Here is a 288,358-nt window from a genome sequence, read left to right as displayed (position 1 = left end):
TTTACCTAACTTTACCACGTTGAGATGCACAATCCCATTTCAGTGTTTGGGATTTTTGTAGCATTCAGTTAACAGCTGCACTCAGCAGCAGAGTAAGTTGTAACTTGCTCTTACAGCCTTTAACACTAAGGCTAGGCAAGTTCAGTTTAATACAAATGTCAAGCACAAAGTGAAAGGAAACCTGAGGGGAAAGACTATACAGTGACGGTGATGGAGGAAGGTGAGGCACACCTGGAATTACCACACCTTTTACAACTTGCACCCACTGAACTCAATAAGAAACATTCTGCAGCCAAAACACAAATGCTGTATCAATTAAAATCTAAACAAATATTGTGCAGCAACCAATGTAGACTAATGAACTGATTTATAGATGGAGTGCCTTTGGACCTTTAACTCTTAGAACCAAAAGTTAAAATGTAAAAAAAAAAATGTTCTACTAATAAAAAAAGAGATTAGTAGTTTGAGGGAAATGGGCAAATATTTTTCATAGTAATATTTCAAAACCACTAGAATTCCCACAAAACCACGTAAAACTTGCATTATACTAGGTGTGACTGTGTGCACTGAACCGCCACCCAAATTATTCTATTTAGTCTAATTTAATTTAATAATTTGGCAGGTTTAAGTCTTGGATCCTGGTTTTGTGTGCATGGAAAGCCTGAGCAATATTTTTTTTTATCGATGTTCACAAAAAGTCGTGTCCAGTTCGCCCAAATCTACAACAGGATGCACTATTCTCCTGTTATCTGTTCGGACACGGCAGCAGCTGATATGACAGAATGGTTTCAGAGCTCTGTTATGGGCACTGAACCCCTGCTGACAGTGAGATAAGCCTCGTTAAAGCAGAAGTGAGTGTTAGAAACGTCTGGAAGAGAGGAGGAAGTTCACATGGGAACTAGTGTTCCCTGTGTAGTGAACCATGTTGGTGAATCCTGCATTATGGAGGCTCCCGAACACATCCTGCATCCTGAAGGTGTTGGGAAATGTTCAATACTACAAAAAGTAGTATACAAAATAGTAAATAAAATAACATTGCTGTTCCCGTAAATGAGCTGCTGGAGCTCCTTCACAGCGTCAACCAGCAGCTCAGTTTCCTCTGCTGAGAAGAGTTTGTTGAACACGTCCAGGTAGCTGCACCGTTAAAATAGCAATCCACCAAAGTCAGAGCTCACCTGGTCTAATCTTAAAGGATTCAAGGATTTAAAGATTCAAGAAAACTTTATTGTCATTCGCATCACATGTGGTACATGAGGTGGAACGAAATTGTGATCTTACGATCCAGTTTACACCCAAGAGCTGTTATTAAAATAGATTATATAGATCAAATAAGAAAAAAAAAAAACACAATAAAAATAGAATATAACAAAATATATACAGATAAATACACAAAAAAATAGGGAAAGTAGATAGGAAGCAGCAACATAAGGTCCAGAGTGCAAGTTTTGCTATAGCAGCATGATAATGTGATTAATGATAGAAATGGTGTACTTTTCCGATCGTTACGATAGCAAAGCTTCATGGTGCATGGCTGACAGCTTGCATATAGATAGCTAACTGTTCCCTATCTATCTATCTATCTATCTATCTATCTATCTATCTATCTATCTATCTATCTATCTATCTATCTATCTATCTATCTATCTATCTATCTATCTATATTTCTTGCCTCTCTCTCTATCTTTTCCTGCTACATACTCTTTCTGTTTGCTCATTCCTATCCACCACTTTCCCTCACTCCATTGCTTCTCTCTCTCTCTCTTTCTGTCTCTCTCTCTCTCTTTCTCTCTCTCTCTGTGACTCAAACCAGTGCATGCAATCAGCTTTGAAGTGCATGTCTCAGTTCCCCACTGAATAGAATAACTACTGATTGTGCTTCTTCATGCTTCTATCTAATGTGACTCGACAGGAATCAAATACGGCCTTTTTTATCCAGACATGCTCTCAGTCTCCAGACTCACGTTTTGTTCTGACCTGATTCTGCGTTCCGCCACTAACGTTAAATCAACGTTTTTTTATCAGTGTTATCTTATAACAGCAGCTTTAGAATCACGTTGATGGTAAAACTGACTGTAACAGGGAGGATGGTGTCCCTGTTATTCCCACTCTAGGCTACTACTGCACTATTTATCTTTGGTGGAACCTCATGATGCTGTGTAACTCCCAATGCTGGGTATAAACTTTCTTTACACTCAGCTTCACTACGGTGATATGAGTTTATTTTTAACACTTTGTTAATCACAGGATTTTTGTGCTATGGTTTATTAAAGGTTGAATATATGACATTGAAACAGCGTTGCTATATCAACATTGATTCAACCATAACATCTACACTAATCAACGTTTATTCAACGTTGAAATGCCAGCTGGGTTTGTTATTTTTTCAAATTACTCATTTTACTCAAATACTCACAGTAACCAGTTTTATTCTAGCAGTGTATTGAAAATAAAGATGAATTTTAGCAGCAAAGTCTTCAAAAATTCAGATTCTAAAGTTCAGCTGTTTGTCCATGTGTAAAATGTTCTTAACCTGAATGTTAAAAGCAGGACAGGACAAGAATATGTCTGGGAGCCACAATTTAGATAACGGAAATGTCCTTCCCTCATGCTGAAGATTTATTTCTTGACCCATAAAAGTCTGCAGCATGTATTACACTTTATGAGCACTTGGACAGACGTTTGGAAACATGCAATGATAGGGGAACGAATGCTATATTTACAAACAGAGCAAGGGTTCCAATTTCAGGGAACACGTTCTGGTGAAACAAGGCTAACTATAGCTTTACTTCACTTTAGACCTCCATAGACGTTGTACTTTGGAAAGTTGTATGAATACATGCTGGTAACATGTGAGGTTGAAGTGATGTGTGTAAATTAGCAATTAGCCTAAAGCTGTAAAAAATATACTGCAGAAGAAATCAAAGTATATGAATTAGCACTCAGTGCTGTGCTTGGTAAACTCCTCAGTGGTTTATGCTCCTCAGTCCTCCAAATAGACGTGGTGGTTTCTGGTTGAGAGTACGCAGTGTGTGATTGGCTGTTGCTTCTAGTGCCTTTAGTGTCAGAAAGGCGCTATATAAGCGTAGTTCTAAGGAGGTAAGTAAGTAAAGACATGCCTTTTAAGCATTTCAAGCCACGCAAGATGTACTTTTCCTGTCATTACGATAGCAAAGACACACTGACATGCCCTAAATCAAGCTTTTAGTTGCATAGTTGATGGCTCGCCTATAGATCACTAAGAAATGGGTGCCACCCATTAGATGATGCAGAGAAGAAAGCTTTTAGAGCCTCAGAAATTAGAAAATGTTATAATTACAAAATGATTTAGTCATATGCACATGCATCTGGCAATAAAATTAGCATTTGAATCTAATACTTCAGGTATGTTAACAGTGGTTTTTATTTTAGCTCTAATAGTCATAAACACACAGAATTACATATTTTGTTCACACTATTTACTAAGTTTTTAAGTTTTTTATGGTTGTTCTTAATGAATGATCATATATTTTTAGGAACATTTAATTTCTAAATTTCTCAATCCTTTGACTTGGATGAAGATTAGATCATATATTATTGCACAATTTATGCAGAAAAGAAATTCTGCATCTATTTTAAATTATTATTAATTATATCTCTTATAAATGATTCTGCATTTGGATCGTATATGTAAAATATAATAATAATAATAATAATAATAATAATAATAATAATAATAATAATAATAATAATAATAATAATAATAATAATATCTTGTACAATAATTATTTGTTAATTTGGTTCATTTCTGGTACTTCCTGTGTGCAGGTCTATGCAGATCTTTTTTTAAACCTTTGAAGCCAGCAGTTTGATTGGATAAATTAGATTTTTAACAAGTGGGACACGCCCATTTTTGTTAGTAACCAATCACAGTTGTTTTGTATATCTCTACAAAGACCTATATACAAATATACTGTATTCAGATAATAGTAAAAAGGCTTCAAAAGGGAAAATGCTGGAAAACCTTCACAGTCTCACCTTCCTGCCGTGTCTCCTGCATTATTTAGCTTTAATAAATCATGTTGTCAGTGAGAAAAGGACTTAATGAGGTGGGAATGATATAGCGAGATGTCGTCTGATTGCCATGTTTCTAAGTAAAGCCCAGATGAGATCTTCACCTTCAGTCTGATGTCATTAATTTATTATTAAACATAGAAAAAATGCTTTTCCCTCTACAGTAATATGATATTTGCCCAATTTAAGACTTATTTAAATTGATTTAGGAGATGAACATCTGAAATAATGCAAAATTAAAGTTATTCAGAGCTTTACGAATAGAATTTAGGTGATTATTGTAAACTGGCTGCTTGTTGCTCCTAATGTTGGAGAGTTGTCTCAGGTTTAATAAGAGGTGGCAGAAGAGAGGAAGCTGAAGAAGATATTTTAGGAGCAGCTAACCTGATAAATCTCTCAGCCTGCAGCTTATTTCAAAATCTTACCTGCTGCAGATTTATCTGGGTCTCTAGAAAAAGGTGGTAAAAGGTGTTTTAAAATATGTGTACTGAACTCTACTTAAGGACCACAGACAATATTGTATATACTATTGTATATTATATCATTGATTAATTTTATAATACAATAAATAGAGAGGAAATTGGCTTGTCTCTTCAACTTAAAACAATGACTTTTTATGGTAACAAGCAATTTAGATCAGGGGATTAAAGTGGAGGAATAACACCTTTTTACTGTTTACTATGTAATTCCATAATGTGTCTCTTAGTTGTTTTCATGTCTTTAAAATTAATCTACAATGTAGAAAACATTAGCACATTAAATAAAGAAATGAGATTGTGTTTTCATGCTATATATCAGATTTTGCACAGATATGTACAGATAGGTGTGAAAGGAAGCTTCAGCTTCACATTGTATTTAGGTCTATTTTGGCCGTTATGATATACTGTATATATATATATACTGTAGGTCATGTCGTTTCTGACATTTTTCAAGCCAATTTTCAGTAAAAACTATAAACATACTTTACTAAATTAGTGTATAAGCTTAATTTACTGTACTCAAAATGCTGGTGTATGAATCACTATTTGCGTGGAGTGCAGTAGTGGACTAAAAGTGAAATAAATTCCTCACCTAAAGAGGGAGCGCATGGGCATGCCATAGTAAAATAAAGTAAAATACTGAATAAGAAGGCGTTTCTAAATTTTTGTCTGGTACTGTTACAGTACAGTATATTGTTATACAGTATGTTACCCCAGTGGAAATATACCGGGTGCTAGACGTGCATTATTAACACGTGTTAAAATCAGCTGGTAAGAATCTGCCACTGTTGTCCCTGGTGTAACGCGGCTCGACGTGCGACTGATAAGGAAAATACTTTGTAATGTTGGCCTGCAAAGTACTTTTCCAAAACACCGGGGGGAGGAGGAATGCCCAGCTGTCACCTCGCGTCATTCTTTATAGAGGAGAGAGCTCTAAATCCATCACTGCACCTCCAGCCTGGACTCTTCCACATTCATCTCACAGCTTCTGGAACAGCGTTTCTCAGAGCTGCTCTGGGAGAATCCCTGGTTTACACTGTTAACACTGTAAAAATAAAAAAATTAAAAAACCTAAAGAACACCTGATTCAAATCAACCTCAATACCAAGCCTTTACTGTACTGTACCGTTACTTTGTAAAGCTAAAAACTTTGTTAACTAGTATTTAGGATCGATAGTTAATGTGTTATAAATAGTGTTTCCCAAAACCTTACGTTACTCGCAAATAAACGAGTACCCTGACCCAGTCATTATTCTGAAAAAAATACTTCTTTAAGTGGATTCTAATTGCAGTTCAGCATCCTAAAGGAGAAATCATGATAAAGAGTATTAGCCTTTGTTGAATAGCTCTCCTCCGCTCTCCTGCAGCTTTCCGAGATCCAGCAATTTTGTGCAGTTTCCCCCCCAAAACAGGCTTTAGAATGGGTTTTAATGGGGCATATTTTCCTTTAGCAGATAAATTACTTTTTACACCGTTATTCAGGCTCAAAGTAGCTCCACACTTTATTGGTAGAATCAGGAGAGTCCTGACATTTAAAACGAGGCATTAATAACTTTAAAAGTGCACAAGAAGCTTATTAAAAAACTGTTTACATCCCGTAGGGTAACGTAATCTCTGGGTGCCACCATCATACAGTCATTAGGTTAGCTACAGGTTGTAAACATGTTTGGAGAAACTACACAAAATTACAGTTTAAATACACCCAAAGTCAATTTTACACCAGAGTTCTCCTTTAAATACCAAAGACCTGCAATCTTGAGGATAAAAACGACATGATCAACCTTACATTACTTTTACTTTTATACTTATAAGTAGTTATAAGTAGTTTAGAATCCAGTACTTTTTTTTTTAACAATTTTACTTAAAAATTAAAAAGCTTGAGTTGTTACTTCAACTTATACAGAAGTATATTTTACTAAACACTAGTATCTATATCTATTCTGCCTACAGAGTGATAAATGGAGATACTGTTCTTACCCCTTTGCTTTTCTGGGTGAATCTCAGAGTCTGTAGGAGGGAAAGGGTTAGTGGAAGTTCTGGGCTGAATGTTGCGGTGGTGATGCTGTGACCCTGATGAATTTGGTTCTGGTCCATGCAGGCCATTACATAATTACTGAACTGACCTGAGTAACAGTTTAATATCAGATACTGCCCCCTACTGGTTCACCTCACTTATTGTACACCTCCCTTCTTATACACCAGTACAAGCTGAGCATCTTTTATAGAGTCATATAGTACATAGTTATATACTATACATATATATATAACTATATACCTGACTCTGTACTTCTTTATATGCAGATGAACTGGTCAGACTGGGCTCAGGCTGGTTCTGTAGGGTACTGGTGGGAGACGGAGAGGCGTTTGGGGGGAGAACGTTGGAGCTGAAGTTGTTTGATTTGTTGCTGGAAATAGTTCAGACGCACCAACCTAGATTTCCCTCCCAGTTCCTCCAGAGGAACAAGAGCATGCGCTGAGGGGGAGAGCAAAAAAAGACTGCATTTGGGTCAGAGAGAGAAAGAGAGAGAGAGAGAGAGAGAGAGAGAGAGAGAGAGAGAGAGAGAGAGAGAGAGAGAGAGAGAGGCTGAAAGAGAGCAGAGAAATTTCCCTATAGACTCTGGAATTCAGCTCATTCTTCTCTCTGACCTGCAAAAAGCAGAATGACACAGAGATCCTGCTCTAAAATCTTCAGAGTAAAACTTTTATTAACTTTATACTTTAACCCTCTCGCAGACGTTCATCCATAAATTAATCACAACACTGAGCATTTTAGTTACTTAATCAATTAATCAATCAATCAATCAATCAATCAATCAATCAACCAATCACCTATTATTTAAACTCTTAGTTGTCTCATGCAGATGTAGTGGGGTGAGAGAGTGTGGATGTAAATGCAGGTATAAAGACTGATTTTAACAAATGAAAGCAAACAAACAAGATTCACGATTTTATTGACATGTCCCAGAGGACAGGTGTACATGTGAGTGAAAAACCTGTGCAGAGAACAACATTTACAAGAAGAAGAATAAAATAAAATAAAATATAATATAAAATAAGATATACAGATACCTTTACAGTATAAACAATTTACACAGTATACTCAATAACAATACACATATGAACTTACACCATGGACAAATATTGCACGGAAATATGTTAAGTAAGACTGAATAAGTAAATATATGACAGCAAAAACTTCAAGGTTATAATGTCAAACTCGAATCTCAGATTCAAACTGATTCGATTTACTTGAATCTCTGCGATTCACTGATTCAAATTCCGTATCAAAACGAAAATACCACGTATCTGTCCCAAAAAAGGTTTTATTACTCCACAGAGTTTAAAAAAGTTTCAAATCTTTTCACTTGTGTTTGTAGAAAGAAAGTAAAAGCAGCTGATCTGAGATCAGAATGATTTGTATGATTTACAATTATTTGTGTACAATATATATATTTTTTTCTTTAAGAGATGCAAAACTTTTTTTTTTTTTTTACAATTATTGTTTATAATAAATAACATTATTATTAAACCTGGCCAACACTCACAAACCTGAAAAACACTCTCAAGCCTGACCTCTGTAACAAAGGGGCTCTATGTAAACTGGTTTGATTGATTTATTTTATTTTATTATATAGGTCTGTCCAGCAGAGGGAGGTAGAGAATCAGTGATGATGGTTTGAAGATCAGTAACGGGTTCCTTAAACCTGGTTCTGCAGTTTTCTGCACATTTCAGAGCTATAAAACCATATAAAACAACTACATTAATTAAATACTCATTCATAAAATTGTTTACGAGAAAACGTTTTTGTGATGAATATGATTATTCAAATATAAATAAAATTCACGAAAATCAAGGATAAAGAGGGTCTAAAATCTTCATCTTAAATGCACACACTCAACTGGGTGTCTTTTCTGGATTTCAGATCAGATCTTTCAGACCTCAAATAATGCAAAGAAAACGAGTTCAGAAATCAATCTTTGGTGGAATAACTCTTTGGTTTTTATTTGGTTTTTAATCACAGTTTTTTTTCATGCATCTTGGCATCATGTTCTCCTCCAACATGTTCTCCTTTGGTGGATTGCTATTGTAACGGTGCAGCTACCTGGACGTGTTCAACAAACTCTTCTCAGCAGAGGAAACTGAGCTGCTGGTTGACGCTGTGAAGGAGCTCCAGCAGCTCATTTACGGGAACAGCAATGTTATTTTATTTACTATTCTGTTTATTGTTGATGTAAAAGTTGGGTTTGTGCTGCTGTGTGTTCATGTGCTGCTGTGTGTTGCCAAGATAGCAATGAACGTCTGACTATTGACTGTTGTCAGGGTTATAATCAATCAGTGGAGCTCCTGATGTTTTTTGTTACCAAGATGAACAAGCAAAACTCTTTTCCAGAACAGGAGGAAATAGTGAAAATAGACTGTTGGTGGGGTGTAAGATGGCAATGAGCATCATGACACAACGTACTATACAGTACATTAACCAACATGACAGATATGATATGATATTTTAATATGGACTTATGATGCATTATAATTATAATTCATTCATAATGTATAATGGACATATTCATTGTTATAAATATGATATACAATACACATGTATAACCCTGTATTTAATCTCTTATTGATGCATTTTACCCTGTTATGAGTATCTTTATACTCCACTAGACACACCATTTGTAAAAAAGTGTTTCCAAAACATTTAATTCCACTTAATTCAGTGTCTGTTTTAGATCTAAATGAGAAACGCAGGCTGTTAAAGGCTCATCAGAATCACACGTTTAAGCTCTATTGCCACTTCTGACTAACTGCCCTCCTGATCTAATCTTAAATCTTTGTTATTACTGAGGAAACTGCAGTAAATCACAGGATTATGTTCAGATCTCACAGATCCGTGCGGATATTGCATCACGCGGACGCTACCAGAGACACGTACGGCGTGATGTGTTCCAGCGCGTGTGCTGATTACTGAGACGACCCTCATATGGAAGCACTTCTGATCCAGAGATTGCATCTGCCTTCAGCCTCAGTCAGAAACAGTCCAGGCTGATTTTAGGGCTTTTATTTTGTACCACATCTTAGATAGTATAACAGAAGTGCATTGACAAAGAAAACCTAATTTTTAAGAGCAGTAGCATTAGCATTAGCATTAGCATTGACGTCACAATCACACAGCTCGTATTATTAAACACCGGTCTGGCACTCGGACAGCTTTATACACACTGACTGGATTTAAAACACTGATACACTGATTTAAAGCAGTTGCATGCATTGTGTGGCTGTGGATTCAGCTGCAGCCTGTCGTCAGCATGATCTGATGGTTCTGGATCCGCCCCACAATGACTCTTGAGCTCAGGAAAAAAAATGAGACCATTTAAAAATGATGAGTTTCTTTGATTTTACCAAATTGAAAACCTCTGGAATATAATCAAGAGGAAGATTGATGATCACAAACCATCAAACCACCAAACTGAACTGCTTGAATTTTTACACCAGGAGTAAAGCAGCATAAAGTTATCCAAAAGCAGTGTGTAAGACTGGTGGAGGAGAACATCTCTTAAATTTTCCATAGCTGTTTTTATAAAGCTGTAGGCATGTTTATAATGCTGTATAAGTATAGCGAGACGTCCATAGAGTCTAATAGACATGACATTTATAGAAAGTGTTAACAATGTTTTACCATTTTTTGTGTGTTGTACCAAAAAAAAGGTAGAAAAAAAGTATTTTACTGTAATATATACTCATATTCATCTTTCCCTAGAGCCATGTGCAAAAACCAGCCATTTAGAAACAAAACAAAATCAATATTTTACGTGATTAATGGTCTTTTTTATGGAGAGTTGAGGAGAGAGGGTGTTCTGCTTTTCTTGGCTCGTTCAGAAGGATTTACTGCTGTATGAGGGAGGCTGGAGCTCTGAGAGCTGAGATGTGAAAGACTTTCATGTCTTTAAACCTTCAAACCAGGAGATTTCAGAAAGCAAGACTCAAAATTAGGAATGATTCTGCACAAATATGAACAAAACAATATAAATTTCACTCTTACAGTTTTTCTCAATTGGTTTGGCTCATTTCTTGAAACTGAGATGACATTCTCAAAATAACATGGACAAATCCCCAAACTAACTTGCAGTTTCTCATAACAGAATGGCATTTCTCATTGCTTTCATCACATTTCAAATGCTTTGTACATGTCTCAAGCACTTAGTACATCTTTGCAAATGGTTTTGTACAAGTAGCCTACACTTAACACAATCATCCTACATTTAGTACATTTTCCAAAAGAATGCATCTTGTTGATCTATCTTAATTGGTTGATTCTCAGTGTAATGGTTGTTCTCTCCAAAACATGTCAGCACAATTTCATCGTATAAGTCATCATCTGCAGAATAGTCTGCTCAATTCTCAAAATGAATTAAGAAATTGTAATACAATGCAGAACACATATTTTTGAACATTTCATAAATTCATTACAATCAGGTGAGTAGGTAACAGGTGAAAGCAGGTTTTGAAGAAAATGAGTGTCCCACATTACTGGTGACCAATCCATCAGTTTGTTGTCTATTATTTTGAATGCTGGCATTGCTCTATATACAGTGGATATAAAAAGTCTACACACCCCTGTTCAAATGCCAGGTTTTTGTGTTGTAAAAGAATTAAAGCAAGACAAATAATTTCATAACTTTTTTCACATTTAATGTGACCTATAACCTGTACAATGCAATTGAAAAACAAACATAAATCTTTACAGCGAAAAAATATAAAGCAAAAAACTTAAAATCACCTGGTTAAATACATATAACTAATACTTTGTTGCAACATCTTTTGCATCTATTACAGCACTCAGTCTTTTTGGGTAGGAACCTATCAGCGTGACACATCTTGATGTGGCAAAATTTGCCCACTCTTCTTTGCATAACTGCTCAAAATCTGACAAAATGTGAGGGCATCTCCTGTGCCCAGCCCTCTTCAGATTACCCCACAGATGTTCAATGGCCTTAATCTTATACCGCTGAAGCCATTCTTTTGTTGATTTAGATGTGTCCTTTGTGTCATTGTTGTGCTGAAAGATGAAGTTCCTTTTCATCTTCAGTTTTCTACCAGAGGCCGAAGGTTTTTGCCAATACTGACTGGTATTTGGAACTGTTCAAAATTCCGTCCACCCTGAATAAAGCCCCAGTTCCAGCTGAAGAAAAACAGCCCCAAAGTATGATGCTGCCACCACCATGCTTCACTGTAGGTATGCTGTTCTTTTGGTGACGAGCAGTGTTGCTTTTGCGCCTAATAGACCTTTTGGAATTATGTCCAAAACGTTTAACCTTGGTTTCATTAAACCATAACACATTCTCCCACATGCGTTTGGTAGATATCAGATGAATTTTTGGAAAATTAAGTAGAGCTTAGATGTTTTCTGGATGTTTGTTTTGCACAGACATATGAAGAAGTCGGCAGATTGTTGTCACATGTACTACACAGCCAGTACTTGCCAGAAATTCTTGCAGCTCCTTCAGTGCTGCTGTCGGCCTCTTGGCAGCCTCCTTGACCAATTTTCCTCTTGTCTTATCATCAATTTTTGTCAAATGTCTTGTTCTTGGTAATGTCTTGTTGTGCCATGTTTTCTCCACTTGATGATGACAGTCTTCAAAGTGTTCCATGGTATATTTAATGACTTTTGTAGCCTTCACTTGACTGATATCTATGAATAATGAGATACCTCTGATGCTCTGGCATCTCTTTGTGGACCATGGCTTGTGCTGAAAGATGTGGCTACAAAAATATCAGGACAAGCCTACTAGAACAGTTAAACTTTATTTGGAGTTGATCAGAGGCACTTTAATTGTTGACAGGTGTGTGCTGACTCCAATTTAAAGTGAGTTTGAAGGTTATTGGTTAAATTTGAACACAGCAACACCCCTAGTTATAAAAGGGTGTGCACACTTATGCAACCTCAATATCTCAGTTGTTTATTTTTACTTCACCTCCCTGAAAGATTTCTGTTTGTTTTTCAATTGCATTGTACAGGTTATAGGTCACATTATAGGTAGAAATGATTTGTCTTATTGTAATTTTTTTTACATCACAAAAACCTACCATTTGAACAGGGGTGTGTAGACTTTTTCTATCCACTGTATACATCTTGGCCTGGTGCTAGTTCTTTGATGCTAGTCCTGTGATTATATAACGATGATATAGTCCTGTGATGATATAATGATTATATAGTCCTGTGGCGATCAGTGTAGAGGATGGCTCAGGCATTCTTCCCACAGTGCATTGCTAAAGAACATATCAGATGCAATGTTGATGAGAATTTATGGCCAAACAGACTGCAGCGGATGGATGGCCAGGAAGGTGATGGAGAGAGGGGAGTGACACAGAGTAGTCAGAATGTTACTGTATTGCATTTGTGATGCTTGACTATTTTTTTACCTACTGTAATGTATTTTGTTTTGTTTTTGCAGGTTTTTGTAATTTGTATACATAGTATATTTGATACATTTTCCTTAGTATTTTCTTTTCTTTCTACCTACAGTAATGTGTAAAAATGTACTTGAATGAGTGCAGTGTGTGTGGTGTGAACATTGTATTCCTTTAGCTAGACCTCTGCCATAAAGACAAAACATCTAAGCATTTTGACTTGCAGTTCTTACACAATGCCAAAGGGACACTGCATTTTGGGGGCACTGATGATTTGTGTGAGAAAGGAAATCAGTTTTGACACGTGGGTAAACTGTTTTTGGAGCGATATGAGCAGTGATGAGGATCCATGTAGTTTTGCTGCACCGTCCAGTTTATTTTGACAGGAGGACGAAATTAATGAAAATGTGCCGAAGCAATTGAGAAGGATCTATGCCATTTTTATGGTACTGACTATTTATATGGGAGAAAGACTTCATTTTGAAGCAAGAATGAACGTTTTGGGAGACATATGACATTTTGCTGGTTATCTGAAGTGTTGTGAAGAACTGTAAGTCTGTTTGGCCAATTTACCTTTTAGTTATAGGAATGTCATCTCAGTTTCAAGAAATGAGCCAAACCAATTGAGAAAAACTGTAACAGAAGTACCTCTAGATGTTCCTCAAGATAGATAGATAGATAGATAGATAGATAGATAGATAGATAGATAGATAGATAGATAGATAGATAGATAGATAGATAGATAGATAGATAGATAGATAGATAGATAGATAGATAGATAGATAGATTCTAGCTGCTTGGGATTAGTAGAACCTAAAACCAAGTATAAAATAGAATAAACTAAATTCAAGAAGTCACTTTTGATAAAAACAGTGATTCTCAAATAGGGACAGTAGTTTATTTTAATGTTTATAATTTATACTTGCCATTTGGTATTAGTAGAACACAATAAGTCAAAAAATAGATTTTAGCTTTTTACAGTAATTAAATAAACTAGTTTTAAACATAAAAGTGGATGAGAACTTTTACCTGGCCCATGTTACTGGCTGAACTGGCTGTAGAAAAGTTTGACTGGGATTCCCACCAACCTGTTTTCAGTCAACTGAGTCTATAGTGTCTCAAATATGTCTCTTTTTAGAGGCCAAAGGGTCATAAACGTAATAATTAGTATTTTTGTGCAGAGAAGCATAAATCTAAAGTTCCCATATGAGGATGCAGTGTTTTACGAGGTTATACTTTTGTTTTTTTGAGGTTTGGGTGCATTTATATATATATATATATATATATAATTCGTTCTCTGACCTGTATAACATCAGTCACTTGTAAGAGCTCTGGATTCGAGCATCAGATAACTGTTGTAACCATAAACCTGCATACAACATTTCTGTATTTTGGCCTCAGATTTACATCAGCACTGTGTTTGAGTTGACTGGAAACAGAGATTTTTGGAAGTGCTCTCCAGAGCTTTTGTTTGCAGTGTTTCTTCAGAAATGCTGACGCTGCTAACTCGCACTCGCGCATGATTGATGGCGATTAACAACTGGGTTTTCTTTTTCATTAAAACACTGTGACACAACGTTCTGACTTTTAGAGGAAAACGTTGTACATTACTGCCTGATTAGTGATGTAAAAACAACCAATGGAAGACATTCTGTATACAGTAAAAGTCAAAGGTTTTAGACACACCTGTTCTTCTCATTGAGGGTTTTCTTTCTTTTTATGAATTCTTTACATTTTAAATTTAATATTAAAGACTATATTACATTTACATCTGTTTTATACTTTAGATTCTTCTAAATAAGTATCAGATGTGTGTTTGAGTTCAGATCTGCAGACTCTTGGTGAGATTTTAATCTCAGTGTCTTCATGAGGGAGAGTCGCCTGGAATAGTTTTCTCAGCGTCTTGAAGAAAGAAGGAGTTCCTGGAGGTGCTGAACAATAGCTGCTGCTTTTCCTTCACGCTGTGAAGCTCCAGCTCATCCCAATTAAATCACCTCAAATCACCATCTCAGCTCATCAGGTTTAGATCAGGAGATTAATGTGGAGGAATAACACTTTTTAACTGTTTACTACATAATTCTATACGTGTCTCTTAATAAATAAATAAAATAAATAAATAAAAACACTGAATTAGAAGGCGTGTCCACTCTATGTACTCATATGTGAATGCAAGCTTTAGCTTCACACTGTATTTAGGTTTATTTTGGCCGTTATGCTGGTCTTTATTGAATTTCACATTAAACTTTGAGGAGTGTTAGTGCCCACCTGCTGGAATGAAGTAAAATGTTTTAAATGTGACTGGAAATGAAGACAAAAAGCATCCACCAGATACTGTACATGAAAACCAGGCATTTTTTAAAGTTACTCAACACTTAAATACATTTTGAGCTGCTACTTTTGTTCTTTCACTTTGTTTTTAATAGAAAATTACCTTTACTTTTACTGTCATTATTTATTTGACAGTATAATAAAAACATCTTTCATTAAGTACAGATTCAGGCTACTCCACACGTCTTCTCACGTCTGATGAATGTTTGAGCAGATAGAGCATAACAGATAGAGACAGATAGACCCATCCAGTTTATATCAACACATACAAACATCATTAGCATCATTCATCAACTGCACATTCAGTAAACTGTCATAAACTGTCAAAAAATATAATATTTAAAGAGATCCATCTGTCCATCATCTGAACGTCTGTCCCATTATCTGACCTCAGATCTGAGATCTGAGCAATAAAACAGTTCTTATATAAAGTAGATTGTCTGTAGATTGTCTGTAAGGAAGATGAGTTCAGTATATTCTGTTCATCATCACAGTCTTTAGGTATGAACACGTGGAATCACCAGCATCTTCTGCAGAGCCTGAAGAGTTCAGGCTTCATCCGTGGAGTTTTTATTGTATCTGACGTTGTCAAAACAAAGAAACGTCCTGACCTCACAGATACCAAACGACTGCAGTGGAAATCCGCCAAAGCAATCAGTCCATCGCAGTTCAGTTCTCCTTTGTGTGAGATCACCATCCATGAAAGACAGAACAAGAGAACGAGAGAGAAAGAAAGAGAGAGAGTGTAATGTTTTTAATGTCAATCTCCAAATTACGCTTTTTTAGCACTTTCAGCTTTGAAGAAGATCAATCGTTCCGACAGCAGGTCCCCGTTTCTTCTCTAACTCCTCACTTTCCAAACACTGAAATAAAGTTCCTCAACCGCAGGTCCAACTTTTCTCCAGATCAGAAATCTGCGGGCCGGATCATCATGGCTGTGGATTTAAGGGAGTAGCTCGGGCCTCGGAAGTGGTGCCACTTGATGCCGTTGAGCTTCCTGATGTTCTGACCCAGAGTGTAGTACATCCCATTCAGATTAGAGAGTCCGCACGCATCAAACCACCAACCTGAATGAAGCACAGAGAGAAAACGAGAACATTTTTTAAAGAAGAAGCAAAGAACTATTACATCCAGCAAACCTACCAGATCAATCTGTTTTTACACTGTAAAAAACTAAACTTAAAATTCTCCTCCTTAATATGATTTTTAAAGCAGCTGAACAAGAAATATTGAATTGCACAATAAACTACAGCAAACTAATTACCTCATCTAACATTATTAAGTTTCTTGGTAAAAGTTGCTGAGGTAATAATCTGTACTGCCAAACTACTCTGCACTGCTGCACTACTGCACATGCTCAGTTTAACTCTTTAGTTAAACAGGGTCTACTGAGCAATTCGGCAATTCTGTTTTCACCTGATGCTGTTTAAGCTATTTGCATATTGGGCGTGTCCTCCTACCTACCTCTCTCTCACCATCAGTGTGTAATTATTCCCCACAGTTTGCTGCTGCTGCTTCTCTTGCGGTTTATGTTCTGTTTGTGTTATATAATAATTACTAACTATAGTCTGGTCTCAGTGTTGTAGGTTATAAGAGCAAGTTACTGTGTTTAGTGTTGATGAGTGTATATAGACTATATGCTACAATTTATAGAACGTAAATGAGGCCAACAAACAACAACACACAAGTGAATTTTTAAGTTGGTGAGTCTTAATAATAATTAATAATAAAAAAATTAGTGCAGTAATTTGCCTAGAAATGTTGAGTTTTCTCAACTCTATAAACTCTATAAACTATATATTCTATAAACACACACATAACATTATAATGCATTCATAAGGCACTATAAACATGGCGATAAATTTTTTGCATAAAACTGCATAACTCATTATAGCCATGTTTATGATGCATTATGCCTTCTAAGTTGTGCTTATAATACGCACCTTAAAATAGCATATATCGTTCATGAATAATCTAGTCCCACAGTCCACCTCTGTTTCTCTTCTCTCCGTTTCTGCACTCGTTCTGCTTTAAACAATCTGAATCCCTGCTGAGCTCAAAGTATCTTCTAACATTTTAAAGCAAACTGTGATTCTTCTTAAAGAAGCAGCTCAGTGTTTCCTCAGAGAGAACTCCCGCAGATCTAGGTGTGATTGAGTTAATATCTCTCTGCTCATCGTGTGTTTAGATTAGACTGAGCAAACACACACAGGACCATTCTGAGTCTCAGACTGGATTTAATGCAATTAGCCATTAATAGAGGGTTTATCTTGGAGATCTTTAGAGGCTGAACTGAATGGTGGGATTGAATAAGCTGTTTCAACAGAGGGAGATATGCTGTTTTAGGGTGTAAAAGCCTGGATTTCGGAAAAATGTCTTTAAAACTGACTCTGGTTGGTTGGTACTCTTGTTGTGGTGCATTTCAATTTCAAATAATTAATTTTCTAATGCAATTTACACACAGACATTTGTTTTTTTATCAGAAACTCACCTCCGGTTAGCATTAGCGCACACTTGCAGAGGCAGTTGTCGTTGTCAGAGTCTCGGGTGCTGAAGCTGGTGCCATGTGATGCCAGGCTGCTGTGCTGCCCGGCTGTGCCACTGTAGCCCCTCAGCAAAAGCCTGAACACAGAAACACCAACAGTGAGATGACAGCAGATGCAGGATTTAGATTTAGCAAGAAAGCAGGATTTAGCAAGATGATCCACAAGGGGGTGCTATTAAGCATTCTTGCACACTGTGGAACATTTTTAACACCCTGAGCATGATGTTTCCTCTGCTGAGAAGCGTTTGTTGGACACGTCCAGGTAGCTGCACCGTTAAAATAGCAATCCACCAAAGTCAGAGCTCACCTGACTTTTAAAGGGACTGTTTTAGTTTATTGTATAAAAATATAAACATACCTATATTGTTGTTTTTCGCCGGCAAGCTGGAATTTTTCATAGAGTGAATACGGCGCATTTCCCTCCCAGTCCCTTAGCTCCACCCTCAGGGAGTACTGGGAGCGGCTGGTGATCAGGTGCACAGCCTCGTTCCCCAGCCAGTGCTCTCCACCAGGATCACCAAAGCCCTGAGAAATAAAAAAACATGGAATTAATATATTTTATCACTCCAGTAAAGTATAGATTAGAACTAACATTTCTACCTGAATCACTGATTGTGAAACTGAATGCAAATCAAATGCTTACAGACGTGATTTATGTTAAACTTTTCCAGAAGATTAGAAAGCAAGACCATTTCAAGGTATTTGGGGAACCCAAGCAAAATGCATATTTTGCCGGCTGCAGGAATGACGAACCTGGTTTTCTGGCTATTGTGAGCAACTAGTGGGAGGAGCTTTCTTGAGGGGGATTCTGATAAAAGTGTGATTGTATTTTCTTGAGCTTACATCACAGATTTTAAAGGGGCCATCACACAGTTTATCGATGCATTCAATGCCTTCAATTCATAACCAGTCGTTATCTGCACTAGATTGGTTTGCTTGCCCTGTTGCAACGGGTCTAGAAAAAGGAGCAGGTGTCTTGTACATCTTATTTTACAGTGTAAGATATGAAAAATAAACACAGTCAATCTGAACCACATTTGAGAAAGTGAAAACGTACATTATGACTTCACGATTCTCTCCAGCTGATGTTTTACTGCACGTCTATTTTGGGAGGATCACAAATCGAAAGCACCAGTCTTTCTGTAAACATGCTGAACGCTGGCAGTGACGCCAGGCTGTCAGATGCTGTTTTATTCCCCATGTTTCATTCGGTGGGTGATTTGTTAGCTTATGTCATCAGAACGAGGCCAAGCTCTTCATCAAGTCTTCCACTGAATACGTAAGAAAACATTTGGTAAATGTTCTCGTTCTGTATAAATATTATCCAGCAATGAAGCAGCGAACAGCAAGGACAGCGCGTCCTCGCCACCCCGACACCGGCCGCGGATCAGCGGGTCCTGAGCCAGATCCAGGGTTGCCTGGGTAACATCTCAAAATGTGTGTGTGTGTGTGTGTGTGTAGAGTGTGTATATTAGTATACTCACCATTTTGTACTCTTTCCAGCCTCTCTGAAAGTCGACGCTGCCGTTGATTCTGCGCTGAAACACAGTCCAGCCTCCTCCACTGGTCTCCATATCACAAAACACCTGAGAAAAAAGAGTGTAAAATCAGGAGTAAAGGAGATTAGATCATATATATTTTACTATTATACTTACATTTATATCAGATTACCAAACAAACCTTAATATTAGATAAATATAACTTGAGTAAATATAAAAATCTTTTATATTATAGTTTTAAAACGATGATTATTTTATTTATTAAAGATCTCATTCCACTAAAATCCACTTTTTCTTGTTCTTTTTGAAATACTATAGGGAAAAGTGCCATCGAGGCCACGGGGGATATCCATGCTGCCGCGGGGATAGTTAAATTTGGGGGGGGGGGGGGTTAATTTTATCTAGCACTCAGTGCTGTAAATTTATAACTTTAAACGTCCAGAAATATTGGTCAATAGTATCAGTCAAGGACATTAATAGACATCTCATGTTGCAAAAATTAATTTCTTGTCACAATATCTCACCTTAACATGACTTTTTAATCTAAAAACTTTTAAGCTAAAATCAATATTACAAACTGTACAGCGGACAAGACCTTCATTGTTTTTTTTTTTTTTATTATTTACTATATGCTCTATAGTAGTCTGATGTGAAATGAGTTAGTTTTGATGGGAGCCATGATGCTCCTGAATGCATCCCATCCAGGAGGAAAAAAAACTGCCCGTCTACACATAAAACTGATTGGCTGAATCACAGACTCTTTGCAGAGAACAGGCCAATCAGACTTGCCTGAATCAGGGAGTTGTTATTGATCTGTGGAAGACTCCCGCAACTTCCGGAAGACTTGGATCATCTGTATGTGGTGCTTAGATGACTTCAACACCATATATGGATAATAAAAAGGTTATTTTGATTAGAGAAGGATGGATTCCTGTTTTTGGTTCGCTGAATTGGGATTATAATGTTTATGCTTCTTTTGTTCCTCTTCTTTGTCTTATTTCTGGATTTTTATAAACACAGTCAGGTTGAATAAAGCTCGACACAAATAAACTGGAGTGGAATTTTAAGTATGCTGCAGTTTTATGTGTACTGGCCTGTCGGAATTAGTCAGAAATCACATTCCCAGCATAAACAGAACCTCAGGGGAGTCTTTAGGGCTGTTGATTGCTCAGCATGTAATGGCTTATGATGGCCAAGGAATTTTAGGCTGATTTCCAGAACCAGGTTCTGTATTCTGAGGTGATAATGATCCCACACACACTGCTGATGTGAGGTACAGCGAGTGCAGGGTCCATCCATCCCTAACATAACTAACACACTTCACTTTATGATGAATGGTCTGATATCGCTCTACACTCAGAGCTCAGAGACGTTCTACAGCATTCCAGTAAGAACCGAAGCTCTTTTGAGGGAAAATTATATTTTGAGGCCTTTTATATATTAAATACTTTATGTTAAAGCGACATAAATTAGATGCTTATACATAAAACAACGTATGTGATGTAATGAGGTGTGATCAGGTACATTTCTGGAGTTTTATCTTGTTTATCTTGGTAACAGAAAACACAGGAGCTCCACTGACTGAATACAACCTAGACAGACGCCAACAGTCAGACGTTCATCGCTATCTCGGTAACACAGGCGCCGTGCCGAGCCGAGCGTACACCCCCACTTATTACACACACATGAACACACAGCAGCACAAACCCAACTTTTACATCAACAATAAACAGAATAGTAAATAAAATAACATTGCTGTTCCCGTAAATGAGCTGCTGGAGCTCCTTCACAGCGTCAACCAGCAGCTCAGTTTCCTCTGCTGAGAAGAGTTTGTTGAACACGTCCAGGTAGCTGCACCGTTACAATAGCAATCCACCAAAGTCAGAGCTCACCTGGTTCTTAAAGTGACAAGCTGATTGGTTTATTATTTCACATTACGCCCAAAATTAACCACACCCATGATTAATAACGAGAATTAGAACATTCCTTTTGTGCATTTTGAGACGTGCAAGGTGTACTTTTCCCATTGTTATGACAGCAAAGACACACCGAAACATCCTAAATTACCTGTAGATTGCTAAAATAGGGCATTTTGAGTGCTGCTCTCCAATGCTGTTCTACATCTATTTTTCCAGAACTATCTTAAGGCTAGAATGATCTTTACTGGTAGGACGAGTGGTTTAATGTTCTGGCTCTCTATGATTGACGTATTCTGATTTTTTTTACTTTCACAATGGCCGAATACAGGCATTAACTCTGCTTTGGTCCTGAAGAAACACCAGCAACTGATTTGAGAGGCAAATTACAATCAACTCCAGGACTATTGTCAGCTCTCCTGTGTGTGAGCTAATGGTTCAAAAACACACCACTGGCCAAGAAACATCTCAGCAGCCAACTTTCAATGACTTGTAGTCCCTTGGAATGGGGGGAACATGTAAATAATCTGTTAATGTATTTTCCTAGATTGACCTTGAGCATAATCTGCAGTTTCAGGCTGAACTACACCAGCTGCTTACATTTTCTCAGTCAGTTTTATGAGGTAGAGTCTCCTGGAATTCAGGCTTTCAGTTAACAGCTGTGCTGAACTCATCAAGAGTTAATTACTCGAATTTCTTGTCTCTTAATGTGTTTGTATTCGTACCTTTGTTGGTTCGGTCGCCTCTCCGATGTAAATGTCATAAACTCCACTGTTATTGTGAGCAGACTTGTAGATTTCAGCACAGTCTCGAAACCTCCTCTCGCCCGGCATGGAGTCAGACACTGTAAATAAAGAAATTTTTGGTTTTAGCACCAAATAAATATACCTCTGACAAAGGCAAATACATACTAATATATGAGGATTTGCTTAGTTGGGTAGTTCTTGCTTCTCATAAAATAGGGCTTTTCACTGTCTACCAATTTCACCTGGAATTCAGGCTTTCAGTTAACAGCTGTGCTGTGCAAAAAAGAAGAATTTGAAGAACTTTCAAAGTAGCCTAAAGCACAATCACTAGAAAGACTATGTAAAACATTATGATAATGATGAAACTGGCTCTCATCAGGCATCAGAAACCACTTATGCTCTCAAACACTTTATTAAGAGACAAGAAACTAAAGTAATTAACTCTTGATGAGTTCAGCACAGCTGTTAACTGAAAGCCTAAATTTCAGGTGACTCTACCTCATAAAGTTGACTAAGAAAATGCTAAGCTAGAGATGTGCAGAACATTTTAAAACAATGGGAAAAACCCTTTTGATTGGTACTGCATATATTCTAATGCTGTTATTGCTGTGATTACTGTAATGTGAATACATTGTTAGAAACTGCAGACTAATCTGAATTTATTTGGTGTCTGTCTCTGCTCAGGCTCGGGTTAAGCTGTATGATGGTTCTGTGTTGTTGGAGTTTTAAAGAGATTATTTTTCACACTGGAAATCAGAAGAAACTGGATTAAGTGCTGAAACTGCGGAGAGGAATGTGTAAACTGATCTGTGCTCCGAACATGAGCACTGTGTGTGGTTTAAATTAGCTGAGCTTATCAGTACAGTGTGTGTGTGTGTGTGTGTGTGTGTGTGTGTGTGTGGTTGTGAAGTTTGATATATTTAATGTATTAAGGATGTAAAAACACAAAGCCAAAACCTTTCTTTACTTAGTTACAGTTTCCATATGCACTTTCAAAAATTGTAATACAGTGATTGTAGTTTCCACATGGCAATAAAAATATCAATTTTACTTTCTTAAAGGTGTGTAAAGGTGTGTAAAGGTGTGTAAAGGTGTGTAAAGGTGTGTAAAGGTGTGTAAAGCTGCAGTGTATAAAGGTGTGTAAAGGTGTGTAAAGGTGTGTAAAGGTGTGTAAAGCTGCAGTGTGTAAAGGTGTGTAAAGGTGTGTAAAGCTGCAGTGTGTAAAGGTGTGTAAAGGTGTGTAAAGCTGCAGTGTGTAAAGGTGTGTAAAGGTGTGTAAAGCTGCAGTGTGTAAAGGTGTGTAAAGCTGCGGTGTGTAAAGGTGTGTAAAGGTGTGTAAAGCTGCAGTGTGTAAAGGTGTGTAAAGGTGTGTAAAGGTGTGTAAAGGTGTGTAAAGCTGCAGTGTGTAAAGGTGTGTAAAGGTGTGTAAAGGTGTGTAAAGCTGCGGTGTGTAAAGGTGTGTAAAGGTGTGTAAAGTGTGTGTAAAGGTGTGTAAAGGTGTGTAAAGTGTGTGTAAAGGTGTGTAAAGGTGTGTAAAGTGTGTGTAAAGGTGTGTAAAGGTGTGTAAAGGTGTGTAAAGCTGTGTAAAGGTGTGTAAAGGTGTGTAAAGCTGCGGTGTGTAAAGCTGCGGTGTGTAAAGGTGTGTAAAGATGTGTAAAGGTGTGTAAAGGTGTGTAAAGGTGTGTAAAGCTGTGTAAAGGTGTGTAAAGGTGTGTAAAGCTGTGTAAAGGTGTGTAAAGCTGCGGTGTGTAAAGCTGCGGTGTGTAAAGGTGTGTAAAGATGTGTAAAGCTGCGGTGTGTAAAGTGTGTGTAAAGGTGTGTAAAGGTGTGTAAAGGTGTGTAAAGGTGTGTAAAGCTGCGGTGTGTAAAGCTGCGGTGTGTAAAGGTGTGTAAAGATGTGTAAAGCTGCGGTGTGTAAAGTGTGTGTAAAGGTGTGTAAAGGTGTGTAAAGGTGTGTAAAGGTGTGTAAAGCTGTGTAAAGGTGTGTAAAGGTGTGTAAAGCTGTGTAAAGGTGTGTAAAGCTGCGGTGTGTAAAGCTGCGGTGTGTAAAGGTGTGTAAAGATGTGTAAAGCTGCGGTGTGTAAAGGTGTGTAAAGGTGTGTAAAGGTGTGTAAAGTGTGTGTAAAGGTGTGTAAAGTGTGTGTAAAGGTGTGTAAAGGTGTGTAAAGCTGCGGTGTGTAAAGGTGTGTAAAGATGTGTAAAGCTGCGGTGTGTAAAGTGTGTGTAAAGGTGTGTAAAGGTGTGTAAAGGTGTGTAAAGGTGTGTAAAGCTGTGTAAAGGTGTGTAAAGCTGCGGTGTGTAAAGCTGCGGTGTGTAAAGGTGTGTAAAGATGTGTAAAGCTGCGGTGTGTAAAGGTGTGTAAAGGTGTGTAAAGGTGTGTAAAGGTGTGTAAAGTGTGTGTAAAGGTGTGTAAAGTGTGTGTAAAGGTGTGTAAAGGTGTGTAAAGCTGTGTAAAGCTGTGTAAAGGTGTGTAAAGGTGTGTAAAGCTGTGTAAAGGTGTGTAAAGGTGTGTAAAGTGTGTGTAAAGGTGTGTAAAGTGTGTGTAAAGGTGTGTAAAGGTGTGTAAAGCTGTGTAAAGGTGTGTAAAGGTGTGTAAAGCTGTGTAAAGGTGTGTAAAGGTGTGTAAAGTGTGTGTAAAGGTGTGTAAAGGTGTGTAAAGTGTGTGTAAAGGTGTGTAAAGGTGTGTAAAGTGTGTGTAAAGGTGTGTAAAGTGTGTGTAAAGGTGTGTAAAGGTGTGTACGGGTGTGTACCTGTTCCAGGTGAGACCAGGTTGATGAGTGTGTGAACAGACTTCATCAGCTGCTGCTGTTGTCTCTGCAGGGCTGAGTTGTTGCTGCTGGCGGCTCGTAGTTGTCTCTCCAGCGCGGTGATGGCGGCGGACTGTTTCCCCACCAGATCCCTCAGACGCTCCTTCTCCTCCCTCATGTCCTCCAGCTCGGTGCGCTGCTGCGTCTCCAGAACCAGAACTTTACTCTCCAGACGACTGCAGAACAAAAACGCTTTATTACAAAAACGTTCAGCTTTTACAATACAAACATACAAACATCAACACACCTGAGTGAGAGGCTGTAGATAATCTAATTTATTCAATATTCAATCATTAAGAGCCCTATTGTACACCCTGTGTAAGGGGCACACATTGTAAATATTTATAAATCATCCCTGCTCAATTAGTCCAAAAACTCATTTTTAACTTAATACAGTACATCCATAAACTAGTTTTAAATGTAAAATTAAAGTATTTGAATTTTTACCTGGCCCATGTTTTTGTCTGGACTGGCTGTAGAAACCTTTGACTGGGATTCCCAGTCAATTTTAATGTTATTGAGTTTATTGCTGTCACGTGACCACTAAATGATACGGGCAGCGTCTCCATATGAGGTCATTAAAAAAATGCGTGTGTCATGGTGTAGAGAAGCAGAACTTTAATGCAACCATATGATGATGCAGGATCTCAAGAGGTTAAAATTGTGATAAAGGGAGTTATATAACAGAGCCTCTTCATGTACAAGTCTGAACATTAAGTGCACCTGTAGGGAAGTGTGGCTTATAAGGTGGGATTTTGTAGGGTTAGGAGTCTTGCCCAAGGACTTTTATCAGTGTAGAACAATATCGTCACCGAGACCGGAAATTAAACTCCAGTCTCCCAGATGAGGTGGGAGCTCACTAGCAGGTAGTGGAGTTATCCACAGCGCCACATCAACCAATAATGGCACTTGTATTAAAAATAATTGCAGGAAAATGTTAAGTTGTCGGATAAATAAATATTTTTTAATTTTTTTTCAAATTATGCGAGACCTAGTAGACCCCCAACTCTTCCCTGCAAGCATTAAAACAGTATAAGAACAGTATTAGAATTGGGTAGAAATTGGTCTTAATTCATTAGGTTCTGTAGAACAGCTGTGTGAATACATTTTGGACATATGTATTTAAAGAAATGTGAATCCAGCACTCAGGCCAAGACAGTAGGTTGATCACATGACCTCGCACTGACGAATTGTAAACATGAACGGTGCAGAAGATTCCCAGTGGTGACCTGGCCGTGCGCCACGGTCCGATATGCACATGGGAACCGTGCCCTCTATTAGTGGGAGTCCCCTGTTCCCCATTTCCTCTTAGAGAGTAAAACGAGCCTTATTAAGAAGATTTTTATATATAGATAAACACAGAAATAGAAATCACACAGAAACTGTATTACAGTTAGTACAGCATGGGCTCATCCACACCCCTCCACAATATACGAAGAGACACACAACACCAGAGTTTAAGTTTCTAACAAAAGATTACTTTAATTCATTTATTACAAAATATAAATCAATTAAACAAATTCTAGGGTTATGAATGCAGTGATAGTCTAGAATGACAGTAAAAACACAGTAAATAGAAACTTCTTAGAAAGTTCTTAATCTGAAAAACAAAACTTGGTTCCATGTTTCTCCTGGACACCCCCAGTCAGCATGTGGTTGTGTTCAATTTTATTATTTATGTGGCTGAAATGTAATTTTCAACATGTGTGTGATTATTTTAACCACATTATAATACTTTTTATATTAATAGAATATGATATTGTGTAATCTTTTGGTCAAAATGAGCAAAACTTGCTCTGCTCACACAATAAACTTAAAACCGCGAGTTATCTGTAGTAAATATCTGCAGCAGTACTGATCCCCTCAGTGCTCTACTTTCTCTCTAAAGCTCTGGAGTCTTTTGGCCTGAAAAACAGGAACATTTGCTAAATATTACCAGGCTGATCGGTTCCAACCATTTGTGACCATTTTAGTAAACTGGCTGAGCTTCAAACTTAAAATATTTTTTCTCTAATTCTGCTTTTGTTCAAAACATACAGAAAAATATGATTTATTTATTAATTTGTAAAGAAACAGAAAAAGGTTAATGCCTAAATTAACTTTAGAAAAACAAATACATTTATTAAATGTTGATAATTAAATATATATATTTTATACACAACATGATTAATGTAGGCAAAAGAAAGAAGAAGAGAGAGGTCAAGAAGAAAGAAAGAAAGAAAGAAAGAAAGAAAGAAAGAAAGAAAGAAGATGCCCAACTGAGAGAGACAAAATCCCACCTCATAAGCCACATCCCCTTACAGGTGCAACTAATGTTCTAATTAGACTAGTACCTGTAGGAATCAGGTGGGTCGTCATACAGATAAATGAGGACATAATGATATACTCAGATCATAATTTAGTTTGAGTCATGATGCTCTGTTTTAGAACATGTCCCTTTATCACTCACTGTTATTAATAACTGCTAATTCTGTCAGCTAATATCTTGCATTAGACCATCCTAAGACCATCCTACCCAAAATATTATGTTCTTTGGGAAACCTGCACATGAATTAGAAGATCTTTTATCTACAGAGAGTTGTGGGATTCACTCACTACAGTATATCAGGGCTGCACCTGACTCCCAGTTGCTGACTGGGTCAGATATCTAGCATGCCAAATATCTGCCAGATCCCCAATTTCCCTCTGAAAAGGGTTTTTGTCAGCGATCAACGTAAAAATGTCTGCGATTGAAAAACTAGGCTAAAATGGTTTAGTGTGAACTTTGCATAGAATCTGTCACAATCTGAACCTCAGAACAGATTGACGTTGTTGTAAAGACCACTCTGAGCCAGCTGCCTCACCATGAGTCAGCAAAAACATCAGAGGCTCTAAAATAATGATGTCAGCAGCGTGATTATTATAAACACATGCGCAACACTGTCGAGTCCCAGCGTGAGATGGAATCAGTCCTTTAACAACATCGATGGACTTTATATTTTTACTTCAGATGAACCCCACGGCTTCTAGACTATAGTACCCCCCCTCAATCCCTCCATCCCAGCTCTCCACCTCCCTCCACAACCCTCCACATCTCTCCACATCTCTCCACATCTCTCCACATCTCTCCGCTGTCCTCCCACCTTATAAATAAACACCCAACAGCCCTGATTTTCAACCTGTGAGCTGCAGATTCAGGAGAGCTTCTCAAATAGAGAGAGAGAGGTTTTCTTTTTATGTTGAATTCATTTAATGCAATGATCTCTCACAGCCTCCAAAAACTTCAAAAACAAAATATTTAATTCTTTCAGTGAAGAGATATTCTCAGAGCTACATTTTACATATAAGTAAACTAAGTTCTCATGCAGATCATGAAAGTTTTGATAGTCAATCAATAAATTAATCAATTAAACTTTATTTTCACTTGGAAATACATTGAGGGTAACCTCAGTGTTGACAAGGCATCCAAGCATTTACACTTCACAAGGGATTGAAAACATAAGATGAATAATTAGTAAAAATAAGGAAAAATACATACACTGCTGGTGTTGAGCAGCTCTACTGTCCTCGTCATATTGGGTAAAAAAAAAATTTAAATGTCCTAAATCACCCAATCAGGCAAAAAAAATCTGGAGCTGAAACAGTTCCAATATCTCAAGAATCTCTCCTGTTTCTAGTCTGGATTCACCTGCTGATTGTTGGTAGAAGGTTTGAGGACTCTGAGTATTAATAAAGCCTGTCTTTAACTAACAATTACTGTGAACAAAACCTTAATAAACCTTGATTTTATACCTTGGTTAAAGGTACATAAGCTCTGTGTCAGGTGCAGCATGGGAGATGCAGAGGTGTACACTAATGGAAATAATTTAATAATAGAAATAAACCAAAATAAACTCAACTACAATAAACTAGAATAAAGACAGAATTCCCTCAGACTGAAAACCTAACAAATGTAAAACGAACAAGAACCGACAAGGGAACACAGACACAAATGTGCTATATGTATACAGAAGAGAAAACAGGAAACAAGAAACACCCGAGGACAAGTAATAAGGGGGAGGGGTTACAAATGAACACAGGTGGGAGCACTGAAGACAGGGAGACAAGGAGAAAGAAAGCATGTGGCTAGGAAAAGATAGACAGACATGGGAAAAGACAGAAACACAAAGATGATACTCTAGTTCTATTTCCTTTTTTGCACATTAATTTTTATCAGTTTCTAATAATCATCATCTTCTTCTAATTATTAAACTTTTCAAATTCAAGAACAGAACGTCTCACCCTTTTTTTTCCCTCCAAACTTTAGTTTTCCCCATTTAATAGTCCCTCTTAACCTTTACGCTTATGAACACAAATGCTGCATTTAATAGTAATTACAAACCCGGAGCAGTTAACATGATTTATAAGCTGTTTATATGTGATTTATTGCACAGAATATTGTCGTGTCTATACTTGGCAACCAGCACAGGGTTTTGTTTATTGTGTTTATGTAGAAATAAAGCTTGTTAAAGGTTCTTGTAATAGGTGTAGCTCACATTATTTCACATCAGTTCTTGTAGTAATTCTGAAAGCGCTGGGTTGGCTCTCAGCTTCTTAAAGCTCCAGTGTTTGAGTGAAATGTTCTTTAGTGTTACCAAACCAAAGCTCTGCTCAAAACTTTAGTTCAGCTGCTCCTTAAAGATGAATTACATCAGATAATTCTGTTTAATCTGGAGAAAAACGAATAAAAAAACCTTGTTTCTGGGAAAACCTCCTGCCACCCCCTCAGAGTGCAGAGGGAACTAGCCTGGGGTCTCTTCCACGAGTTGTGTTTACTCTGCACTTATTCACCATTACAAACAATCAATTAACTGCACCAGGATTTCCCATTGCCTTCAGTCCTGCCGCTCTCACAAACTCTCACATCTCAACTCTCACATCTAAACCACACAAATTACTGTTTTCTTTTACTGTACGATCCAAAAAAAGGGGCAAATGTTCATTACGTTTCTTCTTTCTCTCTTATATCACATTTTGATGCTCATTGCTATCTTGCACCCCACCAACAGTATATTTTCACTCCTATTTTCCTCCTGTCTGGTTTAAACAGCAGCAGATCTTCTGAATATATCTACACTGATGGGTGTGGTGTTCTGGAAATGAGGTGTGTTCAGGTACATTTCTGGAGTTTTATCTTGTTTATCTTGGTAACAGAAAACACAGGAGCTCCACTGACTGAATACAACCTAGACAGACGCCAACAGTCAGACGTTCATCGCTATCTAGGTAACACAGGCGCTGTGCCGAGCCGAGCGTACACCCCCACTTATTACACACACATGAACACACAGCAGCACAAACCCAACTTTTACATCAACAATAAACAGAATAGTAAATAAAATAACATTGCTGTTCCCGTAAATGAGCTGCTGGAGCTCCTTCACAGCGTCAACCAGCAGCTCAGTTTCCTCTGCTGAGAAGAGTTTGTTGAACACGTCCAGGTAGCTGCACCGTTACAATAGCAATTCTCCTTTTCCCCAAATCAAAATGCACTGTGCACTGTTGGTTATCTTAGTTACAGCATGTTGTTGGTTAAACTGTACCTGTTTTTATCTCGTAGTCTTGAGATCTCTGAGGTCTGAACCAGAAGCTCCTTCTCCAGTTTGTTGGTTGATAAGGAATGTTCTAACAGCTGAATCTGCAGTCTGGATGTCTGGTTTATAACCTTCAACATGCAGCAGAGAAAAAAATATATACTTTAATTACTTTCTTTGAGCTAAACAAATATTTCAGGTTTTATGGGAATAAAACCTCTTATTTAAAATTAGTGTAAATGCGAGTTAGAATGCTCTATAAATATGATCATAGATTCAGATTAGAAGCAGATTAAAAATAAAATACTTTTGGAAATGCTGTTTATGCTAATCTTGGCTGTTTATGCTAATCTCTGCGGTTTATGCTAATCTTGCTTACCTTGGCCTCGACGACGTTGAGTTTCCTGGTTTGCTCTGCAGTTTGAGTGAGCAGGTTGGTGCCGATCTCCAGCATGGTGGCTGTCTGGTTGTGGACGGCATTCGCCTGGATATGAACCATCTCAGACTTTATGTTCACCTGGATGTAGTTTTCTAGCTGTAGACAAAAAAAGAGAGAAATAAAGAACTTTTGGACATTGAAGAGACAGTGGAGAGTCCAGATAACCAGGGCTCTATTTTATTGTCCTATTGGCGAGCTGTGCACCATGCAGCTTGATTGAGGGTGTGTCAGTGTATCTTTGCTATCATAACGATGGGAAAAGTACAGCTTGCGTGGCTTGAAACACAAAGCAAAAGGCATGAACTAATTCTCTTAATTAATCATGGTTAACGTGTGGTCAATTTTGTCCGCAACATGAAAGGAAGCAATCAGAGTGTCTCTTGCTCATCATTCTCTTTAAGAGTAGATCAGGTGAGCTCTGTCTTTGGCGGATTGCTATTTTAACGGTGCAGCTACCTGGACGTGTTCAACAAACTCTTCTCAGCAGAGGACACTGAGCTGCTGGTTGACGCTGTGAAGGAGCTCCAGCAGCTCATTTACGGGAACAGCAATGTTATTTTATTTACTATTCTGTTTATTGTTGATGTAAAAGGCAGGAGCTAGATAGAGTGAAAATACACTGTTGGTGGGGTTTAAGATAGCAATGAGCATCAACAGCAGCAAGCTAAACAATTTAACATAGTGAATCGCAGGGAATATGGAAGTGGAACTGTAACTATCGTTCCCAAGGGAAAATTTTATATTAGTGTGCAAAAGTTCAGAAAAAGCACAGAAATGTTTGCATTTACCCTCAGAAAACTATTCAGTGTCACCGTGGATCACCGGTTCCTCCCAGCGCTCCAGCACACGTTCATTAGCAGATGTTACGCGCTAAAAAGTCCCGTTCGGTCTTTGAGGGTCGTAAGCGAACTGTGAATGATCTCTGCTCAGACAACCTGAACTAAACCTTCATTTATCTTGGCGTTGACGCACTAAAAGCTTCCAGCAGCCCTCAGCAGCAATGGGTAGGAACCAGGATGTTTATTATCAAACATGGCCTTGTTCCCCGGCCAAGTGGCTCCGAGACCCAGGGGAGTCGGGTCCAGTGCCAGCCGAAGGTGGACCGTGCTGACCCTCTCAGTCCTAATGTTCCCCAAACTCCAAAACAAATACGGCTTCATCGAGACATTCGAGAGAGGGATTAATGAAAGATAAATTTATCATAATCGAAATAAACAGATCCAATCTCCTGAGAAAGAGCTGTGCCCCTGATCTGAATTCTGAGATGGAAATGTCAGTAGAGATCTCTACTGACTCAGAATAAGTACTTTTACTAGAACTCCAGTCTATCTGCTTCCTCTCCTGTTCTGTTCTTGTTCTGCTTTCTTGTCACCTACAATAATTCATGTAATGGATTCTGCTGGAAATTACATTTATATTCAATTTCTTTATTTACCACAAAAAAATTAAATCTAGCCTCTTATTTACTATTAACTATTCAAAACCAATTAAACCAAGAAATGCATAAGATTTGTATTACATTTGCAACTTAATTAGTACGTATTTTAAGATTCACATTACAATACTTTGGTCAATTGGTGGTTTTCACCAAAATCTTGCTAAAAAAAAATTGCCATGTATTTAAAGAATAATACAGAACTCAGTGTTCTACAGTTCCACTTATACTGCTGTTCTCCATAATGGAGCTTATATCTAAACAATAATTTAATTTAGGTGTATTATGTTAAAATTGGGCTTGGGCAGAAGGTGTTTAGAGTTAGGTTGAGGCATAGTTTATGTTTAGACTTGGGTTAAGCATATGTTTGGCTTAAGTTTAGGTTTGATTAAGATTAGGTTTGCGTTAATTTGTAGGTTTGGGTTAAGGTGTAGGTTTGGGTTAAGAGGTAGGTTAAGGTGTATGTTTAATAAATGGACCAATAGAAATGCTCTAAAGCTACTTGGACCATTTTTGCCTTCTCTTGTAGAGGTATTTATACTCTTATCCTGTTAGAAGTAAAAACACATGCTTCTAACTGTCTATTACTGCCAAGACGTGTCCAGAAGTGTGAAGAACGCTCGATCAGATCCCTCAGATACACCATCAGGGGCTGAAACTCTTGCTGAAACAGATTCTATGATGGTTGATTTGAAGAAATGATTAGAAATAAACAGTAGAAGTAGAGAAAGCAGAAGGTCAGGGTTTCTCATGTAGCTGCCGACTCCCGTAAGACGTTTTACGCTCTGACCAGTTAATTGACCCGAGCTTCCTGCTTTGGATTAAAATCACACAAGACAAGTCCGAAGGCTGAGCTTGGGAACACTGATTTGGGTTCAGTGGGGGCTGCTAACCGGCTATAACTAAATCCAGATGTCTCACCTCTCTCTTCTTACAGACTGAGCTGGATTTACAGAGTTATCAGCACTTTTCTCTGGATTTAGAGGAACACTGAGGTGCAGAGGTTTACCTGTTCTGATATCATATATAAGGATTGTAATATAATTGATCACATAAATAAAGAAAATTTAAGTATAGAACTGGTTAAACTACAGTTCTGATTATTTGTGGTTGTAAAGCAGAGCTGACTGGCTGTGACGCTTAAATACAGAACAGCCGTGTTACGCAATATAAGCACTGCTGCAATGCAACAACAGACACTAAACTCCTGAAACACAGTGAATCTGTTTAAACTGAAATACTGTCTGAGCGAATTAAAGAAACAGTAAAACCCCTGTGCTTTAAAACAAAAATGTATTATAGTGAATATTGTCTTTTAAATATTGCCAGAAACAATGACCTATGGTTGAACGAACTGACCTTAGCCATAGAAACTAATTTACAGCATATTTACAGTGTAATTAAAACTATATTTCTGAACATGTTGAGAGTGACCCATGTTTTTTAGTATTTTGCTGTTTGTTTGACATCACAGGGTCACATTTCTAAAATAGATTAATTAATTACTCCTTTCATCTGGAATTTTTCTGCAGCTGTCTCACCTGAAACAGACTCTGTAGTCCAATAAACACACTTTACACTTACAGCAAATGGACAAATTCCACTTCAGCACTACAATTCCCAGAATGCATCTGTCCATTCCTTGTAAACAGGAAGTGTACTGAAGTGCTTTAATCACCCAAATGTTTTTAGGAGAGAAATCTGTGCAGATTAACATCCAGCAGCACTCGCTTGACTTTTAAAGAAAGTCTTGTTTTACTACAGTTTTGTTTACTTAGCTTAGCTTTGCTTAACTTAGTTAGCTACACCCAACCACCACACCACCACCACCCAACGGTGAGAACTGCTAAACTAGAAGTTCCTTATAGTGTCTCTTTTAAAAATGCGTCTTATAATCCAGTGCAGCTTATGTATGAAAATAGACCAGAAAATAGACTTTTATTGATATATATTGATATTATAATCCGGTGCGCCTAATAGGACGATATAAATTTGAAACCTAAAACTGTGTGTAAAAGAAACCTAAGACCTCCACTTGCAGCACTACTCTCTGCTTCAGTGATGGATCTGGTTCCTCCATGTTCTGAAGCCGAGGATAAAAATCTCACATCAGCTACAAAAACACAGAAACTGAACGTGCAGACAGACAGAGATGGAGATAGACAGATGGAGGACCGTCTCCCTGCTGCTCATCTGGCTCACCACCCAGTAACCCTCCTCTAATCTCAGCTTTATCTCTCCAGCCTGGCATCCAACCGCACACCATCCATCACCGACCCACCCGCCGACTCGCTCGCCCGCCCGCCAAACAATAACTTCCTTCAGCTCCGTCCTGATCCTCGCCTCTCGTCTCTCGCCTCTCGCTCCGTCTCCAGACGTGGATCTGAACCCTCCGGGATCCGGAACCCGATCTGTTTACAGGCCGATCCTCAGACGCTGAATTATTAATTTCCTGGTGTTGATTCTGCGCTGAGATTTCTTAATGCTTGTTTTAATCAGCCTGATAATGGCGTTAAGCAACATGTCTGATTTAACTCTAATGAGCTGTAAAACATTTCTGATTACGCCTTTCTGCCAACGTTCAACGGCCAACAGGAAATGAGCCCTGGCAACAGAGTGTGTCCAAAAGTTTTCAGACACTTTTTTACTTCAGAAATCAGGGACGTAATCCAAAATTTCGTCCAAAATTGACTGTAATAAAAGCCTCTACTCTTCTTAGAAGGCTTTAGATTAGGCTTTTTGATTGCATTTAGCCACACAAGGGAGCATCAGTTAATTTGGGTATGAATTTATGCATAATATTATACTATAATTAAAGAAACGTCACTTTTGTTACCTTAAAAGAAAGGAAAAAGATGTGTTTTATTTTCTTATTATTTTTTATGCTTGTGAATTAATAATTATTGGTATTTTTGGTTTGTATTTGATCAGGTTAACAAAGTGAAATATATATATATACATATGCAATGTATGATCTATTGAAAAAAGAATAATTTTCCTTTTTGTTTAAAAGTACAGTCTTTCTAGTCTTATGGTGAAGATAATTTTTGATTGATATTGAATCACTGAAATCACAAATATAATTTGAGTAAAAAATATATAAATTTAGCTGATCACGAATGCAGTCCAGCTTTCCAGGCATAAGCTACTGTCTGTATACTTGGGTTTCTGTCACCCCCCAGGGTTCAGTTCTCAGCCCACTGCTCTTTATGTACTGTACTATACTGTACATCATCAGGGGACATGAGATGCAGTTTCATTCATTCCCAGATGATGTGCAGATCCTTTATATACTAAACCTTCCCGCAGTCTCCAGTCTGATTCATGGTTTAGTTGATTTGAAGAAAAAGATCAAGGAGAAAGTTCTGAGCCTGTATAATAAGTCTGATGTCATACTAATTGATTTTGTAGCTTCAATTAAGAAGATAAATTGCATTTCTCTTTAAATCCTGCTATACACTGTTCCCTCTTCAACACAGATTACAATTCTGGGAGCACATTGTTTCCAGCTGGTTTATTGGTGAGTAATTTAAAGCAATTTAAGATTAGGATGCAAATGCAAGTCTAGTTTATTTTCCATAACTCAAAAATTAAAAACACTAAGGCTACAGAAACAAAGACTTTAAATAAACAAAGTATTAACAATAAGACAAATAAACAAACTAGCAAAATAAGCAAACAAAGAAACATAAAGTAAAGAAAACAAAACAGAAACTGAACTTACAAAAAACTACAGGTCTAAGAATCAAATAAAGGGAAATCAAACAAAAGACTGGGTACACTAGGACAAGATCAAAATGCAGAGACTAAAAGCAAAGGCACAGACAAGAGACACCTGGGAAAGTAACGAGGGGGCGGGGTTTAAAAAATGAAATAGGTGGGGCTAGGGCAGAGTCAGGATAAAAACAATACAAGGCCATGTGCTTAAAAAGCAAGGTGTGAAACTCAAATAATAATAATAATAATAATAATAATAATAATAATAATAATAATAATAATAATAAAATGCTCTGTGCTCTGTGTTTTTTTTTTCATCCTGTGTGGATGTTTTTCTTCGTTATTTATTGTTTACTAAATATTGGAAGCATCTTGGTTCTTCTATGAATTTGCTATGAGGATATTTTTCTTCCTGTGTTCTGGTTTGTACTGAATATTTTATTTAATCAGTTTTACGTGCCTCTTAAACAGACACAGCTTTGTGTTGTTTGTACAGTATGTGTGCTGTACAGTTTGTTTTAATGACATTTTGTTAAGCATGCCGTTATAATGTTTAACAGATGGTATTAATGCTGTGGTGCAGTCTGCAGCGAGTCTCCAGATATCCTGTAAGGGTATAACTGATTGTGTTCAGACACGAGCGCCGAGACGGAAACACCCAGAGTAATTTAACTTATTGAACATGGCAGTTTGGAAACGGCGTAGAAAAATATAGATTTTGTAACCTGAGTTTTCCCTCCTGTGAACCGACAGATTGTTTTAAATTCCTCAGTTTTATGATCTTTGTTCTCAACACGTTTTTCTAATTGCAGACTCTTTAGGCGGTAATGTTGAACTGTATTCCTTTCAGCAAAACTCGATGGTTTTGGCTGTAAGTCAGAGTTTTGTCAAAGTCCAGAACTTCAGGATTTGACTGTTTAACACATGTAGCATCACTCAGAGAGGGTTTAATAAAGAACATGAACAAATTCTGTATGTTAATGGTTGTTAATGTTGTTATAAATGCCTTATAAATCAGTAGTAAACCATTATAACATATTAATAGCGATATGTTTTTTTTAAATTCACATTTGTCTAACCTGTAAAGCTCAGATTATTACAGCTTTGCACATGTGTTTGTCTTGTTTCCTCTTGTCTTATTTTTTTTTTTTACTTTTTTATCTTACCATATGTTCTTTAGCACATGGCTCTGTTTTGTTTCTGCCTTGTCTCCTCTTTAGCCCCGCCCTGTCATCAGTGTTCTCACTTGTGTCTAGTTTGTTACCTGCCCCCTTGTTATCTTCTCCAGGTGTTCCTTGTTTCCACAGCTCTACTCTGTGTCATTGTTTGTTTGACCCTCTCTGAGCTAGTTTTGTATTGTTTATCTATATTGTTTTAACATAAATTGATTTATAATTTTCTCCTATTTTTCTCCCGAGCAAAAACTTTATAGCAGTGAAAAAAAACATTCTAATTTTTTTATTGAAGTCAATGTAAAAGTGTGGAGCTCATTTTAGGTCATTTTATTACAGCATTACAGAGTAGCATCACAGCGCTAACGCTCGGAGGAAAGCGCAGCGACTCGGTTCTGATACATCAGCTCACAGAAGCAGCCTTGTGCTGATCCACATCACCCTAGGAGTGATGAGGGGAAAGAGAGAGCGCCATCTACTGTACTGTACCCACCCAGAGAGAACAAGACCAACTGTGCTCTCCCAGGGCTCTGGCAGCTGATGGCAAGCTGCATGACCGGTATTCGACTAGCGATCTCCCAATCACAGTGGCAGTGCATTAACCTGCTGGACTACTTGTTTGTTGCTTAAAAATTCCTCTCAGACAGTTCACTCTAAAAAACATCTACAAAACATCTACTGCATAAACATTATTCTTACCCTGCAGAACAAAATATTTTTAAGCCTATTTTTAATGTGTTTTGTAGTCAGAGAGAGACAGTTTTATAAAGCAGTAGGTGGGGGAAATATGTTCCAGTAGGTAAGAATAGAATAGACTCTACTTAAAGAGTCCCCCACCTCCACTGTTCCCAACATTTTACAATCCAAACGTGTGACATCATATCAAATATGGATGCTCTGAAGGATACGTGAAGAGGACATGTTTTTAGCAAAGCTTATTATTGTATGAAATTACATTAAATTGTCTTTCTGAACACCTAGATTAGAGATCTTGAATTATTTTTTGTTCTTTTATGACTTTTTATTTCCCTCTGGTCACTAAAGTATCTATCTATCTATCTATCTATCTATCTATCTATCTATCTATCTATCTATCTGTCTGTCTGTCTGTCTGTCTGTCTGTCTGTCTGTCTGTCTGTCTGTCTGTCTGTCTGTCTGTCTGTCTGTCTGTCTATCTGTCTGTCAAAAAAATGAAGAGATCACTTCAGTTTCTGAATCAGTTTCTCTGATTTTACTATTTATAGGTTTATGTTTGAGTAAAATGAACATTGTTGTTTTATTCTATAAACTACAGACAACATTTCTCCCAAATTACAAATAAAAATATTCTCATTTAGAGCATTTATTTACAGAAAATGAGAAATGGCTGAAATAACGAAAAAGATGCAGAGCTTTCAGACCTCAAATAATGCAAAGAAAACAAGTTCATATTCATAAAGTTTTAAGAGTTCAGAAATCAATATTTGGTGGAAAAACCCTGTTTTTGAATCACATCTTGGCATCATGTTCTCCTCCACCAGTCTTACACACTGCTTTTGGAAAATTTGAGCAGTTCAGTTTGGTGGTTTGATGGTTTGTGATCATCCATCTTCCTCTTGATTAAATTCCAGAGGTTTTCAATTTGGTAAAATCAAAGAAACTCATAATTTTTATCTATCCTTCCATCCATCTATCTATCTTCTGTTGATCTCAGTGTTCATAAATGACACACCTTCATCAGTAATCTCTGAGTTAAAGATAACTGATATCAGATTACATCATGCTTTTGGTTCCATCAGCAAGACCTGTGAACTTTAAGGGTTAAATAAATCTGCACGGTTCTCAGGAGACACTGGGTGAATCCCAGCTGCAGGAACTCTCTGGAGACTGATCCCAGTTCAGTAAATCAGTTCTCTAGTGGTCTGGGATTGGGTTAGTGGTTTAGAATTGAACCCTGCAGGTAGTTTGGGATGTTCTCTGCTTCACTAGATCCTCCTGATTGAGTTATGAGGCTGCAGTCGTCTACGCCGAGCTCTCTCAACACATTCCTCTCCAGTTAAGGAGTTTGTGGGGGGGTGTAAACTCCCACCAGTCCTGGCAGCAAACATCTCACTCATTCCCTCCTCAAATCAAGACCAGATGGGCAAAATCAACAACCATCGCTGTTACCGAAGCCTGCGCTCTCTTTTCAAGTGACCCCCTCCATCCCGCCACTGCCCAGAGTATTTATCTCCTCACTCTGCTCTCAGTTTTACTCACTGTCTCTGATTCACAGAGGAAAATCCATCCATTCTTCCATGCGTTCCTCAAATATCCAGTTTAAACAATCGATTAAACAAAAAGAGAAGAACAGAGACGGAGAGGAACACGGACAAGAACATTACATTTCATTACACTGTTCTTCTGAAAGGGCTTGTTTTTATATGGTGCTTTTGAGGAAATTAATTAGTGTGAATAAGTGCATTTCAAGGCTGTGATATTGAGGATGATGGGTGTGTTGAAAGCATTTAAAAGAAAATGCTTTAAAAAAGGAGAACTTTAAAAACATTCCCAACTAACCAAACCATCAAAATCGTATTTTTACAATTTAGACTCAATGTCACTTGAAAATCTTGAAATATCTTTGCAATATTTTTATTTAGACACCACTAGGAACTAGAAAACCACTGCTGTTCTTTATGTTGTTTTAAAAGTGGAGCAGATAAAAGCTAAATTTGAGTTGAATTGATATTATGGAATTTAGATAGAAGCATAATATCAGTGAGTGAGCACATTTTATTTTACACAGTTTTGCTTAACTAGATTTATGGGTCTTAATTTAGCATTATACAAGCAAACTGTGCACTATGCACCATGCCACTTGATTTAGGGCGTGTCAGTGTGTCTTTGCTATCATAACAGCGGGAAAAGTACACCTTGTTTTGCTCAAAACACACAAAAGTCATGTACTAATTCCCTTAATTTATCATGGGTGTGTTGATTGTGTTGGGCGTAGCATGAAATAATAAACCAATCAGAGTGTCTCTTGCTCATCATTCTCTTTAAGAGCAGAGTCAGGTGCGCTCCGACTTTTGCTATTTTAACGGTGTCCAACAAACTCTTCTCAGCAGAGGAAACTGAGCTACTCTTCACGTTGTTTTACAGGAACAGCAATGTTATTGTGCAGAGTATAAGATAGAGCTCTAAAAGTTTAAGGGTTATTCTATACTGTTTAGGTCAGTGGACTGTAAGGGTCTCTTTAGGATGATTTTGATTTATGTTTTTCATGTCCTGCATCGTTATCCTGTTTTATTGATTTTCAGCTTCAGATTTTAAACAGATGGTTTGATATTCAGTAGAGATATGTAGGACTTTTTGGAGTTTGGCCGAATCCAGTCATTCCACTACTCATGCAATAGTGCCAATGCAGGGTGTTCCCATGAGAAATTCACATGTATGTGACTAAAAAACCCATTTTAAATTTTGTACAGTGTGTGCTCTATAAAGTTTGACTCTCGTGCATATGAACAAATTACTGATGCAACCTCAACCTCAACCTAAACTTAAACTTAAACTTAAATTTAAACCAAAACTTAACTACACTTCAACCTACATCTAAACCTAAACCTGAACTTAAACCTAAAGCTAAACTTACACATAAACATAAATCTAAACTTAATCTACACATCAACCAAAACCTAAACCTAAACCTAAACTTAAACTTAAACTTAAACCTAAACCTACTTCTCCTCAAACAAAACTTAACCCACAACTAATCCTAACCAAACCTTATGTTGTTTGTTCATGCTGCCATTTGGTTTTTGACCCTGCCTGTCCTTGACTATTCTTCTAAGCCCGACCCTTTAATTTTAATAAATTAAATGTATGGTATCCTCAATTGTCTTTCCTGTGTTTGGCACTCATGATAAATATACTGTATATCAAATATGAAATGCAGATGCTCTGATGCTTTTACTCGTTGTTGTGTTGTCTGGCACAGAATGAACTCTGCTGGTCTACAAACGTTTCCAAAAAATGAGTTTCTGTAGACGAGTATACACTCCTTTTCACACACACACACAAATAACCCACTGAAAATAACTTTCCTTTCTTCTGAGAACATCACATTACCGATTCCGTCTCCATGACGACCAGCAGCCTCCCCGCTGCAGAGCGGCGTGCAGGAACGTTAACGCATTAAAAACGAGTAGGAATCCTGCCATCATCATCTTTTCATCAGACGCCACAACTGCGTCTGACAACCGCAGAAATACGATACGTCTTGTTGGCTGTGTGCTAACGGTGCGATACCACTCTCTACTGAGCCCTGAAACGCAGTGTCATCACTCTGAGGCCACACGGAGACGACGTCCTGAACAGTTCTGGACATTCTGGACGGCCTTTCTGTTCGTCCACTCGATTCTGGAGAGGAAAAGATTCGACCCCCCTGAGTTTCCATCCATCGCTGGACACCGTTTCCTCTCTCTGGACCAGAATTCATTAATGAGCCAAGAAGAAGTTCCAGTACAGAGCCAAGACCGTGAATATACGTCCCTCTCGTCCACGGCCGTCCTCGCCAGAGGTTCTGTCATCTGCGAAGCTCCTTAGAGTTTGGGTGGCTTCAGAGAACATGCGGGCGGATTCATGCAGGAACATAAAAACTGAGCTGAAAATCCAGATGTCTGCTGAAAGACACGCTCCGTATATGATTGTCCGTCATGTCCAATGTAAACTCTGAAGGCTGAAGTGATAATATGATCCACCGCAGAGACTCGTGGGCAGGGACGTTATCTGTCAGAACTTTTACCGAGGCTCTCACCTCATATAAATATAATATAAATAACAGTTATATCGTATTTTTAGATCTCTTCATGCTGTAGAACAGCGCTAACGTTTGATAGCGTAGCGTCACTGGAGGTAGAGAGCGTGTGTGGCGTTAGCTGTCAGATCGTATTAGAGCCGCCATTCATCAACTGAGCTCAAAACTGCAGAGAGATGGTGGATGTGAACAAGGGGAAAAGGAAGGAATGAGATAATGTAAAAATGAGGAAAGATCAAACTGTAAACTGTGCTGAACTGTGCTGAACTGTGCTGAGCGCTGTGAATGCCTCTGATGTTTGGAACAATGCTAGGAATACAAATCCGTTGCCAAAAACAGGGGTGAACAATGGATATCATTACTTACTTAAATTCTATAAAAGTAACGTATGAAGACTTTCTAGTTATTGTAGATAACTAACCTTCAAAGCTCATTATTGATCAGATTTCATTCAAATGATCACCATCATTTGTCATGGAGAGATTTTGAAAAGGTAGAAGACGAGCATTTCTGTAAAGACAATCTACACAAATCTATGGCTCTTTCAAAATCTGAATATTTTCACAATATATGTTGTTTATTTGTCATTCTTACAGGAATGATTGTTTTACTCTTCTATTTGATTTCAATTAATAAAAAGATAGATTTGAAACACTGTAAACCCATAAGTTGTTTAAACTCAAACAAATTAAAATCTAATATTTCTAAATTTCTTTTTTGAGTTAGCTGAACTGAATTTGTGGGCACAAATACTGTACTATTCAAACTGAGAAGAAAAATTTAGTAGAACCAACTTATAATAACTGACTTTAGTCTGTTTTGCAATTACCATCTTATTTTTCTATTGGCTTCTGGCACAACCTATTTGCATAATGGGTATATCCTCAATTTTTTGACACTCACCATCAGTGTGTAGTCGTTCCCCCTAGGCTACCTTAGGTAAACTAAGATGTACAATAGATAATATATTATGATTAACTGCTAGGCTGTAAGAACTGTTTTAGGCTGTAAGAACAAGCATCATTTTATTTTATTTATTTGTGCATCCAAATTAAAATAAAAAACGAATAGGTTTTTTGTATAAAAGTTCCAACAGACATTGGATAAAACCATTTTTACCTACAGAAACTGGTTGTATCTCAATGCTGTAGGTAGAGTTGGAGTCTTTGGGTGACTACACACTGACGTGATATACCCAGTATGCCAATACTGTACCAGTATACCCAGAAGCTCCACTGGCAACGGATTACACACATTTACAATAAGTTGGTTCAATGAAAGTTAAATTTGATTGGAAACGTGAGCACAAATATTGAACTAATTCAAATTGAGTAAAGTTTGATAAGATAAATATCCAATTTTACATAAACTGCACAAAAACTTATTTATATGGACTTATTTAAGTTATTTGATATCAAACACATATTTTACTTTTTTAATTGTCTGTTCATCCAAGTCATAAACCTGCACAGAAGATTCTTTATCAGTGTTTTAGTCCTGAATATCTGAGATTTCTCTGTATTTATTTTAAACACACACCATCGCCTGACTCTCACGAAATGTGTGTGAAATGTGAGGCTGAGTGACTCGAGTGTTAATAGTGTGTGATATCTCAGCGCTGACGGTGTGTACGCTACAGAGCGCTGCGTTTCCTCCGCAGGCATTATAACTGTCTCTGAATAATCTCTCTCATACGGGTTTTCAGGGGCCTGGAGGCTGAACCCAGTCTTAATTTCACATCCAGTTATTCGTTACTCCTCACCGTAATCCATCAAATATAACAACCAGCCTCCTTATCAGCGTGATGCTCAGCGTTCCGGGTCCTTCGGGGAGGTCCTCACTCGCTGTACATGCAGCAAAGTTGTGTTCAGTAACCCACAGTTGCATCAACTTCATGTCAGTTTGACTAATCTGGTGGAGCTCTGGTGGAGCTTTCGATTTTACGTTTGGGTTGTGTCAGTTTACAGGCATCCTTTCAGCACTGGAGAGAGCATTGCGAAAAATATGTGGTTAAAAAAATAAGAGAGCTCTTAAAAAGTATGATTTTCTTTGATTTTACCAAATAAAAAAAAACCTCTGGAATATAATCAAGAGGAAGATGGATGATCACAAACCATCAAACCACCAAACTGAACTGCTTGAATTTTTACACCAGGAGTTAAGCAGCATAAAGTTATACAAAAGCAGTGTGTAAGACTGGTGGAGGAGGAGAACATGATGCCAAGATGCATGAAAAGTTTTAAAATGTTTCTGAACTCTTAAAACTTTATGAATATGAACTTGTTGTTTTTTCTTTGCATTATTTGAGGTCTGAAAGCTCTGCATCTTTTTTTGCATCTTATTTCAGCCATTTCTCATTTTCTGCAAATAAATGCTCTAAATTACAATATTTTTATTTTACTGGAATCTGGGAGAAATGTTTATAGTAGTTTAAAGAATAAAACAATGAACAATGTTTATTTGACTCAAATATAAACCTAAAAATAGCAAAATCTAAAGAGAAACTGATTCAGAAACTGAAGTGCTCTCTTCATTTTTTTAATCCAGAGCTGTATATATTATATATTTTTTTATTATTTCCTCAGAGCCTCGTTTTCAGCTCTCTAATTGCGAGAGGTGGGGGGTTAAGACTATATTTGATTGAGCCAGAATCCAGCATTAATTATAATTATCAAACCCGCTGCTCCTCTGGACGTCCACCATGTTTACTTTGCAATTCAGATTTCACTGCAACCAATCAGGGGTCGGCTGCTGACCCTGTACAGCTGTGCTGCACCAGTCCAGATTCCTCTCTTAGGGCTAAAGTAAACAAACAAGCTGGAGGCCAATCCTCATAAACTCCACAGCTGACCGGCAGAGTCCAGAGAGTGCAGAGAGAAGACAGGAAGCTGTGGGAGATGCATCGTCTTCTGAACGTTGGGTGTGTCTTTGGAATATCTAGAGAGGGAGCCATGTTTAGAGTGCTTGGAATTCCATACATTACTTTTTTAGATTAACAGGTTTCAACAAGATGTGTCTTGTTGAAACTGTGACGATATGTAGAGATATTGTCTAATTTTATCTCAATTATGTAGTGATCTGTAGGTGAGCTCTCAATCGTGCACCGTGCAGATTTAGGGCGTTTAGGTCAGTGTGTCTTTGCTATCGTAACCATGGGAAAAGTATGGGAGACGGGAAGACATGAAAGTAAAATGCATGTACTAATACTCTTAATTATAATCATGGGTGTGGTTTTGAAATAATTTTGTGCGTAACGTGAAATAATAAACCAATCAGAGTGTCTCTTTTGCTCATCATTTCCTTTAAGAGCAGAACTGGTGAACTCTGACTTTGGTGGATTGCTATTTTAACGGTGCAGCTACCTGGACGTGTCCAACAAACTCTTCTCAGCAGAGGAAACTGAGCTGAGCTGGGGGGATTGGGGTTGTTTTATGGTGGTTATTTTATTCAATATACCAAGTAATTTATTAGAAGTTAACCAAAATTTTGACATGGTATATGTTCCACAAAATATTTAAAAGATGTTTAAAGTTATTTACAGCCCTTTATCCTTCACTTTAACTCATAAAATCCCTAAATAACATCTACTAACCATCATTAATGCATCATAGGACAGTGACCTGTATCCATATTCATGTATTTATTGTTTAGAATGAGAATAAACATTCATTTATTATTGCCTTTGGTAGATTAAATAGAGATTCAACTCTACAGATGTTGGAGTTAATCTATATTCTGTGTATCTAAAAATAATACTTATATACTACAAATTAAATTAATTCTACTGTACTGAAGTACTGCTTTTCCAAACTCTGATGCAACTTTATTACATTTTAGTATTTTTAGCACTCAGAGAATGCTTAAATAAATAATAGAACATTATGCACAATTGAATAATGGAATATTTTAAAAATTAATCGCTTACACCGATATGATCTCATATCTTAACTACAGATCAATTGTATCAACTTCATCAAACAATTTAATAAGACATTTTGTTATTCTGCTCTCTGATCTCCAAGCAGATAAGAGTTTGCTATTAAAATAATATTAGAAGATAAGCATTTAATGAATTATTCTGAGTGTGAGATAATCAGTGTTTAAGTAGTATAATGTGAATTTATGAGTCCCAGTGAGACGTTCAGTAACAAGCAGCCAGATGCTTATCAAACCCAGTTTCATTAATAACTAAAATAATGGAGCGATATTGCTGATAAAGTGCTTTATTGTGGTGTCTGGCCTGTTTCTCTGAGACGTCAGGTTTATAATAAAATCTGGCCCAGGCAATTCTCACTGACCCCGACAGCACAACAGATCTGAACCTTTACTAACACAAACTGAGGCCTGTTCAGAAATTCAGAATTCATCAAAACCGGGAACTGGACACTGTTCAACTCTGAGCTTCTAAAGTCCAATGGTAAAGACATCTCTGAAATGGTTAAAAAAGACTAATTCAATTCAAGTTCAATTCTACACCCTGCAAAAGATGCATTGTGATGCTCATTGCTATCTTAAACCCCACCAACAGTCTAAAGCTCTGTTAAAAATAAGAGAGCACTTAAAAATGATGAGTTTCTTTGATTTTACCAAATTAAAAACCTCTGGAATATAATCAAGAGGAAGATGGATGATCACAAACCATCAAACCACCAAACTGAACTGCTTGAATTTTTGCACCAGGAGTAAAGCAGCATAAAGTTATCCAAAAGCAGTGTGTAAGACTGGTGGAGGAGAACATGATGCCAAGATGCATGAAAAAACCACCGGGATTATTCCACCAAATATTGATTTCTGAACTCTTAAAACTTTATGAATATGAACTTGTTTTCTTTGCATTATTTGAGGTCTGAAAGCTCTGCATCTTTTTTGTTATTTCAGTTATTTCTCATTTTCTGTAAATAAATGCTCTAAATGAGAATATTTTTATTTGTAATTTGGGAGAAATGTTGTCTGTAGTTTATAGAATAAAACAACAATGTTCATTTTACTCAAACATAAACCTAATCTACACCTCAATCCTAAACCTCAACGCAATCTCAGTGCAAGCCTAACCTTAATGTCCTACACATAAATTGATATTAATTAATCAGACCGTAAATAATGCAAAGAAAACAAGTTCATATTCATAAAGTTTTAAGAGTTCAGAAATAATCAATATTTGGTGGAATAATCCTGTTTGGTTTTTAATCGCAGTTTTCTTCATGCATCATGACATCATGTTCTCCTCCACCAGTCTTACACACTGCTTTTAGATTGTGATAATCCATCGTCCTCTTGATTACATTCCAGAGGTTTTCAATTTGGTAAAATCAAAGAAACTTATTTTTCTTCAGAGCTGTATATTTAGTACACAGTGTTGGAATCCTAAAATGGTATTTTAGTCACATATATACAAATTCCTCTTGAGACCAGCCTGTTCAAATGGGGTTTACATACTGGGAAATCAGAAATTTCCAAATCCCCACTGTCTTCATGAATGCGAAATGACTCTATTTATCTGATACAGTCAGTTTCTCTTCTCCAGAATCTGCTTTTGGAAGGTCAGCAGCTCACCAGTTAAAGATTGAGTCGTCAATCCTCAGATACTGGTTTATGTGTCCTGTCAGGTAATGGTTTCCGCAGGCTCTCCCTCGCAGGACATAATGGTGTGTTTAGCCATAAAACACTTATTATTTCCATTTTCTTTGCAGAAACCGTGCTTGACAAATGAGGCAGCTCGCACTAATGGGAGTTACAGGTCTGTTCAGCTGGACTTCCTAAACATTCGCAATGGAAAAGCCATCACCAGCGGCGGCGGCGGCACTGCTGATAATCAGAGAGCTGTTTCAGAAGCTGAGAAACACATCTTGTTGAGTTTAACAGGGATTTAAAAGTGTCTTACAAAACAACTTTCCCATCCATGTCGCTTGTAACAACATTTATTTTCAATTAATTATTCATAAATGGACTTTTCGCAGTTGTGAAATGTGGTGTTTTAACTTCTGGCAAAGATTCCTAAAGGATTTCAGGCTCATTCTCTGCTGGTAATCAGAAGAGGAATACTCGAGGTCTTTGACTCTCATAAGTTGTGATGAAAAACTGATGAAACATTACTGGAATATTAACACAGTGCAGCAGATGTTCTCCAACTTGAGCAATCTTTTAGAGACTAATGGATTCTTCATTGGAATCAAGCCTCCATGAGAATTCCAGCCTCCATGTGTTTCGAGAGCTTGCTGGATAAATTTTGGAGAATTTCTATTGGTCCATTCATCAAGAAATTGTGACAGAGTTTAAGGGACAGTTTGTTTGTTTAAAAAATGTAGTAAACTTAAAAATCGACAAAAATGGAGATACATGTTTATATACATGTCTTTCTTTGGACAGCAACAATATGCAAAGCATCATGGTCAAAAATTCAGTGAAGGGTGAATTCTGCAGTAAGCATACATACTATACGTACTATACCTTTAGTAATATACAAGGATTGTGCAGTTTAAGCAATATGTTTGGATGTAGTAGTAACACAGTTTTAGTAACACATTTTATGAATGTCATCTCTTTAGGACTCCATAAAAATAACTAAAACATAATTATACCTATTTATAAAATGTATAACCCATTATAGTCATGTTTATTATGCATTATGAATTGTGATCATAATGCATTAATAGTTTATAAACAGTTTATAACATGTTATACATCAATACCAAGAAACTTAGTCCCAGCCTGCAGAATTAAAAAACTTCCAAAAAACTTCCAACTTATGAACAACACCCTGTATAAATATATACTTTAAATATATTTTAACCACTTTTAACATGAACAATTTTTGTCTTAAATATAGTATAAGTTATAATCACTTTTAATGTATTATAACAGGTCTTTGTGTGTTCCACGTAATGTGACAGACTTTCATCATGGCACAGTTAGATTAATAATGGTAGATATATAAACTATTTTAACATGCATTTTATAAGCATAGCTTAAAATTTATGATGATCACAAGTCTTAATGCATCATAAACATGGCTATAATGCGTTATGCACTTTTAGAAATATTTGTAGGCATGTTTATAATGTCTTATGAATGCAATATAATATGTTATAATGTGTTTATAGAGTCTAATAGAGATGATATTTATAGAAAGTGTTGTCAAGATCTTAGTCACTAAACTGCAGTGTGAAACTGAAACTAACCGGATCAAATGTACAAAATTCAATGTAACAAAAAGATAATTCTTCGTACGGACTCCGATCTGAACTGGACTGTTATAGGTATGAAAACACTGTTAATATCCTAAATAAAAATGCAAATCCTCTAAAATGTGTACATTTTCAACAGTACAGAATCTCATATTTTGCTATAAGTTCTAATTGATGGTCTGAATGACTTCAGCAGTTTTCTATTTCAGTTTGAAAGGTTCGGTTAACCCTACTGACCTCAGCTTGGAGATCTTTCAGCTGGAGCAGATCCAGCGCCCTGTTTAAATTTATCAGTATAGAGAGAAAGAGGGATAGAGGGAGAGAGAGAGAGAGAGAGAGAGCGAGAGAGAGAGTTATCAGTCTGGGGGAGTTCTGGCTGAGATCAGACTCTGCTATAATGCTGACTGATGTTCAGGGAAGACAGATAGACCTAGGAAGCGTCCTCGTCCCCCCGGTGCAGAGACCACCAGCCCCTCGCCTCTCAGAGACACTTCCTCAGGAATGATAAACACCAGAGAAATGTTTGTTTAACAAACTGAAGCCGGCTGCTGTGATGAGGGCCGACCCCAGCAAGTGTGTGTTCCTATACACAAATTTAACATACACACACACACACACACACACACACACACACACACACTCAAACACACACACACACCACGTCACTTCACATCACAGTGAAACCAAGACACACAAGATCAGACACACCACCCCCCGCCCAATACACCACAAATAAAAATAAATAATCCAGAATATGTTGGACTTATTCTTTAGAATCTTCTAAGTCTCAATCAAACAGCATGAAGAACATCTTCATTATTTAGATTTGCACGCACACACACACCTCCTCTTTTTATGATTTTTAACATTTTAAATTGAGTATTGTAGACTGTATTAAAGCTCTGCAGGAACACATGCAGAATTATTTTTATTAATAAAGCAGAATATGTTTTCTACTTTAGATTCTTCTGAATACGTATCAGATATGTGCACTCTTGGTATTTTAATCTCAGAGTCTTCTTGAGGTAGAGTCGCCTAAAGGACACTTAAAGGAGTTCCTGGATGGTCATCCTCAGCAACACAGGTTAAGGTAACTTGTTCTTACAGCCTACAACACTGAAGCTCTGCAGATACTCATTAAACAACATACAAATGCACACCCAAGATATGATAACTTTGGGGAACAGACAACACACTGATGGTAAGTGAGGTTGGAAGACATCCCCAGAATGCGGATACAGTATATGGGGCCAGGAGCCAATAGGAATGAGGTATACAAATCAAATCAGCATTGATAAAGGAGTCTCTGCTGGATGAGTCTACTGGTCTAAGTTGAGTCACTAGGATGCAAGATAAGCCTTATTGCTCTATCTTACACCCTGCACATGGCCCCCCTGTGTGTCATGATGCTCATCACTATCTTACTCCCCACCAATACTCTATTTTCACCTCTTTTGTCTGCGTCGTTTAAATAGCAACACTGCTTCTGAATATATCTACACGTGAACAAGCAGGTCAGTTTTCTTTCTTTCTGCTAAGAAGCATTGGACACGTCCAGGGTTCAGGTTACCCGTCAGTCATAAATCAGGTGACCAATGGTAATTCAAGGGGAACATCTTCTTCTAAGTCCCGCCCACTGTAAAAAATGTGCCAAAACTTAGAAGATTGAAGCAGAAGAAAATGAGAGATTCCAGAAGCAAAAGTCTTTAACAGCAAAATTCACAGAAAATCCACAAAAAAAAACAAAAATGAAAGCAAAGACTGGCGAAATCTAAAAACTAATATATATTTGCTATATATTTTTTTCTCTTTTGAATTTGCAAAATACACTTTTTTCTTTTTTATCCTAAAATTTTGATTTTAGATAGATTTTTTTTGTTGAATAAAACTTTTGCCACAAATTCGCTCCATAAGAATTTACCTTCATTCTGGGAAGAGAGAGAAAAGAAAGCCTTGAATCTTTAAAATGTTAGTTCCAGTCATTTCTTCAGCTATGAGTAATCATGATTGAGTAATTTTGTTCAAACAAAATCTAGACTTTTACAAGCTGTATATTAGAATAGAGAGTTCCAAGAACTTTGATTCTCCAAACCATTTTAAAAATTAGCAAAAAGTTATTTTCTCACTGGGTTCAAGTTGAATTCCCAAACATATTTCAGTGTTTCTGTGTTTCTGTGTTTCTGTGTTCCCCCACTGTGATTGTGGTCTTTATTTTCAGCCTGGACTGAATGTTCTTCAGAATAACATGTGGCGGGGCTTTTCTCTTTAAGGACGTTTTGATATGTTTCTCAGATTTGATGGTTTGATGAGGGCGGTGATCAGCGGAGCTTGGCAGAGTCTGAAGGAACCCCACGACCGCGGCCGTTTACAGCACTGTAAAAGACAGCGCAGGGACATCGTAAACCCTGCGTTCTGCACTGCACCGTTTCCAAAGCTCTTCTCCGCAGATCTCCAGCTCTATCAGTCCTGCTTTCTGATCCCACTGGAGGAATGAACGCAGTAATAGACCGGAGACGAAACCTGTTAACGGTTCACTCTGGGGAGCTTTAAATGTGCTGTAGCATTAGGAGAAACACTGCTTAATAAAACAATCATGAACACAGACGTTTCTTCAAGAACTCGTACCTTTATACTCAAACCAACACTTCTGTATACCTAACAAATAATCTCCCTAAAAATCTGTGCACACCTACAAAAATACAGGTAACACTTTAAAATTAGACTACCTTTATAAAGGGTTTATAATTAGTTTGTTAATGGTTTATAATTAGGTAGTAAATGCCTTAAAAATCATTATTAATCAGTTATAACACATACGTAGAAAGGGCAACAATGACCTGTTGTTTGCCAAATAGTGAACCCACAGCCGTCTATATTGTTGCTCTTTCTACGTATGTGTTATAACTGATTATTAATGATTTTTTAATTTTAGGCATTTACAACCTAATTAGTTACGTCTTAAAGTGGATATGAGCTTTTTATACTCAGGTGATTTTTTCCAGGTGAATCTCTCATGCAGTCAGGTGACCTAGAGGGGAAAGTCAGCTGACCTCACATGTGGATTGGCTGCTCAACCTGAGATCATTGGCAAGTTTTATTTTTGTGTATTTAAGTGATTTGTCTCGATCTTTATACATATTTACTGAAATAAAACTATCTGTGTCTGGTCTGTGTGGTCTTTCTTTTATTTTGTTGCTTCCTTAAACTTTCTCCTTAGACTTTTAATTAGTTGGGAGTCTTTCCAGTAAAATGAAAAAAAGGGGTCATAACATGTTTAATCTATTATTATTATTATTATTATTATTATTATTATTATTATTATTATTGTTATTATTATTATTATTATTATTATTATTATTATAAATTGTTAGATGGCACATTAAATAAATGGCATCTGTTCTATTGGGTCAACTGTGCTGTTTCTCCTTGTGGTTTTCTGACCACTGGTACTGTGTGTTTCAATGCTGTATTGTTGGAGTCCCTATGGAGCAGTGTTCTGCGCTTTGATCTAGAACAAGTGCAAACCAGACAGACTTGAAATTCGCCCAAGAAACTTGTTTAAAAGGGGGCAAAAAATGGCAGAAATGGGCCAATCAGATGAACAGCGTTGGTAATGAAGGTTAAAATAGCACAAAACTGAATGAAGTTAATGGAAAAGGACAAGAAACGAATTTGGCGATGTTGTCCAAGTGGAGCCTTAGATGGAAAGGTGAAGTGACATTGTCAAAAAAGTCCTTTTGTTCTCTTTACATCGACTGGAAGTCTCAGTCAAAGGGGCCTGGGGCCTTTGGCATATCTCAAGCTGTTCTAAATGGGACGTAAAAACGCTAATCCACTGCCCTTTGATGATGGAGGAGCTGTTTTCCAGAGAGATCTTTGGTTCATGGCCATTACACAAAAAATAAGCAAAGACTTCAAATGGCTCGCTTTGCCTTCCAATGCCACCCTCTCTTTCTCTTTCTTTCCATCCTTCTCTCACTTTTTTCTCTAGGTTTTTCTCTCTTTATCTCTATGTAAAGAATGTGGATTGTGTCTTTTGTTGCTTCCGAATCTAGGTCCTAATCAGCATCACTTCAAAGAAAAGCTTCTTCTTTTATTTAGATACCTAAACACCCCCTGCCGTCTGATGGTTGGATTCTCTGACCGTTTGCAGATGTTCTGAGATTCTCAAGGAACCAAAGACGTGAGTCAGCACTTTGAGGGTGATTTCACAACGGACTTCTAACAAACAATCTGAAACAAAGAGCCCTTATAGAGGAAAATCTTAGTACAGATTTTAATCCATAAACAAGAGAATAAATAAGACAATTCAGCACAGGAACTCATCAATAATTTTTAACCACTGTATCAACTAGGGCTGCACGATATCGATATCGTTTAAGCATCATCATTGTGATGTGTGCATGCGCAATAGTCACATCGCAGGATGTGTGATGTCACTTAAATCAGTCAAATGCAAATAAATCAATCAAACACATCATGTTGCAATGTTTTGATTCTTGATATAAGAAATATGTACACAGCGCTGTCTCTGTGTCTGTGTGAGTGACAGGCTGCTGCTGCCTGAGAAGCGTGCAGTGCAGATATTTCCAGTTACAGCAGAATTCACGCTTTAAATCCCAGAAAAACAAACGCTCTAATTTACCTCTTAAAAAGCCATTTAAATGCCTAATTAAAGGGCTGATAACTCAATCAGTCCAGACACAAGACAGCATCACGATATATATTGTCGAAAAATAACATTTGCAATGTAATTTCTTTTTTCCAATATCATGCAGCCCTAGTTTTAACCCTTGCCAACATTTCAGCAGAGTTTACTTCCCAAATTACAGGTTTTTCAGCTAATCTAGAGAAGATAGAGAAGAGTATGTTGATTTGGGTGGTTTGTTGGACACAAACACACACATTCCCCATCACTTACACACAAAACAACACACACACATACACACACACACAAGCTTACCAACATCACCTATTCATCCATCCATTACCTGAGTCAAAATCGTTTAGCATTTCAATTCCTTCAACCACAACTGACGCTGCTATTCACCAAATCTGAATGGACTCCTAGGTTACAAATCACTTTTCTCAGCTGAAAAGACCCAATGCTCCTCGATTTGATTTATACGCCATCTAAATTACCGTAGAAAACTCAGATCACAGCCAAAAAGAAAGCACAATCAGAGTGATTCATCAGTTCTCCTCATCTCCCGGTTCCATCCAGCTGCTTTGATGCACACAGCTCCACTATTTCACCAATTCCCAGTGTTTTTTCCAGACGTGCGATTTGAATAAAGTCAGCTTGACTTGAGCAAAATCTAAAAAAGCATAAAAGAGTCTTTAATCCTTTGAATGCTCACAAGCAGCCCTTAAACAAAGAGGTGTTTTTTGGATGTTTTTCACACGACGCTCTGATCATTCATTCGTCGTATTGATTTATCCTGCACTTGTTCCCTCGGCTCACGCTTGCCAACACTGTCACTTTCTCAGACGACTTTTAATGTGATTTAGGGTCACGTGGCAACCACTTTTCAGAAGGACAGAGCTGAGCTCAGAACTTATCCGAAAATATCAGTTTATTACTTGAATTTAACTAATTCATTAAACTTAGTTGTTCTACTATGTTGTTTGTGCCTTGGTATAGAGTTATAGAAAACAATTTCTAGGAAATACCACATTATAGAAGCCTCATATACCTCAGATGTTCAACTAACATTTAAATGCATGTCTATTAAATGCAAATGAACTGTAAGGTAAATGGAAATGATTCTCTATTCAATGTATCCTTACACCCATACTCTAATCTTAACAATATAGGGTTAGATTTAAAGGGTCAGTAAACCCTAAACCATGTCTATCAGAGGCTCAATCAGCTCTCTCTTCTGCCCCTCCACTAAACCCATACATCACCCAATGCCCCTTTTAAACTGTTCCTCTTATATTTTAGCACTTTCCAAACTTGATTTGACTGTAGAGTCAGCTAAAATCAGGGCATTTAGTTACCCTTTATGTTTAGAATTAGGTTAGGGGTTAAGCCTAACGTTTTACGGTTTATTCAGGGTTTAGGTGTAAAGGTTCTATAGAGAATACGTTATATAAATATGTAACTTACGTTCAACAGGTTATGTTGCATTTATTAAATGTTTAGTTGAATATTAATGAGGTGCTTATAATCAACCATCCAAATAAAGTGTAGTCAACATTTTTACCTGTTATTGAAACTTCAGATTATGTTCTTCTGCAACGTTTTTAAAGACATGTATTTATAAATAAATAATTTATAAAACATTATGCATTATCAATTGTGATTATAATGCACCATAAGGTGTGCTTATAATGTGTTACGCATCTGGATTAATTTGTTATATACAGTATCTGTCACTTTTAATACTGTATATTCCCATGATGGACATTCGTCACTTTACTTGGAGTGTACGACAACACATTGTATATTACGATATAAAGTAATATAAGTTTATATGTGTTCCATGAGTATAATTCATACATCTCAGTGGTTAAAAGTAATCATAGCATGCTTTGTTAATTCAGCTTAACAATGATTCTTGATTTATTCATAAACATCTGGTCATAAAGTCATTCTTACCTTCTGAAGCCACTGGGTGTTGTTCTCCATGGCCGTCTCCAGATGTTGGAGCCGGTGCACCGACCACTCTCCGTCCCCTGGAGGTGCGTCTCTCTGGACCACGTTGCTTCCTCCGTAAGAATGAGCAGATCCACCCCTGCATCCGTCCATCTCCGGCAGGATGAAGGTGTAGCTGCACTGGCCGTGCTGCAGGCGGTGGACCTTCCTCCTCCGTTCTCCTGGTCCTCGCTTCTGTCCGTTTCCGTTTCCAGCAGAGACTGGGAGAGCCGAGACCGCCGCCAGCAGGAGCGCCAGCCCCCAGTGGAGACCATTCAGCTTCATATCTGTGAGTCCATAAGCCTGGAGGAGGACACCTGCAGCTGAACCACCTTAAACCACCTTAAACCACCTTAAACCACCTTATATCACCTTAAATCACCTTAAATCACCTCAAATCACCTCTATATATCGGTCACTGGGTCACAGAGAGAGCAGACATCACTGATCAGAGTTTAGAGAAGATGCTCCAAGCCTTTCTTCAGCTTCTCCAGCCTTCGTTCCTTCGTTCCTCTTCTTCTTTCCTCCTTTTCGTTCCTCCTCTTCAGTGTTTGGTGTTGTGCTGGAGGAGCTTATTTTCCTGGGTTTTTTGTTTCCTCTAAACTTTCTTTGGCCCCGGTGCTACATGAGGAGCAGCGCTGAAGCTCCGACCCCCCAGTAGAAACACACAAACACACACACACACACACTTTCTTTCTACTAAAGAAAGAGAGAAAGAAAAAAGAGAGAGAGAAGAGAAGGAGAGAAAGTGATTAGGAGAAAAATAAAGGAAGGAAGGAGAGAGTGAGTGAGCAACTCTTCAGGGCAGGGAAAAAGGAAAAACAAGACGTGAGAAGATGTGAGGAGGACTGTCTTCCTTCCTTCCTCTCCTGAAGCAGCTCTGTCTGAACTGAGCGGAGAGAAAGAGAGAGGGAGTTCTGCCCTCTTTATCTGGGAGCGAGGGAGTGTGTTGGGGGAGAGAGAGAGAGTGGAGGAGAGGAAAGGAGAGGGGGAGAAGCTGAGGGAGGTCTGGAAGCTCACGCTCTGCTGCTGCTGCTCTTCATTGAAGCGTTTCCTCACTTCACTCGGCTGAAGATCCAGAGTTTACTGAAGAATCGACTCTACAGGAGTTTGAGCTTCAGTGCTGAACGTGGACGAGACATGTCCAGGATGAGTTCAGAGACAAGATAGAAGTGAAAAGACGTCAATTAAAATTTTACATTTTAACTTAAAATTGATCATGTTTTAAGGCCTGTGTGTGGGCACAAACTTAAGATCATCAGTTAAATATTAGCATCATATCTGATTCAGAATAATTAGTACTGTATTATTGAACTATTGGAATTAGTAGTTTTGAACACCTATTTCTTAATGAATTAATACTAAAAATCACTACTAATATATCAGGAGATATTACAGAAGACTGTACTGAATACAATGCAGTTCAAGTCTACCAACATCTTTTTTTGTGCAAATGTCAAAGCTTTAAAACCATTCTTAATTTTGAGAGAGCTTTGGGGATGTTGGAAAAAAGCCAGCATGTATAGTATCTTATATTTACTTTGATTTTATTTGCAAAGAACTCAAGATATTCTATGTTTTATATCGTGTTTTGTATTGACCATTGCCAGTACAAGCATTTGAAATGTCCTGGAGAAGAAAGTCGTCACTGGTGTACTGAGTAACTGATGCTGAACAGGTAGACCAAGGAAAACCACAGCAGTTCACAGCTTTGCCTTTACGCTGTGCTCCAGCTCATCCAAATCATTTTTGAATCATTCTTTATTCATTCTTTAATAATTCTTTAGTGAAGGAAATCATTCTAAATATAAATTGTACATCTCAAATAAACATTTAAGTGCTTAAATGATGGGCATCTGCTTACTAGAAAGAAAAATGTGTGTAAAATATAAAAGACATATTCTGTCAAAGAAAGTGTTCCACTGTTATTGAGCTGTTATTTTTTTCTGTACTACACACTGCATTTTTTTCTTTACATTGAGAAATATACAGTATTATAGTTAAAAATAACAGTGTATAGAACATTAATCATTAGTCCATTAAGTTGAACTGCTCAGTTTTTTTTTTGTAGAGGAGGAATTTAAGATTAATGGTTGTGTTTTAACTTGCCTAATTTTATAACATGAACAATTTTATTCAATTGTGCTTTATTACAGATTTTTTACAGATTATTTAACTGCATTTAAGGTGAAATGTTGAACAGTTTGATAACAGAGAGAATGCACGTCTGTATTAGAAGGACTGAGATGATTAAATCCAGGTCTTGTGTGGAGCAGGATATCACTCTTTCCTCTTCATGAGATTTTTAATGCACTATGCCCCTTTGCCCACTTGTTTATTTTTACATAATACTTATTTTGGGTTGAGTTTGTGGCGTGGCTCTGCTCCTCGGGGAAGGAGGTCAAACTCAGTGACTTTTTGCCCCAAATGAAATGATTCTCATGGGAAACGTGGGAGAGGGAGAACCAACGCCGCTATTTTCACCACCGCATTTTCTTTCTTTCTGAGCGAAACTTTAAACGCTGATCTTCACCTTTCCTGTGGGAATTCGACGGCAGGACTGGTCCTGTATACATTTTCACCCAGTTACACTCAGTCCTGCTTTAATCAGGGGTGGCTGGGTTTTATTAATTTATAGCATTTTTGGTTTAAACCTAAATTATCTTTATTACATCTGTGGACATTTTGGACATCTTGGAGCTCTCTATTTCTCTTTTCTTATCTATTTCTCTATTTTTCTTTATTTCCTTAAACTTGTATATGTAATTATCTTAAATATGCAATTAGAACGCTTGGTACCACTTTAAAATAAGACTACCTTTATAAAGGGTTTGTAAATGGTTTACAATTAGTTTATTAATGGTTTATAATTAGGTAGTAAATGCCTTAAAAATCATTAATAATCAGTTATAACACATACATAGAAAGGGCAACAATGACCTGTTGTTTGCCAAATAGTGAACCCACAGCCGTCTATACTGTTGCCCTTTCTATGTATGTGTTATAACTGATTATTAATGATTTTTAAAAATTGTAAACCATTTATAAACCCTTAAAGGTAGTCTTATTTTAAAGTGGTACCGAATGCTCATGCATTTCAAATTACTTCATGTAAAAACTTCAGACAGATGTTTCAGGGCTTTAAACCAAGAACAAACAGACTGAAGAACATTTTCTACCCAACCGCTACCTAACCGCTAAAGCTGGAAATACCATTGTTGATGAGCAATGCCCACTGGTACAGTAAAATACTCACTTTTCTTATTTTATATGTTTACTTATTTATCATTTTTCTATTTAATAATCTGCACTAAAAAGGTATGTACCTTACTTTCTGTTGTAGATGTTAAAATGACAATAAAAATCTGAATCTGAATCTCTAAATGATCACAACTCCACCTTCTATATGTTTATCAAAAAAAAAATCTCAGAAGATATATAATTTATGTATTCATGTATTCATTTTTATTTTCATAAATCATTAGTGCTCCATATAATCCAGTGCTCCTTATGTATGAATTCTACCAGTCAGGTATTAAGGAGCAGTAAAGCCACTCCACTGAAGTACAGAGTTATAAGAATGAGTTTTTAGTAAAGTTTCTCCAGCACTAAGGCTGGAGCATTATTAGCATTAGCCGCTAACTCCCCTTAGTGCCCTGGGTTATGGGAACATCCAGTGTTCCTCAGTGTAGCGCTATCGGGTGGTGTTTACTAGCGCTAAGTACTGCTACTAACCTTGGCTAGGGCTGCTATTAATTACGGCTTTAAAATGAATCTTATAATCTGATGTGCCTTATCTATGAAAATAGTCAAGAAAATAAACATTTATTAATATAGCGCCTTATAATATGGTGTGCCTTATAGTCTGTAAAATACAGTAACACATTAACATACCCACATACACTTATCTATAGAACTCCTCATCCTCGTCATCGTCGTCTTTTTATTGATATTCTGTCTGAAGTGAGTCTGAGTGCTGAGTTTCTCCAGACTCTGATTATTAGTTTCCTTTGGTGACCGGCATGAAGACGTCTCTGGGGCCTTCGGGTCCATTTAGATGCTATAATGGGGTGAATGTCCTGTCCCCCTGTCTGGAGTTTATCTATAAACAGGACAGTGCTGAAAGGTCGGAGAAGCTGCCAAGTAATCTGAGCTCTTAATGTTCCTCTACTTTAACCAATAAGTTCAGCCTCCAAACATACAACTCTATAAAAAAATAAGATTCTACTTAAAAATTAGGTTTTTCTTTGATTTTACCAAATTGAAAACCTCTGGAATATAATCAAGAGGAAGATGGATGATCACAATCCATCAAACCACCAAACTGAACTGCTTGAATTGATTTTTTGCACCAGGAGTAAAGCAGCATAAAGTTATCCAAAAGCAGTGTGTAAGACTGGTGGAGGAGAACATGATGCCAAGATGCATGAAAAAAAACTGTGATTAAAAACCAACCGGGGTTATTCCACCAAATATTGATTGATATGATAAAAACTTTATGAATATGAACTTGTTTTTTTTTTGCATTATTTGAGGTCTGAAAGCTCTGCATCTTTTTTTTTTGTTGTTATTTCAGACATTTCTCATTTCCTGCTAATTTTTGGTCGTTTAATTTTTTTTCATCCTGGTGAATTTGAAGATGATTAAAAGTATTTCTTGATAGCACATCTCAGATCCATCTCTTTATTTTTTTGTTCATCTTGGAATCAGGAAATTAAATCATGCTACCTAATGTAAGAATCTATTAAATTATACTCTGAAGTAATACAATATTGCTTGTCTCCTTATCAAGTCGTCTTATCTCGTCTAAAGGGAGAACTCGCTTCCAAACACAATCAGCGGCTTAATTCATGAAGAAACTGCCAATATTACTGAAGAGCTCTGGGTTATTCTAACAGCTCTGAGAGCGTTTAGAGCAGCGGTGAAGATAAGCAGAACTGTAATGATTGTAAAGGTTAATTTAGCTTTGGGCCGGTTGCCTGAAAGCGTGTTTTTATTTACTTTTTGTTGAAACACAGGCAGTTTTAGTAAAACTGCGTCATTTAACCTCTCCGGCAGTGCTAAACGTGAAAGAATAATCTGTAAAAAACTATGAAAGAGGTTCACAAACTTTTACCATTTATAAATATGTAATATTGGATCATTTTCCTTAATAGACAACTCAGTATGAATATGAATATATTATATATATATAGAGGGCTCTATTTTAGTGATATATGAGCCAGTTGTCAACCTTGCACCATACAGCTCTTTGCTATTGTAACGACGGGAAAAGTACATATTGTGTGTCTCGAAACGAACGAAAAGTCATGTACTAATTCTCTTAATTAATCATGGTTGTGGTTAATTTTGGTGCATAACATAAAATAATCCAATCAGGTGAGCTCTGACTTTGGCAGATTGCTATTTTAATGGCGCAGCTACCTGCACTTGTCCAACAAACCTGATTAAAGTACAGACATACAGCAGTATTTACTGGGAACATGGATACAGTAAAACGAAGCTCTTGTGTGTATGTGATCAGTTCCGTCACCAGTTCATCTGATTTAATTTAATTCTAGACTCCCGTAGGAAGAACTTTGGAGATGTTTAATAATGACCGCATTGATGTAAAACCATTATATTAGTGTGAAGTTTATTAAAGCTATAATACACTCAAGGTTTGTGCTATAATGTGTAATATTGGCACTGCTGTGCTGCGGACATAGATCATAGATCAGTAGAGTATTATCAGTTGTGATCATTGTGATCACTGTTTATTGAGAGACTTTAATTTTGCATTTAACTTAAAATAAATGTTTTTTTGAGAAAATGCTCAGATAATTTTTTACAGGGAACTAAAGCTTTTGTATAGTACTGTTTTTTCCACTTCTAGACGTAACTAGACTTTCTCTGGTCTGGAAAGTTCTCCACAGTTTCAGCATCTTCTTAGCCTACATGTGCTGAATCATTTACCATCACCATGTTTAAAGGTATAAATGAAACTTTTAGTAAATGTTCCACCAGAAAAGTGAGATTTGAGGTTTGATTGAAAGCGTGCTTCCTGAAGGTGCAATACTTTAAACCACTCTCTCTCTCTCTCTCTCTCTCTTTCTCTTTCACTCTTTCTCTTTCACTTTTTCAGAACTCACAGCTCACACTGTCAGTAATACTCTCCACCTGCACAAACACACACACACACACACACACACACACTTTTATACATGCACATGGGGGGGGGGGACTCGTAACCACAAACAGACGCAACTTGAAACCCTGTAAAAATAAGATCATCAGCTCTGCGTGATCTTCACTGTTCGCTCTGTCTGAGTGTGATGATAAGGATGATTAATCTTCAGACTCCTGCAGAGATTCAGTAGCTTCATCTCACATCTATAACTATAGAAAAATCATCTCATATTTATAAATATAGAAAATCATCTCATATCTATAAATAAAGAAAATCATCTCATATTTATAAATATAGAAAATCATCTCATATCTATAAATAAAGAAAATCATCTCATATCTACAAATACACAAAATTCTCTCATATCTATAAATGTAGTAAATTAAAAGAAGCAGATTATGGGCTGAGCTGAAAGAAAGGGGAGCATATCCAGCTGTATTTTTTATGATATAAGGTCATTTTGGAGGTGGGTTGCAGGTTGGTCTATTATTATTATCAGATTCTTTATTATTAACTTTATTTTATTTTTTTTTTTTACATAGGAACCGCAGTATAGACTCCGTCAGAGGTGTTTGTAGTTTATAGTAGCAGCAGTATATTGCATTACTGTGTTATAGAATTTAAAGACATAACATAAAGATCATAAGTTTCTTTTATTTATTGAACACTTTATTAATTGAACACTTTTGTGCATTTGTGCAGGGCTTTTTTGCTTAGGACCCCCAATTGGTCCTGCATTTGTGCCGCAAGAGAGTTGGTGGGAGAGCGAGGCTAGAGAAGCCCTGGTTGCCAGCATGGGAACCCAATAACATGGGTGTTTGGGGGGGGGGGGGTAGTTGACACACAGCAGACAATTATCCACTTAAGGTCCCCTAAAGCGTGGGGACGGTTTAACAAAACGCCTCCTGATCCGCTCACCCAGTAGACGTACCAGTACCCCCAAATTAAACCTGACATCCTGCAGGTCAAGCTTTCGGTCAGTGGAGCCAAATTAACACTAGATTGTGTTTCTGCCCAATTACTTACAGTCTGCACTGAGCACAGTGTCCCCAACACTAACCCCCCCAAACCTCGCCAACACTAACCCCCCCACGTCACCAACACTAACTCCCTCAAACCTCGCCAACACTAACCCCCCCCTACGTCACCAACACTAACCCCCCCACGTCACCAACACTAACCCCCCCAAACCTCGCCAACACTAACCCCCCCCTACGTCACCAACACTAACCCCCCCACGTCACCAACACTAACTCCCTCAAACCTCGCCAACACTAACCCTCCCAACGTCACCAACACTAACCCCCCCAAACCTCGCCAACACTAACCCCCCCCTACGTCACCAACACTAACCCCCCAACGTCGCCAACACTAACCCCCCGATGACGCAACACTAACCCCCCCAAACCTCGCCAACACTAACCCCCCCAGTGTCACCAACACTAACCCCCGCAGTTCCTCACTGAATTACTGTGATGCAGATCTCAGTTCTCAGAAAGCTGGAGCGGCGTTCTCCTCGTCCTCGCGCTCCGGCCTCATTATCATTCAGATACGAGGAAATTACGCCACATTATATGTTTTGGAACGAGAGCAGATGTTGGATGACGCCTTCGCCATCCCTCCGTGATTCCCTGTCATTGTTTATCAGATGTTGAACAGGTTGGACATGAGGAAACCCACGTCCACAAGCCAGAACCTCTGCAGAACCTCTGCTCCAGTGGTCGCTCATGATTCACATTCTTCCACAGTTCCAGAGTGTTTTCCTGATTGAGATGCTGTTGAGTCCGGGTTCAGAGGGCTGGACCTTCGACCTCGAGACTTCTTCTGGAAATCAGTGGAGATCAGTTTAACGCGTCTTCAGAAGACAGAGATTGAGTTAGCCCACCAGTCTCGACCCAGCAGAGGGTCCAGAGAGAGACATTTGATGAGAAATGTAAAAAAGTTGTTGACGGGAATGCTTTTATGAGATTATGTGGAGGATAAGAAGTGGAAGATGGATGAGCTGGATGTTCCTGTCCCTGTGGAGGAAGGTGAACGGCCTCCCTGCTGCAGATCCAAACCTTCAGCGTGGACTGCACTGAGGGTCAGTCCCTCCTGTTCAGATGTAGATAAATGCAAATGAAAACAGTGAAAAAGGAGCAAAAGAGGCTGGAATTCACTGCAATACTTCCTTTTTAATAAGAAAGCAAAAATAGTTTATTTCAGACCAGAAATTTGGAGAATTTCTGTTGGTCCATAAAGGAAATTGTGGACAATATGACACATTGTAAGGGACAGTTTGTGTGTTCAAATTATGTGGGAAACCGAAATTGAGACTTGTTTTTCATTGGATAGAGCTGATATGTTCTTTACATAAAACTAAAGAGCAATTCTGTTCTATTCAGATTGACCACTAGTCAACCTTTAACATACAGTCAAGTCACAATTCATATCATTATTGTTATTATTATTATTATTATTATTATTATTATTATTATTATTATTATTATTATTATTATTATTATTATTATTATTATTATTATTATTATTATATGTTTCTACTACTGTTAACTGCTAAACTGAGCACATAGTAAAGGAGCACTATGTAATTTAAGCTGTGACCAATAATGCAGGACTAGAAGATGACCAACATCTTGAGGCTGTGAAGGAGCTCCAGCAGCTCATTTACGGGAACAGCAATGTTATTTTATTTACTATTCTGTTTATTGTTGATGTAAAAGTTGGGTTTGTGCTGCTGTGTGTTCATGTGTGTGCTTCCATTGCCAAGATAGCGATGAACAGCAGAAATGTACCTTAACACACCTCATTTCCAGAGCACCACGCCCATCAGTGTAGATATATTCAGAAGCTCTGCTGCTGTTTAAATGATTCAGGAGGAATGAGCATTGCAACGCTAATATGTGGGCCTTTATTGTAAGTTGTGTTGTTTTTTAAACACACTTGATTTCTAGAAAGTCAATACTCTCTCTAAACAGCCCAGAGAGATTCTGCTTCTGCTGTTTCTGCTGCGTTTGCTGAAGGTCAGCACTGGTTGCCTGGCATTACCAGACAACTTCTCAATCCCAACATAAACATCCTAAAGCTCATCTCCATGACTCTCTAAACCCTTCAGGACCAAACGGCCGTGACCGGCTCTAACCGATAGCGGCTCAGACGTGATGTTTCAGGTCACTCGCTGTTTACATTTGCCACCGGCTATTTATCCTTCTATTATGAATCGCAATTGTACAGTGAGAAGCGTAATCAGCGTGTTATTGCAATCACGTCTTCTCCAACCGTTCTGAGATGGTTTTTATAAACTGCTCTGGACCGGAGCCACATGCTGTACTGGCAGGAGATTTAGCCCTGCTTTAGTCCTATCTTATCTCTGTTTTTCTTACCAGATTGGAACTGCTTTGTACGATATCAGCTGCTCTCGTAAACACAGCCACTACGGGCCTTGTTTCACTTGGCACACCTCTCTCCTCGACTCTTACGGGCTGTATTCGCGAATCCCGAAGAAAATTAGTGCAGCTAGAGCTGTGCTTGAGGTTTGGGGAGTGACCGGCTAAAGATTTTCAGGGCATTTAGAGAAAAATATGAACTTGTTTTTATAGAAAAGATGATCAATCTTTAATTTTTGACATATTATCTTTAGGAGGCTGCAACACTGATATAGCACGTTATACTGTATAGCATATAATAAAGTCCTTCTTTCAGACCTGTTAATAAATCACCAAACAATGCCCTTAATGCTCTTTTTCTTTCTATTTCTTTATTTAGAAGTTGCTGCCATCATATATTTCTTTTGGATCTGTGAGATTCAGTTCCCTTCTCTATTTCATGTGTTCACTTTGTGCATCGGCACGATGCATGGGGACATAATAGGTTTTTAGCGTTTTAGCGTGATGTGAAATTAGCGTTTGTATATCTCCTGGAGTGATCACACCGCGCTCTCTGATTGGCGTTCTCTGGAGAGATGGCGTTTCCTGGCCTCTGTGATGGAGAACAGCACTTTCAAAAGCACTTTAAAAAACAAGATCAGCAAACGCAGCAGAAATCAGACCCAAGACTTGAAACGTGCTCTCAGACACATGTTCTGTATGAACAGAAACACAGTTTAGAGAGATTTTATTAACTAGTCAATCCATGGGTGTTCCATGGATCTAAGGACCCTATTTTAGTGATCTATAGGTGAGCTGTTAACCGTGCATCGTGCAGCTTGATGTAGAGTGTGTCAGTGTGTCTTTGCTATCATAACGACGGGAAAAGTATACCTTGCGAGTCTTGCGCGATGCAAATGTCATGTACTAATTATCTTAATTAATCATGGGTGTGTTTAATCATATTTTGGGCATAACGTGAAATAAAAAATCAGAGTGTCTCTTGCTCATCATTCTCTTTAAGAGTAGAACCAGGTGAGCTCTGACTTTGGTGGATTGCTATTTTAACAGTGCAGCTACCTGGACGTGTTCAACAAACTCTTCTCAGCAGAGGAAACTGAGCTGCTGGTTGACGCTGTGATGGAGCTCCAGCAGCTCATTTACGGGAACAGCAATGTTATTTTATTTACTATTCTGTTTATTGTTGATGTAAAAGAGGTGAAAATAGGCTGTTGGTGTGGTGTAAGATAGCAATGAGCATCGCTACAAGTAGGGTGTGTGTTCTGTGATTTAAAGTGTCTAGATCTTGGCTTGGGTTTGGTGTATCCTTATCTTGAACTTGGTTTGTCTTTGTCTAGATCTAATCTTAAATCCTATTCAGATGGGATTAGTTTCTCAGGGGCATCTGTGAAAAATATTTCACACCATTTCAAGCAGTGATAAAACTCCTGCATCCGGACTGCACTTGAAAAATCAGAAGGACCAGTGAGTTTTTAGGCTTATTTCTCGGTCACATGACATTACGGAGTTCAGTAGCTCCTCCATTTCCACTCTCTGTTGTGTTTTTAATGTGGATCTCCGTGGAAACGTGAGCCCAAAGCCTACAGTAATTACGGTGCGCGGCAGTGGACAAATATCTATTTTATTAAAGGCGAGGAGATGAAACTCAGAGATGTGCGTCCGGACGGGACTAAAATTACCGATGGAGTTCAGAGAAAAACAGTAGATAATTCAGCCTGTAATTTTTTCAGAGGATGACTGAGAAAAACACCTACATGTCAATCACAGAGGACCCCCATAAAAGAGAAAATTCAACCAAAATCAGTGTGTTTTAATGGAAACTTAATGTGTCATCTTGACACACCTATAAGAGACCTCCATGAAAGACACAAATTACAGCCGCTATAGCTCAAACTCAGGGGAAATTTTGTTAAAAAAGCATTTTTTTAAACAATGTAAGCTCTAGATAATAACATAAAAAGTAAAGTAAAGTTTGATGATGTATTTAGGTTTGGATGTATCAGTTGCCCGGTCTACTAATTCATTATAATGAGGCTCGTATGGAAATAAAGGACCGGTGGGTGTGATCAAAATCACCAGCAGCATATGAATAAAGTCCACTGCACTCGTGGAGTGAAGAGTGATGACAGATGTGGGGAGTTTGGTTTAAAAACAGCAGTCGCTGCAGTTCAGATTCGCTCGGGATGATAAATGATGGTCATCGCTTGGCCTCCAGTTCTTTGGAGCACGTTTGGAAAAAGGCTTCTTCATTGTCCGAATGCTAAGTGTGAAATAACCTCACTGGGACGAACTCAACTGTGCCCTGAACACACATCAATTTGGAAGCTGCCTTTTTCTGAATGTTAAGACACTCATATATGTATGTGTGTGTGTGTGTGTGTGTGTGTGTGTGTGTGAGAGGGGGAAGGTTTGAGGGGCTGCAATTTATGCACAAATAGCCTCGTAGTCCATAAATTACGGTTCCCTCGAGAATAGTGTCGTTAGCTACAGGAAGTTTCCTACTCATAGGAGGATTAATGGGGGAAGCTTGAACACTACCCAGACCCCTAGATCCACAAGAGCTTAGCCTTTTGCGACACACACACACACACTTACACACACACTTACACACACACTCACATGGTCCCATGGTTCCTATGTCTCAATCAGGGTTCACTAGGGTGCTAATGGACCTCACCGTTACTGATGTGGAAGACTACAGTCAGTGCTTTAAATTAATTCCTGATCCAAAGACAAAAGGAAATAATACACAGGGTGGTTTTGGGTTTTGAGAATGTTACTTTAGGGAAAGACGGTCTCAGCTGAGCTCTGCATTCTCACAACACTCAAAAGTGATTTAGTGACACTTTTTTTGTGCTGCTCTGTGAATTAAATCCAGCAAAACGGCAGAATTCAATCATCCAGGTTCCTTAAAGTGACCGTATGTTGGTTTTCCTAAAAAAGAACACCGGGGACACGTGCGTTTTCACCATGGTTAGGATGTTGTGGCCATGTAATGTTGAACTGCAAGAAATGTAAGAAATTCTGCCTACTTATACAGTAATCTGAGGTGATAACATCTACTTTAGCCATCTTAAGTAGATGTAAATATCATAATTTCAAATCAAATCAAATCAAATGAGCTGCTGAAGCATGAACATGAACCAGCAGCTCAGTTTCCTCTGCTGAGAAGAGTTTGTTGAACACGTCCAGGTAGCTGCACCGTTACAATAGCAATCCACCAAAGACAGAGCTCGCCTGATCTACTCTTAAAGAGAATGATGAGCTTCATGCTTTTTGCATGTTTCAAGCTGTGTAACGTGTACTTTTCCCATCGTTACAATAGCAAAGACACACTGACATGCTCTAAATCAAGCTAATGCATTTATTTGCAGAAAATGAGAAATGGCTGAAATAACAAAAAAGACGCAGAGCTTTCAGACCTCAAATAATGCAAAGAAAACAAGTTCATATTCATAAAGATTTAAGAGTTCAGAAATAATCAATATTTGGTGGAATAATCCTGGTTTTTAATCACAGTTTTTTTCATGTTCTCCTCCACCAGTCTTACACACTGCTTTTGGATAACTTTATGCTGCTTTACTCCTGGTGTAAAAATTCAAGCAGTTCAGTTTGGTGGTTTGATGGTTTGTGATCATCCATCTTCCTCTTGATTATATTCCAGAGGTTTTTAGTAGGGTTCAGGGCTGGAGTAAACAGGTGTAAACAGGTGTAAACATGTATTATTCCTTAAAAGATTGAGTTAAAGTCAAAGTAAAATCTAAGTGATTAAAGCTTCTGATCAGACACCTCAGAGCACAGTGTGTTAAAATGAATAATACCTTTACATTAAAACTAAACACCGTCTCTGCTGTAGGTCCACAGGGTTTATGGGTTTGAGCAGCACCAGCCGTCTTCTGTTACTTATTAAAGAAATCTAAGAGCTCTGAGTTCAGAGCAGATGGTCTGATAAGGACGAATGGCACCTAATGTACGCATTAAATTAATATCCATTAATACAGCAGAGATGTTTGATGGGGGAACTGGGGGAGCTCTGCAGGAACCATCAGATTAAAACTAAACCTCAGAGCAGCACCTGTGTAAACGAGCTGTACACACAAACTCACCCTCCTTACGTCTACACTGTTTAATACAGCTCCATTTATCTCAAATAAAGAGGATTTATTAATACAAAGCAGATTTCTAGAATAAAGTCTCAAAATGCAGCAGTTATGATTCAGTCATTCATCAATTTGAATGCTTTCAGTAAAACAGCAGGACGTTAAAATAAATATATAGCAAAAATTCACATGTTGTTTTAGCTCTACAGCTCTGTAAAAAAGAAAAAAAATAAGAGAGCACTTAAAAATGATGAGTATCTTTAAATTTTACCAAATTGAAATCCTCTGGAATATAATCAAGAGGAAGATGGATGATCACAAACCATCAAACCACCAAACTGAACTACTTGAATTTTTACACCAGGAGTAAAGCAGCATAAAGTTATCCAAAAGCAGTGTGTAAGACTGGTGGAGGAGAACATGATGCCAAGATGCATGAAAAAAAAAAACTGTGATTAAAAACCAACCAGGATTATTCCACCAGATATTGATTATTTCTGAACTGTTAAAACTTTATGAATATGAACTTGTTTTCTTTGAATTATTTGAGGTCTGAAAGCTCTGCATCTTTTTTTTTTTTTTGTTATTTCAGCCATTTCTCATTTTCTGCAAAGAAATGCTCTAAATTACAATATTTTTATTTTGTCTGTAGTTTATTGAATAAAACAATATATTTAATAGAGTGTATAATTGGTTCTTCCTTAAAATAACTTATTTACCAAAATAATCACTAGAAAAAACCCTTTAATAACAACAGCTTTTATTAATAAACTCACTGTATTTCCTCAGGCAGGACCGGCGCTGAGCTTTATACCCTGTATACATTCTTAAACAGGAGGCATCTCTCAGACTACCCACAGTGTTATCCACTACACCACACACCTGACGTAATGAAGCTCTGCTCCAGCAGAGATGCAGTGATGACCCACCAGGAGCTCCTGACCTCACATTCTGAACCAGATCCACATTAAAACTGCATTTAGAGAGCTCTACCGCCACCTAGTGGTGGAACGATGAACAACTGATATTCATACAAACAGCAAAGGAAAGGCTTGTGATCAGCTGATGGGGTGTATAGAGCTGTATATAAATATAAATATAAAAAAAGCATAATTCAGCTCTGGAAAAAAAACTGACTACTTCAGTTTCTGAATCAGTTTCTCTGATTTAGCTATTTATAGGTTTATGTTTGAGTAAAATGAACATTGTTGTTTTATTCTATAAACTACAGACAATATTTCTCCCAAATTACAAATAAAAATATTCTCATTTAGAGCATTTATTTACAGAAAATGAGAAATGACTGAAATAACAAAAAAGATGCAGAACTTTCAGACCTCAAATAATGCAAAGAAAACAAGTTCATATTCATAAAGTTTTAAGAGTTCAGAAATAATCAATATTTGGTGGAATAATCCTGGTTGGTTTTTAATCACAGTTTTGGATTTCATGCATCTTGGCATCATGTTCTCCTCCACCAGTCTTACACACTGCTTTTGGATAACTTCAAGCAGTTCAGTTTGGTGGTTTGATGGTTTGTGATCATCCATCTTCCTCTTGATTATATTCCAGAGGTTTTTAATTTGATAAAATCAAAGAAACTCATCATCATTAAGTGGTCTCTGATTTTTTTTTCCAGAGCTGTATTCAGGAATTTTATTTTATCCAATTATTTATCCAATTAATTGTTTAATATTAAAATGTATGTGACATATAATCAGACCTATTTTATACAGTCATTTTAAACATTAACTTCTAACAAATAACAAATAATCATATTTTAACCATTTAAATTCAGTTATATACTTTATAATATTTTACTTTTTGTTTTTATTGAAAGTACCTTTATAAGGGAATAAATGTCTAAATCTAAATAAAACACACTTGATTGTTATAAATAGGGAAAAATGCTCTTTAGAGGTGTTCACCCACTATTATTTGCAAAAAAAAAGTATTTAGCAATCAAGACAGTCGAACATCTTTTTGTGTTGTTCCTCTGTAATGATATTTAGCAGCAGACGAGGAGAACGCTGAAGGATCAGATGTGGTCAGAACATGTAGAGCAGCAGACTGAAGAGCCAGAGGCTGATAAAACAGACAAACCACACAGTGAGAGAATGAAGATGTTCGGCTGTTATTTATCAAATGTGCAGTGTCATGGTGTAGCATGGAGTCAATATATAATCAACAGTATACAATACAGCTTCTTTAAAGAGTGTATTATACAAAAGAATTAAAACATAAAAATTTAAAGGCAGTAGTATTGGGCACAGCTGCCCAAATTGTCATTAAGAATATGATGTGCAACACTGCTGTAAATAAATTACATCATACATAAAAAAGCCCTTCCTACTGTACGCAAATAAAGATAACACTTTTTTTAAGGAACACAAATTTTATTAATAAGTCTGAATTCAATATTTTATTAAATAAAATGTATTCACTATTTATTAAGCTTTTTTTCTGTATGACCTCTTATGTGGTGTTCATAATGTGGACATTAATAATAATTAATAACAACTGTATTAATATAATGCAGAGTACACACTTTATTACCACCCAAATTATTGGATTATTACGTTATTTATTACAATGTTATTATTATGTCATTGAAAACTAATTCAAAATACAAATAAAAAATATATTTTTTAATAAACTTGGTGTCTTTTTTTTACAATATTCTTCGCAGTTATTTGAATTTTTTTGTTCATATGTTGCTAGTCTTTATTTTAATTTTGTTTTGTTTTTTTGTGGATTATCTGTGCTTATATTTATATTATATTTGCTTGGTTATTTTTTATTTACTTCTGCTTTATTTTATGTATGTTTTTGTTTTTTGTTTTTTTATATATAATTTGCAATTTAAATTACATATTTTTTGTGTGAAACTTAAAGAGAAAACATACATAGAAAAATACATAGAGAAAATATTTTATAATTCAAATAGCATGTGATAAAATCCATTATTTTTTCTGTTTTTTATGTTTTTATTTGTTTTAAACATTCCTATTTATCATACATTCATTAGCACCACCTATGACCTGATTATGGCTCTCAGGTAAATAACAAATGACTGACAGGACACGGGCACTTTAGGTGGCCAATCAGATTTCAGATGGGGCCAATGCCTTTTGTAGCCACGCCCCCAGAATCACCTAGGTGGCCTAGGTAATAGTAAAAGCTCAATAATTAGCTTAAAAGGGTGGTTTAATTATATATTAATAAAGGTCACACTTACAAAAGCTTCATAATTAGTGAATAAATAATTAAACAGGTGTTACAATTCAGGATTTATTGAGAACAAATAAGAAAAACCCTTCATTTGTGTTCCTTATAATGAAGTGTTATTATTGTGGATGAATATTTCTGATCAGAAGTTTGTGTTGAATTTTGGATGATTAGAAACAGAACCTCACTGCATTCTCTCACTCCAGACATCAGAACAACTTTATATAAAATATATTAATATAAAAATATACTAAAATCAGCATTAAGGCTTCTGGGTACTGATGCCTCTCTCTCTCTCTCTCTCTCTCTCTCTCTCTCTCTCTCTCTCTCTCTCTCTTTCTCTCTCTCTCTCTCTCTCTCTCTCCCTCTCTCTCTCTCTCCAGGCTGGGGTTTGGTGGTTCAGGTTCCTCCGGGAGGTGCAGTAATTGTTCTGTTCTCCTGAATCCTCCACTGTTTCTGATTTCTCCTCCTCTCCGCTCTCCTCTCCTTCTTCTGTTTATCTGTAGAGTTAAAACAGAACTTCTATTCAGATTTACACGCTGTAGATCATCTTATATCTCATATATGATTTATATAAATAGCAGTAATTATCAGATCCACTCTACATACTCCTACAGTTTTTACTTTTAGCTTCAAAGCAGGAGCTGGAATTCAATACAGCAAACTCTAACGTTTTAAAACTATAAAACTCAAAAACTATAAATCTCCTAAATTTTAAAACTCAAAAACTATAAAGCTCTAAATATCTAAATCTCACAAATGTTAAAACTCTAAAACTATAAAGCTCTAAAACTCTAAAATTCTAAAACTCTAAAAGTCTAAAACTATTAAACTATAAAACGTTTAAAGCTCTAAAACTTTAAAACTCTAAAATTCTAAAGCTCTAAATTCTAAAGCTATAAAGCTCTAAAACTCTAAATCTCCTAAATTTTAAAACTCAAAAACTATAAAGCTCTAAATATCTAAATCTCACAAATGTTAAAACTCTAAAACTATAAAGCTCTAAAACTCTAAAATTCTAAAACTCTAAAAGTCTAAAACTATTAAACTATAAAACGTTTAAAGCTCTAAAACTTTAAAACTCTAAAATTCTAAAGCTCTAAATTATAAAGCTATAAAGCTCTAAAACTCTATATCTCCAAATTTTAAAAACTCTAAATCTCTAAAACTCTAAAACTCTTAATCTCTAAATATCTAAAACTCTAAAACTCTAAAATTCTAAAACTAAAACTTTAAATGTCTCTAAAAACTATTAAACTATAAAAGTCCAAAGCTCTAAAACTCTAAAATTCTAAAACCCAGCTCGCTGGAGTCGCTAAATCATTTAAACTTTTATTTTTGAATCACCTTCAGACAGCCTGTAACTGTTTTAGTTGTTTTTTTATGTTTTTATTTATTTTATTTATTTTGCCCTTGTATTGATTCTATCTTCAGTTTTACCTTTTATTTTATGTCTACCTTGTACGTTTGTGTTATTTTTTGCAACTTCATTGTTTAGTTCTCTATTTCTTTATGTGTGTTTATATTTTATTATTCCAATTAATTACTCTTTATTTTATTGCCTAAAAAAATGCTATTTGTGTTTATTATTACCCCTAAAAGATATAATATTCTATTGATCATTTTCTTGGTGAGAACATTAAATAGTTAATGGTAATGAAAAACAGATCTTCTCTGGCTTTGATCAAATAATGTTTTGTTTAAGTTCTGAATGTGTACAAATATCATTTTCAAGCAGTGTTTTCTGCCAAATATACTCATACCCTGACTCTGTACTGTACGGTGGCCAACATCACTTCCAGATCACTTCCCTCTGATCAGTTTTATTTATTTATTTTAGATTCGTATATTTATGAAAGACAAACTAACTGTTCATTCAGATTTTCTGAAATCACTGTTTACTATTTTTAATGATAAAAAAACCCAAACTGGAGCAGCAGATGCAGAACTGAACTCTGGGGAACACGCCCCGTTAAAATATTTGGAATTTCAGGTCTGGTTTGAATATCTGGACCTGAAGTTTTAGGTCTAAATCAGCAGCAGAGGAGCTTCTGGGTGGTAGAAAAGATCATCTCAGGAGGAGAAAACAGAAGCAGCACTGCTACATTTATTCCTCTCGGTTTCCTCTGGTTTTCCTGGCAAAAACCAAATCTCAATCCCTGTTTGTGCTTTTAAACAGACCGTAATGAGACTGAGATGGAATAAACAGGAATTAAAGCCCAGAGAACAGAATCTGTGGTCTGGAATACAGGACCATCATAGAGAAACATATTTTCCTTTATTTACTCTATCAGACCTATATTTTATTTATATAACTAAGCAATAATACACTCGAGGTTTGTGCTATAACGTGCAATATTGGCACTGCTGTGCTGCGGTCGTTGGCACGAGGCCTGAAGCCAATATTGCACATTATAGCACGAACCTCGAGTGTATTATTGTGATTGTTATACCACAGTTCCATTCTCACTGTTTATTGAAAGATTTTAAAGAGTTAAAGAGAAGGAGAAAATGGGATCAGTTTGGTTATAAAAAACTCCGGCAGTTAAAATAGTTCAATTTCTGCTCTGTTTGTTTGTAGCTGCGCTGTTTGGTTTGTAAGCGCTGCATCATTGCTAGGCTACCTGTACTGTATGTGGCAGAGTAATACATGGAGAGATTCTGTTACAGTGCATTACCGGCTGATAACGGTACTCATAGGTACAACATAAACTCAACACTTCACAGTGTTAACAATGAATGCAAAACATTTAAGAGTAAAAATGACAACAAAAAGCATCATTACTGATTACAATAACAATTTCATACTCAACAACAAGTGTATGCCAGTGAATACTTTTTCATTGCATAGCAACTTTAATCCTGTATTGCAGTTCTCAGTGCATTTCCAGCACTTTATCACACTTTACAGTAGAACAGAATATGGTAACTTGCTCTTATAGCCAACAACACATCAGCCAAACATCAGACAAACAACCACTATATATAAAATATAATGAAACACCCCATTAAAGGAAGCCCTGGTGGGTAAGACTACACACTGATGGTGTGCTGGGATTGGAGGACACGCCCATTAAAGAGTTCAGTCACGCTAGTCAACACTTTACAATAAACTCTGAAATATGAAATATTACACTGCCAAAAAATTTCAATTCCACTCAACTTGTAGTTTAAGATGGAGAATAAACTCACAGTTTAACACTCTCACAGATATTTGTTTAAATCCAGATTTTTTAACTCGGTGGTGGAGAGAAGAAGCTGCTTCTCTTTCTCCTCTTAATCCCATTGGACATCTGATCTGCGTCTGATAATAATAATTACTCTAAACCAGCGTCTCCCAGCGAGGAACCAGACAGAGCTCCAGAGCAGAGCGGCTAAAACACAGAACATCTCAGATCTGAGACGCAGGAATTCCAGAGCAGCTTCTCAGGGTTCAGATCTTCTGTTTCGTGTAAAGTTGAGATGATGAGACACTGAGGAACTGCAGGGATGAAACGGAGGCCCGACCGCGGGTTCGAGGGGAACCGTCTGGCCCTCAGTAAAGAACACAGCAGAACTGAGCCATTTACTGACACAGATACCACCTAACCACCTCAATTTACTCACTTATAGCTTTATAAATACACTATAACTGCAGTATTTCAACAGGATGGAACTTTCCTGACCATTTTCACACTAAAGCACATTAAATTGATCAATTACAGATCTTCAAAATGATTCTGTTACAGAGAAAGGCTTCCACCATGTGTTTTATATATATATATATATATATATATATATATATATATATATATATATATATATATATATATATATCAGATAACCCCTTTCTGGGAGTAGATTTATTTATTTAATTATATTCACAGAAAAAGCCTTGTGTCTCTGTATGTGTCCATTTTTCCACATTAAATAAAATAAACTGATATAAAAATGTTTTTGCAGTTTACAGACACATTAATAACCATTATTGTATAGTTAAGTTTTATCTCAACTAATGATTCATTAACAATAGTTGACCTTATTAAGCAATGATGCATTTTAAAGCTTAAGGATATTGTAAATTCTGTTATTAGTAATTAATTCAGATATTAGTAAAAAAAAAACATTTAATGATAAATAATGTCTTAACTTGTATTAAGTGTTACAGAATAATCAATAGGCCTTTATATATTGGATATTTCAAGTAGGTGTATGTTACATCATGTTACTACATTACCCAGAATGCACCTCATATTGACATCACTCCCATACGTGATCATATGACTCTTTATACAGCACTAAAAAGAAGCCAATCCCCAGAGTATTGATTTCAACTGTTCCTGTCCATATATATACAACCTCACTCTATGCACTTCTTGTTCATAATAAAATTAATTCGTAATAAAAACGCAAACCTGAAAAATAGTTAAATATCTTTTTAAACAGATAGTAAACAGGTTAAAAATAACGCAGCGCTTACCTTTGCGACATCTTTTCTTCAAACGGCACTTTCTGCTCTCGCTCTGCGGAGGACAGAGCTCAGACAGTTCCTCTGGCGTTCTCCAGGACAGAACTCGGGTCCTGTTCTGTCGGCCCCACCGGACCCCACAGCTCAGACCGTTATATAAACAAGGACTCCATTCAGCCCAGTTACCTGCTGTACTGAACACACAGTCCTCTAAACACAGAGAAAATACACAGATCACTGATAAAATGTTAATTATATAAATAACACTTTCATATACAGATAAAAATCAGAGCATAAGAAACAATTTTTAGTTTTGGTAAAACTTTCTGAATGAATGTCAAGTCTATTAGACTCTATAAACATACTTATAACACATTATAATTCATTCATGAGGTGTTATAAACATTATTATACATATTTATAACATTGTATCAATGGATCGTGCTGTGGACTTTGGTGATTTTGGATAGACCCAATTAAAAGTATTGTAATGTCATTCATCTGTAATGAATGAAAATAAAAATGTCTTTATTAAAATATGAAATAAATGTTTTATATTATTAAAAAATAATGTTTTATATTTATATTTGGGCATGAAAAGCTTGTGCATGCCTCTGTATTTGAGCCACGTTTTTATTTCTGTCACATTTTCCAGTATTAGCCATAAAATTACAAGTTTTCCCTTATTCAAATGGATGGAATGACTACCAGCGGCTAATTAGCACTTTTTTCTTTGATAAAACAGGTTAAAAAACGTCCAATTTGGCTCCTGCCTCCCGTCAGCACATGGCTAAACATCTTGATCTAATCGTTTCACATAAAACCTGAACGACAGGCTTCTTTCAACATGGTAATGAGAGTTTAATGACAAAGACCCGTAAAAAAAAAAAACCACACAGCAGAAGCAGCAGTAAAAGTCTCACCGACGCAGTCTGTAGAGTGGGGGAAGGAGCCCTCAGGGCAGCTGCTCAGACATTTCCCTTTATAGAGTAAAAATCCTCTTTTACACTTTGTGCAGAAATCTTTGTCGAAGCACCTTTCACACTCTGGGGCTCTGCATTCTGGGAAATATAAATATTCAAACAGATCTAGAATTATTCTGAGAATTCACAAAGTCACACCATGTTCAACACTTAATGTCATTTTAAATATTTTACACAGTAAAATCTATGGAGTTCATTTTGTACTAAAAGTTTTACACAAAAAATGAAATGTGCAATCAATTTTTTTTTACATCTAAAGGAAAAAGTGAATGCTGCAAATTCATAAGAGAATAATATATATATTTTAATATATAAACATAATTTATTACTTTATTATTCTTTGCAAGTATTTGAACGTCAGTTCAAATACTGTTTTTCCTCCTTAGCACATGGCTCTCTGTGTTGTTTTACTTGTCTTCACCCCTGTAACTCCACCCCCTCATTACCTGTCCCCAGGTGTTTCCTGTTTTCTGTTACTTTCGTGTTTACAGCTCTAGAACAAAATAAGACAGCACTTAGAAATGATGAGTTTCTTTGATTTTACCTAATTATAAACCTCTGGAATATAATCAAGAGGAAGATGGATGATCACAAACCATCAAACCACCAAACTGAACTGCTTGAATTTTTGCACCAGGAGTAAAGCAGCATAAAGTTATCCAAAAGCAGTGTGTAAGACTGGTGGAGAAGAATGTTTATTCCACCAAATATTGATTTCTGAACTCTTAAAACTTTATGAATATGAACTTGTTTTCTTTGTATGATTTGAGGTCTGAAAGCTCTGCATCTTGTTTGTTATTTCAGCCATTTCTACGAGACCCCCATACACTGACGGCTGTGACATCACCAGGAATTAAACCTGTTAAACCTGTTAAACCTGTGATCTACCTGCACCATGTTTCTCAGGAAGCACTCACTGATGCAGCGGTTGGCGTCGGTCCCGCGCAGGCCGTAGTGTCCCGCGGGGCAGGAGTGGAGGCAGGAGCCGTGGTGGCTCATCCCGTCTCTGTGGAGGAAGAGGAAGAGTCGGTCTGAACACCGCAGACAGCCGTTCTCCCGGGAGCACTCCGAGCAGCTCCTGCAGCCCTGCAGCCACACCTCTCTAGAGACTAAACACAAATACAGGGGAGTTACTTCTTAAAAAAGGTCCAAAACTTCTCTTTTTTATATTTATTTTATTTATTTTTTATGTTTCCTTTTGGATTTGATCACATACCTCACCTCATGAATATTTAAACCATGCTTTTAGAGCTAGCATCCATTATTACTCTACTTTTTTTTAAAGCAACATTAGAATGTCAGATTTCACCACCTGGTTAGTGTATTTTAATCCTCCTATTTGTAGCATTGTGATAATAATGTTAAATAATTTAATCAATATATATTTTTAATAACTTCTTGTGTGAGACTACAGTTTCTATTGTCCACACATTGTACACGTAAGGTGCATTGCGATGCTCATTGCTGTCTTACACTTCGTCATCATTCAGTTTTCACAGTGTTGGAGTATAGGAATATATCTTATATCTACACTGATGGGCATGGTGGTCTGGAAGTGAGGTATCTTGGCGGTGGGAAAAACAGTTGTGCCACTTACTGATTAAAACCCTGACAACAGTCAGATGCCCAATCCTATCTTAGCCATGCAGGAGCCCTTACTGCATGTACACCCCACTCATTAGCCTAGCCTAGCCACGTCTAGCCTCTCGATACGAAAGACACACTGACACACTCTTAATCAAGCTCCTCACTCTGCAATGGACCTGTGCACTATAGATCACTAAAATAGGGCCCTAAGAATCAGCAGGTAATATCATGTTAGTAAAGTAAAGTTTTTAAGCTGCAGTTTTCTCAAGTTTTCCTGCTTCATGCAATATAATTTCTCCCCAATAAATTATTGTATTGATGATGGAGATTTGGAGCACTGCTCATTGTTTTCTCTAGCTCATCCCAAATCACCAAAATCACACCCAAAATCTCAGTTCATCAGGTTTAGATCAGGGGATTAATGTGGAGGAATAACACTTTTATACTCTTTACTACAGAATTCCATATGTGTCCCTTAATCGTTTTAATCTATTTAACATTGATCTACAATATAAATAAACTAAATAAAGAAACAAAGAAAGAAAAACATTAAATGAGAAGGTGAGTCCAAATTTACAAACACTATACGTCTTTACATAAACGTCTACTTGACCCCCGTATCCCCCGTAACGGCGCTTAAGTAAGAACAGACTGCTTTAGCCTCACATCATCTGTACCTCATCTACTGCTGAACACCGTACTTCCTAAAAAACCAAACCTGGATCATATAAACATCCCGGACCTGTCCGGAGAGAAATGTGCTGTTCTGCTCAGAGCTCAGGTACAGACAGGAATAAAACAGAGAGGAGGTGTCGTTATTTCTTTAAGATATATAAAACCAGTCAGGAACTCTGAAAGAATTTAGAGAATCCATAACTTCAATACATTATAGAATATATACAATAATAACTTTAAACAGGTCAGGGACCAAGTCTATCTCTGCCAAATAAACAACAGAATAATCTGACAAAAACTAAACATACAAAACAACACAAAAGCAAAGCTGTTTTCATATAATTTTTAGATTTTTAGATTTCATTATAATTTTAGAGCCAATCTGTAGAATTACTGTATAGAACAGGAGAGACGTTTTTGTTGGACGTGAAAAAAGAGCCTTTGTTTTCTCTGATGAGAGGAAAGTATCACAGTGTGTTCCTGTGGTATTCAGTGTATTTCTATGGTATGCAATGTTGCTATGGTATCCAGTGTTGCCGTGGTATCCAGTGATGCTGTGGTATCCAGGGTTTAACGTATCCAGTGTGTTTCTGTGGAATTTAGAGTTTGAGATATCCAGTGTGTTTCCAAGGTATCCAATGTTTGAAGTATACAGTACGTATCAGTGGTGTTTCCATGCTATTCAGTGAATTTCTGTGATATCCAGAGTGTTTATGTTGCATTCAGTGTGTTGCTGTGGTATCCAGTGTTTTAATTCGGTATCCAGCGTGTTGCTGTGCTATCCATTGTTTGAGGTATCCAGTGCGTTGCTGTGTCATCCAGTGTGTTTCCATGGTATCCACTGTGTTTTCATGGTATTCAGTGGGTTTCTGTAGTATCCAGTGTGTTCCCATGGTATCCACTGTGTTTCCATGGTATTCAGTGGGTTTCTGTAGTAGCCAGTGTGTTTCCATGGTATCCACTGCGTTTCCATGGTAATCAGTGTGTTTCTGTGGTATCCAGTGTTTGAGGTATCACACCCTCACAGCGTGAATTAGCTGGTTATTTTCCAGGTAGCTGCACCGCTAAAACAGAAATCCGCCAAAGTCAGAGCTCAACTGACTCTTAAAGAGAATGATGAGCAAGAGACTCTCTGATTGGTTTATTTCTTGTTACACCCAAAACACACCCATGATTAATTAAGAAAATGAGTTCATGTCTTTTGCATGTTTAGAGCCACGAAAGGTGTACTTTTCCCATCGTTATGAAAGCAAAGACACACTGCCATCGAAACAAAGTTTTTTTTGGTTCTTCTTTTATGGAACTGCTCATAAATTTAACTTAAAAATGGCAAGTTTAGAAGAGAACTACCCAGAACTACCCAGAACTACATTAAATTCTGACCCAATATAAAAAATTCACATTTCACAGATTCACATTTTGCCAAAGAGTGTAAAACTACTCAAATATAGATGCAGGGTTTTATGTGAGAGTGGTACAACTCAGTGATATATCTGAAGATCAGAGAGGTGTCTGAAGGTGAGGGGTCTACAACCTCCAGCTGTGATCTTTCACTCCTCAGATGTTTTCTGCATCTCAGTTAAGCTCAACACGAGGAACACACACTTTCCATCATCATTACAACATCTAAAACAGCTCACACACCTCAAACAGCTATAACCCGTGCTCCTACAGCTTCTAAAACCTGACTGACTGGAGATCAGCCTGTCTGATGGATGAGTTTTGACAGGAGGTCGAGTGTGAACCACTAAAACACGGATTTAAGGATGTTTAGGTAGGTTTAGGTGAACTGCACAGTAAAAGCATGTTAAACATCACTGCTAATGAGAAGATGCTTCTAGGAGAAAATCAGAGGGCCAAATCATGCAGGATAATTTATTTAACACCAGACGTTCATTTAAAACAGACTCACCTCTTCGTTTTCTTGCCGCCAGGCTGAACATCACTGTGTTACAGAGCAGAGAGAGTAGAACGAAGAACCACAAATGCATCTGTGCGAAAAGCAAGAACCTGACTGCAGGTTCCCCAGCATCGGAGCACCTCGCCTGAAGAGCGAATAACAACAGAGAGAGAGAGAGAAAAGAGAGAGAGAGACAGGGGTCTCCCTGCCTCCCTCCCCCTCCATCTCCTCCTCCTCCTGCTTTCAGAAAGTCACGGTTAACTCAACAAACCACTGAGATCCTGTATAGTGAAGTTCACCTTCTGAACAAATCCATTCAATTAAACCAATTCCTTTTTAAAATAAACACATCAGAATTATTCTGTAAACACTGTATACTTTATTATTATCCTGCAAAATATTCAGGACCCACAGGATAGAAAACCAACACAGATCAGCTATTATTATTATTTAACCCTAAAGTTTCTAAAATCTCCTAAAACTCCTAGTATTGTTGTGGGTTCAATTCCCCGGATTTGGCTGCCCACCACTCTGGGCATGTGTGCTCACCCCTGTGTACATATATTTATATATATATATATATATATATATATATATATATATATATATATACTCTACCAAATGTGTGGAAAGTATCCCGATTCATTATTCTGTATATACTTTTGATGAAGTTGAAGTATCAACTCAAGCTTTTTACTCTTTAAGTAAAAGTGTTTAAAAAAAGTACTGGTTTCAAAAGTTATATAAAAAAAAAATTCAAGTATAAAAGTAAAATTAATGTAAAAAGGAAAAAATAAAGCCATTAAGAACAAAAGACAGAGATAAATATCCAAAAATACAGGATTTTGTATTTCTAATTTAGAGTTTGTAAAGCTTTTATAAAACACTAATAAAATATAATTTAATAAATGTTTTTTAAATGCAAAATATTAATTTGTAATCTGTTTTTGTTGTGGTGTAAGTGGTTGGTAGCATTTGCAAAAAAGGCACAGAGCCATGAAAATAAAAATAATATATATTTTTTATTTATATATTCTATCTATTTATGTACTTTTTAAACTAAGCCTTAAAAAGAGCTTTTTGAGGCCAAAATCCTAATATTTTACATTTACATTAAAATTAACATTTTATCCAGAGGTTTTGTGGTCAGCTTTGTTTATTTTATCAAATATAATATGATTATGATAATCATGAGAATGATTATCTTCATTATATAAAAGTCCCTCCATGCAGATCTGTTTTAACAGATAACAAATGTTTTATACAGAAGCTAAAATGAGATGAAATGGAAAGAATAGAGGAAATAAACAGCTTTATTGTGTAATTAGGTCACAGTGGCTGTGTAAATCACTGTGACTGTTCTCCAAACGCTTCAGAACTTTCCACTTAAATTAAACAGTCAGTAGATTAAACTCTGTTCTTTAGTTTTTATTAAAGTGATGTTTTAATGATAGTAAAATCACATTAGCTGAGTGTTTGTATTTATGGAGTGTAGATGTTTGTGTTCTCTGTGTTCTGGAGTGAATGCATGTGTGAGAAGCAGGTATTCTGTTTACTGCAGACGGATATTCGTCGTTTCTGGGAATCTGGTGGAATAAATTTGAGGCAGAAATGTAACATAAATAAACTGGTTCATATTTTGGATGGTCAGTTTTCACTTTGCCACTGTTGACAGATTTTCTTTTATCAGTTTCTTCAACAGCTTAGAAAATCTTTCAGCATTAAATCTTATATTTTCTCATATCTGTCTCATTTACTCATTTGTACAGTGTGAAGATATAAGTTATGGTTCATTTTATGACAATTTTCAGTTTTCCCTCAACATTTATTTGGTATTTACTTATGAACTGTATAAAAAACACAATCCATCAAATTGAAAAAAAAATCATGTTTTTAAAAATATTTTTGCCAGATGATTTTAAAAACAATACTAAATAAAAAATCAACAGTTTTACACCAAACCCTCACTCAATGAATCTGTCTTGCTTTATTTTATTACTACAGTTTAATCTCTACTATTATTTCTATACTAAATAAATAAATGCTGTATTATTATGCTGTAATTGTCATGGTCTCGTCCTGTTTTATGTCTCTCATGTCTGTCTCTGTGTTTTCCCGCCGCTGTCTTCTGTGCTCTCATCTTCATGTGTTCATTTGTAGCTCCACCCCCTTGTTACCTGTTCCCGGGTGTTTCCTGTTTTGCTGTCCTCTTCCGTGTGTATAAATAGTCCCTTTGTTTCGACTGTTTCTTGTCGGTGCTTGTGCGTATTATCTTCAATCAGGTTACGGGTTTTTGTAGTTTCTATGTTTTCCGTGTTTATTTGTTGCTTAAATTTTAATTCTTGTTTAATACGGTAAATACTGGCAATTGCATCTGCTCTCTACGTCTCCTTACTACTCTGTACCTGACAGTAATCTTAACTGTAACAGGGAGTTTACTCTGCATTATAATTATAAATATGAGCTTTTATATTATGGAATTGTCCAGTGTATTCCTCCTCTACTGGTCCATCCATGGACATGTTCTTCTCAGGTGGAGAGCAGATGTTCCTCTTACTGAAAAATTGGACGTTTCTGCCGAAGAACAAAACACTAACGCCCTGATTCAGAGTCTGGGAGGTGAAGCTGACGTCCTGCAGAGCGAGGAATCCTCACTGTCTCATCATGTTTGAGTTATATCTCTCTTAGTATCTGATAATAGAGGTGAAAGTTCTTCTCTTTGGTCACGTTTGGAGGTTTGGAGGTTGTTCTTCTCTCAGGGCGCTGAGGGCAGCTACCGATTGGACCCTCAGCCGAGCAGAAAGCCGTTAATCAGCTGAGCTGTAAAAGAGAAGCGCTGATTTGATCGGCACCGTGTTTAAAGGATTCCTGAGGGCAGACATGAAAGAAGGAGGAGTGTGAAGAATGTACAGAACTGAATGGTATGAGATGAGAGGTGGAGACTCCTGGTGTTCACAGCAGGAGGACGAGTACGGGTCGTTGTGTGTACTGTATGTACTTCTCTTTTTCTGTGTGTAAAAAAGATGTGCATTCTTAAAGATGATGTGCATCACATTCAAACCACATGTCATATGGATTATTCACATATGTGGGTTTTTGGAGGTTGTATGAACATTTATTTATGGAATTTAGCAGATCTTATTCAGAGTGATGTGCATTCTAGTGGGTGTAAATAATATTAAAGGGCCTGAAGATGAGGGTGAATTAAAGGTGATTGAGGCATTTGTTTTTCTTGACATTAATAGATCAGATAATAAATAACCAAAAAAATTAATTTCTGTGATACTGAAGATGTTCACTTTTCTCTCAATTTAACTAGGCCAATCTCAGAGAGATCAAGGCCAATTGTGCTCTTTCGGGGCTCTGGCAGCTGATGGTGAGCTGCATGACCAGGATTCGAACCATCATAGGGCAGGAACACTCTGCGCCAGGCTATATTTAAATGTTGTCACTTCTTATACGAACCTTCACAGCGTCAACCAGCAGCTCAGTTTCCTCTGCTGAGAAGAGTTTGTTGGACACGTCCAGGTAGCTGCACCGTTACAATAGCAATCCACCAAAGTCAGAACTCACCTGACTCTCTTAAAGAGATTGATGAGCAAGAGACACTCTGATTGGTTTATTTCACGTTACACTCAAAATTATTATTAAACCACACTTATGAATAATTAACCGAATTAGTACATGACTTTTGCTTTGCATTTAGAGCAGAGCAAGGTGTACTTTTCCTGTCGTTATGATAGCAAAGACACACTGACGCACCCTAAATCAAGCTGCACGGTGCACAGTTTACCTATAGATCACTAAAATAGGGCCCAAAGTCTTTGTACCAGTTCATATGTATATGTATATGGGTTAATTTAAAGTTCTGCACAGCTTTTAAATAGTGCCGTAAAGATCCTGCAGTAGATTTATGTGTAGTGCTGCTTAATTAATGAGCTGGGAAATATAATTTTATAATCTTTAGGGATTAGAGAGTTAACGCTCTGTATTTCCAGGCTTGGCGTCTCTCAGTGGAGACGGAGAGAAGAGCTAGTTTAAAGGCTTTCCTCTACGGTGCAGAAGAAGTTTATGAGCTTAAGACAATGATTAGCTGAGATATACACACCCGGGGGTCACTCCCAAATCAGGACCATGTGCTGCACCTGGACTGGGAGTGTGTGAGAGTGTGTGTGTGTGTGTGTGTGTGTGTGTGTGTAAGTGTGTGTGTTTGTGTTTAATGCAGGAGAACACTTGTTATAGTTGAGAGTTGCACCCTCAGCTATTAAGTTATTAAGATAATTTATCTGGCGTTGATTTTATTATTGATTATTGATCATGCTTTTCTTAGAAGATCCTCAGATGTTTTAATCTCAGTCTGGCGGAGCTGCAAGAAGGTAACCAGAAGGTGAAAATAAAACAAAATCACATCAGATATGAATCAAATGTTTATTTTAGATATATGCCAACAATTCTGACACAATAAAAAACTCCATATCATGATGTTGTACAGTGGTATGAAAAAGGTTTGGGGACCCCTGATCATTTTTTATGATTTTCCCTTATAAATATTCAGTTGTTGGGATTAGCAATTTAAATTAAATATAGTTAAATATATCAAATAGCAGAAGAACACCTGTTTGCAGAAATAACAGCCTCTAAACTCTTCTTATAGCTTCCAATGAGAGTCTGGCTCATTTAGTTTAATTAAGTCAGAATTATTGCACACTTTCTGTAAATCCTATGAACTTAATTTCCCTTCTAAAATATCACTATGTTCACCTGCTTATATGACATACATATTAAACTGAAATTGCTGATCTAAATATATATATATATATTTATAAAGGGCAATCATGAAAATTATCAGGGGTGCCCAAACTTTTTTATAGCACTGTATTACATATATTTTAAGTTCCTTTGAAAGGACAAATATTTTGTTCATGTAGATAAAAAGGTCCATGTTCACATAATAACACACATTCATTCACATTGTATTTAATGTTTGATGTATTCAGTCGTGTCCTGTGTGAAGTGGATGCTCTGATGGTGAGGTCAGGTCATTAGGCGTGAATCACAATCCTCACTATTAGAGAGATTCCTCCTCCTGTAGACGCGGCTCAGCCGCTCGTTACTGCACGCTCGGGGTCACGCGGTGGCGTGGGGCCGGTCTGGCGTTAACGTGAGAACCTGCAGCTCGTTTTGTATTATAATGATGCATCAGGTCTGGGTTTCGTTAGGGACCCGGCTGGAGACCCTCAGACATGGTGGCCCCATTCTTACTGTTATAAAGCACAGAGTTCTGCAACTTACTTACAGACAGAAATATAACATAGACTGAATCAGATTCAGATTTAAGATCTTAGTTAAAGATTAATAAAGATTAATAAAGTCTGATTTCACTTTTACACCAGCTCTGTTTGGTCCGAACTCTTCAGTTTCACAGAAAATATCAGGAGTAAAAGATGCTACAAAAACAATTAACACAAATTTGCTTTCACTAAAAAGGGTTTTGGTCTGTATTAACTGAGCCATTGTCTGGTTTTCTTGCTAAAACACTTCATTAAACATTTCATGTTTAAATAAAGGGATCAGAGTCTGGAGGAAGAGTGGAGAGACACACAGTCCAAACTGCTCAAGGTCTAGTGTGAAGTTTCCACCAATCAGTGATGGTTTTTTTGGAGAGTCATGTCTGTCATCTGCTGCTGTTGATCCACTGTGTTTTATTATCAAGTCTAAAGTCAGTGCAGTTTTGTTTTCCAACAAAATCTTACAGCACTTCATATCTTACAGCTTCCCTCTGCTGAAAACAACTTTTATAAAGATGTGGATTTCATTTTCCAGCAGGACTTGGCACACTGCCCACACTGCTCCCAAAGTACCAATTGGTCTTATATAATATTCTAATTTTCTGATTAGAACACTGATTTTTGGGTTTTCAGTGGAGGATGGAGGATGTAGATGTGATTCACTCTTGATAAATGGTACTAAAATCAGTCCAGGCTCTACAGTCAGTAATAAAGCTGGAATAGAAGCTCAATAAGGAGGAATAGTCTGAATAGTTTGGATCTAAAGTTCTCAGGGTTTGGCAAAAGTTCACAAAGGTCTTTATAAACACTGTAAATTAACATTTCTATAACAAGGCCTGGGTCGAATAGCAGAGCAAGCTTCTGAAATTAACTTCTGAACAATGTGTTTCCAATGGAGCTGAAGTTAAAGCAGATGGCTGTGTTATCATTCCTGCTGGTTGGAGAAAGTCAGGCGAAGCTCCATGATGAAACTGGAGACCACATTCTTTAATGATTTATTTCAGGAGGGTTAAACCGTGAGAGGAGGAGGAGAGAGAAGAGCTCATCTCTGTCTATCTGTGGAAAATCCATGTTACTGTAAACAGGGGCTGGTTTAGTTATTAGAGGTCTGTCTGATATCACTGTGATCCAAACACTGATCTGCAGAAACTAAAAGACTGAACATTAAAGAGTAAGCTGAGTGAAGCGGCCTATAAATCATATTAATCATTGTGTGTTTATATATTTTCATTAACGTTAACATTAGGTATAGATTTAAATCATATAAACGACTATTCTGACTCATGCTTAGTCTTTACACACCGACAGATATTCATTAAGACTTTATTATAGGCCAGTATTAATAAGGCAATAAGGCTAAATGATACCTGCATAAACCATTCATAAGAGTTTTAGAACATCCCTTTGAACATCCTGGCTGAATATTCCAAGAGCCTCAGCCAATAAGTAAATAAATAAATAAAAAGATGTCAAAAATCATCATCATAATGGAAGTGTCTCTTGTTCTTTTAAAATATATATATATATATATATATATATATATATATATATATATATATATATATTTTACTGTATATTATATTATATATAATATTTTATTATTTTATTGTATTCATTTTATTTTTATATAAAAAAAATAGTAAAAAAAGGTGTCAAAAAGTCGAAAAATGTTTGTTGCAGAAAAATATAAATACACATATTTTTATGAAATACTATATTATGCTTTTAATATTAAAGGAATATAATGAACAATTAGCTATTTGCTATTTTAAATTCTTTGTTTAATTGTTTTTATTTTATTTATTTAGTTTTTTTAGTTCCATTCACCCCATTCACTAAGGACTCTCCCGCGGGCTCTAGCGGCCTACAGTGATATGAAGACCCGGTGTTGTGCCGAATTCAGCACCCCCGCCCGAAAAAGCATCCCCCTTTCGGGAGCGCGCACATAACTGTCTACTTGGTTTTAACTTAGTTTTACTTAAAGAATGGAAATACCCAATATACTGTTATAACCTGTTATAAGATAAATATTAAGAAATAAAAATAATCATGTCACCCGCAGCTTATCCCTAGTGAGGGTGTTTTTCCTGGTGGAGGGTGCTTGAATTTGGCACAGCACCGGTGTTCTGTCGAGTTGTGCTACCCTATCAAACCGTGCTACCCTTTTGTGTATATTTAAAGGTAAACATATAAAAGAAGCACAGTATTAAAGCACTTTCCCAGTAGAAGTTTATGTACTATTTTATTATAATCTGCTTTTGTATTTTTAGAGAAATTATTTTTATTTTTAATTATTGTTGTTATTATTATTAATAGTCATTATACTTTGACGGTGTAATGACAGTGTCGTCAGGTTGTTAAATGCACAGAAAAAAAACACGGGAAAACATAATTATTATAAAACACAGGAGAAGTAATAATAAAATGTAGGTTACCGCATGTAACGTAGTGTCTTTAGGAAGCACGTATCGACGGGTAGCATAATTCGGCACAACACCGGAACTGAAGTCTGGCGGCTGCGTGTTCACTCCGGACCGGTTAAGCGGGGAGGCGGTGTGATGCAGCAGATGTAAACAGATCAGGGCTGTTTTGGTTTCGGTTCTGGAGGTTCTGCAGGTTTTTGCTGGGTCATGGCGGGGCTGGAGGTTCTGTACAGCGGGGTTTTGGGCTCTGTTAGCTGCGCTCAGGACGCGGCGGTGTGTTTTGTTCACTGGGAGATTATTAAAAGCGGGTTTAAGTGTTTAGGGACTGGAGATCAGGTGAGTTTTCTCTAATAAACTCAATAAAACTCAATAAAACTCAATATAAATACAGTGAAATATGATTAACACTGTCTCTTAACCCTGCGGCTACTCACTCTTTCTTATATAACGTTATAATACATAACTCCAGCTGATTAATTTATTGTTTATTAAGTGTAACGTTAATTAAGTGTAGCTCAGTGACACAGCACACTAACGTTTTTTTGTCATAATAATATTCTTTTATTGTTCCTTTTTTAACCAAACATAACATTCAACACCATTCACACAACATATACAATACAAAGCTACACCACAAACCTAATTCACACATTATACATTTACACAGCACAAAATAATTGATAAGATAATATAAAATAAGTTAAGAAAGCATAAATTGACAATTGCAAAAAATATATATATACATAATCACAATATTTCTTAGTATTTTAAAAGATGTGTAAAACTCCTTATAGCACTTTCTTAGTCATTTTAACATCATTATTCCACAGAACAGCGTGTGAATCTGTGTGTGTTTATCTCACCGTATTATTTATTTATTATAAGCTTAGTGCTGGAGATTAAACTAAACTAGCTAATTTTTTAAAAGTGTAAGTGAATGATTTGCTTTTTTATTGTACTGTTAATAATTAATCATTTATGGTGCAGAACTAGTGATAACATAATTATATCAGCTTCTTCATTGGTGTCTTCTTCCTTAAAAAAAAAAAAATATATATATATATATATATAATTTGTATGTTTGTTGTTTTTCTCTGCTGAAAGAATTCCAGCTTTTGCTGGTAGCTGGTTTCACATTGTCTAAGCTGATGGTCACATTGCAATACTATATATATATATATATATATATATATATATATACATTAATGTGTAATTATATGTAAGTATTACACAGCTTACAGTTCCTCTCTCTTTCCATCCTGTAGCCTCGAGATGGAGAGAAGAAATCCGAGTTGCTTCCTGCAGCCTGGAACGCCAGCAAAGAGCTGTACACCCTGCGCTACAGATCCAGCGATGATAAATCTAACCTGCTCCTGAAGGCCATCACTGTGGATTCCACCCTGATCTTCAACTTCATGGTAAAATCTAAAGAACATGAGAATTCCTGAATATTTAACCTGCTTTTCTGAAGTTTTGTGACCTCTAACCTCTTTATATATCTACCAGGACTCCGCTACAGACAGAGTAACAGACCTGACCATCACTGTTTCTGATTATGTAGATGAGAACAGTCTGCAGACGTTTGACAGGTTGGTTTTAAATGCATTTATTCCACACTAATTTATAAAGTTTTACTGTTTATGTGCTTTTGATATGTTGTCATTACTCTGTAATTAAATTTACCCTAAAACATGCATACAATTCATACAGCATAATGTGCGTAGCAGATTACTCTCAGATCGCTTTTATTAGTGTTTATGAAGGAGGGTTAATCTACAGTTACAGTAGATACAGAATCACCAGCAAAGAGTCATTTAAATGGTGATCATAAGCTACCTCAAATTACTGTAATTAGTCTAAAATTCTAAACCATCCAAAAAACGAATTATTTGAAAGTTCTTACATCTCCCTTATCTGCTGACCTGCCACAGTCATTAGTTACAGATCCCTCCCTCAAAAGAAGTCTGCTGGATAATCCTGCTGTGTACTGTCTGAGGTTCTCAACCAGCAGAACGAATTTGAAACGTTTCTTCAACTAGAAAATCTAGTGGGCGGGGCTCTAGTGGGGGTTGACAAGTGAGGGGTGGAGCCAGGGTGGTTCTATGCAGGTTTTCTTATTGTGACATCACAATAAGGGAGGAGCTAAACGGCTGATAGAAGAAAACGTTTCGTACACTTAATTCTTTCAGCTGATTAACAGGAAGCGGATGGATTGGTTTTTTTTTTTATGTTTGGAGTATTTAAATTGTTTATAGAGGCAGAGAGACACTAGCGGAAAAACAGAAACACCAGAACTTTTTTAACCCAGAATTTCTATCCTTCTTTAGTGTGTTTAAGAACACAGAAGATCTGGTGAAGAAGCTGAAGTCCTCACTGCTGCCTGCAGCAAAAACAGAGAAGAAAGAGAAGAGAGAAAGACCTCCAGCTGCAGACACCCGACCCAATCCCGACCACGACCCTCTCCGCATCCCCTCCAGAGTTCCCCCCACCGCTCGCCCCCCAAACTGGTGAGTAAAGAGTGTGCATCATTTTTTACACTTTTTTTTGCATGTTCTCATTATCGCTGTGGAATTTGATCAAAATGATCTTGAATTTATAACATTACTGTATTTTTTGCACTATAATGTGCACTTAAAATCCTTTAATTATCCCAAAACTCATCAGAGCTCCTTATAATCCGGTGCTCCTTATGTATGAATTCTATCAGTCAGGTATTAAGGAGCAGTAAAGACACTCCACTGAAGTACAGAGTTATACAACCATGGCTAGCCTTAGAGGAAATCTGGATACTGGATATTTACTCACCTAAATAAACAGTTTTCAGGAGAGAAATCTGTGTAGATTAACATCCAGCACTCGTTTCACTTTAAAAATAATGTGGTTTATAATCCGGTACGCCTTATATTCCGAAAAATACGATATATTATTAATTAAGTCATAATATTTTAAATTCAGTTAAGCAACTCATTTACTCGTTTTGCTTCAACTAGGTAATATTAGTTCAATATTAAGCTATTGATGACAGTAGTAATAGTCCAGTAAATCCCAACATCTTTACTAAAACAGAAATCACAATAAACTCAGTGACCGAGTTCTATTTGAATAAATCTCTATAGAGAGAGCAGAAGCTTTGATTCTCATTATTGGCTAAAAGCTCCTGACCTTGATGGTTCTCCAGTTACAGCGCACTGTGGTTCCTGTGGAGAGCTCCCATCACCACATTCTGCTATCAGCTCTATCTCTGAGTGTAAAAGCTTATAAACGCATTGTTGTTCCAGACCCAGGCTTTAATAGAAATAAATGTGATTAAATGAGATATTTGACCAATTACAACACATTCCACTGTGACTGTGGGTGTGTTAATGAATTAGAGCATTTATAAAAAAATTTATGGATTCAGGGCTTGTCGTTGTGTCTTTGGTATTGTGAGAGAGCAAAAGAAATACTCCAGAAATGTAACTGAACACACCTAATTTCCAGACCACCACGCCCATCATTAACGGCGCAGGCACAAGATGTGAAAATAAACTGTTGACGGGGTGTAAGATAGCGAAGAGCATCACGACGCACCTTATACAGGGTGTATGATAGGCAACCCTGCCACGTGCACCATTGTTGTTCAGTGTTCTCCTTACGGTGGACTCATGAACTTTAACATGAGAGAGGCCTTCAGTTGCTTAGAAGTTACTCTGCAGTCCTTTCTCACAAATATGTAATATTGGATCATTTTCCTCATTAAATAAATAAGCACGTATCATATTTTTGTCTCATTTGCTTAACTGGATTCCTTTTATACACTTTTAGGGTTCACAAACTTTCAAGCACCAGTGTAGATGGATAGATAAAATAGTTTAATTGAATTATTAGATGTGAAAGAAGGTCAGAATAAAGATAAATGAGAAATTTAAGAGTGGAGGAATAAATGACTCATACAAAGGAAAGATTTGACATTCAGCATTTGAAGAGCTGCAAGGCAGTAAGAGGCACAAAATGTTATTTTTACCAAGAGAGGGGAGAAAGAAAGAAAGAGAGAGAGAGAGGGAGAGAGGGGCGGAGGAGGAGGAGGAGGAGTGTCGTCCTTAAGGACGTGGCAGGAGGCCAGAGAGGAGTGTGTTGCTCATCTTCAGCTTCACTTTGCCGCACTGACCCAAACCCTATCAGGTTCTTTATGATGTCAGAGGCTTATCAACACTGCTGCTGCTGCTGGCCCAACCCTGCAATATACAGCTCTGCAAAAAAATAAGTCCACTTAATGTGAAGAGTTTCTTTGATTTTACCAAATTAAAAACCTCTGGAATATAATCAAGAGGAAGATGGATGATCACAAACCATCAAACCACCAAACTGAACTGCTTGACTTTTTACACCAGGAGTAAAGCAGCATAAAGTTATCCAAAAGCAGTGTGTAAGACTGGTGGAGGAGAACATGATGCCAAGATGCATGAAAAAAAACTGTGATTAAAAACCAGGGTTATTCCACCAAATATTGATTATTTCTGAACTCTTAAAACTTTATGAATATGAACTTGTTTTATTTGCATTATTTGAGGTCTGAAAGTTCTGCATCTTTTTTGTTATTTCAGTCATTTCTCATTTTCTGTAAATAAATGCTCTAAATTACAATATTTTTATTTGGAAATTGGGAGAAATGTTGTCTGTAGTTTATAGAATAAAACAACAATGTTCATTTTACTCAAACATAAACCTATAAATAGCAAAATCAGAGAAACTGAAGTATAGCAGCACTTTAGAAACCTGTGTATCCTCTTTCTGTGTTTTTCAGGACAGACCCGATGGCTCCGTTCGCTGCAGGAGGAGCAGACCTCGATCCATTCGGGTGAGACCTCTCCCAAAACTCTGCTCTGCCGTGTAGATTACACACAGAATTACTGTATTGATTCTGAAGTCCTGCTGTTTCACATTTATCTTTTTGACTTTTGGATGATCCTCTTACAGACAGACCTGTGTTTAAAATCATCCTACACTGGTGGATTTAGATACAAATTTAGATAAAATGGAGAGATTTGTTTTGTAAATAAGGAAATTCCTGGTGAAATAGATTTGGTAAGTTTTTTAACTGACACCAAACATAGAAAAAAAGCTCTGTAAAAGTATCTGTATTTAATGTGTTGTTTCAGTGGGAGAGCAGGAGGGATGATCGTGGATCCGTTAAGAGCCGGATTCCCTCGTTCTGGATTTGATCCGACAGGAGGAATACCCGGAGTCCTCCCACCCGGCGCCGTGCCCCCCGGTGCCCGCTTCGACCCGTTCGGACCCGTCGGGAGACACAGACCCGGGTAACAACTGTACCGATATTCCCAGCCATTCCCAGCAAATCATTTCACCACATTACCGTTTAATATTTAATTTGTGTATAATCAGGATTTACCTGTTAAAAAGGAGAACTATTTACCTGCAGAAAAGTTTTTTAAAGGTTTTTAATAAGGAATTGCTTGGTCTCATCTTACATTACAATCTCGTGAATACACTTATTATTTATTAATTGTTCCATACAGCATTGAGAACTATAAAATTATATTATATTATTATTAATATAATGTAATGCATTGTAATGCATTTAATAGCATAAAAATAAATAATAATAATAATAATAATAATAATGTGTAGATAGTACCTTTTATATAGCTCCACAAGTGAAGTATAGAAAAACAAGCATTGTATATATATATAAAAAATAGAAGAATTGTTATTAATCAAAAAATATATACACAAAATGTTATAGAATTGCATAGAACTGGAATTTAAAATGACCATACAATGAACTACAAGTCTTACAATTACAATCTTACAAATACACTTATTTATTATTCAGTAATTGATACATACAGCATTCATGAAGATCAAATTATAGTAAAAAGATTAATTAATTTAATCAAAAGAAATACACATAGAAAGTAGAAATAGAAGTAAAGATAAAAATATAAATCTTTCTGCATTGTCTGTTCAGTAAACTGAACCCTCTGTATTCTTTATTAATCAGGCCAGACCCGGATCATCTGCCTCCCCCCGGATACGACGACATGTTCATGTAGAAGATCCTGAGGTTCTGCTGGAGGTTCTGCTGGAGGTTCTGTGTGTGATGAACTGATGATGGTGTTTCTGTGTGTTTGGATGGCAGAGTGAAGCCGTGTTTTATATTCCAGACTAAGGTTCTTGCTTTGAGAGAAGATTAATGACTGTAATTAATGATTGCAGGTTTTCGACGCTGATTTATCCCCTAATTTAGGATTCGCTGGTTTGATCCTGTTGCTATTGACTCGTTCCTGATGGGCACAATAAACTACTTTTTTTGTTGAATAAACAAATAAATAAATAACAGAACTGACTCTGGGTTATCTCCTTCAGCCTCGGATATACAGCTTTAATTTGGACACTTTAAATGCTTTTAAATACCTCCTAATTATTTTAATTTCTGCTTTTTTATACCTTATAATGATTAATAAGTAATTAAAACCTTTACATACTGTCTGTTTTATTGTGTTGTTTTAACACACACACACTGATGAATCTGCTGTGTACTTATTACTTACTCAGTACCTACTAATTACTTAGTACCTGCTAATTTAATACACATTAATTACTGTATTAGTGTACAGAACTAGTCAAAAGTTTGGACACACCTTCTCATTTACTGGTACTTCTCTACAACAGAGGAAACTCTTACTCTTCTGTTCTATCCTGGGGTGATTCTGATTAGTGCCAGTTTCATCGGTATAATGTTAATGGTGGTCTTTTTTCTGACTGCAGTTTTGTTCTCTAGATAGATAGATAGATAGATAGATAGATAGATAGATAGATAGATAGATAGATACATTTACAGTATAAAAAAAATGCTGAATGAAGAATATATACATGAATATATAAATACAAAAACTACAGAAAGTGTGAAAGTAAGGCGTGTCCAAACTTTTGACTTGTACTGTGTATTAATTTACTACAAAAATAAATATGTAAATGCTGTGTTTGAATTCTGAGAGCAGTAAAATTAACAGCAAACCAGGGTTTTGTCATTTTTGGATAATTTCTACACAACATCAGCGCTGTTTATCCTCTCTGAACAGGTGATTTTTATATATTTGAGGTTCAGCTCCACCTTAATCATATTTATGTTTGATATCTGTGCTGCGTTTTGTTCTCAGGACTCTTTTCTCCTCAGTAATCGATGGGTGAAACAGTAGCTGCTGGAGATCAGGGCGGGTGCGGAGTGTTATTTATGGAGAGGGCAGAAGCAGACGTAGTGGAAATCAATGGCAGTAATGGCCGCTGTGAGTCACAGTGCCCAGAACGTCAGCTGAACTCCCCTCTACAGGCTGAGCGATGACGGGCTGAGAGATGAAGACGTTCAGGACTGTCCTGGAGGCCCTGCTGAGAAAAAAACATCTACAATAACATGAGAAACAAGATATAAATCACTTACTTACCTGATTTGGGGAGAAACAATAGGATTTTGCTCAGCCTGAACCTCTTCCTCATTGTCTGCAGCAGCTAGTAAAAGAAAATATTCAGAAAAACGAGTCGATCAGGAAAAGCACCGTGTCTACATCAACCAGTGAATTAGTATTCATGGCCCCGCCCACCTTGGCTCAGGAGCGCCCACAGGCAGAGCTGAAGCTGGGCGGCGACGCCGTCTCGTCAGATAGGAGATAACTAACAGTGCTAGGAACAGCATGCAGTTCATTCCTGTGTTATTTGTGCGAATAACACATCAGTGTTTATATACTTTACCCAGTAATTCAGAGCTAAGAAACAAATGGTTAGAATTAGTCTATGGTAAGTGTATGTTTAGAACAGTTCTGTTTACACTAGTTTTGGACCTGGACTACCCACCTCTGTGTGTAACTATCTATAGGTTTAAATAGGATCTCCAGTGGATTTGATGTTTAACAGAGACTCTAAGAATAGGTCAGTGGCTGAACATAGGATGACATTGGAAAGATATTAGTTATTAGTGTAAAAATGTCTCTATTTTAAAACAGTTCTAACTGTTGTTCATTTTGCTGCATCCTGGTGTCACAGTGCTGTTAGCCAATCAAAGGCGATACTGTATGTTTGCATGTAAGAATATTCATGAACAAGAGGTGAAATCCTATCGCTCCCCATCCGCCCCACTCCTTCACCAGACTAAAGCAGTGTTTTACCGGATCACCAGAGCAAAAACTAGTTCACGTGACATTCATTCACACTAGAGACACAACTAGACATTTTAAAATGAATGAAAAAATAAAGGAATGAGATCTTTAAATGTCAGCTGCTGCCTTAAAGCTATAGAATTTTGAAATCCATCATTTTTTTTTTACGATACTTGAGTTTAGCTCCTCATGTCCTGGAATCTGGAGATCAGAAGGATGGCAGAATGCTTCTCCAGCTTTTCTCAGAGTGATGGATGTGATGGTCAGTGCAGCAGCACAGTGGGAGATGGATGTCAGTGCTGAGCAATGTGTCCTACATCTATCAGAGAGCTTATCACCACGACAGCTGTCTGTCTGCAGCTGATACTGCACTGTACTGAAGAGGATAGAGGAGAGTCTTCATCAGGTCACACAGACAGCAACCGTCAGATTATCTTAGTGGGCCTTTAGTGTCCTCTCTCTACACTCTGCATCAACTGCATAGAACCAGTAGACGGCCGGATTAGCCAGCAGACTTCTTCTGAGAGAGGGATCTGTACCTACTGCCCTTGGCAAATCAGCAGATGAGGGAGATGTAAGAACTTTCAAATAATGAGTTATGTGCTTCTATCGTAGTTAAGCATCAGCGGTTCAGCTGTGAAGAGCATCTTAACCCTTTCAGACTTGCATCCATTACAACGGACAATATGTATTTTCTTTATTTTTAAACGTTTTGTTGCACACATTAATACTATTTGAGAGCTTGTTAATGTTAATGTCCATCAGAATTAACCATGAACCAGCCAATAAACAAGTTTATCAACCAATGAAACAGTAACTTTGCTCTGCTTACTACACTGGAAAAACAGAAGTACTTAAGCTTAATAATAAAAGGTATTTTTACTAATTTAATATGATTTAGAACACTTTTTAATCATGTGTTAACTGTTTATGGGTGGTTGATGACATATAAAGGATTTAAAAGGTCAATATGCTATATATAAAATATTACAAACAAGCTTCCAATGCAATAGAAATAAAAAAATCTGACCCCTGTATCATGTGCGGTGTCTCTATCTCCGTCAGTGTTTAGTCCAGATGTTCTGCTGTGTTCTCAGAGATGAAGATCAGCAGAAGATGTGCATCTCTTTGTGCTGACGTCTCTTTAGGACTTTTATTCAGACGTCTCAGGATGATCTCAGGGGGTCGGCGGAGGTTATGAGCAATAATTCAGGCTGTCTGCTCCTCTTGTAGAAACTCAGTCTAGTTAAACTCCTCTTCACACTTCTCTGTGAGGCTCTACCATCTGGAGCGTCATGGTCCCGTCCCCCGGCGTGATGCTGCTGCTGAGGGCTGAAGGGCTGAAGGGCTGAAGGTGACTTTGAATTAATTCATTTGTTCAGTTTGCAGGTTTTTACAGCTTGGCTTCATCCAAATCAGCTAAAGAGCAGCTGTGTGGAGCAGCAGAGCTTCTTTAAATTATAGTATTTATACTGTTATTACAGGAGATCTGCACAATATCCACATAAATATTACTGTAGTCTGATGTTCGATATGCAATGCACGATATTTAATATAATATTAAAGGGGAAATATTATTAAAAACTCACTTTTGCATGCTTTTGTATGTCCACTTGATTCTTGACTACCTCTATAAACATATAAACACTCCAAACTCAAACAAAATTCTATCAGTTTTCTGTAAATCAGCTGAAAGTGTTGGGTGTAGTAATTTATATATAATATATTGGGCTACTATGAGCCGTTTAGATGCTCCTCCCCTCCCTAATTGTGACATCACAATAAGGAAATCTGGATAGAACCACCCTAGATCCACCCCTCACCTGTTTCTTCAACTCTTCTAGTTAAAGAAACATAATTACTATCTGCTGTTTGAGAACCTCAGACAATACAAAGCAGGATTAGCCAGCAGGCTTCTTTTGAGGGAGGGATCTGTACATAATGTCCTACTCTGGCAAGTCAGCAGATGAGAGATGTGAGGACTTTCAAATATTGAATTGTACGCTTCTATCGCAGTTATGCATGAACTAGCTGGTTTTTGTTTTTCTGTTTATCACAAGCCAACACTAACATATGGTAAACACTCAAAGTAAATATGGGGCGTGGCCAGCGACAGCTTTTTTGTATTTGAATAAAAGTGACAGAGCCCTTAAACAGCTCATTCTAAAAAAGGGACAGGTAAGAAAAGAGCTGGTGAGAGTTATTTTGTGCAAAGATACTACTTATAAATAAAATATCCACTCAGTCTGATTAAAAACAACAGCAACAAAAGATTTATTTCACCAAAAGGATTATAAAACCAAGCCGTTACATTTCCCCCAAACATACAGTTTACAGACTCCATTAACTCACAACAAACAGCACATTACACATGCAGCTCAGACACCTCTACTACTCTTTAGTGCCGCCGTTAATTAATTATTAGGAGAAATCCGGAGTAAAATTGATTTTTGGGTGTAGTAAAACTTGATAAAGAGCACTAACCTCCGCTCACCTCCGCTTTCCTGCAGCTTTCTGAGATCCACTTAAAACGAGGCATTAATAACTTAAAAAGTGCAAAAAAAAGCTTATTAAAACCACTGTTTACATCCTATAACGTAACATAATCTCTGGGCGCTGCCATCTCAAAGTAAAGTCATGATCAGTACAGTATTATTCGATTTTGCTGTAGGTTGTAAACATTGTTTTTAATAAGCTTTTTGTGCACTTTTTAAGTTATTAATGCATTGTTTTAAATATCAGGACTCTTCAGAATCTACCATTAGGGTGTGGAGCAACTTTAAACCTAAATAACAGTGTTAAAAATCGATTTATCTGCAGGGGCAAAATATGACCCATTGAAACCCATTCTAAAGCCTGTTTAAAGAAACTGCACAATATTGCTGTATCTCGGAAAGCTGCAGGAGAGTGGAGGAGAGCTATTCAACAAAAGTTAGAACTCTTTATCATGTTTTACTATACTAAAAATCAATTTTACACCAGAGTTCTCCTATAAGGTGGCACTGCATGACGGCGCTCAGTCTGAAACAAAGCAAGACGTGACAAACGGAATTAAACAAAATTAAAGGAAATAAAAGGAAATTACAGTCTGTGGCACTTGCAGGTACTACTGTATACACCATAGAGTCTCTGCAGGACTGGAGCAACATCACTTCTGCTGATTCTAATAAAAACAAAGTACCACTGATTCCACTGATTTAGACTTTAGATATGATTAGATAATAATCACAGATTAGCAGCATGAAGTTACAGTATATGCTCACACTGGTACATTGAGAATACTTGTAGTGCTCTATACGTTTGCATGTGTTTGAATGTGTTTTTTTAATATATAATACACTTTAATTAGGGCTTTTCTCATCTTATTACATTTAGATGCTTTTCTTATTATGATAAAAAGGGAAAATATGTCATGCATACTTTTTTTAAAAACAGTAGTAACTTTCATACAGTTGCATCCAGCTATCTGAATTAATGCACCATTTAATTTAGAGCTTATTCAGCTTTAGCTCTCACTCCTTATTGGCTGAATCCACCACTAATGAAGCTGTAATAGAGCTGGAACTGGAGCTAACACATTATAATACTATATTTACGATATATTGATTAGCTATCTAGGTACTTTAATTCAACCATGTTATGATACAGATAATCATATCTTAGGGAACATCATTTTTAATTTTATCTTTCATATACAACTCTGGAAAAATTAAGATTCACTTCAGTTTCTGAATCAGTTTCTCTGATTTTACTATTTATAGGTTTATGTTTGAGTAAAATGAACATTGTTGTTTTATTCTATAAACTACAGACAACATTTCTCCCAAATTCCAAATAAAAATATTCTCATTTAGAGCATTTATTTACAGAAAATGAGAAATGACTGAAATAACAAAAAAGATGCAGAACTTTCAGACCTCAAATAATGCAAAAAAAACAAGTTCATATTCATAAAGTTTTAAGAGTTCAGAAATAATCAATATTTGGTGGAATAATCCTGGTTGGTTTTTAATCACAGTTTTTGTTTTCATGCATCTTGGCATCATGTTCTCCTCCTCCACCAGTCTTACACACTGCTTTTGGATAACTTTATGCTGCTTTACTCCTGGTGCAAAAATGATCCAAGCATTATGGTTTTTAATTTGGTAAAATCAAAGAAACATATCATTTTTAAGTGCTCTCTTATTTTTTGTCAGAGCTGTATATAAATGTATAATGCTGTTAACAGAGATTATCAGTGGATTTATTAAAAACTAATAACTATTATCCAGTGTATATCCAGAGCTGCTGGAGTATATATTGTGTTATTATGTATTCTCTGGTGCTGAACGGGTGCAGGGTGTATACGTACAGTAAGTGAGGTTATAAGGTTAGTGTGCTCAGGATCTGTGTATTATAGAAACATGGTTTTATTCTCTATAATCTCTATATCCTCTATAATACAACATTCAGTAAACAGAACTCTGATTAACTGCATCGTTCAGCTGCTCCTCCTCTTCTGCTTTTACATTACAATCAATACAGCCGCCTCCCGTCTCATCAATCACAGATACTACCTTTTCATTACAGCCGAGAAAAGCTATAAAATAAGATTGTGGACAGGAGCAAAGATAAATCTAATCATTACACACACACACACGCCGTCTCACTTAATCGATACAGCCCCCCAGCGATACCTCAAGCAGCGCCAGTTAAATCAGGATTATATTATACTCAGATTACATTATAGCAGTTTTATATAAAGGTCACTCCACCAAGTATAAAGTCTGATGTTAATAATCTGTACATTTACACAATATTTTGAGTTTTAGAGTAGTTTTAGAGTACTGCAGTATGACGTTATGATGTTAAAATGACCCTGTGGAGAAATTACTGAGGTCATATTTAGCAGATAAAGCTTTAAATATACATTAAAATGATCAATGCTTCAAATAACCGTACACATATTGCTCTGTGCTCTGTACATTCAGAGGGAACAGAACTGATTTTCAGCTTTTTTAGAGGTTTTGGGTGTAAAATATGTTTTTTTAGAAAAGACAAAAAACAGTATAGTAATACATTATTACTAAAATAAAATACATTATTGCACTAAAAAAATAATATAAAAAGAAAATATATTAGTATATTAAATATATAATTTAAAAGAGTTTGTTTGGGTATGGATTAGGGCTGGGTGCGATATATGTATCAAATTTTATGTTTTTATATCATAGCTGTCCAAAACAGCAACTTTACAGGAGAGAGATAAAACTTTCTAAACTTTCAATGGAAGTCAATGTAAAAAGAGTTTATTTTAGTTAATTTTGGAGAAATTCTATTGGTCCATTCATCAAGAAATTTTGACACACTGTAAGAGAGAGTTGGTTTGTTGAAATTATGTATTGATCTAAAATTCTGCTTCTATCTTATAGATAGAAAATTACATAGTAAAAACTCAAACTGCACTTTTATTCACTTTTTTCACTTTATCTTAATTCACTTTACATGCACTTTTTTAAAAAGAACATTCTATCTTGTATGTGTCCCTTGTTTTGGAAGAAAAACATTCATTCGACTTGAATATCGGCATTCAGCGAAGCACTTTTGAAATATATAACGTATTTCTGCAGCTGGAAATGAGGAACATCTTCACACAGTCTCTCATACTGATACTGAAAGTTTACACAGAGCTTATTGGAGCTTCCTAAGCAAATATATCATCATATCATATCATATCATATTCCATACGCTGTCAGTTCTGCAGAACTGCTGTATAACTGACCTGAACTGACCTTCTAAACGACAACGAGCTTAACTTACTCAGCATTTATAGAGGAGCTGCTTCAGAGGCATGTTCAGATAAATAAACCTGAACAGATTTTCAGCTCAATCATTAACGGCTGCACCGTTAAAATAGCAATCCGCCAAAGGCAGAGCTCACCTGACTCTTAAAGAGAATGAAGAGCATTTCATGTTAATCCCAAAATTATTATCAACCACACCTATGATTAATTAAGTGAATTAGTGCATGCCTTTTGCATTGCATTTTGAGCCGTGCAAGGTGTACTTTTCCCGTCATTATGATAGCAAAGACACACTGACATGCCCTAAATCAAGCTGCATTGTGCATGGTTCACGACATGCCTATATATCGCTAAAATAGGGCTCTCAATTTATTTTATTTTCATCTTCTAAAATGATATAGATTAAAGATGTTTCCGCTAGAATAGGTTCATATGAGTTGAGTTGAAAAGAAACGGCAGTTTTCTCATTTCCAGCTGAAGAGTTTTATATTTATATTTTAAATTATACATTTATATTTCCTTTAACTAGACAAAAGAACAGGTGAGACCCTGAAAGTCTGAAAATCAGTTCTGTTGCCTTTATATAATAAAAGATTTAGATTTAATTCTTGCATTAGAAATGACAATAGGTTGTGTTTTAGTGTCTAACTGAGAACTCTACAGCACCAAAAGCACCTTAATATTATTTTAATATCATTTACCACAGCTGATGATCCAGTGTTACAGTGAGCATACACTACATGTCCAAAAGTTGCAGATAAAATCAAGATTATTGTTATATTAATCGGGTGAAAACCTCTATTTAGAGTGTGTTGAATATTATCATCATATGCTACAATATCTCCAAATAAACATCAACATTCATTTTCATTTTGTTGCAGTTCTGTATTCTTGAATTATATAGTTTTATATCGCCAACAATGTACGCAAAAATATCCTAAAATATTGTGATACTGTTTTAGGGCCATATCGCCCACCCCTTGCCCAAACTGTTCCAAAATAGTTAAATCCAGTGATCCATAAGCTTACTATTTAATGCTATTTAAAGTAAAGTAGATAAATCAGGAATTAAACAGGGTGTCTGGATACTTTTGGACATTTAATGTAATATTCAATGTTAATGAATAGTTTGATTAAGTGTTGCTTTATTATTTTATGTGCTTCTCAAACCCCAGTTATGTACCAACTTCAACTATTATATTATTTTAGGGACATATCCCCCCGCCCACCTTTTCCCAAACTGCGTCCAAAATTATACATTCCATTAATCCATGAGCTGTTATTCATGGTCTTATTAAACAGCGAATATTTCCATGTGACTGTATACACACCAATCAGCCATAACATTAAGACCACCAGTCTAGCATTATTCCTCAAACACACCTGGATCTTATAGAACGCCTCTCCGGCTCAGGTTCTTATTTTTAGCAGTTTTAACTAAAATCACATCTGCTGTTCATATAGCTCCGCCTCCTCCTCCAGCTCTGTCCTGCTGTTTTTCAGCCTAAAATAGGAGCTACTTCAGCCCGACTGAAGGTACAGGCAGGTGTTCCAGATGTTCTCCACAGAACCTCACGTGTGCAGCACCATTTCTCCTTAATATAGAATTAATATGTGCTGAATAAAGCTGTCTCAAAGCTGGTGATGAATACTGTACGTTCTCTAAAGCAGGGCTGCCCAAACTAAGGGTGTATCACATCATATTGTACACAAATCGCCAATATTGTTATCACAAAAATACCCTGAAATATGAGGATATTATTGTAGGGCCATAAGGGACAAATTCACACTGATCTTATTTACCATTAAATAATATCTATTAGATTCCTGGATTTACAGAGTGCATTTTTAGTATCATCACATGTTGGATCAGTGACATGTTAAAAAAACAAAGATCTCCATAACAGCAATTTAAAACAAATTTAAAAAGATTTAAAACCTTCTTAATTTTCAATTAAAGCCAATGTATAAAATATTTGATTTCAGGTCGTTTTGGAGAATTCCTATTGATCAATTCATCAAGCAACGACATAATTCCTCTATACTAAATTTCCTATAAGTATTTTTATAAGTACTTGTGTAAGAAAGAATGCAGAATAATACTTGCTTGAAAAGAGCATTTTTTTACAGAAAATAGTTTCTTAACATTATTAACTTTTAATGAAAATCAATTTTAAAAAGATTTCATTTCAGGTCATTTTGGAGAGTTTCTTTTGGTCCCTTCATCCAGAATTTTTAGAACAGTTTTAGGGACATTTTAAGTGTTTGAATTATGTAGTAAACAAAAAATAAACAAAAATGGCGATACTTGTTTTTCATTGGACAGCGATGATATAATTCCTCTATAAGAATAAATTTAGTATAGAACCTCTATACTAAATGTACTATAATTATTTTAAGTATCTGTGTAACAAAGAGAGTTAGACCTTCTTAACTTTTAATGAAAGTCAATGTAAAAAGATTTAAATTGGTCCATTCATCAATACGTTTTGACACAGATTAAGGGAGAGATTGTGTGTTCAATTTATGTAGAAAACTAAAAAATTAAGATACTTGTTTTTCATTGGACTTAGTTCTCTTCAGCACCCCAGGAGTAAATATTTGGGCTTCCCTGCTCTAGAGAATCTTCTTTAGACTTTATCAGTTCATTAAAAAGCTACACAAGGCTGGGTATTTAGTATTGATTAGCTTTTTTAGTACATGATAAGTACTATAAGTATATTAACACTAACCTCAGAAGTGGAGTATTGTGTGTTTACAGTGTTTTGAGTGTAGATTATTATTGTGACTCTTAGTTAGATTATTTAAGTATAATACAATATACTGTCATGATTTCAAGTTATTCCTTTTGACTGCACCAGTGTTTCTTTGTTTGTTTCTACATATAAAAGCTGTGTATCAGGATAAGACGACGTATAAAGCAGTATTTGCAGTATTTGCAGTATTTGCAGTAATCTATATTCAGTAGCAGTTCTGTACATATTAAAGGCTTCCATGGAACAAACTAAACCTCACACATAACAAATAATACGCAATCGCGCTTAGTTCACGATTTACAGAGACATTTTAAGGCATGTTTTAGGCTATCCTTGGACGATAATAATGTTTTTTTTTAATACATATATTTCACATATTGTTCTTTATAACGTGTTCGATTAAAGAGACGCCCGTTTCAAGTTTTATAAAGAAGCGAATGGCGTGTGGTTTTGCAGCATGTTATTTTACACATTAAACATCTTTATCTTAATCGAGGTTTAATATTGTGCTTTCCAACAATTCGTTCACTTATTATTCTTATTATAAATATCTCTGTCTTCTGCAGGATTTTATTTTCCTTTATCTTAACTGTACATTAGTCCTAACTCTACAGGATGTTCAGTAGTGAATCACAGTGCAGTCTGATGCTGTGTTTAGAATCACTCTTATTTAGAGATACAGTGCATTACTTTAAAGACCACACCTGTGCTGCCAATTGCAGTTATAAATACCCAATAATGCAGTGTACATATCTCACACTGCATTAGAATTAATTTTTTAATAGAATAAAACAATTTAAAGGGCCCATTTCTCAGAAAAAAAATTTATTTAATTCTTTTTGTGAATAAAAGAACATTATTTAGTGCATAGTACATCACCCATCACTCCAAACAGTCCATCTCTAGGAATTAATCCAAATCCTACATATATATATATAGGATGTTGAGGATTAATTGGTACTTTTAAAAATGTTAGCAATGTCCACACACTAAATTTGAACAATTTAATTTTAGAAAATCTAATAAATACTGTTTTGTTTTGTTTTGTTTTTGTTAAATGGACCCTTTAAGTTTGGATGATAATTAAGTTGGAGATTTTGTCCGTTTTTATCAATTTTATCAGTTCAAAATTCCCAGAGATACTTCATTCTGGTTGTTGTATTCTGCAGTCAGTCCACACTACAGTACGTAATGGATAAAGAATGAACCAGTGAACTATTCCAAACACAGCACAGACAGTAGCTGCAGTGCACTGTATCACATACAGTAAACAGTGCACTATATAGTGTGTCAGCCTGTTATAGTGTTTAAATTTCAAACTATTAACTGTTTCACCATTGTGCTTTCACTTCCTGTCGTTTAGCATTTAGTAAAAGCCCCGGGCGCCTGAACGACAGAGCGAGAACATCTTCACTATTTACTATTTATCACAATTATCAACTTCCAGTAACAAAACAGCACCTTATAGAACCCCATTCCCACGTTTCTCATCTTTCAGTCGTTAAAATTCAGATTTTATGTAAAAGTCTTACTTTACAGCTTAATTGGTTGACTTATTCTGTCCAAAACATCATTGAATTTACTTTTTTATAAAATTGACTTCCCTGTTTAAAAAGAATGGACAACCAGCATACTGCTATACTGGTCTGATTCTGTTTTTCAAGTAGGTATTTTCTGTTTTAAATGCTGCTGTAATCCGAAATACATGTTGGTCTAAACTGTTTATAGCCAAGTCAGAACCAGACCAGTACATGCCATCTGATAACAGTACATACCATCACAACAGCTCAACAGCTGCATCGCTAGCTCATCATTGCTGTCCAATAAAAACATGTATCTACAAAACAGTACCTTTACAGGAGATAAAATCATATTAACTTTCAATGGAATCAAAACGTTTATTTTAGGTTTTTTTTTTAAGAATTTCTATTGGTTCATCCCTCATTTTGAAACATTTAAAAATTATGTAGTAAAATAAAAATCTACAAAACTGATTGAAAATACATGTTTTTCATTGAACAGCAATGATATGTTATTTTAAACCCTGGTTAAATAGATATGAGCTAAACTAAGATTAGCATGGACTGTTAGTTTTTTCGTATTTTGTATTTACGTATTTGTGTGTAAAACTTATCGGACCAGTTTGGCCTTTTTTAGCACAGCAGCTGCTTTTTCTTGGCTTTTTGTCGTATTTCTCTCAATTTGAACTTGAATTCTTTATGTCATTCCAACTCAGGCGCCCTATACCCAAACCTTCCAGTGCTTTATAACCAGCAGTAATCCAGGTACATGTACAGGATCCACAGTTGATGATGCTGCTGCTGCTGATCCACAGATGATGATGATGCTGAGACTGGTGCTGATGCTGCTGCTGCTTTATCTCTACTGTTGGCTGTGTGGTCCAGCCTGGGCCGCCTCACACTCCACCAGCGTGTCCCTCCCGTCTCCCTCCGCCAGCTGCCTCATCCGCATGTTTATAGAGCCGTACGACTTCATGGCCCTGCCGGACCCGGCCAGAGTCCTCCGCCGGTGCAGCTCCCCGCGGCAGATGGAGGCCATCAGCAGCACGGAGAGCAGCATCCCGCCCAGCGTCAGCAGCCCGAGCCCCGCGATGATGCACTGGTCCAGGTGCGCGCCCAGGCGCGCGTACCACAGCTCCAGCTTCTCCATCTGGCGCGCGCTCACCTGCTCGGGGTTCACGCGCGCCTCCCGCGGGATGGTGTAGGCGACGACCACCAGCAGGATGCCGCTGACGAGCAGCACGAGCGCGCACACGAAGCCGTAGTCCACGGGCTGGGCTTGGGGCTCGTGCACGAGCTCGGGTTCGGGTAGGGGCTCGTGCACGAGCTCGGGTTCGGTCTGGGTTTGATGCCGTCGTTGGCTTTGAGTTTGGGTGTGGGTATGAGGTGTGGGCGCGTGCTCTTCCTCCTCTCCATCTTCACCCTCCTCATCCTCCTCCTTATCCCCCACGAAGGTGGCGTTGTCGAAGCCCGCGGCGTGGCGGCCATGGCGCGCGCCTCGGTCCCGGCCCAGCTCGCGGAGCTCCACGGCGTTCACGCGCTCCATCCGCGCTCAGCCCGCGCGCTCATGTCCAAGCGAATTAACAAGTAAACAAACGAAAATCAAGAATAGAATAAAGAAAAGGCCTGCGAAAACAAGAATGCACGCTGTAAGAGGCGTTTATTTAATTAATTAATTCAATTTGCATTAAATGCATTGTATGCATTAATTGAAATAAGCAACAACAACAAAAACCAATGCAATAAAATAAATGCAATAATTAAAATGTTGATTAAGGGTGCACTGCAAAAAGTGAAGTGCACGCAAAACAAAACTGATTCTGCCTTGTTGTTCGAATTTTTTTTCCGTTCCACCTTAAATGCTGCAGCGGTTCAGGTCTTATTTAAGGTGGAACGGACAAGATCGAATTTCACGCTAGAGAACTACTAAACAACATCCGCAGCATATTACAGGAATATTAATATTTCAAACCTTCGTAACATATTAAATATAGGCCTACATTATAAGCATCTCACATATATTGCATTGTATTATATCTACTTAAACATAATTAAAATACAAAAATCTCTTTACCTTTAACTACCTTCCTTCCCCAACTCCAACACACACATATACACACGCACTATACACACACACACACGCTCCAGCGGTGTCCACGGTGCCCTATCCTCCCTGCAACACACACACACACACACACACACAGAACAACCCGTTATACTGAGAGACCATCCCTCTGATCCATCACTCGCTCCAGAGAGATAAAGGTCATCATCACCTTATCATCAGAGATAGCCTCGTATAACCGTGTCCATCAGCATCACCCGCTGCTTAAAGGCGTCGCGAGCGAGCAGCAGCTTGTTCGAGGCTATTACTCCTCCTCATCATCCTCCTTCTGTAGCCTCGGCAGAGAGCATGCTAACACAACACCCCCCACAGGGGCTGCTGCTGGTGCTGATGAGAGTTCAGCTCCTACCTTTAGAGGAGAGCACCGGGAGGATTCTGGGTTGGGGGGTGGACTCAGGGGTACAGCTGCTCATGCGCAGATCCACATACTGGAGCAAAGCCGCAGCTACCGGACTTAAAGGAGAACTCCGGTGTGAAATGGACTTGGGCTGTAGTGAATTATGATAGCCTAAGGAGTATGAACTTTTGTTAAATAGCTCAACAAAAGAACCTCCGTTCTCCTTCAGAATTCCCAAATATGCAAATTCAGTGCTTTTAGCCGATACTCCCATCAACTTTACAATGCGAGTGATGGGGGCATAGAGTTACCCATGCAAAGAGAAATGACATTTACACCATTAACAAACTCAAGGTGTAGAGTCCCTGATATTTAAATCGACCAAATGATGATTATAAATTATTTGGGGAAATAAATGAGAAATGGCTGAAATAACAAAAAAAAAAAAAAGATGCAGAGCTTTCAGACCTCAAATAATGCAAATAAAACAAGTTCATATTCATAAAGTTTTAAGAGTTCAGAAATCAATATTTGGTTTAATAATCTTGTTTTTTAATCACAGTTTTCATGCATCTTGGCATCATGTTCTCCTCCACCAAAAGTAGGACTTCCATCAAAAGTCCTACTGAGACATGTGGGAACGCTTGAGACAGAGGATAATAACAAGAGTGTGGGAGAATAGGGAGAAGTGAATTACAAAGTCTATTTCACAAATTATTTTGCTATTATTACTTATATTTTATACTCTACAGCTGTGAATGGATCAGCAGAGAAGAGCCTCTAAAGGAACACATTACCCTCCACACAGCAGCACTAACACATCATACTGTACACCACCGAGCTTCACATTCAGAGTCTATTTACTGATCCAGACTATTCACACATCTGTTCCACCGTCATTCAGCCCCTGTCTGCTCCTCTCTCAGCTCCTTTAAACAGGTGAAGGTGTGAGCTCGCTCCAGCTCTTCACAAAGATGATGGGATTGCCATGGAAACCGAGGAGAATCGAGATCAAGGATGTGTCGTGTATTATTGATACAGCTGAGAGCTGAGACAGATGCTTCTTCATCCACCTGCTCTTCTTTATCTGTGTAAACTGATAGCAGCAGCTCACATACCTGCTCCCAGATCATCTGAAACATCTGCATTCAGAACCGCAAACATATAATCAACTTTAATCACTTCAACCTGCTATCTATATATGTATATAGATATATGTGTGTGTGTGTGTGTGTGTGTGTGTGTGTGTCTAAGCTCTGCAAAAAGAGAGAATTATGAGAAGAAGTTGGACCCAAACATGGTATAAATATATATATATAGTGTATAGTGGGAAAAAAATAGTTTGATCTGCAAATGATTTTGAGTATTTTACCTATTTGTAATAGCCACATATATACTTCATAAATTAATTGGTATTTAATTATCTACAACAATAAAACAAGTATTGCTGTTTTCTTTGCATTATTTGAGGTCTAAAAGCTCTGCATCTTTTTTGTTATTAAAGCCATTTCTCATTATAGATAGCAAAATCAGAGAAAAGTGAGTTAGAAAATGAAGTGTTCTCTTATTTTTTATCACAGCTGTATATATGTGCACTTGTATATTGTTGTTTTTTCATTAATTTATTTATTGCTGTACTGTTTATATGCAAACGCAGATTTGTATGGTCAATAAAGCAAACTAAACTGAACTGAGTTAACGAGCTTGTTCCTACACTACTGACTTACTCCGTGACTTACACCTAGGGAGCAGGGTGTGATTTGAGACGCGCCCGGTGTGAATTTTACTCAGGCGCTGAGCGGGCGGGCGGCGCGGGCCTGTGGGTGAGTGAGTGTACGCAGTCAGGAGTGTGTGAGAGTGTTTATGTGAGGGAGCCGAGGCTGATTCTGCAGTATGACAGGTCTGTGCGGGGCTGTGCGGGTTTATTCACCACACTGCTGTATTTAGGAGCGGGGTTTAGCTCTATATTCGCGGGTTTTTACTCTCCGCCGCTGTAGTTTATCAGTATCAGCCGTGTAGCTAATCTGATGTTAGCATCGGAGCTAACGCTGTGTTTATAATCAGCGTGAAGGTTGAGTTAATGTTTATCTAACGTTTAAAGCACGTTTACTCTGATTATTAATGTTAAAACTCTTGTATGAGTTCTTTATTTTATGGTATTGAGTTTAAACTTGAGTAAAACCAGCGCAAAATTAACCTAAAGCGACCAAACTGGAGTTGCCTTTTTTGAATTCCCCGTTCCACCTTAAATGGCGCAGCAGTTCCTGTATTTAAGGTGGAATGGAAAACTCGAACAGTAGCTGCCATATGAGGATCCAGTTTCAGTGTTTAAAAATAACCATACACAATCTCCTAACTCAAAATAACTCTTTAAATTAATCTACATTGATTATTATGGAGCATAAAATCTGACATATGGTATTTAAATCAGAATTTTGTGTTTTGTATTTGAAACAATTTAACCTTTATCTTATTTAATTTTAGTCTTTTGATCACCTTGAAATATCTATTGGCATAATTTATAAACTAACCCATAACAATCTAGACATATTTCTTAATTTCTATGCCAATTTTAAAATTCAATTAAATTCATACATAAATCTCACCCCTAACAAGTCCTATAAATAAAGAACTCTTTATACAAGGCCAAGAGTTAAAGATAGCTGGGCTACTGTACAGATTCATGGTCTGTATCCCAACATAACAGGCATTTCCCTTTTATTTTTAGTATTAGGGTGGATAGTTGTGGAAGACTGGCAGTATCTATAAAGAGATAATATATTATTTATTACTTCTTAATTCTGGATCATTGAATTCTGTTACAAATCTGATAAAATTATTTTGATATAGTGTTTTAGCATATTTGTCGCTAAGAGTATCGTTATCTTAAAAAAAAAAAAAAAAACATTACATATCGTGATATTATTTTATGGCCATATTGCCCACCCATAGTTTTGATATCGTTGTTTTAATAATAATTAAAAATTATTATACTCCTAGGAAGTACATTAAGGGACAAATGGCATATGTTTATTCATTCAATTTTTATTTTATTTTTTACATGGGTTTAGCAGATACTCAAAATCAAATAACTTCGGGTTCTTGGGGGCTGAAACGTTGTGATTGGTACATCCAATCCAAGTTATATTGATTAAAAGTCGTTTGCCTTTCTAATCGAATCACTAACCGAAACTGTAGGGCTGCATCTAATGCTACATTTTTTGGTAGTCGACTAATCTGATGATTATTTTTAACAACGATTAGTCGATTAGTCAGCATTTATTTCTGCCATGTTCTCAATCTCTAAAAACAATAGAAACAGTTGAAACCTAAGATTTAAAAGCCATTAAAATGTCTAGATTTTGTTTTTAATGTGGAAAGTACTGATATTTAGGGAGTTTGGACACTTTTGGAGATACAAAATAAGTTAAGTGTATTAGTCAACACTGAAATTTGACGTTGTCGATTATATCGATTAATCGCTGCAGCCCCAGTTAACTGCAGGCTTATCGATCTCCTCTTTTATAATCTCCTCTTTTTCCTTCTGTTTTAAGGTCTGACTTGATATTTGGACGCCTCGTCTGATCGCGCTGAGCTCCAGCACACCTGTTGGTGCGTCTCTGATCTTCTTTTTGGATCTGATTTGATACCTGCCCACCTCCAACCCCCCCCTCACACACACAGAGACAATGTACTGCCTCCAGTGGTTACTTCCGGTCCTCCTGATCCCCAAACCGCTGAACCCGGCCCTGTGGTTCAACCACTCCATGTTCATGGGCTTCTACCTGCTGAGCTTCCTTCTGGAGAGGAAGCCGTGCACCATTTGTGCCTTAGTGTTCCTGGCGGCGCTGTTCCTGATCTGCTACAGCTGCTGGGGTAACTGCTTTCTCTACCACTGCCACGACTCTCCACTGCCAGACTCAGCACACGACCCCAACATAGTGGGCACCTAGACTCGCCAGATCCTCCCTCCCGTAAATCCTCCTCCGTTAAAGATTCTCACGCATTACTCCGGACAATCTCTGTCTAGACTGTGAACGAATGAAAGCCCACCAAAAATAATAATGCTGGGAAGTGTTTCTGAGAGGAGGAGGAGGAAGAGAACCTCACTGCAGTCCTGCTCTAATTTATCACTCGAACTGCCCTCTCACTCTCACCTCACTCCCTCACGGAGAGTGAGACGTCTCACTTCTTCGGGTCGCGGGATCCGATACTTGCATGGGTTGCTATTAGGGATGTTCTCTGTTGTGTTCATTCTGCACAACCTTTGTTTGTTTTAATTTCTGGATGCTGATCGATTCCAAAGGGTAGATGATGATGATGATGATGATGATGATGATGTGTGTAAGAAGGAAAGTGAGTGTGAATGTGTGTGAATGAGTGAGTGTGTATTAGTGAGAAAGTGTGTGTGGATGTGTATGAGTGTGTGTGTGGGTTCGGGTTTGTATTATTTGTTTCTGTTCACGTTCTGACGATCAGTATGAATAATAATAATAAAAAGGTCTGAGGTGGCTTCTTCTGATGGTGAATGTCTGAATTGAGCTTGCTTGAGATCAAGAGTGCAAAAAAAAAAAAAGAACCTAAAACACAGGAGAGTTCCACTTTTACGCAGCTCAGTTTGTTCAAATGCTGTTGCAAAGTTTAATTCAATAAAGTTCATAATGAGCAATGAAAAATTTACGTTTTATTTATGTGCTAGTGCTACTAATAATACATTTTATTTGAGGGCACCTTTCTTGGCACTCAAGTTCTTTAAATGTAGTTCTGGGTTCTTTTGGGATCTCCTGGATGAGTTCTTCATGCCCTTTTGGAGTAATTTTGTTCGGGCAGCCGGTCACTCCTGGGAAGGTTCACCAGTGTTCCATGTTTTTTTTTCCTCTATTAGTGAATAATAGTGAATCACTGTGGTTCTCTGGAGTCTCAAAGCTTTAGAAATGACTTTATAAGCTTTTCTAGCTTTATTTTCTCATCTGCCGTTGAATTTCTTCAGATCAGAGTATATTTTGCTGCTTTTTGAGATCTTTTATCTGCTTTATTTTGTGACAGATTCTTTTTAAGTGATTTCTTCTATTTAAGATTCACTCAGGAAGGAATCTGGAAGACAGATACTTTTTACAGCACTGTGTGTATACTAGAAGACGGCATACTCAGCAACACCCTCATTTGTGCAGGAGCTTGAAAGGTACCACAGGTCTATTACATGTATTATTACAGTCCTGTAGGAGTGCTGGTGGTGAGTCACCTCCTGGTGACTTCATCATCATACACTCCTCTCTCATGAATTCAGGCTAAAGGTCACACATTCCTCCTCTCCAGCTTCATATTCTTTATTTACTCCAGCCGTCTCAACTCGGTCAGGACTCATGTATTCTGTACATGTATAAAAGCGTCCAGACACCTGTTTTAACGAGTGAATGCAGTTAATTCAGTTTATAACACAAACAGGCTTGTGTAACCTTTAAAGAAATGCACTGTCTAAAAGCTAGTTTTATATATATGAATGTGATTATAGAGTGATGGCTTGTCGTGGTAGAAGTTATTGTACTTATCTTGCACTCTTTTGTTTAGCTTCCGTGTCCTCAGTCTGGCAACCCGAGTGAGCTGTGGAGGAGTGGGCGTGTCTGTGGAGTGGTGGGCGGGGCATACAACTCTGATTACTACTGATTTCAAGACTACTCCTTTCAATTTACTTTAAATTTAAATAAAAAAATGAACTTAAAATGTACCATTACATTTTCAATATCACATTACAGTCCAGAAAATGATGTGTTAATAATAATTCTGACATTTTTATCCTATTTTCAACCTGACCTGTTAGCTGGATATTTCTGATTGGTGGACTATTATCAGTGCAGCAGTGACACTGAGGTGTTTAAGAACTCCAGCAGCACTGCTGCATCTGATCCACTCATACCAGCACAACCATGCTAATCACTGCTAATCCCTGCAGGGCTAAGAATAAAGAAAAAAAAAAGCCATATTAAACCCTTTATGTATAACAGAGCACACAGTGAGTTTTTCTTCCACATTATTTACATTTATTGGCAATATATTCCATGTTTACATTTATTTTATGTATGAAATCTAGAATACAATTTTCATAAATATTATACTTCAAAAACAAAGTTTTATACAAAAAACATAAAAGGCAGAAAACATGATTCTCAACTTTTCAAGGCACCAACAACTCAGACAACGTTCTCCTGACCTTCTCACCAAACCTCTGTAGGGTTTTCTGTATTCTGTATTTTGTATTTCGTGTCGCTCACTGCTGATGTAACATTTATTTCTTTGGTCCCCTTTTTTCTCTTTCTTAATAGATTTTAGTTTTTTAATTACTGGCTTAAGTCTGAACTCTCATTATCGTCTGATTCAGGACTCCGGCTGAGAGATGGGTTCTCTAGAAGATGGTGATTTCAGTGTCCAGGTTCTTGTAAATCTCCTCCTGTAACTCACTACAGATCCGGTCCATCCGCTGGAAAGCTGCGTGTCCTTTTTTACCTGAAAACACAAAACAGAGGAATTGGTGTTAAACAGGGTGAGGGATTCTTCAAAGATTGTACTGTGCTACCCGGGGCGTCGCCTGGCCTGGGCTTCTGGGGCTTCAGCCCCGAATGATTATCCAGTAGCCCCGAATCGTTTCACTCAACTCAGCTGTACTGTTAATGAGGAGACAGGCCACTGAACGCTGTGTGAATGGGAAATCTCTTAACGCCAGTCACAGTGCCGGTGTTGTGCCGAATTCAGCACCCCTGCCAGGAAAAGCACCCCCTCTCGGGAGTGTGTACATACGTATGTCTTCTTGGCTGTAACCTTTTTTTAGAAAATGAAAATACCGAAGATGCTGTTCTAAGCTACGCTGGCTCCTAAGAAATAATGAATAAATAAATAGTCATACCATAGTAGTGCTGAAATCTGCACCCCCTCTCTCGGCAGTGCGTACGCACCGTCTTCTTATTTAAAGCACTTTAACTTTACGTAGAAATACGCTCCGAGAGGAGGTGCTTTTCATGGCATCATCAGCGTCATGTATATTTGTGTAAATACGATCAGATGCACAGAAAGGTGAGTATAAAGTATTTATATTTACCGAATGAGAGTACGGTCTCTCTGGCGGCGTTCCTCAAATCTTCATCAGCAGAACGCCACAGCTCCGCCACCTGCTCCGCGCTCTCCGTCGCCTAGGAGACAGATTACACCCCATAATCTCAAATCATCCACCCCCATATCAGCCCTAATCTGAGGTAATCTGTGGATAATCCAGATGTGCCGAGACTGAGCCCATCTGCTCCTTATTCCTGGTAGATGATTCATCTTTTCTTACATTAATCAGAATAAAAGTGAGAATCAGAGACTGAAACTTCTGATCACTGAGAGAGAGATTACAGATCATCACATCTCAGAAAACTGCATCACGCTATTTCATAACATCATCACTGATGAGGAAATGCTCAAACGTTGTGAAATGCAGTGAAAGAGCAAATAAAACCTTTAACAATCTGCTGTTACCACACTGTAAAAGCAAGATACACAGCTGTTTAAAACTGAGAATCATTCACTACAATTAAACACGGTCTATAAATAAAATACTACACCTCTAATGATTCCATCAGAATATTCTCATCTGACAGAAACTACAAAACTGCAGAATGAATCTCTAATAACGTCAATCTTCACAAAGTTTTAAAAGCCGTAATATCTAGAATGAAGATTAATTTATACAAATATACAGAAGGAATGTATAGGAAATCAATATTTGGTGGAATAATCCTGGTTTTTAATCACAGTTTTTTTTTCATGCATCTTGGCATCATGTTCTCCTCCACCAGTCTTACACACTGCTTTTGGATAACTTCATGCTGCTTTACTCCTGGTGCAAAAATTCAAGCAGTTTATAAATTGATGGGTCTCTAAAATAATTATTTGTTTAGAAAACGTAAAAAATATATATAATTGTTTTGGAATTATTAGAGCTAAAATGGGCCGGTAACTAAAATTACATTTTGCTTTGGTAAGATTACATACACTTGCTAATAATAATAGTTCATATAGTCCAATAATAATCCAGTCCTGAATATAGCAGATTTAGTAGAGTACAGGTTAGAGTAACCAACAACAACACCTCTAAAACTATTCAGAGAAGCTGATGTCTGCTGCTGATGGTTTGTTGTTATAATGTATTAATGTATAATAATCCTCAAAACTTACCTTTAAACATTTCAGTGCCAAACATGCCTGTCTCTGCAGCTGAGTATCATTCTCTCCCAGCAGCCATGTGTAGTGCACCAGAGCCTGAAACAGCCAATACAATAGCAGAGCTCAGTGCACTAAAGCCTGTAAATATAGAGCCCTATTTTACTGACCTAAAGCTGAGCCAGTGTCAGTTAGCCTTTGCTATCATAACGACAGGAAAAGTACACTTTTACTTGCAAGTCTCAAAAATTGCTCATCATTCCTTTCCCTTCTCAGCAGAGAATTCTTCGCATTTACGGGAACAGCAATGTTATTTTATTTACTATTCTGTTTATTTTTGATGTAAAAGTTGGGTTTGTGCTGCTGTGTGTTCATGTGTGTGTAATAAGTGGGGGTGTACGCTCGGCTCGGCACAGCGCCTGTGTTACCGAGATAGCGATGAACGTCTGACTGTTGGCGTCTGTCTAGGTTGTATTCAGTCAGTGGAGCTCCTGTGTTTTCTGTTACCAAGATAAACAAGATAAAACTCCAGAAATGTACCTGAACACACCTCATTTCCAGAACACCACGCCCATCAGTGTAGATATATTCAGAAGATCTGCTGCTGTTTAAACCAGGCAGGAGGAAAAGAGGAGTGAAAATAGACTAGTGTTTAGCATTTATTACCTTTGACCTGAAGGATCTGAAACCCGAGGCTCTGCACAGACAGGAAGTAGCTGTTGCTGCTACTTTGTGATTGGGGTCGGTCAGTAGCTTGGCCAGGAGCTGTAGGGTTCGTCCCATTGGCTGCAGCTCCGAGATCTTCCTCCCTTTCAGCTTCTTCAGAGCCCTCTTCCTCTTCGGGCTCTCCAGACAAGACAGCAAGTAAACTGGATTAGAGAAACAAACACAAAACTGGAGAAAATCAGCTTTAGCATTTATTTAAATTCTCTAATGCTTCTTTATTTGCTGAAGGCACTACAGCACTGTGTTCTCTCACCTTCTCTGGAGAGGTGAGAGATGTGCTCTCCGAAGTCGCTCAGAGTCCAGCGGCTGAGGTAGACCTGTAGCTGAAACACACTCACTCGCTCCGACACACACACCGCCAACGGCACCATCATACAGCTGGACTGGACCTGCAGCAACAGCTGACCAAACACTGCAGAAACAAACAGAGAAGGGTTAGTCTGAAATAAATAAATAAATCAACATCACATACAGTACCAGTCAGAAGATTGGACACACTTCCTCTCATTCAGTATGTTTTTTCATTCTTTTTATGATTTTTTTTTTTTACATTGTAAATTTAATATTAAAGACTATATTAAAGCTTTATAGGAACACATGCTGAATTATTTAGCAAACAAAACCAGAAAATGTTTTATATTTTAGTCACCTGGATATACTCTAATATATTAATCTATTATGTAGAAAATAAATGAAATGCAAGTTTGTGAAGAGGTAGAAAACTGATACTATGTGTGATAGGAAGTGATACAGAACACTTTAATTACATAATAATAATGTATGTGATTACATCTTAAAAATGAAGTTAAACTTGTCATTTGCCGGTTACTTTCTGACCGTGTGGAATGCTGGTACACAAAAACATGGGGAAATGATATTGCAAAGAACTTGAACACTTATAAGCTAATCATGGTTTGGTATAAATTCCTCTTTTGTTTCACGTTTATTGACATTTTTGTCAGTCTCTATGGTTTTATTCTAAAGAATCAGCAGGAGAACCTGTATCAGTCTGGCCGGGCAGCTTGGCCTTCACTTTATGGATGAAGCGTTTTCTCAGGATCCTGAGGAAAGAGTCAGCGGTGCAGCAGAAAGACAGGTCAGTCTCGCAGCACTCCTCCCAGAACTTCTGTACGTTCTTCAGCTTCTGAGCTCCAGACAACACTGTGAGAATGATAAAAAATCAGATCAGAACATCATTTACACCATTTATACAGATTACAGGTAGGAGAAGCAGTTTAAGAACTTTTTAAATACTTTTATTTCTACTTATAAAATCTTGTTGAACCACCGATGTTGCAGCATCGATAGGTAGCAATACACTCAGAGGAAAGGGCCAGATCCAATTTTTCCTAAGTTTGACCTCCCATTACTCCAAAATGCTACAAGAGAATAACTTAATACATATACATTTAACAGTATAGAAAGTCTTCTTTAAGGATTTAATGATGTAATTTGGTAAAAGTCTGATTTTCTGGTTTTATAAGACTCCAAAATCTGCTTTATGCAAAACCGAATGAACATTTTTCCTAAGTTTGACCTCCCATTACTCCAAAATGCTACAGTAGAATAACTTAATACATGTACAATTAATAGTATAGAAAGGCTTCCTTAAATATATATTGGAGTCATTTCATAAAAGTTTGATTTTCTGGTTTTATTAGACTGTAAAATCTGCTTTATGTAAGATAGCGATGGGGGCCCTGTATCTCACCTATGCATGAGGCAGTCCTCTTTAATGAACTCAGTCTTAATTATGAAGGACTTCATGAAAGATCATCTGCTCAGATTCAGAAAGTATAACCATCACATCGTACACTGATTTAATCTCTACTCTATCAGATTCACCGTCTCTCTGGGGTGTGAGAGTAAGAACTGCCCTGGAGGCAGAGCTAACAGCAGTCAGACACTTACGCTCTGATGCCGAGATCTCGTCCGGCTTCTGATTTATCAAAGCCTCCATTTTTTCCAGCACCTCAGTTTGACGTGACAGCTCCTCCAGTAAGTCCTGACGGACGTGCTCCGAATCCGACAGCCTCAGCGCCTGAGGACCCATACAACAGAGTGAACATCCCACCAGAGAGTACCTCAACACCTGAACACCACCCAGATCAAACCCACTCAAAACACCGGGATTCATCTCCTTTAACCCAGAACCACATTTCAGCTCTCTACCAGTTACCATCTTAACTCTATGATGCTTTCAACTGTCAGCATCTACAACTCCTAGCACTTAAAAATGATGAGTTTCTTTGATTTTCCAAATTGAAAACCTCTGGAATATAATCAAGAGGAAGATGGATGATCACAAACCATCAAACCACCAAACTGAACTGCTTGAATTTTTGCACCAGGAGTAAAGCAGCATAAAGTTATCCAAAAGCAGTGTGTAAGACTGGTGGAGGAGAACATGATGCAAAGACACATGAAAAAAACTGTGATTAAAACCAGGGTTATTCCACCAAATATTGATTTTTGAACTTTATGAATATGCATTCTTTGCATTATTTGAGGTCTTAGGGTTAGGGAGGTTTCTGACCCTCAGTAGTGCAGTGCAGATGTTGAGGTGGATCTCCAGAGCCTGGTCCAGAGTGTAGTCCCCTGTGCTGAGTGGGCTCCTGTCCTCACTCTCTGTGATTTGTGTCCCCTGCTCTGTGTCCTGTCCCTCTGAGGACAGGGCAGGAGGGTCCTGAGCCTGCGTCCCCCCATTCTTCACTGTGTTCTCCTTCAGCAAACCCATCCTGTAACAAGAGCACCAGATAAGAGCACCTAAATACTTCTTCACATAGTATTTATGTAGGAAACCAAATAAATAAATTAACACTAAATGAGTTCAATTTCTATGTGAAAGTTTAAGCTGTTAATTAAACAGTAACAGTGTGAAGACATAATAGAAGTTCAAAGTAAAAAAATAAAATAGTATGATGATGAAACTGGCACTCATAAGGACCACCCCAGGAAAAGAAAAGCAAGAGTTCCCTCTGTTGTCCAGGATAATTATAGATACATGCTTTTAATGCATCAGCAGAAATATGAATATGAGATATAATTCTGCTTTTTGCTGTTTTTGCTCAGATTTTTTGCCCTTGACAAAAAGATCAGTAGACATTTTTTAACAGCACCGCTATGATACCCCAGAAGGGGGCGCTTCAGTACTGCACTTCACTGCACAGTGACAAAGCAACACACCCTGCACTGCATCCAGACTCTATTTACACTCTATATCTCACTTCCTTTAACAGAGTGAAAAAAATCCTCCAATTGGTCATTTGGGTCTAACTTAACTAAAATACTTAAATACATATTTTTGTCATGTATGTACATATATAAAATCGGCATATAATACAATATATAAAGTAAATCCTATAGATAACTACAATTTTGATGTGCATTTCATATATGTTATAAACCTGTATCTGCATAAATCCAGAGAACGTATACATGTGGTAATAAAATATTCCCTTACAGGTAACATTCAAGGAAACACCTCTCTTGGTATAGAGTCATAAATTTCATATACTTCGCATTTCCATATAGAAATTATCTACCTGGAGTCCCTGAGCCTGATGCTGCCCATGCAGGAAATGTCGTCTGCGATAAAATCAGAGGACAGGAAGTCAAAGCTGCCCAGAACTTCTTCTTCCTCTACAGCGAGATTCTCTCTGGATGAGGTCTGGAGAGGAAAGAGGTCTCTCTGAGACGGAGGGAGAAATAATGAGAAACAAAAGTGAGATCAGTGACTCATTAACAAATCAGGAACTCTTATACAAACACATTTCACAAAATCAGAGAGCGAAGCGAAGCAGAACTTTAGATACAGTTTATAATGCTTCTCTTATAAATTACCTGCAGATGTTTCAACTGTTACCAAATAATACAAAGTCTAAAGACTGTTATAGAATTAAGACAAAAAGCTCTATTTTAGTGATCTATAGTGTTTTTGCTATCATAACGACAGAAAAAGTACACCTTAAGAAGAGTCAGATGAGCTCTGTCTTTGGTGGATTGCTATTGTAACGGTGCAGCTACCTGGACGTGTTCAACAAACTCTTCTCAGCAGAGGAAACTGAGCTGCTGGTTGACGCTGTGAAGGAGCTCCAGCAGCTCATTTACGGGAACAGCAATGTTATTTTATTTACTATTCTGTTTATTGTTGATGTAAAAGTTGGGTTTGTGCTGCTGTGTGTTCATGTGTGTGTAATAAGTGGGGGTGTACGCTCGGCTCGGCACAGCGCCTGTGTTACCGAGATAGCGATGAACGTCTGACTGTTGGCGTCTGTCTAGGTTGTATTCAGTCAGTGGAGCTCCTGTGTTTTCTGTTACCAAGATAAACAAGATAAAACTCCAGAAATGTACCTGAACACACCTCATTTCCAGAACACCACGCCCATCAGTGTAGATATATTCAGAAGCTCTGCTGTTGTTTAAACCAGACAGGAGGAAGGAGGAGTGAAAATAGACTGTTGGGGCAGGGGTGTAAGATAGCAATGAGCTCTAATCTCACCTTCAGGACCTGTTTGAGTTGTTGGGTTTGCAGAATCAGGTGTTGTAGCTCAGCTTCTGAACAGCTCATCTCCTGCAGCACAGCGTCCAGCTCTACCAACACTGAGTAAACCATTAAAGCTGCAGCTTTCCTCTGAGAATTCCCAACAACCCCTACTGGAACCTGCTGGAGCTCCTCTACCTCCGGCTCTGCTGCAGCCTCCTCCACCTCATCCTCCTCCTTCACCTTCTCCTCCTCCACCTCCACATCTTCTGTCTCTGCTGCTTCTTCTACCTCCTCCTCCTCCTGATTAGTAGCTAATTCTCCGTTTTGTCGGAGGATATCAGGAGTGCTGTATCGCTGGAAGAGGAATATAGACTCTCGCTTGCTTCCTCCTGGACTGGGGGAACTGGGGGAACTGGGGGAGCTGGTCTCCAGCTCTGAAGGCCATTCTCCACTCTCCTCACCCTGGAATCCACAGTGGAGATAAACATGAGGGTTATTTCAATGAAAAAATTAAAGACTTGTATGTCTGGATGGATAAATGATTGGCTGCACTGCAAATAAGTATATCTAAGCATCTTAGCAAGTAAAAGGCCCTTAAATGCTAAAAAAAATCTAATTTTGAGATTATTAAACTAATATTATGAGACTTAACAACTTATTTCTATCTTCATTGTACTTTTTTAAAATTATTTATCTAGTAAAAGTGTCTTATTTATGAATGGATTTCAGAACTGATGGATATATGGATGAAAATGTGCAGTGTGAATGGATGGATATCTATCTGAATAAGTCGATGGAAGTATGACATGACTGATGGATTGATGGATTGATGAATGTTTGTCAGGACTGATTGGTGGATGCCATCCTGAAAAAGTCAATGGATGAATAGATATTTGTCAGGATTGATAGATAAATGGATGGATGTCAGATTAGGTCGATGGATATATGACAGGACTGATGGATTGATGGATGGATGGATGTCAGGATTGTTGGATGGATGGATGGATGGATGGATGAATAAATGGATGGATGTCAGAATTGATGGATGGATGGATGTCCGTCTGAATAAATCGATGGATGGATGGATGGATGGATGGATTGGTTGCTCTACCTCTCCTAGTGGCGTCTTCAGAAGGTCATCATCCACTGACTGAGTGTCTGCAGGAGGTTCAGGAGTGACCGGGGGACATCGGGCTTTCTCATAGGCTGGCGGTGTGAGTGCCTGGGTGGAGTCAGACAGGTAGCTGAGCAGAGACACGCCCCTGGACTCACGGGAGCCAATGGAGAAAGAGCCGTCCACATCCTGCAGTTGACGCATCATAGACTGTATGTAGGAGACGGGCAGTTCGGTAATTACCAACAGTGGGCAATACTTAACCATAAATACTTAAAATATTTAGTAACAGTGAAATGTAGGACTTTTCCTCACATGTTTTAACTATTTTACTCTTTTAAACCAGTAGTGGTATCCAGTTTATGTTGGTGAATCACACAAACTCACCAGAAAGTATTTCTCGGTGAAGCTGGGAGTGTTGGGGGGGGTCCAGCTGTAGACCGAACCCTTCCTGCTGTGGACGGACTGCCGACTGGCGGACGACATGACCGGCTTCACCTCCCCGCTATCAAACGGACTAAAAACACAGAAACACAGAAACAGTTTTATGAAGTAGAGTCACCTGGAATTCAGGCTTTCAGTTAACAGCTGTGCTGAACTCATCAAGAGTTAATTACTTGAATTTCTTGTCTCTTAATAAAGTGTTTGAGAGCATCAGTTAAAGTAAAGTAGTGAAGAGGTAGAGTTACAGGTATACAGTGAATAGTGAATTAGAATAATGTTCTAATCCAGATTATGAGAAGAAACAACTACTCAACTAAATAAAGAGAAAAAAAAATAAAAATAAAGAACTTTGAAAGTATCCTCAAATGCAGTCCCCACAAAGACCATCACAAACATTATAATGATGGAACTGGCTCTCATCAGGATCGCCCCAGCTCATCAGAGTTACCAGCCTTAGAAACCACAAGTACATCCTAAATAATTCCTAGTAGATATTGAATAATTCACAGTATATTTTAAATTATCCATAGTAGTTACTCTATAATTCATAGTGGATACTGAATACATTTTAAATAATCTAAAGTAGATATTGAATTATTCATAGTGGATTTTAAATAACTAACAGTACATACTAAATTATTTCATACTGGACACAGAATAATTCACTGTGGATACTGAAAAATGTATTGTAGCTGTTAGAGTGGATATTGTACTTTTGTTTGATATATCGGCTTTATCTTTTTTATCCTATGTTGTTGCTGTCCAATAAAAACAAGTACCTAAATTTTTGACTAAGACACAAACTGTACGAAATCACCTGAAAAAAAGATATGTCCATTAAAAGTTAGGTATTTTTCTTTTCTCTCATATATATATATATAAGTAGTACATATATTTACACACTAACTGAAACACTGAGACATTCTACAGGCCTGAAATATGTGTTTAATTTAGGGAAGCTGTAAAGAGAGGCCATGAACCCCCCCTCCACCTGAGAGAGAGAGAGAGAGAGAGAGAGAGAGAGAGAGAGAGAGAGAGAACGAGAGAGAAAGAGAGAGAGAGAGAAAGAGAGAGAGAACGAGAGAGAAAGAGAGAGAGAACGAGAGAGAGAGAGAGTCTCTTCTCTTTCTCTTTGTGATCAGCTGTTCTTCCACAGCTGGCATTGGTTAGCTCTGAAGTGCTCTGAATACACAGTGTGTGTGTGTGTAGAGAGTGTGTGTGTGTGTGTGTGTAGAGAGAGAGTGTGTGTGTGTAGAGAGAGTGTGTGTGTGTGTGTAGAGTGTGTGTGTGTGTGTGTGTGTGTGTAGAGTGTGTGTGTGTGTGTGTGTGTGTGTGTAGAGTGTGTGTGTGTGTGTGTGTGTGACACTGGGGATTTTCTGTGCATGTTTCTACTCAATTACAGAATAAAGGCTCTGAATTCTGCTTCAGAACACATTCCTCACTGCGCTGATCCTCTCCTCCAGCTGTGAGACGTTACTCAGCACTGCTATACTGCTCAACCATCAAACACCAAACACCAAACACACGTCATGTCCAATACTGCGACAATACACCCTGAGACTCACCAAACCATCAGCACCACCAAACATCAACCAAGAAACAGCAGCGTCAAATAATGAAGCACAAATACTTTGTTAAAAATCTGCAACTTTACAAATATAATGAATAAAAACCATAAAATTGTCTCTTTCCTAAACTTAATTTTAACATCAACATTTTCATGAATACAAATCAAACAGATAATGTTCTCCAAACCTTTAGTTTCGTAATGTTTGTCTAGTTTTTACGCCTTTTTTAAACCTGCAGAATTTGGGTTGATTCCTTTTACTAATCTGGGATTATTAAGTGGAGTAGAGAGAAAACAGGCAGCTTCTCCAAGTGCAAATAAGTTATTTTAGCAGAGAAAAAGTTTTTTTTTATCACCTACAGCCTGTATATGTTCCAATTAAATCCTTTTTTTCTGGCGAGGCAGTGTATAGGAAGCAGCAGAAAAGTCTCCCTCCAGCGTTTGTAATAAACATGTGTTATAAGTGTGGTGGAAATGTTATAACATGCAGGTATGCAGCTGCACTTACTTCCAGACCACTTCCAGCTGTAGCTTGATGGTTCCCAGTTCTGTAATGTCAACAACCATCAGCTGCGGACGCGTCATGAAGAAATCAGCGCTCTTACACGTTACCATGCCCACCAGGATCGAGCTCAGGCCTTTCACTTCTGTTACCTACAGGAGGGCACAAGATGTTTCAGATTTAGGAAGAACGAGCAAAAATTAAACAGGAGACATGTGTTGTTGGAATTGTGAGCAGCTAGAAGGAAGTAATGTTCATTTTTCTCAGCTCTAGCAGTCTACAACATTGCCACTATGATCAGGAGATCGCTGGTTCGAATCCCGTTTATGCAGCTTGCCATCAGCTGCCGGAGCCCCGAGATAGCACAATTGTCCTTGCTTTCTCTGGGTGGGTAAAGTAGATGGTGCTCTTTCCCCTCATCATCACTCCTAGGGTGATGTGGATCAGCACAAGGCAAGGGAAATTTCCATATTATATATCACTATATTTAGTTTAATTTTTTAATTATTTTAAGTTTACATGTAAATATTAGTGTCCAACAGTATTTCTGTGAGTATGCAGAGAAACAGCTGTTTATACAACTTAGTTTGTTCAAAAATAATGTTATATATCTGAAATAAGTATGTTGCCCCGTTGCTTTTGTTTGTTTTTTTATCAAACTTTTCAGATTATCAAGCAAACTTTAATATCAGCTAAATATAAACTAATAAATACAAAAAAAAACAGTTTTTAAAAATGATAGCTGAGTTAAATTTCATCCACAACCAGGCCTGATTGCATCTGGCGTAAAACTATAATACACATCATTTTAGAAAAAGAAAATTGTACTGAATGTAAAACATGGTGGTGGTAGTGTTATGATGGTCTGGGGCTGCTGGATAACTTGCTGTAATTGATGGAAGCAGAAATTCTTCAGTTCTCTACCAGAAAATCCTGAAGTAGAATATATCCAGAACCATCAGTTTGTGACCTCAAGCTCAGGAGTACTTGGGTTCTGCAGCAGGACAATGACCTGAAGCACACCAGCAGTTTTTGAGGTCTCCCTTAAAACGGCTCAAAAAACAAAACTAAAAGAAGGTTTTGGAGGGTCTATTTAAAGTCTGATTGAGATGCTGTGGATGATCTTAAACAGGACGTTGTTTAAGAAGAGTGGAACAAAATTCCTCCACAGAGAACGTGGCTCACCAAGGGTGGCTCTTTAAAAGTATTAGATTAGGGGCAAATGCATTTTTTTATAGAGACAGGTTGGTTTGAATAGATTTCTTCCCTTAATAAATAAAATTATGATTTATAAATCTGTTAAGGGTGCAAATATACTTTTTTACAGCTCTGTATGTTGCAGGATTTGTGTAAAAACATTGTATGATTTTCTATTCGGCTATTAAAGGTTTTAAAGTCTACTGAGGCTGTAATCTGTAGCTCATGAACACGATCATAAACTATCATGGTTGGTTAAAGGCAGAACACTGTGGTCAGAAATGCAGAACAGAACAGCAGCCAGAGTGAATGGAAATAATTGGCAGCAAGTGTGTTTTAAACATATGAGACCATAGGAATTGCTGGCTTTTAGTGCTGCTTGCATTTTTGAGTGAATAATTCCCCTAAACCCTCATCAAAAACACAGCCAATCTGGTTATTCCTGTATTTGGACAGATTTAATGTGGATTACTGGCCTCTTCTCGCGGCTTCTGTGGGATTTCCTTTCTCCCGGCTTCTCCAAAAGCTATTAATTGTTAACAGCGGCTTAACTATTCAGACTGATATCATTTATCACATGAAATTTACTGCGTTTAGGATACAGGACTCCATCCAACATAGAAGCTCAGCCCCGCGTGCCCTACAAAAAATACCCCGAGTGTTTGACGGAGGAAACTGCCAAGCTCTATAAAAGTGGAGCAGACTATAACTAACCTGGCCTGGTTTCCCAAAAGCTCTGTAGCAGAATCATCAAATGAGCATCACACTGAAACCTGTTCATCACTCTTTACTATTTTAAAGAGTTAACATGATTATAACACTATGATGCTTCTAGGAAACCTGGTTCTGGGTGATAAATGCACTTTATCCTCATTTATAATCAAATAAAACGGCTGAAATACAGAGATGATTCATGTGGTAACACTTTCTATCAATGTCATCTCTATAAGACTCTATAAACATACTTATTACATATTATAATGCATTTATAAGGCATTATAAACATGGCTATACAAATATTTATAAAAATATGTATAAAAATCCATTATAGCCATGTTTATTATGCATTATGAATGATAACAGTGTTTATAACATGTTATACTTCAATAACAAGAAAGCAAAATTATGCATTATGACCAAAAAGAAATTCCCAAATTCCAAATAAAAATAGTCTCATTTAGGGAATCTATTTTGCAGAAAATGAAAAATGGACCTCAAATAATGCAAAGAAAACAAGTTCATATTAATAAAGTTTTAAGAGTTCAGAAATAATCAATATTTGGTGGAATAACCCTGGTTGGTTTTTAATCACATTTTTTTTTCATGCATCTTGGCATCATGTTCTCCTCCTCCACCAGTCTTACACACTGCTTTTGGATAACTTTATGCTGCTTTACTCCTGGTGCAAAAATTCAAGCAGTTCAGTTTGGTGGTTTGATGGTTTGTGATCATCCATCTTCCTCTTGATTATATTCCATTCCATATATATTTAATTTGGTTAAATTAAAGAAACTCATCATTTTTAAGTGCTCTCTTATTTTTTTCTAGATCTGTATATATAGATGATGTTTATAGAAAGTGTTACCACTCACGTTTCAGATCACAGTGTTGAGTTCTTTAAGTAAATCGCAGAAGATAAATGTTTAATCTTTAATTTTAACTACTTTCCATCAGCAGATCGAGCAGTGAATCTATATAAACTGTAAATCTCTTTATAACGAGTCTCTCTGCTGCAGACCTCCATCAGATCTCTCACTCTGAAACCTGATCTCAGCAAACGAGACCAGTCATCATCACCCCCTACAGGTGACCTTGAGAGGACGCAGTGTTTGAACAGGTGTGTGTGTGTGTGTGTGAGTCCCTCACCTTGATCTCGAAGTTCTCGTGGATGTGAGGGAGGAAGGCCATCTCCTCTTCATCCCACAGCTGTCTGTCATCAGTTTGGATCCGCCCCCTGATTCTCCACCTCTGGCGGCCCAACCGGATTAACACCTACGTACAGAGAGAGAGAGACAGAGAAAGAGAGAGACAGAGAGAGAGAGAGAGAGAGAGAGAGAGAGAGAGACAGAGAGAGAGAGAGAGACAGAGAGAGAGAGAGAAAGACACTAAACTCATCCAAACTAGGAAGAAAAACACACCCAAAAAGTGTTAAATAAACCAGAAATATTTTATATTTTACATTTTTCAGGGTAGTACCTCTTTAAGAACAAGAACAGAACTTTAAGAACAAATGAAGCTCAATCAATTTAATTTTACTTATTTTATTTCTACTGTTTAGTTTATTTCTCATATTTTTATTTAATTGATTTAAACTAATGCTTTTGTCATTTAATTGTTTGATTGTTTCTTTAGCCTACCTGATGAACAATTTTAATTTTATAACTTATTTATTAAATGGATTATTTTAAATATTTATTATTTAAGTTTTAAATGATTGGCTGCATAAAAATGGGGTTACCCTCAATGTATTCCAGAGTGAATTTAAATGTTGATTAACTGATTGGTTGGTTGATTGGTTGATTGGTTTATTGATTGATTGATTAATTGATTAATTGTTGGTTGGTTGGTTGGTTGGTTGGTTGGCTGGTTGTTGGTTGATTGATTGATTGGTTGGTTGATTGGTTGATTGATTAATTGATTGGTTGATTGATTTTTTTTTTAAATTGCAAGAAGTTATAATTTCGGCATGTGCAGGTGTTCTGCAGATCACCGCATATAGAGTACAGTATCTGTGCTGCCTGCTGGGTCCCATAATCTCAGTCCACCGGGAGGGTGAGGTCATTGGAAAACTGGCCATAGACGAACAGTTTAATCCAAATATTCATGAAAAATCCTTTTTTCAGAGATTCTTTTTGGCATAAAAAAGCCCCAACTGCATTCCTCTCTCTCAAACAGCTGAAGCTGCTGCTGCTTCCCAGCACAATTTCCATTATTCTGTGAAGAAAAAGCTGAAAGTGAGACAGAAGCAGAGCTTCTACACAGCCTGCAGCTCACTTACCTCATACTGATCCCCCGGGCACAGCCGAGCGAAGCCGATCAGCCCTGCAGCACAGAGACACAACCACAAACTCAACCAGGAAAAGTGATTTATTCATATTTATATAAACCGCAAGTGAGGATAAAGTGATTTGTACCTTTCATTTTAATCTGGAGTTCACCCAGAAGAATCTCCAGCTCGCCCTCCATCGCACACATATCCTGTACACACCACCAACGATTAAATATACTGTTCAATTTCATTTACTAAAAAGCTGGAAAGATTGGTTAAATTACACGTTTCAAACAAGCGAATCAACTTAAACAACTGCAAATAAGTGACAGAAGGTTGTAAGTTTTAAAAAATATGTTTGTGTATAAAAACCCAAATAGTTTTAAAAAACTATTTTGAAAAAAGTGTCAAATAAATAAAAACAACTCGGTTCTGATACATCAGCTCACAGATGCAGCCTTGTGCTGATCCACATCACCCTAGGAGGGATGAGGGGAAAGAAAAAGTGCCATCTACTGTACTGTACCCACCCAGAGAGAGCAAGCCTCTACAATTATGCTCTTTCAGGGCTCTGGCAGCTGATGGCAAGCTGCATGACCGGGATTCGAACTAGCGATGTCCTAATCATAGTGGCAGCGCTTTAGACAGCCCAACAACTTAGCGCCCGAGCTCTAAAATATCCAATAAGGCCAATGAGATGTTCAACCTGGCAAACACATGTCTGTGTCTGACTGCGTACACAAGCCTCTGCTGGAGTTTATTTTTCTTTGCATGTGTTTAAATGAATGATTTTGCCCTTAAATGACCTGAAACCTTAACGGCTGTGTTAGCATCTGCAGCAGCTCAGCGTAACCTGATGATATTTTAACGTTTAAAAAACGGATAATAAAACAGTTTATCTTTCTCTCTGTTACTGTTAAGCTCTGAACCAGAATATAAACTGTAACTGTGAAACTATTTAAAGCTGAGCAGCTCTTTAATTCATTCAAACACACACTGTCAAACAGATAACTATAGTCCACATACAGGATAAAAAAAATCATGTATTTCTTCAAATAAAATATACAGCACTACTTTTATTTTGTATTTTTCCTACTATTTCCTACATAGTAAATGAATAGTAAAGTGATCTATCAGATTATGAAGGAACCAAAATAGAGCTTTTAACTTGTGGCTTCTGTGCAATTCTTGCTGTTCCTTTCCTGGGGCCGTCCTGATGAGTGCCAGTTTCATCATCATAATGTTTTTGATGATCTTTCTTGCATGACTGCGCTTAAGTATGCTTTCTCGTGTTCTTGAAATTCTTCTGTTTTGAATTGACTGACCTCATTTCTTCTTTCTTAAATTATATTTTTTATCTTTATCTAGTTGAGTAGTTTGTTCTTCTCATAATCTGGATTCGAACATTACTCAAATATTCACTATTCACTGTATACCTGTAACTCTACCTCTTCACTACTTTACTTTAACTGATGCTCTCAAACACTTTATTAAGAGACAAGAAATTCAAGTAATTAACTCTTGATGAGTTCAGCACAGCTGTTAACTGAAAGCCTGAATTCCAGGTGACTGTGGCTACATTATAAATAGTATAAAACATGTTCTGGTTTGTTTAACACTTTTTTACTAAATATGTATTTAATGACGTATTCATTTAAAATGCCGAACATTCAAAAATATTAATAAAAAAAAAACTAAACTAAAGGTGTGTCCAAACTTTTGACTGGTGCAAAATACCCAAAATACTAGGTTTGCTCCACCTTTAAAAAATGTGGGGTTGATCCTGCTGCTACTGTAATCCACCCAGCACAGAGATAGACTGCAGAGGCTTCAGTGTGTGTGTGTGTGTGTGTGTGTGTGTGTGTACCTCCATGCTGTGTCTGTGGTTGCGGCTGAGCTCCAGTAGACTCTCTCTGGAAGCTCGTGAGGATGGAGAGAGGGAGAAGGCATGCTTCATGTTGACGGCTCCCTGACACAATCGCCATTGGATACAATATGTCTCGTATAACTCTTCAACCTGAAACCACCAAAAAAAAGAGGGTGTTAGCATGTCTTTGCTATCGTAATGACAGGAAAAGTACACCTTGTGCAGCTTGAAACACAGTGCAAAAGTCATGTGCTAATTCTCTTAATTAATCATGGGTGTGGTTCTGAAATAATTTTGGGCGTAATGTGAAATAATAAACCAATAAATCAGAGTGTCACTTGTTCATCATTCCCTTTAAGAGTAGAACCAGGTGAGCTCTGACTTTGGCGGATTGCTATTTTAACGGTGCAGCTACCTGGACGTGTTCAACAAACTCTTCTCAGCAGAGGAAACTGAGCTGCTGGTTGACGCTGTGAAGGAGCTCCAGCAGCTCATTTACGGGAACAGCAATGTTATTTTATTTACTATTCTGTTTATTGTTGATGTAAAAGTTGGGTGTTGCCAAGATAGCAATGAACGTCTGACTGTTGGCGTCTGTCTAGGTTGTATTCAGTCAGTGGAGCTCCTGTGTTTTCTGTTACCAAGATAAACAAGATAAAACTCCAGAAATGTACCTGAACACACCTCATTTCCAGAACACCACGCCCATCAGTGTAGATATATTCAGAAGCTCTACTGCTGTTTAAACCAGGCAGGAGGAATATAGGAGTGAAAATAGACTGTTGTCAGGGTTTAAGATAGCAATAAGCTTTACCTTACTAATATGAAACTCCAGTCGTCGGATGTATCTTTCCAAAGCTCTTATCTCCTGTTTTGGGAAATAAGAAACTGATTAACTCACTGGATTCAAACAATCAATATTATTTATACAATCTCCACTGTATTTAACTGTATTATAACTGAATCAAAGTCAAACTTACTTTCTCCAAGTCGTAGAAAAAACCCTACAATACAGAAAAGAGCTCTATTATACACTGATTATTAAACTACACAGAGATGATATCTATAGTGTTAGAGCTACTGTACACTTAATAAAATGATAATCACTGCAATAAAACTCATTAAAGTGAAAGTGAAGGACGTACCAGCCTGGAGTTTCTCTTAGTATCTCTCTGCTGGGATGAGAGGAAGTCTAGCTCCGTCTGATGGCCTTCTAGATATTCCCTAAGAGCGAAGGGTTAATATTATCTATTAATATGGTCAGTTACAGTACTTTTACTGTAAAAACTTTAGAACACATCAGAACAGATGGAGGTAAATATAATATAGAACAATTACAGTATTTATTACTTAAAGTAACCTGTACTTTAGACTGAATTACTGCAAATGACATGGATGTATTTCCTGTCTTGGTTGGTTTATGGTTTATTAAGGTGCTGTAAGTAAACATTACAGACCGATGTCACTATCAAAACCAGATTTGCAAAAAAAGACATAGTATTAGACTGTATATAATGGATCTGATGGAGACATACTTCAGCCCTTTCCGTAAAGCCTGGAAGATTCTGTCCACCTGCTCCGGCTGCTGCCCCCAACCTCCAACCATCCGAGCAGAAGAGGGGATTCTGGGAGATTTTCCTGCTTTGGTGCGCAGAGACCCACGAGCTGAAGACAGTCTGTAAAAATGAGAAGATAAAAAAATCACAAAGAGAACAAAGAAGAATAGAAGATAAGAAGAAAGAGAAGTGTGAAAAGAGAAGAATACAGAGGAGAAGATAAAAGATAAGAGAAAAAGAAAGAGAATAGTAGAAAATTATTAAAGCAAAAGATAATAGAAAAGGAAAGAAGAGGAGAGAGAGGAGAGGAGAAGAAATAAGAACTAAGAAGAGAAAGGAAGAGAACATATGAGACAAAAAAGAATGAAAGAGAAAATAAGAGGAAAGAAGAGATTAGAACAAAGGAGAAGAGAAGAGAAATGAGAGAATAGAAGGGTGTAGAGAACAGAAGAGTATAGGAATAAGAAGATAAGAGAAGAGTGTAGAGAAGAAAAGAGAAGAGAAGAGTAGAGAAGAGTAGAAAAGAGAAGAGCATAGAGAAGAAAAGAGAAGAGAAAAGAAAAGAAGAAAAGAGAAGTTAAGGGAAGAGAAGATATGAGAAGATAAGAGAAGAGCATAGAGAAGAAAACAGGAGAGAAGAGAAGAGAAGAGAAATGAATAGAAGAGAAGACAAGAGAAGAAAAGAGAAGAGTATAGAAGAGAAGAGAAATGAATAGAAGAGAAGAGAAGCGAAGAGAAGAAAAGAGAGGAGAAGAGAAGGGAAGAGAAGAGAAGGGAAGAGAAGAGAAGAGTAGAAAAGAGAAGAGAAGAGAAGGGAAGAGGAGGGAAGAGAAGAGTAAAGAGAACAGTAAAGAGAAGAGAAGAGAAGAGGAGGGAAGAGAAGAGTAAAGAGAACAGTAAAGAGAAGAGAAGAGAAGAGAAGAGAAGGGAAGAGAAGAGTAAAGAGAACAGTAAAGAGAAGAGAAGAGAAGAGAAGAGAAGAGAAGAGAAGAGAAGGGAAGAGAAGAGTAAAGAGAACAGTAAAGAGAAGAGAAGAGAAGAGAAGAGAAGGGAAGAGAAGAGTAAAGAGAACAGTAAAGAGAAGAGAAGAGAAGAGAAGAGAAGAGAAGAGAAGGGAAGAGAAGAGTAAAGAGAACAGTAAAGAGAAGAGAAGAGAAGAGAAGAGAAGAGAAGAGAAGAGAAGGGAAGAGAAGAGTAAAGAGAACAGTAAAGAGAAGAGAAGAGTTTATATTTAGTTATTTGCTGTGTTTTTCTCTGAACTTTATGGATCAGCTGGGTCTGTGAGGAGTGAGGATCTCAGCAGCTCCTCTACATAAATAATCTCTTCTCTGCAGGAAATACATTCCTGAGCTGGACTCTGGGGGTCAGCGGACGACACTGACTCTCACACATTTATATTCAGACTCTCAGTGATGAGGGTGATGTTATTGATGCTCTGGTTCACCGCGTCTCTCTGAGGAACTTTACAGACACGCAAACTCTAGTAAAAATAAACCTCTATACCTCCAGTCAATTATCATTTCATACAGTCTAATAAAAAAATACAACTTTAACTCTACAAAAGTAGCTGCCAGCAAGTAAATAAGTTAAAGAATTTTATAATATGAAAAAAAGGAGAGAATTTGACTCGATCTTTGCTTTGCGTTTCTGTCTGAGGGCTTCAGAACCAAACTTGAGGAAAAATATCAAAGATCCTACTGGCACATGTGAAAATTGCTGAATCAGTTCTTTATTTTAGTAAACTTTACTTAATTTCTGCATACAATATTACATAATTACAATTACTTCATTTATACAATATTACTCAAATAATTCATGATACATAATATAATTAAAATTCTAAAATTTTAATATTTTTAGTTAAAACACATATTACGCTGTCTCAACACATGGATGGCATGTAATACAGTATTTTTATAAGTATACTAAACATGCCATCTGTGTGTTGAAACAGTGAGACTTGGTCTGTTCACAAAATAAATCTTTGAGATTATGTAAATATTTGAATAAGTGTTTTATCTAAAATTATATATAATAATATTGTATAAACTGAGTAATTGTAATTAGGTAATATTGTATGCAGAAATTAAATAAAGTTTACTAAAAGAAAGGATTGACTGAAGTCCAGTAATTAAATTTACTTAAAAAAAAAGCAAAATTTAAAAAAAAATAAAAGTAAATTTTATGCATCATTTTTTTCAGTGTATGTGAAAATCATCTGAGCACATCTTTATTTACACACACACACACACACTCACACACACACTCACCTGCGTCGGCTGCTCAGTGTGTTGACTCCAGTGAAGGAGCGACTCCTCTGCACCATGCCACCTTCTGATGGACAATCGAATCGCAACTTCACCGACATCCCCTCTCCACCTAAAACACACACATATAACACTTTAACTGTTCAGCTGTTTTCCTCTATAGACATTTCATTAAATATTTAAGATTCCTGGATGATGCAGAACTATCTTACACCCCACCAACAGTCTGTTTTCACACCCTGTGTCTGTGCTTCTGAATAAATCTATTGTATTCCATAATATCAGTTAAATTTCTGGAGAAAACACAGGAGCTCCACTAACTGAATACAACCTAGACAGACGCCAACAGTCAGACGTTCATCGCTATCTCGGCAACATATCTATCTATCCATCCCCATATACATGAAAAGCCATACACATCTATTCATTCACGTTATATACATCCAAACCCATCCACACTACATGGCCAAACATGGAGTAACTGTCTCTACTGCTTGAGTTTGGCAAAAACTACGGACAACATTTCCCCCAAATTCCAAATAAAAATATTCTCATTTAGAGCATTTATTTACAGAAAATGAGAAATGGCTGAAATAAAAAAAAAAGATGCAGAGCTTTCAGACCTCAAATAATGCAAAGAAAACAAGTTCATATTCATAAAGTTTTAAGAGTTCAGAAATAATCAATATTTGGTGGAATAACCCTGGTTGGTTTTTAATCACAGTAGTTTTCATGCATCTTGGCATCATGTTCTCCTCCACCAGTCTTACACACTGCTTTTGGATAACTTTATGCTGCTTTACTCCTGGTGCAAAAATTCAAGCAGTTCAGTTTGGTGGTTTGATGGTTTGTGATCATCCATCTTCCTCTTGATTATATTCCAGAGCTTTTCAATTTGATAAAATAAAATAAAATCATCATTTTTAAATGCTCTCTTATTTTTTTCAGAGCTGTATATACATACATTTATATATATAGTAATTATTCACCTCTAAAAGGTACATGCCGATAGAGTGGGTATATTAGGAGAGAGAGAATAAGCAAGATTCATTCCCTCCATTTTTACTCTTTTCTACTGAAGCACGTCTGGATCCAATCACTATCCTCCTAAACAAGCACAATGAACCCTCTGTTATGTGTATATACACACACAAATACAGTACACACACACACACATAAACACACACACAAACAAAGACAGAGACACATGTGCATGCACTTATTCCTGCTGCTCTTCGTGTCCTTACAATGCCATGATCTATCTTTTTATTTATTTGTTTATTTAATGTCATCAAAACCTGTATTTTCTGAGCATTCGTTTTTCTCCACACATCTCCTTTAAATAAAAGCGATAGTTTGGCCAAAAATATATAATTCTAGTTTTCCCTACTGGAATTTCTAGCATATGTAGCCGATTAGCCGAGGCATGTTTTAGCACTGAAGCTAGGAGGCTAAAGTAGCTATCAATTTTCTAAGCTTAAAGGAGAAGTCCGGTGTGAAATGGACTTGTGTTGTAGTGAAACATGATAACAAGTATGAACATTTGTTGAATATCCCACATCCATTCTTCCCCAGCATTCCCAAATATATCCATTTTAGCCGATGCTCCCAACTGGCTCACAATGCGAGTGATAGGGGCATAGAGTTCCTCATGCAAAGAAATCTATATTTATTATTTAACTCCACACTTCATTGGTAGAATTCTGAGAGCCCTCACATTTAAAACGAGGAACTGAGAGCTTTTAAAGTGCACATATAGTTTGTTAAAAACAAATTTGCAAACAAACAGCTTAAAAATAAACTTTAAAGAATACAAGGAAATGCAAACCAAAGAAGTGGGCACTGCTGAAAAATACGGCCTTTTTTACAAAGAGCTGGACTCTCCAGCTGACAGTCACTGGAACTAATTGATAGCTTCTGTAAATTTTACATTTTACAGCTTTGTTCTCTTTTGCATGCAAGTGTAAACATTACCAGACTGAAGTGACTCAAATATGGCTTAGATCTGTTTTTTTTCCATGGCTTTGTGGAGTCTGATCCAGATCTGATCCATGAAAAACAAATCTGATTAAGGAGAACAATTTTTGAAGGAGCTTTCGATCACTTTTGATTACTTTTGATCAAACCTCTGTAGGGTATATGGTCAGGACTGGGAAAAGTTACCTTAGTGACCTTATAGACTCCAGAGCATCATGTTTTATTTAGCCATTGATTTTCTATATAGACTGCACAGAAAGTTACTGCATTTCTAATTATTGCATTACTGTGTTACTGCGTTATCAGGGGTGTCTGGATGGTTCTGAACAGAAGGTGCATCAGCCAGATGTTTCTGTCGGCATCTGCAGATCCTGTTTATGTCTTTAACATTTGTAGGAGAGTCCATGTGGCACACAGGATAGAGAGAGAGAAAAACAGGACAGATGAAAGGAGGAGAGGGACAGGTTTTAATGAAGAACACAGGAGTGACTCTCCATCTCTCTCTCTCTCTCTCTCTCTCTCCAGAGTAATAATTCATCTTCTGTTTCCTACAAGAGGAAGAAGAGGAGCTCAGGGGACGTTCTGTTAGAAATGCATGTAGAGGGGGTAATCAGACGACAACAGGTTTCACTATTAACAATAAAATTACATTTTGCATTATACTGACTCTACAGAGTTCATCTGAGCCCTGTCTGCTTAATACAGCTTTATTTTATGGAGATCTATCAGTGCATCGACTACTGGAGAACATGTGAGGACATTTAGAGTTAAAGAAAATACAATACAAAGGGAAACAATGGTTTATAAAGCTAATTCTTCATTTCAGACAAAATACAATACATGGAAATATATTCCATTTATCAATCTATCCATTCATCCATTCATTCATTCATCGTCAGCCACTTATCCTAGATCAGTTCATAAAGATATTTTCTGCCAAGAAAGCACTTAAAAATGATGAGTTTCTTTGATTTTACCAAATTAAAATCCTCTGGAATATAATCAAGAGGAAGATGGATGATCACAAACCATCAAACCACCAAACTGAACTGCTTGAATTTTTACACCAGGAGTAAAGCAGCATAAAGTTATCCAAAAGCAGTGTGTAACACTGGTGGAGGAGAACATGATGCCAAGATGCATGAAAAATAAAACTGTGATTAAAAACCACCAGGATTATTCCACCAAATATTGATTTCTGAATTCTTAAAACTTGGTTATGAATATGAACTTGCTTTCTTTGCATTATTTGAGGTCTGAAATCTCAAATATGTTGTCTGTAGTTTATAGAATAAAACATGTAAATGTTCATTTTACTCAAACACAAACCTATAAATAGTAAAATAAGACTTTCAACATGTAATGTAGTAAATAAAGTATAGAAGAAGCTGTTAGTGTTGTATAAATGGGAAAAGGGGCAGGTTGGTAAACTGTACCACACACAGACACAAACACAGAACATGATGTGAGTCTGAAATGTGAGGGTTTACCTCAAATCACACAGAAAGAATAAAGCCTCAATTTCTCTCCACACGCAAAACAAGCCTCTCATAAGCCCGTCCCTCTCGCTCCCTCCGGCTGCGGCAGTGTGATTTACAGCAGCCTGAAGCAGAGCTGCAATTAGCTCCAACCATCTGTGTTTAGAATGGTTTGGACCCCCCGATCCACAGTCCAGATTACTAAAGAAACACGCTGGGTGGGTAGATTTACTAATGTCAGTAAGTCAATGTGAAGCTGGTGATGTAAACACTGAGACTGAGACACGGTGTGGCCGTCTGGATCCGGAGACACAGATAAACATTCTTATATTTACTTATATTTCTAAAACAAGTCGTTTAATTAACTTTAGACTTCATATATCATCCAAAATGCAATAGAAATCATCATTTATAAACATCTTGCAAACAAATATTCTGTTTATTCTAGGTGATTGTGATGTAATAACAGTGTAACTACTGGTAAAATATTTATTGATACAGACTAATTACAGTTGTACAAGTTGTACAATGTAATTACACATATATTACATATAGAGGTTAGTAAGACATAGCAGAATATTTGATCAATTTTCTTATAGTAAAATCTGAATTATTTTTATTTAAAATCATTATTCAAAAACAATCACAGCTCTAATTACATACCAGGCAAAAGCAACTATGCCCTATTAATCACAAGTTAAGTGTAGTTAAGTAAATATATTCAATTCACTGCTGACGCCATAAAAATCATCACAATACACATTACATATAATATAATCCTTTTCAGTGACAGTACCATCCCTAGAATGCTTTTTTGAAAAAAGTCACATGGCAATGCAGCCAATCAGAACAGAGGTATGGTAATAACACAGATCAATATCATATAAATATATACAATATATATTAGAGTGAAATTATGGGTAATGTATCACAATCTAACTCAATTAAAAGAAATAGTTGTTTTACAGTGACAGCTTGAGTGCTTTATAAGAATCAAACATAATTTAAAGAGCAGAAATTGGACTATATGGAAATTTAGGAAACTACATCACAATCTAACCCAATTAAAAGCACAGAAACTGAACTGTAGGGCAAGTATGGGAAATCCTAGAAATCATAATCTAACTCTAATAAAAGAGCAGAAACTGTTTTACTGTGTTTGCATGTGTTGTTTAGTATTATGTTCTGTTTATTCAGTTATTATGCTAAATGTTTCACACATGTCAGTGTTTCCAGACAGGAAAACAGTAAATTCCTTAAATGCTCAATGTGTGATGATAAAAAAGCTCATGACAGGATCGTGAGAGAAGAGGACATCAATAAACTGTATTAAATTAAATCTGTACACTGATGCTGATGGTGAGGAGACAGGCTGTGAACATGCCGTGCGTTGTTTGTAGCGCTTCAGACGAGCATCTCACTCACACACACACACACACACACACACACACACACACACGCACACACACACGGTCCTAATAAACCCACGCTGGTGTTTCCTCGCTGAGCGTATGGTGAGGAGCTCAGCTCTGGTGTGTTTGGACTTGGCCGGTCGGATTGTGTGAAAGAGGCTAAATAAACAACCTCTGATGGACTAAAGATAACCTGAAGCTGGATGTGATGCTAGCGTCCACCCCGGGAGCATAACCCTCTCGGTGGGATGTGCAATAAGACGTAGGAGGGCAGGCCAAGCGAAATATTAGCACAGGGATCATGTCCAGCACGAGGGGCCGATGTAAGAAAATGTTTTTTCCCCTTGTTTTTTGGCAGAGTATTAAAAAAGAGAGAGAGGAAGGGGGGGTTCGCTGATTTGTTAGCTGTGATTTAAAGCCGCATGTTTGCTGTGAAATCCAACAAAGAAGAAGAAGAAGAAGAAGAAGAAAAAGGAGGGAAATTGGCAAATTCCTCGCATTACAACCTCGTGGCATAATCGAATGTGGTGTGAGTGTTGACAATTATTGATAACAGCACCGCTGAAAAGGGTGAATATTCCTGGGAAGAACAAGGCAGCACATTGATCATTTTCACGGGGGGCTAATGGGCTAAAAAACGCAGAATGTGGAGCGTCCAGCCAGGAGAGACAAATCTCTGAATGAGGAAAAGCGCTGTGTAATGTTGACCTTGCAAAACAGCTTAAACTGCTGGTGAGAGTTTGCTGAAATTACAATTTTCTATCAGAGTACAATTATACAGGCGTTTTTCTAGATCACTTAGGGCCCTATTTTAGTGATCTATAGATAAGTCATTAACTGTGCACAGAACAGCTTGATATAGGGCATGTCCATGTGTCTTTGCTATCATAACGACGGGAAAAGTACACCTTGCAGGGCTCGAAACGCAATGCAAAATGCATGTAGTGTACTTATGCTCTTAATTCACTAGTGTAGAAACTTCTCACAGAATTCATTTTTCATTTGCTCACACTGCTCATCCCCAGACGAACAGAAATATTTAATATATTTAAACGGTTGAAAGTAATTATTTAGAGACAAATGTGGTTCCATATGACATATTTTCTCTCTCTCAAACACACACTTTCATTCTCTCCTTTTTCTTTCTTTCTCTGTCTCCCTCCCTCTCTCTCTCTCTCTCGCTCTCTCGTATGATTGATAGAGTTCTCCAGGTCTTACGGCTCACAGGAGGACGGGGTGAGGAGAGAGAATGCAGAGAGAGTCAGTATTGAATTAATTCTGCCTCCCTCTCTTTCAGTCTCTCAGGACATCCTTCTCTTTCTCTCTCTCTCTCTCTCTCACACATTAAAGTTTTTAAATCTGCTGCAGAATATAATAATTTAGAGTGGGTTTGGTGTTAGACTTCAGAACTGTTTATAACAGAAAAAGCTTCTAAACAGAAAGTTCTTCTAATGCCGATGCATGAGGCTCTATTGTACCACAGTTTAGAGACACTTTATGGTCTTTTTTTAATCAGTTATCAGTACATTTGTGGATGGATACATGCTAGAACATAGAGATAGATATATCGATTAGCTATGTATTGATGTGTTTGCAAGTTGTCCCTATTTTAATATCATAAAAACTATATGTGTATGTTTACTGGTGGGTTTGGATAGTAAATAGGATAGTGTCTCTATTTGATTTCATGTATTCAGGGTTGTATATTTACCTGGTTTATTTACCACCAGTGCAAAGAAAACTTCTAGTCTTCTTAGTCTTTAGACCAATAAAATGGTAGTTCTGAGTTATTTGAAGAGCAGTGGTTCTATATAGGACAATGCATCTGAATGCATGAATAGTTCTTTATATGCAAGAAAAGCCTTCTAATGGTAAAGAGTAAAGAAAAAAGATCCTCTTTGTCAGTGCTATGCAGAATCCTCTTTGTCTACAGTGAACTATAGGCAGGTATTTTGGTAGAATCTCCCTTTTAAAAAGTTGAACAGTAGATTAGAGTTGAAGTGATGATGTAATATTAGTTAGTACAGATCATCTGAGCTGTAAAACAGGACGGATCATCAATCAGCCGCCGCTGGCTGAGTTCATTAGCACAGCATTAGCGCAGCATTAGCGCAGCATTAGCGCAGCATTAGCGCAGCATTAGCACAGCGGTAATGTAACAGTAGCGTGTGCTGAAGAAACACTCAACCTCAGAGCGTTTAAAACACTTTAAAAAGAGATTAAGAGCCGAGACGTGAAGGAGGAGTATAAACATTAATCACACACACACACACACTGAATACACACACACATGCAGAATGCACTTGGCTGGCCTGTACTTGGATCACAGAAACATTTTTCAAACTGAGTATTAAAAGAGAGAAAGAGAAAGAGAGAGAGTAAGAGAGAGAGAAAGAGAATAAAAAAGAAGACAAAGAGCAAGAAACAAGAGAAAAAAGAAAAAAGTTAACAGCAGAGAGAGCTTGAGCTGTTAGTAAAGCTAGAGAGATTACAGTAAGAAAGTTTAGAAGTTTAGATTACAGTTAAAAAGTGTAGAAAGAAGGACAATATGAGTATAAAGAGAGACAATGAGAAGAAGAGACAAGTGGAAGAGTAAGAGTCGAAAGAACAATAGAAAAATAAGAAAGAGAACAATGGGCCTCATTCACCAAGATCTTCTTAAGAATTTTTATAAATTTGTTTCTGAGAAACTTCCTAAGAAAAAAAATATATGCCTATGTTCTTACAGTAAGAATGGTGAATCCCATCTCTTTTTAATTGAAATCATGAGCCAGTTTTGTTTTTTTTCTTCAAAAAAGCATAGAAATGATTTTATCAACCACAATTGTGAGTTAAAAAAACATGTTATAGTTTATAGGCTACTTACTTGAGGCCAATACATTACACTAAAAATATTACATTACTTAAAATATGACTTTGTGTGTGCGTATACCATTGGTCTGGAGAGTTCCTACATTCTGTTCTTAGTTCTTAAAACAAATTCCTGATGAGAAAACATTAGTAAACATCAGATTCAGATTAGTAAAAAAGTGGGGTTTAATGAGGCCCAATGAGGAGCAAGAATTTAGAAAAGAGAAAGAGAGAGGGGGAGCAAGTAAAAGGCAGTAGAAATTAAGTGAGAAGGATGGTATAGAAGTGAACGTTTATCAGGATTTGGGATTAGATGTTTGTGTGAAGAAACAAAGGATACAAAACGATCAGAGCTACACTCTATAAGTATTAAAACTCACTGATAAAACAGCTGTAAAAATACACTAATTCTACAGTTTAGATGCTGAAGCTAATGACTTTTAATTAGAATTATTTGTGATCACAGAAACCCTGATCTGATTAAAGGTGAGAAGGTCATGATCTCATTCTGTACTCAGCAAATAGTGTTAAATACACAATCAGGGCTTTGTAGTTCACCGTGGTTGTGAGTGTGTGTTTACTCAGTTGCATCAGTCTTGTTTATTATGAAAGTTGTTAAATATGATGGAGGGTCTGTAATATTACAGCCAGTCTTCTCGAGGGAGTCGTTGGGTGATGACGGCTCCCCTCAAATAATAGTCTAAAGAATATGAGGCAATTTTACGGGCCAGGTGCTCCCAACAGCCCCAGACACGCCCCCCTCCTGAGGGTCATATATGTCTACTAATATATCTACACGCCAGTGCCTCCATATATACCTCCATACACCTCCATACACCTCCAAATACCTCCATATACCTCCATATACCACAGCTCTACAGCTCTACAGCCACTTAAACACATTAACTCTTACTAATTTAAGGTTATAGGTTCTCTCTGGTGTCATAAAGTGCTTTTAAATGGGCAGAGAAAAAACTGAGTTTTATAAAAACACTGACATCACAGTGCATGCATGCATATGGCTGAATCTCAAATACCTCCATACTCCCTATATACTGAACTACACTAATCATTCATCATAAAAGTAAAAGTTAGATATCAGATTTCCACATATGAATACATGTGTATACTCTTAGCCTGTCATAATAACCAATTTTCTAATTATACATTGTCCCAAAAATATTGGAATTCAGGCATTATCTACTGTGATTAGTGTGGCACAGTGGATAACACCACCGCATGCCAGTGAGCTAACACATCATGTGGGAGACTGGGGTTCAATTCCCAATCTGTGTGACTATACTGCTGCTCTACAGGGGCATCCCCTGGCCTGGGCTTCTTGGGCCTTAGCCCCGAATGATTATCCAGTAGCCCCGATATACTTTATTGAGGAAAGATGGAATATCATAGTTGAAGAATCAACTCAAGATTTTTACTCTTTAAGTAAAAGTGTTTTAAAAAGTTCTGGTTTCAACTACCTTAAGTATAAAAGTAAAAGTAATGTAAGGAGAAATTAAGTAAAGAAATTAAGAACAAAAGCTTAGGCCACGCCCACAGAGTCCTATAGTGCACTACCCCCACCCCCCTCCTCAAAACACATTTTTCTAAAAACTTTTTTATTGAAAGTACAAATAATTGTATAAAAATGGAAATTGTATATATCCCAGACACTGAGCTCCAAACCAAACTGAGAAAGAGTTGAACCATTAAACCTCTAATAATATTAATTATCAATTATTGTATTTATTTTATTTTATTTTTTGCGAACCAAAAGCACCATCAAAATCTTGTCAAATTTACGGTGAAAAACTGGCAGCTGTGGTTGCCATTTTTTCACCGTAAAAAATACAGTGATCTTGTATATGGCTTCACGGTAAGGTATATTAACACTTGTAAAACAACAGTTTGAAAATGTACTAATAAAGAGGAGTTACTGTTAAAATAACGGTGAAAGTGTATATAGGCTCATGGTATAGCTGTATAATTCACAATGTAACCCTGTTGCTTTTTAAGTGAAAAATGATCCATTCCACAGCATTTATTGTCCAATTTTATGGCAAAATTTTGTGGTTGTCCAATAACTTTGAGTCACGCTGTAAACAACATACAGTTTTAAACAGCATATTCTTTTTCAAAAGCGTTTCATTAACTGGACTACTGCTCACTTACAGCACAGAGATGTGCTCGGAGAGTGAAATCACTTATATACACATAATGTAAAACCCAGCCAGGTGGATAAAACCGCTATGAAACTACATCATGGTGATGTCTCTGAACTAAACATCTAATTAACATAGCCACGCCCCATAGACAGCTGCGTTACATCCCATTCAGGCCCTGCTTTTCACAATGTAATATACTTTTTTCACAAGAATATACTGTAAACAAAACGGTTTATCAATATGAAATTTACTGTTGACAAGAATTAAACTGTAATATCTTATACATTTGCAACTGTTTATTTTACTGTGACATACTGGCAGCATTTTCAAACTGTTGTTTTTACAAGTGATAATATACCTTACCGTGAAGCCATTTACAAGATCACTGTATTTTTTACGGTGAAAAAATGGCAACCACAGCTGCCAGTTTTTCACCGTAAATTTGACAAGATTTTTTTTTTACAGTGTATATTTCACATCTTAAAATGGTAAAAAATATAATTGACGGCATGTTTTTTATTTAAGGTTTGTACACCGTGAATAATACAGTAATGTGCTATTTTTAATATGACTGTCCAATGCTGTCACCATTTCAGCTTTTCACCATATATTTCACATGTTAAAACAATTAAAATTAACATTTTTCACAGTTTTTTAATCTATGGTAATTCAATGTTTATTCTACAACAATAAGCTTCTTCTTGCTTTACGGTTTATTTCTGTTGCCATTTCACAGTAAAATAAAAGTTTTTCACTGTAATTTTCACGGACATTTTTTACAGTGTACAATCCAACCCCACCACATCTGTCCTCTCTCTGCTACTGGTGGATTCCATATGTGTTTTTTCTTCTTTATGAGAGCGCCTCATACTAACGAGTGTGTGTGTGTGCGTGTGTGTGTGTGTGTGTGTGTGTGTGAATAAGTGGGTGCTGGTGCATGACTCCATGACTCCATAGGGGCCCATCATGATGGGGGGTGAAGGGGAGCATTTAACAATTACTGCCGACCTAAAGGTGATTTATGTGGTTTTTCTGTGTGTGCGTGTGTGTGTGTTTGGTGTGTGTGTATGTGTGTGTGTGTGTGTGTGTGTATGTGTGTCTCTCTCTCTCTCTCTCTCTCTCTCTCTCTGTCTCACACACACACATCATGCTCAATACTGTTTATATTATCAGAGGGCAGAAAGGGCTAATGTCCCATAGTACACACACACACACAAACACACACACACACACACACATGCGTGTGCTGAATGAAAGCAGACGTTCTCCTGCCACGTGTTCCTGATCCTCAGTTTCTTCCGTGATGATCTTCAGATTAACTGAGCTTGAGGTGATTTTTAAAGAAGAATTCCACTCAGTTTTAAAATCTCCTCATAATTAAAGGGTATTATTAATGGAAGAGACCTGCCAACATGTAACAGGTAACAGGTAGGAATTTTGCTGTGCGTAAGCTTTGTGTACATAAATTCAGGCCAAATTCAGAAGACCTACAGAACTTTTCTGCGTTCTTTCCAAAAATATGCTACACGATTTAAGGTTATTGTGCAACTGTTGTACAAATTTGCCCTTATAGGAATGAATGGGGGCCCAATGTTCCAACTGTGTGTGTATGGAGGAGCTAATGGATAAACCAGCTACTGTTTAAAAGTTTGGACACCCCACACATCCAGAGCACACTATCGCGAATAGCTGCGACGTGTTTACATGTTGCGCAACCACCTAGCAACAAGCAGAGATACCATAGCAACTCCATAGCAGCCAGCCATGAACCAGCACTGCAATCACAGTCCCAGTTTCTGCAGGAACTTCGTGGCCACTCGTGCTGATAGGCACTGTTTATCGCATATTTTGCCGTCTTGTGCTTTTGGTAACTCTTGGTTTTCCTTTCCTGGTGTGGTCCTGATGAGTGCCAGTTTCATCATACGTTTATGATGGTTAAAAACTGATGGTTCAAAACTGATCGATCATCTAAGCAAGAGGTACAGCTTGATACTGGTCTGAAATTAAATTAGCATTAATAGAAGTGTTATTTGCAGTGACTGAGTAAATATTGAAGGTTTAAAGATGCCCTCAGAACATGGAATTGTTGTAAAGACCATGTGGACGCCAGCCGTGCCACCCTTTTCAAAATAAACCAGCTTTTTCCCAAATAACATTCAAACGCAATTTAAAAAACCAACACATTCTTACAGAAACTCCTCAGACATTCTTCTCCTCACACACCCAGAAATTACCATCAACCAACAATGTGTACCATCTGAAACTCCATAAACAAACCAGGAGCAGAGCTCCCTCCTAAATAAGAGCTCTTCATCTCTGCGGTGAACCAACGACCACTTACAAATACCAGAGGGGCTTCAGCGCCTGGAGGAAATGCCCCCGAAACGTTCAGTTAAGCGTGGTTTCACTTTTTCACGCTACAGTTGTGGTTTATTCTCTGTTTTGTTCTTCTTTTTGTTCTTCTGTTTTAATTCTGCTTTAATCCCAGAACTTTACAAAGCCACAGTCTCACTCGGATCCTTATTAGTCGTGAAGGGATGTTTGTGTAGCGTGAGAATTCTATAAACCACGTAAAGGGACAAAATAACAGAAACACTCCATAGGTATGCGGCATATCTAGGGGACCTCACTATCCCATTCTAACCTGGAAAGAAACCACCATAGTATATATATATATATATATATATATGTCGTCACTATCCAATTAAAAACAAATAGGAGGTCACCAGGAAACCGATACTAGTCTGACTGCATTGTGCCAGTTGTAAAGTTTGGTAGAGGGGGGATAATGATAATGGTGTGGGGTTGGTTTTCAGAAGAGCATAAAGACATGCATCAGCGAGTTTGATGTGGAAGTACTTGACTGCTTTGACCTGATAAAACACCTTTGGGATGAATTAGAGCGGAGAATGAAAGACAGGGTTACTCATCCAACATCAGTGTGTCACACAAGACAAGTTAGAGGATCCAATTGCAGGTTTATTTCACAAAAAAACAGGGCAAATCCAAAAAATTGTGGTCAAAAAATAGAGAAAATGGTCAGAAAGCCAGAACAAACAGAGAAAGTGAAAAAAAAAAAACGCTTGTTCAGGTGCAGCATCCTTAACTAATGCAGACAATGAGCAAGTAAGAGCAGGTGAGTATAATCAAAACTCGGGAGAGTGGGATCTCCTGTGTCTTGGAGGTGCAACACCAGGGTCAATTGTGACACAATATCTGACCTTGGTTGCATATTTCCATAAACACACTCCTAAACCTTGTGAAAAGCCTTTTCTAAAAGAACTGAAGCTGTTATAGCTGTAAAAAGGGGGAGTCAACATCAAATTAAACCAGATTGATTAAGAATAGGAAAGGCAGATGAGTGAAAACTTTTGGAAATGTTTTTTACGATTTTTTTACATCGCCAATGACCAATAACGGTTGCAGCAAGGGGTTGCTGTGTTTCTGTCTTCAGTAGCTTCTGGTCTGAATCAGAAGCTAAATCCCATGGTTTTAAAGCTACAGTATATGGTTGCATGAAGTGTTTAATTATGAGGAGTATTGGCGGATGTGTTCTGTTTCTGATGATTGGGATGTTTGTTTTTAGAGAGGGGTATCCTCTCTTCTATCTCCTGGCCCTGGTCCACCCTTCCTTCGTGCACCTTGGCTCGGGCGATTGTTCGCTTGGCTCCATGTTTGATGTGCAAATCCCTCCTTTCTTCCGCACTTCCTGCGCCGCTCGGCTTTGTTTTGCTTGAGTAAATGAATAAAGCGCGGAGGAGACGGAGGGTTCGGGTTCATCAGGGGTGGGAGAGTATTGGATGTGTGGGTATCTCAGCAGGGTGTACCACCACTGAAGTCACCGAGTTGATGTTACACAAACACACCCTCTTTTTCCACCACTTTTCTCTCTCTCTCTCTGGTTTTCTCTCTTTCTCTCTTTTCTTCTATCAGTTACTTTTCATTTCTTCCTTCAAAATTCATGCCACACTTTTCAGATTAATACCATCTCTGACTCCCTGTTACTTTGTCCACTCTTGGTTAATTATAAAACAAAACCATGTGGAAACTGTATCTCAGATCTGATGATTTTGCTAGTTGGTTGCTAAGGTGTCGCTATGGTATCCGTCCGTGATGGTTGCTATGGTGTTGGTAAGTGGTTTTAGTTGGTTTCTAAGGGGTTGAATAGTATCCGTAGTGGTTGTTATAGTGCTGTTAAGAGGTTGCTAATGTGTCGCTATGGTATCCATGGTGGTTGCTATGATGTTTGGAATTGAAGTGGAATTGTCTGTATTTAAGTACAATCCCAGAAAGCACTTAAAAATGATGAGTTTATTTGATTTTACCAAATTAAAAACCTCTGGAATATAATCAAGAGGAAGATGGATGATCACAAACCATCAAACCACCAAACTGAACTGCTTGAATTTTTACACCAGGAGTAAAGCAGCATAAAGTTATCCAAAAGCAGTGTGTAAGACTGGTGGAGGAGAACATGTCAAGCAGTGATTAAAAACCAGGGTTATTCCACCAAATATTGATTTCTGAATATGTACTTGTTGTCTTTGTATTATTTGAGGTCTGAAAGTTCTGCATCCTTTTTTTATTTCAGTTATTTCTCATTTTCTGTAAATAAATGCTCTAAATGAGAATATTTTTATTTGTAATTTGGGAGAAATGTTGTCTGTAGTTTATAAAATAAAACAATAATGTTCATTTTACTCAAAACATAAACCTATAAATAGCAAAATCAGAGAAACTGATTCAGAAACTGGAGTGCTCTCTTCATTTTATCCACACCTTATAAAACTAGGCAATGCTTTATGATCGTACAGTACAGTATATGAGTGTAAATGATAATATATGACCCTCCGCTCTCCTGACCTCCCTGATCCCGTCATTGGAATGCCAATTTACACAGACACACACATGCACTATATAACCCCCCCAACACACACACACACACTCACACACTTACACACCCACCCCCAACTCACATCTCTGCACAACCTCTGGATCCCATAAACTAAGAAAGGCCGACTCTGTCTCTCTGACAGGACTACAGGGGACCATATGCTGCAGGAAAAGCGTGACCGTATTTTGGAATTCCAGGCCTGTGACCGTTTCCCCCCCAAATCTCTGGATGTAAACTCTGTCTGCATGTGTTTGACCGACTCGAGACTATAGAAGGAACGCTGTCAGATAATCCGCCTCCTGGCCGCAGTTCTAAACAGTGTCAAAACCGGCGTCAGGAGCCGGGAAAGAGACAGACGACAGAACAGCAGAACAGCAGACGGTCATGCGATACCAGGGATATTTCACTCAGCTGGAATATTACACACACCAGATACACCAGATACACACTTCACACACTTTACACACTTCACACACTTCACACACTTCACACACACAGCCAGCGCCTGCTTTATAAACAGAATAAGCATCATTAAAAACCCTTAATCATGAAAAAATGAATTTACTCACTTCTTTACATCACTTCCCTGATTTGTTGATGAGTTATGACAGAATCAAAATATGCATGAATACAGCCCTATTTTAGTCCTATTTTAGTGATCTATAGAAAATTCGTCATCCGTGCATCATGCAGCTTGATTTAGTGAATGTCAGTGTGTCTTTGCTATCGTAATGACGGGAAAAGTACACCTTGCTTGGCTTGAAACAGGCAAAAGTCCTAAGTTATGTGCTAATTCTCTTAATTAATCATCAACAGAGTGAAACCATTAGAATTTTCTATATTTCTGCATAAATATGACCCTCGGTTTGAAGTGTGCTTCCGAAAAATCTCAGTATGAAGGACTAACAAGCCCTATCCCTTCCCCTAACCTACCCCTCTAGCCTAACAAGAATCGGGATTGTGGGATTGGGCCCAAAACTTATGAATTTAACCCTTTAAACTTTATTTCTTTTACTATCATCTACAATTTGATGCCTAGTCCTACAAACTGACAGGGCCAGTTATCTCAAAAAGACAAGAAACAGCTAAAACAAGCACTAAAACACCAACTGTAGTGCATGACAATAAACTTAGACATCATTCACTTACTGATGAGAAAAATAAAACCATCAAATTTATCATTCACATCAAAAAACAGCATCAGGAGGAGAAGAAGACGCCACCACAGCAACCACAGCAACCACAGTGTCCTGATATTTACAGCCCTGACTCCCAGCGAGCGCGGAAATGCCCTCCTGTTAATAATTCTGCTTTAAAGGCTGCATTATTAAGTGTTTATAGAGTGTTTGTGAGCATGAGCTGAAACTGCCAAACACATTCAGGGCTAATTGGTGCGTTTCTCCCGGTGCTATCTGTAACACAACACCAGCTCAGTGTGAGGGTTTAACTGAGTGTGTAGGAGGTAGATAAAGTTTTCCCTCACACTCACACACACACACACACAGAGCACATACGTAAACAGGATGTAAGTGTGTGTGTGATGTCTGAGACTCTAATTGAGTTGGAATGTGAAAATCTACCTCCAGGCATCACTTGCTGCTGTTATATCAGATTATATCAGATTTGTGCTTTTTATTTATTTTATGGTTAGATGACAAGACTAAATTCCACCCTGTAAAATACCTTCTTAAATCAAATTGAGCTTTTAAAGGTGATAATAATTATAATAATCATGATTAATCATGCCTCTACAGGTGTGTACTTCTGTAAAGTATATTATAAATTAAATTATAGTATAACGCGAGATGTAGGTTTGTGACAATAACTATTTTGTTTGAACAATAAATTGTCCTAGACATAAATAATATTATTGTAATTTTAATTTATTATTTGTTATTTTATCACTGGTGTTTATCTAATAAAGGGCTTTATTAGGTAAAGGTAATCAAAAATCGTAGTAAAAAAAAAAACAGGAAAACAAGAAAAACAAACAAACACAAAGAGCAGAGAACATACTAAGAATGGCGAGACCGTCCAGGTTGATAACTAATTAGACAGTATATAAGGACAAGCAAAATTGTAGTTGAAATACCTAAAAATGGGTCAAACACAGAATAAACAATACATGTTAAGATATAAGACATGCATAGACGGACAGAACCAGATCTAATACCTGGCAGTGAGTGAGTGAAAGGTTTATATAAGGAGGTAAACAGGTGAAATCAAAACTCAGATGATTGTGGTCTGGGAGGTGGCAGGGGATCTATTATGTGCTATCTTGGTAACAAAAAACACAGGAGCTTCACTGACTAAATACAACCTAGACAGACACCAACAGTCAGACGTTCATTGCTATCTTGGCAACTCAGGCGCAAGGTGTACTTTTCCTGTCGTTATGATAGCAAAGGCACACTGAAACCCCCTAAATCAAACTGCACTGTTGATGGCTTGCCTATAGATCAGTAAAATAGGACCCAATGAGTTATTGCAGCTCTTAGTGAGTTACAAACCAGTTTCATTAGGTGTTTTGTATATTCAGTCCTAACTTTCAGTTGGGTTTCAGTAACTGTGGCTTTAAATGAAAAACAAATAAGCTGTAAATTTATTTATACTGCCTTAGAGCTCACTTGACATGTGAGAGTGTGTTCGTGTCTGTTTCCCGGGTAATACACAGATTTATCACTGATTGATCTTTATTAATCATGGGTGTGGTTTATTTTGCGTGAAACGTTAAATATAAACCAATCAGAGTGTCTCTTGCTCATCATTCTCTTTAAGAGTAGATCAGGTGAGCTCTGTCTTTGGTGGATTGCTATTGTAACGGTGCAGCTACCTGGACGTGTTCAACAAACTCTTCTCAGCAGAGGAAACTGAGCAGAGAGTTAATAACTAATATATAACACATATATAAATCATGTGCAAAATTGATGGCTTGGCTTCAACTAGGGCTCAACTACAATTTGTAATTTTTGTCAACACAGATTATACTGTATTATTAATGTTATTTAGACAGGGAACAGGATTTTGTAAACTTCCTAATCTTCAGAACCCGACATTACTGATGCTCTAATTGTGGCGCAATGCAATCAAACCCTCCTCACAGCAATGTTCCAGCATCTACTGTAAAGCCATCCCGGAGTTTAGAGGTTGGTATGTGAACTGTAATGCTTATTTGAACACTATATTTTTGCCATTATTTGTTAATTAAAGTAATTTTATTTACAGTTAGGTCATCTTTTTCCACTTTTTTCAGACAACAGTATTCCATATAAACTGCATGTTTTTAATAATAACTGTGAAATACTGTGAGAGTTTGATATTTAAACGTTTTTTTGCTGTAATAAATTGTATTTGGCAGTATTTAGTATTCTCTCACTGTAAGCAGAACCTCCACAGAGTCCAGATCTTTCTCAAGCATCTTGATGCAAGAAGACAAGACCATGACTTTTTTTAAATCAGTTATCGGCTCATTTTCCTTCATGCTTGTCCTCTTGAGGACGTCAGTGTTTGCATTGTGTTTTTTTTTCCTCATTCAGTTGGGAAAGAAGGGAAAAACAGAGAGATATAAAGATGGAGAGATAGAGGGAAAGAGGGTAAAAGTTCTCAGACTGAGAAACAGAGTCACTGGTTTTTATAAAAGCTTCACTTTTTCAAACTTCACGTTTCTCTACAGAACCATAGTGTAGAATTCAGTTTCAGTTTCACACTGAGAGACATAAAGAGAGAGAGAGAGAGAGAGAGAGAGAAAGAAAAGAGAATGAGTGAAAGTGAAAGAGGGGGAGGGAGAAAGAGAATGGAAGAGAGAGAGCGAATGAGAAAGAAAGAGAATGAAAGAAAGAGAGAATGAGAGAAAGCGAGAGAATGAAAGAGCGAGAGGGAGAGAAAGAGAATGAAAGAGAAAGAGGGAGAATGAGAGAAAGAGAGCGAGAGCGCATGATAAAAGGAAAGAGTAAAAGAGAGAGAGAGGGGCGAGAAAGAGAATGAAAGAGAAAGAGAGAGAATGAGAACGAAAGGGAAAGAGAAAAGAGAATGAGTGGAAGAGAGAGAGGGCAGAAGAAAGAAAGAGAATGAAAGAAAGAGAGAGAATAAAAGAGAGAGTATGAGAAAAACAGAGAGAGAGAGAGAGAGAGAATTAGGAAAGCACAGTGACTCAGCACTGATACATCAGCTAACAGACAGCTGTGCTGATTCAGCATCAATTGGCTCTCTCAGACTCTGGCTGCTGATGGCAAACAGCATCTGCCACTGACACTGAATTTAGATCTATAAATTATTGATGTTTTTTATTTTTATTTTTTTGAAAGTCAAGAAATGACACAAGATGGCGAACGATAAAGAACAACAGGTACCCTCAAACATGAAGTTTACAAAAATATTTAATATATATATATATATATATATATATATATATATATATATATATATATATATATATATACATATATATATTTATATAATTATATATTATATATAATTATAATAGTGAAATCTCGTGAAATACATAGCGACGCAGATGCACAGCTAAGAGTTTAGTTTCTGCACATTTTTCCACAGGTTTCAGTGAAACTCTGGTGTCAGAAATAATTCATGTTAAATTACTGTACGTTCTTGTTTTCATTACGGTAAGTTCTAAGGGTTAAACTCAAATTCCAACCTACTGAGTCACCCAGAGAGCATGAGTCCCCCTTTTAGATGTTCTCCTCATTGGGGGCTCAGATAACTGTAGAGCTGATTTATTACAGGGGGCCAAAGTCATAAAAGTTACAGCAAAATGTGCAAACAGCACTTTATTGTTATATGCACAGCAGAAACTCACCCGCCAACCTCTTCCAGAGCCCTACACATTAGATCAGTTAAAAAAACATAATTTCAGTCTGCTGGTTGAGATCCTTAAGGCAGTACATAGTAGGATTAGCCAGCAGACTTCGTCTGAGGGAGGCATCTTGTACCTACTGTTTGTGGCAAGTCAGCAGATGAAAGAAGATGTAAGAACTTTTAAATAATGAGTTTTGTGCTTCTATCACAGTTAAGCATAAACTAGCTTGTTTTAGTTTTGCCATTTAGCACAAGCTAACACTAACGCATGGGTAGCAACAGCTTATTTGCATAAAAGTGTCAGAGCCCTTCAACGGCTCATTCTGAAAGGGATTGAACCTGATAAGAGTAGAGCTGGTAAGTTTTCTTTTTTTGTGTTAAGAACTTCTTGAAGATGTTTTGTATAGAACATAGACCTATTTTACTTTTAAAACAAGGTAAAAAAAAAATATTTTTAAAGGACCTATTACCGATATTTATCTTTTTAACAGGACTTCCTCACGCTAGTTGTTCTGTACTCTTCACTCCTGTCATTCACACAGTACAGTTTCAGCAGCTGATCCTGCACTGTCCTCCTCCATCTCCAGAAATATCCCACCTCACCATTTTCCAGGTGTGAGTTCCAGCAGAAAGGAGCAAAATAAACAATAATCCCAGATCCAGGATACAGAATCCAGGTTCAAACTCGAGTTTTGCCAATCCTAAACGCTGCTTACAGAATCCCATGGTACTCTGGCCTGACTTTCTGCCACGGAGGAAAACGAAGCCAAAAATCCTCAGTTTGTTTCGTTTGGCCGAGTCGAGACACAGGGGGCATGGGAAACTCTGACAGGCTGGACATGAGGATGACGTTTTAAATGCTGACTACATACACACACATACACAAACACACACACAAATACACACACACACACACACAACAAGCAGTTGTTTCCAGTTGCAAACACACTAAAAATGAAAGACCATAACCTCTTCTCAAGCATCTTTTCAACACTCTAATCACAATTTCTGCTTTACACACATTTTACAGCTCAAAAACAGCACTTTATAAACACAACACACACACAACAATCTGCTTATATACTTTCACTATCATTCTCCCTATGATGGTGACATTTAAAGAACTACTGTATATACACTCATTCACTATTCACTTTCCCAGCCTTAAGCTTCTATACATCTATATTTGCACTGATGTTTTATATGGATTCTCTTTATACTGGAACTGTCATTCTCTCTTTAATCCCCCATCATAACTAACTGCTAAACTCTCACTCTTATATTGACCTTGTTGTATTGTACACTTAGTGCCTCTCATTCTTTTATTATTCATAATCTTATTTTGCAGTTTTTGTATCTTTGGGAAGGAGAGTTATGTAATTTCTGACTTTCCATATTAAAACATTCAAAATCACACAACATCAGCTAATCGGACAATACATGTGTCACCTGACCACAAACACCTCAACGCTTAGTTTTTAACACTTCAATCAGGAATGAAGCTCTAAATAAATATTTTTCTATATTTTGGTGAAAAATAAAGCAGCACGTGTGAATGCATGTATGCATCTGAAAACTTGTCTGTGCATGTGAACAATCTAAAGAATTTTTTTTCACTTTTTGCACTACATTAGTATTACAGTAAATCTTTATGTTTATTTGGGTTTAGTATTCTAATGTTGTATAGAGTTAATTACAGGTAGATACTCTCACGGATCACTGACTTTATTAATGTTTATTAGGGTTTAGTATTCTAATGTTATATAGGTTTTTAAAGGTAAATATGCTCATTGACCACTGAGTTTAGAGTTTATTGTAATGTTATATAGAGTTAATTACAGGTATACACTCTGTACAGAACTCCAGGCTCACATTAATCAGAATAGAGTTAGATGGTCTTACCGGACTCAGAGCTGCTCCAGAACGGGGCTACATCTGACAGCCAAGTGAAAACATGGCCATGCTCATCTCTGCAGCAATGTGTGTGTGTGTGTGTGTGTGTGTGTGTGTGTGTGTGTGTGTGTGTCTGTTCGGTGCTGATAGTGTGTGTGAGGCTCCGAGAGGCAACAGCGACGCCCGATTCTAAGAACCAGCTTTTAGAGGACAAAGAGAGAACGACTCTAAAGACCACTCACACCCAGCTCTCCCTCTCTCATTCTCTCTCTCTCTCTCTCTCTCTCATTCTCTCCTCCTCCTTTCCACTTTCCTTTTTTCTATCCCTTTTTACCCCTCCTCCCTTTTCTATATCTCTCTCTTTTTCTCCTACACTCTCTTTCTTTCTCTGTTTCGGTTGATTTATTCTAATCTCCACGTTCTTTCTTCTGTTTCTCTCTCTCTCTCTTTCTCTGTCTTTCTCTTTCTTCTTTCCCTTTCTCTCTCTCTCTGTAACTCTGTATATATCTTATAACACTTTCTTTTCTTTCTTTCTGTCCCTCTTTCCCTTTTTCCTTTGTGTATCTATTCTTACTCTCTCTCTTGTTGTTTGTCATTTAGAGTTCTGTACATGAATCTCTATTGTTTTAAAAGACTCTTGATGTCTCTCCCTCCCTTTTCAATATCTCTATTTCTCTTTCACTTTTCCTCTTTTCATTTCATCATCTTTTCTCTCTCTTTGCCTGTATTCTTTTATTCACTCCCTTTCTTCCTTTTTGCCTTTGTCTATCTATTCTTACTCTTTTCTCCCTCTGTTTCTTTCATGCCATATTTTTGTTGCTCTTTCTTTTTTTCACTCCCTCTCTTCTTTTGTCTATCTATTCTTACACTTTAACTCACTCCCTTTCTCTCTGACTCTTTCTCTTTCTGTCTCTCTTTCTCCCACTCGTTTCTCAATCTGGCCTCGTTTCATGCCATATTATTCCTTTACTCTCTGCTCTTTCTTTCTCTCTCTCTCTTTGCCTCTCTCTTTTTGCTATATCCTTCTTTCTTTCTCTCTAAGTCTCTTTCTTTATTTCTCTCTCTTTTTCTCTAACTCTCTTTTTCTCTCTAACTCTATTTTTGGTCTCTCTCTCTCTTTCGATTTCTTTCTCTCTAACTCAATTTCTGCTCTCTCTCTCTGTCTATATCTCTTTCTGCTATTTATCTTCATATCAGCTCTCTCTCTTTCTCTTTCGCTCTCTCTTTCTTTTGTCCCTCTTTCACTATTTTGTAGGCTTCCTTTTTTTCTTTCTCTCCTCTCCTTTCTTGCACTCACTCCCCCTCTCTGACTCGTCCTCCCTTTGTCACTCTTTTGGGATTTTTATTCTGATTGGTCTGTTTATGTGATTAGTTGACCAATCAGAGTTCTCTGTGGGGAGATTACACTCAATCTTACAATTTCTCTGTTTGACCACAGTGCAGTGTTCAGTTTAGGGTATATAAAATAAACTGATTAAAAACATACTATAATAATAACAACATATTACTGTATTTTGTATTATTTAGTTCCTGAAGGTTTTTGACCTCACTGGTGATCTCATGGGCTGAATGCAATCAAATCCTCACAGCAATGTTTTAATATTGTTTTAACAGGGGTAGAGAGGCTGTAACTGCAGCAAAGGGTGACTAAATTCATAGTAAATGCATTGATTTACGAATAACAATATTTATAAACAGTAAACTCAGACACAGCAGCTATTAAAGCTGGATGCTGCTCTCTGCTGGTAATGCCCTGTAATCACACTGCTGCTTTAGTAATGGAAGAACAGATCTCCAGAAGCTCCAGAAGGTGAAAGAAGGGATGGGTATTTGTATGAAAGAGTGAAATAGAGAAAGAGAGAAAGCTACAGAGGTAAATAAGTGTCTTTACACATTTAATACAACCCTCTGATGATAACCAGAAGAACAGTTTGAGGTTTGAATATTCTCTAAAATAAAATAACTCCTGAAACACGTGCCAGAAACTCTCTGGGCCGAAGTCCAAGAACAAGCGCAGGAGCGCAGGATGAGAAAAAAGGAGGGGTGCAGATTTCAGGGTTTGTTAAAGCTCTGAAACAGATGCCCAGATAATTTAACTATTGCAGCACCGCATATACATTTACTTAGCATGTTAGCTAATCTAGCAAGCGACCCATCTAGCCATCCTCTGCTTTTATCCATGCTTAATGCAGCTCGCCATCAGCAGCCAGAGTCTGAGAGAGAACAATTGGTCATGCTCTCTCGTGGTGCGTAGAGGGCGCTCTCTCTCCCCACATCACTCTCAAGGTGATGTTGATCATCACAAGCGTCTGTTAGCTGATGCATTGGAGCCGAGTCGTTGGCGCTTTGATGCTACTCTGTAATGCTACATCAGCAGTGGATCAAAAAGAGGCCGAATTTATCAGATATTTATCCGGAATATGAAACATGAGCAAAGACCTGGAATGTTAGTTAATTTTTTTTTATATTTCTTCTCTTCCCTCTAGCAACCCCACAAAGTCAGAGCGCACCTGGCTCTTAAAGGGAATGATGAGCAAGTGACACTCTGAATGGTTTATTTTATGTTACGCCCAAAATTAACAACACCCATGACTAATCAAGAGAATTAGTACATGCTTTTGTATGTTTTGAGCTGTGAAATGTATACTTTTCCTTTTCGTGTCGATAGCAATGCTCTAAATCAATTGATGTCTCGTCTACATAATGCTAAAGCATGGTTATTTAGGGGTAAATAAAAGTATAAAAAAATGGGAAAGTGGTGGAGCTGCCCTTTAAAGGTTCTCACATCCGGGATAGGAAACTTTTTTTTTCATCTCTCCTTTCTAGCAATCTGCCAAAGTCAGAGCGCACCTGGCTCTTAAAGGGAATGGAAAGTGACACGCTGATTTAGTTATTTATTTTTGAGAATTAGAACATGCCTTTTGCCTGTTTTGAGCTGTGCAATGGATACTTTTCCCGTCGTTACTATAAATCAATCATATAAATCAATCATTTTTGGGATGAAATAAAAGTTTAATCAAAATCTGGAAAAGCGGTGGAGTTGCACTTTAAAGTTTCATGAGCAAAGACCTCTCCAGCAATCTGCCAAAGTCAGAGCGCACCTGGCTCTTAAAGGGAATAATAAGTGACACTCTGATTGGTTTATTTCACATTACGCCTAAAATTAACCACACCCATAATTAATTAAGAGAATAAGTACATGCCTTTTGCCTGTTTTGAGCTGTGCAATGCATACTTTTCCCGTCGTTACGATAGCAACGCCCTAAATCAATCATATTTGGGATGAAATAAAAGTTTAATCAAAATTTGGGAAAGCGGTGGAGTTGCCCTTTAAAAGGTTCTCACATCCGGGATATGAAACATGAGCAAAGACGTGGAATGTTAGTTTTTTTTTTTTCCTTCCTCTCTCTCCCTTTCTCTCTCTCTCTCTTTTTCTCTCTCTCTCTAATGATGAAGTAAAAAGCCCCATGATTGGTGGAGGCCAGCGCCAAGGAACCCAAACCCGAGCCCGGAGCTGTGAGCTGAGTAGCGGGGTAGGCAGCGCTTTCTCCCGGTCGGTAACGCAGCTTCTCCCGGCGCGCGCGCGCCTCTCTCTGTGCGGGTGCTCCTCCGCTGTGTTTTAAGGCGAGGCGAGGCGTGCGGCGCGAGCACGCGGGTCCCGCGCGGGCGGGCACGCGGAGCGGAGGGGCCGCCGGAGGTGCACAATGGTCGCTCGCGCTGCTGCTGCTCGGCTCTCACACAAGCTTTAGAGAATAGAGAAGCGCCGCGCGCGCTGCGTGACGGACGCGGCCGCCAATGGGAAGGGGCGCGCGGGCAGCTGCGCCGGCGAGCGGCCAATGGGAGCGCGCGGAGCCCGGGCTCGGCCGGGGTTAGGCTGTTGCTGCAGCGGGCAGCGCTAAACTTCACCAAATAATAGCTGTTTGTGTTTTGGCTGCTGCAGGAGCCATTTTAGGTAAGTAGATTTTCGCAACTTTTGCGTTAATCCGCGCGGTCGGGGCGCGCGCCGGGGGGCGGGGAGCGCGCGCGGCCGGCCCCCGAACTCTCCCGCATCCTCCCTGAATGAAGCGCGGGGCTGTTAGGACCGAGAAATCTCACTTCTTCTTCTTCTTCTGTGCTTTTCCTCTCCTCCCTCCTCCTTTTCATCCTCCCCTCCCCCTCTCCGCTTTTATGCATCTTTATTTTCACCTCCTCCTGCGTTATAAAACACTGTCATGGCGTTTCTGTGGTGCCCTTGGAGAGAAAGTGGCTGAATGCGGGGGGGAGAGCGCGTGCTGAGTCCGGACAGCCGGCGCGAGGGGCTCAGGTGAGCAGAGGGGGCTCTGTAGGTAGGCAGGTAACGTTAGGTTGGTGCACAGGCACGCGCATGTTATAGACGTATAGCTGCTACACGTGCACTCGCTCGGGGTCTCTTCCTGGAGCGCGGAGGGAGTGCACGAGCCCGCACTTGCGGGGTTTCAGGTAGTTATAGCCTTAGCACGCGGGGCCAGCTAGGTTAGCTTACTACATCATAGCCACACAGTACAGGCTATGGAAGGCAGAGATGTGGTGCGTGAGCGTGCGCGTGCACATGCGTGTGCGTGAGCGTGCTTGTGTTTTTGTGTTGGTATCGTTTTGGACAGTCAGCACTAGAGCATCCCAACACTGGTTTGGGTTCGGACCCCCAGTGTAGCACCAATAAAACAGTCTACAGTCTAAAAGTGAGCACGTGCAGTGAGTACACTTAATATTAGTAGTACTAGTACTATAGTTAGTACTAATTAGCTTACATATAAATGTATGCATACCTATAAAACAGTGATTTAAATAAAACAGAAATGCACTGCAATACAACCATGCAATACACCAGAGCCCACAGCATCCAAACACTGTATTGATCAGACGAAACAGATGCACCTTCATTTTTCTAACATAAAAGAAGTACATGACATTGTCATCAAAAGGTCGATTAACTCAACATAACGCCTTATGACACTATAACAGTACATATGGGGAGACCAAGACAACTCAGGGCATCTATAGTACATCAGTAGCCCCTAAATATCCACATACACATATATTCACACATATACACACACACACATATCCACATATATCTGCACATATATCCACACATATACACAGATATGCACAAATATCTAAACATATGTACTCATATCACAACACATGTCCACATGTATACATATATATATATATATATATATATATATATATATATATATATATATATATATATATATACACATATACACACATAAACACTCATGTACAAACATATATGCGCATATACCTGCATATATAGACACAAATATTTGCATGTATCCACTCATATACACAGATATGCACACACAAATAATATGCACACTCATACACACATATATACACACACATATGGCATATCCTAGCCGTATGCTAATGTGTCACTGGTGCGAGAGTGTGTTTGTGTGTTGGGATTGTTTGGGGGCAGTTATCATCAGAGAGCGACCCAAAACTGATTTGTAGACCCAGTGTAGCACCAATACTACAGTCTACTAGTCTATTAGTACTAATTAATACAGCTAGAAATGTACCCTGCTAAAAACTTCAGCTGGATTTTTTAGCAGGGTATACACACTTATATAACACTGATATAATAAAACAGAAATGCTCTGTAATAGAATGATACAAGCCCCTAAGGTCACCGTGCTCAGTGCTCAGTGCATCCAAGCATTGGCTAACCTCGCTAACTAGAGGAGTAAAAGGTCAGATCACAGTGAATGGGGTGAACAAGATAACTTGGGCCATCCAGAGTACATCATTATAGGTTTATCATAGCCTAAATCTGTGTATTGATCAGACGAAACAGATGCATCTTTATTTTTTTAACAGAAAATGAATAAACAAAATTGTTTATTAATTCTAGATAAGAATCTTAGATCTTTGTTATTGAGTATGTTTTAATACACAGTGCTCTATGATTTCTGTGATGTGGAGAACACAGGCGAAATAACAGAACTAAGGATTAAAAGCTAAATTCAGATATATCCAAAAAAGCAGAATTTTGCTACCCATCAGTTTGTGCATGTGCTGACCTACATTCTTTTGTTTTCATTGATTTTTTGTTCATGAAAATTCAGTTTATCTTCTTCTTGGGTGCTTAAAACAACCTGAACCCACTGTTATTCTTTGCCTGGATGATGCTAAAGTGGAAATTGCAATACTTCTAATAATAAAAGTAGCAATAATAATAATAATAATAAACAATTAAAAACTATTTTCTTACCTTTTTCACAAGAATCAAGGAGAGCATGATTTTGAAGCTCCACAGTTGACTGACATGACTATTCACCGCTTATAGTTTCAGAGTGGTTTGGTGTAAAGCAGTGGTGGTAATATAATGAGGCCTAGCATGCTTTAGCTTACCTGTTTTTATGACCCATCCACAATTACACCAACACTTACTGAACTATACCAACCAATACTGAACTGTACCAACAACTACTGAACTGTACCAACAAGTACTGAATTATACCAACAATTACTTATCTATACAATCAATTACTAAACTGTACCAACAACTACTAAATTGTACCAACAATTACTGAACTGTACCAACCAATACTGAACTATACCATTTAATTACTGAACTACACCAACAACTACTAAACTATACCAACAATTACTAAATTGTACCAACAATTTCTGAAATGTACCAACAATTACTTCCAAAGTATACCAACAATTACTGAACTGTACCTAAACTTACAAAAATAAACAATTACTAAACTGTACAAACAATTACTAAACTGTACCAATAATTACTGAACTAAACCAACAACTACTATATTATACCAACAATTACTAAACTGTACCAACAACTATGTTTTTTTTCAGTGTTTATTTGTTGTTTTTTTTATTTGTTTCTCTAAAACATTTCAGAATCTCTCCTTCTTGCGCTGCTTTATGATTCATAAATCGATAAGTGGTGATGAGTCAGCAGTCTGTGCTCTGATCTCAGCATGATGTAATCAAGGGCTGAATGATGTTGCTTAAATCACAAAATCATGATATCACTTATTAAATGTGGACTGCAGGATGTGAGCTTGATATTTTGATATGATGTCATAAACAGCAGTACTGGTGCGCTGTATTTGCTGATATAATGAAATATTTATAAGTTTTGTTTTTGTTTTTATCAGTGTTGTATTAATAAGTTGTGTTCTTTTTTTATTGTAGATGCAGACACAAAATTCCAGAAAAAATGAAAATACAAAAGAAGGAGAAGCAGGTTAGTGTAACACATCCTTCATCTCTCTCAATCTCTTTCTCTTTCTCTCTTTATCTTATTTGGTCACACTAGAGATTTTTGGATCTTGCCTTAAAGAGCCCATATCCTACACTTCTCTTATGTTTCTGTGATTGTTTTATTTTTGCTGAGCTCCACTTTTGACATGTTTGTGATTTTATCTTTAAAAATAATGCTAGTTACTTTTTAGATGACATGTTTCAGCCTTCTCTTTATCCTTGGAGCTGTTGCTGTTTCTGTTTCTGCGCTTTTACAGCAAAATCTTGATTCAGCTAGGCTAACATTGCTAACAAACACAACACTGAGACAGTCACCAGTGTAATCTCTGTAATAACTCCCATAAAACTCATTTAAATCTGAATTATTTTGGTAAATAATTATGAATTAGATTTCACACCGTGATTTATTTTAGTCTGTAAACACAAACATAACCATCTCTATTGCACTGAACAGTGAGGCAGCAAAGCAAAATAAAAATGATCATATGCATAAATTGATTTTATCCAATCAGCACCTGACTCTTAAAGGGAATGATGAGCAAGCGACATACTGTTTAGTTTATTTCATGTTACGCCCCCCCAAAAAATAATACACTCATGATTAATGAAGAATTAGAATTAGTACATGACTTTTGTTTTGGGTTTTCCAAGCGTGCAAGTACGAGGTGTACTTTTCCCGACGTTACGATAGCAAAGACACACTGACATGGCCTAAACCAAGCTGCGCGGTGCACGGTTCATGGATCGCCTATAGATCACTAAAATAGGGCACGTCGCTGTCCAGTGAAAAACAAGTATCTCCAAAAGAAAAAAAACTTCTAAACTTTCAATGGAAGTCATTGGAAAAAGAGTTTATTTCAGGTCATTTAAAAAAATCATCAAGATTTTTTTGGTACAGTGTAAGAGTTAGTTAGCCTGTTCAAATTATGTACTACTTGTTTTTTATTGGACAGCGACGATATATCAAACTAAACTAAAGTGTTTGAGTTGAGTTAAAGTTGAAATATCTTTTTCTGGTCTGTAGTTTTGTCAGGAAGTCTTCTCCAGGTTGACGTCTCTGTTGTGACGTCTCTGTTGTGCAGTGATGTTGTGTGTAGTGATCAGTAGTGACAGACTAAAGCACCGGGCGGATGTTTTATGTGACGCTCTGCATTACGCCACACCGTGTTCATAAAGACACATTTATACTGCGCCTCTGTTTCCAGGGACTTTAACTCAGGAAATCACAGTGACTCGTTTTGTCTTCCTCACTGTGATGAGGGTGATGGATGTTTCAGAAGCGTGGAAAATGGTTTAGTTACAGTGGTGTAAAAGTGCTGTGATAAATATGTCATAAAAATGATATGACCAATGAATAAGACAAGCTGTGACTGAAATGGAGCACTGCCCTGTAATTGTGTGCTGTGCTGTGTTTCAGGGGGGAGATAATAAATGTTAATAAACAGCAGTAAAAACATTTTAATCAGTAAATTAATTTAGGAAATCCCTGATTATGGGTGTAAGAAAATATTTAGATATCAAAGTATCACATGACATTTTTATAGCATAACATTATGACAACTATTATATGCAATAATAAAATTTACAGTATTTTTCTGCACTATAAGCTGCACTTAAAATCCGTTAATTTTCCCAAAAATCCTCAGAGCTGCTTATAATCCGGTGCTCCTTATGTATGAATTCTATCAGTCAGGTATTAAGGAGCAGTAAAGACACTCCACTGAAGTACAGAGTTATACAGGAGTTTCAGTTTAGTTCTCCAGCACAGAGACTGGAGCATTAGCATAAGCCGCTAACCATGCTAGCTCTTTCTCCATTCAGAGGTGAGTATTATCGGTCTTTATCCTGCTGCTAACCCCGGCTAGCACTGCTGGAGCAGCATTAGCATTACCCGCTAACGGTTAGCCGCTATGCTAATGCTAATTCTCCAACCTTAGTGCTGGGGACATTTGGGAATCTAAGCTTACTGTAAATAAACGGAAGTGCTTTACTTACCCAAATAAATAATACAATTTTCAGGAGGGAAATCTGTGTAGATTAACATCCAACGCTTGTTTAACTTTAAAAGAAAGTATTTTTTATTACAGTTTTGTTTACTTAGCTTAGCTTTACTTAACTTAGCTACTTAGCTAAGTTAAATTAGCTAGCTAATTAGTTAGCTAATTTTTATTTTATTTCAATAGTGTATTCTTTAAATATATATTGTTTTTCAATGTTTTGTCATATTAGAATATCGTTATCACAAAAATACCATGAAATATCATGATATTATTTAAGGGCCATATCGCCCACCCCTACCAAAGAAAGGAACTCGTTGCTTGGGATAGTTATATGTCAGTGTATTAACGTTCATCTCTGAACTCATAATTGCGTATTTTTCTCTCAGCAGAAAGAGAGTTATTTTAGGCAGTATCTTTAATGATAATAAAAGCTGTTTGTTGTATTAAAGGTCTGAAGCTCATTATAGCAGGGCGTCAGGTTTATACAGTGGGATGATGAATGGTATGGATGTTTCTCTGTATCTGGATGATGAGCTCATTATGTGTGATGCTCCTCACAGTCTCTGGACTAATGATGGCTTTAATATAGGTTTGTGACTTGCTGTGTACTGTTAGGAGTACATATAATATAAAAAACTAAGGCTTTAAATTAAGGCTTTGAATAGTATTGGGTTTACTTGTCCCACAAAATATATACACAATACATGAAGAAATCAGACTTCATAAGTTAAGCCAAGTAAAGCTAAGCTATGTAAACAAAACTGTAATTATTAAAAATATATATATTTTAAAGTTAAACGAGCGCTGGATGTTAATCTACACAGATTTCTCTCCTGAAAACGGTTTATTTGGGTGAGTAAAGAGCTTCTGTTTATTTATAGTTAGCTTAGATGTGCAGATTTGCACTAAGGCTGGGTGCAACAGTATTAGCATTAGCATTAGCGGCTAACTGCTAGCGCTAGCCACTGTTAGCGATAGTAAATGCTGCCCGACAGAGCTATACTGAGGAACCCTGAGTGTTCTGGTTATCCAGGGTGAAATTAGCTAGCGTTATGTCCCACATAGCTTGTTTTAACACGGTAAAAACGCTACAGACTACAGTCTGATATATACTCACCTCTGCTAATGCTAATGCTGCTGCACCCAGCCTTAGTGCTGGAGAACTAAACTGAAACTCCTGTATAACTCTGTACTTCAGTGGAGTGTCTTTACTGCTCCTTAATACCTGACTGATAGAATTCATACATAAGGAGCACCGGATTATAAGCAGCTCTGATGATTTTTACTAAAATTAAAGAATTGTAAGTGCAGCTTATAGTGCGAAAAATACATTAATATATGGTCTTCAAATGACAATAATGTGAGCGAACCCTTTACACAGCAGATAAGAGGTTTTCGCATGTTTTTGTGTGTCTCCTCATCAGGAAGGCGTGTGCAGGAGGAGCTCGTTCAGGGGGTTTATGATATGAGGGGGTTTAGAGTGTGTGTGTGTGTGTGTGTGTGTGTTGGAAAGGTGTGTGTGCTGGAGTGGGTTCTGGGAGAAACTTGGCATTGACCAAACTGCAGCTGTCGCATTTGGGTGTTTGGAGCGGGTATTGATTCATAGGGAGTTTGATTGGGGTGTGTGTGTGTGTGTGTGTGCGTGTGTTTGCGTATTTGTGTGTGTGTGTGTAAGTGTGTGAGTGTGTGTGTTTGGGTTGGCAGATTTGCCTGGCAAGCCTGCATACTGCAGCATGTCCGGGGAATAATGAGCAGTGTTTGCGCATGTCTGTGTGTGTGTGTGTGTGTGTTGTCTGCATGTGTGAGATGTAATGCTCAGGAGCGCTGCTGCAGTGTGTTTGGTCCTCTCTCTGCGCGGGAGAGCCGGTCTGGGGAGATAAGGTGGAGACGGGAGCGTCTCGCCGTCCTTTTCTTTTGCAGATTTGGGCTGAAATTTAGTTTTTTATTAGTCGTAAACCTAGAAAAACATTAGAATCTGGGCAAAAAGTAAAGAGCTGGGCTGAGCTTTTATTAGAAATACCCCTCCCCTTCTCTTTAGAGAACTAATAATACTGTATTCTTATTCATTTCTTAATAACAGTCACCGTAGTTCACAATTTTTTATTTTATTTTTTTCCATACAGATTCAGTTAGAGGGTGTAGAAGGTGCAGGGGAGAAAAGAATAGGGAACAAATAGAAAAAAAAAACATTTAATTTCATAAAAACATTCATATATAACTAAAGAGAAAACACAGTCATGAACATATGTGCAAAATTACCTAATAATAATAAATTCACCTATTTCTCAGAAATGAATATCATTATTAAAATGATAAAATTCATTATTAATCAATTAAAGTGAACAGCCGTGTCCCTTTATCTCCATACATCCAGATTTTGTTGTGAAATTTAGTGAAACTTATAAATAAACTCACGAATAAAAAACAATTTCTCTACTAAAATAAAAAAAATGTATAATAAATAAAACACTAAATCAGAAGAATATTGGGACAGTATGAAAAAAAGTCTCTTTAAACTCTTAAAACATTATTATTAATGACCAATTCAGACTTGATTAGTAAAATGATAATAATAATCAAATAAATAAAACCGAAAAACATTATTATTAATGACCAATTCAGACTTGATTAGTAAAATGATAATAATAATCAAATAAATAAAACCGAAAAGTATAAAAAATAATAAATAATAAAAAATAATAAAACAGAAAACACAATAATTAACATTAAAACATAAAATGTTTTACTACTAATAAATAAAAGCTGGTCGAAATACACAAAGAAACAAATGAAAAAAATCACTTTAATCCATTAAACTAATCATTATTAATTAATGAAAGTGAACAGCTGTGTCTGATTAACTCCATACGTCCAGATTTTACCTTCAAACCCATGCTGTAAGCGATCGGCGAATCCGGCGCCGAAACAGTTACCGCGGAGACGCCGTGTTTACGTTGCCGCTTCCTGGAGCTTTGGGCCCGAGCCTGTTGCCGTGACGACGGCCCTGATTCCAGACCGCTTTGGAAAGCGTGTGATTCATTGACATTATCCCCGTACCTGCCTGCAGATGTGCGCTGAGCGTGTGTGTGTGTGCTGAGCGTGTGTGTGTGTGTGTGTCTCTTTGTGTGCAGTCGTAGGCTTCCACATGTGCGCTGCTGCTGCCGCGGATACAGCGGTGGTTGCTGTGGTATCGTTGGAACTCGATGTGGTTAAAAATAAAGACTGAATGAGATGAATGAGGGAAAAAGCATCTCTGAAACGTGAAAGTTCTCCTCGTCTCCACAGAACAGAACTGAGATTTTTCCACAGTGATTCAGTGAGGCGTGTAGAAGTAGGTCAGCGAGGGGCATCTGCAGAACGGAGGCTCGTTACAGTGAACCCCGGCGTCCACATCCGAGTCCACCACTCCCCTGTTAAAGTGTACAAGTGAATGATACTCCACTCCTGTAGGGGGAGCCCTGAAGCAAAATATATATATATATATATATTTTTTTTACAGCAAAGTGATTTGAGTTGTTGTTTGACTTATAAATAGTAAGTGTGTGACTTTAAAAAGGAGAAAAAGATGCTCAGCCACTATGATTGGGAGATCGCTGGCTCAAATCCCGTTTATGCAGCTTGCCATCAGCTGCCGGAGCCCTGAGAGAGCACAGTTGACCTTGCTCTCAGTACAGTACAGTAGATCTCTACAGTAGCGCTCTTTCCCCTCATCACTCCTAGGTTGATGTTGATCAGCACATATTATTTGTAGCAAAGCTACTAATTTTCTGTCTCATTTAGCTCATCCACTTGTTATAATGCTGTTTTTCATTTTTTCAGGGTTTATCACTTTCGTTTTCTGCTAATAAAAGCAGAGTTTTCCTTCTTGTTTCCTGGTTGTATTCAATGACTTATTAAAACCGTAACAATCAACAATTCTGAAATCCTAAATGCTTTGTTAACTTGTAAACTACTTACTTCTTAAAAAAATCTTTTATATGTTAATTGTAATAAACAATAATGTATTTTTTTATGAGGAAAAGGTTAGGCCCGCTATACACTAATAGCTGCTGTTTCCTCAATAATTTGTTTTCTATAACCATCTACCAGTTTCTGACATCACCTGAGAGAAAGTGTTTCCCACTCCTCCATGCAGAATTCTTTCAGCTCGGTGTTGCTGTATCTTCGATGGTCTTTAAATGATTTGTCTGATAGACTAAACAATTCATAGTGGATCTAGGATGGAATGATTCCCAGGTAATTTTTACATCATTTCATAATTCACATTTTTTCTGCTCCATTCTGATTGGTGTATTTGTTTTTTGTTTTATTACAGATGTCTGCTGCCCACATTTTAAAGCACACACAAGCCTCTGCAGCAGCTACTGCCTCCGACCAAAACGCACAAACTACATTTCCCATCGGCCATTTCGGCAAGGAGCAGATCCGCATCATCGGAGGGCCCGCCAGTCACTGCATGGCCCATGTCGCCAGCCCCAGTCCCCACCCCTCTTCGTCACCGGTCAACAGTGAGGAGGACGATGGAGGGGGTGGGGCCAGGGTGAGGAAAAAACGGAAGAAAAAAGACAAGAAAGAAATGAGAGACTGGCAGCAGACGGAGCGAGAGAGCGACATCAGACCAAAGAAAAAGAAGGAGCAGAAAGAAGGGAAGAACCTGCTTCACAAGAAGCCCAGGACACCCAAGGAGGAGAAGGAGGCCAAGAAGAAAGAAGGGAAGCCGGTGAAAGAGTCAAAAAAGGTCAAGAAAGACCAAGAGGTCAAAACAAAAGCGCAGACCAAGTGTCTGACCTCACCTCCCAGACAGAGAGGGAGGAAGCCAAAGTGAGTTTACGATGATTAAATGATTATTTATTATTAACATTTCTGTATTCTCTGCACAAAACATCTTAAAAAACTATGGTAGAACAGTGTGCTCTATCTTACACTCTGTGCAAGGCACATCACGATACTCATCGCTATCTTACACCCCAACATCAGTCTATTCTCACTCCTTTTTCCTCCTGACTGGTTTAAACAGCAGCAGAGCTTCTGAATATATCTACACTGATGGGCGTGGTGTTCTGGAAATGAGGTGTAAAGTGTAAAACATGGCCGTCCACCTGAACTGACAGCTCAGGCAAGGAGAGCACTCATTAGAGTAGCAGACAAAAGGCCCATGGTCACTCTGGAGGAGCTGCAGAGAGTAAAGGCCAATTTATACTTCTGCGTTGAGTGAGCTACACAGCGGAGCACGTTTATACTAATGCGTGCGCATGTCAGCGGCTCTGCGTTGCTCTGCAGTTTAAATAACGAAGGCGGGAATGTGTGGGTGGGGACGCGAAGGTCGGTGGACACGACTATTACTCATCTACTCCACAAATCTAGCAGTTATGGAAGAGCCCTTAATCCCAAAAAGAATGGGCTAAATTTTCAGCTTCTAGATGTAAGTGCAAAGCTGGTCGAGACACACCCCAAAAGAGTATAATTAAAGGAAAAGGTGATTAAAAAGGAAAGTATTGACTCAGGGGGACTGAATTTAAATGCACACAATACTTTCCATATTTAATTTGTAAAAAATGTATGCTATTTATAATCTTGTAATAATTAAAAATAGTTATTTAAAAAGGAAAATGATTTCATCTGCTAGTTTTGAAGGTTTTTTTTCTCTAAAAATATAAAAAGCTTTATATTATAGCTCTGTGTGTGTGTGTGTGTGTGTGTGTGTGTGTGTGTGTGCAGAGAGCAGGGGGCTGTCCCCCCGGAGAAGAGGAAGAAAGGGAAGCGGAAAAGCGAGACCCTGCAGGAGGCGGCGGAGAGCGACGACACCGCCTCGCTCTGCACTCTGGCTACAGGAGGAGAGGAGAGCACCGACCCCATGGACCACACTGTGAGTCAAAAACGCACTGATAAAACTAGTTAAACCCTGTAGAGCATGCAGTTAACCTGCTGAAGAGGAGATTGAAGGGAGTAAACCCCCAAAAACAGACACCAGTTAAAAGAGGATTTGGTGAAAACCTGGAAAAGCACAGGAGAAGAAGAAAAATGCAGACGTTTAGTGATGTCTGTGGGTCACAGAAATAAGTTGATCTGTTCTGATAGATAGATTGGATCCTCCCAAAGGGATCAATAAAGATCGATCTATCTATATATAATACTTTTGCTCATAAGAAAGAGAGGCGGTGCTGAAGGTGCTCATTGCCTCTCTGTCTCTCTCTCTCTCTGTGTTGCAGAAGAGGCGTTCAGGCCGACAGGTGAAGAGGAGGAAGTATAATGAAGATCTGGATTTTAAGGTGGTGGATGACGACGGGGAGACGATTGCTGTTTTAGGAACAGGACGAATCCCTGCCATGCCCTCCTCCACCCTCGCCTGGCAGGCCGAGGTACCAGCTTCACATAACACGCACACACACACATACACACACACACACACACACACACACAAAAAATGTAAAACAAAAAAATCAGTGTTTTGTGTTCGCAAATAGGATTGTTATCGCAAAAATACCATCATGCAATATCGAAATATTATTTTAGGGCCACATCGCCCACCCCTGATTAGAGCTGAAGAAACAAAGAACACCTGGAGAAGATAACGAGGGGGCGGGGTAATAATTTAGATACAGGTGTGAACACTTATGACAGGGCACGGCGGAGACAAGACGACAATAAAACAGAGCCATGTGCTAAAGAGCACACGCAAGGGAAAAATAACCAGGCAAAAAAAAAACACAGGAATATAAAGGACCAAGAAAAGACAAAAAACAAGACAAACATGCGCTAAAATGTAACGAAGATTAATCAAGACACTTCGTTCCAAATGTAGTCTAAAAAATAAAGTGACGTTACCATAAGAAACAACACATATGAGCCCCGAGTGGCCCAGTGGTCTAAAGCGCTGCCACTATCATCGAAAGATCGCTGGTTTGAATCCTGGTCATGCAGCTTGCCATCAGCTGGAGGAGCCCTGAGAGAGCACAGGGCTGTGACATACACACACACACACACACACACATATGACTAATCCTCCGCTTCTGTCTCTCGTAGGAACCCCCTGAAGACGATGCTAACATCATTGAGAAGATCCTGTCTGTTCGCTCGGTGAAGAAAGAGGTTCTGTACACTCTGTCTGTCTCTCTCTTTTTATCTATCTGTCTCTCTCTCCTTCATTTTTGATCTGTTATGTTTTATCTGTAGTGTTTAATCATTATTCCTCTCTTTTCGTCTTTCTGTCATGTCTCTTATTTCATCAGATGTCCCCCGGGGAGTCACCTGAGGAGCTGGAGGAGTTTTATGTCAAGTACAGAAATTTGTAAGTCGTTTCGGCTGATGTTTAAACTGCTGATCGGTTTTCTCATGTTCTCAGATTTATCAGAGGCAGATTATGGGCTCTATTGTTCTCTGTTGTTCTCTGACCAGGCTCTGAGCTAGGTCCAAAAAGACCACTTTCACTCTACCACATGCTCCCTGCCACCAGATCTCATTTCTGTCCACAGTTACTGATTCTTTCCCAGTAATACACCACTGAAACTAATGCTGACAGTAAATATGATCAGATACAAATCAGCTGATTAAGAAAAACACTACCCTTTGTTTATCAGCCTGAGCAGATTTTAAAGGGGAACTAAAGCTCCTGATGTTAGCTTTAAAACATGGGAGCGGTAGTCTATGAGGAGAACTGCAGTGATGTATGGGTTTAGGACTGAGCTGCTGTTTTTATAGTTAATGTGAGCAACGTGAGAGTATGGAAAGTGGTAGAGTAGTGGTAGAGTAGAGTAGTTACTAGTATAACTGTCAAACCATGGCAGAAAATTAAAATAAAGTGACAAATAAAATAATGATGTACTTTTCCCGTCGTTACGATAGCAAAGACACACTGACACGCCCTAAATTAAACTGCATGGTGTGCAGCTCACCTACAGATCACTAAAATAAGAGCCTAAATGTGAATAGTATAGCTAGTTTCTGCTAACTAACTTAAACTAAGTTGACATTGTTGTGAATATGCACTATATCACCTTATTTCCTGTAATTGATGCATTTGTTTGTTTGTTTGTTTGTTTTTCAGCTCCTACCTTCACTGTAAATGGGCGACACTGGAGGAGCTGGAGAAGGACCCACGCATTCACCAAAAAATCAAACGCTTCAGAAACAAGCAGGCACAGATGAAGCACATCTTCACAGAGGTGTTTTATATTATTTTATGTTGTGTTAAATTTGTTTAAAAATGTTTGATTTGGTTAATTCTGCAGCTTTATGAGAAAAATGCAGCTAAAAAATGAACAATTATGACTATTATTTCAAAGCAGATATAAAAATTCAACATTATTGCTTCCAATCAAATTAAAGTAATTGCGTGGATTTAAAGTTAAAAGTTGAAAATCCTCTAAACTAATTAATAACTAAACATCAACAATTTCACCTTTAATAAAACTTTGATTAGGAAACTTCAGATTTATAACACAGTTATTACAGTATTTTTTCTCTGCCTCTCTGCTGCTGATACTACACTACTGGAATCTACATTTACTGAAATTTAATATGAATATTACAGAATATTCTGTATTAGAGCTGAATGATAAATCGATTTTATTAATTACTTCAAATTTACAGTTTGCATGCAGCTTGCCTTCAGCTGCCAGAGTCCTGAGAGAGCACAGTAGTCCTTTCTCTCTCTCTGGGTGGGTACAGTACAGTAGATTGCGCTCTCTCTTTCCCCTCATCACTCCTAGGGTGATGTGGATCAGCACAAGGCTGCGTCTGTGAGCTGATGTATCAGAATAATAATATTAATAATAATTCCGCTCTCTCTCAGCCGGATGAAGACCTCTTCAACCCCGACTACATAGAAGTAGATAGAGTTTTGGAGATTGCGATCACCACCGACACGGAGACAGGAGAGGTGAGAACACGACACACACTGATCTGATACCTGTAACACAGTGAATCTGAGAGGAACCTGCGGAGAACCTCTGAACAGATGTTTAGTGCTGTTGTGGGTTCTCCTGTCCACACAGGAGGTGACGCACTACCTGGTGAAGTGGTGTTCTCTGTCCTACGAGGAAAGCACCTGGGAGCTGCAGGAGGACGTAGATCCGGTGAAGATCCGCGAGTTCGAGGAGCTCAAGAGAATTCCAGAAAATAAACACGCTGTGAGACATTCACATTTTATTCATCTGAATTTCATTTACTTTTATTGAAAGCCTTATTTGGTCCTCGTGCTTTTCCTCAGAAGCATTTAGGTGCTCTTATTTGGGGAGCGTAACTCCGATAAACTTGTTCAACAGAGGGAACTCTTACTCTTCCTTACTACGGCAGATCTGATGAGTGCCAGTTCCATCAATATAATGTTTTTAATAGTCTCTTTTGCGATTGCACTTGAAGATACTTTCAAAGTTTTTGAAATTTTTCGCTGCACTCAGGGATCCTCAGTGTAGCGCTGTCTGCAGCATAAGTTGCTCACCGCAGCTTGCACTAGCGGTTAGCCGCTAATGCTAATGCTAATGCTGCTGCACCCAGCCTTAGTGGAAATCTGGAAATCTAAGCTTACTGTAAATAAACGGATAAACGCTTTACTTACTAAAACAGTTTTAGGAGAGAAATGTGTGTAGATTAACATTTTATTTACTTAATTTAAAGGAATTTTAATTTAAAGGAAGGAAAAAAAAAATGGCGACACCCCTGTTCCTTACTAGTGTCGCATAATGCGCTTTATAATCCGGTGCACCTAATAGTGTAGAAACTACGGTATATGTTTTTAATGATGCATGCAGGTGCATGACTCTTCAGAACCTGAGTCATGATTTTATTCTCATTCTAAGGAAAAACATCAGACCGTTTCTTTAATTTAGGAAAGAAATGTTTAGAAAATGTTTTTTTAATACAGTTGATCCCTTTTATCTGTTGCTCTGCTTTAGGAAAGGCCTTTACCAGAGCAGTGGCAAAAGCTGGAGAAGTCGAGAGATTACAGGAACGGAAACCAGCTGAGAGAATACCAGCTGGAAGGCATGAACTGGCTCCTCTTTAACTGGTACAACAGGTAAAACGTTTAATCTCAATCTGCTTATAAAGCAAACGATGGCCTGGGTTTGTGATCAGGAATCTGGTTCGTTTTTTGATGATGGATTGATGGAACAGAGCTGATAGGGATGTTCAAAGCTTGGGATGTGTTTTAAACGTCTTCTCCACAACTTTATCTCTGACCTGTCTGGTGAGTTTTTTGGGTTCATGATGCTGTTTGTTCACTAGTGTTCACTAACAAACCACTGAGGCCTTCAGAGAACAGCTGTATTTATACTGAGACTTAAGTCAAGTCAAGTAGTTTTATTGTCAATACTCCATATGTACAGGACATACAGAAAATTTAAATTACGTTACTCTCCTTCCCAAATTTTACAGCAGGTACAGATAATAGATATATAATATAAAATAATGGGAGACACTATATTTACAATACCCGTATAACAGTAGTGCAAATATGGTATAATAATAGCTTAAGGCTGGTAAAGTGAATGAGTGTGTAAAGTTATTAAAGTTCACCGTTTATTGGGGAATTAAAGTGTGTATAAGTGTGAGTGCGATTACACACCTGAATTAACTCTATTAACTCATTAAGTTAATATTTCTGAAAGCGATGCATTGCACTGGATTTTATGTAGGGGGTTCAGAGCTTTACAATAATGAGCTTCTTTCTGTTGGTCTGTCACTTAAAATCTCAATAAAATACATTAAAGTCTGTGGCTGTAAGGTGACGAATGTAAGAAAAAAAAAATCTAAACTAGCCTATCAAAATGCACTGTACTCTCCTTTCTGTCGTCTCTGCAGGAAGAACTGTATTCTTGCGGATGAGATGGGTTTGGGAAAGACCATCCAGTCCATCACGTTCCTGTATGAGATGTTCCTCATGGGTCTGAGGGGGCCGTTCCTCATCATCGCCCCTCTCTCCACCATCACTAACTGGGAGAGAGAGTTCCGGACCTGGACCCAGATCAACGTCATCGTTTATCACGGGAGTCAGATCAGCCGGCAGATGATCCTGCAGTACGAGATGTACCACAGAGATCAGCAGGTACAAAACCTCTGTTTTCATACACAAGGCGCACTGCACTGGATTATAAGGCATAGTATGCGACACTAGTAAGGAACAGGGGTGTTGCCATGTTTTCCTTCTAATTAAGCAGGTCTCAGCGCTGGGTGGCAAAACCTTTAAAGCTAAGTTAAAGTGAAACGAGTGCTGGATGTTAATCTACACAGTTTTCTCTCCTGAAAAACTGTTTATTTGGGTGAGTAAAGCGCTTCAGTTTATTTACAGCAAGATTAGATTTCCAAATTAGTAAACGCACAGACTACATAATACTCGATAATACTCACCTCTAAACAGCGAAAGAGCTAACTAGTGCTTAGAAGAGTTAGAGGCTCATGCTAATGCTGCTCCAGCAGTGCTAGCCGGGGTTAGCAGCAGACCACAGGCCGATAAAATTTACCGCTGAAATACTGGAAATCTAAGCTTACTGTAATTAAACAGAAGCGCTTTACTCACCCAAATAAACAGTTTTCAAGAGAGAAACCTGTGTAGATTAACATCCTTCTGTTACAGAGTTTTTTCATATCGTCAAGACTATTGTTATTGCAAAAATACCATGAAATATTGTGATATTATTTTAGGGCCATATTGCCCACCCCTACCGTGAAGTATTTTCAGAGGTGAGACATTAGAGATTTGTTAAATTCTAAGTTCAGTATTTTTAGCACTGTTAGCCTAGCATCTCCTGTTGTAAATTACAGCAACACCAAATGTGTTGGGTAGTTGGCGGGATCTGGGCTTAGTTGTAAATGTTGTAAACTCTCTCTCTCTCTCTTTCTCTCTCTCTCTCTCTCTCTCTCTGTCTCTAAAGGGGAATATAGTAGCTGGTCAGTTTAAGTTTCACGGTGTGATCACTACGTTTGAGATGATCATGGCTGATTGTCCTGAGCTGAAGAAGATTAACTGGCGCTGTGTGGTGATTGATGAAGCTCATCGACTGAAGAACCGTAACTGTAAACTGCTGGAGGGACTCAAACTAATGAACCTGGTCTGTTTAACATACACTGATTTTACCAACTGCATTTAAACACACTTATAATATATAATACAGAGTGTACAAATACAAATACTTTATATATTACGTTATTAAGTAGAAGTGTTTGATATCTATACTGGAATAATGATGTTTTACACAATTATTATTTTACTCCCATTATAAAAGAAAAATATGCACAGAAAGAGAAATTATTCCAGTGTTTTGCCGTGCGAGACTCCTTTCTCTGTTGAGAGTTCTTCTCCTGTTTCTCGCTGCTCTGACATGATAAACATACATGTCTACGGCTATCACTATTGTGATTTTGACTGACTGACTTGTGCGATGCACAAGAGTTGTTGTGAGCTGATGGGCACGGACCGAAGGCTTCTGAACTTACAAGCATGGTTTTTCCCCAACAGACCACAAGGGCGGCCAAAATAGCCTTTATTTCCCAACCCTGATTTATTCTAAAACAGTGTGAAACACATGTAGTAACTGAAAAAAAATCTATAGTGTGCCTTTAATGTTACAGGTTAGTATCTGTAGATATGAATGTATATTTTTATGATTTGTATCAAAATGGGTGAAATCATCATGACTGTATTGATACTGAAGACTGATTCTGGATGTTCGTTCTCCTCAGGAACATAAAGTTCTCCTGACAGGAACTCCTCTGCAGAACTCAGTGGAGGAACTCTTCAGTCTGCTGAACTTCCTGGAGCCGATGCAGTTCCCCTCAGAGAGCACGTTTCTGGAGGAGTTTGGAGATCTGAAGACTGAGGAACAGGTGAACTCCTCCTGCCTCTGTACACACTTACAGCGAGGTGATGTGGCCATACAAAAAGACCAAATTCATCACACAGCTGAAAGATAAAAAAAATATATTCTTTTAAAGTAAATATAACACAGCTTTTTGGAATCGAATCTTGAATCGTGAAGATCTGGATTAAAAAAATCTGATTCAGAATCGGAATCTAATCTAATAAAAAAGACTATAGAGCAAAACCATAGAAGAACCACTTTTGTCTCCTTAAAGATCCAAAATAGAGTAACAGAGATGTCAATAAGAGTGAAAATCTTTTTATATTATATTAGTTAAAAAATCTTATCCGGATGGGGTTCATTTTTTTAGAGGGCTCTATGGTCATTTTCTCTTTTATCATGTCCATAACGTCCTCTAAGTAAATTACAGAAAAACAATCTACTGTTTTTCTCTGAACTCCGTGCTCCTCCAGTAATTTTAGTCCCGTCCGGACGCACATCTCTGAGTTTCGTCTCCTCGCCTTTAATAAAATAAAAAATAGATATTTGTCCACTGCCGCGCACCGTAATTACACTTTGGGCGCGCCACGGTTTCCACGGAGATCCACCTACTGTAAACACAACAGCGAGTGGAAATGGAGGAGCTACTGAACTCCGTGATGAGGTCATGTGACCGAGAAAAAAGCCTAAAAACTCACTGGTCCTCCTGTTTTTTCAGTTGCAGTCCGGATGCAGGAGTTTTATCACTAAAGAGTAGAAGTGTAAAATTAATTTTCACAGATGCTCCCTGAGAAGCTAATCCCGTCCAGATAGAGCTATCAAAAGATTTTTTACACGTTCGTGGAGTGTGAGGTTTGATGTGTTTGTTATAAACTTCTTTTTCTTCTCAAAACTTAAAACACCCGCAGGTTAAGAAGCTCCAGGCCATTCTGAAGCCCATGATGCTGAGGAGACTGAAGGACGATGTGGAGAAGAATCTGGCGCCCAAAGAAGAGACCATCATCGAGGTGGAGCTCACCAACATCCAGAAGAAGTATTACAGAGCCATCTTAGAGAAGAACTTCGCCTTCCTGGCTAAAGGAGCCAATCAGCACAACATGCCCAACCTCATCAACACCATGATGGAGCTGCGCAAGTGCTGCAACCACCCTTACCTCATCACAGGTAAATACACCGTCTGATTACTGATTCCAGACCTGTAGAATCAAGAAATCACTAAAATAAACATGAAGCAGATAAAAGATCTCAAACAGCAGCATATCATAAGAAAACAGATGTCATGTTTAAGACTCCAGAGAACCACAGTGATTCACTATTATTCACTAATGGAGAAAACATGGAACACTGGTGAACCTTCCCAGGAGTGACCGGCCGACCGAACAAAATTACTCCAAAAGGGCATGAAGAACTCAGTTAAGATTAGTGTTAATGATTCAATAATAAGAATAAAGAGAGACTGGGTGAAAATGGTCTCTATAAGAGAATTCCAAGATAAAAAACACTGCTAACCAAAAACAAGCTCAGAAGTACTTGGGTTCTGCAGCAGGGCAATGACCTGAAGCACACAAACAAGTTAACCTCTGAATGGATTAATAAACTAAATCCTCTAATGTGTCTGACTTAATATAATTCTGTAAAGAAGAGTGGAACAGCCAAGTTATTAGATTTATGGAGCAAACACTTTTTCACACAGGGCTAGATTGGTTTGAATAGTTAGACTGAAGGAACTGTAGGAATGAGTAGGTGTACAGGTGTTTCTGGTCCTGTTTAATACCTGTCTCTTTTTTGCTGCTCTCAGGTGCTGAGGAAAAGATTCTGGAGAGCTTCAGGAAGAACCATAATCCTGATGCTCCAGATTTTCAGCTCCAGGCTATGATCCAAGCAGCCGGGAAACTGGTGCTGATCGACAAGCTGCTGCCCAAACTGATCGCTGGGGGACACAAGGTGCTGATATTCTCTCAGATGGTTCGGTGCTTAGACATTCTGGAGGACTACCTCATTCAGAGGAGGTGAGCTTCTGTCAGATACCGTCTCATCAGAGACAGCATGCAGTTCATTCCTGTGTTATTTGTGCGAATAACACATCAGTGTTTATATGCTTTACCCAGTAATTCAGAGCTAAGAAACAAATGGTTAGAATTAGTCTATGGAGGGAAAACACCACCAGCCAAGTACAATAGAGATAGGTAGGTGTATGTTAAGTACAGTTCTGATCTAGTTTACACTAGTTAAAAGTAAAAATCTGTTTGTTCCAACTGCCTGGACGGCTCTGCTGTGGCTCAGCCAACAAAACCTCTGGGGTGGATTTTTACTTGACCTGCACTACCCACCTCTGTGTGTAACTACAGGTTTAAATAGGATCTCCGGTGGATTTGGTGTTTTACAGAGACTCTAAGACTAGGTCAGTGTCTGAACTGCACTTAGCAGATCATTATTACACATGTTATAAAGTAACATGACATTGAAAAGACTGTTATTAGTGTAAAAACGTCTTTATTTTAATACAGCTGTTGTCTGTCTCTCTGCTTCGTGGTGTCTGTTAGCCAAACATAGCCGATATGTTTGCATGTATGAATATTCATGAGCAAACCCATATCTGTCCAGTTAATAATGTTGTGTGCTTCTTCTGCAGGTATACGTATGAGCGTATTGATGGGAGGGTGCGGGGGAACCTGCGGCAGGCGGCTATTGATCGGTTCTGTAAGGTGGATTCTGATCGCTTCGTCTTCCTGCTCTGCACCAGAGCCGGGGGTCTGGGCATCAACCTCACCGCTGCAGATACCTGCATCATCTTCGACTCGGACTGGAACCCACAGAACGACCTGCAGGTCACTAACCCTGATTAAATTGTGTGGTTAAATTATGTGCATGACTCATTAAATCTCTGATTTATTGGGATTGTCTTACTGTCTGTAATTATCCATACCATACCATTCTATACTATATACATTACATTACATTACATTACATTACATTACATTACATTCGGCAGACGCTTTTGTGCAAAGCGACAATAGTAAAGTACAAAAGTAATAGAAATTCAAAACATCTTTATATAGGGCCTAAAAATACCAGAGTTTAATAAAATACTTCTTTAAAAGTTAAAGCATCAACTCAAGCTTTTTACTCTTTAATTAAAGTAGAGAAAATTATTTTTTTTTTAAGTAAACTTAATGTTTATGTAACTTAATGTGCAGTTATGCAAGAATCTCTGTATTAGTAAAAAAAAAAAAAAAGACGATTTATTATTGATTTATTTGTTTTTTTTCTGTTTTTTTTTTCAGGCTCAGGCACGCTGCCATCGGATTGGTCAGAGTAAAGCGGTGAAGGTGTATCGTCTCATCACTCGTAACTCGTATGAAAGGGAGATGTTTGATAAGGCCAGTCTGAAACTGGGGCTGGATAAAGCTGTTCTTCAGGACATCAACCGCAAGGGCAGTCTGAACGGGGTGCGTCTCCACGTTAGATTTCACTATATTTAATATTAGCCTGGGGTAAATAGTCCGTAACTAACTAAATCTGCTGTCCTCTCCTCCTCAGGTTCAGCAGTTGTCTAAGATGGAGGTGGAGGATCTGCTGAGGAAGGGGGCGTACGGGGCGCTGATGGATGAGGAAGATGAAGGCTCAAAGTTCTGTGAGGAAGATATCGATCAGATTCTGCAGCGCCGCACTCAGACCATCACCATTCAGTCTGAGGGCAAGGGATCTACTTTTGCAAAGGTGAACACTATGAGACACACTTAAAATACCTGCTGCTAACCCCTGCTAGCACTGCTGGAGCAGCATTAGCATTACCCACTAACCGCAGTGCTAGCTCTTTTGCATTTGAGAGGTATATCAGACTGTAGTCTGTAGCGCGTTAACTGTGTTTAAACAAGATACGTGGGATGAACCGCTAGCTGATATCACCCTGGCTAACCGGAACTGAGTGTATTGCTATTGGGCTGACCCTAGTGGATAGCGGCTAATGCTAATGCTAATGCTCCAGTTTTCAGGAGAGAAATCTGTGTGGATTAACATCTAGCACTCATTTAACTTTAAAATAAAATGTTTTTTAAGCAATATTTTACTAAACCCTAGTATCTATATTTCTAGTATCTATACTTCTTGTATCTATTCTTCTAGTAATGAATAGAGACATTTCTGACGTGTTTGATGACGTTTGTTCACAGGCGAGTTTTGTGTCGTCTGGAAATCGGACAGACATCTCTCTGGACGACCCGAACTTCTGGCAGAAGTGGGCGAAAATCGCGGAGCTGGAGATCGACTCTAAAGCTGAGAAGGTAAAGAAGAGAGATGTATTTCTTTCACTTTTCCTCCGTTTATCTATCAGCTCGAGTAAGACCTCATATATTCCTTCCCTAGAGAGAGAGAGAGAGAGAGAGAGAGAGAGATCATCATCACAGAAATCAGCTTAAACAGTTGAATTTAAACTTTGTTAACCTTATTATTGTTTTTTATCTATCTATATGATTTACTAATATAAGATATATGTAAGCTATGTTAATGTGTATTTCTTATATTTATTGTCATTTTTATACCTTTTGGATGTTAAGTTTGGCAAAAGTTGTTCATTGCAATTGATGCTAGTAAAGCTATATTAAATTGAATTTGAAATTGATAGAGAGAAAGAGAGGGAGTGAAAGGAATAGAGAGAGAGAAAGAGAGAGAACTAGAGAGGTAGAGAGTGTATGAAATAGAGGGAGAGAGACAGAGAGGGATGATTTGAATATCTGGCTGTGGTGATGGTTGAAGCAGATGGAGGGAAATAATGAAAGAATCGGGTTAGTAAACAGCTGCAGTGTTTGAGTATCAGTAGTCTGGTTTGTACAGTCCGGCTCAGACAGGAGGGGGTTTTCTTTAGTAACATTTGTATTATTTTTATAGTGTTTAATATCTTTGTATGTTTTTATTTTTATTTTTGTCAGACCTGGCAGCTGTCTGATTGTCTTTCTGTTGTGTTTACACTGATACAACATCAACACACTGATCTATCTGTGTGCTGCTTGGACATGATATGGGCCCTATTTTAGAAAACTATAGGCAAGCCGTCAACCACGCACATGTTGCCAAGATAGCGATGAACGTCTGACTGTGGGCGTCTGTCTAGGTTGTATTCAGTCAGTGGAGCTCCTGTGTTTTCTGTTACCAAGATAAACAAGATAAAACTCCAGAAATGTACCTGAACACACCTCATTTCCAGAACACCACGCCCATCAGTGTAGATATATTCAGAAGCTCTGCTGCTGATTAAACCAGACAGGAGGAAAAGAGGAGTGAAAATCTATTTGTCAAGTCTTTAAACCATTTCACTGTAGTTTTCCTCTGTGTGAATCTCTGTGTGACGGGATTGATTGACGTGTCCTCTGTGGGTCTGTTCTGTAGGACAGTCTGGTGATAGATACTCCTCGTGTGAGGAAGCAGACGCGTCACTACAACTCGTTTGAGGATGATGAGCTGATGGAGTTCTCTGAGTTGGACAGTGACTCTGAGGAGCGTCCCTGTCGCTCTCGGCGCTTCGGGGACCGCAGCCGCCGCTATCTCCGAGCAGAGTGCTTCAGAGTGGAGAAGAACCTGCTCATATTTGGGTCTGTAGCTCATAAACCACTGTACTAAAAACTTTACATTCTTCACAAACCATCATACTACATTAAACGACATTTAGATACATGTAAGAAGATTCCTGCAGAACTTTAATACTCCAATATAAATGTACTGCATAATTATGATCTAAAACATTATCAGATTTTCCTAAAAGCAGATAAAGAGAACCCAGTTAAACAAATGAGACACAAATATTATATATGCTCATTATTTAGAATGATTCAATAATACATATTTGTGAGTGGTAAAAAAGTATGTGAACCTCTAGGATTAGAAGATTAGAAGTTAAGTAGTTTGAAGGTAATATTAAAAACTTTTAATATCTAACCACCTTAGACAGCCTGTACCTGTTTTACTTATGTTATTTATTCGTAACTTTATTTCTTATTTTAGTTCTTCTCTTAGTTCTTCTCTTTATTTCCTTTTTATTTCTTTAGTTGTTTTTATTTTTATGTTTTATTAATCTTTTACTATTGCTTTTAAACTTAATTTGATTAGTTTTTGTATTATTATTATTATTATATTATTATTATTAATAATATCTTGATATAAATGATCAAGTACAATATTTTGTAGGACTTTTAGGAAAATCTGAAGATGCTTTAGATCATATTTATCATAAATATAGAGAATTCTAAAGGGTTCACAAACCTTCAGGCACTGCTATACATATTCTTAAATTTAAGTTATTCCATTTTGAGCGCATCTCTATCTACTTATATGTTTTTATTAAAACTTCAGGCCTTTATCTGATGAGATTGTGTGTTCTGTGTTGTGTACAGGTGGGGGAGGTGGAAGGATATTCTGAATCACGGGCGTTTTAAGTGGCACCTCACAGAGAGGGATATGGAGGTGCTCTGCCGGGCGCTGCTCGCCTACTGCGTCCGTCATTACAAAGGAGACGACAAGATCAAGAGCTTCATCTGGGACTTAATCACCCCCACCAAGGATGGGCACAACCAGGCGCTGCAGAACCACTCCGGTACCTGTTTATAAACAGAAGCACTTTACTCACCCAATAAACAGTTTTCAGGAGAGAAGTCTTTGTAGATCAACATCCAGCACTCGATTAACTTTAAAATAAAAAGATCTCTTTTTTTAAGAATTACAGTTTTGTTTACTTAACTTAGCTTAGCTTTACCTAACAGCGAGTCTTGCTGAATTAGAAGGGAAACATGGCAAAACCCCTATTCCTTACTAGTGGCGCATAATGTCCGGATAGTGCAAAAAATACAGTTTAGATTATTGTTGACAGTTTAGGATAATAGATTTTTTAATTCTCTGAAGTTGAAATATTCAGGGTTTGTTTGTGAACTGTGTGCAGGTCTGTCGGCTCCGGTGCCTCGGGGTCGTAAGGGGAAGAAGATGAAGAACCAGTTGAGTCCTCCTGAGATGAAGAATGCGGATTGGCTGGTGCACTGTAACCCAGAGGTGGTGCTTCAGGACGACAGCTACAAGAAACACCTGAAACAGCACTGCAACAAGTGAGTCCTCACTGATACAGAGTATTAAAGTGCTCTGAACTTCAGGAGTTTTCTTTAAAGAAGTTTACTTAGTTGAGAAGTTGTTGCTTCTCATTATATGGATTAGAACATTACTAATTCACACTATGTGTTTGTGTGTGTGTGTAGAGTGCTGCTGAGGGTACGGATGCTGTATTACCTGAAGGCCGAGGTGCTCGGTGAGGCTGCTGGTCAGGCTCTAGAAGAAATCCCAGCCAGGTAAAAAGCTGTGCCGCAATGCTCATTGCTATCTTACACCCTGCCACTAGTGCTTCTGAATATATCTACACTGATGGGCGTGGTGTTGTGGAAATGAAAAAAAATGAATTGGTAACAGAAAACACAGGAGCTCCACTGACTGAATAAAACCCTGACAACAGTCAACAGTTAGCACAAACCCAACTTTTACACCAACAATAAACAGAATAGTAAATAAAGTAACATTGCTGTTCCCGTAAATGAGCTGCTGGAGCTCCTTCACAGCGTCAACCAGCAGCTCAGTTTCCTCTGCTGAGAAGAGTTTGTTGAACACGTCCAGGTAGCTGCACCGTTACAATAGCAATCCACCAAAGACAGAGCTCACCTGATCTACTCTACACTCTGATTGGTTTATTATTTCACGTTACACCCAAAATTAGTTAAGAGAATTATTACATGACTTTTGCTTTACGTTTCAAGCCACACAAGCTGTACTTTTCCCGTCGTTATGAAAGCAAAGACACACTGACACACCCTAAATCAAGCTGCCTGGTTGAAACATACAAACAGATAATAATTGATTAGGAGGAATCGATGGCAAGAATAATCTGTAGAAACCAGTCACATTTTAGTCTTCTGATCAGTTCTAGAGTGAAAAGTCTCAGTATATGAAGTTTTGAATCATTTAAAAATGTGTATCTCAGCAATGAGTGCGTTTTTATCTGTAAAAGAGTCAACGATTTTTAAAAAACATATTGTTTCTGCATTTCTCAGACTGCACTCCTACATACTCATACTCCTTTATATATGTTTTTTTCTGCTCAAAGGACTATTTAAGCATTTAATCTAATGTAAAATGTGTCTGTAGCATCAGAATTGAGTCTAAAAGTGAGATTCTAAATGATAATTCTGGTTATAATATCCGTGTTTTTGGCAGCAAACTGGAGGTGGCGTTGCCTGATATTGACTACATTGAAATCCCCACTAGTTGGTGGGACGCAGACGCAGATAAATCTCTGCTGGTTGGAGTTCATAAACACGGTGAGATATGGGGTTCAGTCTGTCTGTATGTGTGACTTCTAATTTCTAGATCATTTATTTGTGTTTCTTTGTGTGTAATGTGTGTGTAATGTGTGTGTGTGTAATGTGTGTGTGTGTAATGTGTGTGTGTAATGTGTGTGTGTGTGTGTGTATAATGTGTGTGTGTGTGTTTAGGGTATGAGCGCTACAACGCTATGCGTGCAGATCCTCAGCTCTGTTTTCTGGAGCGAGTAGGGATGCCAGATGTCACGGCACTCACAGCAGAGCAGGCCGGGGCGGAGGTGGTGACGGACGCACCTGACAGGTAAAATACACCTACCGTACCAATCAGATTGCTTAGAATCCCTTAATTTACCCAAAAATCGTCAGTGCGCCTTATGTATGAATTTTACCATTTAGGTGTTAAGAAGCACCAAAGCCACATCGCTAAAGTACAGAGTAATAAGAGTGAGTTTTTAGTAAAGTTTCTCCAGCACTAAGGCTGGAGCAGCATTAGCATTAGCCGCTAACTGCAGCGCTATCTCTTTAGCCGTTCAGAGGTGAGTGTATCGGTAAGCTGCATTTTATATTATCAAAAAAACTTTAATATCAGACAAATATAACCTGAGTTCATATTAAAAGCACATTTTAAGTGATGAATTCATTTATTAAGGGGGAAAAAAGCTATCCAAAAAACTTTTATATGCCTTATGTGAAAAAGTAATTGCCCATGATGATGATAAGGACTAATTTTGATTTCAGATAGTAAATGTAATGACTATGATATGGAGCTGTGATTGGCTGTAACAGGCAGGAAGTGATTGATTTTACTTTATTTCTAATTCTTTTACAGCGTGAGTAAGAGCGATGATCTAAAGGAGGAAGTTGATGCAAAGCCAGAAGAACTGGAGGAGAAAGAAGAGAGAAAGGTGATGCTCAAACGTTAGAAGAGTGAACATTGTGAGTAAATTGTGCTGTGTGCTGATTAGTGTGAATCTACACTTATATTAAACGGGTTTGTTTAATACAGGAGGAGGCGAGCCCTTTACCAGAGGAACCGGTGAGACCTGACAGCGCTGTGGAAGGTACGTCTTTCATTACTGCCACTGTGATCAGGAGATCGCTGGTTCGAATCCCGGCCATGCAGCAGCCGGAGCCCTGAGAGAGCACAGTTGTCCTTGTTCTCTCTGGGTGGGTACAGTACAGTAGATGGCGCTCTCTCTTTCCCCTCATCACTCCTAAGGTGATGTGGATCAGCACAACGCTGCGTCTGTGAGCTGATGTATCAGAACCGAGTTGCTGCACTTTCCTCCGAGCGTTAGCGCTGTGATGCTACTGAGTTTCCTCATTGTACTTTTGTGTGATATTTGATTCTAAAGGAAATTTTCCGTATGTTTATTCGAGAAAGATGCATATTTAAGCATTATTGCTCATTTTGTGATAAAAATTAAGTGAAACTTAAGGGAAAACTTTTCTGATTTGTTTTTTATTTATTTATGTATTTATTTATTACTGTATTGCTTAATTATCAGATCTGGACTCTGTATCGTCAGATACTCAAAATCAGATTACTCGGATTTGGGAGCTAAAATTGTGATCCGAACTTACATAAAAAAAATAAAAAAAAAACATCATTATAAACATAACAGTGTTTTGTTTTCTAATTTACCAGTTTATCATGTACTGCACTGCTGTTACTGCAGTGATATCAGTGTTATTCAGGTAAAATGACTGTAGCTGATATATTATGATCTTAGATATTGATTAAGCAGTGTGTGTGTTTGTGTGTGTGTGTGTGTGTGTGTGTTTGTGTGTGTGTGTGTGTGTTAGTAGAGTGTTTTCCGGACGGGCAGGTTCAGGAGGTGGTGGATCAGGGCCGGGCTCTGTGGCCGGCGGGTCCCGCTCTCACTGCGAGGTTACGGCGGTTGATCACGGCGTATCAGCGCTACACGCGCCGCGAGCCGCTACGCCACGACTTCCTGATGCACGAGGGGATGGGGTCGGTTGCCTGGCAACTGGGCGACGACCTGCGCCGCTGCACAGCGGAGCCCGACCCGCTGTTCTTAGAGTGGCAGAGAAGGTGAGAGATGTCATGAAGCAGCACCAACCAATCAGGAACAGGCTGTTCACTACTGAACTCATCATCAACTGATGTAAAAACTTAAATATAGACATATAGAATACTAATATTCAAAACTGACAACTTTACAAAGAGTTACTATAGCCCTATAGAGGGTCCTGGGGTAGTTTTTTTTATCCTCTGTGATTTCATTCTCGTCCAGAACGATCATGTAGGTGTTTTTCTCAGCCGTCCTCTGAGAAAATTACAGGCTGAATTATCTACTGTTTTTCTCTGAACTCCGTGCTCCTCCGGTAATTTTAGTCCCGTCCGGACGCACATTTCTGAGTTTCGTCTCCTCGCCTTTAATAAAATAGATATTTGTCCACTGCCGCGCACCGTAATTACTGTACACTTTGGGCGCGCCACGGTTTCCGCGGAGATCCACGTTAAAAACACAACAGCGAGTGGAAATGGAGGAGCTACTGAACGCCATGAGGTCATGTGACAGAGAAAAAAGTCTAAAAACTCACTGATCCTCCTGTTTTTTCTATTGCAGTCCGGATGCAGGAGTTTTATCACTAAAGAGTAGAAGTGTTTTGGAATCAAAGGTTAAACTTCTTGGGTAAAAGTTGTGAGTTGTGAGTAAATAAAACACTTTCTATACAGAGATGTCTGTACTTTTGTGCATTTAAATAAAGTTTATGAATTTTAGCTCATTCCTCCATACAGAACAGTTTCAAGTCTGGTATCTTAGTGAGTTTTCTCACATTAACTGCTCACTTCAGCTCCTTCCACAACATTTTCATTGAAATAAGGTCAGAACTTTGACTTGGCCCCATTTAAAAACATTAACTTTATTCTTTTTAAACCATTCTTTGTTATTATTTCTTATTTTCTGAAGAAGCTCTTTTGAATATCGCAGCTGACTGACTGACACTCCTCCCTGCAGGTGGACCCGGCGTGAACAGGCGGATTTCTACCGCACGGTCTCATCGTTCGGGGTGGTCTACGACCCCGAGAAGAAGACCTTCGACTGGAACCAGTTCAGAGTCTTCGCTCGTCTGGAGAGGAAAACAGACGATAGTTTGGAGAGATATTTCTGGAGCTTCGTTTCTATGTGCCGAACTGCCTGCAGACTCCCACCACGGAAAGATGAAGGTAGAGAGGGATGGATGGATGGACGGGTTGTATGAATGTATGTTGTAAATATCGCCATTTAGAGCATGTATTTGCAAAAATGAGAAATGGCTGAAATAACAAAAAAAAATGTTGCAGAGCTTTCAGACCTCAAATAATGCAAAGAAAACAAGTTCATATTCATAAAGTTTTAAGAGTTCAGAAATAATCAATATTTGGTGGAATAATCCTGGTGGTTTTTAATCACAGTATTCATGCATCTTGGCATCATGTTCTCCTCCACCAGTCTTACACACTGCTTTTGGATAACCTCTTGATTATATTCCAGAGGTTTATAATTTGGTAAAATCAAAGAAAGAGTGAGTGGGTGGGTTTGATAGGTTTTTCCACTAGTATTTATGTATTTAATTATCTTTTCATTTTTTTCTCCTAAACAGGTCCCGTAGACCCCAGTATAATCGTGGATCCCGTGACGGAGGAGCGAGCCGCCCGGACGCTGTACCGTATCGAGCTCCTGAGGAAGGTGCGTGAGCAGGTGCTGCGTCACCCTCACCTGAGCGAGCGTCTGAAGCTCTGCCGGCCCAGCCTCTACCTGCCCGTGTGGTGGGAGTGCGGCAAGCACGACCGCGACCTTCTGATCGGCGTGGCCAAGCACGGCCTGAGCCGAACCGACTTCTACATCCTCAACGACTCCAACCTGTCCTTCCTGGAGGCTCATCGCAACTACGTCCACAAAGAGAACTACGGATACCCGGTTTCAGGCTTACCGGCGCACCAGCACTGCTGCCTGTACGACTCCAGTCTGGGTCACTGCCATTCTCCCCAGCCTCCAGAGTACCATCCTCCACCTCTACACCCGACACAAGCTCACCATCACCACCACCATCACCACCTGCACGCTCACGGACACGCCCAAGCCTCAGAAGCTACGGCCATGTCAGATATAAGTGCACATGCTAGAGAAGGATTCCTGGACTGCCCAGCTTTGGACGACTCTTTGGAGCTGGGGTCTCTCCAGCATGAAGGCTTGGCGTCGGATTCGCTCCACGGCAAGTCCGGCAAGGAGGCCTTCAATGGATTTCCATTTAACTCAGCGTCTGCTGGACAGAGTATGCTAAACTCGTACGGCGTGCAAGGAGAGCTGAGTGGTGCACAAGGAGACATGGCTGATTCCATAGCTGGGAAGCTCCGGAGCGACGTTTTAGTGGGAGAGCAAGGTTCCTCAGAGGAGACCGGTTTAATGGCACCGTCGGTGGAGTTGAACGAGCTTCAGACGCCGTGGGAAAGCTCGGACCACGCTGAAACCTCCGACATCTTCACCGAAGCGGACCCTATCTTGGGTACGCCCGCACTGGAAGCGGAATTCCTGGACCCGGCTCAAACTGAAGACGGCCAAGAACGAGACGACCCTCTTACGGATTGCTTGAGCATGCCCAGTTCCGACTCGCAGAGCAACCCGGTGGAACCGCTAGCACCAAGCTTCATGCTGTTCAAGGACCTCAACGTCGGAGAGACGTCCGTTGAGCAGACGGATTTGGCCGCGAGCCCGCACGAGTACATTCCCCCGCCGCCTCTCGCACTTTCAGACGTGAGCATGGACCAAGCCGAGCCTATCAGCGAAGAGCTCGAGGACAAGCTGAACGACTCCGACCTCACGCACAGTGATCCCAGTCCAGAACGTGTGGAGTACCAGTTCGAGAAAGTTGAGAAAGATCCTTCTCAAGGTGGCGAAAGTCCCTTGCAAACCGATGAGACGGCCAAGGAAACACAAGAGAACAAGAGAGCAGAATCTCCAGAACCTTCAGAGGAAAACCATCTAGAGCCCTTAAAAGCAGAGTGTAGCGTATCGTTTGATGAATCCAGTGAGGAGCAGCAGATGGATCCCTGTGATCCGTGTGAAGTGTCCTTGGAAGAACCTTGTGAAAAACTCCTAATGGAGTCCGGTGGTAAAGTGCCCTTACAGGAACCCTACACTACACCCTCCAAAGATGCCCTGGAGGAATCGTACGAAGGGTCCCCTCAAGACCCTCAAAGTCTTGAGGAACAAATGGAGAAACAACCCTCAGAACCTGGAAAAGAACCGTTAGAACCAGTGGTGGAGAATTCTCCAGAAGAAGATCCTGCTCTCTCCACAGAAGAGCCTCTGCCCTCGTCGTTTCCCCTATCTCCCGCTCTCTCCAGCTCGGCTCCAGAGAACCACGAGTTCCCAGAGTCCGAAGTGGTTCCTCAGATAAAGCAGGAGTTCCTGCTGGGTCCAGGAGGAGGGTGTGAGGTCAAGCCTGAGCCGGACAGCACCACGCTGACCCCTCACCTGGACCAGAATCCTGTTCTGGAGGTGAAGGACGAGATTAAGGAAGAGGAAACCAAGAGTCCTCCTGGTAGGGTTACGTTCTGTTCAATTCGTTTTATGTGATTTTAGAGCAAATTCTCCAAAAGTGTAAAACTTTGTGGTAGAGATTAGGGATGCAGCGGTACTGAGGTTCGGTTTGTATTAAGGTTTTTGGGCCATGCTAATGCTAATATATCAATATTATCTGAGCTATAACATGCAGTAAGTTATTTTTCCATTTCTGTTTCAAATCAACAAGATGATACTACAGTATTTTTTGCACTATAAGGTGCACTTAAAATCCTTTAATTTTCCCAAAAATCATCAGTGCGCCTTCTGGAAACTGGAGCAGTATTAGCATTAGCTGCTAACCGCTATTTACCTATTCAGAGGTGAGTATTATCAGCCTGTAGCCTGCTGCTACCCCTGCTAGCACTACTGGAGTGGTTAGCCGCTAATGCTAATGTTCCAGCCTTAGTGCTGGAGAAATTTGTGAATCTAAGCTTACTGTAAATAAAATAATATTAAACAAATAGCATATAGGCAAAAAACATCTTTTAAATTTAAATCAAAGATTAATTTGTGTTTGTGTGTGTGTGTGTGTGTGTGTGTGTGTAGCTCTGCTGGGAGATGGTTTTGTAGATGCTCCTCGCTTCGCTGCAGCAGGATGTGATGTGTCAGACAGTCTGCATGATGTTCGAGAGCCGACCATCGCTCAGCTCCTGCAGGAGAAAGCTCTGTACTCCTTCTCTGAGTGGCCGAAGGTACGATACCGTCCTCTGATTATCATAATTAATATTATTATAATCATATTATTATTATTATCATCACCTACTTTTTACTACATTTACTTACTTACTTATGTACTTATTTGCTTTCTTACTTACTCATCTGTTTATTTATTACTTATTTACTTATTTCCTCACTTACTTACTTACTGATTTCTATACTTTTTTAACTTACTTACTTATTTACTTATGTATTTCCCTACTTATTTACTTACTTACTGATTTGTATACTTTTTTACCTACTTATTAACTGACTTACCTACTTATTATATTTCTTTACCATATTATTTTTAATATAAAGCATGCCTCTTCATAAAAAGTGCATCAAAAATGTGGCCTTACAGAGTAGGTACAGCATTAATTCATTAATAAATATTTATTTATATATTTATGATAACTCACAGATGTTATCAGAGATGTGAGAGAAGCAGAGATCAGTTCAGGTCGTTTAATCAAGATTTCTGGATTTTTAAACTAAAATCCTCTCCTCTTCACAGGACAGAGTCATCATCAGCCGGATCGACAGTGTCTGTCACGCGGTGTTAAAGGGGAAATGGCCGTCCTCCAGTCAGCAGTACGATTCTCCCGGCTCAGCGACCAATACCTGTATCTCCAGCAGCGCCACGCCCAGAGCCGGCTTTCTACCTGCCAGGATGCCTCTACCTCAGAGCCTTAACTTCAACCTCTCACACTCCGTTCCCCGCATTCAGAAGGTGATCTGCAAACAGCATTTCATATGTCTTTCTTTTAACAATGATTTTCTTCATCCGCTTTTTCATAAAGTTCAGATTTGTGGAGTGCAGGACTTAATGTTGACCTTTAAGTGGATCTCTGCAGCTCCTCCAGAGTGATCATGGGCCTCTAAGCTGCATCTCTGACCAGTGCTCTCCAGTTTGCATTTGTTATCTTTCCCTTTCCACCTTAACAGGCGGCAAAGGATGCAGCTTTTAAGGTGGATTGTAAAAATAAAAGAAAACAATAGTAAAAAAAAAGTTAATAAAAGCTAATTTCAGCTTAATTCAGAGGAATTGAGGTATAAATGATAATAATTTATTGCTGCATCACCTGCCCACTTTCTGAATCTGATAATACGATAAAATACGCCATAAAGTTAACTAGTTAATCAGCAGCAGCAGGTAGGTTGCTGAACTTTAGCGCTCCACTACTATAACACTATATATCTGTATCGGGTGTTTAAAGAAGGGTTTCCTAATTCTTAAAAGTAGAATTTTAGCCTTTTCTCCTCATAGCTCTGTTCTAATGCGAAGAATTGCAGTAGAAAATAAGGAATACAAATAGGGTACGAAAGAGAAATGGGATTGGACCAATGGAATTCCAAAGAATCGCCAGCTTTTTTAAAATGTAATACTACAAGTTTTTCTCATTCTCTCTCTCTTCTCCTATCAGGAGCGCATGGTGACCCCTGCGTTCCTCCCTGACCTCAAGCGCCCCAGGCGTGGGTTCGAGTTCGAGGCCGAGGTTCTCGCTAAGTCCAGCCACCTCGGAGAGAAGATCCAGGTTGGCGTCGGCCACCGCGGCGGCGCCCTCCTCCTGAACGGCTGGCAGGAAGCAGCCATGGACCTCTCCAAGCCGACAGAGCTTACAGTCGGCGGGGAGGCGGGCACTGTGAGTCACATGACCCATACTGTCCAATCAGCACCTCATAAGATCCCTGGCCTGAGCTCGATGGGATTGGACATGGCCGGTATCCTGCAGGCGGGTCTGATTCACCCCGTCACCGGGCAGATCGTTAACGGGAGCCTCCGGCGCGACGAGTCGATGATGAGGAGGAGGAGAGGAAGAAGGAGAAACGTGGAGGAAACAGACCTGAGCTTCATGAAGGGGCAGGGCCTCCATTTACCTGAACAACAGGTGAGAAACAGTCAGACCAGGAAGTGTCAGAAAAAAAACACTTATCTCCAAAACAGCAACTTTACAGGAGAGAGAAAAACCTTGAAAACTTTCAATGGAAGTCAATGTAAAAAGAGTTTATTTCAGGTCATTTTGAAGAGTTTCTATTGGTCGGTTCATCAAGCAATTATGGCACAGTGTAAGGAACAGTCTTTCTGTTCAAATTATATAGCAAACTAAAAATCGACAAAAATGGAGATAAGTTTTTTTTTATAGGACATCAACGATGTACAGTATCTCAGATTTTTGTAAATATTTTATTTTTATTACATTTTTTTATAGGACAACACTGAAGATGTGACACTTAGATTTAATGTAAAGTTGTCAGTAAGAGTACAGCTACAGTATAACAGTGTACATTTACTGTTTCCTCAAAATAATAAATAAATAAATATTAATATCTAAATCACTGACAGCAAAAGTGAGTACACTCCTATATAAAAAAAGACAATTGGAGTAAAAAAATATAAAAATGCCAAATTAGCCATTTTCACTCTGCGCTGTCTTAGGTACGGTCTTAGGGGTGAATGGGGAGCAGGGCTGTTAAATTTGGTGTTTTGGGTTCAATTCTCTCATACTGGTCACTGGAAGTTCAACATGCCACCTCATGGCAAAGCACTCTCTGAGGATGTGATAAACGAAAGAAGAAAGAATTGTTGATCTACATAAAGATGGCCTAGGCTATAAGAGGATTTAAAACAAGATAGGTGAGATGTAGCTTGTGTAGTGTAGTGCTATCAGGTAGCATTTACTAGCGCTAAGCACTGCTAACCGTGGCTAGCACACATACGTAATGTGAGTATATTGTGAATATTCAAACAGGCAAATTGGAACAGCAGATTCTCAATGTGTTTTCTGTGTTTTATCTGCAGGGGAGATCTGAGGGTATAAACCACGCCATCGTATCGTCCACCTCCTCCCAGTCTGAGCGTCCTTCAGCCTCTCCTTCAGCTCCTCCTCCTCCTCCTCCTCCTCCCACAGAGCCGCTGATCACCAGCGCTCACCGGGAGGCAGCCAGTAAAAGCCTGATGGAGTGGCTGAGACAGAACCCCACCTACAGCATGGAGCTCCCAGCCTTCCCACCCGTCACTGTGGTGAGTGCACCAGAACACACCCTTCACCATAAAAAAATCTGTAAAAGATATATCATCCCAGAAAGGGTTGTGATCAACTATATTATTATTTTAATTCCACTGAAATTATGATAACAGAATAGCATAAAAAAGCAATTATACATACTTTTATTTTAAGACAGCATTTTGATTAATTAATCAATCAACCTTAATTTTTTCTCGGAAGTACATTTAGATAAAAAAGGAATAAGGAAAAAAAAATACAAAATTTAAAATATAGATTAATTATATATGTATAAAAGGTAATTCTAAGAATATATAAAATATAAAATAATAAGAAAAAAAGACTAAAAAGAAATTATAAAATGAATGACAATGAAATTAGAACATAAGAATAAAAATATAAAAAGATAAGAATCAAAAATAAAAAATATTGATTCTGATCACTTCCTCAGATAAAAAAACATTAGTATTGTTGATTATTGTTTCTAAATGAATATGAAATTGTTTTCTTTGCATTATTTGAGGTCTGAAAGCTCTGCATCTTTTTTTGTTATTTCAGTCATTTCTCATTTTCTGTAAATAAATGCTCTAAATGAGAATATTTTTATTTGTAATTTGGGAGAAATGTTGTCTGTAGTTTATAGAATAAAACAGCAATGTTCATTTTACTCAAATATAAACCTATAAATAGCAAAATCAGCAACAGTTTGGAATGTCCTGAAGAAGAAAGTCGTCACTGGTGTACTAAGTAAGGTGATGATCTTTTGTCTCACGTTCCATCTTTTAATGTCAATCCCAAATGTTCTCAGTTTACAGCAGAAATATATATATATATATATTATCTTGCTTATTTATCCTTCTTCCTAGGCTCAGACTACAGGCATGATTCACAGTTTTGTTGAACGTCCAAAGCAGAGAAGACATCGCTGTAAAGACCCGACTAAGCTGGATGTGAATTCACTGACGGGAGAGGAGAGAGTTCCTGTAGTGCACAGAGGAACGGGTCGCCGGGTGAGAACACAACACTTTTATAACTTTTAATCATTTATTAATCATTTATTAATCATTTATTAATCATATTAATCTTGTAGTGATGTAAAGTAATGTCAACACTAACCCTTCATTCTTTAATTCCACTGCTCCCAGCTGGGTGGCGCTATGGCACCGGCCATTAAGGAGCTCTCCCGTTGGCTGGACGCAAACTCTGAGTATTACGTAGCTCCTGATTGGGCGGATGTAGTGAAACATTCAGTAAGTCTTAAACAGCAAGTCAGAAAAAGTAAATGCATTGTGTTAAAATGTGATATATTGTGATATATATGTCCAAAAGTATCAGGACAGCCCTAATTAGTGAATTTAGCATATTCAAATCAAGCCCTTGCTGACATAAGTGTTTAGTGGCAAACACAGCATGGCTTGCAAAAGTATTCATACCCCTTTTTCATATTTTTCACCTTACAACCACAAACTTAAACTTGTTTTTTATTGAGATTTCATAGTGTTGCTGGAAGATCTCAAGTCTTTTACAGCCTCCAACAGATTTTCTTCTTCCAGGATTGTTCTGTATTTATTTATCTCCATCCATCTTCCATCCATCAACTCTGACCAGCTTCCTAAATCTGTCCCTGCTAAAGAAAAGCTCATCCCCACAGCATGATGCTGCCGCCACCATGTTTCACAGTGGGGACGGCGTGTTCAGTTGTGTTGGTCTATCACTTAAGTGTATTTTATTGAGATTTTAAGTTTGCTCTTGGAAGGTGACAAAATGTGAAAAGTGGCCCGAATGCAATCAAACCTCCCTCACTGCAGAATTCCAACATCTAGAGATGCTGTTCCTTTAAGTAAAAGAAGTCCAAACTCCCTGTTATAGACTCCAGGTGTCTGCATACTTCTGGACACGTGTTTATGAAGTATTTGTAGTGTTGTCTATTTCTATGTCCCTAAAAATGTAAATTTTACTGTCGTCTGCGCTCCAGGGTTTCCTTCCGGAAGGAAAGTTCACGCGTATCCTCACCGAGCCGGTGAACAGGGACTCGGCCGCACGCCGGCGAGGAAGACGACCTCGCAACGAGATGCCCAAAGCCCCCGAGCTCCCCGCGGGTTTGGGGCCGCTCTTTATGAACGGGGGGCTCATCGGTAGCATGGATTTGGTTAGTTTACCCAACCTTCGCAACGTCCCCGGCATCCCCATAACTGGGCTGATGGGTTTTCCTCACGGTTTCGCGGCTGCTCTTCCGGGAGAAGATGCTAAGAGCAGCCTGGGGATGCTTCCCATGATGCTCCACAGTATGCCGGCGGTGCAGCCGCCTCTGTACAGCGCTCACGTGAGCAGGATGATGAACCAGTCGTCGCCGTCCACCGCAGCCTCTGCTGTTGCTTCTGCTGCGTCTGCGTCCGCCTGCTCGTCTTTATCGTCGTCCTCCTCCAGCACGGCTACGGTGACGTCCACCAGCGCCAGTAATGCTGTCGCCAACATGGCCTTGACCCCGAGCCCGGCGGACAGCTCCAGCGCGGAGAGAGCCAGCCCCGAGTCCAGCAGCGACAGACGCAGCACCGACGAGCGGCCGCAAGGAGACGACGACAGGAAATCGGCGAGCGCTGTCGCTACCGCCGCTGCTGTAGCTGCCGCCTCCATGGCGACTAGCAGCAGCAGTGCCAGCATCACGAGCACTGGCAGCCATTTGGCCTTTAATCCCTTCCTGATCCCGGGAATGTCTCACGGACTGCTGTACCCGCACATGTTCCTGCCGCACGGCAGCATCATGGCGCTTCCGGCCATGCCGGCGGCGGACAGCACCGGCAGCCCTAAGCGGAGGAGAAAGAAAGCCGGGCTGGAAGGAGGCGGAGGTCTGGGAGTAAGCGTAGGCGTAGGAATAGGCGTAGGAGTTGGAATAGGAGGAGTTGTAGGTGCACAAGTGGAAGCTTTGGAGACGAAATTGTTGAGAAGTGAACAGACGCCGGAGAACAAGACCAGCGCCACAGACGCCACCGAGGCCGCGGACGCCACCAGAGCCGAGGTCAAAACAGCAGCAGCAGACTGGAGCTCTGAGAACACTGAAACAGTGGTGGAGGAAAGGGAAGCAGCAGATGCAGCTGCTGCAACAGCAGGAGAAGAAGAAAAAGTAAAAGAAGAAGAAGAACCGGTCTCGACTGTATCTGTATCGGAGACGCTGTAGACGCCGTGCTGTAGACTCAACAGACAGTACAGACAGTACATTTGTGTGTCGTGTCGGTAAAAGTTTGTGTAAAGAACTTTAATTATCCACTTGTTAATGTTTATAGATCTGCTGCCTAATCGAAAAAAAAAAAACAAACAACAGGTGACATAAATAGCATGCACACGCTTACAGGTCTCAGTACCGCACAGGTCCTCATCAACATTTTCAGTGTTAGGGTCACGGGAATAAAAAGTCCTGAGGGGTCCTGAAAAAAGTCCTGAGGGGTCTCTGGACCCGCTGTGCCTGAGGAAGAGGAGGAGGAGGAGGAGGAGGACGACATGCTTCAGCTCTGCGTTCGGTCGACAGTCAGATCAGACGAATCCTTTCCTTTGTCCTTTTACTTTTTTATTTTTATTTTTTTCCATGTAAACTCCTCCTGGATGCTGGGAAACTTCTGAAACAGGGTGCTCTCTGATGCATATTAATATAAAATAAGAGAGGGGGTGTTAAATCTAGTCTGATCTGATATTTCTCATGATAAGACTGAGTTACAAAAGATAAAAGTTGATTTTTTTAATTAACTCGATTTAGACATTCTTTTAATCATGTTTAACCCTCTATTATAGCATGGTTTTCATATTTGTTCAGTAATTTTAGCCTAATTTTTAAGAGCTTGAAGATTCCTGTTGATATATAAAAATATCAAAATAAAACAACCACTGCTAACCACACTTTCAAATAAAATGCATTAAAATGCATTAAAAGGACAATGCAATAACAAAAAAAGTGCTTCGTTGCCTAAAAGCAACATCATGCCATAAAGGATTAATAGAGTCTAAATAATCTGTTTAAAAATCGTTTAACTTTTAACTAAAATGTGTGAATTGAAAGCAAAAATGTGTCTGTAAAACAAGGTGGGGGTTAAATCTAGTTTGATATTTCTCATGATAAAACTGCATTACAAAGGATAAAAGTTGATCATTTTCATGTAAAAAAAAAGAATATAAAACTCTTGTAATTCTAAATGATCTGTTTAAAACTTAACCCTCTATTATAGCATGGTGTTGCCCTCAGTCAACAAACCTCTTTTTTTGATTATTAATACACCATCCCTTTAATTTTAGTAACAGTTTTTAGTAAAAATTCTCAAAACATCACATTTAGCTTTTTATTTACTAACTAAAACCCCTTTATTGGAAATAATGCTAAGCAGTGGTGGTTGTTATTTTCTTTTCAGAAATAAAGTGATTGAAATCTGTTCTGTAAAGGGTTAAAACATGTAAAAATATGAATAAAAGTAAGTTTTAAGTAACTATTCTTTAAGTGAGAAATATCTGAACTATTAATTATATATTAAGACTAGATTTAAGACGCCTTTAAAAGTGAAGCGTTTTTTGCAGTGCAGTAAAGGAGAAAAAAAAAGTTTGAGAAAGAAAGAAAGAAAAATTAAAACTAACTAAAAGTTGATTAGAGATTTTAATGAACACGCCACGTTTCTAAAGGTTATATTATAATAAAACGAGACGTTTTCCTGAGGTGCTTAATCAGAATCGCTGCTGTTCTGATCCACCACACGTCAGACTCCACCCCCTGTTAGCTGCTGCTATGTGTCTTCTTTTTAGTGGAAAAACATCTAAGAGTAAAAAGATAATCTATAAAATGAAATAATTACTAAGTGCAACACATCGAGTGCAATGGAAGCTTAGAAACAGTGGAACTCAGAACGGATCTGTGGAGAAAGAAAGCAGAGAACAATCCAGAGATTCATTTTATCGTCTGTCGTTTTTCTTTTCCTGAGATTTTCCCACGTCGTCACTTTGAAACGGAGCCGTCAGACTCGCTCTGAGCTGCAGGAGGAGCGGGGCAGCTTTTAGTGCCATAAATGAGCTGATTTTAGGGAGTTTTTAACAGGATGGGAGAGGAACAGGGTGAAGGAGGAGGTGTGGAGATTTTGGTGTGAATGTGTAGAAACATCTCATTAGTAGAGGTGGGCGATATGACCTATAAAAATATATATATCACAATGCAATTGCATGATCAGAACATTTTATTTATTATTTTTCAGCTAAAACAGAGCAGTAGCAGTAATACTGTTGTTTTTATGCTCTGAAATTTACTAAAAAAAAAGACAAACACTAAAAATCTAAACACTAAAAAATATTACCAATATATCAGTATAATTCTGATATTTCTTATGATAAAATTGCGTTACCAAGGATTAAAGTTTAATTTAGATTTCAAGTCCTGTTTATGTAGTAAAAGTAAAAACAATAGTGTTCGGTTGCCAAAACATAACTCCCATAACTTCCTTAATTGATTCTAAATGATCAGTTTAAAATTATAGTTAATTACATAAATTATTTCTTATTAATTATAACAAATGATGTCTGTTTAAATAAAAAAATATTAAAGACTAGTTCACTAGCCTGTTTTAAGTCATGTTTAAGCAGTAAAAGTGAATATAATAGTGTCTCGTACTTCCTTTGTTGATTATAAAGTATGAGTTTAAAAATAAGACATTCACAAATTATTTCCAATCTGTTTTGACTTAAAACTTGTAAAAAATAAAAACGTTAATTTTAAAGTCTTTAAATGAGAAATATTAAATATTAATTACCTTTAAAGACTAGATTTAAGACGCCTTTTAAAAGTATAAGTGTAAAGTTTTTTTTATGATCACAGTATTACTGCTGGAACAGAGCAGTAATAGTAATACTGTTGTTTTCTTGCGCTAAAAACTGACTAAAAAAAGAATCTAAACACTAAATTAACACAGTCAGCAAACACTCGTCTACTGATATTATTATAATTCTGATATTATCACACATCACTAAGTCTTGAGGGGATTTGACAAAGAATAAACGTTTAATTAACTGGATTTAGATTTCTTTTACTTCCTTTATTGATTCTAAATTATCCGTTTAAAAATAAGAAATAAACAAATTATTTAAACTGAAAATGTTTGAAAATATTTACCTATTAAGAGTAAATTAAAGTTTTTTTGTCATGTTGCAAGTGCATTATTAAAGTATTTTATTTATTATTTTTTAGCTGGAGCAGACCAGTAATAATGATACTGTTCTTATTTTTATGCTCTAAAAATGCCTTAAAAAAGAATCTAAACACTAAAATAAACACTGTCAGCAAGCTTTTTCTAATAATATCAGTATACTTCTGATATTATCTGATATTATGATATCATCACGCATCCCTGACCTTTTTAATTCAGTTTGATTTGGTGATTTCGCCCACCTCTACTCGTCCGTATAAATCCGTATGAACACTACGAGGGGAAATAATGATTAATTATAATAATAATAAGGGTTCCTGTGTTTTTATCCGCTGTGTGTTTTAGTATAAATTCTTCTATATAAAATCTCTCCTCTGATGCATCTGATCTGAAAAAGCTGTAGAATAGAACCTGGATTTCTGAAATCAGGAGCGTGTAATAAATCTCTTAGCTGTAAATCGCTGTTACTTCTGTTTACAAGCACATTTTTATTTTTATCCCCCGTGTTTTTAGTACATTACTGGGAGAAATGTCTCATTTATATTTACCAGACTGTCCTACAGTAGAGGAACATGATCAGACTCTTCTTTACTTCTATTAGAATTTTATTCTTTTATTATTATATTATTTGTTCACACTTTTTTCTCCCCCAAATTTCACAACAGGGTCCCTCTCTCTCTCTCTCTCTCTTTTTCTTTCTCTCTCTCTGTTTTTAAGGTGGTATTGTTTGCCTCTTTTGTTCTTTGTTTTCTGATGTGAAACTGATTCTGATTTTGCACACTCCTTTTCGGTGAATGTTTACCCGTATTAACTGTATTCCGTTATTATATATAATTCCGGTTCTGTTTCCGTTTTTCCGTGTGTGTGTGTGTGTGTGTGTGTGTGTGTGTGTGTGTGTTCGTGTGGAAGCATGCGCACGCCGGCACATCGTCACTTCATCACTTCATCATTTCATCACATCTCTATCTTTCCGTAGAGAATCTGTGTTATAATCTGCGTCTTTAACCCCGTTTTAACTGTTATTATTATTATTATTATTTTTATTATTATTATAATTTTTTTTTTTATTTACTGTGGTTGCCTTGTCACATCTCGTGACTGTATTTTTAATTTATTTTTATTTGCTCTTTTTTTTTCTTTTTTTTTTTTTTCGCTTTGCCAAACTTTCACCAAATATACGACTTTTTCTTATTTTCTTTCCTTTATTTACTTCAGTTTATTACCTTAAAAATTGACTTGCCTTCATTACCGTTTTTAAAAAAATCACATGTGTGTGTGTATGTGTGTGTTACATCTTTATGTTGGTCGTCATGGTAATTTTATGTGGAAGTGTATTTATGTGTTGAAATGGGAAGCGCTCTTATTATATTAGTGTGGGAACGATCTCTCTCTCTCTCTCTCTCTGGTTGTATTGATGCTGACTGGCCTTTATAATGCGATTCATTGTCGTTTTTTGTTATTTTATACTCATTTTATACGCAGTTATTCAGTCCCTTCAGGAATTCAGATTTCTCCATCATAGTGAATTTCACACACAGAGAGCACTAAATTTAAATATTAAAATTAAGTAAATTAGAGGCAAAAACTAAAATGAGGAAAGTAGCAACAAATAGCAAATCAGAATAAGATGAAAAAAAAATATTTGGAGTTTTAAATCGTAAGAGGACTACAGAATGATGCATGACTGCATTGGTCTATAGAGGCTCATTTTTAGCCCCGCCCCTTTATTTAGTTTTTTAACACTATTCTTAGATAAAACAGTTACAAGAAACATTTTTACTTTCACACAGAAAAGAAACACAGTCCCAGTGTTTATTATTTACACTACAGTTACTTTAAACTAGAAACATACATTTTAAAAAATCCTTAATCATAGTCTAATATAATATCAGAAGCAAAACAAAGAATCCAGGAGGGACTGACGAATGGGTAAAAGTAATATTAATATTAATCAAAATATTAGGATATCTCTGATACATTTTGATATCGTTTTGTTTGAATAGCAGCTCTATACAGTTTCTAAAAGCACAAAATGACCACTTTTAGTGTCGTCACTAAACAATTAAATCATGTAACTAAAATCATCCTGAAATCCTGAAAACATCATGAGATTTTACCCATTTAAAGAAAAGTAGAACTGTGGTGTAAAATAGTTTTTTGTTGTAGAAGAACATGATAAAGAGTATTTAACCTTTTGAATAGCTCACCTCCGCTCTCCTGCAGCTTTCTGAGATTCAGTAATACTGTGCCCTTTCTTTAAACATGCTTTAGAATGGGTTTCAATGGGGCATATTTTCCCCTGCGGATAAATCACATTTAAAACAAGGCATTAATAACTTTAAAAGTGGACAAGAAGCTGATTAAAAACCTCTGTTAACATCCTATAATGCTACTAGCTTCAGCTCCAAACTAACGCTACAGGTTCTAAACAGTGTTTTTAATAAGCTTTTTGTCCACTTTTAAAGTTATTAATGCCTCGTTTTAAATGTCAGAGCTCTCCGGATTCTACCAATGAGGTGTGAAGCTACTTTGAGCCTGAATAATGATATAAAAGGCGATTTATTGAGTCAAAATATGCCCTGAAGCGCCCGTTTTAAAAAGCACAAAGTTACTGGATCTCAGAAAGCTGCAGGGAAGCAGAGGTGAGCTATCCAACAAAGATTAGTACTCTTTATCATGTTTTACTACACTAAAAGTCAGTTTTACACCAGGATTCTTCTTTTAAGTTGCCTTTTATTGAGATTTGCTGTTAATTTATTAAACGAGAGCTTTTTCTTCACTAATTCATAATATATAGGCTGATCTGCAGGTTGTATCATTGAGAAAATGTGAAATTGAGAAAGTCTAAATATAAAAAATATATTGGGATGATTTAAAAGAAGCACTCCAGCTTTTTAAAAAATAAAATAACTTGAACTCTCTGCTATAATATAATATATGGTGCAGTTTTGTGTGGGTTGAGCTGAAGGTCAACAAGGTCAATATTTATTCATTTATAGAGGTTTTCATGTCCTGATAACAGTGGATAACTATCCTTTCTCTCTCTCTCTCTTATTTCTTTCTCTCTTTTTCTCTCCGTTATTTGATCATTTATCACCGAGTCGGATCAATTTCAGTTCTTTATTGTTATTATTTCTATTTATTGTACTCCACTGTCTTGCCGGTTGTTACCTGTCTCTGTATTTCAACATGTACATAAAAAACAAGTTGCTGTCTGTAGAGTTTGGGTGTTTTCCTGTCACTGTACGTCCATCTTGTTTTTTTATTATATATAAAAACATTAAAGACTGAAGTTTCAGAAACTGTAAAAATGCTGGCGATGCTAGCCACGCCCCTATATTCAGATTATAGCTGCTGTGTGGCGCAGTATGCAGACGATGTCATTGTTTATAGGTCTGATGATGATTCTTTGTGTTTGGGAGCAAAAGTAGTGTCATATTCTGCAGTAGAAACACGACTTTTTGATATTTCTGATTTATTTTTATTTTTTTTTTGTTTCTTTAATCAAGATATTCTGCAGCTCTGATTAAATTAAATTACAGCTCTACAGCTGAGGGGTTTTATTATTGGTCATTTTTATATAGAACTGCAGTCACTCGTCACTTCCTGTTCAGATTTACCTGTGGATTATATTTGTTTTACTCTAAAAAAAAAAAGAGATTATTTTAAATTCTTGTGTAATTCACTTTTTCAGTTGCTGTTTGGTGTGAATTTAAGCTTTTTGGTAGAGAAATGTACAGATAAATCCATTTTATTAACTATCCAAACCACCAGTGAACCTGTTACTATATGGAACTCTTATATATTTGAGTTTTATATTGAATAAATCAACTCAGATATATAGACTATTTAATCTGAGTTTATCTGAGTTAATGTAACGATTATGTTTAGGTTTGGATTGAGTTTATTGGTTTTAAATTATATAACAATGTTATATAACAAAATATCACAATATCTTTAATCATTTCCGTTTGCGATACATTATCAGTACACTAAATTAGCGCAGCAGAAATGCAGATATGTCATAAAAAAACAATATAGTAATTTATGCTTCTTATGTCATAAAAGTAAAAAATAAATAAATATTAGATATATAACAATATAATGGTGATTTAATATTGCAATAATGCAATTTTACCATTTTAAGAGACGTAAAAATAAATAATTACAAATATTTTGACTTAAAATTTTCTACACAAATGAACAAACATGAATAAAATAAAAACACAATTTATTAACAAAATTTTAAATAAAATTGTCACATTGATGTTAATGATTAGGCTGTCTGATAAGTAACAATAATAGGCAGTATTAAGTGGGGTGGGACAAAAAAAAGCAATATTTCGTTATATTTTATTGTTTTCATTTGCGATACATTAGTGGAAACAAATATTGATTAACTTTGATTAAATATTAATTAAAATGTATTGTGTATATCATATAAAACCTTTATATATTTCAGTTCAAAATATTTGTAATTATTTATTTCTACATCTCTTAAAATGGTAAAATTGAATTATTGCAATATTAAATCACCATTATATTGTAAAACTGCCTGAGCCCCGCCTTCAATTAGACTTAAATCACTGCTTCTTTAATCCACTCTTTAGGCTAAATAAACAATAAACCTGAGGTGAAGAATATTGGTTGAAATTCAGTGAAATAAAAACACTAATAAATCTATAATTCCTGCTATTTGCTTATTTAGTATTTTATCCTCTGCAGTAAATTATCATAGAGAAATGTATTGTAAAATATATCGAGTATAGCAGAATCACAGTATCGTGATATCGTTATAGTGGGGAACATATCGTACTGCGATTCCCATCCCTATAGTTTAGAAATAAATAAAATTATTTTAGATAGTAAATAAAATTACATCTGGAGTAGCCCTGCCAGGATTACCATTTTGTTTTTCTTCTGAACGATATGCTGTCCCAGAAATTAATAAAATACAATAAACAATAGTATTCAGTCATTTTAAGAGCATTTTTACCTGGCCAGTATAACTGTTTGGATCGGACTGGCTGTAGAAACCTTTGACTGGGATTCCCGCCATCACGTTTTAAATCAGTTGAGTCTCCATATGAGGCCAATGAGTCAATGTTTTTTTTTATGTATCATGGTGCAAAGAAGCAGAAATATAATGTCCCCATATGAGGACACAGGGACTCAATAGGATATAATGGTGATATAATATTGCAATAATGTAATTTTATAATTTTTAAGGAATTAAAAAATATATATAGAGTATTGCAGAATTACAGTATTGTGATGTCATCAATATTGTGGGGAACATATCGTACTGTAATTTCCACCCATATAGTTTAGATAGTAAATAAAATAAAATGGCTATATTATAATTATTATTATTATTATTATTAATGTTGTAATTTCAGTAAGTTTTCTACAGTGAAGCATAAATTCACACCAAACCAAAGCAGCACTTTATCTCACACACACACACACACACACACACACACACTACGTTATGCAAATAATTCTCCAAAAATCAGCGTATTTGCCCTTTAACGTTTCTCCATGCTGTTCCAGCGCTCAGAGCTGCTGAAGGCGGGGTTAATGCATGCTCAGAGCTCCTGATGTTCGGCTGCTTGTGATTAAATCATCAGTAATGGCCAGTGTTCAGTAAAGTTACAGTACTGTAAGCTCTTAGAGACATTAAACCCAGTGTATGCAGGATCACGGCGCTACAGAAGATTAAATAAAGAAGCTCATCCTGATCTGAGATCCACAGCGATGAGCGTCTCTGTCCTTTCCTTTATTTTACTTTTTTCTTTTTCTTGTTTTTTTTTTTTTTTGTCCAAGTAGCTCCAGTATTCCCATGTGGACCAATCACACAATTCAAACCATGGTATGTGATCTTTTATTGTGCAATAAAAGATGACTTTCAACTTTCAACTCGACGTGTTCAGAGTGGTTCATTTTACAGTCTATTTACTGTATGATAGCTTTTGCTCCAGAAGCAGCCTAAGATCACGCAAAAGCAGTGTGTAAATCTGGTGGAGGAGAAGATGATGCCTTTGAGACACATGAAAGCTTAAAGTGGGTAAAAATAATCAAGGTTATTCCACCAAATATTGATTTCTCAACTCAAATAACCTGATTTAAATCCTCTGGAAAACTTTGTAACCAAGAGGAAAATAAATGGTAACAAGCCTTCAAACACAAAGCTGAACTGCTTGAATTTTTGGTCCAGGACTGGCATAAGGTCAGTCACCCAAAAGCAGTGTGTAAGACTGGTGGAGGAGAACATGATGCCAAGATGCATTAAAGCTTTAAAGTGATGAAAAATCTAAATAATTCCTCCAAATATTGATTATTTCTGAACTCTTAAAACTTTATGAATATGAACTTGTTTTCTTTGCATTATTTTAAATCTGAAAGCATGGCAACTTATTAGGCTTATTTTTTTTTTACTATTTTGACCATTTCTCATTTTCTGCTCATAAATGCTTTAAATCACAATATTTTTTAAAATTTGGAATTTAGGAAAAATGTTGTTAATAATGTTCAATGTCCATTTTGCTTAAATAAATAGTACAATAAGAAAAATGGATCATATCAAAATTGCCTTTTTTTTCTCCTGAAGCTGCATACATATAAAACAAAGTAAAATAAAACTATTTAAAATAATACATTTCATTCTTAGACTGAAAAAAATAAAAATAGGACTGGATAATGTGTGTAATAGGAAATATTTTATTTTTATGTACATTTAAAGGCACTGATTGGCCGCGTTTACTCTGTACAGTGTCGTGGGTTGCAACAAACAAAATTTACATACAGTTAAAATGCAAATGATCATTCACTGCATTTACAGGAGAATACATTAATTCACTTTTCAGAAAAGAGTAAATATGTGCTGCCATATTCACAGGTGGAAAACACTAATCCCTTTCCAGGAAAACTATTAGATTTTTGTTTTTAAAGACATTATGTCAAATTAATGGCTTGATAAATCAAGAAACTTAATCCTTATTTTTAGCATAATTTTTTTTTCAAATATTTGAGAAAACAGTCATTTTATTTACAAACTCAACAGAATCAGAAGTCATTATTTCAATATAAACCGGAACACCTCAGAAAATACACTGTTATTCTGAGAAAACTGATTAATAATACAAAAAATCTACAATTTTGAATAAAACAGTAGTTTTAAAGTAACAAAGTTCAGTTTCATAATTTTTTTAAAAACAAAATTCAGTCTGTCAACAAAAGATTTAGGCTCTAAAAAGAGAAAAATCTGAAATATGAGAATATTCTGGTATAACTGATGAAGTAGGAAAACTCTGCAGAGTAATAACACCATGTATAAATGCAGAATGATATGTAAACACTGACAGTAACAATAAGAAAGAACAGAAGAGGGACTACAGGTGGTGTGCAAAAAAAAAATAAAATAAAATAAAAAACACAAAAAGTCAGATTCTCCAGCTCTGAGTGGAGACGCGTGATTAAAAATATAAAAATTAAATGTAAAAATCTGAAGTGTAGATACTACACATCCTTTCAGCAGAGCGTATTTTAAACACACAACCGAGTACATGATGTTCATATACTGAAAAAATAAAATACAATAAATTGAGAGTGTCTGGAAAGCAAAAAATGCACACCCAGAATAATTCATACACTCCTCTAATCAGTGATTTTAGCTACGAGCTTTCATAAGTATCAACTGCTTATTATACAGCTCTGCATAAAAATAAAAGAGCACTAAAAAATGATGAGTTTCTTTGATTTTACCAAATTAAAAACCTCTGGAATATAATCAAGAGGAAGACGGATGATCACAAACCATCAAACCACCAAACTGAACTGCTTGAATTTCTGCACCAGGAGTAAAGCAGCATAAAGTTATCCAAAAGCAGTGTGTAAGACTGGTGGAGGAGAACATGATGCTAAGATGCATGAAAAAAAACTGTGATTAAAAACCAACCAGGATTATTCCACCAAATATTGATTTCTGAACTCTTAAAACTTTATGAATATGAACTTGTTTTCTTTGCATTATTTGAGGTCTGAAAGCTCTGCATCTTTTTTGTTATTTCAGTCATTTCTCATTTTCTGTAAATAAATGCTCTAAATTACAATATTTTTATTTGTAATTTGGGAGAAATGTTGTCTGTAGTTTATAGAATAAAACAACAATGTTCATTTTACTCAAACATAAACCTATAAATAGCAAAATCAGAGAAACTGAATTGCTCTCTTTATTTTTTTCAGAGCTGTATATATATATATATATAACCATAAAGTTAACTAGTTAATCAGCAGCAGCAGTTAGGTTGCTGAACTTTAGCGCTCCACTGCTATAACTACATCTGTATCTGTATCTGTATCAGGTTCTTGAAGAAGAGTTTCACAATTATTTTATTAGCTGGAGGATTTAATTCCTCTCCTCTTGTAGTTCCAATGGGAAGAAGGGTTACACTCAAAAACAAGAGGTAGGGTACAAAAATTTGAAATTAGAAATGGGATTGGGCCTATAGCTATAGGGCAAAAGTAGAGAAGCACACTTCCAACACCTAACGTATTAAATCACTTATTAAAAGATGTCTGGCTGCATTTGGGATGAGTTAATATATAAAAAAACCAAACATCTTTATGTATCACAATGGTTTTTAGTATAAAATCTTACCAGAAGAGGCAAATTCATGGATAAATCCCTTAATTTTAGAAGAAATGATGGAAAAGCAGGTGTCTACAGACTTATGGACAGTAGGTGAGGGTGGTCTTTGGTTACACAGTGAGCGAGTGGATGAAATGATCTGATGAAATTGATGAAATGATCACCTGAGTAAAGTTCTGACCAATCACAGAGCCACTGTGGGCTTTTATAAAGAACTATCAGTCATGATTAATGATTATTGGGCTCAGTGCACGGCCCAGTTCTGAGTGGGTGTGGCCAGAAGGCTCTGATTGGTCAGATATCAGCTGCTGGTTTGTGATTAAAAATGTTAAAAAGATTGTGTCTGGCAATGTCAAATCTCTCTCTCTCTCTCTCCCTCTCTCTCTCTGTGTGTGTGAGGGGCGAGTGAGGAATCGTCTCTGGTCTGCGATTGTGATCAGTTATTGATCAGTGATTGGCTCTCTCACTGACCACGTCCTGCAGACGTTTCAGCAGGACATCCTCGCTCTCCTGGTTCAGACGTTTAGTAGGAGACTCAGTTTCGTCTCCCTCCATGGTGAACGCTCGCTTCTTGCTCACGCCGCCCTGCCGGATCATCCGGTTAATATCACTCAGCTCCTGAAAAGAGATTTCACCATAATTAATCAATCAATCAATTAATCAATTCAATCAATCAATCAATCAATCAGAGAGAGAAAGAGAGGCACAAACTAGCGCAATAAAGTAATGCAACATGGACACATTTTAATTTAAATTGTAGAAGTGCATTTAGTGAGTAAGTTGCATGTAGAACTCCCAGAATTCACTTCATTACTATTAGAACCTCTTTTTGGAGGCATAATAGAGGACTGTTTTAAACCCACAGTGAGAGCTATCCAAGTACATCTTTCAAACATGGTGGTGGTAGTCTCTCGCTCACGGTATACATTCACAGCAGCTGAAGTACTGAACACAGAGAGGGTGAGAAACTCACTTTAGATGTGATGAAATTAAATAAATTAAATCATCAATTAATTCCCCAGCATGCATTATTATTTTATTTTTTTTCCGTTCCACCTTAAATGCTGCTGCCTCTGCTGTCTGTTGCAATATTTAAGGAGGAATAGTAAAGTTAGCAAGCTACCTAGCCGTGAAATGAACTACTAGTGATTGTTGTATGGTTGTTAAGAAGAAAATGGCCATGGTATTATTATTATTATTATTATTATTATTATTATTATTAAATAATGACTAGTTTATTTTAAGTCATACTGCAGTGTTTTCTTTCCTTCACTTGGGAATTACATGCCCATTTGTAGCACAGACTTCCATAAAAGTCTGAAGCAGCATTGGCATTGATTTTGCAGCATTTTATATTGGTCATCAAGCTAATATAATAATCCTGCTTACCTTCGAGGGGCTGCCACTGAACTTGTAGGTGTAGGCGGAGTTGGGGGTGAGGCAGGAGCCGTTCTTGTGAGGAGAGAGGTAGATGGAGTGTCTCTGAGAGATTCGGCGCGGGGAGAGGGGCTGAGCTCGCACCGAGGGGAACGGAGATAATGGAGGAGCTTCCATCTGAGAGGAAATAAGAAATAAAAACAAAATAAAAACAAAATAAAAATGAATAAATTTGTTAAACTTCGTTAGAACTATCTAATACTACCATCTAGAAATGCCATTTAATACTAAAGAGTTTTATACAGTCAGGAGATAAAATCTGTGTTTTAAAAAGTGTTGTGGACCCTTTAAAAGATGTGTAATATTCCTTACAAAACATATTTAAATTTGTGTACCTAAGTAACACACACCGAACATCCTGAGAGCATCACTACAGGACAGTGTGTGAATCTGTGTGTTTGTTCATCTGACCTTATTTATTTACAGAATGTAGAGGAGCTTTAGAGTTAGATCTGCTGATAAAACTAACTTGCACCTTTTTAAAGTGTATTTTAGCTTCTACAGGCCTGTTTTAACCATTTAAACATTCAAATATATTTATTAAATGTTTCACATTATGTTCCACAGAATTAGTTTTAACATCATGGGTTAAAACGGGCAGGAGGTGTAGCTATTCATTATTATTATTATTATTCATTCCTTAATTAAGCTAAAATTGGCTTTTTATTAGCTTTAAATTTTATTTTATTGTTCTGTTCCACCTTAAATGCTGCAGCTTCTGCTGTCTGTTGTACCACTTAAGGTGGAATGGGAAAGTTAGCAAGCCAACTAGCTGCTGAGATGAACTACTGATATTTTTTTATGCATGTTATGAATAAAATGCCTATAAACTATGGTAATATAGTGGTTATAGTCATTTTTAGCAAGGTAAATAATCTAACTTATGGATTTATTTGGTTGCTTGTTTTGCACTATATTGCCAGGGATTCTCATAGTCCTCTGTTTGGAGTCTCCCCCTGAAAAATCTCAGTTTTAAGGATCATGTAATCCAAACACTTCCTCTAACCTCCCCCTCCATCCTAACAAGAATCAGTACAAGCACAGCCCAGACCACACAGCTGAGGAACCATATATACATACCCTGTTATCAGCTGATGAAAGTGCATATTTAAGTGCAAATGTCTTCATCTTCATGACGTAAACAGAATTGTAAAACTGGATTAGATCACCCCTGTCCTCTTCTGATTCGCTGTCGGCCTCTGCTCTGGCAGCGAGCTCCGTCCTGTCATTGGCTACAAAACACCAGAGCACCATGAAAACCAGCTCAGCAAATAATCCAAACAAAAATTTGAATTAAATAAAAACAGCAGACTGGTATCCTTACACTCATCTGCTGGCGGATCCACCTCCATGTTCTCATCAGCCTGCTGTTCTCTGATCCGTCTTCTTATCAGCACACTGCGGTACACCTGTAACACAAAACACACACCCACAGTGATCCACAGAACCATAAACCATAAAACCATACAAAATACCCCAACTAAACCCCCCTACTAAAACCCTAATAAACCCAACTAAACCCACAGCCACAATGATCCATAGAACTCCTCTCCACCACTATTCCCCAACTAAAAGACACTACTTAGCCCCTACTAAAAAACCTACTAATACCCCCTACTAAACCCCTATCAAAATCTTTACTAACCCCCTACTAAAAGGCTAATAAATACCCCTACTAAAACCATACTATAATCCCCAATTAAACCCTATTTAAACCCTACAAAATACACTACTAAACCCCTATAAAACCCCATACCAAAATCTACAAACATCCTTGAAAAAACCCTACTAAAAATCCTTACTAAACCCCAACTAAAAACCAATACTAAAAACACTACTAAACCCCTAGTAAAAATACTACAGAATTCCCTACTAATACCCCCTACTAAACCCCTATTAAAACTACTAAAACACATAACTTAAAAAAAACACTACTAAACCCCAGACTAACCCCCTACTAAAAGGCTAATAAAATCCCTAAAATAAACCTTACAAAAACCCATACTACAACCCTACTAAAAGGCTACTAATACCCCTACTAAAAACACCCATAATAAACGCCTTAGCAAAACCCCTATTAAAACCCTACAAAATACCCCTACTAAAACCCATATTAAAACCTAAAATCCCATACTAAACCCCATCTAAAAAAAAAAAACAATACTAAAACACTACTAAAGCCCTACTTAAAATACTACTAAAACCCCTACTAAACCCTTGGAAAAATCTGTATTAAAACCCATACTAAACTCCTAATATAACTCCTACTAAAACCCACGAATAAATCCCTACTAAACCCCCTACTAAAACAACTACTACAAACAATAATTCTACAGAGAGGCAGAACTCACGTGGCTGGTGGCTTGTGGCTGACTCCGGTAGCACTTCATAATGTCCTGGAAAGTGTGAACCTCTTTAGAGATCTGTTAAAAAAAGCAGAGAACATCTAAACCTCAAACATTCAGAATCAGTTTCTGCATAACAGAAAAACGGGTAAAATCCCCCAAATAATCTCCTCAGGTGATGCAGATACTTACCTTGGAGATGATGTAGACAGAACAGAGCAGCAGCTGATCCAGGTGCCGGTCCTTCATCATATCTGTGCAGTGGACCAGCGAGTGCTCAAAACACGTCCAGATTTTACCCCTCAGTTCTGCAGAGATATCCAGCTTCAGACACAGGTCCCTCAGCCGCACACTCGCTAAATGATACACCTTTATTAAAAAAAAAAAAAAAAAAAAAACCAGCATGTAAATATATTTCACTCTCAGTAAATTTATATTTGTCATGTTCAGCAAGTTTCCCGTTCCTCCTATAAATACAGCAGCAGTTCAGAGTCAGAGAAAATCAATCCAAATGTTTTTAAATAATACATTTTACGATTACGATTAATAATCAAATATTAAAAAAATTATAAAATAAATAAAAAATAAACAGATTATTTGATTGTTAAAATGTATGTGTGTTCTCAGTTCTCACCTTGCGGAAGAAGAGGGCGAGGGAGCCGGTGCGGCGCGGTCTGCTGGCCTGCTGCTGGGTGTCTGTGGTGGGGGGCGGGGCTGGGGCTCTGGTGGGGGAGGCGAGCAGCACCTGAGTGGTGAGGGGGTTCAGGTCACTGGCCTGGACCTGGATCACAGTGATTCCTCCCATTTCACTCTTCACCACTGTAGAGAGACACGGGGTATAAACGCCCATCAGTCAGAGCATCAGTCTTTTTATTAAACAGGAAAAATCTTATATTTGCTCATTTATTTTGGAAAATGATCAAATATTACATATTTGTGAGGGTAACAAAGTATGTGAAACTTGATTTTCCCCTTTACAGCAATAACTTAACTAAACATTTCCAGTAACTGTAGATCAGTCCTGAACACCGGCCGTACAGAACAGCTTGGAAGGAATGGAAAGCAGGCCCAAATTGTGACACTACCACCACCATGTTTCACAGATGGGAAAAGGTTCTTATGCTGGAATGCAGAGTTTTCCTTTCTCCAAACATAACTTATCATTCAAATCTTGCTTAAGTGATCCTTAGCAAACTTTAGCAAACTTGTTGAAAGCCACTAAATAAATGACCAAGTTTAATATTTTCATCTCATTCGTTTAAGTGGGTCCTCTTTTTATTATGACGTTTTAAGTCATAATTATGCAGATACATCTTTTTTTTTTTTTTTTTTTACAAAACTCTGAAAGGTTCACAAACACTTTGACAAGTATTTTACCACATGAAGAATTGAGGACATTTAAGGATGAAGGGAGTTTTTACTACCCAATCATATGTTCCATGTTATTATGGAAAATAATGCAAAATATGTTGCAATTGTGGTTTATTTTGGTTTTCTGTGAATAATATTTTTTTTCATGTGTTGATCAAATACAAAAAGTGTTTGCTCTTTATAAAATAAGAGATAAAATAAGGTACCTGGCAGGGGAATGTTGAGCTGCTGGCCGTTAGGAGCGGACATGGAGAGGACGGTAGTCGTGTTTGCAGTCTGGCTGTTTTCTGTAGACGGGCTGGGAATGAGTTTTATGGGAGTAAAGGAGATTTTCTTCACTGGAGAAAGAGGCTGAGGATCGTCACCAAACAACCGCCTTTTCACACTGCCTGCTGTCGGAGAACTGAAGCGATCGTGAGCGGAGATCGGAGAAGAAGGGACGTCTGAAGGAGAAAGAAGTGTTTGATTAATTAATGAGTGTGAAATAGAATACGAATTAAACTTAAAAAAAAAAAATAGTTTATTTATTTATTGTTTTTATATGCATTTTGTTTTTAGTACAGAGACAGACTGTACTGCATTAAATGTTTCATCATTTATATATATTTTTTTTATTTGTAACAAAATGGTGCATATGCAAACACAATCAAATAGAATTGTCTACAGAATGTCTAACAATGAATAAAGAGACTTAAAAACCCAAATTAAAATGTATTTATTAAAAATGGAAAAAAATAAAAATCACTCATAACTTACTATTATATTTATTATACAATGTAGAATCTAAAATCCCTTCACTGTGTAAATGGCTCTGAAAGTGTTTTAAAAGTGAAAGTTACCTTTGCGTGCGCTGGAGCCGAGGGCGGTGCGAACCTCTCGGAGGCGAGGGTGGATTATAGGAGATAAAGCCACCAGAGGAAGATGAGTTGGGCCTCCAGAGCTGCTGCTGCTGCTGCTGCCTGCATCAAAACTACTGGAAAAATTCACCTAGAAAGAAACAGAAACACACATATATAAAACATACAATACCAAAAAAAACTCTTCACCTGGTTGTTTGTTTTAAATGCAAGTGATAAAGATGATAAATCAGCTAAATGACCCTCTGGTCCATCCTATGGTTTACTGCTGTTTTCCCACTGAAGAACCAGACACTGTCTTTTACTGTTCCACAAATCAGTTCACACTGACAGTGAGTTTTCTGAGGAATATATACAAGCTAAATGTTTATTTATATTTATATACCTTTATATATAGGAGTAAACAGGTAGGAGCCTCCCATTGGATAATAACTAAGAATAAGAAAGAAAAAAAAGATACAGAGATAGAGAGAAACAGAGATAAAGAGAAAGATGGAGAGAGATAAAAAAAAAGTAAGAAAGAAAGAAAAAAGAGAGAAAAAAGGGGTAGAGAGAAATAAAAGAGAAACAGAAAGAAAGCAAAGGATGGAGAGAAAGTGAGAAAGAGAGAGAGAGAGAGATAAAAAGAAAGAAAGTAAGAAAGAAAGAAGGAAAGAAAGAAATATATAAAAAATAGAGCGAAAGAAAAATATATAAAAAGAGAGAAACAGAGAGAGAGAAAAAGTGACAGAGAGAAATAAAGAGAGACAAACAAAGAGAAAAAGGGATATAAAAAAGAAAGAGTGAGAAAAATAAGAGAGAAAAAGAGACAGAAAGAAAAAAAGGGATAGAGAGAAAGAGAGAAAAACAGAGACTAAAATAGACAGAAAAAATATATAAAAAACAAGAGAGAAAAAGATAAAAATAGAGAGAAATAGATAGAGAAACAGATATATAAAAGAAAAAGTGGGAGAGGAAAATAAAAAAAAGAGAGATAAAAAGTGAAAAACAGAGGAGAGGTAGAGAAAGACAGAGAGAAAGAGTGTGAGTGTGTGTGTGTACCTCCTCCACAGTAGGGACTTTATTGTTAGCGTTGTGTAAGGTGTCCCACAGCACTGAGTCTTTAGTCCAGGCCATGCTCTCCAGCACCTGCTCCTCTATAGTGTTCAGGTGCTTCACCATGTCTCTGGAGAGACCCTCCTCCGACCTGATAAACACCTCAATCACCTGCAGGACAATCAACACACACACATTCAGTCCACTATTACTTTACACTTAAACCTGCAGTAACGATACACCAAATATAAAACACTCTCCTCCAAGACTGAAATCCTAAAAAATCAGTAATTTTAATTCACAGATCTGACCTTGTAGAAGTAGAAGGGCCGGAGGTGGAAGGTCTCTATGATCCAGGGAAAGGTTCGCTGGGAGCTGTAGGCGAATAGCACCACCTCCAGACAGCAGGCTAGAAGAGAGCAGTGGAAAACATCCTGCTCCAACAGACCCTGAGGAGAAACGCAGAGAGAGATAACCCCTTACATTAATGCTAAATTCTATACTAAGATCAAATTCTCTTACTTTATACATTACAAATATAAAAATAAAATTCTCCACAGCACCTGAGTTACAGGTCTAAATCAAATGAACCTTTATTGCAGTTCTGGCATGTCATCATCACTGTGAAAATATCTGATCTTTAAGCCTAAATATGCTTTTACAGCATCTTTAAGCATGATTTGGGCTCTGCATGCCTCCATACAGGACTTAAAATGAAATAAAAATTAGATGCATGTGAAGAGATTCTGATCCCTTCAGATTCAGATCAGGGACATCCCTAATTATTACACAATTATTACACAACACTTGATAATTTTCTACACTTCAAATAATGAAAAAAGCACAACTGGGTACATCATTTCTAATACTTACGGTCATGTCTTTACCCTGAAGTCTCTTCGTCTCCTGGGTCATGACGCTCTCAAGGATCTTGTAGTACAGGATCTCCGCTAGCTTCAGGCGGTTCTCAGCAAAATCTACATTAAACCCCACCCAAACAAATAAATAAATGTATAAGTAAAACAAACATACAAAATAATAATGGATGCAACATCCTCAAATCTTAATCATACATACCGTATTTTACGGACTATAAGGCGCACTATCAATAAACGTCTATTTTTGGATCTATTTTCATAGATAAGGCGAACTGGTTATAAGGCACATTTTAAACAACACTAGTAAGGAACAAGGGTGTCGCCATGTTTCCCTTCTTATGGGAAAGCGCCCAAGTAAACAAAACTGTAATTCTTAAACATATTATTTTTTAGAGTTAGATGAGAGCTGGATGTTAATCTACACAGATTTCTCTCCTAAAACAGTTTTTTTTGTGCAAGTAAAGTGCTTCTATTTATTTACAGTAAGCTTCGATTCCCAATATTTCCAACAGAGCATCACTTACTCCCCAACTAATCTCAAAAGTATTGGATAGAGCTGCATCATTCCAGAGAACACAGTTTCACTGCTCCACAGCTCAGCAAATAAAACTAATAAAACAGTTCTTACCTATGTGAGCTCCTGGAAGATCCTCCGTTTGTTTGGTGTAATTCTCTTTAAAGGTCTCTCCCAGAGTCTTCACTCGATTTAAGATCATATCAGTGGGGCAGCGAGAGCAAGAGCTATAAAACAGAGGAGCATATATAGTACTAATCAAAGTAATGACGACTTTATTCATTCAATTCAATGTTTTATTATTATTTTTTTTTTCCTACATAGTAAATGAGTAGTGAAGTGATCTATCAGATTATGAAGGAACACTGATTCTGCAGATTTTGGAGACGTTATGGAAGCCCCAGGTGCTTATTTTACTACAGATGAGACTTGAGATGGGTTTTACATAGTAAAAGAAACAAGAACTTAGGCACATAAGTAATATTTCCAAAACTTCTCATTTTAATTCTAGGGATTTGTGAGAAACTTCAATGGAAATGGAGCTAGTGATCTAAGAACCAGCCGTGCTGCATGTATTATTATTATTATTATTATTATTATTATTATTGAGTATTATTGAGACACTCACCTAAAGATCTGCAGCAGGGCATCGCTGGGGGCGTTACGAAGGCCGGTCACCATGCTCTGCAGTCGACTGACGCTCTGAGTCGCAGAGGAGACCGGAGTGATGAGCAGCTCCTTCTCCTTGAGGTATCTCCGCCCTGTGAGAGGAGTAGAGGGAGCCAGAGAGCGCGTCTGTGCAGAATAAAGAAAAATAATGCATACATTATCTTAATAACTGTGTACAAGCATAAAAAGGGTGAAAAGATAGAAAGTTTGAATGGGGAAAAACATGGAAATACGATGAGAGATACAATCTGATGCATTTGAGAACTAAAAAAGAAAAACAAGTGATGTGTGACCTACACTATATCACCAAAAGCATTCACTCACTATTGAATTCAGGCGTATTAAATCAATCTCTTCTGCGTCTACAGGTGTTTAATAAAAGCAGCAGCTAGGCATGCTGGGACTGCTTCTACAAATATTAGTGAAAGAATGGGTCACTCTCAGGAGCTCAGTGAACTCCAGCAATGTGGTACCTTGATATTATTATTTTTATTTTTTGGGCATGACTGGGCTTTTATATCGGTTTGTGATTTACTGTACTGTTACAGGTTGATATAATATAAAACACAAGGGCTTTAAATTAAGGCTTTGATTAATATTAACAGATACGCCAACAACTTTAACACGGCTACCTTCACAATATTTATATTTAATTCCATAAACACTATAAATGGACTTAAAATAATCAAGTATTCAAGGAGATATTTCTCAAATGTTCTTTTGCACAAAATAGACACAAGTTCAATATCAATTTACAATATTTTATTATTAAAGCTATTAGACAAATTAAAATATTTAAGCAGCTGTTTCTCAGTTTAATACAATTCCCATCTTTACATTCAGTTCAGTGTGCATTAATATTATCCTTCACGTTACAGTATTTGTATATTTAAAAGGGCTATAGTTACTCATATTGCAAGGAGCAGCAGCAGAAGATACTGGATCAACTGGTTAATCCTAATAAAATGTCAGAATGGGCTGCCGTCTGATCTCATGAACCGGACTGCTATATCCTTATGATGTATTATTATTAAACAAAACAAGACGTGTCTTACCTTCTCAAAGTGCTGCTGAAGGTTGTTCTCCACCTGCATGCGGGCGGTCAGCTGGCCGGGCGGAGGCTCGGCGGCTGTTTTACGTGGAGTTCCGATCTCCTCGTCGGCATCAGCGCCCAAAAACACTCGCTCGTCAAAATCCCCCACGGTCAGGACGTACTCCTCATACTCACGATTTATAGCTTTACTAAAAAATATATATATACATATATACACACACTGTTAAAAAGAGCTTAAAAACACCTTACAAATATAACACAGTTATATTTATTTATTCGTCTCACTTACTTATTATCTTGGAAGTTGGGAGTATCCAGCAACTCAGTCAGGGTCTCCTCATCTCCTTTCAGAATCTGATTAAAAACACACAATAATATTTTAATAATATGATCAATACTGGATGGTCACTTCAGAAATATGGCCTGTAAGTTAGTGTCCTCACTCTTTTCTCAAACAATCGTCTGATGTAGGGTTTAAAATAATGCTCCTTTATTCCTTTCGCCTCTACAACCAGACCATCGTGGAGTTCACACAGCTCCTCAATCACTGAAGGAGGCTCTTCTGAACTCACAGAATCCTTTGGAAAACCTGAAGGAAAGAGAGGAATACAGTTTTATTGCTCATTTTTCCTGGTGTGGAAAAGAAAAAAATGATAAAGACATTTGTTTTGTTTTATTCTACATATATGTGTCTTTCAAAATATATCCAGGAACTGGCAGTTCACTAGGAGCTGACGCAGAGGTGGACCATGACAATGCAACATGACAATGACCCAAACCAATAAGGAACTAAATGCTCTAAAGAAATAAATAAAAAGTAGTTCTAAAATGGTCACGTCAAAGGCTGAATCTTAATCCAATTAAGATGCTGAAGAATGATATAAAATAAGAAGGGCATGCAGCAAACCCCTTCAAACATCACACAGCTGAAAGAATTCTGCATGGAGGAGTGGGATGAAATTCACACAGGCAATGTCAAAGACTGGTAGTTAGTTAAAGGAAATGTCTAACTGGGGTTATTTCAAACAAGGAGGGAAATATCAGATATTAGTGGATAGGGTGTCCTAAATTTAAAAGCTCAAATGTTCATATGTTTATGTATGTTTAAAAAGATAGACAAAGATTGTGCTATTTTTTTTTACATGACTGCAGCTACTGTAAACACTCAGTTAGAATTAATACAGAATGTTAAAATAAAGAAAGAAAAAAAGAAACATGATAAAAAGGTATGTGATATTCAAAGCAGTACAGAAATATATATGTCCCATTGTCTTCTTAATGCTTAAAAATGATAATATTTACCTCTAAAAAGCGGATTGACAAGGTCCTTCTTATTGGCGCAGAGTAGAGCGTTACCATACACCAGATCCAGACAGCAGAGGAGGAGATGGTAAGAGTTCACCAGATCATCTCCGATCATACGGAAATTACCTGCGTTACATAATTAAATCAACACAGTTTTAGAGCTCGGAAAAAGAAAAAAGAAAAAGCGCACCATCAATGAACGCTAGTTTCTGGATTATTTTCATACATAAGGCACACATGATTATAAAGTGCATTTTAAGCGACACTAGTAAGGAATAGGGGTCTTGCCATGTTTACCTTATAATGGGGAAGCTGGGGAAACAGCAGCGGTAGATGCGGTTAGCGCTAGTAAATGCAGACCGATATAGCGCTATACGGAGAACCGTGAGTGTTTCTCTAACTCAGGGCGATATTAGCAAGCGGTTCGTCCCACGTAGCTTGTTTTAACACGGTAAACATGCAGACTACAGTCTGATATACTTGCCTCTAAACGATGAAAGAGCTAGCGCTTAGGCTGGTTAGTGGCTAATGCTAATGTTGCTGCCCCTGCCTTAGTGCTGGAGAAACTTCTATAAAACGTCACAATTATAACTCTGTACTTCAGTGAAGTGTCTTTACTGCTCCTTAATACCTGACTGCCAGAATTTATACATAAGGAGCACCGGATCATAAGGAGCTCTGTTGATTTTTGGCAAAAGTGCACCTTATAGTCCAAAAAATACGGTTACTGATTGATTAATTTTACCATTGCTTTTGCAACATTCCATTTTACAATAAAGAGAAAAGGTCTACAAGCTTTTAGACATACAGTGTTCTGCTGCATCTCATTTTCAACACTTTACATTCATTAATAAAGAACAAACTAGCATTTCTTGACATAAGCCCATAAAAGAAAAGCAACCAACCTTTAGTGTACACGAAGAGAGTCCAACAGAATTTAAAAACGTCACTGATGTGACACGGAAGGCGCCTAGAAGAGAGACAACGTAATTATAAACCATTTATAACTCAACAAAATAAATAAAAGTGAGAAACTATGTATAAACATTTATTCTCCCACACTTAGTTACGACCCTGCAATGTGATTGGCTGAGAGGCGTTCTATGAGTGCTGTTATCAGCCGGTAATGCACTGTAACCGAAGCTCTCCATGTATTACTGTATTACTCTGCCACATACAGGTAACCTAGCAACGATGCAGCGCTTACAAGCCAAACAGCGCAGCTACAAACAGAGCAGCAATGGAACTATTTTAACTGGTGGAGTTTTTATAACCAAATAGATCCTATTTTCTCCTCCTCTTTAACTCTTTAAAATCTTTCAGAAAACAGTGATAATGGAACTGTGGTATAATAATACAAAAACAATAATACACTCTAGGTTCGAGTTATAAAGTGTAATATTGGCACTGCTGTACTCATCTACTCTATACTCGGCCTGTGGCCTCGTGCCTACAACCGCAGCACAGCAGTGCCAATATTACACGTTATAGCACGAACCTCGAGAGTATTATAACTTAAATTTAACACAGTTAATGGATGATGAGAACACATGAAGACACGAGTGGAAATTCACCTGTGCTTCCTGCCTCTCGGCACGCGGGGGGGTTCACCCTGAGGATTCTGAAACATGTCCAGAAAGATGGGCTCAAATTTACGGAAAATCACAGTGGACACTTCAAAATTCCTCTCCAGGTGGCTGATTCGGTTCCGGAAGTCCTGCAGGAGGTTCGACATGTCCGCCCATTTCTTCATCTTACTGAAGAACTGAATCAGGCTGGAAGAGAGAAGAAGAGGAAGATCAGAATAATGGAATAGTGGTTTTCTGTATTTTATTGAATTCAGTAGGCTCTGTTTGGTTCTATACACCCTTGTGAACAGTGCTATTTTGCTGGGCCACTACCTCAGTATGGCTGCTCACCACTGATTAAGAAGCTGATTTCACTCATTAAGCTTTTGAACCCCAGCTTATTTTGGTGTGTTTTTTCTCTGTTTTTGTCAGTTCCCATTTTACTCGTTATAACACAGTTATGTGAGGTGAAAGACACATGCTATTACTTTTCTTTATACAGACTTTATGTACAGACTACAAATTAATTTACACAAGTGTTTTATTTTCAATAATAGTTAGATTAGAGTGTATACTAGTGGAAAGAATAAGGATTTTGATGATAGTTCATTACATGGCTTATTACTGCGACAGAATACATGAGCAGCACCAGGCGTATCTAATGAAAGTGATTTAGTACACTGGATATTTACTATTAGCTGCTTATAATAACAGTAACTATTATAATAAAGAGTTCTTCAACAAAATGATCAGATAAATGCTGTTTAATTATAATATACACTATATAGATATATATATATATACAAAATAGAAAAAAACAGTAATTCTCCTCATTCAGATGAGCTTCTGTCGCTGCCCATCCATAACTGAAGCCTGTGAGCACTGACTCTCTCAGAGCGCACCTGAAAGCTGCGTGTGCACTGTGTATTTCACAATAGATTTCTCAAAATCACTTCAGTTCAGCGGGGGGTCAGTTCGATTTTTTTAAACAATAGGGTTTCCTGTTTGTCACAATGTATGATCAGGTTGGTGCGTAGATGCGTTCCTGAGTAATTAAGTTGTATAAACAACAAGCATGATTTTTGCCGCAATTTGCGTCAATTACATTCAAAGGGTTATGGGTGGTGTTGGGATACTTCTGGATACGAAGCTGCACTAAGCTAGGCAAACTAATGTTTTTAATGAGAACGTATGATGACATGAGACAAAGGTGCAAATAACTCTTTACCTGAGTTTGGAGGAGCGCAGTATCCTGGTGAGGGAGACGCAGTTTCCTTCCACCAGTCCTCTCCCCACAGTGGGAATAGAAGCCTTTCTACAGGCAGCGTACAGAGCACAGGCCAGCCAGTGAACCACCTCACCCTGAGAGAGAATACAATCATACACACCATTAAAATCAGACCAGGAGACGCTTCTGTACAGAACATTAAAACACAGGTACTGCATTCTAGTCCAGGACTAGATCTCTAGTTATATACGTACTACAAATAACTATAATATAGCAACCTTGAATACATTACAATTAAGATATTTCCATACATATTGTGCTATCATACTGTGAAGCATTATGACTGTTGTACATAACTGTTCTTCTATTATTATTATTATTATTATTATTATTATTATTATTATTATATTTTCTGCTCTATGTGTGATATTCAAAATATACATTTGGTAATGAGCACAATATGTCCTTCTGTGGTATTTTTTATATTCAGATATACTTATTTATTTATTTTTTTTTTTTCCTTAGTGTAGTGTGTGGTTTGTTTATTCACTGGTCAGTGTTATTTAACCCAGGTACCTGTATCTGTAAAACTGTAAAAGTTTATCAGAGTAGAGATATAGTTAGTTTTCGTAAAGTCTTGCTTTATTCTAATTAATAAATACATACATACATACATACATACATACATACATACACAAATACATACATAATTAAATAAACAAACAAAGCAACAAATTCCGGATGTTTTAAAAGTGATACACAACAAAAGTCCTATAAACAACGGGTTATATGAGTTTTTAATGTTTGGTCAAAGAGGCAAATCATACTCAAGCTTTTAAAAAGTTTTTTTTTAGGGAAATATATTATTATTATTCTTTTGTTTGTCACACAGCTGACTGTATGTTGGAATAGTCCGTTCCACCTTAAGATCCAACACAGACTACTGTAATAATTTAAGGTGGAAGGGATTGCTCTGATCCCAGGTCAGCTGTGGGCTTTAAAACATACACTTTAATAAAGAAGCTTCAGCTGCTCTGCTCTGCCTGTCAGTTACATAAACGCGTAGAAATAACAGTTTAATGAATAAATCACTTGTAAATGAGAGTAAATACTTTATTTATGTGGTTTATTTAAGGGTAACGCTGGTTTATGGGGGTAAAGAGCTGGTCTACCTCCAGGGTGTAGGTGTTCCAGATGGAGGTGAAGTTCTCCAGAGCCTCCTCCGCGGTCTCCTCGTCCATGTTCAGCTCCTGACACAGCGCCTCCAGCCGCTCCCGGATCAGCCCTCCGTCCTCCGGCCCACCGAGCCCGGAATCCGACCCGTTTCCCCGCATTCCTCCCGCTTCTCTCCGCGCTGAAACTCTATAAACCCGGTTTATCAACAAAGAACCGGAGCGCCGCGGTTCCTCCAGCCGCTATCCCACAATGCTCGCGGTCCCGAATGGCGCGAAACCCGCGCGCTCTCAGCCAATGGGAGCGAGGCAAGAACCTGCCTACGTCACGCGGAGCGACAACAACAATAATAAAACATGGCGGCGAGATAACTTACCAACATCTCTGTGAACCTGAACTTTAGAGATATAATATGCGTTTTTTTTCATACATTGACCTATATTAGCAATATATTACTAATATTTTTATTTATTGAGTAAATACTACATTTACCGATGTAAATACTTGACTCCAATACCAAAATATTTTAATCTTTTTACTGGATTTACATTACTATATTGAAATCCTTTAGAATGACCAAAAACAAGACATTTCTAAAAACTTTACTTTTTAAATTTGTGATGAGCTTTCACTGGCCTTTATATTTAGGATTTTCTCCCCCTTTTCTCCTTAATGTAACTATATTTTCATGCTGTTTTCTACTGTGTTTTATGCATTAACTTAAAATCCAACATAATGAAATAGACACAATATTAGACCAAATTAACATTGTATAAAACAAACACAATTCACAAATATAACAAAAAAAAAACTTAAACAGACAAACCTATTGTGAAAAATAGGATTCAAATAATACTGAAAAGCTTCAAGCTATTCAAAGATTAAGGACAATAGTTGTTTTTTTAATTGTAATATAATGTCAAATATTTTTCCATTACTCCTGTGTTCTTGATTTTGTATTATTTATAATGCATATATTGTACTGTTTATTTTATCTATTTTCGGCACTGAGTGCCTTGCTATTGTTGCAAATTCCCCCACTGTGGGTAAAAAAATGATGATCTTATATAATAAATGTATGAAATGAGTGTATCTTTTTAGAAAATTAACATTTTGTGTATATAATATTTACCTAAAATTCTAATCAAGTTTACTTTAAATCTCTCCTTGTAGTCTAATAAAGGGTCATTAAAATATACAATATATATACTGGAGGAATTTCCTTGAATAAGGGGGATAGAATTAGTGTGTATTATGCAACTGGGACAGAGACAAACACACTTGTAGAACTTTTATTTTGACAGGGCTAGCGGCTCCTGGGCGGAAGTAGATTTCTGAAGTTTGATTGGCTGCTGGGCTCCTGGGCGGAGCTCCGCAGGTCTTCCGCTGGCGTCTTCTGAGCGCGAACACGGCGGAGTGTCAGTAGTTAGTTTACTCTGTATTCAGTGTTTCTTACTGACTTTAATCAGGTTTTTTATTGTCCTAATAACTTCTTCTGCCAGCGCACTGTGTGTATATGAAGACTGTAGGTGAATCTGGTAAGGTTAATTAATGTATATTATCATGTTAATCTGAGCTAAAGGCTAAAGCTGCTGTTTCCATGTGGGTCAGCCAGACGTGACTCTTCCTGTAGCAGTTTTTTTCTCCAGTTTCTAAGAGTCTTTATTTGAAGGTGTAGGAAACAGTACTCACCGCTCTCTGACTTCATCTGTAATTTCTCTAAAGAAAAGAAAGACTTCTACTTTTAACAGTTACAGAGTTCTGTGTGATTCTGTGTCTTTTTCTAGTTATTATGATGAAAGTGTGAATGTGCTGTGGGTAAATGTGTAAATGCTGCATATATACACTGACATTTAAGGCAGGAAGTGAAGGGTTAGTTACTGATACTGCTCTTAAACCACAGCAACTCATGCAGATTAGTTTGTGATGTCTAGACAGGCAAATCCGATTTGATCACTCACAAATAGCAGATTTGCTCGCAGTCTGAACATAGTCATGTTTAACCATGTTACCAGAACTTTCACTGGTTCACACCTGTCGTTAACATGCATCCAGGGTGATCTGATGACAAAGGAGTGTGAAAAACACAACCGTTCACACCTTTTGCATTTAATATGCATCTTAAATGGCTGGGATAAACAGTTGTGTGTTTTGGCAATCTATTTGTTCAGTTTATCCATGCCTCGGACTGGTTACTCACTCTCCATTACTGATTACATCAAAGTTTACATGAACTCTTACGCTTACTGGGGTTTCTGTATTATATGTTAAGTGATTTGTTTGATTCTTTGTTCTGTAAAGCTGCTTTGTGTCAATATCAGTTGTATTTGATCTGTGACCACTTATTAAAATCTAAAGCTAATCAAAATGTCCACAACTATTGAGGAAATGTTTTATTTTTTCTTACAGAAATGAATGCACACATGTTCCAAGTCTCCTGCTTATGGTGTTGGATTTCCAAATTTAACATCACAAATAAACCCAGAGGATCACAGGATTTTACCAAAATTTCAATCTACTGAAAGAGGGGAAGAACATGGCACCCAGAAAAACCTCCAATTCTCAGCTAAAATCCTCTCCAAGACCTCACAGACAAATAAAGAAAAATACACCCAAGATTAAAACTCACCAATGCTCAGACTGTGGGAAGATGTATACTAGAGGGAGTAATCTCAACCGACATCGGCTCCTTCACACTGGAGAGGAACTCTTTTTCTGTCCAGACTGTGGAAGGAGTTTTAATAATCCGTTTAATCTCACCATACACCAGCGCATTCACACTGGAATAAAACCATATCAGTGCTCAGACTGCGGAAAGAGTTTCACTCAATCTGGTCAACTCAAAACACACCAGCGGATTCACACAGGAGAGAAACCGTATCACTGCCCAGACTGTAAAAAGAGCTTTAATCAACAGAGTCATCTTCTTCATCATCAGCGCGTTCACACAGCAGAGAAACCGTATCACTGCTCAGACTGTGGGAAGAGTTTTATTTTTAAGAGAACTCTCCAACGACACAAACGCATTCACACTGGAGCAAAAGCCTATTACTGCTCCGAGTGTGGAGCGAGTTTTACTAGAAGTGGCAGTCTCAAAATACACAAAAGCATTCACACTGGAGAGAAACCGTATCACTGCTCGGAGTGTAATAAGAGCTTTAATCAAAAAAGTAATCTAAAGACACACGAACGCATTCACACAAGAGAGAAACCGCATTGCTTTTCAGACGGTGGGAAGAATTTTGCTAAAGGGAGTAATCTAAACACACCCCATCGTGTTCACACTGGAATAAAACTGTATCAGTGCTCAGACGGTGGGAAGAGTTTTGTTCAACAGAGTGATCTCAAAACTCACCAGCGAATTCACACAGGAGAGAAACCGTATCAGTGTCCAGAGTGTGGGAAGAGTTTTAATCAACAGATTAGTCTCCAAACACACAAATGCATTCACACAGGAAAGAAAACGCATTGCTGTTCAGACTATGGAAGGAGTTTTACTAGAAGTACCGGTCTCAAAAGACACAAATGCATTCACACAGGAGAGAAACCGTATCACTGCTCAGACTGTGGGAGGAGTTTTAATCTTCTGAATACTCTCCAACAGCACCAGCGCATTCACACTGGAGAGAAACCGTATCACTGCTCAGACTGTGGGAAGAGCTTTGGTCAACCGAGTCATCTTAATCAGCATCGGCGCATTCACACTGGAGAGAAGCCGTATCACTGCTCAGTGTGTAAGAAGAATTTTACTCAAGCGAGTGGTCTTATTCAACACCAGCGCATTCACACTGGAGAGAAACCGTATCACTGCTCAGACTGTGGGAAGAGCTTTAATCACCCGAGTCATCTTAATCAGCATCGGCGCATTCACACAGGAGAGAAGCCGTATCACTGCTCAGATTGTGAGACGAGCTTCAGGTACTGTAAAACACTAGTGTCACACAAGTGCATAAAGAGCCAAAGTAATGAATGAATGGATTCACACAGGGCTAGATTGGTTTGAATAGATGTTGTCCCTTAAAAAATAAAATTATAATTTAAAGACTGATTTGTTTTTAATATTTAATAGCAGGCCTGGAAATTCCGTGGAATGGCCCTTATGCAATCATTATATGAGGTATTAACATTTCAGGGTTTTATATATATATATATATATATATGCATTTTTGATGTTTAATCAAAGCTTTATCAATAAAAAAACGTCATAAAAAACTGAGTCTGTTTGCTCATCAGGTCACGTTAAGAAAACAATTACAACTTTATGTATGTTGTTTATTACGATGTCATGAAAAGCGCAAGAATTTATGGATAGATAAGTGTCTGTATTTCTAAATAAATGTTCCAGCACTACAACTAATGTTAGTCAACAGCTAAGACTTTTTATGCTGTATGTTTTGTGTTAATATGTTATTAATCTGAAGAGTTTAAATGACAAAAATAAAGAACAAAAATATTGTATGTTCTAAAAATTTTAATCGGAAGTATGTATATATAACAATATTGATATTATTAATAATATTTAGATGTCAACAAGTGCTGCAATTGTCTCGCATCGTTTCAGAACTTTTATTTTGACAGCTAGTTGCCGGAACTAGAGTTCTGCGATTTGATTGGCTCCTCATCCGATCAGCTGGACTGGACCGTCCTCAGCTCTTCTTTCTGTTGTAAAGGTGAGTTTAGTCATAAATTAACACAGGAATAATGGAATAACATACAGAATATGCTCCTGTTATTTCAGCAGGGGGATTAGAAATGTAAATTTGAAGCTACTTAAATAAATGCTGAATTACAGAAATGCTGAATTCTGTGATCTCCTGAGATCTAAATTAAATAAAAAAAATCATGCAGCTGTCACTGTGTTTATTCATCTACTAATAACCTCCAGTCAGTTAAAACTCTATATGGCTGCAGGACAACAGATGCATTAAGCTGACTCATGGGCTCTGCATTATTTAATATTGCAATACATATAGCCAAAAAAAATAACATTTGCAATATCATGCAGCACTATTCTCAGTACATGTGAATGTAATGTTATTTTTTTTCTTCTTTCTCCTCTGTCAGTATCTGTTACAGTGAACACACTTCCATACAATAATTTAAACACTACAAAAACCCCAAAATTAAAAGCTCCTGTGACCCAGAAACTGTTTTTGTGACTCCATCTTGCCGCCTGTTCAAATAATAAAGGAGACAAAAGAAGCTTCTTTCCGCGAAAGACATTACAACTGAGGCTGTCATTACTGTGGGCATGCATGAAGACTATACAAACAATTTATTTATTTATTTATTTAATTGTCTGTTTGTTTACGTGATACACTGTGCATTATCATGACTGTATAATATCCAATATCTTACACAACACTTAGTATGGACACATAAAATGATAAACAAAATAAACTAAATATAAATATCACACAAGGCTTTAAAAAATGATTTTTAATGGTGATTTATTGGATGATTACATCATTTAACTTCACTTGGCCGGAACATGTACAGTATAAATAACTTTTATAAGATTTATATAAAGACTGTGAACACTTGCCAACATGCAAAATAACATGCTTCAGTTACAGAACATGATATAGTTCTAGGCCATTTTAAGCCATAAGAGGGCCGACCTATTTCTAAACATTGATTGGCTGCAAATATTTTAAGGTTAAAATCCTGATCCTGTTAATCAGAGTTCATGTCTTTGCAGTTAATTTTAATAACCATACGATCTTTAAAACATCAGTGCAGACATGGAAAAAAAACAAAAATCTAAGAATCCATGTCAAAACCAGTTATAGCAGGCCTATATTAAAATGTCACGTTTCACTAGCTGAATAACATTTCTGTTATCAGTTAGAAGTTACAATTTCTCACTCATTCGAGTCATTTTTAGACCAAAACATCATACCGTGGCCTTATTTTGGTGAAAAATGAAAAGTGCATATTGTTGCATATCTCAATGAAATTTGGTCCAATTGAACATGCCCAGGCATTTTCTCAATCATTTGACTAATTTTTCATGGAAAAAAAACAAGGTTTCCTGATTGGTCGAAAATGACAAAACGTCATACTGTGGCCTTACGTATTTTGGTGAAAAGGATGTGGCTTGTTTTAACACGGTAAAAACACAGACTACAGTCCATTATTGGATAGTAGACTGTAGTCTGCGTTTTTATCCTGTTAAAAACGGTGATTTTGGTGAAAAGGACGTGGCTTGTTTTAACATGCTACGTCCAATATATTGCATATTGGACTGTAGTCTGCGTTTCTACCGTGTTAAAACAATCTATATCCTTTTAACCAAAATCACCAAAATAAGTAAGGCTGCATTATGACGGCCTTACAAGCGCTGTATTTATAAGCGCTGTACTTTAGTGGAGTGGCTTTAACGCTCCTTAATACCTGACTGATAGAATTCATACATAAGGAGCACCGGATTATAAGCAGCTCTGATTATTTTTTGGAAAATTAAAGGATTTTAGGTGCACGTGTTTGTAATTCATATTTTATGAACATGTTTCAGAAACTGTTTCAAGCAACATGTTTTTTTCCTCTATAAACAAGCCAGCCCCGTTGTTTAAATCTGGATTTGTAATTTTGGAACCTGGAATAGTGTGTATCTGCTCACTTATGTGACTGTTCTTCATGCACTTGTGAATCTTTAGTGTCTTTGAGTGTCTGAAGCTCTTCTCACACTCTGAGCAGTAATACGGTTTCTCTCCGGTGTGAATTCGCTGGTGCTGAAGGAGATTACTCTGCTGTTTGAATCTCCTCCCACACTCCGGGCACTGATACGGTTTCTCTCCAGTGTGAATGCGCAGGTGTTTTTGAAGGTGACCCAGTTGTTTAAAACTTCTGTCGCACTCTGAGCAGTGATACGGCGTCTCTCCTGTGTGAATGCGCTGGTGAGTTTTGAAATGGCTCTGTCTCGTGAACGTTTTGTCGCAGTGTAAACAGTGAAACGGTTTCTCTCCGGTGTGAATTAGCTGGTGCGTTTTGTAGTGAAACAGTCTAGAAAAGCTCATCCCACAGTCTGAGCAGTGATAGGGTTTCTCTCCGGTGTGAATTCGCTCGTGCAGACGGAGTGTACCCTGGTGAGTAAAGCTCTTCCCACACTCTGAGCACCAGTACGGACGCTCTCCGGTGTGAATAAGCTGGTGTCTTTTGAAATGACTCGGTCTAGCAAAGCTCTTCCCACAGTCTGAACAGTGATACGGTTTTATTCCAGTGTGAATGAGCTTGTGCTGATTGAGAGTACTCTGCTGACTGAAGCTCCTCCCACAGTCTGAGCAGTGATAGGTTTTCTCTCCTGTGTGAATGAGCTGGTGTTGATCGAGAGATCTCTGTTGAGTAAAAGTGTTCCCACACTCTGAGCACTGATACGGTTTCTCTCCAGTGTGAACGCGCTGGTGTCTCCGTAGAGCACTCTGATTATAGAAACTCTTCTCACACTCTGAGCAGTGATGAGTTTTCTTGTCTGCATTTTCCTGCATTTGTTCGTGAGGTGCGGGAGAGGACATTTTCCAAATATTGGAGGTTCTTTCACACTTTCAGCAGCAAAACATCTTCTTAAAATCTTCTAATTGCATGTATTTGTGAAGTTAAATCTCAACCAGAGACTTGGAACTGGTCAGCAGCATTCATTTCTAGAAGAAAGAAACACAAAGATAAGTCAAGCTTAGTGCAAAATGCAGAAGAATCCTAATTCGGCATGAGAAATGTTAATATTAATAAAAGGAACAAAATCCTTTTAATAGAAGGAAACAAAAACATCCCGATTAGTAAGTTAGTTTAACAATTATGTTCAAAGCTTATGGATCAGCGGATTCTTAATTAATGGGTCAGGACCCAAAAGTGGGTCACAGACAGCTTGTAAAAAAAATAATAAATGCATAAAAAACACACAAGAACAAAAAAAAAAGTTTAAAATAATTCTTGCTCATCTGATTTTGTACTCGTATTTTATATTAAGAGGAAAAAACTGAGAGAATTTCTTACTAATGTACTGTGAATGTTAACCAGAAACAATCAATCAAACAATTTACCATAATACTAACTTACATAGGAGAACTCCACACAACAGAAGAGTGAAGAACAATTCAAGAGAAAGATAAAAGGACATATAAAGTGTATATGTGTTGATTGCACGTTTAGCTTACTGTGTATACACAGAAAATGAGCTGGTAATGAGCTAGTTTGCTAATGAATAAATATTTAGAGCTTCTCGTTATCTCAGTGTTTTATTATATACACCAGAGGTTACTGAAATCGTTGTGTTTTACGCTATTTAGACAGCTAGTTAGTAAGTTAGTTAGCTATATTGGGTAAGTAACTATGAGTGGTACACAGTGCTGTTGCCTTATTACACATTTTAACGAGTCTTTAAATGTCTTTATTTACTCTTTAATTGACTGACTGTATTATATATTTGTGTATATTTGTGTATAAATATAAGAATAGTTTTACTCACAGAAGCTACTGAAACAGAGATCCTTATAAACACCGCTCCCTCCCAAAACAACTACAGGAGAAGAGTGTTACACTAAATCTGTCCCCCCTGCAACTAATCCCCTATACTTCAGTTCCGCTTAGCTGCGGTGTGTGTATGGAGCAAAAAACGTTTATTAATAATAATAATAATAATAATAATAATAATAATAATAATAATAATAATAATAATAATAATAATGATTAAAAACAACAATAATAAAATATAATTAACCATAATTATTATAGTAATATTAAATAATTAAAGAATGTTCCGAGCCGTGAGGAGAATTAAACTTTATATTATGAAAATGTTTGAGTTATTACGTAGAGTTACAGAATGTAATTATAATATTATTCAGTAAATATAAAATGGCAACATAAGTCCAATTCTCAAACACTGGACAGAGTTTTCTGCTACAGATGGGAAGTTTACACAGGTTGCCAAATTAACACGAATTACTGACAGAATGACACAGATTATAATTATAGATTATAGATTATATTTATATAATTATATACACACCTTGGCAGAATTTCGAAAAATTAAGAATAAGAAATGTCATAAATCCATTTATATTTTGAATCTGTTCAATTTTATTAAATCCCACGTTTCTTTTTTGTATTTGTTTGTTTGTTTAGGTCTTTTTGTTTTGTTATGTGTGTGATGTTGTTGTATATGCTGTAAATCTGATCTAATATTATGTCTATTTTATTATGTTGGATTGTATCATATAGAAAATTAATTAAAAACTAAATTAAATAAAACATCCCAACATTCTTCAAAAACAAGTTTCACCGGGACTTTTATTTTGAAATGTAGTCGTATCACAGCGGCGCACAGACACAGCTGAGTGTTAAGGTGGCAGCACGTTAAGAAAGGAGAAACAGGATATGAACTGAAGGTATGAAGATGTTCCACTCTTTACCTTATACTGCTCTATATTTACTCTATATTTACTCTATATTTACTCTATATTTATACAAACACACACACGCGCGCGCTGTAACTGTAAAAAATATCTAATTTCTGACCATGACTGAATACATATTAATGTATCTAAAACAAGTAGAATATTAAGTCTAAAGTCAGTGCAGTTTTTTTTAAAAGAAAATCTTCATGCTTTCCTCTGCTGAAAACAACTTTTATGAGGCTGCAGATTTCATTTTCCAGCAGGATTTGGCACACTGCCCACACTGCCAAACGTACCAATTGGTCTTATTATATAATATTCTAATTTGCTGAGACACTGATTTTTGGGCTTTCATTGGCTGTACGCTTCATAATCATCAACAATTAAGTAAATAAATGCTTTAACTATTTCACTATTACAGACATCCTGCTTAGACTCTAGTCTCATCTTCATCTGTTATAAATGGTCTTCAACAATTATACTTATATATGTCTTTAAGAAGAACAAAATTAGCAGATGTAGTGTGTTTATCCAGATATCCCCAAGTTAAATCAGGTATTTAGCAAGACTGCAGACTTGCATGGCTTCTTCTGAAATAAACCGAAATTCCAAAAATGATCATTGTAGTAGCTAAATGAATTCAGACGTCTACAGAAACACACTCTAATCTAGGATTCTCCTGCATTTTGCATTGAAATTGATATTTGTTTTTCTTGGTTCTTTGTTTCTTCCAGAAGTCTACTCCTTCTCCTAGTTCTTCTAGTATTGGCTGGTTGAAAGTTGGCTTCAGAAAAAGCTGTTAAAAGAGGGAAACAACATGGCATCCGAAAAAATCTTAATTCCTCAGCGAACATCCTCTACTACACCTCGCAAGCAAATGAAGAAAAGTACAATCAAAAAGAAAACTCACCTCTGCTCAGACTGTGGGAAGAGTTTTAATCGATTCAGTCATCTCAAAACTCACCAGCGCATTCACACTGGAGAGAAACCGTATCACTGCTCAGAGTGTGGTGGGAGCTTTAATGATCAGAGTAATCTCAAATCACATCAGCTCGTTCACACCGGGGAGAAACTTCATCGTTGCTCGGACTGCGGGAAGAGTTTCAGTCATCAGAACCATCTCGTTCGACACCAGCGCATTCACACTGGAGAGAAACCGTATCACTGCTCAGAGTGTGGGACGAGTTTTAAACAGCAGAGTCATTTCAACACACACCAGCTCATTCACACTGGAGAGAAACCGTATTACTGCTCAGACTGTAAGAAGAGCTTCAGACATTCAAAGACATTGAAAAGACACAAGTGCACTAAATGCATTCACAAAAATGGGTGATAACACATTAGAGCATTGTTCTCCAGTCTGTAAACTCAATTCATACAATACAGTATGCATCCAGAATCTTTGTGGTAGAGACGTCATGTGTAATTGTCTATTTCTAGCTGTTATTCATTATATATGATTTAAGATCTTTCGAACAGCAAAGCACTTTTGTAAGTCTCCCAGGACATGTGCACCTGCTAAATGCCTTAAGTGTAATGTACACGTAATGCAAAAGATTGTTAAATCTTTCATGATTTTATGATCTTTAGTGTGGCACACACAAACAGTGCAAAGAGTGAGTCAACTTATCTCCTTTTCATAATTTTCGCCCAATCATTTTGACCTGCTCCTTTTTGGAGCTTTTCTTTTGTGTTGTTTCAATATACACAATTAAAATAAAAATGTGGATAACAAAACATGTAATTCCAGTACTTTTTGTTGGGAGAAATACTTCATTTGCTTAAAGAAATACTTTTTTTGTGACTGTACCACATCAATTTAGGTAATATTAAGAATAGGGGGAAAATTGATTGTGTTAACAGCCTAAACTAAATATCGGATTTCATCAGAAAATAAGATTTGGGTCACTTTTACCTGCTGTGTGAACGTAGCCAAAGACAGACCAGTGAGCAGGGTACAGTGTGTCTCGAGGAATCATCGTAATTCTATCACCTAAACTAAAAGAATTAGACTTTTTAATTTATTTTCTATTTTGTGAAAAACATATTGTTCTATAATTCCTGGACTTTATCTAAGTGTTTTCTAGCAAACAATGCCAGAAGCCTTATGATAACCATGTCCATATGTGGTATAGACTTCTCTGAGCTCTGAAGCCTCTGGGATGGAATATTCATTGAAAGGCATTCCTGTGGTAAGTGTTGCTGTGCTGTGAAATCTGGAAATCTCACTGGAGAAGGAACAAAAGCCAGACACAATTCCAAAATTCTATATTTTATTTTCAAATCATTACATCTGGGGTAACCAAAGTGCACAGGAGGGTGTTAATTACCAATTACATTGGTTACACAAAGAACAACCCATTGATTGCGACGGTCATCCATCTACACACACAAAAAAGTTGTCATTTTTAGTAAAAAGCAAACAGAAAACACATAGCTCATATTCTGACTGGCAAGTGGGTCGCTCTAGTGCTAGGATAGGGTAATATATACATTGACCAACAACACAAAACAAACAGAAGGTAACAAAAATAACATGCCAAAAAGAAGCAAATAATATCTTTATACGGGTAAATGTAATGATTATATATGTAAGTGTTTACAATATATTAGAGCAAAAGAATATGCTTATATCATTTATACAAATTAAAAGAAGCCCACAGTACCAGGTTGGATAGAGACAGACGACTCATAGCTTTATAAAGAAAAATAGATGAGTTAGCAGCTCATATGTGGAGCATCTTTTGCTGGAGTGGAGAAAAAAAAAAGACCAAGCGGTTTGCTTTTGCTGCACAGCTGCATCAAGAGATGCAGTGTGGGTAAGAGAGAGAAGCACATAGCGCTAATTCTAATGCGTAAAAGCAAAAAAAAGACGCATGAAATCAGATTTGACCGTTCACATTCATGTCATATGTCCGTAGATCAGATACGTATCCAATATTGGACCACTAATGAAAGTGGCTCAAATCTGGAGACTGGAGTCCACAAAGGAAACCCACACAGAAACAGACAGACCATGCTAACCACTAAGCCACCATGCTGCTACATCATCTGGTGGTTTCCCTCCAAAAAAAAAACAGTACATTTAATTTCATTTGTATTGCAAGTATGGTGCTATGGTGCACAAAAAATGTCCTGCACATTTCCGTCACTGGTTTTTGCGCATTTGTGTTCATTAAAAGTCTTTAAATGTCTGAAGCTCATTCCACACTCTGAGCAGTGATACGGTTTCTCTCCAGTGTGAATGCGCAGGTGTGTTTTGAGTTGACTCTGCTGATGAAAACTCTTCCCACACTCTGAGCACTGATATGGTTTCTCCCCGGTGTGAATGCGCTGATGTTGTTGGAGAGAAGTCTGATGAGTAAAACTCTTCCCACAGTCTGAGCAGCAATACGGTTTCTCTCCAGTGTGAACGCGCTGATGATGATTTAGAGTACTCTGATGATTAAAACTCTTCCCACACTCCGAACAGTAATACGGTTTCTCTCCAGTGTGAACGCGCTGATGATGATTTAGAGTACTCTGATGAGTAAAACTCCTCCCACACTCTGAGCAGTGATACGGTTTCTCACCTGTGTGGGTTCGCTGGTGTGTACTGAGGTGATTCTGTTGGTTAAAACTCTTTCCACACTCTGAGCATTGATATGGTTTTATTCCAGTGTGAATGCGCTGGTGTTGTTGGAGAGTACTCTGGTGAGTAAAGCTCTTTCCACAGTCTGAACACTGATACAGTTTTTCTCTGGTGTGAACGCGCTGGTGTGTGAGGAAATGACAATGCTGATTAAAGCTCTTCCCACACTCTGAGCAGTGATACGGTTTCTCTCCAGTGTGAACGCGCTGGTGCTGAAGGAACGAACCCTGCTGAATAAAACTCTTCTCACACAATAAGCACTGATATGGTTTCTCTCCAGTGTGAATGCGCTGGTGCGTGTAGAGATTACTCAGACGATTGAAACTCTTCCCACAGTCTGAGCAGAGATAGGGTTTCTCTCCTGTGTGAATGAGCTGATGGGATTTGAGAGAACACAGCTGACTAAAACTTTTCCCACAGTCTGAACAGTGGTGAGTTTTCTTCTTGTCTGTATTTTCCTGCATTTGTCTGCAAGGTGTTGGAGAGGACGATCGGTAATGTAGATTGAAGTTTTTCTGGATGATTTTCTCTCCAGCAGCTTAACATCTGTGTAAAATCTTCTTATTGTGAGAAGACTTGAAACAGGGCAGCATATATTTCTGAAAGAATAAAACAAACAAAAAGATGAAAAACAAAATCTGATTTGGGTTGAGAAATCGAAATGATTGAACTAATGGTTATAAATATCTTGATGCTCCTTGTCTATGGACCATTGAGTGTACTGTATGTGTTTAACGTTGTCTGGGAAATGCTTTTATTATTTTTTAATGAAATATCAGGTGATTTGTACTTTCAGTGGTGCTTGCATATTACAGCTGCACAAATATTTTATCAGGCTTAATCATTTTTTAAAGTTGAGTAGAGTCTTGTTTATGTAACCTAATTGTAAAGGGAACACAATGGGTTCAACTGAAGCAACAGCAATAAAACAGTAAATTATATGATTTCTGTTTTTAGCTACTCGTGTACCTGAGGTGGAATTACAAATATAGATATATAAAACTAAACTCAAAACTAATTTTTAAATATGAAACATTTTTTAAAAAGTGTTTCTGTAAAAGTTCCTTATTGTCTGCATGGGTAAAAAATAACCAAAATAGTGGAATGTTAACTAAACTATCCTGATATTTCTTACATTTCACACTTTAAATCCCCTTTTAACAATCAATAGTCTAGCATCAACTAGCAAATCAAGGAGTTGTAGTTATTCATCCATAGACACTCCTTTATTTTGCGTCCTTCATTTCTTTAAACTTTTTACCACGACCATACAGTGTTGTTCCTGTGCTATAACGATATTGAAACATAAGACCTTTATGCTCCTTTAGATTTATATTTGACAGTGTGTGAATTAATTATTAATCTAGGTAGCTTAAATATCATGTACACTGTAAATAAAGCAGAAACAAACTGTTAATTAAAGCTAACTAATAAAAGATGGTGTGTGTATATAGGAGTAGTAAATATATATCAGTGTGAAGGTAAAGAGTGGAGCATCTTCATACCTGCAGCAGGTGAGCTGGATCTGCTGATCAGAGCTGGATCTTCTGCATCTTCTGCTTCTCTACAATTTAAAACAACATATTTTATATAGTCTATTAGGACATGTTAAATCAATAGCTTCCAATCGCTTTATTAATTGGATCTAATAAAATGCTGATAGATTAAATAAACACACAAAATTCACCTCGATATTCAACAGTCTGCTGTGTTTGTACACAGATTACTCCAGCTGCAGATTCCTGAGCTCCGCTAAGGGACCAATCAAACTGCATAACTCTACATCCGCCAAGGAGCCAATAGCGTTACATGTAGCTGTCAAAATAAAAGTCCTGCAGCGCTATTAGTCTTACCTCATATTATGCCCATAGCTTACGTTTACTGTAACAAGAACCCCCAAATCCCAAATTAACACAATTACACTGAATTATTACCAGTCAAAAGTTGCACATTTTTCCTACATTGTAAATGAGTAATACTGAAGTCATTCGGAATATAAAGCAATCATGTAGTAACTTAAAATAATTGTATAAATCATTTTTTTAAATTATTTTTCTGATTGTCTTACCTTCGTTTACTGAATAATATCATATATTTTTCTTCATAGTTTGGTTGACTTAAGTATTAATCTATAATGCAGAAAATTTCAAATATATACATATAGGTAGCTAGTTTAGGTTAGCTAGGTTTTACCTCAGTAACTATTAGCTGCATGCTAACAGTTATGTTAGTTTAAAAATAACCAATGAACTTAATAATTACATCAAATTAAATGCCCAAAATAATGTTTTATAGCAACTTTGCCATGTTAATTAAATAAAGTTAGTATTTAAACTGTAAAATATAACGTTACTGCCAAAATAAAATTAACGTTAATGGTTCTATAAAAATAATTTACCTCAAATCCTGTCAGAAGCTTCAACCAACTGAATAAATATTTGAATTTCCCGCCAATTCAACATCAACACGTTGTATCTGCACTGTCTGGCAAAACTATACAATTATAATAATAATTCAATTAATTCTTGATATTCTTTAAATATTGATTCACTATTAAATTATTATTATTATTTGTTTAATACAACTTCTGCAAATAAACAGGGATGAGCAAGCTACTATTTCATTTGCATTTAAATATTTTTGTTTAGGTTTAACTGTGTAAGAATATATTAAACACTGTGCAAACACAACCTATTTGTATTTGAGTTAAATATAGGGAAAAGTGTAAAATATGAAAATCACTGCCACAGAAAAGAGTTATTTACAGGTTTCTAATTGAAGCAAATGTTTATCCACCTTGAATACAACTTTGTAGTAGTTGTGTATTTGCTTGGAACAGACACATATAAGGTTATGAATTTATGTTTAGTAAGGGTTATCCAAAAAACTGTTTTTTTTTTTCCACAATCAGCATCGAATGTTGTCAGATGTGATCAAATGCAATGCAATACAAATAAAACAGATCAACTTTCTCACACATACAGCATTTAGCCCTTTAATTTTCTCACACACAGAAAGTGAAGGAATATCACTACATTTAATTTTCATTGCCAGAATGGTGCTGTGGTGCACAAAAAATATCCTGCTCATTTCCAGCACTCATCTTTGTACACTTGTGTCTATTTAAAGTCTTTAAATGCCTAAAACTCTTTTCACAGTCTGAGCAGTGATACGGTTTCTCTCCTGTGTGAATGAGCTGGTGTGTTTTGAGATGACCTAGTTGATTAAAACTGTTTCCACACTCTGAGCAGTGATACGGTTTCTCTCCGGTGTGAATGCGCTGGTGATTTTGGAGGGTACTCTGATGATTAAAACTTTTGCCGCACTCTGAACAGTAATACGGTTTCTCTCCAGTGTGAATTCGCTGGTGCGTGTTTAGTTGGTTGGGTTGATTAAAACTCTTTCCACACTCTGAGCATTGATATGGTTTTATTCCTGTGTGAATGCGCTGGTGTTGTTGGAGAGTACTCTGGTGATTAAATCTCTTCCCACATTCTATACACTGATACAGTTTTTCTGCGGTGTGAATGCTCTGGTGTGTGATGAAATGACTCCGTTGATTGAAACTCTTCCCACAGTCTGAACAGTGATACGGTTTCTCTCCAGTGTGAATGCGCCGGTGTACTCGGAAAGCACTCTGATGATTAAAACTCTTCCCACACTCCGAGCAGTGATACGGTTTCTCTCCAGTGTGAACACGCTGGTGTTGAAGGAACGAACCCTGTTGATTAAAACTCTTTTCACACACTAAGCATTGATATGGTCTCTCTCCAGTGTGAATGCGCTGGTGTGTGTAGAGATTACTTCGTCGATTAAACCTCTTTCCACAATCTAAGCAGTGATAGGGTTTCTCTCCAGTGTGAACGAGCTGATGGGATTTGAGCAAACTTAGATGGGTGAAACTCTTCCCACAGTCTGAGCAGTGGTGAGTTTTCTTCTTGGCTGCATATTCCTGCATGTTTGCTGATTTTTGCTGCTCTTTATTTCTGGAAAGAACTAAGAAAATACATTAATTAAGTGCAACACAAACAGAAGAATCCTATTTGTACATTTATTTACATTTACAATTATAGTATTTTTCTGACAGTCTTATTCAGAGCGACGTAGTGTAGTGTTGTGTTGTGTTGTGTTGTGTTGGGAGTCTTGCCCAAGGACTCTTATTGGTGCAGCACAGCATGAAGTCACCCAGAGCGGGAATTTAACCCCAGTCTTCCACATGGTAGATGACCGGCAAACAGTGGTGTTATCTACTGCACCACACCAACCACTACACTATTTTGAATTGGAAAAATTAAATGATTAAATTATTATATTCTGGTTTGGTTATCATTTTTTTGTTTACTGAATATTTTCACATGTGATCCTGTAAGACTTTAATGCTTCCAATATTAAATTTACAATGAATTAAAACGACATATGTTCAAACTTTTCAGTTGTACTGAACAGATTTATAAAATTTGTTATAAAGATTTGTAAAACAGATCATGTGGTATTATTCAGCATGTTGTTGTTATAAGTATAAAAACATTTATAATGTGCAGGTGTAATGCAGTGTGAAAATTAGTAGTTATAATTGTAGTTATTTATTCTGTGAGGTTTCTAAGTAGAATAAATACCATTTACACCTTAGATAAATCAGAAACAGGATGAAGCTGCTTCTGAATGTGTGTTTTTGTAAGAGTAAATGTTTATCAGGGTGAAGGTAAAGAGTGGAACATCTTCATACCTGCAGCAGGTGAGGAGCTGCTGATCAGACCTCGACTTTTACTGTTTATCCACCTTTACAGATCCACCTACAGTCTTCACATGTCCACAGTGCGCTGGAAGAAGAAGCTTTTAGGACAAGATAAATCAATAGATCACGATGAATGTTTTACGAGGATCAGATCACTTCATCCTGTGTTTCTACATAAAAGACCCCCAGCTGCAGAGCCAATCAAACAGCCGAACTCTACTTCCGCCCAGAAGCCATCTAGCTGTCAAAATAAAAGTCCTGAAACGCTTTACGTTTTAGATTCACTGTTGCCAAAAACACCGTACACATCATTAAAATTCCTTACAATTAACTAAAATCTTTTGCAATTTATTTGTACACATTGATTTTTTCTCTGCTTTTAAACACTTTTTTTTTGTTCATATATTTTTGTACCTAAATGCAAAATCATTATAAATACTGTCACCCTAAACGCATTCCTCAATATTTGCCTCACTGGCTCCTCTATTTGCCTAAAAGTGATTGTATCAGGGTGACAAATAATTTGAGATACCTGAAGTAATTTGAAGTACCTGGTTTTATAATAATTTTATTATAATACACACACACACAACATATTTATTAGATATCAACAGAATAATAATAAAATAATTTAAAAGTAAACATTCACCCAAATGAATACAAATATATCATATGTATTTCATAATATCAATAGCTAAGAATGTACTAGAATCTAGCTATGCAGTGAACATTAAAATAACATAAAACATACACATTTACAGCACAACAACACTGATATAATATAATAATTCATTTCTGTTTATAAATAAGTTAGTCATAATTTTGCAATACAGTTTGGGATTAATGGAATAGCATTAGGCATGTAACTGAACATTCCCATGACTGATGCACTTGTGTGCTTTTAATGTAGTAGAATGTCTGAAGCTCTTCTCACAGTCTGAGCAGTAATACGGTTTCTCTCCAGTGTGAATGCGAAGATGTTCATGGAGATGACACTGCTGAATGAAACTCCTCCCACATTCGGTGCATTGATACGGTTTCTCTCCAGTGTGAATGCGCTGGTGTTGCCGGAGTGTACTGGGTTGGTTAAAACCCTTTCCACACTCTGAGCAGTGAAACGGTTTCTCTCCTCGGTGAATACTCTGGTGCTGCCGGAAAGCATTCTGTTGATTAAAGCTCCTCCCACAGTCTGAACAGTAATACGGTTTTATTCCAGTGTGAATACGCTGGTGTGTTCTGAGAGTCGTCTGGCGATTAAAACTAGTTCCACACTCTGAGCACTGATACGGTTTCACTCCTGTGTGAATGCGCTGGTGTGTGTTGAGATTACTCTGTCGACTAAAACGCTTTCCGCACTCTGAGCATTGATACGGTTTCTCTCCAGTGTGAATGCGCTGGTGTGTTTTTAATTGGCTCAGTTTGCTGAAAATCTTCCCACAGTCTGAGCATTGGTGGATTTTATCCTTGCCTGATTTTTTCTGCTTTTGTCTGTTTGGTGTAGGGAAGCAGGCTTTCTGAGTGCTGGATATTTCTATGGATGCCATATTTTTCTCCTATTTTCAACAGCTTGACATGTTTGTGAAATCCTCTGATTGAGTGTCATAGGAAACAGCAAAAAAAGACAATAGGAGCAAGGCTAGTCTTAAAAAAGGACAGCATTCATTTCTGGAAGAAAAAATAAGAAAATATATTAAATAATATCAGTGCAAAATACAGGGGAATCCTATATTAGAATGCTTGCACTGACACAAGCTTCTGCAAACATTGAGGTAAAAGAATGGCAACTCAGCCTTCGTGTACTCATTCATGCATCATTAAAAACCATAGAAACACTTAATAAAAATAGCTGGCATGCTAAAATATAGTCTAGCAGATTCCTCGCTAAAATCACCAAAATTATCCAATTTAAAAGGCATCTGTACCACAATGCATGCTTTAAAATTAATTTTATAGCATGCTCAGTGCAATTACACATTCACACCTTACACAGCTTACGGACTGAAGAAATGGCTATTTTTACACTTTAATAAAATTATGCATTTCCACCTAATTAATTTTGCAAACATCCTACCAATTTCGACATTATCGTAACTATATATCCACAAGGCAGCACCCGTAGAACTACCTAAAGGTACTGTCAGTCGTGTGAAGCTACTTTGAGTTTGTTAATGGTGTAAAAATATAGATTTCTTTGCATAGGTATCTTTATGCCCCTATCACTTGCATTATATTATAAGGCTCACTTATACATTATAAGGCTGTTAAGAGCATCAGCTAAAAGTGCTGTATTTGGGAATGCTTGGGGAAAATGAAGGTGGAGACTATTTGGCAAAAGTTCCTACTCAAACCCTTTGAAGCCTTTAATGTTTTATACATAACTGCAGTTTGATTATGGTTTTCTTAAGAGTGCATATGTGCCTCCCCCACTTGGGATATTAGTATATAAGTATTTAAAGCATTTTACTTGTATGCCAAAACCTCCTAATGCATTGCCTATTAAAAAACCTACAAAATAAGTGCAGAGTATACTATATATAGTACATAACTTATAACTTACATATACATATATTATACACAGTATATAGAGTAAAGGGTGTACAGTAAATATAGATCAGTGTGAAGGTGAAGAGCAGAACATCTCCATACCTCCAGTAAATCTTCTGTTACTCCAGTCTGTATTAAATTATTAGAATAAATAAAATAAAATAAACAGATCACGGTGGTTTTATCATTTAAATCCACGTTTAATGTTCAGCACAGTTCAGCAGCACTCTGTCACTGTGCGCCACGGTGATAAGACGACATTTCAAAATAAAAGTCAGTGAAAACAGATCGGTGGCTTTTATAAACTTTTTTTTATTTAAATAAGGAAAATAAGATAATAAAAAAACAAGACAATACTAATTAAACAAGGAGGCAATAAACGTCTTTTGGTCAAGAAGGAAGTCAAGATTTACACAATTAAAAAAGCAAGGATTTAAATATTATTGAATGCATTTTTAGCCTTTCTATTTAATCTCTTAAAATGTTCTAGTGATTAAAAAAAAGGCAAAATCATGTATAAACAGGGTGAACGTTATGTCCTTCTACTTCAATCAGTGTATATGATATTTACCCAAAATGATAACAAGATTAACTAAATCTGAAATGTCTCTATTCAAGTTGGCCGTATGATAAATTATGTCATTATAAATAAATTAAGTATATCAGTAATTTTAATTGGCAACCAATTATGGATGTCAGACCAAAATAGCTTACTATAATAACATTTAACCTATTATAAACTATATTAGAAACTAAATATAACTTACTGGTTTAGTAAATAAAAGAGTACAACGCCAACAATAAAATTTAACCAACTTTATTTATGAAGGTTTACTCATTAAAAAGCTTAAACAGTGTAAACAGGCAGGTTAAACTTCACATAAATACAGAATTCTTAAGTTGTAATATATTTTTTAAATCAATATTTTTTTATTATTATTTTTTGCATGACATACAATCCAAAACACAGAAGAAAACACAAAATTAGGTCACAAACATACAAAAAAAAAAGAAAAACATAAAAAAGAAAAGGGATATATATAAAGTTGAAAAGCTTCCAAATATCTATGGATTTATGACCTTTTTTTATTTTTTTACTTGTCAAAAATTTGTCAATAGCTGTATATAATTATATACGTCTGAATAAACAAATGTTTGGAATATATGATGAAGTAGCTAGCCAGTTAAAGGCTCAAATTTTACAGTATGTTTCTGAAAAAATGCAATATATTTTTAAAGCTGTGTTCTTTTTTTAGGCTAATGTTATTGTTATTAATATTGTTTAAATTTTCTATTTGATCTATTCAACTAAATGCTTGATGGTGATTAATAAATAGCACACAGACAGGGTAGCTAACAATGGAAAATAAACAACCACTTTAATATCTAATGAATGAAGCTTTACTGGAATATTGGAGCGAAACCCTCTATTTAAGACTCTTATTTTGGGATAAATCATCCATGTACAGGCTGTAGGCTGGACATTTAATTCACTCTAAAATTCTAAATATATTTAGTTTTTTAATATGCATCAGACCATTTAATTTTTAAGACCTATAATGTTCTTTTTTTATGCGTTTACATGCATATTTTCATGACTACTCTTAATGCACTTGTGTGTCTTAAATGTGTTTAAAAGCCTGAAGCTCTTTTCACACTCTGAGCAATAATACGGTTTCTCTCCAGTGTGAATGCGCTGGTGTTCTCGAAGATGACACTGTTGAATAAAACTCCTCCCGCACTCTGAGCAGAAATAGGGTTTTTCTCCAGTGTGAAGTCGATGGTGTTGTTGGAGAGCACTTTGTCTATTAAAACTCTTCCCACATTCTGAGCACAGAAACGGTTTCTCTCCTCTGTGAATGCGCTGGTGTTGCCGGAATGCGCTCTGCTGATTGAAACTCTTCCCACAGTCTGAACAGAGATAGGGTTTTATTCCAGTGTGAATGCGCTGGTGCGTTTTGAGAGTATTGTGATGAGTAAAACTCTTCCCGCAGTCTGAGCAGTGATATGGTTTTATTCCTGTGTGAATGAGCTGGTGTTGTTGAAGATTACTCAGGCGATTAAAACTATTCCCACACTCTGAGCACTGATACGGTTTCACTCCAGTGTGAATGCGCTGGTGTGCTTTTAGACTACTCTGTCGATTAAAACTCCTCCCACAGTCTGAGCACTGATACGGTTTCTCTCCAGTGTGAATGGGTTGGTGTGTTTTAAGATGACTCAATTTTCTGAAGCTCTTCCCACACTCTGAGCATTGGTGAGTTTTCTTCTTTTCTATATTGTTCTGTATTTCTCTGTGAGGTGAAGAGGAGGATGTTGGCTGAGTGCTGGAGATTTCTATGGATGCCATGTTCTTCCACTCTTTAAATTTCTTTAATTGTGTATATTCACAGAGCTCAATTTCAATTGAGCAGAAAATACACTAGGAACAGGAGTAGATTTGAAACAGAACAGCATCCATTTCTGAAAGAAGAAAAGAAAAAAGTAAAACGTAATAATGCATGTCTATGATCATAGTGTTGCATGCTGGATTGGGTCTATATGGTCAGGATGTGATTTCTTCATTATAATCCAGGTTTAAGCAGCTGTTTAGATTTTTTTGTCCACCTCATATACCAATATACTAGTGCTATCTCGAAAAAATAGAATACCATTTAAAAGTTACTTTATTTTAGAAATTCAGTTTAAATAGTGAAACTTATATATATATATATATATTATATAGTTTATTTCTTTTATTGTTGTTGATTATGGCTTACAGCCAATAAAAACTCAAAAATCAGTGTTTTAGTATATTACAATATTAGAATATTATATATTAGACCAAATAATACTTTTGGCAGTGTGGGCAGTGTGCCAAGTCCTGCTGGAAAATAAAATCTGCATCTCCAAATCATCACTTATTGGTAGAAACGTCACACTAGACCTCGAGCAGTTTGGACTGTGTGTCTCTCCACTCTTCCTCCAGACTCTGCTCCCTTGATTTCCTTTAAATGAAATGTAAAATTTACTGATGATCAGTGATGGTTTGGAGAGACATGTCTGTCATCTGCTGGTGTTGATCCACTGTGTTTTATTATCAAGTCTAAAGTCAGTGCAGTTTTGTTTTCCAACAAAATCTTACAGCACTTCATATCTTACAGCCATGGGCGTGGTAGTGGGGGGAAAAGTGGACCTGACTACCCAGGGCCCGAGTAGGGAGAGGGGCCCATGAAAATCCTGATTTTTTTTTCGCTCACTTTCCTTTGTTTACTGGCATGGATAGGGGCCCATTAACATAGAGGGTGTACAGGGCCCAGAATTTGCTGCTACGCCCCTGCTTACAGCTTCACTCTGCTGACACTGAATTTTGGGTTTTAATTGGCTGTAAGCCATAATCAGCAACAATTAATAAAAAATAAACGCTTGAAATAGATCACTCATATATTCATATATTAATGTTTAATCTCTCATTACATCTAACTACATTTACACTAATTCGATCATAAAGATATACTTTATAAACACAACCAGGCTGCAAAAAGAGGGGGTAATAAAGGAGATGTATATCTACAGTTAGCCTGATAAGGGTTACAAACAATAGATTCATATTAAAACACGTAAATCCACCAGACAAGAGAAATAAGTATATTCTATATATGCTAAATACATCAGAATATCTAACTGTAGTTCAAAGCTAACCTGGATGAAGATGCTTAGTTCTGAATGTGTGTGTGTGTGTGTGTGTGTGTGAATGAGTAAATACAGATCAGTATATGGTCAAATATCTGAGTGAAAAATCTCCATACCTTCAGTTTATCTCCTGTTTCTCCAGTCTGTATAAAACTATTAGAATAAGTAAAATAATCAGATTAAAACGGCTTTATCACTTCAATCCACCTTAACGTGCTGCCACCTTAACACTCAGCTGTGTGTCTGTGCGCCGCGGTGATACGAGGACATTTCAAAATAAAAGTCCCGGAGAAAGCTTTTTTTTTTTTTTCATTTGTTTTGATATTATAAATTGAGCCTAAATCTTACTCACTGATTCAGCTTAGAAGAGGGATAGCTTACTTATTAAAAGCATATAAGTGTATAAATAAACACATATGTTAAATAAACAACTTATACAAAACAACCTTCTGTAGATCAGGACATTCTGAACCCCCTAAATTTACCACAGTAAAAATTCACATTAGGATGGAAATGTATTATTTTATATTTACAGAGATAAAGGATGTGTCCCAATTCACTATAGACTACAAAATAGTGTTACACTTACACTAAAAGTTTAAGTTTCATGCACAATTAAAACATATAACTAACTTGTGAATTGAACCTTGTTGTTAAACACTTAATTTTACCTCCAAAAATGACTTATTTATAAAATGACTATTTTATTCATTTTGTACCTGCTGATAAAAATACTACAGTCTCAATAAACTTTTCTTTTATCCTTGTTGATAATGTGAAAAACGCTCAGTTGCTGAAATAATTATGAAATCTGATAGGGAAAATGTGTCATCTAATATAATGTGAAAATGTGTGTATAATAAGTAACACTGTAATAAGAAAATTGAATGAAAATGACAGAATGAATAAACAGAATAAAAATGAAACAATTTCAATCATCAGTAATAATTCACACAAATGAACTACAAAATATGTTTCAATGAATTAAAAGCTAAGCATTTATTAGTAATCAGACTATACAGTAAATATTTAAAAATAATACACATCCACAGCACAATTACTATTATGTATAGGAACATGATATTGATAACTTTGCAACCACACTTCCAAAAAAGTTGGAACACTGTAAAATGTAAATAAAAACAAAAATTAAAGGATCTCATTTAAAACAAAATGTTCCACAATGTCTGTAAAAGTGCTTCTCCAGCTTTTTAATAGTTGTCTCTACTCTTTTTCAGCCTTATTTTCCAAAATTTTTACGTGTTGTTGCCATTTACAATCTGAATCTATGAGTTGTTATAGTTTTTTTTTTTTTTTTACATTTTTTACAGCGTCCCAATTTTTTTAGAAAATATTAATGCAGAAACAATAGTTATCAATTAAAAGACAGACGCTTGCATAACAATACATCACAGAGTTTGCCTAGAGAACAGGCTGAATAATTAATTATGGCACCTTTTACACTAAATATTTTATACAGCCAATTTAAAAAGTCTAAAATGCAAGTTGCAATAATACAATATATTTTACAATACTTTTGTGTTTTATTTTTACTTTTTGAAATAAAGTAATGAGCTCCAGCTGTCGTGCATGAAAGACTATTATTTATAAGTTTTTTTAGATAGTCCTCTTTGTTGCCATTTAGTTTGTGTCGTTTTCAGCAATGCAGAACTTTCCGAAATTTCACAAATTTTCTTTGAGTATTATGTGAGTAACCAAAGTGTTTTTTGAGTACTTTTTAGATGTCATGCATCATACATTTAAGCGTGACTGACTGATGGGTTGTCTTGCTGTTGCTTATTCAGTGCACCTATTCACTTTCATTCACACCAAAGCAGGTAAACTCATCGCACAATTGCTTTTTTTATTTTAAAAATGTAACATTCTACTTTCTTTTATAATAATATGCCTAATTTACATAAATAAAGCATGTTTTTTATAGCCCTATCTGGATGGGATTCGTTTCTCAGGGGGGGTGTCTGTGTAAAATATTTCACACTTCTACTCTTTAGTGATAAAACTCCTGCATCCGGACTGCAATTGTAAAAATAGGAGTACCAGTGAGTTTTTAGGCTTTTTTTCTCGTTCAGTAGCTCCTCCATTTCCACTCGCTGTTGTGTTTTTAACGTGGATCTCCCTGGAAACCGTGGCGCGCCCAAAGTGTAATTATGGTGCGCTGCAGTGGACAAATATCTATTTTATTAAAGGCGAGGAGACGAAACTCAGAGATGTGCGTCCGGACGGGACTAAAATTACCGGAGGAGCACGGAGTTCAGAGAAAAACAGTAGATAATTCAGCCTGTAATTTTTTTATCTCAAAGGACATCTAAGAAAAAACATGTACGTGATCGTTCTGGACGGGAATAAAATCACAGAGGATAAAAACCCAATAAAAGAGATAATTAACCCAGGATCGTCCAGATAGGGCTTAAGAGTTTATTAACTAGTTGTCTAAGTTTTGTACATCAGGGCTGGGTCCTGGAATGCACTTGTGTGTCGTGAATGAACTTATATGCCTGAAGCTCTTCTCACAGTCTGAGCAGTAATAGGGTTTCTCTCCAGTGTGAAGTCGCTGGTGTTCGATGAGATGATTCTGCTGGACGAAGCTCATCCCGCACTCGCCGCACTGATACGGTTTCTCTCCGGTGTGAATGCGCTGGTGTTGCCGGAGCGTACTCGGGTGATTAAAGCTCTTCCCGCACTCTAAACAGTGATGCTGTTTCTCTCCTCGGTGAATACTCTGGTGCTGCCGCAGTGCACTCTGCTGACTGAAGCTCTTCCCACACTCTGCACAGAGATACGGTTTTATTCCAGTGTGAATGCGCTGGTGCGTTTTGAGATTAGAGCGATGTCTGAAGCTGTTTCCACACTCTGAGCACTGAAACGGCTTCACTCCCAGGTGAATGCGCAGGTGTGTGCTGAGATTGCTCTGATGAATAAACCTCATCCCACACTCCGAGCACTCGAATGGCTTCTCTCCGGTGTGAGTGCGCTGGTGTGCTTTAAGATAACTCACTTGACTGAAACTCTTTTCACAGTCTAAGCACTGGTAAATTTTCTTCTCGTCTGTATTGTTCTGGATTTCTCCGTCAGGTGCAGAGGAGGACGTCGGCTGAGTGCTGGAGATTTCTACAAATTCCATGTTCTTCTCCTTTCTCCTTCCAACAGCTTCAAATCTTTGTAAAATCCTTTGATTTCTGAACTAGAAAAGAGGCTAGGAACAGAAGTAGACTTGAAACAGGACAGCATCAATTTCTGAAAGAAGAAAAGAAAAAAAACATAATTTCCAAGTAAAATATAAGACAATCCTAGGTTAGAGTGAAAAATGGAAATGATGGTAGGTAACTCAAGGAGAAATCTGGTATAAAATGGACTTACCAACCTCCATTCTCCCCCAGTATTCCCAAAATACAGCACTTTTAGCTGATGCTGCCAATAGCCTTACAATGCTAATGATAGGGGGATAGAGTTACCCATGCAAATGAATGGTTATTGGTAGAATTTTGAGGATCCTGACATTTAAAACGAGGACCTGAAAAGTTTAAGTGTACAGATTATTAAAGACCTAATAAATGGTAACTAAACCTGTTTATTTTAGCTGCCCTTATCCTCAGCTCAAACTTGAAAAAAGAAAAAAAAGCTAAAAAAAAAAAAAAATTAGGAGGGGTAGTTGTGGGAGGGGCACTGGGTGATTTATGGGTTTAGAGGTGGGACAGAAGGAAGAGCTGATTGGCTGCGCAGCTGTGTGGCCTTGATAGCTGTAAAACCCAGATGGTTGGATGTCAGCAGGGGGGCGGTATTATAGATTGATTGATTCATTAATTTGCATATTAAGAGTGTACTTATACCAAAGTACACGGACACATCATCCTTGCCTATAGCACAGTCGAATATTAGAGAGCGCTGCAGAGGAAGAATTTAACACAATAAAAGGTTAGGAAATGTTTATAAAAATTTTAAGCAGGACTTTTATTCAGAGGAACACATTTCAGGTATTAATGAAAAAAATATGGTTTAGGGTTTAGTGCCTCTTTAAAAACACTGTTTATACACACAGTACCTTCTGGTAGTTTATTAAAAACACAATTTATTCACACCATGTATAAACCGTGTTTTTAATAAACTACCTGAAAGTACTGTGTGTATAAACAGTGCTTATAATAAATTAGCTGTTCTCTTTTAAAGTTCTCAGTTTCTCATTTTAAACATCAGGACTCGTATATTATATCTAAATTCTATAAATGAAGTGTGGAGCTACTTTGAATTAATTAATGGTGTACAAATAGTGATGTCATTGTATCAGTAACTATATGCCCCTATCAATAATATTGTGAGTGTTTTAGATTTCTCTATTAAACTATGTGTCTAAACGTAGGTTTTTTTGTGATAGACAAAAAAATGTTGTATTTGTGCCTCCCACAATCAGGACACAATGACCTGTGCTCCATTTCTAGCCTGATAAATATAGTTATAGCTTAATTCATTATTTATTAGTGTTTTAAACATTACATTTTTAAGTCAAAAGCTCCAAATGTGCAGAGTAGAAACGTAAAAACACAAAATATTTAGATTATAGAGTCTCCAGGACACTAAAGTAAACTATAAAACACGTTACAACCCCTTCATAACAACCCTCAATAACCCATATACCAATATAGCTGGTAAATACATAAATACAGTAAATATATAAATATAATAAATATAAATCAGTGTGAAGGTAAAGAGTGGAACATCTTCATACCTTCAGTAAATCTCCTGTTTCTCCAGTCTGTATAAAACTGTTAGAACAACTAAAATAACAGATCACAATGGCTTTATCGCTTGAATCCACCTTAACGTGCTTCCACCTTAACACTCAGCTGTGTCTGTGCGCCGCGGAGATATGACGACATTTCAAAATAAAAGTCACAGTAAAAACAGAAATTGTTTTTGATATTATAAACTCAGGTTGTCGCATTTAAAATCGCCAACAGCAGATTTTTTTAATCTCTACATGCAGCACTTCTAAAATTGTCCTGCGTATTTTTTTTGTGTTGTTTTTTATTTAGAGAACTAAATTTCCCAGAATCCTTTTTTCTTTTCGCTCCGTTTATCTGTTCGTTTCCTGTTCAGCGCGACCAATAGGATAGATGTGAAGCATGATTGGCATGTCACTAGCCAATCAGTACTGAGAGTACTGTGTGTGGAGAGAGAGAGGGGTAAGTTCTCGAAACTTTCGCTACTTTTCCTCTCCTTCCCTCGATTCATTCATTTTTTCCGGGGTAGGAGTGAGGTAGTAGCAAAAGTTTTTGAATTCACCCCTTAGCCATCCCTAAGCCAATCAAAACGCTCGCAAAACATCAGCAAATATATGTTCATTCTTTTAACTGTGTTAATTCTTGATGTTTAAACTAGAAAACACTGCAATTTCTACACATATTATTAAATATTTGAGAATCAAATAAAAGTAAAAAAGAAGTTGAATTTTAGTGCAAAATAAGGAACCGCATGAATACAGCAGATGGCAGTGCATCAATAAAGTAATCAGATTGGTAATAAACTTTCTTTATAGTCAGCTTTACTACAGTGATGTAGGTTTATTATTAACACTCACACTGTTAAAATAGGATTTTCTACTTTTAGCTACTTGTTGTAGTAATTAAAGCTTTTAGTTTGTAGTTTCTACTTTTTAGAGATGTAGATTCAGAGAGAGATAATAGAAATTGAATTGTTCATTTTTTATCAGAGCATACAGATTTTTTTCCCTCTTCCATACAAATTTGAGCATCTCGAATGAGAGCCATAGTTTATTAAAAGTTAAATGTATGATGTTGAAATCATGTTTCTTTTACACCTGCACCTTTAAGATCAGCCTCTCCAGAGTACTAATAAGCTGACTCTGTTCCTTTTCCCACACCAGTGGGACATCAGTTTATTACATAGACTATTTATATTGGTTCTCTCCCAGTTTTCAGTTGTGAGATATTGCCACACCAGTGTCTTATCGAGCGTTATTTATGGCATTTTTTTATTCCTGTTATTTATTTTTATTTTTTTTGCCTTTGACCTATTTCTGGTTTTGAACTCTGCTTAACTTTTTAACCATGATTCTGCCTTGTGTTTTGGATTAATAAACCTGTGTTCATTTGCATCCAAACAACCTTGATCGGTTCTTACAGTTCCCGTATCAACATTGATTCAACGTTAAAATGCCAGCTGGTTAGAGACGATTACAAAAACAAAATAAACAAAAGCAAAAGCAGAATAAACCGTTTTTTAATACTCTTTATTTCAGTAGAAGTGAATTATCAGATTGTTTAAAGTAAAATAAAGTAAAGAGAGAAGTTTACAGTGTGCAGGGTCTCCAGATTTGGACTGAAATTGAGATTTTAAGCATCACAAAGAGATCTTTGAGCTGAGAGACTCTGGAGAGATATATGAGAGAACACACAACAAACAGCGGTGAGGTCGTATAGTCCACATATAGTCCACATTCGACATATAGAGGAGTAATGTGAAATACAAACAGAGCATTCCAGCTTTTAGCTCATCTTCAGGTTTCTGGACCCAGACAGACACAACAGGACCAGGGGAAAGTGCTGCAGGTAAGATCGGCCACAGAAACTGATACTTTAAATTATTTAAATGGTGTAAATGTTGTATATTATATAGAAATTGTAGCTCATTGCAGCCGGATGTTTATCACTTTTTGTTTGGTATTAATTTTAACTATTTCTCCTCGTTTTCAGACAGAAGGATCATGTCTCGGCTGTGTGTATCACTGATGCTCTGTGTGTTTGGGCTCGGACTCTTCTGCCTCGCAGGTAATAAACTGAATATTGCGTGTCTTTACTTATTTATGTGGTCAGAACCATTAATATATGTAAAAAAAACAGTAAAGCTAATGTCTAACAAGCTCATAAAATTGGATAGTATAGCACAGTTTCGATCGTCTCATTATGAACTGATCACACTCTCAATCTTAGGTAGTATCCTTGTAAAAGAAAAGTGCATTTAGGTATATTTAACATGGAAAAGTACATACTGTTAGCATTCAAATTAATGCATACTTAAAGGCATGCTAAATTTACAACTTCAGTTTCTGAATCAGTTTCTCTGATTTTACTATTTATAGGTTTATGTTTGAGTAAAATGAACATTGTTGTTTTATTCTATAAACTACAGACAACATTTCTCCCAAATTCCAAATAAAAATATTCTCATTTAGAGCTTTTATTTACAGAAAATGAGAAATGACTGAAATAACCAAAAAGATGCAGAGCTTTCAGACCTCAAATAATGCAAAGAAAACAAGTTCATATTCATAAAGTTTTAAGAGTTCAGAAATAATCAATATTTGGTGGAATAATCCTGATTTTTAATCACAGTTTTTTTTTTCATGCATCTTGGCATCATGTTCTCCTCCACCAGTCTTACACACTGCTTTTGGATAACTTTATGCTGCTTTACTCCTGGTGTAAAAATTTGGTGGTTTGGTGGTTTGATGGTTTGTGATCATCCATCTTCCTCTTGATTATATTCCAGAGGTTTTTTAATTTGGTAAAATCAAAGAAACTTATCATTTTTAAGTGATTTCTTATTTTTTATTTCAGAGCTGTGTTTCAGTTGAAATTAAGCTGTATAAAAGTAAGGGACAGATTTCTGTAGGGACTTTCACACAGCTTATAAAGGGTCTGTGACACACAGACATCATCATTGGTCTTTTTTGGGTTAAACCATCTTTAAAGAGGTTTTGGAAAGAAAGAATGGAATAAAATTGGAAAAACAAGCAAAAACCACAGTATTTGTAGATTTTTCTTAACTTTTGACTGTGTTTATACCGCAGTTAATTCCTGTATATTTCTCTGTTGTTGATTTTAATTATATTTGTCTGATTCTCAGAGGAGTCTCGTGAGAAAAGGGACGTGCCGAACTGGGCGATGACATCCTCAGACTTCTTCGGCTGGATCGAGGAGCTGCGTAATCACGCCGGTTACGATAAAATCGAGGAGCTCGCCAGAACCTTCTGGGCTCATTTCCCTTCAGCCAGTCGTCTGGGTTATGATCCTCCTGCTCCTGAAGAATGAAGCTGTGGAGGACCTGTGATGCTGTCCCTACTGTCCTAAATGTCCTAAATGTCCCAACAGAAACCTCAGCAATACAGTCTTAACATCTGGTTAGATGTGATTGAAAGCAAAATGTAAAAATGTGAAAAAGATGCTTTGTTCTGTATTTATCATCAACCCCTTAATAATCATACATTTCTTAATAATAAAAGCCAAAATAATCTTTCTTTGTGCTTTTTGAAATATATTTTGCTCACATTCCCACTTTTTCTAATGGAAACTGTTGTTGACCTACAGCAGTATGGAAAAATAAGGTTAGGTTTAATTAGGATTATTGTCGTACAGTACCGGTTCCTACATAGTAAATAAATAGTGAAGTGAGACAGACTCTGAAGGAACACATGATGAGTGCCAGTTTCATCATTATATGTATTTGATGGTATTTGCTTTAAGTTCTTGAAATTCTTATTTTCTGTCCCTTTTTTCTAAAATGCATTTTTTCTTTGCTTATTTTATAGAACTATTTGAGTAGTTAAGTAGTAAAATTAAAACAAAATTAAAACAAGTGAAAACACTAAAAACTAAAAACACACAGGAGAGCTGGAAAAACACAGCAACAGAACAGGATGAAAATGTGACAAATAAACACAAACAAATAAAAGAAGAATAGAAGAAGTAGCAAAATATAAAAATAAAATTGATAAAAGAATAAAACATATAAAACATAAATAGAAAAGTTAAAACTAAACTAAAACAGTTACAGTCTGCCTGAAGGCAGTTATTATTATTTTTTTTTTTTAAAGTTTATGGACACATATGATGCTTTCTGCAGGTCTACAGCTGTGATAAACTGAAAAAACTGTAGATTAATGCATGAAGCAGGGTCTCTGTTTAAGGCTTATACCTTAAAAGTTCCTACAGTAGATCATGATGTTCTGACACTTCAAAGCTAAACAGAGAAAAAATTAACATACAGGGAAACATCTGCCTGCCCTCGAGATGTTTTCCCTACTTTCATATGGAAATTCACGCTGTCATCAGTGAAATCACTGAAAACGAGTCCGTTTGAGGCATCGTTAAACGAAAGGTGGAGGAGCACAAGATCTCTAACCTCCTCCAGCAGTGCCGTGATTTTTTAATGCAGCAGTGGAAGAGGATTCCAGTGGAAACCTGTGAAGCTCTAGTGAACTCCATACCTGAGAGGTTTTAAGCAGTATATATAGACACTTTGGGCACAATTTGTCATTACCATTTTCTCTGAGTGTTAAATTCACTTTTATTGCAGCAGTTTAGACATGAATAGCTGTGTTTTAGTAATTTTGAAGGCACAGTAGCTGTACACTGACTACTTTATATTGTATTTACATTAAAGTGTCGTATATTCAGTGTTTTCCCATTATATACAGCTCTGTAAAAAAAATAAGAGACCATTAAAAATGATGAGTTTCTTTAATTTTACCAAATATCAAACCACCAAACTGAACGGAATGATTTTTTTACACCAGGAGTAAAGCAGCATAAAGTTATCCAAAAGCAGTGTGTAAGACTGGTGGAGGAGAACATGATGCATTAACAAGATGCATGAAAAAAACGGTGATTAAAAACCAACCAGGGTTATTTCAACAAAAATTGATTATTTCTGAACTCTTAAAACTTTATGAATATGAACTTGTTGTTTTTTCTTTGCATTATTTGAGGTCTGAAAGCTCTGCACCTTTTTTTTTGTTGTTATTTCAGCCATTTTTTGTTTTATGCAAATAAATGCTCTAAATGAGAATATTTTTATTTGTAATTTGGGAGAAATGTTGTCTGTAGTTTATAGAATAAAACAACAACAATAATTTTACTCAAATATAAACCTATAAATAGCAAAATCAGAGAAACTCTTTGTTTATACAGTAGTTCTGTTCTGAACTTTAAAGGGAGGAAACTACAAAAAGAGCAGAAGCCAATGGGCTTAAAACACATAAAGGGAAGTTATTTTACAATATCATTATTATTAGTGTGTTCAGCCTCTGTAAAACATAATTATTGTGTCATAATTATGAAGGAAGTAAATGCTTCCTGTGGATGCATGGGGTGGAGCTCAGGTTATAAACACTGATATTGTTCCTCTATTTGTTTCTACTGGATGGTTCAGCTTTCAGACACATTCCTCCACACGCTTCAGCAAGTTCTCAGCAGGAATGTTAGTGTTGGTCCTGAGGCTCCTGTAGAGCCTCTAATTCTCCATGAGTGTCTCACCTCATACAGAACCTTCACACCTACAGGCCAACAGATCTCCACCATGAAGCTCCACAGCCTCAGCATTAACCTCCTGCTTTTCCTCGTTTTCCTCAACATCTACAGCCCATCAGGTGCGTTACTCTATACTTTTATTCTTCTGATCCTTTATTGCTCAGGTTTTTTGTTGGTCAGTATTAAAAATCACTTTTTTAGCAGCTCAATTCTGCCGTGATATCTAACCAAGTTAGGTTTTTCTGAACTTTTCTGAGCTAACTTCCTTAAAATGTTCAATCTGTCTAGTTTTTCCATATATTCTTTATTGAGCATCTTTTCTAACATTTCTTTAAACGATGCTGTATCAACACTTTCTTTTAATGTTTTAATTTGTAGTTTTTTTATTAGTTATTTTTACATTTGCACAATGTTTAACATTCATCTAGCTGTGAACGTTATGTAAGAAACGTTTTAATAACTTTGTAATGCAAACTTTTATTATGTCCTACGTTTTTATAATGTTCCTGAAACATTATGTCTGTAGTGTTAAAGCCTAAACTACCTGAAACCTTTTCAAAATAATGCTAAACGTTCTTAAAATGTTCTCTGTTAGCTGGAATTTAAGTCTAAAATCAGTTCTAAATGAAAATAAAATATCTCTATATATTTTTAAACTGTATATTCATGTAAAAGCAACATGTAAACAATGCTAATAATAAGTGATGTTTACCTTATTTTGTAATTTGGGTTTGTTTTTAGTTTGACTCCAATCTTAACCCTCTTTAGTTCTTTATTTTAAGTGTTTAATCTAAATCTGAATCATGTTTTAAGCATATCTATCAGCAAACGGCTGTTTTATGTGTTAAAAGTGTTAAATTTCTTTTTATTTTAGGGGCAGAAAAAGGCCAAGGTAGGCAACCCTTTCCAATTGTGTATATATACATGAGCCTGTTGTTTTATACAAAAGTCTCTATATTGTAAAATAATATTTAATAATGATACAACCAACAGGTTTTTCGGTACGGTAATAGAGATTGTTTTTTTTTTATTTAAATTTTAATGAAAATTTAATGAAAATATTTTGACCTTTTCAGATGGATCAAGTCCAAATATACTGCGCAAACTACTCAAGAAAAGGGAAGGTAATCTGTCTGCATTTTATGCCCAAATGCTTTTTAGCCACCATGAGCTCTATATTACACCCTGCACAGGAGCTCCACTGACTGAAAACAACCAAGACAGATGTCAACAGTGAAACGTTCATCGCTATCTTGGGTGCTGCGTGCACAAACCCAACATTTACATCCACAATACATCAACAGAATAGTAAATAAAATGACATTGCTGTTCCCGTAAATGAGCTGCTGGAGCTCCTTCACAGCGTCAACCAGCAGCTCAGTTTCCTCTGCTGAGAAGAGTTTGTTGAACACGTCCAGGTAGCTGCACCGTTACAATAGCAATCCACCAAAGACAGAGCTCACCTGGTTCTACTCTTAAAGAGAATGATGAGCAAGAGACACTCTGATTGGTTTATTATTTCACGATACGCCCAAAATTATTATTATTAACCACACCCATGAATAATTAAGAGGATTAGTACATGTTTTTTGCTCCTTTTCGAGACGTGCAAGGTGTACTTTTCCTGTTGTTACGATAGCAAAGACAAACTAGCACAAACTAAATCAATAAGTGCAAAATACTTGATTCACTGCAGCTATACTGTACTTACTCATACTGTAACACAACTCTATCACATATAAAATATGACTTTGGATCATAAGCAGTTTTTTTTTTCCATAAACCCTGCAGCATATAGATGTAAATGTAAATGTTTAAGCATTAATCATATAAACCCCAGTCTGACCCTCTCTGTTTTTCCTCCGCAGCGTTAGGTCAGAGCCGGCCTGAAGCCGAGGTCGTTGTTTCTCAGGTCAAAGCTAAAGAATTCCTCTCAGCTCCTCAGAGACCCAGGAGGAACCTGTGGGACCGCAGCCGCCCAGATGTGCAGCAGTGGATCCAGCAGTTCATGTACATGGGCTACGATGAGGCTGTGAGTTCACTGTTATAATAATTACTTAATTACATAATTACATATCCAGTTTAACAGGTACACTTACCATAGAGATGCAGTTTTTATAGGTTTAAAATTGGTTTACTGGTTGGCTAGGGACCGGTTATTATAAAAGACTTATTATCATTATTATAAATCATTTTAGATGCTTCTTAGAATATATTGTTGGTATTATCAGTATTTTTAGAACACTCAACACAGCAAATATCCAGCTATTTTGAGTTAATTTGGTTAAATCTATAGTAATACTGCACTGTAAAAGGTTTACTATACATGTTACAGTAAATTAACCAAAAAGTATGAGCAAGCTGCATGTCCCGGATTCAAACCATGTCTCAACTACTTAACGCTTAGTAAGACACTATTAAACATCATTACATGTTAAGGCTTAAGAATGTTGGAAATAATAATGAATTGAGACATAGATACAGTAGATGTCAGGAATACCCAGGCAGGGAGACGAGGAGGCAGACACAAGTGCAGGTAGGGCGAAATAAATAAATAATTTATGAAATAAATAACAAAGAAACAAGTAAACACGTATCAAAGATAATAAACCAAAACAAACGAGAGGAACTAGTGAACATAAACTAAAACAAACAAGAAGTACTAAATATATATATATATAAACAGGGAGTAAATAAACAAAGAATAACCAAAAACCAATAACCAAAATAAACAGTGAAACAAAATAACATAAACCTAAACAAACAAGAGATACAAGAAATAGACTAACAGGGCTAGGGATATATATATATACAAGGGAAGGACTAGAATTAAACAAGGAAATAAACAAGAAGCTAAACTAGGTAAAACTAAACTAAGCAGGGCAAGGGAGGAAAAACAATGGATAAAAACAGGAAACTAGAAATAAACAGAAAAACACAGAATAAGGAGCAAGGGAAACAAACTAGGAATAAACACGGAACTAGGGCTTTAGCAAAACAGAAACGTGGAGAGACAGACAACAGTAGAAGGTGCAAAGACCGACCCAGACAAAGTGGCAGAGGAGGGCTATTTAAAGAAACAGGAAACACACTATAATTAGAAACACTTGGGGAAGGGGCGGAGCTACAAATGAGACACAGGTGGAAAAGTACTGAGACGGGAGACACAGGTCACTTGGGGAAGACACACAGAGACACGAGACGAGGCCAAGACGTGACAGTAGATCTATTCTAGAGGGTGTTGCTAGGGTATCCATGGTGGTTGCTATGTTGTTTCTAAAGTGTTGCTAAGTGGTTGCTAAGGTGTTGTTATGGTATCCATGGGTGTTGATACGTTGTGGCTAGATAAATAGATTCTAGAGGGTGTTGCTAGGTGTTGCTAGGGTATCCATGGTGGTTGCTATGTTGTTTCTAAGGTGTTGCTTAGTGGTTGGTATGGTGTTGCAATGATATGCAATATGTCTCACTCCTCTTAATGTTCCTCCAGAGGCTGGAGACGGATCTCGCTCACTGGATGGATCACGCCAGAGCGAACGATCAGGGGAGGCAGCATCACTACGACGAGAACGCTGCCATGGGGCCGCGAGACGCTAACGCTTACCGACACGGCGCTAACGTCAATTACGATTATTATTAAATACCTCTATTTATGACTGATCTTTTATACTGGTACATCTCATCAAATCTTACTGCGCTGTCATTATAAACATATGCTTTCTTTTAGAAACAAATAAACATTATGTAATATTGATTAAATTAGCGTTTAAAAGGTAACCAGATCCCTGAAATACCGCATTATGGCTGATAAACACAACTATTTATATTTTATGGCTTTCCATGCAATTAAAATGTATTTTGTAGTGTCTCTTGTTCTCTGCACCTGGTTGTAATACTTTTTTATCTGCTTTAGTTGTAATTAAATGGCTTAAAAAGCTTTGTGAATGAATGCTCAACGAATGCTTTTGGACTTTGAGGGAAAATGAGGGTTGCCCTCAATGTACATCCAAGTTAAAATAAAGGTTGCTTGATTGATTGATTGAGTGGTAATGTATATAATATGGAAAATTATGCATTTTAACATTAAAGAAAGAAAGAAAATGTATTTTATATGTAATTGAACATTTCAAGCCCTAAAAATGGATCTCACAGTAAAAAAACAGTTAAAAACAATAAATAAAAAGTAGTGTCTCCTGATGCTGGTTTGTATATGTGAATAAGAAGACCACCCTCAAAGCTGGAGACAGTTTAACTGGATCTCTTCCACTTTAAACTGGGTTTATTATGCTGTGTGAGTTTAAGTCCAGTGTCCTGCTGAGTGTGTTTACAGAGTAATGAGCTCGGCTGGAGTTCTCTGAAGTCTTGCCTCCCTCCTCTATTTATTTCATCACTAGGTTTGTAGTGGAGGATAAACATGTTTAATTTAATTCAGTTTGTTTCCTTATTTATTGTTAAAGGGGACGTATTATGCAAAACTGCTCTAAAAATCCTATAAACACTTCAATCACCAAAAATCCATCCATCTGTTTTCTGTGAATCAGCTGAATAAGTTTGGCGTCAGGAATCATTTGCTTCTATTAGTTGTTTGGCTCCTCCCTTATTGTGATGTCACAATAAGGGAACCTGCATAGAACCACCCTGGCTCCACCCCTCAGGGGCACGCAGCAGGATTAGCCAGCAGACTTCTTCTGAGGGAGGGATCTATACCTACTCTTTGTGGCGAGTCAACAGTTAAGGGAGATGTAAGAACTTTCAAATAATGAGTTTTGTGCTTTTGATTTCAGTTAAGCATGAACTATCTTGGTAATGTTTTGCCATTCAGTGTTAGCCACAAGCTAATACTAACGTCTGGTAAACACTCAGCGTAAACATAGGGCGTGGCCAGGAACAGCTTATTTGTATAAAAGTGACAGAACCTTTAAACGGCTCATTCTGAAAAGGACCAAAACTGGTAAGAATGTTTTGCATAGACCATAGACCATAGAACTACAATATTCTAACTTATGTACAAAAGTTATAATATTTCCCCTTTTAAAAGCCTAAATGAGAATTTGAGTGTTTTTTATGGGATATTACCCTAAATCAAACCAAGAACTGTCTGTTATTTACTAATATTGCACAGGTTGGAAGTTTTGAACATAATTTTAAAGCTATAATTTTGTGTGTTTTTCTTTTTACACCACAAGTAACAGGTGGAAAAGCCCTCACTCAGTGTGGAGATCTGCACAAGTGCAGTATTTGAAACAAGACAGAAATATATATTTTGTGTACATTTTGAGCCAAATGCTACAAACTACTGGTCTACTACTGCAAAATAACTTCTTACACTGTACATCCATACACGACACTTTTTTTTATCGGAACTGCAATGTAAAAAGACAAAAAAGAAGAAGAACAGCAGGATTAGCCAGCAGACTTCTTCTGAGAAAGGGATCTATACCTACTGTCAGTGGCGGGTCAGCAGATAAGGAACATAGATGTAAGTACTTTCAAATAATGAGTTTTGTTTGGCTTGTTCGTGTTTCACCATTCACTTTTGAAGCTTGCATTTTAGGGTAAGAATTCTACATAATGGTGCTTTAAGTGTTTGGTAATGGATATGCAGACCTTGAAAAGTGCATTTGTGAGTAAATGCCTCTCCTGTTGTGTGTGTGTGTTTTTTTCACTAGGCATTCTTGTGTTTAAAACACAAGCGCAGTGGATCAGACCAATGGATTGACTCTGATCCTCATATTATTGCTTTAAAATCCCTCCCTGAAAGTAGCTCATGTCTCCTGCTATCTGTTTCCCTCTCAGCCGTAACCACTGATCATAACGTTATTATCATTATATAACAGCCTGTAAAGTGGATGGTATTCGTTTGTATTTCTTAGTGTTTGATTTCAGTGTAAACATACACTAACTCCTAAATATACAGAGTTAAAAATACTTATTCCCTAAAGTGACATTTTTATGGATGGGTTGTCAAAGCAATGGACCCCTATGATTGGGGGAATGCAAAATTCCCCCAGTCATGCAAAATGACTGCTCACACTGTACATCCACACATGACATGTCAGATTTATGTATCTGGAACTGCAATGTAAATAGAAAAAGAAGAAGAAGAACAGCAGGATTAGCCAGCAGACCTCGTCCGAGGGAGGCATCTGTAACTACAGTCCGTGGCAAGTCAGCAGATAAGGGAGATGTAAGTACTTTCAAATAATGAATTTTGTTGATACTGTTGCAATTAAGCATAAACTGGCTTGTTTGGTGTTTTGCCGTTTAATATTTGTAAAGCTCATTGCAAGGTGAGCAAAATAAGCAAATAAGGAAAGTAATATAAAGTAAGACACAAATTCTTATAAGAGAAAACATTAAGATTTATTGCTTTAAAATTTGATAATTTCACTCATTGATATTTAGTTTTTTGCAGTGTAATACATTTACATACATACATTGTTTTATTCTGCATTCCCCCAGACCTTTTATTCTTGTTTCACCCTGGAATTGAACTATTTTCAGCTATTTTTTTAATAAGTGTATACCCATGTATTGTCTTGAGGAAAGTGTATTTATGTGGGTGGAGGCTGTAGTGTTGTTATTAGAGATTAAATGACCAAAACAAATCTTTTCTTATCTTTAGGCTTTCTGAGTCATCAGCCTGAGCTCTGCTTCAGAAAAGACCCAGCTATCAAAACACATCGAGCTGCAGGATTTATACCGATTACTGTTCAGGAGGTCAAGACCTGAGAGAACTATAGAGAGTATGTGCTCAGAATATTATAGTTTTATGAAGTGAGGAAGTATTGAACCACTATATATGTTTTCAGACCTGAATGGTGGAACTTATTACTGGGTCTTCATCCAAAAACCAGCTGAAGTCTTGATTTAATTAAATACAAATCGCAAAAATATATATTTACCTGCTGTAAAGTTATACAAAGCTATCAAAAACATGTAGGTAAAAGTAGTGGGACATCTGCTCATTCATTGTTTTTTTTTTTCATCAGGTGTATTAAACATGTTTATTCTGTTTATACTGAACAGGAACGATGTTCTGCTAGAATTTGCAGCATTGCTGTGAGCATTTGATTGCATTTAATGATTATTTACCAAAATTTTGCCTTTCAAAAGGTGATCTTAGGGTGTTTTCACACCTGTAGATTAATTCTCTGATTTGAGTTATTTAACAAATTTTTTAACTCAGAGCATTTGCTCTCTTTGGGACCTGTCTGGGGTGGGGCTAAAAAATAAATACAGGAAGAGAAAACCTCTTCTTGTGGGTCTCGTTGTGGTTGTTTTGGTCGCACCTGAGAGCAATAACTGTTATCACACCTGGCCAAATGAACTGTACCAAAGGTGCAAACCAATAAGAGTCTACCCAAAATTATTCAGTCTGAATAAAAGAGACTTTTTTTGTTTGTTTCAGCAAGTGTGAACACAGTAATCAGCGAATGTTTCGATTTTGTGGTGAGAACTGGATCTGATCTCTCTATCATGTTTGAACTAAACGTCTGTTCAGGTGCAGTTTAACCTGATTTATTACCCAGATAATAATTACTACAGCTATGAACAGTCGCTGTCTCTGCTGCTGCTCCATGCTAAGCTGTTTTTCACACTGATCGCTGAATTACCGACCCACAACTAAGAAAGCTCCTGTATTTCCTGCACATCCTGGCTCAGAGACAGAGATCCTCGGGGCAAGTGTGAATTTTACAGCTTTCTCTCGACCCTGCGACTACCGCTGAGATCAAAGCCATGCCCGGTTACAATCCGAGCTGAGAAACAGTGTGTAATCCAGCCCCTGCGCCTTCATCCTGAGGCTGATGGCAGTTCATTAGATGCCTGTGTCTGCAGGCACTGTTCGCTGTGGCCAAGCCAACAAGATCTGTGTTGTAGCATCTGTTTCTATATTTTAACTTCTGGCCTCTTCTGTTTAGCAAGGGAAGAAGGGTGAGTATTAAAATAGTTCATTAAAACTGTCAAACTGTTTGTGTGCAGATTAATAAATAAACCCAACTTTTACATCAACAATAAACAGAATAGTAAATAAAATAACATTGCTGTTCCCGTAAATGAGCTGCTGGAGCTCCTTCACAGCGTCAACCAGCAGCTCAGTTTCCTCTGCTGAGAAGAGTTTGTTGGACACGTCCAGGTAGCTGCACCGTTACAATAGCAATCCACCAGAGCAAAGTCAGAGCTCACCTGATCTACTCTTAAAGAGAATTATGAGGAAGAGACACTCTGATTGGTTTATTTCATGTTACACCCAAAATTATTATTAACCCACACCCATAACTAATTAAGGGAATTAGTACATGCCTTTTGCATGTTTTGAGCCGTGCAAAGTGTACTTTTCCCATCAATATGATAGCAAAGACACACTGACACGCCCTCAATCAAATCGCCAAGGTGCATGGTTGATTGCTTGCCTATAGATCTCTAAAATAGGACCCTTAGACTACCTTAATAAACGTAATCTTGCCAATTTTACGTAAATTGTGCGGTATTAATTCTTCTAATTAATCATGGGTGTGGTTAATTTGGGCGTGATGTGAAATAAACCAATCAGCATCTCACTTGCTCATCATTCCCTTTAAGAGTGACTTTGGCAGATTGCTATTTTAACGGTGCAGCTACCTGGACGTGTCCAGCACTTCTCAGCACCTGAAAAGCGCCTGTGTAGCCATGATAGCGATGAACGTCTGACTGTTGGTGTCTGTCTAGGTTGTATTCAGTCAGTGGAGCTCCTGTGTTTTCTGTTACCAAGATAAACAAGATAAAACTCCAGAAATGTACCTGAACACACCTCATTTCCAGAACACCACGCCCATCAGTGTAGATATATTCAGAAGCTCTGCTGCTGTTTAAACCAGACAGGAGGAAATAGGAGTGAAAAGAGACTGTTGGTGGGGTGGAAGATAGCAATATCGCAACATATCTTGTGCAAGGATAGTCTTTAACTTGTGAAAGTACTGTACTGTAGTTTCCTAGAGTTTGGGACACAGACTCAAACTCTATTTAACTTTTGGAGGTGAGGAAGTGAAGTTGTGCGGCTCGTTCTGATCTAGAGAAGTTGATTTTATTCACGTCACACAGTAGAAAATCCTCTAAACCTCACTGAAAGGAGACACATAAGTTATTAAAACTCAATAATCTCACAAAGATAATTCTACTGTCTGCACTGATGGAGTGGGTTTAAGCCAGTTATTCCCCCTCTTATTTTCTCTATTGCCGCAGGATTTCTTTAATATAATGTGAAATACCTGCACCATCTTAAAAAAATGAACGTTTCAGAAATGTGAAGGTTTGAATGAGATAATCAGCAATATGAATATTGAAATGACCCCTGCAGTTATATGCAGCCTTGGAGAATTATATATATATATATATATGGTAGATTAGGGCTTTCAGAAATTGCTCAAAACCCTTTTGTCCCTTATATAGGAAACTGTCCTGAGAAACATGAGCACAGAAGAAAAACGACAGGCAAACAGGGAAAGGATGTGACACATGGTTTTAAAAAAAAAAAAATCATGCAATCATTTCCATGCACAATGAATGGAAGGAAAACAACTAATCAATCAGTAAGATTAGTAATAATAATAGCCAAGAAATGTGTATTTGGCAGGCGGGCGCGGGATTAAAACAAGCTATTCTTGGTGAGAGCGCGCTGTAACGAGACTAAAACAAGCAGAAACTGGTTTAAAAAAAGCAGACCTCTACCTCAAGATCATAAAGTCATAAATATGGAACATGTTTTATATTAAAATCACCCTGAAATCAGACGACTTTGTGATTGTTGGGACAAGCAAATCGTATCAGTTATCCTGTAGCCTACACAGTAAATTTACCACTGTTAAATCAACACTTTTAGAGCTAAATTAATGCAGAGAGTTTTAAATTTAACATTAATGTTGATTTAACACTGGATTAATTTACTGTCTAGTCCTGTAGCATAAGTTGTGCAACCTTGTTGGATTTCCTCCTGGAAATACACTTATTTTTTAGTGATGCTAGAAAAGCAGATTTCCATGTCTTTTTTTCAGCATTGAATTTTTTTTGCGACATGGTCAAAATAAAAATTTTAAAAGTATTTAAGCCACATTTCCCATTTGAATCTGATACAGAACATGAGACAGATGATCACCACAGTGAATCAATAGCTGACGGCGATGTGACAGCGAGGTGTCATCTCATCTGTATCTGTCATATCACCTTGATGAACAGGTAGTGATGAGAGACAGTGTTGCTATGGAGAAAAGAAGAATGGGAGAACATATCAGGAGGATTTATGATCTGAGATAAGGTATCATTTTTCATTGAAAGACTATACAGTGATATTTGGTATCAGTCTGCTGAATCTTCTTATTTCTAAACTTTGGATTTCCTGAAACACTTGGTTTCGTCTTGCAGTGGTTTAATATAATAGAAGCTTGATATTCTATTTACAGAAACAGCAGATTCTGAAGAGCAGTGATGAGTTCAGTGCATCACGGTGAGTTTTCTCTAGACTGAGGCGTAACAGCAGTGAATAAAGCGTTCACACTGCCTCACAGCGCGAGCTCTGGTTAATCATGAAAAAGAAGAAAAAGAATCAGCTGTGCCAGATGCACTCTGTTATTATATTTAATAACAGGCTTACGCTAAAGGAAATGCACTGTTCTGATTGGCCGCACAGATAGCGACTCGACTCTTCCCTCCGCAGGGCTGCCATCTGGGTCAGAGTAAAATCGCTAAACGCTTAATAAAATAGTCAATTTCGATTATTTAATTCCATCTAAAAGCTGAAATCTGATTAGAATGGACAGAAACATGTTCAGATCCTGATCTGGAGTAGTCAGGAGATGTCATCCTTAATTATTGGTAAATAAAATGATCGATTGCAGGAGGCAGATTTGCAGTCCCTACTTTGCAGTTTCACATAAATACTTTATATCCAGATTTTGTGTGTCAATAAAAGGGTGTTGCATATTTACACTCTCACAAATTGTCAGATATATTTGGTTGGACATGAATCTAAACAGACCTCCACAGCAAACAGATAACGCGTGCAGATAAAACAAAATGCCTAGTTTTGTTTATGAGCAAATACAACTCTGGAAAAAATTAAGAGACCACTTCAGTTTCTAAAAAAAAAGTGCTCCGGTGATCTGATAGATGGATAGATGGATGGATGGACATTTTTACACTAATAACAGTCTTTTCAATGTCATATATTACTTTACAACATGTGTAATAATGCCCTGCTTAGTGCAGTTCAGCCTATACTGACCTTAGAGTCTTAGAGTCTAGTCTGTAAAAGGCCAAATCCCCCGGAGATCCTATTTAAACCTATAGTTACTTACACACAGAGGTGAGTAGTCCAGGTCCTGAAAGTTAAAATCCACCCCGGGTTTTTGTTGTTTGAGCCGCAGCAGAGCCGCTCAGGCAGTTGGAACAAAACCTTGGGGTGGCTTTTTATTTTTAACTAGTGTAAACAGAACTGTTCTAAACATACACTTACCTATCTCAACTGTACTGTAATTGTAATCACTGCATTGTTGCTAGGTTACCTGTAGAAATATGGCGGAGTAATACATGGAGAGCTATGGTTACAGTGCATTACCGGCTGATAGCGGTATACTCATAGAACGCCTCTCAGCAAATCACATTGCAGGGTCGGAACTACATAACTGCAGTATAATAAAATTACACAATTCTGAACTGGATACTGGATACAACATTTTTCTTAGCTGTTTTTTTATTGTTGGTATTTTTGCCTTTTTCATGCTGTTTTTTTGCCACATTTTTTCTTTAAAGACATGCACAGTGTGTTATTGGATAATAGTTTTGCTTTTTTCTTGCATACATACTAAGAAAAGTCAATTATATAAAAATATAAAGTGGCAGGCTGGCTCCCTGCACTGTTACGAGTGTTTCAGGGAATGTCATGCTCTGCAGGTGGCACATTATATTGATCTACTTTCCAAAACACCCTCAAAGGATTTTCTCAGACCTCCAGTTGTGTATGTCTCAGACGTGCCTTACCGTAGTAACTCTTGAGCTACTTTAATACATGAAAATTGATTCCCTTTAAGCTGTTTATGACACAATAAACAGCTCACTGACTCTCAGGGCACTGGAATGAAACTCAAAGCTTCGGGCTGGCTGGTTCGAGAGCGTACAGTCTTCAAAGGTGGCGAGCATTTAAAAATAGATAGAATAGGAGGAACTCTCTCTCTCTCTCTCTCTCTCTCTCTCTCTCTCTCGGGAGAGAGGAGATACAGGTACACTTTCTTACCTGAGCCCAGAAAAAGAACATGTAACTCCCTCAGGCGAGCGTAGAAAGACTTATGGGTTTCAGACACTTTCAGAGAAACCTACCAAGAAAACTGAGCTGAGGTCTCTATACAAACCCAGTGGTTCTTTACTGACTGACTGTCGATGAAGAACCACCTGATTCAACTCATCACCTAATTAAGATCTTCTCCACTTTTGGGGGAGGGGCACAAGAACGCCCGCCCGAATTTAAAGTCAGAGGTCACCCTCATTTATTTCATTTTCACACAATTTGTCCAAAAACGTAATTTTAGCTTTCTACAATAAGTAGAAAACTTGTTTCAAACATACAATTCAACGATAATTTGTGCCTGGCTTATGTTTTTTTCTAGGCTGGCTGTAGAAACCTTTGACTGGGATTCCCACCATCTAGTTTTCAGTCAATGAAAAGAGTAATGCTGTCATGTGAACAATAGATGGTAGAGATAGTGTCTCTATATGAGGCCAAAGGGTCAACATTTAAAGAATATGAGTAAAATGGTGCAGAGAAGCAGAAATATAATGTCTCAAGAGGTTAATCCGCAATTCATTGAACAAAAAAAAAAAAGGAATTGAATCATGAATAAAATAACTTCTAGACTTTAATTTCATCACTCATTGGTACAAACAATAGTATGATTGAAAAATAAATAAATAAATAAAACAATAAAGGTCCTGTTTTTTTCTTCTCTTACATTTTCCATTACTTGGGACTGACTAATTTGCATAATTACATTATATATTTTTTACCGAAAGGTGATCCCTTTGAGAGAAAGCATGAATATGGATGATGTTCTACATGCTTTTTAAAATCAGTCCAGTAAACAGAGAGTCCTGCTTAATATCGTCATCATATTATAAATATGTATCACACATCATAACATTTTAATAATTTAAGTGGACAGGAGGGTTAGAACTGATGCCAGGGTCAATAAGCAGATCCCCAAGACTTAATGGAAGCATGTATTTGACACTTGAGACATGAGGGGGAAGAAACGTTGGGTTTTGTTGGGTCACGTTGGGTAGATGCTGTTGCTCAGATGAACTGGAATGTGGGAGTAGATATACTGTCAGATTTCTCAACAAATTAAAATAATGTGTCCCAGAGCAGGAAAATTGTTGATATGTTCCTTTAGCTTTTTTTGGCTCTTCGTTTTGAGGAGATTTCCTTGCTAACAATAAGATTTTCCTCACATTCCTGCTTATTTTGCGAGTAATTTAGATGCAAAAAGATGTTTTGAATCAATCTGATTTACTTAACAATATGTGTAATGAATGAAGGTTATCCACACTTTACTGGAGTAATTATTTAATTATCTGAATGATCTTTTACTCCTTACATTTTAAAAATATCCTTCCCCCCACAAACACTCTAGTGCATTTTTTCCCTTACATTACTTTTATACTTTAAGTAGTTTTCAAACCAGTAAAATGTCAATTTAGGTAGATCTCTGAATTTAATACCAGTTGCATCTTTTCTAGCTTCTTTTCCATCTACTCCCAACCCATTTTCACAGGAACTGAGCAGCTGCAGTTGTGTATTTGTGCGTTTGTGCAGTTTTGGAAAGAGATTTTTAGTGTTTGATCGATGGAAGTGATAGAAAGGGATAGAGTTGCTTCTTCCGGGGATATGATATGACCAACAAATCTGAGGTTTAGCTTCCAGTCTATTTTGGATTTCTTCCAGGCAGGCCGTCTCAGTTCGCCCAACATGATTCTTTCTTATTTGCGCAGCTTGAAATGATTCGCTTGTTTTTATCCTATTAAATTTCATCCTTTTCTTATTTTAGCTTGTTGTTTCTGAACTGAAGCAAAAATGAAGACAATATGGGAGAAAGAATTTGTTGAGATTTAAAAATAAACCTTTTTCCAAATCATACAAATAATAAATAATAAATATAGCAGAGTATAGCAGTCCTTTTAACTTTACTAAAGCATGGGTAGACTGATAAATCACTTTACTGATCAGTTATGTATTAATCTCAGTGTTACTGAACTCCACTAAAGCATGAGTAGATTGATAAATCACTTTTTTTTTCTAGCTTATGTAACTTACACAAAATTTTACACTTACACAAAGTTTTAAGACTTAAATCAAGCAAATATCACAGATTTTGGCTTAAATTTGGACACAAGAATGAATATAACTTGACCAATTGCTATTTGTGCTTAATATATAATTCAAATTATATAAAATTAAACTGATTAAGACAATTATTCCTGAAATAAGCAAAATAATCTTACACTGACACAATGCTTATCAGATAAAAAAAGAATGTTTATTGCTTTACTATGGGATAATTTCAAGTTTTGTTCTTGAAAACACCTTAAAAATTAATACATTTTGCTTTTTTTGAAGTTTTTTGAAGCACTCACTGACAAATCAACAATGAATAAGCAGGTCACTCATATCACTTGTTTGTCCTCTTGTCCACTTTTAACCCAGTGGAAATGTTGTAATCAGACCTTTAGGGTAGATATTTGAACACCCCTGTGATACAGCAAGGCTCTCTGACTCTAAACTCTAATATTTCCTATTATAGAAAAGGTCAGGTCACCCTAAATTGACATATATTTCGTTCTCTTCAAAGCCAATTGTTACACATTTGTCCTCCTGCAAAATGAGATTATACTGTACATTAAATAGAATGAGGATGATATCTGGATATGATCTGATTGTGACCCAGAAGTGGGTCATGGACACATTCTGGTTGGGTCGTGGACAGCTTGAAAAAATAAATAAAATATATATATATATTTTTTAAATAATTAATGCTCATCTGATTTTGTATTCGTCTTTTAAATTGGGAAAACAAAGAGTCAGAAAGAGTTTCTTTCTAATGTACAGCAAGCGAGACCAGCAGTTCTTTAAATGTTGTTTTGGGCTCTTTTGTGACCTCCTGGATGAGTTGTCCATGCCCTTTTGGAGTCGTTTTAGTAGGCGAGTCACTACTGGGAAGGTTTGCTGTGGTTCTCTGGAGTCCCAAAGCTTTAGAAATGTCTTTATAACCATTTTTCCAGACTGATAGATGATGAATGACTTTTTGTTTTCTTACCTGTTTTTAAATTGTGTTTTAAATGTGCTGCTTTTTGCGATCTTTTATCTGCTTCATGTTGTCAGACTGCTTCTATTTAAGTGATTTCTTGAGTAATCAGGCCTGGTTGTGACTAATGAATTTAAACTCATGTTTCTAAAAATGCATATATTTACTCAAGTTATCTTTGTCTAAAATTAAAGTTTGTTTTATAATAAAAAAAATAAGTATGACTAAAAAAACAAACACAATAGAAATCTACTAGGGGACAAATCCTTTTTACGGCAGTATATACACTCAGAGGAGCTGGAAAAATGGATAATAAGTGTAGAATATTTATATTATTATATTCTATTATTTCATATTTGTGGGTTTATTTGCACTTAATAAGCTCTCTCTCTCTTACTTCTATTTATATTCTTCAATTTACAATTCAATTATTATTAAAATCATGCTTAATCTTTTTAGACAGAATAGATCCTTTTTACTGTATTGTATTTTCTGAATATCTTTTTGATTTGATGATTTTTAAAGTAGAATACTGTAATGTGCAGAGATACTTAGTTTAACTGAGAGCTTTAATAGAGGAAATAAATGCTAGTGTAGCTCCATATTCCACACTCAACAACCTCCTATCTGTAAGAGGGCAAATCCTTTCCATGGCACATGGATAATAATAATGGATAATGGGTGTAGAAACAAGAATATATCATTACTATAAAAGCATTCAGCTGTAAAAATGGTTATTTTTAGGCGATATATGATTATTATAGCGCAAATTCAAGCTTAGAGGATGTAATAAATACATACAGTGAAGAGTGTGGGTGTGTGGGTGGGAACACACTCATCCCTGTGGCCTTAGCCGACCTTCAGGTCATGAACCCTTATTATCTCCTCACGCTCTCCGCTTCCATTATTCATTCTTCTTTATCAGATTCATCTGGATGGATCAGTGCACTAACTACATGCAGGTGATCTGAAATGTGCTTATGAAACACTGACCCACAATTCTGTGCTGTTTATATGCTGAGTGGGGCATCAGAGGACACGCCTCTACGATAAAACCAAACTTTTAATACTAACATGATTATCTGACTGCAGATATATAGCATAGTTTAATAAAAATAATAATCTGATTTATGTTAAAGCTGTTTCTATTACAGCTGTTCTGTTCTATTGTTTAGTGTTTCCCTTTCCAGTGTTTCTGCTGTTTTCTTTAGAGAAATGAGAAATTTGTTATGGACAAGAAATATGTCAAAATTATATATTTAATCTCATTAAAAACCGATGCAGATCACAATTTAACACTATAATTTACAATTTCATTGATATAATGACAAATATGATGACAGACATTATTGTATACATTAAAACATGGGGCATTCCTTTAATTTATTCCATGAATTTCTCAAATGTACACCCATTTTCCCCTTCTTATTTCCTTTCCTGATCAAATGATGGCAAATCTAATCACAATAAATTTACTGAATGGTCTGATCCAACTGAATCTGATCTGAAATTTAATCAGGATGGGATTTTTGAAGCAATCCTGTTAAATTTAGTGTATTGTTTTGTTTTTGTTTGTTATCAAAGAAGGAGCTACCATTAGCAGTGCATGCTAGCTATAGTATAGTGCCAAGGCCTTTTATTATTATTATTATTATTATAATTGTTATTATTATTATTATTATTATTATTATTATTATTATTATTATTATTATTATTATTATTATTATTATCATTACATTAATTGGGGTTATATGCACTTAATAAGCTATTTTCTCTCTTTTTCTTTCTCTCTTTCTCTCTCTCTTGCTTCTATACATACATATAATTAATAATATAAATTTTAGTGTTGTCACAATCACTGCATTGTGGTTCTACAGCTCAAACTTGGCAGTCAATCACATTCCTCTATGATTATTTCTCTATATAATAACCATAAACATAGATTACAAATCAATTTAACTGGATTTCAAAATTAAGAAAAAAATCAGATTCCTAATAAAGCCTGATTTGATCAAACACACATTAATGCTTTTAATTGTACAGTGAAAAGTTGACAATACACTGTATTTTATCGCTTAAATATCAAATAGATATTGTGTTTGATCGTGTCTAGTGTCTATACGCTCCTTAAGCTCCCTCTATCAGAAACAGATGCTCAGATAAGCAGTGCGGCTTTTCTTCTGATCCCGGCTATAAAGCGAGGCAGGACTCAATAAAGCACTATTCTCGCACGTTCACGCTGGCTTAACAGAAACTTTTCTGTGAATGGCAACATTGTGAAAACTGGCCAAAAGCTTGATGTGAAAGAGTGGAAATTTCCACAAAGTCCTGCATTAATCTCTGTCCTCTGGAGGTTAAATACAGCCAGAAAAAGAGATAAAACTAAATAAAGGCTTCTCTTTGCATAATTAATTACAGGTCGCATTCATTATGACCGGCTTAGGTCTGGCTCAGTGTGACGGTATTCTATTGTGATTATGATAAATGATGAGAGATTGTGCATTTCTGAAAATATCACAGATATCACGGGTCTTACACATCTTTTTCAGCTGTGTGACATTTTCCTTGCTGAGACCAAATTAGTGACATTAATAATGACTGGGGTTTAATGAGGAAGCGGAGGTGGAATATTAAGGGATATAGTACTGTGTAAAAATAAAAAAAGTATTTGCCCTTTACAGATTTCTTTGGTTTTTGCCTTTTTTGTTATCATAATTAGATTAGCAGATTAAGAAAAAAAAAACACACATCACAGAAAAGTGAGGCCTGCAGTTCTTTAAATGATGTTTTGGGATCTTTTAGGACCTCATGGATGAGTTGTCCATGCCCTTTTGGAGTATTTTCCAGAGTGGTGAACCACTACTGTTCCATGTTTTATAATAATAATAATAATAATAATAATAATAATAATAATAATAATAATAATACATTTTATTTACATAGCGCTTTTCAAAATTCTCAAAGACGCTTTACATACAAAGATAAGACGCAAAGTAAAAGGCAAAGTTATAACAATAATGATAAGATAAGGGACACAGTCATCAAATTGATCACAAAAATAATATAAGCAGTTTTACCAATGACAATTTATATATTTAAAAAAACACACAAATATAGTTTATATTTACATTATACTCCTGTTACTGGCACACAGTCCTGTTACTGGCACACAGTCCTGTTACTGGCACACAGTCCTGTAACTGGCACACAGTCCTGTTACTGGCACTCACTCCTGTTACTGGCACTCAGTCATGTTATTTTAATAATTATATGTCATAGTAAAGTTTATATGCAATTCTTTCAGTATTCTAAGCAGTTTTTATTATTTTTAAATTACATATCTTACCTTTGCAATTATGTCAATGTACAAGACACTATGCTTAGTAATAAAATGTATTTTAAAGTTGTTTTGTGTGCACATTTATACAATATATTTCCTGGTGACAGAAGTTGCACAGATACGGCGGAATAATAAATAATTATAAATAATAAAGTATTAATAGTCCTCCGAAGAGGGGGGCTGGTGACAGGTCAAAGAAAAATTTATCTGATAGGATGGATATTAAATGTCTGGATGTTTGTATGGGAGAAAAGTGACAAAAACTCTTTTCTCCTCTTTTCATCTGGAAGAGCGTCTGCAGAGGAAATGCATCATGACCTATTCTCTTCCTCCTGCTCTTTCTCTCTCTCTTCTTCCTGCCCTCCAGAGAAAGGATTGATGACAGTTTAGTCCTATTCATCCACGCTTTCTCTTCATCACAGATAAAGAATGCAGTTCAGGACCTGAGCTCATGTTTATCAGAGATCAGATTGATCTGTTTTATTGAGCTGCAGTAATGAACAGATGCAGAGCTTTAGTCTGTGTGAATAAACTGTGTTCTCTCAGCGTGACGGTGTGGAGATACGAGGCGTCTCTTTGTTTTTCTCTGATGTTTAGATTGAAGTGAGTAAAGTTGATGGTGAATGGAGCGTGCGGAGAGCACGGTTACGTCAGGGAGGTTCAGGGACGTGGGGACAGTCTCCTGGGGGACGGACGCCCACGCCTGCGTCTTGTGTTTCTTCTGAACAAAACAATAAAATGCATTCAATTTCAGTGCAGATGACCATCCCATCCAGCATCTCTTTATGTACAGTACACTCATCATCATGGACATACATGTACAGTAAATGTCATGGACATAAACACTGAGCTTTCAATGAGTTCTTTCAACTGTCTGTTTTCTAGAGTGGAATGAGCGTCATATATACATATATAAGTGTGTGCATCTCAAAATGTGAAATTAATTTATTATATAGATGTATTAAACACAGAGTGATCTATTATCTGTCTCTCTCTCCACTCTTCCTCCAGACTCTGCTCCCTTGATTTCCTTTAAATGAAATGTAAAATTTACTGATGATCAGTGATGGTTTAATGGAGAGTCATGTCTGTCATCTGCTGGTGTTGATCCACTGTGTTTTATTATCAAGTCTAAAGTCAGTGCAGTTTTGTTTTCCCACAAAATCTTACAGCACTTCATATCTTACTGCTTCCCTCTGCTGAAAACCAATTTTACAGAGATGCGGATTTCATTTTCCAGCAGGACTTGGCACACTGCCCACACTGCTCCAAAAGTACCAATTGGTCTCATAATATAATATTCTAATTTTCTGAGACATTGATTTTTGGGTTTTCATTGACTGTAAGCCGTAATAGTCATCAACAATAAAAGAAATAAAAGCTTAAAATTGATCACTCTGTATGCAATACATCATACATTTTGAACTCCTTAAATAAAGTTACTTTTCAATGATATTCTATTTTTTTAGATGCACTAGTATATTAAAATCACAAAATAAGTTACACATACGTTAGATATTCTAATAAGATTTGCACAAATGAGAAATGTCAGATATTTAAGCTATATTTAATTATTTACCTGTTTCCACCTGAATTTTTGCTGTGTATATGTGGATATACTATGTCGAATCAAATGTCCCACATTCTTATTATTGAATTTTAGGCAGCTTTACCTACAACCTTATTATATAAACTATGGTAGCATATTTTGGCAAGGTAGCACAATTAGCCAGAACACCTGGCACTGGTGTCTGGCAGTGTTTGGTGGGAATTGGGGGTCCAATTGAATAAACAAGCAACAGGACATCACTCACACACACACATACACACGTCCTGCAGGTCAGTACACTATGTCTACTGGTGTCCACTTGTAGTTCTCATGGGTCCTGGTGGTGTTCAGACCTTATAAAATGAAGGTGACCCTTCAACAAGGTCCAGGGTCTTTGTTTAATCTGTTATTCTTAAGCTTCACAATTGCCTCTCATCAGCTCTCACTCCGGCCATGGTTAGGAAGGGGGGACGTGTCCTTGCCCCCATGTCCTTGTCCCCGCATTTCAGATATACCAAATCCTGTTAGTCATGGATTTATGCTGAAACTGACCCCTGTCTGAATGCCCAGTCATGCCTCGATAATTAGGCCTGTTCTTATGGCTAAACTCCTTTGTTGATGGTCCATAAATTCACATTGCGTTGAATAACCTTGTTATGAGTCTTTGTGACGTCTAATGTCCAGCAGAGATTCAGAATCCGGAAAATATGCAGCATAGCATCAAATTCAACAGGCAGAAACACAGCGGGTCAGTGTGGGGCTTTATTTCATTGATTGGTTAAAATAGACAATCCTCTTTTTATTATGGCGAATCTGTGAGGAGATTATTAGGTACTAAGTCTCTTCAAAAAATAAGAGAGCACTTAAAAATGATGAGTTTCTTAGATTTTACCAAATTGAAAAGCTCTGGAATATAATCAAGAGGAAGATGGATGATCACAAACCATCAAACCACCAAACTGAACTGCTTGAATTTCTGCACCAGGAGTAAAGCAGCATAAAGTTATCCAAAAGCAGTGTGTAAGACTGGTGGAGGAGGAGAACATGATGCCAAGATGCATAAAAAACTGTGATTAAAAAACAACCAGGGTTATTCCACCAAATATTGATTTCTGAACTCTTAAACTTTATGAATATGAACTTGTTTTTTGTTTTTTTTTGCATTATTTGAGGTCTGAAAGATCAGCCATTTTTCATTTATATGCAAATAAATGCTCTAAATGACAATATTTTTATTTGCAATTTGGGAGAAATGTTGTCCGTAGTCCGTAGGGAACGATGAGCAAGTCACACACTGATTGGTTTATTGATTAAGATAATTAATTGAGCCGTCCGAGGTGTACTTTGGCACAGACACAGTGGCAAGCCTTAAATCAAGCTGTACGGTGCACGGTTGGCACTAGTTAAGACATTATTAGACATTACTACATTTTAATGTGTTGCAAATTATGATAAATAATTAATTATTATAAGACATTATTAATAATTTTATAGTGATTAAAAATATAATAAATAATTATGTAATGAATTGCTAATTAGTTGTTAGTAAGCTCTAAGCCGTTGGAAGCATGGGTTAGTAAATGTACCCTTATTGTAAAGGGTTGTCATGAGAATTTAATTGCTACTAATGGTCTTTCTGTCTTTATATCTGATAATTCTCATGATTTTCCTTTATAAATCATTAGTTTTTTCAGCAATTTCAGTTAAATATTTCATATAGCAGACAAACACAGTGATATTTGACGAGTGAAATTAAGTTCATAGGATTTACAGAAAGTGTGCAATAATTCTTTAAACAAAATAAGACATTAATGCCATTTAACTTTTATCTGTTAGAAGAAATTTCTTTGTTTAAATTAATTGATTTAAATGTCTTTACTTTTTCCACCTTTATTCAATAGTGTTTCCAGTAACATAGGCTTTGAATAGGCAGTCTCTGTATCTTTAATATCCTTTTTATTACAAAGGTTTAATTTGCTTTGTATTGCTAATCCTGTTATATTGTGTCATTAGACTGTATCATTAGTATTATAAAGATAAAATAAGACACACTGGGGAAGGCTGTCTGCATTATGTAACCATAATTCATATCTGAAGATGAGTCCCACTGAAACCAGGTGATTATATTGCCAATGACATCATCTACATTTATTATCACTCCTTTACTGGTATTGTGGATGGTGTGGTTGTTGTATTGTGTATTTTTATGCACAAAGAGAGGCTAGGTTTCTGTATATACTATTGTAATGTACTGCTGATATTTTGTTCCATGTCGATATGTTCTATTAGTGAGCTTTTCTATTGATTATTAGTGATGTTTTCCCTTGATTTCCAATATGTAAGGAGGCTTCTTTTGTAGATTAAAAGTTTTATGTGAAAAACCAAATCAGGAAGCAAAGCAACAGACCCAATTATATTTTTAATGTTTCACATCATCGAGTGATGTAATAATGATTGGCAACAACAACAAAGAGCTCACTGATAGATGGAGCTCACTGCCAAATAAACATGTTTTCCAAATAAACTTGGGAATATTCAGGAAATCTGGGGAAAGCGGTCTGACTCAGCAGATAATGTACTCTAGTTTGCATCAGTGAACACAGAATAAAAAAGTACATGCTACGTGACGCTACAATTTCTTAACTAATATTCACAGTAGGTTATTTACCATTTACCATGGAAACCAACTTTAATATCAGGAGTTTGGAGTCAAAAAACACTATTTGTATTACAGCAGTCACTGTCTTGAGCTGGCTGCTTGTTGCTGCTCTGAAACCCAGGCGTCTGTATTTTATAGACGAGCTGGTTTTGGGGTGTAAGACCATACCTCCACTATTTCTTGCAATCATGCAGCAAAACAAAGGGAACAGTCTGTAATCGAACACAGAGCAGACGTTTTAACAGCTCTGTTGTGAACTCAGAACACAGCAGACTCTATTATTGATTCTCCAGTTCTGTGGGTCTGATTGTTGGTTGATTTAAAGTTAATCTCAGGTGAACCCTGTAGGCTCACAACTCTACTGTTTCTGATTTAAGCCCACTTTCCATTTTGTGTGCACGCACAGACACATGTATACGTTCACACATCGCATTTTTAAAGCAACATAATATAGTATCTTGCTCTAGAATATTATCTTTAAATAATTATGATGCGTCAGTGACCTGTAATAGGGAGTTTACTTGCTGATAACTGTGCTACATAACTTACGTTTGAGAAAACATTAAGTGTTATGTGACATAAGTCATATTTCTGTAAAACCCTGTAAATAACTCTCCATGCAGCTTGATTTAGTGTCAGTGTCTCTTTGCTATCATAACGATGGGAAAAGTACAACTTGTGCGGCTCCCATCGCACAAATGGCATGTTTTTTTTGGGTGTAACGTGAAATAAACCAATCAGAGTGTCACTTGCTCATCATTCCCTTTAAGAGTCAGGTGAGCTCTGACTGGCATATTGCTATTTTAACGGTGCACCCAAAGGAATGTACTTAATCTTTCAATTAATCATGTAGTAGTTAATTTTGGGTGTCATGTAATATAAACCACACGTTTGGAGTCACAGCGGCACACTTACAGTCCCAGAGGTGGAACAAAGCTTCCAATAAAGTAAGTTTTGGCAAAATCTTTATTTTGAAGCAACAGTAACTTAAAAGTAACTTAGAAGTAACTTGGGGATTTATAATATAAAGCCATTTAACTTCTTATCATTAACATGATTGGCTTTTTTACAGTTACAGTTTATTAATGGCAACTAATTAGGTTGTAAATGCCTTAAAAATCATAACTAATCAGTTATAACACATACGTAGAAAGGGCAACAGTATAGAGTGCTGTGGGTTCACTATTTGGCAAACAACAGGTTACTGTTGCCCTTTCTACGTATGTGTTATAACTGATTATTAATGATTTTTAATGCATTTACAACCTAAATAGTTACCATTAATAAACTAATTGTAAAACATTTATAAACCCTTTATAAAGGTAGTCTTATTTTAAGATGGTACCCCTTTTTGTGAAAATCTAAGCCTCAGTTAAAGAGAGAAAGTTGAAATCTACTTTTACTACTTTTAACACAGGTTAAAACAAGTTACATATAGCTGGATTTGTTAAATGAAGATGAAATAGTCAGAAATCGTGTCTAAATTTGAATTATATAACAAGGACCCAATTCCCTTGTCCCCATTTCCCCTCCCTAACTCCGCCCCGTCATTAGTGCTTCCAACTGTGTTTAGTTGTTCTTGTCTAGATCTATTCCCTTAGTTTCAGACTTCCTTCGTCTGATCTGGAGCCAGCGCGTGTCTTCAGTTCTGTATTTCAGTGTTGTTTGTGTTTCAGTCTTTTGTTTTGTTTTAATTAAAGTCTAAACTCATGCGATCATCCCGCCTCCGAGCGTCCACTCGTACGACAGAACCCTGCTGACGCCGTGCCCCCGAGCAGAGCCCCTCTCCTACAGAGATAATACATCTTTTATTTTATCTCCTGCTTTTATACACCACAGTTTTCCATGATATTTATTTTCATTATGAATAATTTATTGATATTCATTGTTATTCTTAGTGCACCCTGCTATTGTGGAGCTGAATCATCATTTCAGGGTGAAATATAGAAAAGAAAAAACAAAACATGTCTATCTCTGTTTTATAAGACAGTTAGTTTATTATCAACAGCAGATCTAAACATTCTGCTGAAACATCTGGCTAAAGGTGTACAAAAACATCCAGGTGGTCATCCAGGTAAAAAAAAACATATTCTAGACTCATCTCACAGCTCTCCAGAAATATGTTTATCATGAGATTTCACCAGAACTAAACGCATGAGAGAACTAGTGATGCCATGCTAGATAATCTCTATAGAGGAGAATACGCACTTAAAGTGAGTCCAGCATTAATGGGAACTGAGTAAAATATGAAGCAACTGAGTTAAATCAGAGTTTATATATATATATCTGATCATTGTTTTATACTGAAATATATGTACTTATGTCCTCAAC

The 288,358-nt window shown here is 37.3% G+C and overlaps 17 protein-coding genes across 22 annotated transcripts; 6 read left to right on the top strand and 11 right to left on the bottom strand.

Moving 5' to 3' along the window:
• Positions 1–15,334: 15,334 nt before the first annotated feature.
• angpt4 (angiopoietin 4) lies at positions 15,335–56,621 on the bottom strand. Its single transcript, XM_049479926.1, has 9 exons — positions 55,661–56,621; positions 30,712–30,867; positions 30,342–30,463; positions 24,724–24,956; positions 21,953–22,071; positions 19,297–19,398; positions 18,171–18,337; positions 17,759–17,889; positions 15,335–16,334 (listed from the first exon to the last, which is right to left on the bottom strand). The coding sequence occupies exons 1-9, from the start codon at positions 55,979–55,981 to the stop codon at positions 16,174–16,176; spliced, it is 1,512 nt and encodes a 503-aa protein (XP_049335883.1). The 5' UTR covers positions 55,982–56,621; the 3' UTR covers positions 15,335–16,173.
• Positions 56,622–72,872: 16,251 nt separating this feature from the next.
• On the bottom strand, positions 72,873–82,308 carry rspo4 (R-spondin 4). Its single transcript, XM_049479932.1, has 5 exons — positions 82,181–82,308; positions 78,924–79,115; positions 77,947–78,084; positions 77,036–77,233; positions 72,873–73,076 (listed from the first exon to the last, which is right to left on the bottom strand). Exons 1-5 carry the CDS (start codon positions 82,257–82,259, stop codon positions 72,976–72,978), a joined length of 708 nt encoding a protein of 235 aa, XP_049335889.1. The 5' UTR covers positions 82,260–82,308; the 3' UTR covers positions 72,873–72,975.
• A 7,671-nt stretch (positions 82,309–89,979) lies between these two features.
• Positions 89,980–96,225, top strand: psmf1 (proteasome inhibitor subunit 1). Its single transcript, XM_007258487.3, has 7 exons — positions 89,980–90,215; positions 91,145–91,297; positions 91,386–91,468; positions 92,207–92,386; positions 94,663–94,716; positions 95,018–95,176; positions 95,881–96,225. The coding sequence occupies exons 1-7, from the start codon at positions 90,087–90,089 to the stop codon at positions 95,930–95,932; spliced, it is 810 nt and encodes a 269-aa protein (XP_007258549.3). The 5' UTR covers positions 89,980–90,086; the 3' UTR covers positions 95,933–96,225.
• Positions 96,226–104,448: 8,223 nt separating this feature from the next.
• tmem74b (transmembrane protein 74B) lies at positions 104,449–110,575 on the bottom strand. The gene is made up of 3 exons (XM_022675309.2): positions 110,365–110,575; positions 110,163–110,261; positions 104,449–109,714 (listed from the first exon to the last, which is right to left on the bottom strand). Exon 3 carries the CDS (start codon positions 109,632–109,634, stop codon positions 108,951–108,953), a length of 684 nt encoding a protein of 227 aa, XP_022531030.1. The 5' UTR covers positions 109,635–109,714; positions 110,163–110,261; positions 110,365–110,575; the 3' UTR covers positions 104,449–108,950.
• A 1,750-nt stretch (positions 110,576–112,325) lies between these two features.
• Positions 112,326–115,226, top strand: LOC103024393 (bladder cancer associated protein). Its single transcript, XM_007258486.3, has 2 exons — positions 112,326–112,450; positions 114,105–115,226. The coding sequence occupies exon 2, from the start codon at positions 114,240–114,242 to the stop codon at positions 114,501–114,503; it is 264 nt and encodes an 87-aa protein (XP_007258548.1). The 5' UTR covers positions 112,326–112,450; positions 114,105–114,239; the 3' UTR covers positions 114,504–115,226.
• Positions 115,227–116,565: 1,339 nt separating this feature from the next.
• On the bottom strand, positions 116,566–159,174 carry ripor3 (RIPOR family member 3). 2 transcript variants are annotated; one of them, XM_022675300.2, is made up of 23 exons: positions 158,949–159,174; positions 137,462–137,570; positions 135,171–135,311; positions 134,781–134,859; positions 134,616–134,639; positions 134,450–134,503; positions 133,636–133,785; positions 131,914–131,977; positions 131,778–131,821; positions 130,646–130,771; positions 127,589–127,734; positions 125,457–125,586; positions 125,067–125,279; positions 123,971–124,417; positions 123,015–123,160; positions 122,006–122,207; positions 121,381–121,510; positions 120,469–120,630; positions 119,723–119,881; positions 119,410–119,612; positions 118,759–118,842; positions 117,641–117,731; positions 116,566–117,051 (listed from the first exon to the last, which is right to left on the bottom strand). In XM_022675300.2, exons 2-23 carry the CDS (start codon positions 137,557–137,559, stop codon positions 116,951–116,953), a joined length of 2,994 nt encoding a protein of 997 aa, XP_022531021.2. In that variant the 5' UTR covers positions 137,560–137,570; positions 158,949–159,174; the 3' UTR covers positions 116,566–116,950. The 2 variants fall into 2 exon arrangements, with proteins under 2 accessions (XP_022531021.2, XP_022531019.2); XM_022675298.2 differs by having other exon boundaries at positions 125,067–125,258; positions 158,949–159,030.
• A 3,159-nt stretch (positions 159,175–162,333) lies between these two features.
• On the top strand, positions 162,334–204,036 carry chd6 (chromodomain helicase DNA binding protein 6). Of its 4 annotated transcripts, none has more exons than XM_049479912.1 (38): positions 162,334–162,472; positions 166,152–166,203; positions 172,536–173,041; positions 173,939–174,086; positions 174,430–174,579; positions 175,244–175,309; positions 175,450–175,508; positions 176,265–176,382; positions 177,012–177,098; positions 177,214–177,348; positions 178,114–178,235; positions 179,021–179,264; positions 180,091–180,267; positions 180,899–181,042; positions 181,926–182,181; positions 182,816–183,026; positions 183,650–183,845; positions 184,302–184,466; positions 184,558–184,737; positions 185,190–185,300; positions 186,403–186,605; positions 187,404–187,603; positions 187,946–188,105; positions 188,253–188,342; positions 189,259–189,362; positions 189,537–189,666; positions 190,195–190,270; positions 190,372–190,426; positions 191,172–191,421; positions 192,353–192,561; positions 192,978–194,918; positions 195,488–195,633; positions 196,155–196,370; positions 197,065–197,529; positions 198,441–198,662; positions 199,512–199,655; positions 199,791–199,895; positions 200,621–204,036. In XM_049479912.1, exons 2-38 carry the CDS (start codon positions 166,177–166,179, stop codon positions 201,818–201,820), a joined length of 9,018 nt encoding a protein of 3,005 aa, XP_049335869.1. In that variant the 5' UTR covers positions 162,334–162,472; positions 166,152–166,176; the 3' UTR covers positions 201,821–204,036. The 4 variants fall into 4 exon arrangements, with proteins under 4 accessions (XP_049335869.1, XP_049335868.1, XP_049335867.1 ...); XM_049479911.1 differs by having other exon boundaries at positions 162,334–162,891; XM_049479910.1 differs by lacking the exon at positions 162,334–162,472 and adding an exon at positions 163,013–163,242 and having other exon boundaries at positions 191,175–191,421.
• A 9,029-nt stretch (positions 204,037–213,065) lies between these two features.
• Positions 213,066–229,175, bottom strand: rbl1 (retinoblastoma-like 1 (p107)). The gene is made up of 22 exons (XM_007258485.4): positions 228,896–229,175; positions 227,724–227,857; positions 226,502–226,702; positions 225,833–225,897; positions 224,925–225,053; positions 224,066–224,211; positions 223,912–223,976; positions 223,624–223,810; positions 222,528–222,694; positions 222,014–222,126; positions 221,381–221,484; positions 220,819–220,956; positions 220,514–220,678; positions 219,455–219,602; positions 218,822–219,058; positions 217,879–218,063; positions 217,437–217,613; positions 217,251–217,322; positions 216,224–216,308; positions 215,980–216,131; positions 214,852–215,016; positions 213,066–214,080 (listed from the first exon to the last, which is right to left on the bottom strand). Exons 1-22 carry the CDS (start codon positions 229,055–229,057, stop codon positions 213,910–213,912), a joined length of 3,168 nt encoding a protein of 1,055 aa, XP_007258547.3. The 5' UTR covers positions 229,058–229,175; the 3' UTR covers positions 213,066–213,909.
• A 1,084-nt stretch (positions 229,176–230,259) lies between these two features.
• LOC103023115 (zinc finger protein 585A) lies at positions 230,260–233,323 on the top strand. Of its 2 annotated transcripts, none has more exons than XM_049479529.1 (2): positions 230,260–230,425; positions 231,306–233,323. In XM_049479529.1, exon 2 carries the CDS (start codon positions 231,433–231,435, stop codon positions 232,867–232,869), a length of 1,437 nt encoding a protein of 478 aa, XP_049335486.1. In that variant the 5' UTR covers positions 230,260–230,425; positions 231,306–231,432; the 3' UTR covers positions 232,870–233,323. The 2 variants fall into 2 exon arrangements, with proteins under 2 accessions (XP_049335486.1, XP_015463666.3); XM_015608180.3 differs by having other exon boundaries at positions 230,262–230,434.
• A 997-nt stretch (positions 233,324–234,320) lies between these two features.
• LOC103022610 (zinc finger protein 501) lies at positions 234,321–237,436 on the bottom strand. The gene is made up of 2 exons (XM_007258481.4): positions 237,361–237,436; positions 234,321–236,536 (listed from the first exon to the last, which is right to left on the bottom strand). The coding sequence occupies exon 2, from the start codon at positions 236,408–236,410 to the stop codon at positions 235,397–235,399; it is 1,014 nt and encodes a 337-aa protein (XP_007258543.3). The 5' UTR covers positions 236,411–236,536; positions 237,361–237,436; the 3' UTR covers positions 234,321–235,396.
• Positions 237,437–241,309: 3,873 nt separating this feature from the next.
• LOC125802219 (zinc finger protein 501-like) lies at positions 241,310–244,167 on the bottom strand. The gene is made up of 3 exons (XM_049479530.1): positions 243,610–244,167; positions 243,428–243,486; positions 241,310–242,521 (listed from the first exon to the last, which is right to left on the bottom strand). Exon 3 carries the CDS (start codon positions 242,384–242,386, stop codon positions 241,406–241,408), a length of 981 nt encoding a protein of 326 aa, XP_049335487.1. The 5' UTR covers positions 242,387–242,521; positions 243,428–243,486; positions 243,610–244,167; the 3' UTR covers positions 241,310–241,405.
• A 720-nt stretch (positions 244,168–244,887) lies between these two features.
• LOC111193720 (zinc finger protein 239) lies at positions 244,888–246,900 on the bottom strand. Its single transcript, XM_022675304.2, has 2 exons — positions 246,649–246,900; positions 244,888–245,918 (listed from the first exon to the last, which is right to left on the bottom strand). Exon 2 carries the CDS (start codon positions 245,878–245,880, stop codon positions 244,960–244,962), a length of 921 nt encoding a protein of 306 aa, XP_022531025.2. The 5' UTR covers positions 245,881–245,918; positions 246,649–246,900; the 3' UTR covers positions 244,888–244,959.
• An 89-nt stretch (positions 246,901–246,989) lies between these two features.
• Positions 246,990–249,451, bottom strand: LOC111193721 (gastrula zinc finger protein XlCGF49.1-like). The gene is made up of 2 exons (XM_022675308.2): positions 249,304–249,451; positions 246,990–248,322 (listed from the first exon to the last, which is right to left on the bottom strand). Exon 2 carries the CDS (start codon positions 248,199–248,201, stop codon positions 247,512–247,514), a length of 690 nt encoding a protein of 229 aa, XP_022531029.2. The 5' UTR covers positions 248,202–248,322; positions 249,304–249,451; the 3' UTR covers positions 246,990–247,511.
• A 551-nt stretch (positions 249,452–250,002) lies between these two features.
• LOC107196854 (gastrula zinc finger protein XlCGF49.1) lies at positions 250,003–253,173 on the bottom strand. The gene is made up of 2 exons (XM_015608181.3): positions 252,990–253,173; positions 250,003–251,664 (listed from the first exon to the last, which is right to left on the bottom strand). Exon 2 carries the CDS (start codon positions 251,549–251,551, stop codon positions 250,772–250,774), a length of 780 nt encoding a protein of 259 aa, XP_015463667.3. The 5' UTR covers positions 251,552–251,664; positions 252,990–253,173; the 3' UTR covers positions 250,003–250,771.
• Positions 253,174–253,857: 684 nt separating this feature from the next.
• On the bottom strand, positions 253,858–257,817 carry LOC103023759 (gastrula zinc finger protein XlCGF7.1). The gene is made up of 2 exons (XM_015608182.3): positions 257,615–257,817; positions 253,858–256,128 (listed from the first exon to the last, which is right to left on the bottom strand). Exon 2 carries the CDS (start codon positions 256,013–256,015, stop codon positions 255,317–255,319), a length of 699 nt encoding a protein of 232 aa, XP_015463668.1. The 5' UTR covers positions 256,016–256,128; positions 257,615–257,817; the 3' UTR covers positions 253,858–255,316.
• Positions 257,818–259,164: 1,347 nt separating this feature from the next.
• On the top strand, positions 259,165–261,141 carry otos2 (otospiralin 2). The gene is made up of 3 exons (XM_007258510.4): positions 259,165–259,457; positions 259,602–259,676; positions 260,755–261,141. The coding sequence occupies exons 2-3, from the start codon at positions 259,613–259,615 to the stop codon at positions 260,937–260,939; spliced, it is 249 nt and encodes an 82-aa protein (XP_007258572.1). The 5' UTR covers positions 259,165–259,457; positions 259,602–259,612; the 3' UTR covers positions 260,940–261,141.
• Positions 261,142–263,044: 1,903 nt separating this feature from the next.
• Positions 263,045–267,192, top strand: ecrg4b (ECRG4 augurin precursor b). Its single transcript, XM_022675310.2, has 5 exons — positions 263,045–263,275; positions 264,031–264,048; positions 264,233–264,280; positions 265,025–265,188; positions 266,644–267,192. The coding sequence occupies exons 1-5, from the start codon at positions 263,050–263,052 to the stop codon at positions 266,791–266,793; spliced, it is 606 nt and encodes a 201-aa protein (XP_022531031.2). The 5' UTR covers positions 263,045–263,049; the 3' UTR covers positions 266,794–267,192.
• The last annotated feature ends 21,166 nt before the right edge of the window (positions 267,193–288,358 follow it).

Source organism: Astyanax mexicanus, chromosome 5, assembly GCF_023375975.1.
Source record: "Astyanax mexicanus isolate ESR-SI-001 chromosome 5, AstMex3_surface, whole genome shotgun sequence".
NCBI classification, from domain to species: Eukaryota; Metazoa; Chordata; class Actinopteri; order Characiformes; family Acestrorhamphidae; genus Astyanax; species Astyanax mexicanus.
Note: the sequence above shows the minus strand (reverse complement) of the source record. Positions and strands in the feature narration are given on the sequence as shown.

Excerpts from the sequence above, each read along its gene's own strand:
- ecrg4b (XM_022675310.2), top strand. The coding sequence starts at position 263,050 with ATGGTTCAGCTTTCAGACACATTCCTCCACACGCTTCAGCAAGTTCTC. Across the intron at positions 264,281-265,024 it reads ACTACTCAAGAAAAGGGAAG|CGTTAGGTCAGAGCCGGCCT; the intron begins GTAATCTGTCTG and ends TTTCCTCCGCAG. Across the intron at positions 265,189-266,643 it reads ACATGGGCTACGATGAGGCT|AGGCTGGAGACGGATCTCGC; the intron begins GTGAGTTCACTG and ends ATGTTCCTCCAG.
- psmf1 (XM_007258487.3), top strand. The coding sequence starts at position 90,087 with ATGGCGGGGCTGGAGGTTCTGTACAGCGGGGTTTTGGGCTCTGTTAGC. Across the intron at positions 90,216-91,144 it reads GTTTAGGGACTGGAGATCAG|CCTCGAGATGGAGAGAAGAA; the intron begins GTGAGTTTTCTC and ends TCCATCCTGTAG. Across the intron at positions 91,298-91,385 it reads CCCTGATCTTCAACTTCATG|GACTCCGCTACAGACAGAGT; the intron begins GTAAAATCTAAA and ends TATATCTACCAG.
- LOC111193721 (XM_022675308.2), bottom strand. The coding sequence starts at position 248,201 with ATGGCATCCATAGAAATATCCAGCACTCAGAAAGCCTGCTTCCCTACA.
- LOC107196854 (XM_015608181.3), bottom strand. The coding sequence starts at position 251,551 with ATGGCATCCATAGAAATCTCCAGCACTCAGCCAACATCCTCCTCTTCA.
- angpt4 (XM_049479926.1), bottom strand. The coding sequence starts at position 55,981 with ATGAAGCTGAATGGTCTCCACTGGGGGCTGGCGCTCCTGCTGGCGGCG. Across the intron at positions 30,868-55,660 it reads ACACCCAGTGGCTTCAGAAG|CTAGAAAACTACATCCAGGT; the intron begins GTAAGAATGACT and ends TTTTGTCTACAG. Across the intron at positions 24,957-30,341 it reads AGACTACGAGATAAAAACAG|TCGTCTGGAGAGTAAAGTTC; the intron begins GTACAGTTTAAC and ends TTTGTTCTGCAG.
- chd6 (XM_049479909.1), top strand. The coding sequence starts at position 163,190 with ATGCGGGGGGGAGAGCGCGTGCTGAGTCCGGACAGCCGGCGCGAGGGG. Across the intron at positions 163,243-166,151 it reads AGCCGGCGCGAGGGGCTCAG|ATGCAGACACAAAATTCCAG; the intron begins GTGAGCAGAGGG and ends TTTTTATTGTAG. Across the intron at positions 196,371-197,064 it reads CCGTTCCCCGCATTCAGAAG|GAGCGCATGGTGACCCCTGC; the intron begins GTGATCTGCAAA and ends TTCTCCTATCAG.
- rbl1 (XM_007258485.4), bottom strand. The coding sequence starts at position 229,057 with ATGCGGGGAAACGGGTCGGATTCCGGGCTCGGTGGGCCGGAGGACGGA. Across the intron at positions 220,679-220,818 it reads GGCCCTTCTACTTCTACAAG|GTGATTGAGGTGTTTATCAG; the intron begins GTCAGATCTGTG and ends ATTGTCCTGCAG. Across the intron at positions 216,309-217,250 it reads AGCCACAAGCCACCAGCCAC|GTGTACCGCAGTGTGCTGAT; the intron begins GTGAGTTCTGCC and ends TTTGTGTTACAG.
- LOC103023115 (XM_049479529.1), top strand. The coding sequence starts at position 231,433 with ATGGCACCCAGAAAAACCTCCAATTCTCAGCTAAAATCCTCTCCAAGA.
- tmem74b (XM_022675309.2), bottom strand. The coding sequence starts at position 109,634 with ATGGAGCGCGTGAACGCCGTGGAGCTCCGCGAGCTGGGCCGGGACCGA.
- LOC125802219 (XM_049479530.1), bottom strand. The coding sequence starts at position 242,386 with ATGCAGGAAAATACAGACAAGAAGAAAACTCACCACTGTTCAGACTGT.
- LOC103023759 (XM_015608182.3), bottom strand. The coding sequence starts at position 256,015 with ATGGAATTTGTAGAAATCTCCAGCACTCAGCCGACGTCCTCCTCTGCA.
- LOC111193720 (XM_022675304.2), bottom strand. The coding sequence starts at position 245,880 with ATGCAGGAATATGCAGCCAAGAAGAAAACTCACCACTGCTCAGACTGT.
- LOC103024393 (XM_007258486.3), top strand. The coding sequence starts at position 114,240 with ATGTACTGCCTCCAGTGGTTACTTCCGGTCCTCCTGATCCCCAAACCG.
- rspo4 (XM_049479932.1), bottom strand. The coding sequence starts at position 82,259 with ATGCATTTGTGGTTCTTCGTTCTACTCTCTCTGCTCTGTAACACAGTG. Across the intron at positions 78,085-78,923 it reads CGACGCCAACCGCTGCATCA|AATGCAGAGCCCCAGAGTGT; the intron begins GTGAGTGCTTCC and ends TATATTTCCCAG. Across the intron at positions 77,234-77,946 it reads CCACTCTACAGACTGCGTCG|AGGACTGTGTGTTCAGTACA; the intron begins GTGAGACTTTTA and ends CTCTGTGTTTAG.
- ripor3 (XM_022675300.2), bottom strand. The coding sequence starts at position 137,559 with ATGTCGGTGAAGTTGCGATTCGATTGTCCATCAGAAGGTGGCATGGTG. Across the intron at positions 134,504-134,615 it reads TTTTCTACGACTTGGAGAAA|GAGATAAGAGCTTTGGAAAG; the intron begins GTAAGTTTGACT and ends TTCCCAAAACAG. Across the intron at positions 120,631-121,380 it reads CGAGATCTCGGCATCAGAGC|TGTTGTCTGGAGCTCAGAAG; the intron begins GTAAGTGTCTGA and ends TCATTCTCACAG.
- otos2 (XM_007258510.4), top strand. The coding sequence starts at position 259,613 with ATGTCTCGGCTGTGTGTATCACTGATGCTCTGTGTGTTTGGGCTCGGA. Across the intron at positions 259,677-260,754 it reads CGGACTCTTCTGCCTCGCAG|AGGAGTCTCGTGAGAAAAGG; the intron begins GTAATAAACTGA and ends TCTGATTCTCAG.
- LOC103022610 (XM_007258481.4), bottom strand. The coding sequence starts at position 236,410 with ATGTCCTCTCCCGCACCTCACGAACAAATGCAGGAAAATGCAGACAAG.